The sequence below is a fragment of the Haliotis cracherodii genome, unplaced genomic scaffold (assembly GCF_022045235.1).
Source record: "Haliotis cracherodii isolate W230 unplaced genomic scaffold, xgHalCrac1.p SCAF_19, whole genome shotgun sequence".
NCBI lineage: Eukaryota > Metazoa > Mollusca > Gastropoda > Lepetellida > Haliotidae > Haliotis > Haliotis cracherodii.
In genome coordinates, this window is record NW_027266274.1 from 15267288 (window position 1) to 15555645 (window position 288358).

The 288358-nt window shown below is 38.2% G+C and overlaps 7 protein-coding genes across 7 annotated transcripts; 6 read left to right on the forward strand and 1 right to left on the reverse strand.

Annotated features, from left to right (window-relative positions):
• The first annotated feature begins 22645 nt into the window (after nucleotides 1-22645).
• LOC139466982 (delta-like protein B) lies at nucleotides 22646-28334 on the forward strand. The gene is made up of 6 exons (XM_071248693.1): nucleotides 22646-22745; nucleotides 23866-23904; nucleotides 24991-25110; nucleotides 25448-25564; nucleotides 26847-26963; nucleotides 28255-28334. Exons 1-6 carry the CDS (start codon nucleotides 22646-22648, stop codon nucleotides 28332-28334), a joined length of 573 nt encoding a protein of 190 aa, XP_071104794.1.
• Nucleotides 28335-41623: 13289 nt separating this feature from the next.
• Nucleotides 41624-239762, forward strand: LOC139467141 (fibropellin-1-like). Its single transcript, XM_071248861.1, has 11 exons — nucleotides 41624-41714; nucleotides 41963-42007; nucleotides 42576-42686; nucleotides 46268-46375; nucleotides 71988-72104; nucleotides 228223-228336; nucleotides 228565-228681; nucleotides 234576-234683; nucleotides 237603-237716; nucleotides 237968-238084; nucleotides 239683-239762. Exons 1-11 carry the CDS (start codon nucleotides 41624-41626, stop codon nucleotides 239760-239762), a joined length of 1122 nt encoding a protein of 373 aa, XP_071104962.1.
• Nucleotides 92238-93429, forward strand: LOC139466870 (uncharacterized). The gene is made up of 5 exons (XM_071248604.1): nucleotides 92238-92271; nucleotides 92465-92552; nucleotides 92798-92901; nucleotides 93045-93120; nucleotides 93288-93429. The coding sequence occupies exons 1-5, from the start codon at nucleotides 92238-92240 to the stop codon at nucleotides 93427-93429; spliced, it is 444 nt and encodes a 147-aa protein (XP_071104705.1).
• Nucleotides 95397-97815, forward strand: LOC139466871 (uncharacterized). Its single transcript, XM_071248605.1, has 5 exons — nucleotides 95397-95521; nucleotides 95741-95844; nucleotides 95988-96063; nucleotides 96786-96907; nucleotides 97739-97815. Exons 1-5 carry the CDS (start codon nucleotides 95397-95399, stop codon nucleotides 97813-97815), a joined length of 504 nt encoding a protein of 167 aa, XP_071104706.1.
• Nucleotides 133361-144601, forward strand: LOC139467140 (thrombospondin-1-like). Its single transcript, XM_071248860.1, has 5 exons — nucleotides 133361-133412; nucleotides 137281-137469; nucleotides 138404-138592; nucleotides 141859-142047; nucleotides 144093-144601. The coding sequence occupies exons 1-5, from the start codon at nucleotides 133388-133390 to the stop codon at nucleotides 144164-144166; spliced, it is 666 nt and encodes a 221-aa protein (XP_071104961.1). The 5' UTR covers nucleotides 133361-133387; the 3' UTR covers nucleotides 144167-144601.
• Nucleotides 163575-166055, reverse strand: LOC139466872 (adhesive plaque matrix protein 2-like). The gene is made up of 4 exons (XM_071248606.1): nucleotides 165902-166055; nucleotides 164581-164709; nucleotides 163870-163983; nucleotides 163575-163666 (listed from the first exon to the last, which is right to left on the reverse strand). The coding sequence occupies exons 1-4, from the start codon at nucleotides 166053-166055 to the stop codon at nucleotides 163575-163577; spliced, it is 489 nt and encodes a 162-aa protein (XP_071104707.1).
• LOC139466874 (uncharacterized) lies at nucleotides 181148-211473 on the forward strand. The gene is made up of 8 exons (XM_071248607.1): nucleotides 181148-181185; nucleotides 182757-182882; nucleotides 183188-183295; nucleotides 208202-208291; nucleotides 208504-208607; nucleotides 209124-209199; nucleotides 209820-209941; nucleotides 211394-211473. The coding sequence occupies exons 1-8, from the start codon at nucleotides 181148-181150 to the stop codon at nucleotides 211471-211473; spliced, it is 744 nt and encodes a 247-aa protein (XP_071104708.1).
• Nucleotides 239763-288358: the final 48596 nt, after the last annotated feature.

A 288358-nucleotide genomic window follows, 5' to 3' on the forward strand; every position in this document is an offset into this window, starting at 1 on the left:
TATAGATAAAGGATATCATAACGTTTACAGATGATGAATATAATAACTCACTATATATGATATTTTTACAGTTTTAATCGCCACTGTATTGATGTTCAGCAGCCAGTGTGTGGCAAGTAAGTGATGTACAAACAACATAAATGTTCTCCTTTTCAACATTTTATTAATCTAATGTATTTTCCACTGTGCAAAGGAAGTAAATACCTCCAATAATTATTTATAGTCACATTCATAAAAGAGCTCACAGTCAACAGTTCTGATATTGAAACTATTGCGATTGAAGTATATAGTGGTATGTAGAGGCAGTCGATATAACTGACACACTTATACTGCTACTAAAACAAACATTTGTTGCTAATGCTATCACAATGAGCGGAGATATTACTTATTTGAGGTCAAATAATATCTTCAAAGTATTGTACGTGGGATCATGCGGTATATATATCGCAGTAAAAAATGTTCTATTTGGAGAAGAGCAAACCTACAGGCACATCAAGGATAAAAATCCGGGTAAAACTTGGGAGCCTGCTGACAACGAGACACAGTTCTCGACGGATAATTATGGCTCCCAAAACTGTCAATCCTACACTTTCCCCTGGGGTGGCTAATTGTGATCTTGAACGATAGTATTTGCAACATTTTCTTGATATCCTTGAATTGCCTTTAAATATGTATATTTCAGGTACTCCCTGCGATCCTAATGCATGCAAAAATTAAGGAACATGTACAGTTAGCAGCGGTTCAGCTGACTGTGCATGTGCGCCTGGCTGGGATGGAGACACTTGTGAAGATGTTAACATTATCATATTATTCTGCTAATTCACATTAATGAAGGGGTTGAACGTGGTGAAGCTTACAGTCGTACACAATCACATTTGTATAACCCATATGTGTGTGCATACATGTATGTGTGTAAAACAAAGGCCATCCATTATTTTTCCATAACATATAAATATAATCCCCTTCGACACCAATTGTTAAAAAACCTATTTTCACTGTTAGGTGTCTTCTCCTTACTGTTTTATAGTTTGCAATTATGATGAAGTTGTCTGGGGTGAAAACATGTATGTACGGTTAATTTTAATAATAGATTTTTGCTAAATGGTAATAATGCTTACAATGACAAGTTGTCTGTACAGTCATCCGCGTTTTTAATGTCATATTATTCTGCTAATTTACATTAATGAAGGGGTTGAACGTGGTAAAGCTTACAGTCGTATACAAACACATTTGTATAACCCATATGTGTGTGCATACATGTATGTGTGTAAAACAAAGGCCATCCATTATTTTTCCATAACATATAAATATAATCCCCTTCGACACCAATTGTTAAGAAACCTATTTTCACTGTTAGGAGTTCGTGTCTAAATGATAGAACCTGCGATACGAGCACATGTAGTCAACTATTCTGTACCAGTGATTCAAATGTTCTGTAACAGTGATTATGGAAATGTGTTTTGTCGCATGTATTCTAGAAATATGACAAACAGCAGGTTGTGGTTCGCTTCAATTTGCTTCAAAGTGCTTGCCCTGCATGTGGTCACTACTCTAATCTATGCAATATCCATTTTAATCTCTGATGCAATGTGTTTGAAAAACCAAGTAGTGTCAACGCGTGGTTTTGTTATCCCGTGATAGAAGATAGTAATGTGGTGCTAAATGGTAATAATACTTATAATACAGTTTTAACCCACAGTCCACAGACACCGTTTGTGTATGAGTGACATCAATTGTAATAATTATCGGTAGAGTTTGGCAAGAGGCCTTTACATGTATATGTTAAATTTAGTCTGATTAGGTATTGCATGAGTTGTGCTTTCGAAACTGCCTGAATAGGGAAAAAGAAAGATGAATTCCTAGTTTTAACAGTTTATGTCTTTGATTGGTTACTATTTATGACCTCGTTTGGCTGCGCTTATTCAGCTGGAGCAATGAAGACGTGACATTGTGACTAACGCTCTACACTTCAGCAAATTGCCTACTGTATTGTGTGATAGTGATTCAAATGTTCTGTTATAGTGATTATGGAAATGTTTTGCCGCTTATATTCTAGACATATAACAACAAACAACAGGTTGTTGCTGGATTCATTTTGCCCTTAATGAGCTTGCCTTGCATGTGGTCACTCATCTATCACTCACTCATCTCCATTTTTAGTTTGTTTGGTTAATTAATGAGCAGAAGACTAACATGTAGTCAACATCATTTCACAATACTTGTCATCCTGAGGAATTGATATACAAAAATAACATCAACATAAATGTATTATCCTGACTTATCATGCATTACTTTACACAAAAAACTTAATATTTCTGACAGTTTCTTGTACAAACGATCCATGCCTGCATGGAGGGACGTGTGCAGATTCAACCGGGTCTATTGACTGCACGTGTGACACTGGCTACGGTGGAGACAGATGTGAACTCGGTAGGACCTCTCTTGTTATGATCATTAAAAGGATGGAATAGAAGGAATGGAAGGCAAACACCTAAACAAAGAAGATGTATATGAAATCACAACATGTTACATAAGTATGTAAAAACATATTCTAGCACTTGAGGTTATGATATGTTTAAGAAATACACGTTAGTTTCCATATATTATATATTATGCGGTGAGTACATTGTCAACCGTCATGAAGCGCCGCCAAAACACAGAGCCTGGAATCGCTAAAGGCATGCACAATGTGACTAAGACACGTTTTCTTTATTAAAATACCAATGGCCAATTTGACATAATTTTATTATCCTTGTCACACTCATATATTTTGGTATTTCAAGCTCCAAAGTGCACAGGTTCAACTGTCTGTGAAAACGGAGGCCCCTGTAAGGCTGACACCAACACTGACCAGCATATCTGTTTCTGTGGTCCAGGCTTTGGAGGAGACCTGTGTGCTGACGGTAAAATTATTTTCGTGGACAATTTCATAATCTTTTTCAAAATCTATATCAATTATATGAATCATCTGCCCCTCATATTCCTGTTTTGATTACCGTTACCTCCAAATACTAATATGATATGAGCAGTAAACATCATTTAGAGCATGATGACAAAGAGTGAAAAAAAGAAGAATTCCTTGTTTTCACAGTATATGTCTCTGGAGGTTACTATTTATGGCAGTAAATTTAATGTACCACGTAACCTCGTTTCGCTACGCACACTTCAGCTGGAAGAATTAGGAGACATTGTGATCAAGGCTCTGTACTTCAGCGAATTGCCTATTGTATTCTGTACCATAGATTCAAATGTTCTGTAATAGTGATTATGGAAATATTATATTCTAGATATATGACAAACAGCAGGTTGTTCCTGGATTCATTTTACCCTTTAAGAGCTTGCCTTGCATGTCGTCACTGCTCTTATCTATGCAATATCCATTTATTTTTATCCATGTTTTACTATAAGTACAGGAAAAAATCTAATCTAAAGAGTCTTGACATTCTCAATGCCTACGATTTAATTCCTACCAGCAACAATAATATGTTCATCTGTATGCATTTTCTTTTTCTATCTTGTGCTGCCTAAAGAGGAATCGTTTCTATATATTTCATACACCTAGGCAATATATGGGAATAAGGAAAGGGTGAATACGTTCTCACTGTAACTGGCTGAAATGTACGGAAGCCTAGAAGGGCAACGGTGATTTTTGTGTGTGGCTAAGTATCTCCTGCGTAGGACTTATTATCTTCTACGTAGGACTTAGTATCTCCTACGTAGGACTCAGTATGGCCTAGAATCACTATCTCCTACGTAGAACTTAATATTTCCTACGTAGGACCTATTTTCTCCTCCGTAGGACTTACTATACTATTATAGGTGATAATAAGTCCTATGTAGGACTTAATATATCCTACGTAGGACTTATTATCTAAGTCTACGTCGTATGTAGGAGATAGGGATTCTAGGCCATACTAAGTACTACATAAGAGATAGTAAGTCCTACGTAGGAGATACTAAGAAACAAAATTTCACCGTGGCCCTACTACGTAGAAATGTATACGTGCTCAAGCAAAACATCTTGATTTGCTGGCTGTATAGTGTCATTTTGGGGTGGCGAAAATCGTTTCTCTCAATAATCTAAAACTGAAAACCATTTTGTTCGGTTCATTAAAGAGCAGATGAACAACATGTATTCAACATAATTTGATAATACTTGTCATCCCGAGGAATGTACATCATAAAATATTATCATTATTAGATGTATCGCCATGACTTATCATGCATTACTTTACCTGAAATGCTTTATATTTCTGACAGTTTCCTGTATCAACAATCCATGCCTCAATGGAGGAACTTGTAATGTTGAAAGTGGCGCCATTGATTGCACGTGTGCACCTGGCTGGGGAGGAGAGAGATGTGGAGAGGGTAAAGTTTTCAGTTTCTTCTCCTTACTGTTTGATAGTTTGCAATTATGATGATGTTGTACGTGGTGAAAACATGTATGTACGGTTTAATGTTAACAATAGATTTTTGCTTAATGGTAATAATGCTTACTATGACATATTACTGTAATGCTGGTACAATTTGTGAAGCTCATTTCTGGTGTCCCCCGCTGTGATAATCCAGGAATATTGCTAAAAGTGGCATAAAACCATACTAACTCACTCACTACTATAATGCTCTTTGTGTATGCTTGAGTGTCTATATTGGATTGCATATTGGCATCAATTATATAAAAAGTATTTTAAGAACCATGTATTTACAGTATCAGATAACTTTAATGAATAGCATGTTTAAACCAGTGTCTAGCAGCGACTGTCTAGATGACTGAACCTGTAACACGAGCACCAGTAGTCAAATATTCAGTAACAATGCTTCTGGAAATATGACACACAGCAAAATATGGTCAGCTTCGAAAAATGTAGCATCAAAATGCCAAATAAGGTTTATGATTTTTTCAGTGTATGACTATAAGTTACATGATATTAGAAACCTTCAAATTTCTGAAAGCTCCCGACAGCATCAATCCATCCTTGAATTGAGGAAGTGTAAAGTTTCAAGAGGGTCAATTGTCTGCACATGTGCACCTAGTTACAAAATGTATACGTGTTAAAGCGAAACATCTGAAAACGAAAAAAGTGCAGGTACCCCTTGACTTACGTGGCTTGATTGTGTGACTTCATGGTTACAAAAATGCTTTCTTTTCTCTCAGTAATCAAAAGCTGAAAACCGGTTTTTCGGTTCATTAACGTGCAGATGACCTACATTAAGTCAACGTTGTTTGATAATACTTGACATCCTTAGAATTGCCCTAATAAAATAACATCAAAATATATCATCGTGAGTAAAGATGATGCAGATTAATGTAATATAATGACTTTTCATGCATTACTTTACACGAAACACTTTATAATTCTACCAGTTTCTTGTACAATCAATCCATGCCTGAATGGAGGAACGTGTGCAGATTCAACCGGGTCTATCGTCTGCACGTGTGCACCTGGCAGGGGAGGAGACAGATGTGCAGACGGTAAAGTTTTCAGCTTCTTCTCCTTACTGTTTGATAGTTTGCAATTATCATGGTGTTGTACGTGGTGAAAACATCTATCCCCCACCCGCTCAATGTGATGTGGTTTCAAAACTGACTGAGTTGGGAAAGAGAAATTCCCTTTTTCACATATTATTTCTCTGATAGGTTACTATATATGGCGGTCGACATGATATACCACATGACATCGTTTGGCTACGCCCACTTCGGCTAGATACATGAGGAGACATAGTGACCAAGGTTCTGTTCCTCTGTGAATTTGACACTATGTATGAATGGCATGACATCTATCGCGAAAAGGCATTTTCTTTCGAAAATACAGTTTCGTGACGGTGATTTGAAATATAGGAAAAATATTGTTTGACGGGTTATGAAAATGGAGAAATATAATTTAGTAAGCTTTATGAAAACATTATCTCGTCACATTTCCAAACATTATCAAATGATGAACATACTAATGGAACAGGCATAATGCAGACATGAATGTCCTGTATTTCAGCCTCAGGTGCTGCTACGATATCGGGGCACTTCCTTCTGTGTACAATTTGCCAACAAAGAATTGGTAGTAGTAGATATAGATTGTATTGAATGTAATGATTGATTATTTGTGTTAATTAGACAAGTGCTTAATGTGGTCACAGTAATATCATCCAATACTTTTAACAGTAGATCTAGTGTACAGAAATTACTGATGGTTTTCCTGATGACATTTACGAAAAGAATTATCTTGATCAGAAATTTGAACAGCGGATGAAGGGAACATATTTGCGATAAAGAACCCCAGCAGCATATCTGGAAAGGAAGAAGTCACTATGTGCTATTCGGGCCTGCATTTCATGGTTATTTTGTATTTGTCTGTTTGATTACAATGTAATTACCTCACTGTAAATAAGAAGACAAAATTCATCCCCGGTTACTTTAAGGCCATTGATGACATGTTACTGATGACGTGGAACTCTCCTCCAGTGACCACCGACACAGAGTAAATGTTATCTACTTCTTACCTACTGTGACAGTCAGCCATTATTACCAAGGAATATTATTCTATTATTATGTATAACATGATGAATAAGGACTGATTTACTTTATAATAAATAAAACATGCATGCCATTTCACGTGTAAAGGTGTTTCTTTGGTGTTTCACAAAGTCGGGGAAAATGGGCTAGGAATAAACCACAACGTGATGACTTTATAATAAAATGTCGCATCGGCATTGCCTCAGCCACACAGTGACAAGAACGGGTTTTAGAATAAAAAAAACCATGTTTTCAATACATCAAAGTTGTAATTAAAAGTAATTTGAAAATATATTTATCATAGCAACAGCATTTCTAACTGCTTAAATCAATACGCCACCAGATTCCCAAACTCGGCAACCCGTACCTCAGCCATCTGCACGACAGCCCAGTAGAATATACAATATCACTAAACTACTGCTGGCAATGGACAAAACTAACATGTTTTGACAACTGCTCACTGGTTGATGACCACTGGTGATAATTAAATCGCGCTTGGGGATTCCCGGTTATTTTAGGTCCCCTTCAAACTTTGTCTTTTATAAGATCGTGTGGTCAGGCCTGATGATTTAGGTGAAAAATGTGTCATTGTATGCGACGGCGTGCGGTGTCATACTATCAAACACTCAGATTATCAGCTTCATAATGAGAGTCCATTGCAATTGACAGTCATCCTTTCATCACTTCTTTAGTCCTGATGCTCGACTGCATGTGTCCAATGCCTCGCATATTATACAGAGTCCTCTGGACAAGGGGAAGTAACCCTTGAGTATGTAATATGAAGCGCACGAACAATAATCATGGCAGGGATTTAAGCCACTCACAGCAACACGGATTCATCCTCCTCATCATGAACAAACCTTGTGTGGCCAATACGTCGACTTGCAATGGCCTCGCCGTAGTTTGACAGTATGCATGAGCGAGTAACTCTTGCTCCTTGTGTTTGGTTTATTGTCACTGTATGGGATAAGTAGTGGAAATACTGGTTTGTCAAGAGATGTAGCAAGAGAGATACCTAATAGTCAGACATAACTTATTTTCAAGAATGGAAAGTTTTCGTCAAGTGATTTTACAACAAAAAAGTCTCCCCCCCCCCCTCCCCCCAAGACATAATTAATACTCAAAATATTCCAGCTATACGATGGAGGCTTTTACACAAACAAATTTTCCAGGCACGCTAGTTTCTTATGTTATGCACAATGTCCATGAATAAACAAGCCTGACTACCCGATCCATTTAGACACCTTGTACGTTGCGGGATTCTCAGAATGTAATCATTAGTTTATCTGTTCAAACTCCATTACGGGCTTCTTTGAACAACAAACTATGTTTTATTGATGATCTTTTTTCATTAAATATACCATAGCTACGTGACAAATCGCAAAGAACAATGAAGAACTAAGTGTTGATAGTTTCACCATAAAACATTGTTCTATCATGATGTCATTTTGGGAGATTCGAACATGCAGTCAAAACTTGATGACGTTGTATATTGGACGAAGTTACTTTTTGAGAAGGACGTGTCTGGTAAGTTGTTCCCCAGATGGTCTAGGCAACACAGAATAAAGCGATTGCTGAACGATCCCATTGAAAAGCGTGATAGATATAATAGTCAGTTTTGGAAGAAAAGGTTCAGGTAATTGACACGAGGAATGTGAGGATATGCGGGAAATCCCCACCTGTGCATAAAATTGACTGTCTAAAACTGCGGAGGTCGGATTCTATTGAGCGAGTCTTCATTATTTGAATAAGGGTAAATATGTTTAACGCTTGTATATTTTATCATCATCCTTTTAGAGGCTGAACATAATGTTGATATATCATATCAGAAAGAAATGACTCGTGGTCGTAATTTATCGTAAACCAACATGGTATATTCTCCCTGCAGTGTTTAATTGTAATATAAACAAGGACCACCAGATGTTTATTTAATAAATACAACGCATACTCTAACCTAGGTTTTTTTAACTTAACGTCAAAATAGCATTGTAGTTTTAAGTAAAATATTGTTTACTATTGGAAAGATGACGTCATCTATCCCTCTGGTCACACAGTCGTGTTGAGAGCATTCGTCACTCTGAATCTTTATGCATTGATCTCCTTTTGAAACAGACGAAGCGATCTCACTTTTCTCCTTTACTTCTAGTTTAGGTGGATAAATCAATGGAAGAGAATTGGCTATTTAATGGTTATTGAACGATAGCATATCATAGATATACTAGTACCTGAAGCTCAACTTCTTGGCCAAATTATTTTGCATATAGAAACAGATCCACCAGAAGAGGAGCACAATTGGTGCCTGTGGTGATGCCTACTCTTGCCTAAATGTCAAAGTGTGCTACTTACCGAATTACAAATGATATTCTTTTATAGTTAGAAAACTAAGGTAGCATTTTTAGGTAAAAATCAGTTAATGTGCATGTGATGATAAAACATTCTCCTGCCCGTAAATCTGGATATGGCATGCCTGAAGGCATTAGAATGATCCACACTAAAGGGTATAAATGACATGCAGTCTTTAGAATTACTGGATCACCATTTCAGTCTGCCAACAAGAACGTGAATGTGAATACATTTATATCTGTGTAATTCTTGAATACATGAACACAATAAAAAAGTATCGTTTTCATATATGACCTTATAAAGGAATGTTTCATAAATTCTTTTCTCGCAATGTTGAAGCAAATTTGAGTTTCTATTACACATGCTAAACCTTATCCTAGCAATTTATTACAAAATGACACCTAATGCTACTTTAGTGCATCCCGACCCTCTCTTACACCTTTGTATTATCTTACGAATAAATGAAGTGATATATCCAATCTGTCCAAAGTCGGGCTGCCCTACATGATTCGTTTTGTACATAGTTGTTCTAACTGACATGGTTTCAAGTAACCTAACTATGATATGTAAGCATCACTACATTAATAGTTTGAGAAAAAAATAGATACAAGTGACACACCAAATAGTGTCACATATAAGGCAATTATGTAAACTAAGGGAGTAATATGCCACACATCAGTGCTTTCAAATTGTGGCTTGAAAGTCATGCCCATTCGTCTATTGTACTGGATTCCAAAGCTCCATTAAAATCCAAACAAAAAGATATAATATTAAAGCTCAAGCAAATATACCACCACGTCCCTGTCTCAGAGATTGCGTAAACTCCTTAATACAACTAAGGAAGGCCTTTCTTATAAGACTGTATCCACAAGAGTGTATGACAAGAGGGATAACTTTAACTTTCCCTTCATGTCGAGCAATAGTCCAGCAGCTCCAGCTCTTTTTGTCTACATATTGAAGTACAATTGAGCATGATCTTTCTGTTTCAAAGTGGCTCATATGCTCTTGCTCTTGACCAGGGTTCTGCATTCAAGGCTTTAGTAAAAATTTCAAATCTTTTTTTGGTAGATACACGTGCGAATGCAGGTGTAACATGAATGGCAGGATACGCTCACCTTTTCTCAAACATGTGGTTTGATCACTATTTGATAGTGATTCAGAAAGATAGACTCTGGTTTTAGCTTCATGTATACTGCTTTTAAATGTATTTAACATGTGTCAGTACTTTACCTGTGGGATTCCGATGGATAGACTAGCTCCCCAGGGCCAAGTACTTTCTGACACTTTCTGGTTTTGTCACTAATATATTCTTTTTAAAATCAGCATTTCTCTACTGTTACAAATGAATATGTCCTGTTTTCTGATCATTAACCTTTTGGTGGAAACATGAAACTTGATATTATGATCTAATCTAATAAACAAAATCGAGAACTTCAAAAGGGTATCGACAATGTTTGGAAAGAACCAGATTCCTGTCGAAATTGCCAACTTCTTTGATTTGTGGGGTGCTTCGACGACTGCAAACTTCAAGCTTACGCTAAACGCTGTTAAGCCATAACTAGCTCACGTTCTAACCCACAAATATGATTAACAAGTTAAAACTAATAATACTTCTCTTTAATACAACATCTGCTATTTTATTACTGGTATTTCTCAACTATGACATGATTTTTGTATAGTTTTAAATACGTACACCAGGCATATAACCCGGCAGAGGCCACAGGAGTTATGTCCCTTTTGTCGTCAAACACTTTAAAAGATTGATTAAACTGAAATATGTTTTTTTTTATAGTCGGAATCATACAATCAGAGATTGGCAGAACTTTCTCATTTATATGGAAAGGGTTTTGGCGCTTTTGTTTACTGTCCTGTTTTATAGCAGGAAATACCTTTCACCTGTCAACCTCCTTTGGTGTTTTACAACCATGCATTCTGTTCATTGACATTAACATACACTTTATGGTATATTTGTAGGATAAAACACGTTCGATGGGTATTTATTACATTTTAAACTCGAATCCGATGGATAAAGCGAAGGGGAAGTTTTTAACTAACTAATTAATAAAACGAAATATAATCTAAAAATATCATTTATTAGCAATGTTATGTTTCAAACATACTTTCCACGGACCTTAGGAAACGGGCGTAAAATATCTCGTCTGGCTAATATGTACTTGAAAAGGAGATTCGTAAAACCATCGAGATTTCCCAGCGCCTCAAGCCTTGTGGTTCACTAGTGGGGCTACATACGAGGGATGTTCATTAACGATTTCCCCTAAACCACTTAGGGTTATCATATTTGGTTGAAATTTCACATGTGTAATGACACATGTATCGATGGGTTATGTCTGAATTTGCAGCACCGAACTATTAATCTTACAACTTTTACAGGTGTTATGATCGAGTAGGGTGTGACAATGGAGCCAGTAGAATACCGAGCAGTGATTAGGTTTTTATATTTGAAAGGTCGCACACCAAAAGAAACTTTCGATGAAATGAAAGCAACTTATGGGGAAGATGCCTCATCATATGACGTTGTTAAACACTGGCATCGCCAGTTCAAGTGTGGTCGGACATCTGTGGAAACAGCTGCCATTCCTTGTCGCCCCCATTCAGCCATTGATGAGGACACTATCCATCAAGTGGAGACCACCATTTTTGCAGACCGACGTATAACTGTTCGCCAGTTAGCACAAGATGTCAAGATCAGTGTTGGGTCTGTGGAAAAAATCATCCATGACAATTTGAACATGCATAAGGTGTCTACACGATAGATTCCAAGGCTGCTCACACCTTTCCTTTCCTTTGACAGACTTATCACACAGGATGAAACATCACTATGATCCTGAGACTAAAGTTCAGTCGATGCAATGGAAGCATGTGGAGTCACCACACCCAAAGAAGGCACGTGTCCAACCCTCTGCAGGCAAGGTCATGCCCACGGTGTTTTGGGACCAGCACAGAGTAGTGATGATGGATTTCTTGGCAAAGGGTACCACAATTACAGGAGCTTATTATGCTTCACTGCTGAGGAAATTGCGGGACGCTATCTGGCTTAAGAGGCGTGGCATGCTGACCAAGGGTGTCCTTCTCCTGCAAGACAATGCTCCAGTACACAACTCTCATGTTGCCCAGACAGAAGCGCGGTTTTGTGGCTATGAAATCCTTCCACATCCTCCTTACTCCCCTGACCTTGCACCATCTGACTTCCACCTCTTTCCAACCATGAAGTCATTTTTGAAGGGAAAACGTTTCACAGATGATGAAACGCTGATTTCTTAAGTCAGGTCCTGGTTTGAGACGCAAAATGAGGGCTTTTACAAGCGAGGGGGAGAAATGTGTAACTCTTGGTGGTTCCTATGTGGATAAAAACTAATACCTATGTCAAGTTTCATTCTGCTAGGTCCATCGGAAGTGGGTCAGGGGAAATCTTTAATGAACACCCGTATTCTTTGGTTTCACGTTCCATTTTCTGAAAAAAGGAAAACATTTGACTGTACATCATTCCGCACATTTCCTGATGTATACAGTGTACAAACGTAAAATAAATCTCTGGCAAGGGGCATCGGCATGTTACAATATTGCCAGAACTTTTAATATGGAATCCCAGGGATATTATAAAATCTGCGTAAATTTGAGATTTAACTGATTGAGGAACAACAGAGTGACGTCACTAGAGATTCGTACGACCATTAATATGTTAGCATAATATTACTGTTATATGCTCTCCTTACATTGTGTACATGTTCCCTATATCGAATTGTGTTCAGTCAATACGGCAATATATTCGTCGATGGCTAAACATATTTAAGTGTATTAAATATATCAATTCTACTAACATAACGCTCTCTTATTTCACTTTTATACACATTGTGTAAGTGGCGGGCACTACCGGTAGGGCAGGACACGCTTACCCTTTTTCCGAACACCAGGTATCCTCATTGGTTTTCAGTGATGCATTCATATACTTTTAACCGCTATTCATTTTACGCTCAATGGGATATGTTTTGGCAGATAATCGAGACTGAATATTGTCTGGTATTAACGTTTATATTTCTATAATAATGCTTGTACATGGTACGAGTTAGAAGCGGTAGCCAATTAAAATTGTGTCGAATCTTACTCCTCTTATTTAATTATTACAAAAGTCCATAGAGGAACTGTATAATTTATTCAATCGGTTTCACGAAAGTTGCATCTATGTTTTAATTTGGACTGGTATCATGCTTTGCTAGAGACTATTTATATTGGACTCAATCTTCAAATGACCAAATTTCCTTATGGACATTTCACTTAATAAAGTTCACTTCAAGTGGTACGCCCAACTGCAGATTCATCCTCACGTAAGTACGTGTGTTGCTAAGCCAGTCTAAAGGACCTCAAACATTTCTGGTGGCTCTCAAACCAACAATAAACATGTTGTTATGTTGTGTCGTCTATTCGTGTCGTTTTTCAACTTGATGTGACTACTTCAATTTTGTTTTATTATTTTGAGTTCAGAATTTACTGCATCGTGTCTATATACTTGATATCAGCAGGGCAAGCTGTAAACAGTGCAAACAAACGTCCTGTTAGTGCAGGGCAATTTATCGTTATGTGCCACTTCTCAAAAGTTGTGACGCACCGCCAGGCAAAACACCAGGGTGAAGATATGGGTTGACCCTAGGCTTCTTAGATACGGTGGATATGTTGAAATTTATTATGGTAGAGAAACAACGTGTTTAAAAGCTCTTGACAGAAAAAACAAGCATATGTTGAGCAGTTGAACTAGACATGTCTGTACATGGTTGTGTGATACCTAGAGTTGTTGAAGAACTGTAAGTAATTTGTGTTGTGTTTTTTGGTTCATTGCAATAGTGTAGGGTAACAGAATGACACATTTAAAGTTAAAACATTTGACTGGTAGATTTGTAACATTTCATATTGGGTCATTGATTCGAACACCGTTCTTCCCAGGATGAAGGGAAATGGGCCCTTGTATACATCTCGCACACGTTATGGAGTTTACACTGATTACGAGTTCATGAAAGAAACGCTTTGTGTCTAACTTTCGCTGACAGTGGAACTTATCAGTTGAAGTGAATTATTTCTCCACAAGTTATTTAATTACTTTTTATGAAACTATGATACCTAGATATCATCCATACTGTACGAATAAATGTGTATTACATGTATTTATCACCAAAACGTATCTATATAACATTCAAACTTTTTCGCACATATTAGTCTGGACAACCATCAGTGTCGTCCACCTTGTGAGAGATAATCAAACACTTACTTTAAATATAGCAGTTTCAGGTTTCACCAAATCTAAAACATTACATAACCATATCACATTGACGGTGTCACACGAGGTAGTCCGTTCCTTGGCGACAAGCAGGAAGTACTTTAGATTTGATCACATGCTCAAATAAATGAGATATAACCATAACCAGAAAAAAACAAAACATATGTAAATGAAATTATTCATGTGAATTTAACCATGCACTGTCTGTTTTCTTTACATCCACATTAACGTCATACGTCACGCATGTCCTTCATGTAAGATATTCTCAATTTTGACATAATAATTAGTGTATTATCGAAATTATTTTTCAGAAGAATCAAATCTACCTAAACGTTATCTTCTGGTATGTTTCCAATACATCCGTGAAGATCCAGGGTAGAATAGGTTTTCAGCAACCCATGTTTGCCGTAAATGTGACAATGCTTGTCGTAAGAGGCGACTAACGGGAGCGGGTGGTCAGGCTCGCTGCCTTGGTTTATGAATGTCATCGTTTGCCAATTGCGTGGATCGATGCTCATGATATCAATCACGTGATGTTTCTGGTCCAGACTCGATTATTTACAGACCGCCGTCATATAGCTAGGATATTACTGACAGCGGCGTAAAAGAACAAACAAACAAATCACCATGCAATTCTAACTGTCATGAATAGTGCTTTTCTAAATCCGTATATAGACATGAAGCCGTGCAGCAGAGACTAATCGCTTAAAATTTAAAACAACATGTTACACATATGTTGCTTACCCCGAATGGGAGTTGTGTCGCAATTGTGTCATCACTGCATGCAACCTCTTTGCATGAAATCTTAGCACTGCATGATGTCATCAATGGAATGTCGTTGCACTTAAGAAGTCGTGGGAAATGGGTGATCGCGAACCTCTTTGTCAAAATTAGGTATACAATAACACACTTACATAATTAAGTGTGGTTAGAAGGGTATTAATTTCCCATTCATGCGAACCTATAAACACAGTGAAGGGTGTAAGTGTTAATTTGGCGCCGTTGCTTACAATTGCATTTAGCGGGATACAATGCACACCAAACATCTTTCTTTTTCATTTGCAAAGTCAGAGTAACTTATTAAGATGTCAGACATAAGGCAACCGCATGTAATTGTATTACAGACCATGGGACATCCTAAGGGACATAATAAATTATAATATTAATAAATAATTCCTATAGTGTGATCATTTAGATATATTGTAATGGATCAGAATTATTTTAAGTTGTTACGTTGTTAATTTGTCTACAACTGCCTCCATTATAGACCATTAACAACTGTTCAGCTACATTCACAGCAGTGTTTGTCGGTTGGGCAAATCAAAATACACTAGGGTGATACATCCTCATATATGAAAGAGTCAAACGTGGCAAGCTATCGGTACTCAATCAATATTAAAACTACGTCAACATTGCTGTACTACAACTATGAGCGCAAATGTGGATATTTCACTTATCTTATCGACAAGTGTTGTTACTTTTGTATTTGGTTACATGTGCGAATTTGACCCAGCAGTATTATCTTAACGGAGGACAAGTCTCTTTGTTCTAATCCCATAAATCCTAAAACCAGTGCATTGTGGACATGTAACCTTTTTTGGACAATCGTGAAGAGATTATTTAAAGAGCACCTCCTCAATAGCTGCTTGGATGAATGAGGGATTTCGTAAATAGGCAGCACGCTTTACTTGTGGCTCGATTCGACCTGCAAGCTTGGCGAGGAGTTGCTTTATAAAAAAAATGAATAAACGTAGTTATATCGATATAGTTAATCAGAAATAATAAACTTCTTAACCTTCAGTCACAATATCGCATTCACAACAATTGTCAGTCTAATAACCACAGGATCCTTAACACATCAATCCGAAATGTGTGACAATAACGACATAAAGTCTTGAACAGCATTTCACTGACATGTTAACCACAACTTGTGAGCAAAATGTTTGAGGCAGGACCAAAGAGTTTCAGAAGTAGAAAGTTCATAATTGTATGAAACACATGAACACTTGTGTCTTGCTGTCAAATCTAAGATCCTAATTGGGACGCAACACTGCACAACAGTACCGGGTGCGGCACATTCTTTAATAACACTGAAGAATGGTTGTTAATGATTGCTAAAAATAGGATTAAGATCAGGTTTTAATTTTATTGATTCTAAAAAGACACAGCTAAAATAAATTTTCGATAACATATAAATAGTTGAAATGCATACGTTCGTAATCGGAACAATATCAAATATGTTTTTGTCACTCACTAGTACACTCAAAAAGCACTCAGGCACTAGCTTTTGATCATATATTTTTCCCCTAAACACATGCAAAGGCAAGTCAATTGTACACCTAAAAAGAACCACGGGAACATATGATACATGTCATAATAGGGATCAGAATGTTTGTCACTGATGTGTTTCGTATGAAAATGCCATCCACATGTCTGCCATGGCACTTTTTAAAGTTTTTTTGAGGACTTGAATGTTTAAACCTTGATCTAACAACTTTTTAAGCAAGTGTCATATGGCGATCTTTGGAAAAGATTTACCTCAACAGTTGTGAATTGTAAGACACCAAAGGCTGGAGTTGCTGGAATATTACTCGACATAACGTGAAAATGTACCATTAAAATATTTAGTCATACCTCTTGTCATACAGTTTCTTGACAGTTTAGTTTTCTGTCAATCTGAATCATTATGCACAGATCTAAATATGAAACAGACGATGCGGTCTCACTGGTGTCCTTTATTACTAGTTAAAGTGCTAATGCTTATGACGGATGACCGATAAGTGATCAAGAAAATCATATATATAACTATCATGGCATGATGATTGTGTCTTGTATCACATGTTTTTCCTGTTTTAAATTCATGATTTTGTATCAGAGCTGGGCCCACAATGTTTAAAATGTCCAACAATTCCGACACAGAGACTTTCCCCCCCTGCAGAGAGTTAGTTTCATTGCCCTTTCATACGACCGACTTGGGATCAGCTGCTCACATGTACTTCAACATGTTATAGAAAGGGGTGGGGGGTTGGGCTTACATGTTCGTTGTCGGTTGTTCAGCAGTGTCTTTGAACGAAACGCAAAATAATTAGTAAATTCTATATTCGAACTAGGATGCAACTCCCTCTCTCGTTCAATTTGCTACTTTTTTGTGCTGTGTTCCCAGACCTCTCGTAAAATCGTTAAATGTACCCTTGCCATCAATCATTTTAACATTCGTCTGGGAACGCGGCTATTCATCACAGCTAGGCCCCACGTGCCTGACTTGTTCAACAACCAGCACACTAGGTGTTTGTACCTCCTGCAGAGAATGTTTTCTTGTTGTCAGAACAACACGTTACTGGGGATCTGTTGCCGTCAAAGTATAGTGGGTATGTAGTATCTAAGATGTCAAATAAAACAAATCATGATGCATTTCAGCAATGGCTGCTGAGATTAGACTGTCATTAACAACTGACGAGTACCTATCTACCTACAATTACACCAATACACTAAGATCAAAATGCTCACCAAACATAATTCTATTTAGTAGATGCAATCAGTTTTCAGGACAATAATTGGTTGTCTTGTGAACCTTTTGTCAAACGCATGAATCTTTGCACAGGAGTAGGTATTGATTTACCAAGTTCCAAGTTATCTATTCCAAGATTGTTGCCAATAGGATTGAAAAGATATTCCAGTTATGACATCTAAATTAAAACAATAACGCCACGACACTGTAGCTGACCTGGATATTCTCTGCAGTTAAAATGTCAACAAAACTGATCATTTATCAAATATTGTTGTCAGTGTTGATCTACATGTACAAACACTAAATTCCAGATGTACACAAGAAGAAACTTACAAGCCTGTGATGTTTCAGCTGTGTTCGGTCCATGATGGTTACAGAGAAAAGACTCGTTGAGAGCAGTCAAAATGAGCAAAGCTCCAATCAAGGTCAATAAATATATATATAAGTTATTTTAGAATTGACTCTCAGTGTGTGTAAGTTCATTGCAGTATGAACCTTCATAGAGTGAAAGCTAACCTGTATGAACGTGGAGCTTACGATGTCTTATATATCATGTTTGGCCCTCACTGTTTATGCGTCATAAGCGTAGGTCAATTCTTATGATTTTATATACTCAATTTGATACCTAGAAGGATGTATACACAAATGTATTCAGTACGTGTGACTTCATGCTTTCAGTTTAATATCAGGAATTTGAAAAGTGTGATCTTATAGATATATTTCACTGCATCAAAATTATATTAAGTAGTACAGTTCTTATTTTGACTAATATCCTACCTCAATCTCAGACCCATGTGATTAAATGTTAGCTGCATTCACAGTAGTATTTATCGGTTTGGCAAATCACAAGACAATAACGAAATTTATTCTCGCCCAATTTATTCTTGACACGAATGTGTCAAACATGTTGCAAGAAACTGACGGTAGTTTGATACTTAATGACTCTTGCACAGGAGTTGTTGGATCAAGGTTACAACATTTAAGGTCTCAGTAAAGCTTTCAAAATGTTTGATGGTGGGCATGTGAAGGACATTTCCAAATTTGACGCATCAGTGACACAAATGATGTCTGATGCAATTCCCTATTTTGACTTGTACCATATGTTCCCTTGTTCTTTACAGGTGAAAAATTAATTTTCCTTTGCATGTGTTTGTGACGGGTGCCACCGGTGGGGCACGATACGCTCACCTTTCCGTGAAAAGCTGGTGTCATTTCTATTTGATAATGATTCATAAACACATGCTCATGATATAGTCGGAATCGTACAATCGACTCTGATTGATGCAGAGATTTCTATTGGATATGGAAGGAGTTTTGTCGCTTTATTCTAACAATGATGGACATCAACAAAATCAGATTATACTCGTCTTGTTGAATGTTCGTTTTACGAATGTTGTTACTTTACTATGAGGATACATGTGCGCATTTGATACCGTTGTCTTATCTTAACAGGACAACACTCTTTGTTCTACCCCTATACATCCTAATACTAGTGCATTGTTGGACATACTGCCTTTGATTTAATCTTTAACAGTTTATTTAAGGGCACCTCCTTCATAGCTGCTATGACATTTCGTAAATAGACTGCATGCTGTACATGTGGCTAAAACTCGGTGATAAAAAAACGTTGGTCGCTGGCTGCTTAGTTTTGAATACCGTGTGAAAAGTTATTATTTGAAGACATATTCTATGTTGCAAACATGTCTTTTCATCTAGAGCAAACTTTGCAGCCACATGTAATAAATATTTACGTTCAAGATATATTCACAAACAGTCATATCGTAGACCATCCAACAAGAGCTGTGAACGTGTCAGCTGTATGTTTAAAGCAACACTAAAGTGGTGCAGGTCTCAAACACTTCATCATGGTTGGAAACCCATCAGCACTTGTATTATGCTGAAAACAACAGTGGTGCATCAGACGATTGGTGCACCCTTGCGCCTGCGTTTTGATTATGCATGTCGTATACTCAATAGCAAAATTAATTGTGATGATATCAATTTATTGACTGAAAACTACTAATAATTATGATTATATGGATTATTTAGCCTTACAGATTGATCGATGTTTTGTCTTACACATCATACCACTTGTCGAGACAGACAGTTGTAGTCTTAACCCGTTTTTGGAATCAACAATCAACAAGAAAGTCACCCCTCAAACTTTTTCCCCCATTCCATTTGCTGCACATATCTAATGGAAATGGAAATCACCCAAAATTCCCCCAAAACCTGAAGAATAATACACAGCTTTCTGTGTAGAATATGAAAGTAAAAATACATTTGAAATTATCTTTTAAAAAGAAAAAATATTTTTTTGAGGCCAATTGGGTATATCTACCAGTCCGAGTGATCACCGGTAAAATTGTAAAAAAAAATCAGTATTTGAGTATGTTTTTCTAAACAACAAAATATGAAAACATATGGATGGCCACTGGTTCTTTGTTTCGGAGTACATTATACATCCGTTTGTTTTATTGGCATCTAGCTATATTTGACCATAAACTTCTTAGTGTATTGTGAAAGCACTGAGTGACACGACCAAGGTTGACAGAACGCTATTGGAGAACTTATGGATCGTCTATCAACGATATTGAGCAAATTATGCTTATGTATATCTAAAGAAAGAATAATCATCAAAATACATTTGAAGTGTAATAATAAATCATTGCACTTCTACTCCATCAAAGCATAATAAAAGAAAGTGAACCATTCAAAGTTTCGTGTGCGTCTCTACCATGATGTCACAAAAATGTAATCCTGCACCATTACCTGAACATGATCAAACTATGGCAACTGTGATTGGGTATTCTATTAGGTTGTTATGTTCCTTGCCAATTTCCTTGCCACTGGCATGAACATGTCTGATGACACTTTGAACATTTAAAGCACTTCAGAATAGACTAGTTTGGTTACATTTAGGAGACTTTTAGGTGCACACTTCTTTTGAGGTACAATCGAGCATACTCTTTCTACGAAGATTTCAAAGCTATTTGATCAGGGTTAAGTATTGCAAAGAGGCCTAAGTGAAGTTTTCAAATGGTTTTCAAATGGTAGACATGCGCAGGACATTTCCAAATTTGATGCAGCACTGGCAAAATATAGATGTTCTTATTTTGACATGCACCATATGTTCCCGTGGTTGTTCAAGTAAACAAATGACTTGCCTTTGCGTGTCTTTGAGTCCCTTTACCACAGATGGGGAAGGATACTCTCAACACTTCGTTAACGTCACTATTTGATAGTGGTTCATAAACACGTGTTTATAAGAATCGAACAGTTTCGATTGCAATCAGTAGTATGTCCAACTATGTCTGACACATATGTTCTTAACACATTTGAAATAACAACTTTTATGTCCAATTGACCATTATGTTATATGATTAGTAGACATTAAAGGTCAAGGTCACAACTAATGCAACACGCAAGTACCGAATACATCCTTCAACTAGAGATCTTATAACCGGATTTTAACTTCTGACCTCACCTGCTACACACAGTCTCTGGTTGAATATACATTCAAGGACCCTTGTGAAAGGTAACAGTCACCATATTTTTTCCATATGGTAATCATCATAGAAGAACTGATTATACTATGTATTACACACCTTTGAAAGCTTTTATATGAAGAAAACACAAATAATTATGCTGGAATCACTTTCTTATGTATGAATATGTCATGAAGTGCAATCACTTCACTAAAATGCATTTATTCCGATTGATTTAAAATAATTAAATATTGGAATTATAAAGATGTATTTCATCTTTGCGAAAGGAAAGCACCAATAACATGACTAAATTAGAAACAAACAAACACCAGAGGATAATCAGTCTCTTTTATCTGCCAAAGCAGATTCCCTTGGGCGTAAAGGAAATTAGTGTTGACCATCGTTGTCAAAGATATCATATCTAGAAATGACCTTCACATATCTACCATCAAACCCTCTGAATGTTGCAATAGTATGACATTCTTCAAAACCTTCGATTGTACCTCAAGGCGTATGAAAATGAATTTTTAGCTAGGGTGGGTAAGTTAGTAGAATCGAATTGGCTATTTGACCATTATTGAACGATATCAGATCATCGAGATACCTAAAGTTGAAGTAAAACTTCTCGAATAAATGCCCTTTTCTTATTTGTGCCCATCCCAGAAGACATTTTGACTTGTATGCACTTGAAATGCAGCGTTTTTTATTGCCTGACATCTGCGTCAATCGATCCGTGACAGTTCAACAACAAGCCAAGATTAACAGACGTACAAAGAAACAACGTCATTGGCAGCTTGCAGGCAGGGGAATACCGATCAGCTGTAGCCAGGGTTTTCAATGTAGCGCCCAGCACCATCACAAAGCTTTTGGGTCAGTTTGAACAGAATGGATCAACACGTAATCGGCCAAGGCCGGGACGACAAAGAGTATTCACCTACGCCACCTACGTGAAAGGAAGGCCACAGCCACCTCAACCGAATCTCATATGCCCGGACTGCGTAGAATCTCCGACCAGACCGTACGAAGCCGTTTAAAAGCAAAAGGTCTAAGAGCAATACTTCCTGTTCGATGCGTCATATTGAGTCGACAACATCGTCAACAACAACTCCATTGGTGTCGTCAACACAGGGTATGGCCTCAACTGCGATGGACAGATGACTGGTTCAGCGACGATTCAAGATTTCTTCTCCATCGAGGGGATTGAAGAGTACTGGTCTACAGACGTCCAGGAGAACGTTACGCCGGAAACTGCGTAGAGAAAGTGGACAGGTTTGGTGAGGATAGCGTTATGATGTTTGCGGCTATCTCTCATCATGCCAGGACAGGTTTTCTCCATATCTAGGACAATCTTTCCATATCTCGGCTCAACGATACAACAACGAAATTCCCCAACCACACATCCTCCCAATTGCAGCCAACGGCAACGGTGTATTCCAGCAGGACAATGTTCAACCACATACAGCAGGGATTACAAGAACCTGTCTGCACAACAACAATGTTGATGTTCTCCCATGGCCCTCCAGATCCCCGGATCTGAACCCCTGAGCACCTGTGGGATGAAGTGGATAGACGGCTACGCCGACGTCAACCACAACCCCAGACGTTGCACCAGTTGGCTGTTGTGTTGCAGGCCGAATGGGCTGCCTTTCCCCAGGATGTGATTTGCACATTCGTCTCTTCTATAGGCAGGATATGTCAGGCCGCTATCGATTCCAATGGGGAACATGCGCGTTATTGATGGCAGCTGACCTTCACCTTGAACTTTTCCTATCTACCGATAACTGAGATGACTACAATTGTTCTCTCCACAACATTTTTGCTCAATACCTCGTACGGTTCCTCGTATAAATGTATTTTCCTACCTCACACAAATCTGGCTTTGTTTTTATAAAAGAGTATATATGAGCCATCATTATGTGAAGTGTGTAACATACCTGTACACTGCACATATGCAGATTGCTGTTTGAAAGTAAACAACGTGCATGTCACACATTCATCAACGTGTGCTTTCTCCTAAATATGTTGCTGGTATACAGGGAATCTACACCATTATGAATAAATGAATAGTTTTCCATACCCGTCTTGATATGATTTACTACAAACATACAAAAAGTACATATTATAATTCAGTTGTAACATGCATTTACATTTTGTTCAAATAAATATTTATTTGAGAATTATCACAAATAACAACACAAAATAGACACCACATAATTCTTTTCTTTTTCATAAATTAATCTGTCAACAGTTGTGTATATCTAACTGATTTATTAGCATTAATCTGCAGTATTATATATTTGGGTGTAACGGGTTTTTTTTCTAATTCATTCATGTGCGTTGGTATAACACACAACACATGTCTTCAACATGTTATAACAATAAATCACTCAACAAGTAACGCCTCCAAATCTGCACCCGTGTACGCAATATGTGCGCAGCGAGCAATTTAACTCTCTATAAAATGAAATGACTCTAGTCACAAATTGCACTACAAGCGAAGTCTGTTGCTTGAAGTCAGTATGAAGACTCATACAGAATGCTTGTTCATGTGGGGTAAGCATATATTGGAAAATATTTCTTGACGATTTAAAATATTCTAACCGTAATTATGTTAGTGTAAATCTGACATTTTTGTTGAATTTGATAAATATAACAGCTTAAAGTTAAAAATAAAAAAGGTTGTGTCAGATACATTTTACATCTTATCAGAGCATTATATTGTTTGCTGCAGGCCTCATTGTAATGGTGTTCAACAGACAGTGTATCGCAAGTAAGTAATACAAACAACAGCAACAATATTGTAATTTCCTGTGCCTGTCTCTACCTACCAGGAATCCCCCATGTGAACAGTACGTGACTGATATCATAGTGCTATTAACAGTCAGGTATCCTCAAACCTATGGTAAATCTCTGATTCACAAGTAAACACAATACTTAATCAATCAATCAATCATTATACCTGGGTCCCACGTACAATGCTTAATGAAGTTTTAAGACATTTTGAGGGAGAGTGGCATTTACCTATGCTGAGTCACCTATACAAGAAGTGTTTGAGCCGAGACATTAATACTGACACCTACTGTTGCAAAACGAACATATTTCTTAAACGTTTTTGTTTGCTTATATGCAGCAAAATCCCTTCACTTGGACACAGCAGAGATAATTCATTATAAACATATAGTTTATCGTTTTAACAAAATCAGTAAATGCGCTATCGTGACACGAGAATTTCTGGTCCATCACTTGATTGTCTAGTTTGTTTACAGTCCACCGTCACATGGCAGGGTACTGCTGTGCGGCGTCAGGCAACACATATTTACGTTCTCACGGAAATTGTGTGAATGGCGGCCGGGTGGTACCGTTAGGACTGATTTTCAGTGATCCATTCATATAATGTTCACGGCTATTTTGCTTTGCGCCTAAAGTAATCTGCTTCGGTCGTTAATCAAGATTGCCTATTCTTTGGCGTTGACATTTTATATTTTTACAAACGCGAAGAGCGTAATGTCAGTTTATCTCTAACGTTTTTTTTGTGAATGACATATTTTAGGTAAAACAGTGTATAAATAAAGTAAGATCTCTCCATATACAAAGGTAATGGTGCAATATGTTTGGCACAGGTTATAATAGACTGGACATTCAATTAGAAAGTGAACATTCATCAAAATATTAACGTCTACGATCATCACATACTGTGGATATATGTAATATTAGGACGCCAATGCCTTATGAACATTTATACTGATGTCTCTTTCAGAGGAAATGAAATTTTACTTAAATAAGCACACATATTATCAGTTTTGCAACCAAACATTCTGCGTGATAGGTATCACCTAAACTCATTATATGATCCTAGATACTCCAGATGCTTGCAGCACTGATCCATGCCATGGAGGAGGAACCTGTACAGATAATGGTGGTGGTACTGCCACCTGCACATGTGACACTGGTTATGGGGGAGATACATGTGAACTTGGTAAGTCCCTTCATCTAACATTTAGTCTCCGTGTTCGCTTTATGTCGTTGGTGGTCGTAAGATTTAAAATTTCTACAAAGACAGTTTAAATATGTTCAAGCACTATTTGCTTATCTTAGTATACTGATCTGAGTTGTAATATCATCGCTGAGATTGGTTACGCATCACATATATGTATATATTCTGTACTCTGTCCCTCATTCAGTCTTGCTTGACAACGATATAAGCATCTTTTCCGAACGTCGCTTTTTACAGTATTAAAGAAGTTATTATCCATAAAATTGTGTCATCCTTATACATTATTTGATCTTCCCTCTCTTCATTTTCATATTTCAAGCTCCAAAGTGCACAGATGCGGAACCCTGTGAAAACGGCGGCACCTGTAAGGCTGACAACACTGATCAGCATATCTGTTTCTGTGTTCCAGGCTTTGGAGGGGACCTGTGTGCCGACGGTAAAATATATTCATGTTTAATTTCACAGTTTGAATAACCTATGCCGATCATGTGGATCATCTACCCCTCATATTCCTGTTTTGATCATCATCACCTTTCAATGTTTTCAAGGCCATGGGAAATATATGTGTAAAGTTCCAACACATATTCTGTATCACAGAGGTTCACTAGATTACTTGATCCTTGGCGACCAGTGTTTGTAGTCTATTGTTCATCACTGTCAGCAGTTGGAACAGTTACAAGGACGATGTGTCGTGGGTGCTCTGTTATCAGTGATGATGTCACCTCCGTCCACTTGGCGTCGGAGCTATTATCACGTGACTGGTTCTTATATTTTGATACGTCATGTTCTGTTATTGTTGTCTTTATCTTGGAAGGGATGTTGGTAATCTTGTTTTCCAGGAATTTCAGTTTTGCGTCAATTTGATAGTTGACGTATAGCAATTCATGTTCAAGGCCTGTTATCCTGTCTTTTAGTGACTTCTTTTGCTAATTTCAATCCGTCTTGCGTCCGATTCCTCTAGTTTTACAGAAAGTTCATGAATGTTCTTTGCCTTGGAGGCAATCACCGAAGTTGTACATCCAATGTCATTGTTAAATATATTCTCCATGGCTTTAATTTCATTTCGTAAAGACTCAATCCCACCATTACACGCTGTATCAACTGTACAACGTGACTCATTACTTAAACCACAATATCTAACTCAACGTGCAAGAGTGTTCTGCTTTTGTGTAGAATCCTCCTGAATATGTGTGGTAGATAGAGAAAGGTTCCTGACACCAACCATGCTGAGTACTGTGCACTTTAGCACATGATCTGGACTACCTCCTCCAATGAAGTGGAATAGATAGTACAGAGCCTGTGTCTATTCTTCCATAATTGCCATAAGTGTTCCTTCTCCGTTAGACAAGTAAACCTGGTGAGAAAATACTGTATGTGTCTTTAGCGTAATCATAAGACTAACGCATGTGGTTAATTTGTGCAACATTCTTCTCATGTATCTTGACAAGCCCTTCTTCAAAAGTGGTTATCATTCTATCTACACTTACCCTTGATCTCCAGATATATTTCTTTGATTTGGTCGTCACGTCTTCGTCTGCTATTGCCATACTAGAAACACAGGACCTTGTATTTGTCTTGGAGTTGGCTTAGGATATAGTCATGGAATTCTTGATAATGGCAAAAGGTGAAACTCAGTTCCTTCCGTTATACATAGCACATCTGACCTGCATGTATTATACATTATTTGATGATCCCTCTCTTCATTTTCATATTTCAAGCTCCAAAGTGCACAGATGCGAAGCCCTGTGAAAACAGCGGCACCTGTAAGGCTGACACGACTGGCCAGCATATCTGTTTCTGTGTTCCAGGTTTTGGAGGGGACCTGTGTGCTGACGGTAAAATATATTCTTGTTTTGATCATCGTTACCTTCAAATACCAATAAGGTTTCTGGAGGGGTCGTGTCAGCTAACTAACACTTTGATGAATAATCTATACTGACTTTGTTTTAAGATTATCATTAACGCCAATTCTTTCCAAACACATTTTTCGCATAAACACTAACTTTAATTTTCACTTAAAGATCACTGTCTTAGCTTTGTATCGTAAGAATGGTTACTTAGCAATAGGTTTAAGACAGCTCCGAGAATAGCCCTTGCTTAGATTTGGCTACGGTGGAGACACGATAGGACCTCTTTTTTCGTTATCATTCGATGAATAAAAACGAAAAAAGCCACTTCCATCTTCATAAGAGAGCTCTGATGAAAGCAGAGTCAATTGTACGTTTCCGTCTATATCATGAGCATAGTGACGAGACCAGGTGTTCGCGAAAAGGTGCGCGTTTCCTGTCCCATCGATGCCACGCCGTCATTAGATACATGGCATGTATTAAATGCATTATCAAATGAATGCAACATGGAAATGTTTTCAGCTTATTCTTCTTAATATTTGTTAGTTTGATTCATTTATTGTGTTGAACGTGATGTTTGAATTAAACAAAACACCCTAAAACATGTTACCATTCGTCTAATGAGTAAAAATATAATATAATCAATTGTTGATCATCCTGGATTTTTAAGTTTATCATGGCATTCTACATGATCATCAGCATGCAAAGAGAAACTTTGGCATGGATAAATGTGAATAATATCCTTTTTTTACGTTTCACTAGCAATGGCCAATTCGACATGAATTAATAACCTTGCCACGCTCTTATGTGTTGTTATTTCAAGCTCCAAAGTGCACAGATGCGATTCCCTGTCTAAACGGCGGAACATGTAAGGCTGACACCACTGGTCAGGATATATGTGTCTGTGCTCCGGGCTTTGGAGGAGACCTGTGTGCAGATGGTAAACTATTTCAATGTACAATTTCACAGTCTGAATAATCTATGCCAATTATATGAATCATCTACCCCTCATGGGAATCTGACACTAAGCATGACTGTCATGGCGTTGGCAATCAGTCTGAATCTGTTGCAAAAATGCATTTTCATTAACATATTGAGTTTGTTGACGGTGATTTAGGTTACAAATTAAATTAAGTATGCTGGATGGGTAATGCTAAACGGGATCTATAATTTAACAGGCTTTATGGAAAGGTTATCTGGTCACATTTCATAACATTATTTAATGATGAACATGATAATGCAACAGGCATAACGCAGACATGAATGTCCTGTATTTCAGCCTCTGATGCGTCTACGATATCCCGGCACTTCCTTCTGCTCACAGTTGTTGCTGTCCTCGCACAGCTGAACCTCAACTGAATACAACCGGACCGGAACAAGACCATACTGTTTGTTTGATGTGTACAATTTGCTCACAAGAGTTGGTAGTAGTAGATATAGATTGCATTCAATGTAATGATTAATTATTTGTGTTAATTAGACACTTGCTTAATTTGGTCACAGTAATATCATTCATTATTGTTAACAGTAGATCTAGTGTATAGAAAGTACTGATAGTTTTCCTGATGACATTTACAAAAAGCATTATCCTGATCAGAAATTTGAACAGCGGATAAAAGGAACATATTTGCGAAGAGGAACCCCAGCAGTTTATCTAGAAAAGAACACGTCACTGTGTGTTATTCGGGTCTGCATTTCAGGGCTATGTTGTACTTGTCTGTTTCATTACAATGTAATTACCTCACTATAGATAAGAAGTCAAAATTCGTCCCTGGTTACTTTTAGGCCATTGATGACATGTTACTGATGACGTGGAACTCTCCCCCAGTGACCACCGACACAGAGTAAATGCTATCTACTTCTTATCTACTGTGACAGTGAGCAATTATTACCGAAGGGTGTTATTCTATTATTGTGTATAACATGATGAATAAGGACCGGTTTACTTTATAATAAATAAAATATGCATGCCATTTCACGTGTAATGGTGTTTCTTTGATGGATAATTTCACAAAGTAGGGGCAAATTGGCCAGGAGATAACCACAACATGACGACTTTATATTAAAATGTCGCATTGGCATAGCCTCAGTCACACACTGACGAGAACAGGTTTTGAAATAAAAAACATGTTTTCAATACATCAAAGTTGTAATTCAAATTAATTTCAAAAGATATTCACCATAGCAACATCATTTCTATCTGCTTAAAACAAGAAGCCACCAGCTACCGAAACTCGGCCTCTTTGCAGTACCTCAGCTATCTGCACGACTGCCCAGTAGAATATACAATATCACTTAAACTACTGCTGGCAATGGATAAAACTAGCAGGTATTGACAACTGCTAACTGGTTGATTATTACGACTACTGGTGATAATAAGATCGCGCTTGGGGACTCCCGGTTATGTTAGATCCCCTTCAAACTTTTTGCCCAGACTGATCGATTGGTCAGGCCTGAAGATGTAGGTGATAATGTGTCATTGTAAGCGACAGTGTTGGGTATCACTAACATTTACTGTCAGATTCTCAGCTTCTTAATGAGACTCCATTGTTATTGACAATCATCCCTTTATTACCTTCTGGTCCTGATGCTCGACTGCATACGTCCAATGCCTCGCATCTTGTGCAGAGTCCTCTGGACAAGGGGAAGTAACCCCGGAGCATGTAATAAGAAGCGCACGTACAATAATCATGACAGGGATTTTAGTCACACACGGCAACAAGGGTTAACGTTCATCCTCATCATCATGAGCAAACCTTGTGTGGCCAATACGTCGCCTTGCAATGACGTCATCGAAGTTTGACAGTATGCATGAGTGAGTGTGGTTTTAAATAAATAAAGTTTATTGATTCCGACTTTAAGATCCTAAATGTAACTCTTGTTCTTTGTGTTTGATTTATGATCACTGTACTTCGTGGAAATAATGGTTTGTCAAGACCTTTTGTATGTGTTGCATCAACTTTCGAGCTACCTTATAGTGAGACCTAACTTTTTTTCTTACAGTGTTTTTACAACAAAAAGGTTATCCCCCTAAGACATAATTAATACTCAAACTCCAGCTAAACAATGGAGGCTTTTATACAAACAAGTTTTTCCAAGCACACTAGATTTTGATGTCATGCACAATGTCACTGAATAAACCAACCTGACCACCCGATACATTTAGTCACCATGTACGGTGCGTTGGATGTTGGGGTTTACTCAGAATATTTATCATTAGTTTATCTGTTCCAAACTCGATTATTTACCAGCTTCTTTGAACGGTAAACGATGTTTTATTTATGATTTTTATCATGAAATGTAACATAGCTACGCCATAAATCGCAAAGAACAATGTAGAATGAAGTATGATTTATTTAACGATCAAACATTGTTCTGTCATGACTTCATTTCTAAAGATTGGAACATGCGCTCGCAACTTGATGACGTCGTTCATTGGACAACGTTATTTTTTTAGAGGGGAGTGTCTAGTAAGTCGTTTCAACGCAGATACACGCGATTGCTGAACGATCACATTCAAAAGCGTGACAGATATGATGATTAGTTTTGCAAGAAAAGGTACAGGTAACTGACAGGAGGACTGAGAATATGATGGAAATCCCCACCTGAAATTGACTGTCTAGCACTGCCGAGGTCGGATTCTATTGAGGAAGTCTTCATTTTTTAAATACGTGTAAATATGTTTAACGCTTGAACATTCTTTCATCCTCCTTAAAGAGGCTGGCAACATAATGTTGATATCTCATATCAGAAAGAAACCACTCGTGGTTGTTGTTTATCGTAAACCCCTATGGTTTATTCTCCCTGCAGTGTTTATTGTAATAAAAACAACGACCACCAGATGTTAATATATTAAATACAACGCATACTCTAACCAAGGTTTCGTTAACATAATGGCAAAATAGTATTGTAGTCTTAAAATATTGTTATTAATATTTGATTTATGTAGCTCTTTGGAAACTTGGAATAAGTTTCAGGAAGTAACATAAGATACAAGGTGTTCGCGAAAACATGAGCGTATCCTGCCCCACCAGTGATATCCGTCACAAACACATGCCAAGCAAGTCAACTTAACTTCACTTGATTGTGACATGTGCACCTTGCACAAGGTCACGTGCCGCCACACCCGTTGAAGGCTTTACAGAGGTCTTGAATGTTACCTTGATTATACAACTTTTAAGCCAGAGTCGTATGACGAAATATGCGTAAAAGGGAAAGTTTACTATTGGAAAGATGACATCATCTATCCCTCTGGTCACACAGTCGTGTTGAGAGCATTCGTCACTCTGATTCCTTATGCATTGATCTCCTTTTGAAACAGACGAAGCGATCTCACTTTTCTCCTTTACTTCTAGTTCAGGTGGATAAATCAATGGAAGAGAATTGGCTATTTAATGATTATTGAACGATACCATTTCATAGATATACTTGTACCTGAAGCTCAACTTCTTGGCCAAATTATTTTGCATATAGAAAGAGATCCGCCAGAAGAGGGGCACAAGTGGTGCCTGTGGTGATGCCTACTCTTGCCTAAATATCAAACTGTGCTAGTTACCGAATTACAAATGATATTCTTATATAGTTAAAAAAACAACTAACGTAGCATTTTTAGGTAAAAATCAATTAATGTGCATGTGATGATAAAACTTCATATTCTGCTGCCTGTAAATCTGGATATGGCATGCCTGAAGGCATTAGAATGATCCACACTAAAGGGTATAAATGACATGCAGTCTTTAGAATTACTGGATCACCATTTCAGTCTGCCAACAAGAACGTGAATGTGAATACATTTATATCTGTGTAATTCTTGAATACATGAACACAAATAAAAAAGTATCGTTTTCATATATGACCTTATAAAGGAATGTTTCATAAATTCTTTTCTCGCAATGTTGAAGCAAATTTGAGTTTCTATTACACATGCTAAACTTTATCCCAGCAATTTATTACAAAATGACACCTAATGCTACTTTAGTGCATCACAACCCTCTCTTACACCTTCGTATTATCTTAAGAATAAATGAAGTGATATATCCAATCTGTCCAAAGTCGGTCTGCCCTACATGATTTGTTTTGTACATAGTTGTTCTAACTGACAAGGTCTCAAGTAACATAACTATTATTTGTAGGCATCAACACATTAATAATTTGAGAAAAAAAATGATACAAGTGACACACCAAACAGTGTCACATATGAGGCAAGTATGTAAACAAAGGGAGAACTCTGCCACACATCAGTACTATCAAATTGTGGCTTGAAAGTCATGCACATTTGCCTTTTGCACTGAATTCCAAAGCTCTATTAAAATCCAAAGAAAAGATATAATATTAAAGGTCTAGCAAATATACCACCAAAATCCCTGTCTCAAAGATTACTCAAACTCCTTAATACAACCGAGGAAGGCCTTTCGTTTAAGACTGTATCCACAAGAGTGTATGACAAGAGGGATAACTATAACTTTCCCTTCATGTTGGGCTATATTCCAGCAGCTCCAGCCTTTTTTGTCTACATTTTGAAGTACAATGAAAATGATCTTTCTGTTCCAAAGATGACTCTTGCTCAAAAGTTATTTGACCAGGGTTCTGCATTCAAGGCTTTAGTAAAGCTTTCAAAAGGTTGCTGTTCAAATCGTTTTTTGGTGGACACATGCAAATGCATGTGTAACAGGAACGGCAGGATACGCTCAGCATTTCTCAAACATGTGGTTTCATCACTATTTCACAGTGATTCAGAAAGATAGGCTCTGGTTTTAGCTTCATGTATACTACTTTTAAATGTATTTAACATGTGTCAGTACTTCACCTGTGGGATTCCGATGGATAGAATAGCTCCCCAGGGCCCAGTACTTTCTGACACTTTCTGGTTTTGTCACTAATATATTTTTTTAAAATCGGCATGTCTCCCACTGTTACAAATAAATACGTTAACATTATGTCCTGTTGTCTAATCATAAACCCTTCAGTGGAGACATGAAACATGTTATTATGATCTAATCTAATAAACACAATCGAGAACTTCAAAAGGGTATCCATAATGTTCGGAAAGAACCAGATTCCTGTCGAAATTACCAACTTTACAGTTAATCAGTGATTTGTGGGGTGCTTCGACGACTGCAAACTTCAAGCTCACTCTAAACGCTAGTAAGCCGTAACTAGCTCGCGTTCTCACCTACAAATATAATTAACAAGTTATAACTAATAACACTTCTCTTTAATACAACATCTGCTATTTTATTACTGGTATTTCTCAACTATGATATGATTTACTGTATAGTTTGACACACCTTTACCAGGCAAATAACCCGGCAGAGACCACAGGAGTTGTGTCCCTTTTGTCGTCAAACACTTGTACATATGGATTAAAGTGAAATGTTTTTTTTTCTTATAGTCGGAATCGTACAATCAGAGATTGGCAGAACTTTCTCATGAATATGGAAAGGGTTTTGACGCTATTATTTAATGTCCTGTTTGTTCACAATCTGTTTTATCGCAGGAAATACCTTTCACCTAGCAATCGTCTTTGTGTTTTTCAACCATGCATTCTGTTCATTGACATTATCATACACTATATGTTATATTTGTAGGATAAAACACGTTCGATGGGAATTTATTAAATTTTAAACTCGAATCTGATGGATAAAGCAAAGGGGAAGTTTTTAACTAACTTATTTATAAACCGAAATATAATCTAAAAATAACATTTATTAGCAATGTTATGTTTCAAATATACTTTCCACGGCCCTTGGGACACGGCCGTAAAATATCTCGTGTGGCTAATATGCACTTGAAAAGGAGATTCTTTAAACCATCGAGATTTCTCAGCCCCTCAAGCCCTGTGGTTCACTAGTGAGGCTACATATTCTTTGGTTTCACGTTCCGTTTTCTGAAAAAAAGGAAAACATTTGACAGTACATCATTCCGCAAATTTCCTGACAAACGTAAAATAAATCTCTGGCAAGGGGCATTGGCATGTTACAATACAATATTGGCAGAACTTTTAAATATAGAATCCCAGGGATATAATAAAATCTGCGTAATTTGAAATTTAACTGATTGAGGAACAACAGAGTGACGTCACTAGAGATTCGTACGACCAATAATATACTATCATAAGATTACTGTTATAAGCTCTTCCATATATACATTGAGTACATGTTCCCTATATCGAATTATGTTCAGTCAATAAGTCAATATATTCGTCGATGGCTAAAAATATTTAAGTGTATTAAATGTATCAACTCTTCTAACATAACGTTTTCTTATTTCACTTTGATACAAATTGTTTAAGGGGGCACTACCGGTAGGGCTGGACATGCTTACCCTTTTCGCGAACACCTGGTGTCATCATAGGTTTTCAGTGATCCATTCATATACTTTTAACCGCTATTCATTTTACGCTGAATGGAATATGTTTTGGCCAATAATCGAGACTGAATATTGTCTGGTATTAACGTTTATATTTCTGTTAATAATAATACTTGTACATGGTACGAGTTGAAAGCGCTATTCAACCGGTTTCACGAAAGTTACATCTATGTTTTAATTATGACTGGTATCATGTTTTGCTACAGAATATTTATGTTGGAATCGATCTTCAAATGACCAAATTGCCTTATGGACATTTCACTTATTAAAGTTCACGGCAAGTGCTACGCCCAACTGCAGATTCATCATCACATAAGTACGTTTGTTGCTTAGCCAGTCTAAAGGGCCTCAAACATTTCTGGTGGCTGTCCAAACAACAATAAACATGTTGTTATGTTGTGTAGTCTATTCGTGTCGTTTTTCAAGCTGGTGTGACTACTTCAATTTTGTTTTATTATGTTGAGTTCAGAATTTACTGCATCGTGTCTATACACTTGATATCAGCAGGGCAAACTGTAAACAGTGCAAACAAACGTCCTGTTAGTGCAGGGCAATTTATCATGATGTGCCACATCGATATCTCAACAGTTGTGACGCACCGCCAGACAAAACACCAGGGTAAAGATATGGGTTGACCCTAGACTCCTAGACTTCTTAGGTACGGTGGATATGTTGAAATTTATGATGGCAGAGAAACAACGTGTTTAAAGCTCCTGACAGAAAAAAAACGTAGCATGTGTTTAGACATTGAACAAGACATGTCTGTACATGGTTGTGTGATACCTGGAGTTGTTGAAGAACTGTAAGTAATTTGTGTTGTTTTTTTTGGTTCATTGCAATAGTGTGGGGTAACAGAAAGACACATTTAAAGTTAAAACATTTGACTGATATATTTGTAACATTTCATATTGGGTCATTGATTCGAACTCCGTTCTTCCCAGGTTGAAGGGAAATGGAAATTGTATACATCTAGCACACGTTATGGAATTTTAATTACACTCATTACGTGTTCATAAAATAAACGCTTTGTGTCTAACTTTCACTGACAGTGGAGCTTATCAACTGAAGTGAATTATTTCTTCACAAATTATTTCATTACTTTTAATGTAACATGAAACTATAATACCTAGATATGTCATACTCTACAAATACATGTGTATTATTTATCACCAAAACGTATCTATGTAACAATCAGACTTTTTCGCACATATTAGTCTGGAGACCCACCAGTGTCGTCCACCTCGTGAATGATAATCAAACACTTACTTTATATATAGCAGTTTCACCAAATCTAAAACATTACATAACCATATCACACGGACGAGGTACTCCGTTCCTTGGCGACAAGCAGGAAGTACTTGAGACTTGATCATTTGCTCAAATAAATGAGATATAACCATCAACAGGAAAACATATGCAGGAGAAATTATTCATGTGAATTTAACCATGCACAGTCTGTTTGATTTAATTTCCTACATCAACAGAATTAACGTCATGCGTCAGCATGTCCTTCATGTAATATATTTTCAAGTTTGACATAATAATTACAGTACAATCGAAATTATTTTTCGGAAGAATCGAATCTACCTAAACGTTATCTTTTGGTATGTTTCCAATTCACCCTTGAAGATCTGGGGTAGAATAGGTCTTCAGCAACCCATGCTTGCCGTAAAATGTGACAATGCTTGTCGTAGAGGCGATTAACGCGATTTGGTGGTCAAGATTGCTGAATTGTTGATTCCCAGTTACGTGGATAAATGCTCATGATATCAGTCTCGGCTTGTCAGGTCCAGACGTAATTATTTACAGACCGCCGTCATATAGCTGGAATATTGCTGACAGCGGCGTAAAAACCAAACAAACAAATCACCGTCCAATTCTAACTTTCGTGAATCGTGCTGTTCTAAATCCGCATGTAGCCATGAAGCCGTGCACCAGAGACAAATCGCTTAAAATTTTAAACGACTTGTCGTACATATGTTGCTTACGCCGAATGGGAGTTGTGTCGCAATTGTGACGTCATTTCATGCCACCTCTTTGCATGAAATCTTAGCACTGCATGATGTCATCAATGGAATGTCGTTGCACTTTAGAAGTCGTGGGAAATGGGTGATCGCGAACCTGTTTTTCAAAATTAGGTATAAATCAACGCACTTACATAATTAAGTGTGGTTAAAAAATATTTGAAGGGTATCATTCATGCGAACCCGTAAACACAGTGAAAAGTGTAAGTGTTAATTTCTCGCCGTTGCTTACAATTGCATCTAGCGGGATACAATTCACACCAAACATCTTCCTTTTTCATTTGCATAGTCAGAGTAACTAATAAAAAATGTCAGATATTAGGCAACTGTATGTGATTGTATAACAGTCCATCGGATATCCTAAGGGACATAATAAATCATAATATTAATAAATAATTCGTATAGTGTGATCATTTAGATATATTTTAATGGATCAGAATTATTTTACGTTGTTACGTTGTTAATTTGACTACAACTGCCTCCATTATAGAACCGTTAACAACTGTTCAGCTACATTCACAGTAGCGTTTCTCGGTTGGGCAAATCAAAATACACTAGGGATATACATCCTCATATATGACAGAGTGAAAGGTGGCAAGCTATTGGTACTCAATCAATATTAAAACTACGTCAACATTGCTGTACTATAACTATGAGCTACAAGAGATTTTACTTTTGTATTAGATTACATGTGCGAATTTGATCCTGCATTATTATCTTAACGGAGGACAAGTCTTTTTGTACTAACCCTATAAATCTTAAAACCAGTGCATTGTCTGACATGTAACCTTTGGGACAATCGTCAAGAGATTATTTAAAGAGCACCTCCTCAATAGCTGCTTTGATGAATGAGCGATTTCGTAAATAGATAGTACGCTATACTTCGATTCGAGCTGCAAGCTGGGCGAGGAGTTGCGTTATCAAAATCAATGAATAAACGTAGTTATATATACATAATATATCGTAGTTATATAGTTAATCAGAAATAATACACTTGTTGACCTTCAGTCACAATGCCGCATTTACAACAATCGTCAGTCTAATTACCACAGGATCCTTAACACATCAATCCAAAATTGGTGACAATAACAACATAAAGTCTTGAACAGCATTTAACTGACATATTTATTAATACTTGTTAGCTGAATGTTTGAAGCAGCACCAAAGAGTTTCAGAAGTAGACAGTTCATTATTGTGTAAAACCCATGAGCACTTGTATCTTGTTGTCAGATTAAAGATCCTAACTGGGACGCAATACTGCACAACAGTATCGGGTGGGGCACATTCTTTAATAACACTGAAGAATGATTGTTAATGATTGGTAAAAATAAGAATATAATCAGGTTTTAATTCTATAAGACACAGGAAAAGATCGATCTGTTGATAGCATATAAATAGTTGAAATGCATACGTTCGTAATCTGAACAATATCAAATATGTTTTTCTCACTCACTAGTACACTCAAAAAGCACTTCTTCACCAGCTTAGGATCATATCTATTTTACATAAACACATGCAAAGGCATGTCAATTGTTCACCTGAAAAAAAAGCACGGGACCATATGATACATGTCAAAATAGGGATCAGAATGTTTGTCACTGATGCGTCATATCTGTAAATGCCCTCGACATGTCTACCATGAAACTCTTTGAAGTTTTATTGAGGACTTGAATGTTTAAACCTTGATCTAACAACTTTTATGCAAGTGGCATATGGCGATCTTTGGAAAAGAAATTTCGATTGTACCTCAACAGTTGTGAATTGTAAGACACAAAAAAAGGCTGGAGTTGCTGGAATATTGCTTGACATGAAGTGAAAGTTTACTATTGAAAAATTGAATCATCCCACTGGTCATACAGTTTTGTCGAGAGTTTAGTTTTCTGTCATTCTGAATGAGTATGCACAGATCTAAATATGAAAGAGACGATGCGCTATCACTGGTGTCTTTTATTTCTTGTTCAAGTGCCAATGCTTATGACGGATGACAGACAAGCGATCACGAAAACCACATAACTATCATGGTATGATGATTGTGTCTTTTATCACATGTTTTTCATGTTTTAAATTCATAACTATTCATCAGAGCTGGGCCCAACATGTATAAAATTTTCAACAATTATTATCGTTACAGTCAGGGAGGGGCTACATATTCGTTGCCGGCTGTTCGGCACGAAGCGTACAAAGAACAAAGAGCACAATAATGAGTAAATTCTACATTCGAACTAGGATGCAACTCCCACTCTTGTTCAGTTTTCTACTTGTTTCGTGCTGTGTCAAATCGTCAAATGTACCCTTGTCATCAACCTTTTTGACATTCGTCTGGGAACATGGCTATTCATCAAATCTAAGCCCCATGTACCTGACTTGTTCAACAACCAGCACACTGGGTGTTTATACCTCCTGAGGAGAACCTGTTCTTGATGTCATAACAACATCTTACTGGGGATCTGTTGCCATCAAAGTAAAGTGGGTATGTACTCTCATAGATGTCAAATAAAATCATGATAGATTTAGTTTAGATTGTCATTGACTACTGACGAGTACCTACCCCGGTCCAAGTAAACAATACGTGAAGATCCTAATGCTCACCAAACATAATTCTATTCAGTACATGCAATCCGTTTTCAGGACAACAATTGGTTGACTTGTGCACGTTTTGTTAAACGCATGAATCTTCCACATACAACTTTTTAGTTTCCCACTATATAAGCTAAATTTACATCATGAACCTACATTGTTTCAAAAAGAGCGACATTTCATTCATAGATACGCGCCTAAGTAAAATGTAAATGCGTAAGTTATTTGTCCATTGTCACCTTGGTATTTTGACGTCATAATTCTCGTAAATGTTATGACGTCACGTAGCTATGTGTTACTACTTCATGTCCTTTATTAAGTTATGGCCTGATGAGACTTGTACGTGGTACGAGTTGAAAGCGCTTACCAATTAAAACTGTGTTCAATCTTACTCCACTTACTTAATTATTACTATATTGTGCCTGAGAGTTAGAACTTACTGTGCTTTTTATATATATATTTTTTTTAATTTGAAGTTTACACTATATACGGCTTTTCCATTGGACGAGAGGTCGGTCACATATCCGCAAAATTGACGTTCATAAGTGTATGAACGACACAATTTGACGTTCATACGTTCGTATTCTTGAAATGATGTAAACACTGACGGACTACTTCCACATTCCTTGGGAAACCCCGGGGAATTCCCTAGCACGAAAACATACATAATCGTTCTTTCTGATCATTTAGAATCTATATTCTTGGTCTCAGAGTTTCAGTATACATTGAGAAATGTCAGAGAGCGTGACTGCATGATTGTTCACGAATATCCTCGCTGCGGCCTATCCTGATGAGCAAACGAAGAAATGCACATCTAAACTATCGTAGTATCAACTTAATCCGTGCCTAGGCTGACATTGACCGTCTCCAGCAACCTATGAATTTACCTTAGTGTCTGACGCATCTTTATTCACTTTTCAATGATCGGCGAGTTGATCAATGATGCCTAACACATGTAACCGCCACAGGTTCATTAACAACTTCGGAAATCTCCCCGTCACGTTTGTTGTGTGGGCCATTTTGACATCTTGTACTTGATGTAAATGTATTACGACGCGCTGTCATTGTGACTGCCTTACTGAGGTAGTTCTTTACAGACCTTTCTCATCTAATAAGGATAAGCTCCGACGTTCATACAGTTTGGCCCTCATTCTATGAAGGTTCATACTCCAATGAACTCACACAAAGTGAAGGTCAATTCTTATATAAATATTGATCATCCAACATCATTTTTTGTCAGTTTGTAAGTATTAATATACATTGCCTTGAATCGACGGTAACCCACTTCAATGGCAGAGCATGTGGTCATTTGATATTGACGTCAGGGTAACCGATAGCGTCACAATGACCTGCAAAACATTGTGAAGTAATTCATGCCGAAGCGATATCTCCCGTTGAAGTTTTTGAAGTCATTTTGCTGCTATTGTGACAGTGGATAAGACCCACAAGAAGGCTCAATAGTGTCAGATTATATTATTCAGCCATTTCTGTATGTATGATAATAAAATAACGAATGTCTATCGGAACAGTATTTGCAACTGATAAAACTGAGATGGTTGAGATCTTCAACGTTTACCTATGTGCCGTTTTCACTGTAGATGGTGAATCCATTGGATTTTATTAAGTACAGAAACAGACATTGTGCAGTAATACATCTAGAACATCTATCGGACCTTTCGAAACTGGAGAGGGGATACTTTAGACAAGACAACATAATATGTTAATGATTTGTAAAGAGCTTCACTTCATCAGTCACGAATACGAATACAGATACGAATGAAAAAAAAGGCACAAAATACTTATTTCATGTCCACTGTAATTCATACATGTCTTGCATACAGAAGACAAAATGTGCTCAGTTGTCAACATAAATTGTGTTGATCTCAGTTGGATCACAGAATGACACAACAACCGCCCACAAATTCCATTTTACTTTTTTTCACAAATATTTGCTACCATTCTATGAATAGTACTTTCTGCTAATTTAAAAGGCGACCCCCTAACATTTTGAAACCCCTTTTTTAAAACTAGCAAAGTCAAATGTTCGTGAAACATAAATCATTAACGCATAAGAGTATAATGTTATCTCAAGTAAACGCCTTTTGGGGCATATAATTAAATTAACAATCTTAAGGACAAGGTAGATATAGGACAATACAAATATCAGTTTGTAAATTAAATGGATGGAATGACGTTTTCTCTCTCGAATCAATCCGTCTGTTAGCCCACAAAAATGCATTAGCGGTCAAAGACAACATAGACATGGTTTTTACATATACAACAGTTTGACACCTTTGAAACTGATATTTTATATATAATAAAGAATAAAATTGTCTTAAAATTAATGAAATTAATCATATGATTAACGAAGCCACACCAGACTAGCTTCATGTTGATCCCGTTGCGGCAGGCCTAGCTACGACACACATTTAGGTTAACGTGAAGTTGCCTTTTCCTCCTTGCAGAGTTCATATCATTACCAATTGCTTACCATATCACACATTGGTATTCGCAATTTAGTCACGATAGCTCAAAGAATATCAGCTTATCCCAAATTACCAATAAGAATTGCGACCAATGTACGTGACTCAACATCCATCATGGCTGGGACACTCCCATTACAACTCCTCCCAATCAGAACAACAGTCCTCAAGTAGACGTCGCTTCAACGTCCTATAAATGGAATGGACTATGGTCACAACACCCATTGCAACCAAGGACTTGGTGTTAGTCAATATGAAGGTTAATGCAGCAGAACGTTTAATGTTGGGTGAGTATTCGTCTAATTAGCGATTGTTTTTCATTATTTCATGGAGTATCTTTTGCAATCAGTTTTATCATGCCATGGTTGTTCCCTTCTATTTTGACACTGTTATCAATATATCAGCGTAGATTAGTCCAGATACATACATGCTTTCTTGAGAGGCTCTACTAGGTACAATGTATATATACATAAAGGATATCATAACGTTTACAGATGATGAATATAATACCTCACTATATATGGTATTTTTACAGGGTTAATCGCAACTGTATTGATGTTCAGCAGCCAGTGCGTAGAAAGTAAGTGATGCACAAACAACATAAATGTTTTCCTTTTTTAACATCTTATTAATCTAATGTATTTTCCACTGTGCAACGGAAGTAAATACCTCCAATTTATAGTCACATTCATAAAAGATCTTACAGTCAACAGTGATGATATTAATGTGAAACAAATGCGATTGAAGTAAATAGATTGGCGTATGTAGAGGCAGTTGATATAACTGAAACACATATACTGCTACTGAAACACATTTATTGCTAATGCTATCACAATGAGCGGAGATATTACTTATGTGAGGTCAAATAATATCTTTAAAGTATTGTACGTGGGATCATGCGGCATATGAATCACAGTAAAAAAGGTTCCATTGGGAGAAGAGAAAACGTTGAGACACACCAAGGATTAATATCCGGGTAAAACTTGGGAGCCTGCTGACAATGGGACACAGTTCTCCACGGATGATAATGGCTCCATAAACTGTCAATCCTACACTTCCCCCTGGTGTAGCTAATTGTGACCTTGAACGATGGCATTTGCACAATTTTCTTAATATCCTTCAATTGCCTTTAAAAATGTATATTTAAGGTACTACCTGCGATGCTAATACATGCAAAAACGAAGGAACATGTGATGATGGCAGCGGTACAGCTGTCTGTACATGTGCGCCTGGCTGGGATGGAAGCACTTGTGAAGAAGGTAACATGATCATATTATTCTGCTAATTCACATTAATGAAGGGGTTGAACTTAATGAAGGGGTAAAGCTTACAGCCGTATCCAATCACATTTCTACAACCCATATGTGTATGCATACATGTACGTGTTTAGAACATAGGCCATTCATTTTTTTCCATAACATATAAATATAATCCCCTTCGACACCTATTGTTAAGAAAATCATATTTTCACTGTTAGGAGTTAGTGTCTAAATGATAGAACCTTCGATACGAGCACAAGCAGTCAAATATTCTGTATTAGTGATTCAAATGTTCTGTAACAGTAAATACAGAAATGTGTTTTGTTGCATATGTATGTATTCTAGAAATATGACAAACAACAGGTTGTGGTCGCTTCATTTTACTTCAAAGTGCTTGCCTTGCATGTGGTCACTACTCTAATCTATGCAATATCCATTTTAATCTTCGATGCAATGTGTTTGAAAAACCAAGTACCGTCAACGCGTGGTTATATTATCCCGTGATAGACTATAGTGGTGTGGTGCTAAATGTTAATAATTTACTGAACCAACTTCACAATCCTAAAATTTTAACATTTTGACCAGTTATCATTGTAGGCCCTTATTGTGTATTTAAAAAGTAATGGCCACGTATTGTCTTCAGATAACACCCGTTGTTGTGCAGGTGAATCGATAAAAATCATGTGCACAGCACTATAGTAGCAAAAATGTTTTTTCACGTGCAACTGGTCACGTGGCCATAATAACGCACGTGGTTTCAGCCATACCTGTTAGCAGTCATTAAAAAAACAAAAAACACACAAGAAAACAAAGGTATTTACGGCCATTTGTCATGCCACGCTTTCCAAATGTGCAACGTGAACGTGCCATCAGCATGTTGCAGACGGAAACGTCCGTAGCTGAAGTCGCATGGACGATGGGTTGTAGTCGACGGACTGTTTATGATTTAAAGACGCGTCTGCAGCAAACGTGTACCACCGTTGATCGCCCTCGGCCAGGTCGACCACTAGTGACGTCACTTGCAGAGGATCGTAAGATTGTCTTACGTCACCTCCGTAACCGATTTTTGACGGCTACATCAACCAGAAATAAACTGTTTATGGGTAGACTGAGTGCGCAAACTGTTCGAAATCGTCTGAGAACTGCTCACATTCAAGCACGACCGCCATACTGCGGGCCGATTCTGACTCAATTACACAGACGTCAACGTCAATTGTGGGCACAGCGACACTTACGATGTCCTCAGAGAAATCTGAATCCCGATTTAATCTCCGATTTGTTGATGGTAGGGCGCGGGTGTGGAGGCGCCGTCATGAACGTTACGCCCAGTGTTAGTTACAGGAAGTTGACAGATTTCGAGGCGGAAGTGTCATGGTTTTGGGTGCTTTCTGTGGAAATGTCCAGGCTTCTTGTCATCCGTGGCAACCTCAACGCTGCTGCTTACTGCGACCAGGTACTGGCACCAGAACTTCTGCCTTTTATGGCAGCACATGGACCCGGTTTGATCTTCCAACACAACAATGCCAGACCCCACACAGCAATTTTGACAAGGAATTTACTTCAGAATGCGGGACTCGTGCTTGGGACTTATGATTTAAACTGTTGATGTTATTACTGAATACCGTAGGTGCTACCGTTAATTAAAATCCTTCTTTGGACATTAATGATTAAAAATTACCTTCTCTGATACATTTGTTCGTTGTATATCATATATGGGATTACTTTTAAAAATGTGAAGTTTTTAATTTGACTCAGTATACTTACAAAGATAAGTTTTCTGAACAGTTTTAACCCACAGTCCAGAGTCTGTTCTGTTATCGTGATTATGGAAATTCTTTTGCCCCTTATATTCAGCAGGTTGTTGCTGGATTCATTTTACCCTTAAAGAGCTGGCCTTGCTTGTGGTCACTCTAATCTATGCAGTATCCATTTTTTTTTACTCATGTTTCCCTATAAGTGCAGGAAATAATCTAATCTCAAGACCCTTGCACTCTCAATGTCCATGATTTAAATCCTACCAGCAACAATAATACGTTCATCTGTATTCATTTTCTATTTCTATCTTGTGCAGGCTAAAGAGGAATCGTTTCTATATATTTCATACACCTAGGCAATATATGGAAATGAGGAAAGGGTGAAAACGTTCTCACTGTAACTGGCTGAAATGTACGGAAGCGTAGTAAGACCACGTTGAAATTGTTTTTCGTCTAAGTGTCTCCTACGTGGGACTTCTTATCTTCTACGTAGGACTTAGTATCTCCTACCTAGGACTTACTAGCTCCTAAGTAGGACTTACTATGTCCCATGTAGGACTTACTATCTCCTAGGTAGGACTTACTATCTCCCACGTAGGACTTATTATCTTCTACGTAGGACCTAATATCTCTTATGTAGGACTTAGTATCTCCTACGTAGGATTTAGTATGGCCTAGAATTAGATAGGAAGTCCTACGTAGGAGATAAAAAGTCAGATAATACACAAGAGTACTGTATCATAAACAACAAACTAATTTGTTTGTTATTTTAAAAAAGTGTGGACCACAAAACATGTTTTCTTGTGGTAGTATAAGCAGGGGACTGAGACGTTTGTCCTGAAAAAGACATGGCATAGTCACCAGGGTGGCATTATAACCAGGGAAGATTGTACAGTTTAGTCGTATCAATAACAATTGTGTATTCCGTATATGGTTTTTATGTGTGAACAACGAATGCCAATCACGGTTTTATTCTATAGCATACTACTGTAATGCTGGTACAATGTGTAAAGCTCATTTCTGGTGTCCCCCGCCGTTATATTGCTGGAATATTGCTAAAAGCGGCGTACAACCATATTCACTCACTCAGTACTATAATGCTCCCTGTGAATGCTTGAGTGTCTATATTGGATTGCATATTGGCATCAATTATATAAATAGCATTTCAAGAACCATGTATTTACAGTATCAGATAACTTTAACGAACAGCATGTATACACCAGTGTCCAGCAGCGACTGTCTAAATGATTGAACCTGTAGTACGAGCACCAGTAGTCAAATATTCAATGACAATGCTTCTGGAAATGAGCTCAGTTTCGAAAACTGTAGCATCAACATCCCAAATAAGGTTTATGATATCTTCAGTGTATGACTATAAGTTATATGATATTAGAAAGCTTCAAATTTCTGAAAGCTCCCGGCAGCATCAGTCCATCCTTGAATGAAGGAACTGTAAAGTTTCAAGAGGGTCAGTTGTCTGTACATGTGCACCTAGTTACAAAATGTATACGTGCTTAAGCGAAACATCTGAAAAAGGAAATAGTGCAGGTGCCCCTTGACTTACGTGGCTTGATTTTGTCACCTCAGGGTTACAATAATGCTTTCCTTTCTCTTAAAAACCAACAGCTGAAAATCGGTTTGTTCGGTTCATTAATGAGCAGATGACCTACATTTTGTCAACATTGTTTGATAATACTTGTCATCCTGAGAACTGCCATCATAACATAACATCAAAATATATCATCGTGAGTAAAGTTGATGCAGATTAATGTAATATTATGACTTATCATGCATTACTTTACAGGAAACACTTTTTATTTCTACCAGTTTCCTGTACAATCAATCCATGCCTGAATGGAGGAACGTGTGCAGATTCAACCGGGTCTATTGTCTGCACGTGTGCACCTGGCTGGGGAGGAGAAAGATGTGCAGACGGTAAAGTTTTCAGTTTCTTCTCCTGACTGTTTGATAGTTTGTAATTATGATGATGTTGTACGTGGTGAAAATAATGTATGTACGGTTTAATTTTAAGAATAGATTTTTGCTAAATGGTAATAATACTTACAATGATAAGTTTTCTTAACAGTTTTAACCCACAGTCAACAGTCACCATTTGTGTATGAGTTGATATCCCTACATCCTGTATTGGACATATTAGTGAGTGACTTCGATTGAAATAATTATCCGTAGGGTTTGGCAGGAGGCCTTAACATGTATATGTAAAATGTGGTCTGATTCAGTATTGCATGCGTTGTGCTTTCGAAACTGACTGAATAGGGAAAGAGAAGGGGGAATTCCTTGTTTTCACAGTTTATGTCTCTGATTGGTTACTATTTATAGCAGTAAATGTGATTTACCATATGTCCTCGTTCGTTATTCAGTTGGAGCAATGAAGACGTGACATTGTGATGAACGCTCTGCACTTCAGCGAATTGCCTATTTTATTCTGTGATAGTGATTCAAATGTAATAGTGAATATGGATTTATTTTTGCCGCTTATATTCTAGACATATGACAAACAGCACGTAGATTCATTTTACCCTTAAAAAGTTTGCCTTGCATGTGGTCACTCCTCTAATCTATGCAATATCCATTTGTTCGTATCCATGTTTCACTATAAGTACAGGAAATAATCTAATCTCAAGTCCCTTACACTCTTAATGCCTGCAATTTAATTCCTACCAGAAACAATAATATGTTCATCTGTATGCATTTTATTTTTCTATTTTGTGCTGCCTAAAGAGGAATCGTTTCTATATATTTCATACACCTAGGCAATATATTGAAATGAGGAAAGGGTGAATACGTTCTCACTGTAACTGGCTGAACTGTACGGAAGCGTAGAAGGGCCACGGTGAAATTGTTTTTTGTCTAAGTGTCTCCTACGTAGGACTTACTATCTCCTACGTAGGACTTAATATGTCCTACCTAGGACTTACTATCTCCTAAGTAGGACTTACTATGTCCCATGTAGGACTTACTATCTCCTAGGTAGGACTTACTATCTCCCACGTAGGACTTATTATCTTCTACGTAGGACCTAATATCTCTTATGTAGGACTTAGTATCTCCTACGTAGGATTTAGTATGGCCTAGAATTAGATAGGAAGTCCTACGTAGGAGATAAAAAGTCAGATAATACACAAGAGTACTGTATCATAAACAACAAACTAATTTGTTTGTTATTTTAAAAAAGTGTGGACCACAAAACATGTTTTCTTGTGGTAGTATAAGCAGGGGACTGAGACGTTTGTCCTGAAAAAGACATGGCATAGTCACCAGGGTGGCATTATAACCAGGGAAGATTGTACAGTTTAGTCGTATCAATAACAATTGTGTATTCCGTATATGGTTTTTATGTGTGAACGACGAATGCCAATCACGGTTTTATTCTATAGCATACTACTGTAATGCTGGTACAATGTGTAAAGCTCATTTCTGGTGTCCCCCGCCGTTATATTGCTGGAATATTGCTAAAAGCGGCGTACAACCATATTCACTCACTCAGTACTATAATGCTCCCTGTGAATGCTTGAGTGTCTATATTGGATTGCATATTGGCATCAATTATATAAATAGCATTTCAAGAACCATGTATTTACAGTATCAGATAACTTTAACGAACAGCATGTATACACCAGTGTCCAGCAGCGACTGTCTAAATGATTGAACCTGTAGTACGAGCACCAGTAGTCAAATATTCAATGACAATGCTTCTGGAAATGAGCTCAGTTTCGAAAACTGTAGCATCAACATCCCAAATAAGGTTTATGATATCTTCAGTGTATGACTATAAGTTATATGATATTAGAAAGCTTCAAATTTCTGAAAGCTCCCGGCAGCATCAGTCCATCCTTGAATGAAGGAACTGTAAAGTTTCAAGAGGGTCAGTTGTCTGTACATGTGCACCTAGTTACAAAATGTATACGTGCTTAAGCGAAACATCTGAAAAAGGAAATAGTGCAGGTGCCCCTTGACTTACGTGGCTTGATTTTGTCACCTCAGGGTTACAATAATGCTTTCCTTTCTCTTAAAAACCAACAGCTGAAAATCGGTTTGTTCGGTTCATTAATGAGCAGATGACCTACATTTTGTCAACATTGTTTGATAATACTTGTCATCCTGAGAACTGCCATCATAACATAACATCAAAATATATCATCGTGAGTAAAGTTGATGCAGATTAATGTAATATTATGACTTATCATGCATTACTTTACAGGAAACACTTTTTATTTCTACCAGTTTCCTGTACAATCAATCCATGCCTGAATGGAGGAACGTGTGCAGATTCAACCGGGTCTATTGTCTGCACGTGTGCACCTGGCTGGGGAGGAGAAAGATGTGCAGACGGTAAAGTTTTCAGTTTCTTCTCCTGACTGTTTGATAGTTTGTAATTATGATGATGTTGTACGTGGTGAAAATAATGTATGTACGGTTTAATTTTAAGAATAGATTTTTGCTAAATGGTAATAATACTTACAATGATAAGTTTTCTTAACAGTTTTAACCCACAGTCAACAGTCACCATTTGTGTATGAGTTGATATCCCTACATCCTGTATTGGACATATTAGTGAGTGACTTCGATTGAAATAATTATCCGTAGGGTTTGGCAGGAGGCCTTAACATGTATATGTAAAATGTGGTCTGATTCAGTATTGCATGCGTTGTGCTTTCGAAACTGACTGAATAGGGAAAGAGAAGGGGGAATTCCTTGTTTTCACAGTTTATGTCTCTGATTGGTTACTATTTATAGCAGTAAATGTGATTTACCATATGTCCTCGTTCGTTATTCAGTTGGAGCAATGAAGACGTGACATTGTGATGAACGCTCTGCACTTCAGCGAATTGCCTATTTTATTCTGTGATAGTGATTCAAATGTAATAGTGAATATGGATTTATTTTTGCCGCTTATATTCTAGACATATGACAAACAGCACGTAGATTCATTTTACCCTTAAAAAGTTTGCCTTGCATGTGGTCACTCCTCTAATCTATGCAATATCCATTTGTTCGTATCCATGTTTCACTATAAGTACAGGAAATAATCTAATCTCAAGTCCCTTACACTCTTAATGCCTGCAATTTAATTCCTACCAGAAACAATAATATGTTCATCTGTATGCATTTTATTTTTCTATTTTGTGCTGCCTAAAGAGGAATCGTTTCTATATATTTCATACACCTAGGCAATATATTGAAATGAGGAAAGGGTGAATACGTTCTCACTGTAACTGGCTGAACTGTACGGAAGCGTAGAAGGGCCACGGTGAAATTGTTTTTTGTCTAAGTGTCTCCTACGTAGGACTTACTATCTCCTACGTAGGACTTAATATGTCCTACCTAGGACTTACTATCTCCTACGTAGGACTTAGTATGGCCGAGAATCACTCTTTATTAAATGTATCACCATGACTTATCATGCATTACTTTACCTGAAATGCTTTATATTTCTGACAGTTTCCTGTACTAACAATCCATGCCTCAATGAAGGAACGTGTAAAGTTGAAAGTGACGCCATTGATTGCACGTGTACACCTAGCTGGGGAGGAGACAGATGTGCAGACGGTAAAGTTTTCAGTTTCTTCTCCTGACTGTTTGATAGTTTGTAATTATGATGATGTTGTACGTGTTGAAAACATGTACATGTATGTACGATTTAATTTTAATAATAGATTTATTGCTAAATGGTAATAATACATAGATGATAAGTTTTCTGAACAGTTTTAACCCACAGTCCACAGTCGCCGTTTGTGTATGAGTAGATGTCCCTAAATACTGTATTGGGCCTATTAGTGAGTGACTTCGATTGAAATAATTATCGGTAGGGTTTGGCAAGAGGCCTTAACATGTATATGTTAAATTTGGTCTGATTCAGTATTGCAGTTGTGCTTTCGAAACTGACTGAATAGGGAAAGAGGAGGAGGAATTCCTTGTTTTCACAGTTTATGTCTCTGATTGGTTACTTTTTATAGCAGTAAATGTGATATGCCATTTGACCTCGTTTGGCTGCGCTTTTCAGCTGGAGCAGTGAAGACGTGACATTGTGACGAAGGCTCTGCACTTCAGGGAATTGCCTATTTTATTCTGTGATAGTAATTCAAATGTTCTGTTACAGTGAATATGGAAATGTTTTGCCGCTTACATTCTAGACATATGACAAACAGCAGGTTGTTGCTAGATTCATTTTACCCTGAACGAGCTTGCCTTGCATGTGGTCACTCCTCTATGCAATATCCATTTATTTGATCCATGTTTCACTATAATCACAGGAAATAATCCAATCTCAAGAGTCTTGACACTCTCAATGCTTGCGATTTAATTCGTACCAGCAACAATAATATGCTCATCTGTATTCATTTTCTTTTTCTATCTTGTGCTGCCTAAAGAGGAATCGTTTCTATATATTTCATACACCTAGGACATATATGGAAAGGAGAAAAGGGTAAATACGTTCTCACTGTAACTGGCTGAAATGTACGGAGGCATGGTAGGGTGACATTTCTTTTGTCTAAGTATCTTCTACGTATGAGTTATTATCTTCTACGTAGGCCTTAGCATCTCCTACGTAGGACTTACTATGTCTTACGTAGGACTTATTATCTCCTTCGTGGGACTTACACATTAGTAAATGATGAACATAATAATGTAACAGGCATAATGCAGACATGAATGTCCTGTATTTCAGCCTCTGGTGCTGCTACGATATCGGGGCACTTCCTTCTGCTCACAGTTGTTGCTGTCCTCGCAAAGCTGAACGTCAACTGAATACAACCGGACCAGAACAAGACCATACTCTTTGTTAGATGTGTACAATTTGCCCACACAGAGTTGGATGTAGTAGATATAGATTGTATTGAATGCAATGATTGATTAATTGTGTTAATTAGACACGTGCTAAATGTGGTAACAGTAATATCATCCAATATTGTTAATCAGTAGATCTAGTGTACAGAAAGTACTGATGGTTTTCCTGATGACATTTACGAAAAGCATTATCCCGATCAGAAATTTGAACAGTGGATTAAGGGATTTTGCGTAACAGAACCCCAGAAGTATATCTAGAAAAGAACACATCACTGTGTGTTATTTGGGCCTGCATATCAGGTCCGTGTTGTTTTTGTTTGTTTTATTACAATGCAATTACCTCACTGTAGATAAGAAGACAAAATTCGTCCCTGGTTACTTTTAGGCCATTGATGACATGTTACTGATGACGTGGGACTCTCCCAGTGACCACCGACACAGAGTAAATGTTATCTGCTCCTTACCTACTGTGACAGTGAGCCATTATTACCAAAGTATGTTATTCTATTATTGTGTATAACATGATGAATAAGGACTGATTTACTTAATAATAAATAAAACGTGCATGCTATTTCACGTGTTATGTTTCTTTGATGAATAATTGCACAAAGTTGGGGAAATGGGCTTGGAGATAACCGCAACGTGAAGACTTTATATTAAAATGTCGCATCGGCATTGACTCAGCCACACAGTGACAAGAACAGGTTTTCAATACATCAAAGTTGTAAATAAAACAGGGCCACTTTGCAGGACCTACTGCCCAGTAGAATATACAATATCACTTACGTTGCTGCTGGCAATGGACAAAACTAACAGGTATTGACAACTGCTCATTGTTTGATGATTACGACCACTGGAGATAATAAGATCGCGATTGGGGATTCCCGGCTATTTTAGGTCCCCTTCAAACTTTGTCCTTTATAAGAAGAAATCAGATGGATCGATTGGTCAGGCCTGATGATTTAGGTCATTAGGTGTCACAGTGTGTGACGGTGTGTGATGTTATAATATCAATCACTGTTAGATTATCAGCTTCATAATGAGAATCCATTGCAATTGACAGTCATCCTTTTATCACTTCCTGGTCCTGATGCTCGACTGCATGTGTCCAATGCATCGTAACTTATACAAAGTCCTCTGAATAAGGGGAAGTAATCCTGGAGCATGTAATATGAAGCGCACGTAAAATAATCATGACAGGGATTTTAGCAACACGAAGCAACAAGGTTTCATCCTCATCGTGATGAGCAAACCTTGTGTGTCGCCTTACAATGACCCCATCGTAGCTTGACAGTATGCATGAGCGAGTGTTGGTTTTAAATGAATAAAGTTTATTGATTCCGAAATGTTAGTTAGATCCTAAATGTAACTCTTGCTCTTTGTGTTTGGTTTATGATCACTGTAATTGATAAATAGTTGAAATACTGGTTTGTCAAGACCTGTTGTATGCGTTGCATCAACTTTCGAGCTACCTAATATTCGGACATATCTTTTTTCCAAGAGTGGAAAGTTTTCTTCAAGCGATTTTACAACAAAAACGTCTCTCCCCTAAGACATAATTAATACTCAAAATACTCCAGCTATACGATGGAGGCTTTTATTCAATCAAGTTTTCCAGGCACACTAGTTTTTAATGTCATGCACTTTGTCCATGAATAAACCAGCCTGACCACCCGATCTATTTAGTCACCTTGTACCTTGTTGTATGTTTGGGTTTACTCAGAATATTTATTATAAGCTTATCTGTTCCAAACTCGATTATTTACCGGCTTCTTTGAACAGCAAACAATGTTATATTTATGATCACTCCACGATAAATCGCAAAGAACAATGTAGAATGAAGTGTGGTTTATCTATTGATCAGACATTGTTTTGTCTTGACGTCATTTCTGGAGATTGGAACATGCGCTCGCAACTTGATGACCTGTTGAATGATTTACTGAGGTCTTGAATATTACCTCGATTATACAACTTTTAAGCCAGGGTCGTATGACGAAATAATCGTAAAAGGGACAGTTGATTGCTGGGTAGGTGACGTCATCCATCCCTCTGGTCATACAGTCGTGTTGCGAGTTTTTGTCACTCTGAGTCTTTATGCATCGATCTAAATATGAAACAGACGAAGCAATCTCGCTGTTCGCTTTTACTTGTAGTTCAGGTGGGTAAATCAATGGAAGAGAATTGGCTATTTTATGGTTATTAAACGAAATCATATCATAGATATACTAGTACCTGAAGCTCAACTTCTTGGCCAAATTGTTTTGCATATAGAAACAGAAGAGAAGCACAACTGGTGCCTGTGGTGATTCCTACTCCTGCCTGAATGTCAAATTGTGCTGGTTACCGAAGTACAAATGATAATCTTTTATAGTTAGAAAACTAGGATAGAATTTTTAGGTCAAAATCACTTAATCTGCATGTGATGATAAAGCTTCACATTCTGCTGCCTGTAAATCTGGATATGGCAAATAGTTGCCTGAAGGCATTAGAATGATCCACGCTAAAGGGTATAAATGACATGCAGTCTTTAGAATTACTGGATCACCATTTCAGTCTACCAAACTAGAACGTGAATGTGAATACATTTATATCTGTGCAATTCTGGAATACATAAACCAAATAAATAAGTATCGTTTTCATATATGAAAGGAAAGTTTCAGGAATTCTTTTCTCACAATGTTGAAGCAAAATTTTAGTTTCTATAACACACGCTAAACTTTAACTTTATTTTGCAATTTATTACAAAATAATATATAATGCTACTTTAGTGCATCACGACCTTCTCTTACACCTTCGTATTATCTTAGAATAAATAAAGTGATATATCCAATCTGTCCAATGTCGGGCTGCACTGCATGATTTGTTTTGTACATAGTTGTTTTAACTGACAAGTAACATAACTAGTATATGTAAGCATCACTACATTGATAATTTGAGAAGAAAATGGATACAAGTTACAAGCATATGAGTGTCACATATGAGGCAAGTATGTAAACTAAGGGAGAACTCTGCCACACATCAGTGCTGTCAAATTTTGGCTTGAAAGTCATGCCCATTCGCCTTTTGTACTGGATTCCAAAGCTCCATTAAAATCCAAACATAAAGTTATAATATTAAAGGTCTAGCAAATATAGCACCAAAATCCCTGTCTCAAGGATTACTCAAACTCCTTAATACAACCGAGGAAGGCCTTTCTTTTAAGATTGTATCCACAAGCGTGTATGACAAGAGGGATAACTTTAACTTTCCCTGTCTATGTCGGGCAAAATTCCAGCAGCTCCAGCCTTACATTTTGAAGTAAAATTGAGCATGATCTTTCTGTTTGAAAGAGGATCATATGACTCTTGTTCAACAGTTATTTGACAAGGGTTCTGCATTCAAGGCTTTAGTAAAAATTTCAAATCGTTTTTGTAGACACCTGCATATGCAGGTGTAACAGGAACGGCAGGATACGCTAACCTTTTCTCAAACATGTGGTTTCATCACTATTTCATAGTGATTCAGAAAGATAGACTATGGTTTTAGCTCCATGTACACTGCTCTTAAATGTATTTAACATGTGTCAGTACTTCACCTGTTCGATTCCGATGGATAGAATAGCTCCCCAGGGCCCAGAACTTTCTGAAACTTTCTGGTTTTGTCACTCATATATTCTTATAAAAATCGGCATGTCTCTACTGTTACAAATGAATACGTTAACATTATGTCATGTTTTCTGATCATAAACGTTTCAGTAGAAACATGAAACATGTTATTATGATCTAATCTAATAAACAAAATCGAGAACTTCAAACGGGTAGCCATAATGTTTGGAAAGAACCAGATTCCTGTCGAAATTACCAACTTTACAGCTAATCAGTGATTTGTGGGGTGCTTCGACGACTGCAAACTTCAAGCTCACTCTAAACGCTGGTAACTTCTCTTTAAAACAACATCTGCTTTTTTATTGCTGGTATTTCTCAACGATGACTTGGTTTTTATACCCCGCTGGGCCAGAATGGCCGAAGGTGGATTAAGTCGTGGCGCTGTCCGTCCGTCCGTCTGTCCGTCCCACAGAGGGTACTTAGCTTGTGAAATCAACTCCTCCTACAGTTTCCAGAGAATATCCCTGAAACACTACACACAAGATGTCAACATGTTGGTGATACGCATATCGCAGTCCCGTTTCATTTCGACTAATTTTGACAGAGTTACTGCCCCTGTTTTACGGAGCTTCATTTGCCTAATTGTGAGAGAGGGTACTAAGCTTGTGAAATCAGCTCCTCCAACAGTTTCGAGAGAATATCCCTGACACTCTACACACAAGATGTCGACATGTCGATGATAAGCATATCACAGTCCTGTTTCATTTCGATTAATTTTGACAGAGTTACTGCCCCTGTTTTACGGGACTTCATTTGCCTAATTGTGAGAGAGGTACTTAGCTTGTGAAATCAACTCCTCCCACAGTTTCCAGAGAATATCCCTGACACTCTACACACAAGATGTCGACATGTCGATGATAAGCATATTGCAGTCCCGTTTCATTTTGATTACTTTTGACAGAGTTACTGCCCCTGTTTCACGGAGCTTCATTTGCCTAATTGTGAAAGAGGTACTAAGCTTTTGAAATCAACTCCTCCTACAGTTTTCAGTGAATATCCCTGACACTCTACACACAAGATGTTGACATATCGATAATACGCATATCGCAGTCCCGTTTCATTTCGACTTAATTTGATAGAGTTACTGCCCTGTTTTACGGAGCTCCATTTGCCTAATTGTAAGAGAGGTACTAAGCTTGTGAAATCAACTCCTCCTGTTGCTTTTAGAGAATATCCCTGACACTCTACACACAATATGTCGACATGTTGATGAAACACATATCGCAGTCCCGTTTTATTTCGACAATGTTTTACAGAGTTACTGCCCCTGTTTTACGGAGCTTCATGAAATGTGCTCCTCCTCCAGTTTCTAGAGAATATCACAATATCTAACTTTAACTATAACTATAGTTAGTTTCATTGTATAAGGCTTTTGAAGGTGAGATTCATCCTTCAGCATTCAGACTGGATTACTCCCTACAAAATGTTCTGCACAATTTGTTTCAATGCAGTGCCATCAACTGTTGTTTTTTCATAAAATACAAAATATAAACTCGTTAAATAAATTCATGCGGAGATGTTGTGCTCTCAGGGCACTCTTGTTTGTATAGTTTTAAATACGTTTACCAGGCATATAACCAGGCAGAGACCACAGGAGTTATGTCCCTTTTGCCGTCAAACACCTGTAAAGATTGATTAAAGTGAAGTGTGTATTTTTATAGTCGGAATCGCACAATCAGAGATCGGCAGAACTTTCTCATGAATATGGAAAGGGTTTTGACGCTATTGTTTACTGTCCTCTTTGTTCACAATCTGTTTTATCGCAGGAAATACCTTTCACCTGTCAACCTCCTTTGTGTTTTACAACCATGCATTGTGTTCATTGACATTAACATACACTATATGTTATATTTGTAGAATATAACACGTTCGATGGGTATTTATTGAATTTTAAACTCGAATCCGATGGATAAAGCTAAGGGGAAGGTTTTAACTAACTTACTTATAAACCGAAATATAATCTAAAAATAACATTTATTAGCAATGTTATGTTTCAAACATACTTTCCACGGACCTGAGGAAACAGGCGTAAAATATCTCGTCTGGCTAATATATACTTGAAAAGGAGATTCTTAAAACCATCGAGATTTCTCACCGCCTCAAGCCTTGTGGTTCACTAGTGAGGCTACATATTCTTTGGTTTCACGTTCAATTTTCTGAAAAAAAGGAAAAGATTGATAATACATCATTCCGCACATTTCCTGATGTATACAGTGTAAAAACGTAAAATATATATCCGGCAAGGGGCATTAGCATGTGACAACATTGCCAGAACTTTTAAATATAGAATCCCAGGGATATAATAAAATCTGCGTAATTTGAGATTTAACTGATTGAGGAACAACAGAGTGACGTCACTAGAGATTCGTACGACCATTAATTTTACTGTTATATGCTCTCCCACATATACAGTGATTACATGTTCCCTTTATCGAATTGTGTTCAGTCAATAAGTCAATATATTCGTCGATTGCTAAAAATATTTAAATGTATTAAATGTATCAACTCTACTAACATAACGTTTTCTTATTTCATTTTTAAACAAATTGTGTAAGTGGCGGGCACTACCGATAGGGCTGGACATGCTTACCCTTTTCGCGAACACCTGGTGTCATCATTGGTTTTCAGTGATCCATTCATACACTATTCATACCACTATTCATTTTACGCTGAATGGAATATGTTTTGGCAGATAATCGAGACTGATTATTGTCTGGTATTAACGTTTATATTTCTGTTAATAATAATACTTGTACATGGTACGAGATGAAAGCGCTAGCCAATTTATTCAATCGGTTTCACGAAAGTTACATCTATGTTTTAATTATGACTGGTATCATGCTTTGCTATAGAATATTTATGTTGGACTCGATCTTCAAATGACCAAATTGCCTTATGGACATTTCACTTATTAAAGTTCAATTCAAGTGGTACGCCCAACTGCAGATTCATCCTCACGTAAGTACGTTTGTTGCTTAGCCAGTCTATGGGACCTAAAACATTAATGGTGGCTGCCCAAACAACAAAAAACATGTTGTTATGTTGTGTAGTCTATTCGTATCGTTTTTCCACTTGATGTGACTTCTTCAATTTTTTTTATTATGTTGAGTTCAGAATTTACTGCATTGTGTCTATACACTTGATATCAGCAGGGCAAACTGTAAACAGTGCAAACAAATGTCCTGTTTGTGCAGGGCAATTTATCGTTATGTTCCACATCTCAACAGTTGTGACGCACCGCAAGACATAACACCAGGGTAAAGGTATGGGCTGACCCTAGACTTCTTAGATACGGTGGATATGTTGAAATTTATGCTGGTAGAGAAACAACGTGTTTAAAGCTCTTGACAGAAAAAAACAAACAAGCATGTGTTGAGACATTGAACAAGATATGTCTGTACATGGTTGTGTGATACCCGGAGTTGTTGAAGAACTGTAAGTAATTTGTGTTGGTTGTTTGGTTCATTGCAATAGTGTAGGGTAACAGAATGACACATTTGAAGATAAAACATTTGACTGATAGATTTGTAACATTTCATATTGGGTCGTTGATTCGAACTCCGTTCTTCCCACGATGAACGGAAATGGGCCCTTGTATACATCTAGCACACGTTATGGAGTTTTAATTACACTGATTATGAGTTGATAAAAGAAACGCTTTGTGTTCAGCTTTCGCTAAAAGTGGAATTTATCAATTGAAGGGAATTATTTCTTCACAAGTTATTTCATTACTTTTAACATAACATGAAACTATAATACCTAGATATCAGTCATACTGTACGAATAAATGTGTATTATTTATCAACAAAACGTATCTATGTAAGAATCAGACTTTTTAGCACATATTAGTATGGAAACCCATCATTGTCCTCCACCTTGTGAATGATAATCAAACACTTACTTTAAATATAGTAGTTTCAGGTTTCACAAAATCTCAAACATTACAGAACCATATCACAGAAGAATCAAATCTACCTAAACATTATCTTCTGGTATGTTTCCAATTCTCTCGTGAAGATCTGGGGTAGAATAGGTCTTCAGCAACCCATGCTTACCGTAAAATGTGACATGAGAGGCGACTAACGCGATCGGGTGATCAAGCTCGCTGACTTGTTGATTCCCAGTTACATGGATCGATGCTCATGATATCAGCTACTGGATTGTCAGGTCCAGACTCCATTATTTACAGACCACCGTATTATAGCTGGAATATTGCTGACAACGGCGTAAAAAAACAAACAAACAAATCACCGTCCAATTCTAACTTTCGTGAATCATGCTGTTCTAAATCCGTACAAAGCCATGAGGCCGTGCCCCAGAGACAAATCGCTTAAAAGTTTAAACAACATGTCGCACATATGTTGCTTACGTCGACTGGGAGTTGTGTCGCAATTGTGACGTCATTTTATGCCACCTCTTTGAATGAAATCTTAGCAGTGCATGATGTCATCAATGGAATGTCGTTGCACTTTAGAAGTTGTGGGAAATGGGTGATCGCGAACCTGTTTTTCAAAATTAGGTATAAATCAAGGCACTGACATAATTAAGTGTGGTTAAAATATATAAGAAGGGTATCATTCATGCGAACCCGTAAACTCAGTAAAAGGTGTAAGTGTTCATTTCTCGCCGTTGATCACAATTGCATCTAGTGGGATACAATGCACACCAAACATCTTCCTTTCTCATTTGCAGTCAGAGTAACTAATAAAATATATCAGACATTAGGCAACTGTATGTAATTGTATAACAGACCATCGGACATCCTAAGGGACATAATAAATTATAATATTAATAAAAGTGTGATCATTTAGATATATTTTAATGGGTCAGAATTATGTTAAGTTGTTACGTTGTTAATTTGACTACAACTGCCTCCATTATAGACCATTAACAACTGTTCAGCTACATTCACAGTAGTGTTTGTCGGTTGGGCAAATCAAAATACACAAGGGATATAGGTTCTCATATTTGAAAGAGTCAAACGTGGCAAGCTATTGGTACTCAATCAATATTGAAGGTGAGGTGAGGTGAAATGGGGTTAAACGTCGCGTCCAAGATTATTGCGATTATATAGCGACGTGCATGCACGTGTGTGTTTGTGGCTGCTTGAACTAGTCCGGACTGATGCTGATTTATTGTGGTAGCACACTGAGATACCATCCCGCAGTTTAACATTAATACCCCACTCATACACAGTATACTGACTCCGAGCCGACCAGTCATTGTTTAAGCCCCTTAATGCCGAGCGCCAGACAGGGTAACAACAAGTACCACCTTTTTAACGTCTTTTGGTATGACGCGGCTGGGGATCGAACCCCGGACCTTCCGCTCTCCGGGCGGACGCTCTACCACTAGACCACGGAGGCGGTCTCAATCTATATTAAAACTACGTCAACATTGCTGTACTACAACTATGAGCGCACATTAACAAAACCTGCAGCAAATGTCTTATCGACAAGTGGTGTTACTTTTGTGTTTGGTTACATGTGCGAATTTGATCCCGCAGTATTATCTTAACGGAGGACAAGTTTTTTTGTTCTAACCCTATAAATCCTAAAACCAGTGCATTGTTGGACATGTAATCTTTGGGACAATCGTGAAGAGATTATTTAAAGAGCACCTCCTCAATAGCTGCTGGGATGAATGGGGGATTTCGTAAATAGGCAGCACGCTATACTTGTGACTCGATTCGACATGCAAGCTGGGCGAGGAGTTGCGTTATCAAAATCAATGAATAAACGTAGTTATATCGATATAGTTAATCCGAAATAATACACTTCTTGACCTTTAGTCACAATGTCGCATTTATAACAACTGTCAGGATCCTTAACACATTAATCTTAAATGTGTGACAATAACGACATAAAGTCCTGAACAGCATTTCACTGACATGTTTACCACAACTTGTGAGCAAAATGTTGGAGGCAGGGCCAAAACGTTTGAGACAGTTCATAATTGTATGAAACACATGAACACTTGTATCTTGCTGTCAGATCAAAGATCCTAATTGTGAAGCAACACTGCACAACAGTACCGTGTGCGTCACATTCTTCAAAAACACTAAAGAATGATTGTAATTGATTGGTAAAAATAAGATTAAGATCAGGTTTATTTCAATTGATTCTAAAAGACACATCTAAAATAAATTGTTTGTGCATGAAAACATCAATCTATCTATAGCATATAAATAGTTGAAATGCATACGTTCGTAATCGGAACAATATAAAATATGTGTTTGTCACTCAGACACCAGCTTATGATCATATATTTTTCCAATAAACACATGCAAGGGCAAGTCAATTGTTCACCTGAAAAAAAGCACGGGACCATAGGATACATGTCAAAATAGGGATCAGAATGTTTGTCACTGATGCGTCATATATGTAAATGCCCTCCACATGTCTATCATGAAACTTTTTGAAGTTTTATTGAGGACTTGAATGTTTAAACCTTGATCTAACAACTTTTAAGCAAGTGTCATAGGGCGATCTTTGGAAAAGAAATGTCGATTGTACCTCAGCAGTTGTGAATTGTAAGACACCAAAGGCTGGATTTGCTGGAATATTGCTCGGCATATCGTGAACATGTACTGTTGAAAAATTGAGTCATACCTCTGGTCATACAGTTTTGCTGAGAGTTTAGTTTTCTGCCATTCTGAATCATAATGCACATATCTAAATATGAAACAGACGATGCGGTCCCACTGGTGTCCTTTATTTCTAGTTAAAGTGGTAACAAACCCGTCCCATTTTAATTCAGTAAACCTAAAAGTCCAGAAACTCTACGGTCTTTGCCGACTCTCGGTGAAAGGTATTTACAAAATTAAACTTGCTGTTTTCATGGGAACATTCCAAGGAAGAAGAAATGAAAAGAAAATTGTTCAAAAACTCAATATTTACACTATGTCGCCTACGGGCCTGCCCATGGGCGAAGACTGGCCCATGGGTAGGTCCATGGGTAGTCCCATATCTTCCTTTACTTAAAACTCATGTTTTTGTTTCGCAAATACATTAAATGTATTCATTCAAGTATCATGACACAAAATATTACTCATTTTAACTTAATTCAACTATTTTATAGAGATATTGAAATATTTCGCCCATGGGCGAGAAAAAGGTTTGGCCCATGGGCGAGAGTATTTTCCTTTGCTCAACAGTTTTAGTTTCGCAAATATATAAAGGTGTTATAAGCATGACACATGATTTAACTCATTTTACCTTAATTCAACTATTAAAATATTTCGCCCATGTTTTCGTCAGTCCCTTTAAATGATTAACTAATTGTGTGCAAAGTATATTGTATCATGTGAAATATACTTTATATTATTTCATTACATTACTATTTAAAAAGGCCTTTGGTTGGATGTTTCCTTTACAGAATGTTTACAAATTTCACCTTTTTTACATATTGCAACGATCTTTAATGAACCCGGCCTTACCTCTCAAAACGTTTTGACAGTTTATCATACGAATTCATGCACGTGTACACCAATTCATTGGCGATATTTTGCAACACATTAAAGTTTAGTTGGCTGAATATCTCACATTCTAAAGAAATCTCCAAATAATTATTTAATTACATGCGGTGTCGAACTGACCAATGTGAGTTATAATTACAGGCGATTAAGCAAAACTTGAGTGAATAGTATAACACTAAAGCAACTTTGAAATGCATTGTTACTTTTGGTATGAAAATGGTAACAGTTCAGAGAAAAAAAACAGCCTTCTTATGATAATTCTCATATTCTCATAGGGACGTTGTATCTAATTACAGTGTCGGCCTTATTTACAGGTGATTCTACAATACATGCTCTCGGTCGATTACGATCTACCACACCACGCGTGAATAAACAGTTATGCAGGTGTTGCTGTGGGCAAATACCTAGTCTGAAAATGTATAAATTTTTTTGTGGATACATGTTTTACAAATTGTCGTTGATATGTGGATATATTAAGCACAAAGACACAAAAAAAGTTTATGAAAGATGAATTGGTGCCTTGATATATTCAACGAGATGTGTATCATCGTTTAATGGGGTCATTCAATAAAAGTATGTAAGGAGGAGATATCAAAGGAGCCGCCCAATATACACAGTGTCGTCCGGTGAACTACCAACCCACCCTGTTCATAAGAGTTATGTAATCGGTAGACAAATATATTTGATGCGGTGTCAGTGTGGAAGGAGTTTGAATTACGTCCGCCACTGGCCACAGAAATCCTGAAAGTATAGTAACAATCATCAAGGTCAATGCCGGACTAATTACCGTAACAACGACTGTCAATCTGTCTGCTACAGCTACTATACCATCATCCCTGTCACAACTGGCATATTAACGGCTTATTCAAAATATTAATTGAAGAAACGTCATTAAGAGACGAACGTATGTCGTATACAGTCCTCATATTTGATTTAAAAAAGTAAGTACGTCAACTGGGAATTCAACTGGATGTTACCTTCCTTATATCAGCTAACAGCCCTGTTTGTGAAAATATTTACTAGACATAAGATTTAAAGACTAATACAATCCTTTATCCGGATCTCCTTTCAGTGCCAGTTGAAAGGATGCATGTTTCCATACCAAAAGTGACAAAGCATTTAAAAGTTGCTTTAGTGTTATAATATTCACTCACGTTTTCCTCAATCGCATTGAAACATAATTCCCACTGGTCAGTTCGACACCGCATGTCATTTAATAACTATTTCGAGATTTCGTTAGAGTGTGTGATATTCAGCCAAACGTTATGCAATAAAAGACGAATCGTTTTTTTCCATTAAAATACGCGCACACGTACCTGTATATTGCATACCTAGTGTCACGTAATTGGCCATAGTGATGTATCAACGGGACATCAAATGGGAAATGAAATAGAAACTAACTAACCTATAATGTTGTGGAAAATAAATCCAATGAATTGGAGTACACGCGCATGAATTCGTATGATAAACTGTCAAAACGTTTCGAGAGGTAAGGCCGGGTTCATTAAAGATCGTTGCAATATTTTAAAAAAGGTGAAATTTGTAAAAATTCTGTAAAGGAAACATCAAACCAAAGGCCTTTTTAAATAGTAATGTAATGAAATAATATAAAGTATATTTCACATGATACAATATACTTTGCACACAGTTAGTTGATGCTTTAAAGGGACTGACGAAAACATGTTATAGAAAGGGGTGGGGGTGGTGCTTACATGTTAGTCGCCGGTTGTTCAGCAGTGTCTTTGAACGAAACGCACACTAATGAGTAAATACACTATATTCGAACTAGGATGCAACTCCCTCCCTTGTTCAATTTGCTACTTTTTTGTGCTGTGTTCCCAGCCCTTTCGTATAAATCGTCAAATGTACCGATCAACCTTTTTGACATTCGTCTGGGAACGCGGCTATTCATCACAGCTAGGCCTAACGTGCCTGACTTGTTCAACAACCAGCACACCAGGTGCTTGTACCTCCTCCGGAAAATGGTTTCTTGTTGTCGGAACAACACCTTACTGGGGATCCGTTGCCATCAAAGTATAGTGGGTATGTAATCTCTAAGATGTCAAATAAAAAAATCATGATACACTTCAGCAATGGCTGCTAAGACTAGACTGTCATTGACAACTGACTAGTACCTATCTCGGTACAAGTAAACCTATACACTAAGATCAAAATGCTCACCAAAGATAATTCTATTCAGTAAATGCAATCCGTTTTCAGGACAATAATTGGTTGTCTTGCGCACCTTTTTGTCAAACGCATGAATCTTTGCACGGTGGTAGGTATTAATTTACCAAGTTCCAAGTTGTCTATTCAAAATTTGTTGCCAATAAGATTGAAAAGATATTCCAGTTATGACATCTAAATTAAAACAATAACGCCACGGCACTGTAGCTAACCTGGATATTTACTCTGCAGTTAAAATATCAACAAAACTGATCATTTATCAAATATTGTTGTCAGTGTTGATCTGCATGTACATACACTAAATTCCAGATGTACACAAGACGAAACATATCAGCCTGTGATGTTTCAGGTGTGTTCGGTCCATGATGGTTACAGAGACGAGACTCGTTGAGAGCAGTCACAATAAGCAAAGCTCAAATGAAGGTCAATAAATATTTTATGTTAATGTACGATATTTTAGAATTGACTCTCACTGTGTGTACGTTCATTGCAGTATGAACCATCATAGAGTGAAAGCTAACCTGTATGAACGTGGGAGCTTGCGATGTCTTGTATATAATGTTTGGCCTCACTCTTTATGCGTCATAAGTGAAGGTCAATTCTTATGATTTTATATACTCCATTTGATACCTAGATGGATGTATACACAAATGTATTCAATACATGTCACTTCATGCTTTCAGTTTAAAATCTGGAATTTGAAAAGTGTGTTCTTATAGATATACTTCTCTGCATCAAAATTATATTAAGTGGTACAGTTCGTATTTTGACTAATATCCTACCTCAATCTCAGACCCATGTGATAATTGGTCAGCTGCATTCACAGTAGTATTTGTCGGTTGGGCAAACCACAAGATTAAATTTTTCTCGCCGAATTTATTCTTGACACGAATGGGTCAAACATGTTGCAAGAAACTGACGGTACTTAATACTTAATGACTCTTGCACAGAAGTTGTTTGATCAAGGTTACAAGACTTAAGACCTCAGTAAAGCTTGAAAAATGTTTGATTGTAGGCATGTGAAGGATATTTCCAAATTTGATGCATCAGTGACACAAATGATGTCTGATGCAATTCCTTATTATGACTTGTCCTATATGTTCCCGTGTTCTTTACAGGTGAACAATTGATTTCCCTTTGCATGTATTTGTGACGGGTGCCACCGGTGGGGCACGATATGCTCGCCTTTCCACGAACACCTGGTATCATTTCTATTCAGATAATGATTCATAAACACATGTTCATGATATAGTCAGAATCGTAAAATCGACTGTGATTGATGCAGGGATTTCTATTGGATATGGAAGGAGTTTTGTCGCTTTATTTTAACGATGATGACATCAACAAAATCAGATTATACTCGTCTTGCTGAATGTTCGTCTTGTTGGTCTTACGAATGTTGTTACTTTACTATGAGGATACATGTGCGCATTTGATACCTTGGTGTTATCTTAACAGGACAACACTCTTTGTTCTACCCCTATAAATCCTATTACTAGTGCATTGTTGGACATACTGCCTTTGAGGTAATCGCGAACAGTTTATTTAAGGGCACCTCCTTCATAGCTGCTATGATAAATGTGTGGGATTTCGTGAATAGGCTGCATGCTGTACATGTGGCTAAAACTCGTTGTTAAAATAGCGTTCATCGCTGACTGCTTGGTTTTGAATACCGTGTGAAAAGTTATTATTTGAAGACATATTTTGTGTTTTGTGTCTAGATCAAACTTCCCAACTACATGTAATCAATATTTACGTTCAAGATATAATCACAAACAATCATATCGTACAGCATCCAACAAGAACTGTGAACGTCTCAGCTGTATTTTTAAAGCAACACTAAAGTGGTGCAGGTCTCAAACACTTAATCATGGTTTGAAACCCATCAGCACTTGTATTATGCCGAAAACAACAGTGGTGCATTAGACGATTGGTGCACCCTTGCGCCTGCGTTTTGATTATGCATGTCGTGTACTCAATAGCAAAATTAATTGTGATAATATCAATTTATTGACTGAAAACTACTACTAAGTATGATTATACGGATTATTTGGCTTTACAGATTGATCAGTGTTTTTGTTTTACACATTATACCACTTGTCGAGACAGACAGTTGCAGTCTTAACCCATTTTGGAATCAACAATCAACAAGAAAGTCACACCTCAAACTTTTTCTCCATTCCATTTGCTGTACATATGTAATGGGAATGGAAATCACCCAAAATTTAACCCCAAACCTAAGTAATAATACGCAACTTCCTTGGTAGAATATGAAAGTAAAAATATATTTGAAATTATCTTTTAAAAAGAAATAAGAATCTTTTTGAGGCCAATTGGGTACATCTCTAGTCCGATTGATCACCGGTAAAATTGATCACAACAAGGACATGCGAAGCATTAGTCGGGAAACACGTACAATTCGGAAAAAAATGCACCCAGTGCATTAACAAAAGAGCCATGGAACCGTGCAGCAGCACTATGAAATGCAGCGTTTTTGATTGCCTGGCATCTGCGTCAATCGAACAGTGACAGTTCAACAACTAGCCAAGATTAACAGAAGTACAAAGAAACAACGTCATAGGCCGCTTGCAGGCAGGGGAATCCCGATCAGCTGTAGCCAGGGTTTTCAATGTAGCGCCTAGCACCATCACAAGGCTATGGGATCGGTTTCAAAAGAATGGATCAACAGGTGATCGGCCAAGGCCGGGACGACCAAGAGTAACCACCTGTGCCACCTACGTGAAAGGACGACCACAGCCACCTCAACCGCAACCAAAATGCCCGGAGAATGCGTAGAATCTCCTGCCAGACTGTACGAAGCCGTTTAAAAGCAAAAGGTCTAAGAGCAAGACGTCCTGTTCGATGCGTCATATTGAGTCGACAACATCGTCAACAACGACTGCATTGGCGTCGTCAACACAGGTGAACGTAACGCCGGAAACGCGTAGTGGGAGTGGACAGGTTTATCTCTCATCATGCCAGGACAGGTTTTGTCCATATCTAGGACAATCTTACGGCTCAACGATACAACAACGAAATTCCCCAACCACACATCCTCCCAATTGTAGCCAACGGAAACGGTGTATTCCGGCAGGACAATGCTCGACCGCATACAGCAGGGATTACAAAAGCCTGTCTGCACAACAACAACGTTGATGTTCTCCCATGGCCCTCCAGATCCCCGGATTTGAACCCTTTAGCACCTGTGGGATAAATTGTATAGACGGCTACGCCGACGTCAACCACAACCCCAGACGTTGCACCAGTTGGCTGTTGTGTTGCATCCTTTCCCAGGATGTGATTCGCATACTCGTCTGTTCCGTGGGCAGGATATGTCAGGCCACTATCGATTGCAACGGGGAACATGCTCGTTATTGATGGTAGCTGACTTTCACCGTGGACTTTTCCTATCTACCGATAACGGAGTGACTACAATTGTTCTCTCCACAACATTTTCGTTCAATACCTTGTACGGTTCCTCGTATAAATGTATTTTCCTACTTCACACAAATCTGGCTTTGTTTTTATTAAAGAGTATATATGAGCCATCATTATGGGAAGTGTGTAACATACCTGTACACTGTACATATGCAGATTGCTGTTTGAAATTAAACAACGTGCATGTCACACATTCGTCAACTTGTGCTTTCTCCTACGTTTGTTGCTGGTATACAGAGAATAAAAACCTTTATGAATAAACGAACAGTTTTCCATACCCGTCTTGAAATGATTTGCTACAAACATACAAAAATAAGATATAATAATTCAGTTGTAACATTGTAACATTTATTCAAATAAATATTTATTTGAGGATTATCACAAATAACAACACAAAATAGACACCACATAGTTCTTTTCTTTTTCATAAATTAATCTTTCAAAAGTTGTGTATAACTACTGATTTATTAGCATTAATCTGCAGTATTATATATCTGGGTGTAACGTTTGTTTTCTAATTCATAGATATGCGTTGGTATAACAAACAACACATGTCTTCAACATGTTACAACAATAAATCACTCTACAGGTAACGCCTCCAAATCTGCACTCGTGTACGCAATATGTGCGCAGCGAGCAATTTCACTCTGACTTGATATAAAAGGAAATGACTTTTGGAAAGTCATTTGCTTGAAGTCAGTATGATGACTCATACAGAATGCTTGTTCATGTGGGGTAAGCATATATTGGAAACTATTTCTTGACGATGTTAAATATTCTAACCGTAATTATGTTAGTGTAAATGAAAAATCTGACATTTCAGTTGAATTTGATAAATATAACAGCTTAAAGTTAAAGATAAATAAGATTGTGTCAGATACATTTCACATCTTATCAGAGCATAATATTGTTTGCTGCAGGCCTCATTGTAATGGTGTTCAACAGACAGTGTATCGCAAGCAAGTAATACAAACAACAGCAACAATATTGTAATTTCCTGTGCCTGTCTCTACCTACCAGGAATCCCCCATGTGAACAGTACGTGACTGATATCATAGTGCTATTAACAGTCAGGTATCCTCAAACCTATGGAAGATATCTGATTCACAAGTTAACACAATACTTAATCAGTCAATGAATCATTTTACCTGGGTCCCACGTACAATGCTTAAAGTAGTTTTAAGACATTTTGAGGGAGAGTGACATTGATCTAAGCTGAGTCACCTATAAAAGAAGTGTTTGAGCCGAGACATTAAAACTGACACCTACTGTTGCAAAACGAACACATCTCTTAATTGTTTTTGTTTACTTATATGCAGCAAAATGTCTACACTTGTACACAGCAGACATAATTACATTTAGTACTAACTACTAAATGACTTTATCGCGCGTATCCAAACCATGGGCTAATTACGTCTGTAACCCAATCATCCCTCGTAACTCAATCACCCCCGGGCCACCACTCGGCACCGTGCCCGGGGAATAATCCCGCGCAAGCATCATCCCGCCCTTTGTTAGTCCGTCATTCGCGAACAGCCCTTCTCCAAGTACACACGTGTGTCACTGTATCCAATCGCCTTCCCACCCACCCACCCAGCTTGCCACTCATTTTTTTTCTTTTTCAGCCTGACGTGTCCTCTTCACCTGGAATGCTAATCACTTCTTTTCTTCAGCATTTATCCTATTCCAGGTACCAGCAGAGCGGATTGTATATATGTAAATAAACCTGTACATATGTAAAATTGGTTTTCAGGGCCCTTGTATATATGTTCATACTTTTAAACGATTCTGATATATGTAAATAAACATGACTTCTTAATAGCTGTATATATGTATATATGCAATACCTGTCTCAACAATAAACTATGTCGAGGTGTGCGGGGTTCTTGTGGGCTACACTGCTAGTAACAAATTAACTTGCTTCCAAATTAATACTCGTGCTTAAGGCTACCTGCTTTTCAGCGGGAACCTTTCCGGGGTTACCTGCTTCTCAGTGGGAACCTTGTCTTTCCCGACTTTTCAGCCTGGGAATCGTAAAATAACATACGTTGGGGCAAACAATTGCCACGTATATGGGCCCGGCGGCGGAAGTCGTCTTGTCAAGCGGTAGCTGACAGTTGGGTCTGCGGCGGGAGCCGCATAATGGTTTTGCTAATGGGGCCAGGCAGTGGGATCTGCTTTGGCCGGCTACCTGGGGCCGGGCAGCGGTAGTCTGACTTAGGCCAGCAGCGTGGAGCCGCTTTTGGCAGCGTGGGAGTTGCCAAGCAATGGTAGCGTTTAAATATGCTACTGTGGGGGCTGGACAGCGGTAGCAGTCTCAGGCCAGCAGCGCTAGCTGCAATCGCCGTTGGCCACGCGCGTGGCCATGGCAACGGTAGCATTTTGGTATACACAATTAGCAGCTAAGTAGCCCACTAGTACCTGCACACCCTCGGCCATTTAACCCAATCTCATCTTCTGTTTTTATTATAGGCACGGGCATCCACGGCTCGGTGGCGCGTGCCTCTCCTCGGCATATCACGGGATAATTCAATATTAACATATAGCTTTTCGTTTTAACAAAATCAGTAAATGCGCTATCGTGACACGCAAATTTCTGGTCCATCACTTGATTGTCTGGTTTGTTTACAGTCCACCGTCACATGGCAGGGTACTGCTGTGCGGCGTCAGGCAACAACTATTTACGTTCTAATGGAAATTGTGTGAATGGCGGCCGGGTGGTTCCGTTAGGACTGATTTTTAGTGATCCATTCATATAATTTTGACGGCTATTTTGCCTTTTGCGCCTAAATTAATCTGTTTCAGTGGTTAATCAAGATTGCCTATTCTTTGGAGTTGACATTTTATATTTTTACAAATGCGAAGAGCGTATTGTCAATTTATCTCTTACATTTTTTAAAATACTTAACTAAGCACATATATTTTCAGTTTTGCAACCAAACATTCTGCATAACAGGTATCACCTAAACTCATTATATGATTCTAGATAATCCAGATCTTTGCAGCCCTAGTCCATGCCATGGAGAAGGAACCTGTACAGATAATGGTGATGGTACTGCCACCTGCGCATGTGGCACTGGTTATGGGGGAGATAGATGTGAACTTGGTAAGTCCCTTCATCCAACATTTAGCCTCCGTATTCGCTGGCTTTATGTCGTTGGTGGTCGTAAGATTCAAAATTTCTACCAAGACAGTTTAGATATGTTCAAGCACTATTTGCTTGTTTTAGTATACTGATCTGAGTTGTAATATCATGACTGGGATTAGTAACGCATCACATATAAATCGTGTGTTATAATAATGACTTAGCGGCTAATACATTACATTACAGCTTCATACCCCTATGCACAGAATAATGTTTGATAACATCAAAATTGTTGGAAATGTTGGATTGTCTTTGGTTACCGGATCGGTTGGTTACCGATGCAATGTCAGTATTTCCGTTGGGGAAAAGCTTAGGGATATGAATTTAGAAGTTTAGTAATATGTTTCACGTTGGCCATGATCACACTCGGTCCGTAATTGGAAATGCTTGAAATCCATCTTCTCCGAAATAGAATGCTCGATCGTATATCAAAAGTTGTAAAATGAAGGCTGGAGCTGATGGAATTTTGCTCAACAAAAGATTAACAGTAGAGGATTAACAGTAACAACAAGTTTATACATGAGTGGGATAACATAGGAAGGTGTTGACAACAAAGGGATAATACTGTCACAACACGATGGACAGAGAACACATAGGTGGAAGAAAATAGGACATGAAGCCAATTAAACAGGATGAGTCATTATTGTTTGATGAGTTCATATATAAACTGTTAATCCTCCACCTAATATATATATTCTGTGTCCCTCATTCAGTCTAGCTTGACAAAGGTATAAGGATCTATACCGAAACATCGCTTTTAACAGTATTAAAGAAGTTGTTATCCATAACATTGTGTCTACCTTATACATTATTTGATAATCTTTCTCTTCATTTTCATATTTCAAGCTCCAAAGTGCACAGATACAATTGCCTGTCAAAACGGCGGCACCTGTAAGGCTGACACCACTGACCAGCATGTCTGTTTCTGTGCTCCAGGCTTTGGAGGGGACCTGTGTGCTGACGGTAAAATACATCCATGTATAATTGCACATTTTGAATAACCTATGCTGATTATGTGGATCATCTACCCCTCTTATTCCTGTTTTGATCATCGTCATCTTTCAAGGTTTTCAAGGCCATCGGAAATATATGTGTAAAGTTCACACACATATTCTCTATCACAGAGGTTCATTAGATTACTTGAACCCTGGCAACCAGTGTTTGTATTCTATTGTTCATCACTGTCAGCAGTGGGAACAGTTACAAGGACATGTGTCGTAGGTGCTCTGTTATCAGTGATGATGTCACCTCCGTTCACGTGGCGTCGGAGCTATTATCACGTAACTGGTTCTTATATTTTGATACGTCATGTTTTGTTATTGTTGTCATTATCTTGGAAGGGATGTTGGTACTCTTGTTTTCCAGGAATTTCAGTTTTGCGTCCATTTGATAGTTGACGCATAGCAATTCATGTCTGTTATCCTGTCTTTTAGTGACTTCGTTACCTAATTCTAATGCGTCACGCGTTTGATTCCTCTAGTGTTACAGAAAGTTCATGATTTTTCTTTGCCTTGGAGGCAATCACCGAGATTTTACATCCAATGTTATTGTTAAATATATTCTCAATGGCTTTAATTTCATTTCGTAAAGACTCAATCCCACCCATAACACGCTGTATCAACTGTACAACGTGACTAATTACTTTAACCACGATACCTAACTCAACGTGCGAGAGTGTTGTGTTCTGCTCTTGAGTAGAATCCTCCTGAATATGTGTGGTAGATAGAGATAGGTTCCTGATGCCAACCATGCTGAGTACTTTGCACTGTAACACATGATCTGGAATAACTCCTGCAATGAAGTGGAAAAGATAGTAGAGAGTCTATTCTCCCAGAATTGCCATAAGTGTTCCTTCTCCGTAAGAGAAGTAAACCTGGTGAAAAATTACTGTATGTGTTTTTAGCGTAATCATACGACCAACGTATGTGGTTAATTTGTGCAACATTCTTCTCATATATCTTAACAAATCCTTCTTAAAAAGTGTCTTTTCACTCTATCTACACTTACCCTTGATCTCTAGATACATATCTTTGTGTTGGTCATCACGTCTTCGTCTTCTATTGTCACACTAGAAACAGAGGTTTTTGTCTTGGAGTTGGCACCAAAGCATGCATATCCCAATCAGACACTGAATTCGAGGATGCTGGTCCTTGTTTTATCCACATTAATGACCGGCACAGTAACAAGTGCCAACTTTTAAATCTTTTGGTATGACGTGCAAGGGTATGAAGCCACATCTCTACCGCTCTCTTGGTAGATGTTCTATCTACTACACCGCGGAGAAGCAAAAGAATTCCATATCCAATAAAAATCTTTGCACAAAGTAGAGTCGACTGTACGATTCCGATGAATCGCTATCAAATAATGATGATACCAGGTGCTCGCAAAAAGAGGAGCGTATCCTGTCCGAATGTTGGCACCTGTCACAAATACATGCAAAGTCAATTTTACACATAAAAAAACCCACGGGAACATATGGTATAATTCAAAATAAGGAATTTCACAGGACATCATTTTTGTCCCTGATGCGTCAAATTTGGAAAATTCCCCACATGTCTACCATAAAACTTTTTGAAAGCTTTACTGAGACCTTGAAAGCTGTAACCTTGATCAAACAACTTCAGAGCAAGAGTCTTATTGCGCTCTTTGACATCTTTAACTAAGAATCTAAATATTTCTTTTAACAATTTGACAATACTTGTATTTCCCATTTACATACCCTATAAGACCCCAGACCTCACTAAAATAAATCCAATGGATATTAGGGTTGAGGGGGTAAAGCTAAATTTTCACATCTCCGTTCCTACTGGATGTTACCGGTAGAGCAGGACACAGGTCACTGGAATCTTTGGTCCAGATTCGATACTGTACATGCCGCCGTCGTATGGCATGAGTATTGTTGGTTGCGGCGTTAAGTACCAAACAAACACCTAATTTTTATGAACACATTGTGTGTGTGACGGATGCTACCGGTAAAGCAGGACATGCGAACACCTGTTGTCATCACTGATCTTCAGTGATCAATTCGTATAATTTCCATCAATAAGTTGCGTTTCACACCCCATATTATCTGTTTGGGCATATATTCGAGATTGATACACTTTTGAATTTACAACAGACCTCAAAGATGATTGTTTATGGTCAATATGCTGACTCATGTTTTTTTGTTTTTTTTGTTGTTGAACGCCACACTTAGGAACGTAATATTCACGTACTTATTCTGAAAAATCCCGAGTCTGAGCAGGCATTTCAGGGATTGATATTATAAGTGTAATGATCTTTCTGTTGGGGCACAATGACGTTAGTGGGATCGTGTGGTTGCAATGGTTTGCCTGAAGGCTGAGATCATTGAATGGATCAACCACTGGTTTGTCTGGTTCCCTAATTATGGAGGAGACACATGCAATCTAAAAACGTTTACATGTTGTGTGCAGTCTCTGAAATTATTTGCATGTGTTCAATTACATGGCTACAGATGATATTTTGCCTTATGTTACACAATACGTACATGATGAATAGACCTGAATAATCAATGTATACGTCTTATTGAGTTCCAGGTTCAGTTAAGCAGTCATGGGAACAATATATTAGAGAAATGTTGAAATATCTAAAGTTACTACAATTGTATTTTCAGTTTTATTGTTTTCCTGTTGTAAATAAGGACACCGATATGCACCACAGTGATGAATAGTGTTGTCTTTACAACTGTCTACATCGAATGACTATGATAACTGCAAAAAAACAACTTACAAAACCCCACACACCCATGTATGCACCTTTCATAGACGACCAAACCCTTTAACATTCTCATCACCACTTACAGAACAAGGTATGATAATGGTCCCTGTCAACCCACAGGGTCTGCATAATCTCAGAATTCATCTTATTCTGGTGTTCCCCGCCGTGATATTGCTAGAGTATTGCTAAAATTGGCATAAATCAATACTCACACACTCACTGTATCAGAGAACTTTAATGAATAGCATGTTAAAACCCGATTTCCAGTGTTAGCAGTAACTGTCTAAATGATTGAACCTGCAATACCAGCACCAGGTGTCAATATTAAGTAACAATGCGTCTAGAAATATAACAAATAACAAATAGTTGTCAGACTCGAAAGCTGTAGCATCAACATGCCAAATAAGTTGTTTTTATTTCTTATGTGTTTAACCATAACTTATTTTGATATTAGAAACCTTTATTGGTCTGAAAGCTTACTGCAACATCAATCATGCCAGAATGTGGAAAGATTGAAGCCGGTCAATTGCCTGCACATGTGCACCTGGGTACGAAATGTATAGTGCTCACGCAAAGCATCCTAGAACGAAAATAGTGGCGGTGCCCCTTGAGTCGCTGGCTTTTTAGTGTCATTTACGGGTGACAAAAATACTTACTTTTCTCTTCATAATCCAAAGCTGAAAACCAGTTTGTTTGGTTCATTAAAGAGCAGATAAACTACATGTATTCAGCATTATTTGATAATACATCCTAAGGAATTGGGGACGGTCAGGTCAGGTAGCCTAGTGGTTAAAGTATTCGCTCGTCACGCCGAAGACCCGGGTTTGACATGGGTTCAATGTGTAAAGCCCATTTCTGGTGTCCCTCGCCGTGAAATTGCTCGAATATTGCTAAAAGCGGCGTAAAACTATACTCACTCACTCCTAAAGAATTGACTTCATAAAACAACATCAACATATTTTCTGTCATCATCGTGAATAAAGTGAATAAAGTGCAGATTTATTTAATGTACCACCATAAGTATTACCTCACCTGAAAAGCATCATATTTCTGACAGTTTCCTGTACCAACAATCCATGCTTGAATGAAGGAGCGTGTGAAGTTAAAGAAGGCAACATTGACTGCACGTGTGCACCTGGCTGAGGAGGAAACAGATGTGCAGACGATAAAGTTTTCAAATTAGTCTCCTCACTGTTTGATAGTTTGCATTTATGATGGCATTGTACGTGGTGAAAAATATATCTTCTGTTTAATTCTGATAAAAGAGTTTTGCTAAATGGTAATCATACTTAAAATGAAAACTTTTCTACACAGTCATCCGTGGTCATAATGCCACCTTTCGTCCAGCGGAAAATATGGCATTATAACCAAGAAGGACTGTATATCCATTTTTAAAAAAAACAAACAACAAAAACACTATGGTGATTGAGAATGTTATTACAGAAAAAGGATTTGATTAACATCAAACTAATGTTTTTGTTGAAAGAGAACGATTCTCTGTGTCAGGATATGAAAATATTTCTAAAATTGCAGTATAACCAGGGAATTGGAACATTTGTCCTGAAACAAAACACATTGGCATTATAACCAGGATAGCATCCTGCTGAAATCCGTTCTGGGAAGAAAAAAACATGACATTATAAGCAGGGAGAATTGTAAATCATAAACTGCCATCATAAAATAACATCAAAATATGTTCCGTCATCATCGTGAGTAAAGTTGATGCAGATTTATATAATGTAATTGCTTATCATGCATTACTTTACATGAAACACTTTATACATTTCTAACAGTTTCGTGTACAATCAATCCATGTCTGAATGGAGGAACGTGTGAAGATTCAACCGGGTCTATTGTCTGCACGTGTGCACCTGACTGGGGAGGAGACAGATGTGCAGACGGTAACGTTTTCAGATTCTTCTCCTTACTGTTTGATAGTTTGCAATTGTCATGGCGTTATTCGTGGTGAAAACATGTATCCCCCACCCCCTCAATGTGATGTGGTTTCAAAACTGATTGAGTAGGGAAAGAGGAATTCCTTTTTTTCACATTATATTTCTCTGATAGGTTACTATATATGTCGGTCAACTTGATGTACCACATGACCTCGTTTGGCTACGCCCACTTCGACTTGATAGATGAGGAGACATAGTGACCAAGGTTCTGTTCCTCTGTGAATCGGAAGCAATGTGTAAATGACATGGCATGATCGAGAAGTTGGTATATGTTGCAAAAAAGCATTTTCTTTCGAAAATACAGTTTCTTGACGGTAATTTGAAATATAGGAAAAATATTGTTTGAAGGGTAATGAAAATGGAGAAATATAATTAAGTAAGCTTTATGGAAAAATTATCTCGTCACATTTCCAAACATTAGTAAATGATGAACATAATAATGGAACAGGCATTGCAGACATGAATGTTCTGTATTTCAGCCTCTGGTGCTGCTACGATATCGGTGCACTTCCTTTTGCTCACAGGGGTCGCTGTCCTCGCAAAGCTGAACCTCAACTGAACACAACCGGACGGGAACAAGACCATACTGTTTCTTAGATGTTTACAATTTGCTCACAAGAGTTGGTAGTAGTAGATATAGATTGTACTGATTGTAATGATTGATTATTTGTGTTAATTAGACACGTGCTAAATGTTGTCACAGTAATATCATCCAATATTTTTAACAGTAGACCTTATGTACAGAAATTAATGATGGTTTTCCTGATGACATTTACAAAGTACAATTACAATTTACAAAGTATTATTCTAATCAGAAATTTGAACAGCGGATAAAGGAAACATATTTACGAAAAAGAACCCCAGCAGTACATCTGAAAAGGAACAAGTCACTGTGTGTTATTCGGGCCTGCATTTCAGAATTATTCTGTTAAAGAATGTTATTCTATTATTATGTGTAACATGATAAGTAAGGACTGACTGACTTTATAATAAATAAAACATGCATGCCATTTGACGTGTAATGGTGTTTCCTTGGAGTCCCCCAAAGTCGGGGAAAACGGGTTAGGAGATAACCACAATGTGATGACTTTATAATAAAATGTGGCATCGGCATTGTCTCAGCCACACAGTGACAAGAACGGGTTTTAGAATTAAAAAAACAATGTTTTCAATATATCAAAGCTGTAATTAAAAGTAATTTGAAAATATATTTATCATAGCAACATCATTTCTAACTGCTTAAAACAAAAAAAGCCACCAGCTACCAAAGCTCGGCCACTTTGCAGTACCTCAGCTATCTGCACGACTGCCCAGTAGAATATACAATATCACTAAACTACTGATGGCAATGGACAAAACTAGCATGTTTTGACAACTGCTCACTGGTTGATGATTACGACCACTTGTGATAATAAAATCGCGCTGGGGGATTCCCGGTTATTCTAGGTCCCCTTCAAACTTTGTCTTTTATAAGATCGATTGGTCAGGCCTGATGATTTAGGTGATTATGACTCATTGTATACAGTGTGGGACGTCATACTGTTCAAACACTGTCAGATTCTCAGCTTCATAATGAGAATCCTTTACAATTGACAGTCATCCTTTCATCTCTTCTTGGTCCTGATGCTCGACTGCATCTGTCCAATGCCTCGCCTCTTTTACAGAGTCCTCTGGACAAGGGGAAGTAATCCTGGAACATGTAATATGATGCGCACGTACAATAATCATGACAGTGATTTAAGCCACACACAGCAACAAGGATTCATCCTGATCATCATGAGCAAACCTTGTGTGGCCAGTACGTCGCCTTACAATGACCTCATCATATTTTGACAGAATGGATGAGCGAGTGAGTCTTGCTCTTTGTGTTTTGTTTATTGTCACTGTATGGGATAAGTAGTGGAAATAATGGTTTGTCAAGAACTGTTTTATACATGTGTATCTCTACCTCCTTCTGTAAACATAATGTTTACGGGTATATATGTCCTGGTGCATGTGTGTAAATATGTTAATGTGTATGTATATATATGTATGCATGCGTATTTAAGGGTATATGTGTATGTATGTACACGTAGTGTGTGTATGTAACCATATGTGTAAATGTACATAAGTGTATGTATGATTGTGTAATTATATATGTAGTCTTGCATGTATTTTGGATTAATGTGTATATACAAGTAAATTGTGTCTATAGGCAATTCTTATGCATGTCTATGTTATTCTTGCAAACATTATGTTTATGTTCTTGTGTAAATATATTTCTCTTTGTTACTATAAATGTAATATGTGCATATGTATTTGAGTATGTGTATGTATATGTATGAGTATGTATGATTGTGTGTATATATGATTATGTATATATGTTTGTATTTCTTTACACGTATGTATATGTGTATATATATGTATAATCAATGTCTGTATATATAGAGTAGGGAAAGGGCTACCTAAGTTGGATAACTTTTGCCCAATCCCGTTGACCATATATGTCAATAAAATATGTTTAAAACAAACTGTTTTATGCGTTGCATCAACAAGTGAGCTACCTATAGTCAGATATAACTTTTTTCCAAGTGTGGAAAGTTTTCTTCCAGTGATTTAACAACAAAAACGTTTCCCCCCTAAGACATAATTAATACTCAAAATATTGCAGCTATATGATGGAGGCTTTTATACAAATAGATTTTCCAGGCACACTAGTTTTTTTATGTCATGCACAATGCCAATGAATAAACCAGCCTGTCTACCCGATCCATTTAGTCACCAGGTACGTTGAGGGTTACTCAGAATGTAATCAATAGTTTATCTGTTCAAACTCGATTACCGGCTATTTTGAACAACAAACTATGTTTTATTGATGATCTTTTGTCATGAAATATAAGATAGCTACGCGACAAATCGCAAAGAACAATGAAGAACTTAGTGTTGTTAATTTCACCATAAAACATTGTTCTATCGTGATGCCATTTGGGAGATTCGAACATGCGCTTAAAACTTGATGACGTTGTATATTGGACGACGTTGCTTTTTGAGAAGGAAGTGTCTGGTGAGTTGTTCCCCAGATGTAGCCGGGCAACACAGATAAAAGTGATTGCTGAACAATTGCATTCGCTTGTGGAAGAAAAGGTTCAGGTAACTGATACGAGGGATATGAGAATATGCGGGAAATCCCCACCTGTGCATACAATTGACTGTCTAACACTGCCGATGTTAGATTATATTGAGCGAGTCTCCATTATTTGAATAAGGGTAAATATGTTTAACACTTGTACATTTTATCATCATCCTTCAAGATGCTGAACATAATGTTGATATATCATATCCGAGAGAAACGACTCGTGGTCGTAATTCATCATCAACCCACATGGTATATTCTCCCTGCAGTGTTTCATTGTAATATAAACAAGGACCACCTGATGTTTATTTATTAAATACAACACATACTCGAACCTTGGTTTTGTTAACTTAACGGCAAAATAGCATTGTAGTTTTAAGTAAAATATTGTGAATAATCATATAGCATATTTGATTGATGTAGCTCTTTGGAAACTTGGAATAAGTTTCAGGAAATAACATAAGATACAAGGTTTTTGCGAAAACATGAACGTATCCTGCCCCACCAGTGGTATTCGTCACAAACACATGCAAAGCAAGTCAACTTAACTCCAAGTAATTGTTACCTGTGCACTGTGCACAAGACCACGTGCCACCTCACCCGTTGAAGGCTTTACAGAGGTCTTGAATGTTACCTCGATTATACAGTCAGTGGAAGAGAATTGGCTATTTTATGGTTATTGAACGATATCATATCATAGATATACTAGTACTTGAAGCTCAACGTCTTGGCCAAATTATTTTGATAGAGAAACAGATCCTCCAGAAGAGGAGCAAAGTTGGTGCTAGTTACCGAATTACACATGAAAATATTTCATAGTTAAAACTAAGGTAGCATCTTTAGGTAAAAATCACATAATGTGCATGTGATGATAAAGCTTCATATTCTGCTGCCTGTAAATCTGGATATGGCAAACCAAGGCCCGAAGGCATTAGACTGATCCGCGCTACAGGTTATAAATGAAATGCAGTCTTTAGAATTACTGGATCACCATTTCAGTCTGCCAACAAGAACGTGAATGTGAATATATTTATATCGGTGTAAATCTTGAATACATGAACACAAATAAATAAGTATCGTTTTCATATATATGATCTTTTAAAGGAATGTTTCATGAATTCGTTTCTCACAATATTGAAGCAACTTCGAGTTTCTATAACACATGCTAAACTTTAACCTGGCAACTTATTACAAAATACCTAATGCTATTTTAGTGCATCACAACCTTCTCTTACACCCGCATTATCTTAAGAATATATGAAGTGATATATCTAATCTGTCCAAAGTCTGGCTGCCCTACATGATTTGTTTTTAAAGTTGTTGTAACTGACAAGGTTTCAAGTCACATAACGATTATATGTAAGTTTCACTACATTAATAGTTTGAGAAAACAAATGGATACAAGTGACACACCAAATAGTGTCACATGTAAGGCAAGTATGTAATATGCCACACATGAGTACTTTCAAATTGTGGCTTGAAAGTCATGCCAATTTGTCTTTTGTACTGGATTCCAAAGCGCCATTAAAATCCAAACAAAAAGATATAATATTAAAGGTCTAGCAAATATACCGACACATGCCTGTCTCAAAGATTGCTGAAAATCCTTAATAGAACCAAGGAAGGCCTTTCTTATAAGAGTGTATCCACACGAGAGTATGACAAGAGGGATACCTTTAACTTTCCCTTCATATCGAGCAATATTCCAGCAGCTCCATCTTTTCTTGTCTACATATTGAAGTACAACTGAGCATGATCTTTCTATTTCAAAGAGGCTCATATGTTTTTTGGTAGACACGTGCATATGCATGTGTATCAGGAACGGCAGGATACGTTAACCTTTTCTCGAACATGTGGTTTGATCACTATTTGATAGTGATTCAGAAAGATAAACTCTGGTTTTAGCTTCATGTATACTGCTCTTAAATGTATTTTAAACATGTGTCAATACCTCACCTGTGGGATTCCAATGGATAGAATAGCTCCCCAGGGCCCAGTACTTTCTGACACTCTCTGGTTTTGTCACTCATATATTCTTTGTAAAATCGGCATGTCTCTACTGTCACAAATGAATATGTTAACATTGTGTCCTGTTTTCTGATCATAAACCTGTCAGTGGAAACATAAAACATGTTATTATAATCTAGTCTTATAAACAAAATCGAGAACGTCAAACGGGTATCCAAAATGTTTGGAAAGAACCAGATTCCTGTCGAAATTGCCAACTTTACTGCTAATCAGTGATTTGTAGGGTGCTTCGACGACTGCAAACTTCACACTCACTCCAAACGCTGGTAAGCCATAACTAGCTCGCGTTCTCACCCACAAATATGATTAACAAGTTATAACTAATTATACTTCTCTTTGATACAACATCTGCTATTTTATTACTGGTATTTCTCAACTATGACAGGATTTGTTTGTATAGTTTTAAATACGTTTACCAGGCATATAACCCGGTAGAGACCACAGGAGTTACGTCCCTTTTGTCGTCAAACACCTGTAAAGATTGATTAAAGTGCAATATTTATGGTCGGAATCGTACAATCAGAGATTGGCCGAACTTTCTCATGGATATGGAAAGGGTTTTTGACGTTATTGTTTACTGTTCTGTTTGTTCACAATCTGTTTTATCGCAGGAAATACCTTTCACCTGTCAACTTCCTTTGTGTTTTACAACCATGCATTGTGTTCATTAACATTAACATACACTATATGTTATATTTGTAGAATAAAACATGTTCGATGGGTATTTATTAAATTTTAAACTCGAATCCGATAGATAAAGCCAAAGGGGAGGTTTTTAACTAACTTATTCATAAACCGAAATATAATCTAAAAATAACATTTATTAGCAATGTTATGTTTCAAACATACTTTTCACAGACCTAAGGAAACGGACGTAAAATATCTCATCTGGCTAATATATACTTGAAAAGGAGATTCTTAAAACCATCGAGATTTCTCAGCGCCTCAAGCCATGTGGTTCACTAGTGAGGCTACATATTCTTTGGGTTCAAGTTCCTTTTTCTGAAAAAAAAGGAAAACATTTGATTGTACGTCATTCCGCACATTATTCGATGTATACAGCGTACAAACGTAAAATAAATCTCCGGCAAGGGGCATTGGCATGTTACAATATTGCCAGAACTTTTAAATAAAGAATCCCAGGGATATTATAAAATCTGCGTAATTTGAGAATTAACTGACTGAGGAACAACAGAGTGACGTCACTAGAGATTCGTACGACCATTAATATACTATCATAATATTACTGTTATATGCTCTCCCAAATATACATTTAATACATGTTCCCTATATCGAATTGTGTTCAGTCAATAAGTCAATATATTCGTCGATTGCTAAAAATATTTAAGTGTATTAAATGTTTCAACTCTACTAACATAACGTTTTCTTATTTCACTTTTATACAAATTGTGTAAGTGGCGGGCATTACTGGTGGGGCTGGACATGCTTACCCTTTTCGCGAACACCTGGTATCATCATTGGTTTTCAGTGATCCATTCATATACTTTTAACTGCTATATATTTTACGCTGAATGGAATATGTTTTGGCAGATAATCAAGACTGATTATTGTCTGGTATTAACGTATATATTTCTGTTAATAATAATACTTGTACATGGTACGAGTTGAAAGCGCTAGCCAATTTATTCAACCGGTTTCACGAAAGTTACATCATGTTTTAATTATGACTGGTATCATGCTTTGCTACAGAATATTTATGTTGGAATCGATCATCAAATGACCAAATTGCCTTATGGACATTTCACTTATTAAAGTTCACTTCAAGTGGTACGCCCAACTGCAGATTCATCCTCTCGTAAGTACGTTTGTTGCTTAGCCAGTCTAAAGGGCCTCAAACATTTCTGGTGGCTCTCCAACCAACAATAAACATGTTGTTACGTTGTGTAGTCTATTCGTGTCGTTTTTCAACTTGATGTGACTGCTTCAATTTTGTTTTATTATTTTGAGTTCAGAATTTACTGCATCGTGTCTATACACTTGATATCAGCAGGGCAAACTGTAAACAGTGCAAACAAAAGTCATGTAAGTGCAGGGCAATTTATCGTTATGTGCCACATCTCAACAGTTGTGACGCACCGCCAGACAAAACACTAGGGTGAAGATATGGGTTGACCCTAGACTTCTTAGATACGGTGGATATGTTGAAATTTATGATGGTAGAGAAACAACGTGTTTAAAGCTCTTGACAGAAAAAGTACAAGTACATGTATATGTTGAGCCAATGAACAAGACATGTCTGTACATGGCTGTGTGATACCTGGAGTTGTTGAAGAACTGTAAGTAATTTGTGTTGTTGTTTTTTTTTGGTTCACTGTAATAGTGTAGGGTAACAGAAGGACACATTTAGATTGAAAACATTTGACTGATAGATTTGTAACATTTCATATTGGATCATTGATTCGAACTCCGTTCTTCCCAGGATTACGGAAATGGGCCCACGCTATGGTGTTTTGATTCCACTGATTTTACTTTCGCTAACAGTGGAACTTATCAATTGAAGTGTGTTATTTCTTCATAAGTTAATATTAAGTTTTAATATAACATGAAACTATGACACCTAGATATCAATCATATTGTACGAATAAATGTGTATTATTTATCAGCAAAATGCATCTGTGTAACAATCAGACTTTTTCGCACATATTGGTCTGGAGAACCATCGGTGGCGTCCACCTTTTAAGAGACTATCAAACACTTACTTTAAATATAGCAGTTTCAGGTTTCACCAAATCAAAAACATAACATAACGAAATCACATGGGCCATGTCACACGAGGTTGTCCGTTCCCTGGCGACAAGCAGGAAGTACTTGAGGCTTGATCACATGCTCAAATAAATGAGATATAACCATCGACAGGAAACATATGGTGAAATAGGCTGTTATTCTTGTGAATTTAATCATGGATTTTCTGTTTTAATTTCTTACATCAACAGAATTAAAGACATACCTCAATATGCCCATTATTTACTGTATTCTCATTTTGACATAATAATAATTACTATATAATCAAAAGTATTTTTCAGAAGAATCAAAATTTACATCAACGTTGTCTTCTGGTACGTTTCCAATTAACTGTGAAACTCTAACTGTCGTGAATCATCTGTATATTTCTAGGCAGACATAAAGCCGTGCGCCAGAGACTAACCGTTAAAGATGTGAGACTATATTTCAAACAAAAAACAACAATTCATTCCCAGTTTACGACATGTCGCATATGTGTTGCTCACGCCGAATGGGAGTAGTGTCGCAATTGTAACGTCACTGCATTGCAACCTCTTTTCATGAAGTCATAGCACTGCATGATGTCATCAATAGAATGTCGTTGCACTTTGCAGGAAATGGGTTAACACGAATCTGTTTATCAGGTAAAGGGTATAAAGCAGCACGCTAACATAAAGTAAATTAGATGTTTCACATCGATAAAGGTCATCTCCATGTGTAGTTAAAATATATTAGAAAGGTATTAATTTCACATTTATGCGAAACCATTAATACAGTGAATGGTTTAAGTGGCACCGTTGCTTACAATTACAATTGCCTCTCGCGGGGTACAATGCACACTAAACACCTTCCTTTTTCATTTGGGAGGTAAGATCAACTAATAAAGATGTCAGAATTACATAGCTTAGGCAACTCTATATAATTTTATGACAGACCATCGGACATTCTAAGGGACATACTAAATCATAATATAAATCAATAATTTGTATAGTGTAATCATAGAGATATATTTCTATTTTAAGTAGTTAAGTTGTAAATTTGACTACACCTACCTCCATTATAAAACCATTAATAACTGTTTAGCTACATTCACAGTAGTGTTTGTCGGTTCTGAAAATCAAAAGACAATAGGGAGATATATCCTCATATATGAAAAAGCCAAACGTGACACAATCAATACTACAAATTGCGGCAACATTGCTACACTGCAACTGTGAACGCACATTAACAATATCTGCAGCAAATCTGGAGATTTACTTGTCTTATTGATAAGTGTTGGTTACATGAGGTTACATGTTCGGTATTAATCCCTCTTAACAGAGGACAATTATCTTTGTTCTAACCCTATAAATCCTAAAACGAGTGCATTGTTGGACACCCAGGCTTGGGGGTAACCGTGAACAGATGATTTTAAGATCACCTCCTCAATAGCTGCTAGGATGAATGGGGGATTGCTTGAATAGGCTGCACGCTGTACTTGTGGTTCGACTCTGTTTTGAGCAGAGATTTATGAATATCGAAAGGGTTTTCTCACAATATTTTTATATTACATGTTCATGTTAAAATAACGTCCAATGACTTCTAAATTTTGAATATGACGTGAAAGTTAATATTTAAAGACATACATTGTATTTCTTATTTCAAACATGTCTCACGATCTAGATTGAAAAAACTTGCAACTATATGTAATCTCTTAGTACGTTCAAATTTGTACGTTTTGCAAATGTTTTTTGTCTTATCGTACACGATCCGCCAAGAGCTGCAAGCTTGGCGAGGAGTTGCGTTATCAAAATCAATGAATAAACGTAGTTATATCGATATAGTTAATCAGAGATAATACACTTGTTGACTCTAGTCAGAATGTCGCATTTACAACAATCGTCAGTCTTATTACCACTGGATCCTTAACACATCAATCCGAAATTGGTGACAATAACGACAGAGAGGCTTGAGAAGCATTTCACTGACATGTTTACCACAACCTGTTAGCTAAATGTTTGGACAGGACCAAAGAGTTTCAGGTCTTAGTTCATAGTTATGTGAAACCCATGAGCACTTGTATTTTGCTGTCAGATAAAAGATCATGATTGGGACGCAACACTGCACAACAGTACCGGGTGCGGCACATTCTTCAATAACACTTAAGAATGATTGTTAAAGATTGACAAAAATAAGATTAAGATCAGGTTTTAATTCTATAATTTCTATAAACCACATCTAAATTACGTTTGTGTGTGCATGTCCCTCTTGTGGAGAGTTTATTATTGTATCATTCTGAATCCTTATGCACAGATCTAAATATGAAGAGACGATGTGGTCACACTGGTGCCCTATAGTTCTAGTTCAAGTGTTAATGCATATGACGGATGACCGGTAAGTGATCACGAAAATCACATAAGTGTCATGGCATGATGGTTGTATCACATGTTTTTCTTCTTTTAAACTCATGACTGTTCATCAGAGCTTGGACCAACGTGTATAACATTTTCAACAACTCCAACACAGAGACTTTGTACTTTCTATAGAGAGATAGTTTTATTGCTCTTTCATAGTTGCTCATACGTACTTCAACATGTTATAGTCATGGAGGGGCATACATGTTTGTCACCGTTTGGTCACCAGTGTCGTAGATTGAAACGCACACTAATGAGTAAATTCTATATTCGAACAAGGAACAACTCCCCCTCTTGTTCATTTTTTCAACATGTTTTTGGCTGTGTTCCCAGTCTTTTCGTAAAATCGTCAGGTCGCAAAATGATATGTGTCCCATTGCCATCAACCTTTTTGACATTCGTCTGGGAACGTGGCTTTTCATCACAGCTCGGCAACCATGGGTCTGACTTGTTCAACAACCAGAACACTAGGAGTTTGTACCCCCTGCGGAGAACGCATTCCTGTTGTCCGAACATACATCTTACTGGGGATCTGTTGCCATCAACGAAAAGAGGCGTGTACTCTCAGAGATGCGAAAAGGCAAATTAAATCATGATGGATTTGGCAATGGCTGCTAAAATTAGACTTTCATTGACTACTGACGAGTACCTATTCCGATCCAAGTAAACAATACCTAAAGATCATTATGCAACCAATGAGTTGACCTGCGCACTTTTTGTTAACGCATGAATCTTGGCATGGTGGTAGGTACTACTTTACCAGGATATGATTCCAAGGTTTCTGCCAATTAGATTGGAAACAGATATTCCCGCTATAAGACATCTATATTGAAACAATAACGCCACGGCAGTGTAGCTGATCTTGATATTTATTTTTCATTTTTTAAAATGTCAACAAAACTGATCACTTACCAAATGTTGTTGTCAGTGTTGATCTCAATATACAAACACTAAATTCCAGACATACACACAAGAAGAAACGTATAAGCATGTGATGTTTCAGCTTTGTTCGATCCATGATGTTTACAGTGTAAAACGATTCGTTTGGGAGGAATTTAAGAGCTCGCGCAAAGATCAATGCGCAAATCAAGGTCGAAAAATAAAATATCACAATAAGACAAGACATGTATTGAGTCCCAGAACCATTTATAAGAGGTAATGACATACTGCATGGACCCTGTCCAAAAGGGCACTAATACGTACGTAAATGATGGGTGTAAATTTATTCATTTATGTGAATTAATTAATTGCAACACGTTCATGAGCACTGACCTATAATGTTTGTGGAATTATTCACTTCATATTTGACAATCAGCATTGAAAAACTTGTAGCTCTTCTAGAGAAATATGTCCACATATCGTATTAACATCAATCGCTCAGTCGAGACGCAAAGTATATCGAAAAGAGAGGAGTAAGGTTTGGTTGTACAACGTCGTGGTTGATAATGTGATGAGCAGCAATATATTGTTTTTTTCAGAATTAAGGAAGAAACATTTGATTACCTTTGTTGAGAGTTAAGTGAGTGTTTTAGCACGACAACATGTCGGGAATCGAACCCGGGTCTTCGACGTGACAAACCAACGCTTTAACCACTAGGCTACCCGCCCGCCCCGGTAGTACAAAAGTCAATAGCAAACAATGATATGATGGCAGTTTGGGCGGTCGGGTAGCCTAGTGGTTAAAGCGTTCGCTCGTCACGCCGAAGACCCGGGTACGATTCCCGACATGTGTACAATATGTGAAGCCTATTTCTGGTGTCCCCTGCCGTGATACTGCTGGAATATTGCTCACTCACTCACTATGATGGCAGTGGTCAGTATCAAATACAAAAATACAGCGGTGATAGCAAAAGACAGTGATAATAATTTATGTTCACCCGGCGGCGACAGTGGGCAAGCTGCTGTAATGGGCTAGTCAGGGAATCAGCGAAGCTGATAGACCCTCACATGAAAGCTGGTCTTGACGTGATCAAAAAGCGTGTGTGATAACATGTGTGAAAGTTGAGGCAGGCATGTTCTTGTACCACTATATACACAGTCCAGAATACCAAAGACTATTCCAGACAAGACTTTAAGGTTCTATCCAACGCGGGACCAGTCTCGCCGTTTCCGGAAGTTTACACACAACATTAGCATCTAAATATATTGAGTTCCTGACGACTGCTTAGATTAAGTGGCACTACATTCCCGACAACTAACCACTGCCCAAATACAATGCAATGACCGTCTACCGAATATTCAAAGAAAGAATGTTACACGATTACAATCATTGTTAAACAATGAAATACACATAACAAAAGTACCTTTCTCGAAAGTGAAAATCTTGAGGACTGCTCGGTACTCGCTCTTTTCAATTCATGTGTCCATTTGGACTCCTTTCACGTTCAACTGGCTGTCACTAATATAGAAATCGCCTCAAAAGACCAAATACTCTTGCAATGAACTGCTCAAACCATGTACTTCATTGACTTGTTCAGTTTGTTATGGCCAATAGTTGAAAGTTAGTCAGACTATGAACTTTTGACCAGCCCTCGTATATTTGTATACACCTAATTTGTAACATTTTGTTTTGGGTCTTCCCTGGATGATCGCTAATGTATCTAGTGTTTTCATTGCAGTGCTTTTGAGTTCATAAAAGCTGTGTTTCTATTACGTGTAATCATTAACATAATCATACCTGTTGCCACTGGTCATGGAAACATGGCTATTCACAACTATTCATAGCTTGGCCCCATTAATCTGATGTGTTTAACAACGTGGAAATGCTCCTAAAATCGAGCAATATTCCAGCAGCTATGTTACGCCAGAGAAAAAATAGTCACGATTTTCTGCAAAAACGTATACTTTTGGGAGTAAAAAGAATAATAGTTGTGAACAAGATATGAATGGATCACTGAAAATAAGTGATGACGACATGTGTTTGCGAAAAGTGTAAACATGTCTTGCCCTAACTGTAGCACTTGCCACTCACCTGATTTGCTTAAAAAAAAGTAACAAAAAAAACCCAGTACAACAGAAGAAATACTTTGTTTAGCTTCTGAAATTGACATTATAAACCTCAACGTGTTGAGGGTCACACTAGGTATGAGTAGTAAATTCGAAGCGGTAAGCCGGATGATGGCTCTCATGACCGATCATCAGAACAGACAAACTACCCATCGATTCGATACTGCGTGTTATGTGTGTACGAGAAATAAATTACTTCACTCGTGTATCTCAGATATACCAATTATCTTACGACTTGTATGATAAATGGTATATGACATAACCCTTTGTAGTAATCTCTTTCTGAACAACGGAATCCCTATAGGCATATTGGATAAATGTTACAACATAGTCAAATATACAATTACGAGACAGTATAACAAATACAAGCGACAAAATCCTTTCCATATTCATAAGAAATATCTGCTAAAAGGAAAGTCAATTTTACGATTCCGACCATATCACGAGCATGCGTTTATGAATCGCTATCAAATGGTGAATAAGTGTTCGCGAATAAGTGAACGTATCCTGCCCGACCGGTGGCAACTGTCACAAGCACATGCAAAGGCAAGACAATTGTTCATCTGAAATAAGGAATTGCATCGGATATTATGTTTTGGTCATTGATGAAAGTAATGAATTGATCAACCTTGTCGTTGCATAGGACTTACTAAGGTTATTAATTAAGTAAGACGCCATGGCATGCCTTTTCCATTCACCCATACATTGTGAACCTTACGCATATGCTTTATAACAACAACAAAATGCACGTTTAAATATCCCATTATATTTCGGTGTATCACCTTGAAAAACATTCAGAATTTAGAATGTTGTCGAGGACAGTTTGTATTTTTCTTTCCTATGCAGGTAATATTTTCTCAAGATACACACATCATAAATGAATGAATGAGTGACGATGAAAAGTATGAAATACTTATGTCCTTCATAGATTAGGTGCAAAGGGTATTGTGCTTTCCTTCAATTGGTCTGGGTGTTGCTTATTCCCCTGTTTGTACAAAGATGTAAATTTGGGGAACTTGTTTCTAGGTTCTTGAGAGCTGTGTTAACAGTGTATCGTAAAGTGCAATCAGTGCAAATAAATTCTACTATGCACTTACATAGCAGCAATATATTTATACGCCCTTAAGGACCGACCGTTTGTTGTTTTGATGTTTTGGGGAGGGAGAAAGGTTTTTGCATTACGACTTGATATTTGTTATAAACTGCAGCTGTAAAACGAGATATTTGTTTCACTCACTAAACTATGAAATGTTTTAAGAAAAAAGGAAAAACATCTTTCAGTCTTTTAGTTTTTGTGCCTGTCGATTTCTTTTTGTGTCAGTATTTTCGGCGACATATTTTTCAGATCAAATTCCATTATTATTCAAATTTGAAATCAACTACTTAAACCCTCAATAACGCTCATCTTTACATGAGTTTTGTTTTAAATGAAAATCTATTCAGCCTTATTGTTATTTGTTCCAAATATTACTCTGAATTATAATGATTCCAATTTAGTTGCTTGCTCAACCCTTGACACTTCTTGTCAGTGCATGTACCACACAGATGTAGGGAGCAAATCCTGAAAATGTAAGTTAGTAACATTCCGATGACCTAAACGGATATATTCCAATTTCATATATTTCTACATAACCTTGATAACAGATTCGTGAAAAAAAAGATTCCTGGTGATTAGTGATCAGTGGTGTTCAGAATAAAATCTTCTATGATCAGGTTGTGACAAAGGCAGTTTAAACATCTTACAGGTATATACAAAATAGGATTAGTTTAGAATTTTCTATAAGAATTGAATTTTTAATGAGAAATAAACGTTACCTTATCTGTCTTGTTTTCGTTTTCGTGAACAAAACAAAGAAGGGTAGCATGCAGGTCATTAACGTCTTATAAACAACCTTCAAGCAATGTAAAAAAGATACCAAAGACGTCCGTAAAAAAATCTAAAATCACCGTGTGTGGTAAAGCTAAAAGTAGGGAGAATTTATAGTGTTTGGGAGTATGCTTCAAACTGTGTCCCTGTCAACAAACTACACCATAGCAACATAGGCTATAAAGCTCCACCTCCCCATGTTGACAGCTTGTACCACGGCGGGGTCTGGCCAGACAACAACCAGGTGCATACAGGATGTGGACGTTGGTAGTGTTCCCTCTCCTTTTATGTGAGTTGCATATTGTTAGCTTAGGTTAATGATAGGTTTCTACTACTTATGTTGCATTAATTGAATCGTAACTTCTGATTTGTAAGTCCAAAACAAACACAGTACATTACCGCCAACGTCTCTTTGGTAGTAACACTACTCATCCAAGTGAGCATAATGTTTCCTAATATCTTTGTGTTCTTGTTTCTTACAGGCGTTTTCACACCAGGTCATGAAGCTGCTGGAACCTGTGCTACATGTACATCCACGTACGACAGTGCTACAACAGGTGTGGACTGTGGGTATGTAGGAACCCAATGTTTTTATTGTCATTGTCAGATACAAAAGACGAAAGGTCACACTAAGGGATCTGTGTACGTTCGACTACTTCCCCCCATGACCCACACATGTATTTAAAGATTGTCAGTGGTAATGAGAACGCGTCTAACGTACATGTGTATATCATGCCACCACTGGTATTCCAAATACCTTCAGTAGTTTTCAAGATATTTGGAGCACAAAATGTAAGGAAAAGTCTATTTTGCAGACATCTGAAAACGTACCTAGACTGTCTCGAGACTGCGGCGGGAACATCAGCTGGATGTGACCTGTCAACAGCTCAGGCGACGACAATCAAGGATGCTACTTGCGGTAAGCACTCAATCATTATGCAGTGTTTGTTGTATTTGGATACGATACCTTTCCTTGTCTCTTTCTGTTGCACAATAGCTACTCACAATATGTATCAAGGACATAAAAGAATGATGCTGGTAGTGTTTCCTTTCTGATTTTAGACCCAGTTTTGGTTTCGCCCTGTTCATGCCAAAAGACATTCTGGGGAAGTGATCTGTCCGGGGACAACGCTTGCGGGTAAAATCATATTGTCATATTATCTTCAACACTTTAATGTTTACTTAATGAAGTGACACTTATTGAAATATGGAAACAGTATTAACATTAGATGCTATAAGCAATTATTCGTATTCAGTTTACATTTACGTTATTTGTAATATAGAACACAATGTCATTTGTTTTAGGCCTCTTGAGACTTACATCCAATGTCTCACTGATGCAGGAGATGAAGATACATGCAAGGCTGGAACCGAAGCCTCTGCTATCATAGACAAGCCCAAGGGGAGACTTGCAGCTCTTACATGTGGTAAGAATCATGCAGTGTGATGTTGTTGAATACCGATGAGTTCATTTTACAATTAAATCTAATAGTTTCATGCATCGTATAAGGTATGGTACCAGTGGCAATGGTATATTTCCATGTATTCATAGGTTATCACTGACAAACAACTATTCTCTTATTGTAAAGGTGAAATTAAGCTCAACGTCGCGTTCAAGATTGTTGCATTTATATAGAGACGGGCATGCACGTGTGTGTGTGGCTGTGCAGCTGTATATCTGTCTGGCTGCTTTAAATCGTCCTGACTAATGGCGATTTGATAGTGCTATCCCACTGAGATATCATGCCGCAGTTTAACATGAATACCCCTGTCAGACACAGTATACTGAGTACGAGCTGAGCAGTACTTCTTTTATCCCCTCATTGCCGAACACCAGGCAGAGTAACATCAATTAACTCTTAACGTGTTTCTGTATGACACGGCCGGGGATAAAACCCTGGACCTTCCGCTCACTCAACGGACGCTCCACCTCTAGACCACGGAAGCAATCTTTTCTTAATGAATAATTATGATATTAGTGACGAAAAAAATAGTGTGGGAGTATGGATTCAGACTTGTTTTGCCCGAGCTTTCCATTCAATAACTAAGAAATGTACACGTAGAAAATAAATATTGACTTTTTCGTTCTTTGCCAATTGTATATTGATATATAAAAACACTTCCGCTTGAAATACTTCAGTATTTGAATATATACAACAATGTTTTTAATGGCATGAACTTACCGAGGAGGCTTGGTGACTTAGTTGTCAGTGAGTATTGTCTGGTCCAGACTCAATTATTTACAGGCCACCGCCGATTAGCATTATAACTGGGTGCGGCGTTGGGCAACGAACACTTACTAATTGATGAAAATTGTGTGAGTGGTGGTGCTACAAGTAGACCAGGCAAGCGTACCTTTGTCGAGAACATCTGGTGCCATCTCAAATTTTCAGTGATCAATTCACATGAATGTCATCTCTGGACTGCCCATTACGCCATGTGAAAAATTATTTCGGAAGATAATCGACACTGATGATTCTCTTACGAATAAATGTATACCTTATTGCATTTTGCAGGCTCTACTTATTGTAGTTAATTGTTATAATATGGCTCGTCAACCACGAACAGCGATGGATGGATTATGCCTTTTTACCCCCTATTGGATGAACATAGTACATATACTGCAATTTTCATTTCATCATGACCTAGTCGACCCACTCATGGCCCCTCATAGGTCTTAACAATAGAAGACGCACAGACCATTTAAATATACTGAATGTCAAGGGTTGTTGTAGTAGATGTAGATTTATAATTTAAGCTGTCATTTACGTCGGATGATGGCAATCAATTTGATATTTTGGAAGAAACATAAAAGTTTACAATAATTACTACAATGGGTTAACTAGCATAACAACCAACAGCTAAGAAATGGAAAGGCGATAAATACATTGCAAATGTAGGTATTTCATCCAACATGACACGTGCATGTGTGAATGATAACATGAATCGTGGTATTACACATAGTTGGATAATACATAGATAAATGAATATGAAATTTTGTAATACGTGGTCTCCTTCAATTTATCGTAGTAAATCTAATCAAGTGGTTTTGATTCATACAAATATATATTAAACACAACACTATGTCTCTACAGTGTATAAGGTGTCTTTTTTTAACAACGTGGGGAAGAAATATGTGTAATCGCTTTTATATCCTCTCTTCTGTTGATGCTACAGTTTACACCCTGGGTACATAAAACCGTATTTCTTGCATAAATATTGTTGGTTTTATTGGATATATACATACGTATTACAGGAATCTAACCTCGGCCTAAAATGCGCTTGGTAAATACTGCTTTCAATGCATGTTTTGAATGAATATCATAACCTCCAGTTGTTAAAGACAAGATAAACACAGTATGTTCATCGCCAACGTTTCTTTGGGTAGTGACACTACTCATATAGGTGAGCATAATGTTTCCTGATATCTTTGTGTTATTGTTTCTTACATGCGTTTTCACACCAGGTCCTGAACCTGCTGGAACCTGTGCTGCATGTACAGACACGTACGACAGTGCCACAACAGATGAGGACTGTGGGTATGTAGGAACCCAATGTCATTATCAGATACAAAAGACGAAAGGTCACACTAAGGGATCTACTTCTTCCCCCCATGACCCACACATGTATTTAAATATTGTCAATGGTAATGAGAACGCGTCTAACGTATATCATGCAACCAATCGAATTCCTTATACGATCAGTTGTTTTTTAGATACATGAAGTACAAAATGTTTTAGGAAAAGTCTATTTTGCAGACATCTGAAAACGTACCTAGACTGTCTCGAGACTGCGGCGGGAACATCAGCTGGATGTGACCTGTCAACAGATCAGGCGACGAAAATCAAAGATGCTACTTGCAGTAAGCACTCAATCGTTATGCAGTGTTTGTTGTATTTGGATAAGAAGCCTTTCCTTGTCTCTTTCTGTTGCACAATAGCTACTCAAAAGGTGTATCAAGGACATAAAAGAATGATGCCGGTAGTGTTTCCTTTCTGATTTTAGACCCAGTTTTGGATTCGCCCTGTACATGCCAAAAGACATTCTGGGGAAGCGATCTCTCCGAGAACAACGCTTGCGGGTAAAATCATATTGTCATATTATCTTCATTACTTTAATGTTTACTTAATTTATAAACCTATTCATTGGGATCGCTTTTAAGTAAGAGACTTCCTTCTATATGCATTAAAACCTATTGTGAGGTTTTACTTTCCATTCGGGTTAAATCTCGTAAACAGGGACGTTGTAATGTCCCTGGGATTTTATATAATGTCCTGGGTATTTTATTAGTATAACTTCCGTTCAGATTGTAACATGTAATGAAATGTAACATCAAATGACAAATGTTTTCTTTATATTCCCGAGGATCGAACTCGCAACCTTCATATATGTAGCCCAGTGAGTGTACCACGAGGTACACCGAGGTGTTGATAAGCCTCACTGGTTTTTAGAATGTCCTTTTCAAGATCCGTACGCCAGCAACAGATATTTTACGCGCGTTTCCTAAGGTTCATGGAAAGTATGTTCGAAACATAAAAATGTTGATAAATGTTGTTTTAAGTTTCTTTTTTTTCGGTTTATAAGTATGGAAAAACACTTTACCTCGGTTTTGGTAGACAGAACATGCCCTGGGGGTCGGGAAAAACCGCGGGGGCTTCGCCCTCTTGGTTTTTCCCTATCCCCAGGCCATGCTCTGTCTACCAAAACCGAGGTAAAGTGTTTTTCCAATACGTAGTGACACATATTTAAATATGGAAACAGTATTAGTATTAGTAATACAGGACACCATGTTATTTGTTTTAGGCCTCTTGAGACTTACATCCAATGTCTCACTGATGCAGGAGATATAGATACATGCGAGACTGGAGTCAAAGCCTCGGATATAATAGACAAGCCCAAAGGGAGACTTACAGCTCTCACATGTAGTAAGTATCATCCAGTTGTCAATTGCCTATGAGTTCATTTTGCAATTATGTATAATTGGTCCATGCATGTAATAAAGGTAAATATATATTTTTAGGCTTGATGAGCTATCTATTCAATCAGTCTGAAATGTGCGCGTAGGAATTAAAGTATTGACTTTTTGTCGTTTTCCCATTGTATGTTGATACGACGATTTTTTGCCTTGATCCTCATATTCACAAATTCCGCTTACACTGAAAAGTGTAATTAAACATGTGCATCAACCGTGGCATGAACTTAGCGAAAGGCTTGGTGACTTGATTTTCAGTATGGTGTAGTACCCAACGACGTGGATCATTTACATATTCATAAGAAATCTGTGCTGAAAACAGAGTCGATTGTACTATTCTGACTATATTCATGAGCATGTGTTTATGAATCAATATCATATAGTGATGACATCAGGTTTTCGCGAAAGTGTGAGGGTATCCTGCCCCATCGATTTTACCCGTCATAAACACATGCAAAGGCAAGTTAACTGTGCGAACAAACTCTTAGTTATTTCGTCAGTTTTCAAACAAACGCTTGTGAGTGGTGGTGCTTTTGGCCCTATTTAATCTGTTTCGAGAGCTATACCGACACTGGTGATTTTCTAGCATTGACGTGTTGAATTTATGTAAACAATCTGGTAATAATGTGGTCACATGTTCATATTAAACTAATAGTAAACAAATAAATATTTTGGTTTTGAAATCATACCAATAGATTAAAATATCACTAAATCTGAAAGGTGAATCTGAACATTCTTTTTAGCAAAGAAATGTGTAATCTCTTTGATTTTCTTTCTTGTATAGATACCGCAGTTTCCACCCTGGGAATGTACAGTACGAGTGTTCTGCTCCCCTTCGCCCTGATGACGTTTTTTTGTTAACCCGAAACAATCGCAATATAAACCTGCTTTTGAAATGTTTGTAGTTGGTTTGCAACGTTACAGTTCTTATTTAACATTACTGTTCTTGACATTGATAGAACTTCCTGTAATTCACATGATACGATGGGCATTAAAATGTGAAGCGAAAACGAATACAGATTCTTCAAACTGATTAAAGGGGAAAAATGACTTGTAATCAACTTAATTGGGCCAACCTGATGACGTTTACTGATGACGTGGTTCCTCCTAAAAGGCCACTGACGAATAGTAAATGCCATCAACTCTTCAGTCACTTTGATAGCAGAAGTAAGGCATAATGTATTCATGATTTCCTCTTTCTCCAAATATGCTTAACATTAGTTTTTAAAATGTACTGAACTATCAGCATATCATTTATGTAATAAAGTGTTATATCAGCTTAGATTGCATTATGTTGTTTCATCTATGAGAAGGATCACATGATTCAAATGCGGTACAACATACGGACATGACTTAATTGACCACACCAACGCACGCACATACTTCCTACTATAACATGAGCATGTGTTTATGAAAAACTTTCAAATAGTGATGAGATCAGGTGTTCCCGAACAGGAGAGCCTATCCTGCTCCACCGATGGCATCCGTCACAAACACAACCAAAGGCAAGGCAATTGTTCACCTAAAAAGAAACCACGGGATCATATGGTACAAGTCAAAATAGGGAATAGCATCGAGACATCATTCTTGCAATTGATGTGTCAGATTTGGAAATATCCTCCTTATGTCTATCATAAATCTTTAAGAAAACTTTACGGAGGCATTGAATGTTGTGAAGTGGATCGAACGACTTCTGAGCAAGAGTCATATTACGTTCTTTCAAATCTTGGTGGAAAGAGCATGCTCGATTGTACCTCAAAGGTTGGAGCTGGAGGAATATTTCTCGACATAAAGACAAAGTTGACTATCGGAAAGGTAAAGTCATCCCTCTGGCTATACATTCTGGTTAAATAAATGTAAGCATGCAGGCACACGCAATTGTTATTGCAGACAGTTTGTCGTCTTTGCTAGTCATCAAGGTACCCTTGTATATTTTGCAACAGACCTCTTGTGGGTCTTCTACATGACGCTATATCTTTGTCACCTCTTCCAAGTATATCCATGCCAGACACAGGTCACTTTTCACATTATTTCATTTATATCAAGACGTAACAGCATAATGGTGAAAGAAAACCTCATACATTATCCCTTTCTTATGATTTGGATATTCTTGAAACCTTGGATCCATTTCTAATACATTCTCACATACCTTTTTGGATCAGTAATTATAGTTAGTACTAACTACTTAATGGCGTTATTGCACATATTCCATGCCCGCGCCCTGTCGGGGTCACTAGTTCACACGCCAGGGGTAAGGCCTTCAGTAAGGTCACCTCAGCTCATCTGAATCCACAGTGACTTGGGTAAGTGTGTGTTTGTGAGGCTTGAGTCTGACGTGAAACCTGTCAACCTCGGTGGACTGTATGTGCTTCCGGAAGCGTCCTTGCTATACCGCGATCTGGCGGGTGATGACGGAATTCAACTGGAGACAATGATATCTTGTATTAAGTCTGAGTATGGCGCAGACATTGATATGGTTCTATATGGTGACCATAATGCGCGAACTGCATCCTAGGATGATCTCATTTAAGAGAATGAAAGTGATGTTGAATTGTTGTATCTAGGTTGGATGTATGAAACAGATATGTTCTGTGAAAGAAGAAAATCACAAGATGAGAAAACAAATAAGTTTGGTATGTCATTATCAAATATATGTAAACAATGGGGAATTCAGATTGTGAATGGACGGAATAGAGGTGGCGTGGAAGGCAGTTTTACGTACATAGGCCCAAATTCGTTCAGTTTGATAGAATATTTTCTTGCATCTTCAAACAATTTTAATGCTATCAAAGATTTATATGTACACAGCAGAACGGAGTCTGACCATCTGCCCATTCCCTGTCAATTGTTACATTCTACTAGGAAGCCGCCGTCACCGAGTGACCAGGAAACATAAGTTACAATGAAACTTCCCGCATATATTATTTATGTATTATAAATACTTGGGCATTGTCTTTTCATCACGTTTTCTGTGGTCCTAGGCCTGTGGAACCCTAGCGACAGAGGCCAAGAAAGCATGTTTTCCTGTTTTTAAGGTGGCTTAGCTCTAACCGTACTTGTCATTTAAGGTAATTGTTTCGATATTCGATAGTAAAATAGCTCCAATTGCTTGTTATGGAAGTGAAATTTGGTGATTTACATTTAGAGAAGTATAAAAAAAGTCTAAAGTTTTTTTAAAGAGATATTTGTCAATCAGTAATAAAGCATTATCTAATAGGGTTATTGGTAAAGTTGGTCGTTATCATCTACGTGTTATTTATTTCAGCCGACGTATAAGATATTGGTGTAGATTGATACGCATGAATTCAAATAGACTTCCACATGCTTGTTATAAAATGCTGAAAGTTCAAGCTGATAATGGTAGTGTTAATTTGGCATCTCATGTGAGAACGCTTTTGTTTGAATCTGGTTTTGGTTATGCGTGGATATCGCAGGACTGTGGACATATACATTGTTTTATGGAATTATTCAAAAGAAGATGTTTTGACATTGTTGATCAAAACTGGAGTCAAAAGATTAACAAGTCTGTGTTCCTGAACCATTCTGCGTCATATAAATCACCATTGGAAACTGAACACTTTTTAACCTCATGCTTTAATAAGGATCTTGTAAGAGTTTTGGCGAAATTTCGATGTTTAGCACATGGGTTAAAAGTACAAAAACAACCCTTAAGCAAACATTTTATACAACCTGAATTAATGTTCTGTGAAAATTGTGATTTATTAGCATTAGAAGATGAATATCATTTTTCACTTGTTTGCCCATATTACGAGAAAAGCAGTTTAATTCCTCGTTATTGTCATCATTGTCCATCAAGAAAGAAATTTGCCTCTCTGATGTCACCCCAAAACGTTAATGTTATCAGAGGTTTTGCTCTTTATCTAAAGAGAAATTTGCCAGTTTACCATTAAGCAGAAGTGTTAGTCTGTGTTAAAGATAATTTTGTATTTATAGATATATACTTTTATATTTAGAAATTACGTAATACAGTAAAGTACGGTTATAACGAAGTCAAAGGGACTACTAATTTTAGTTCGTTATAACCGTAGTTCGTTATAAGCATATATACAGCATAACTACAGCAAATAGTCGGGACCAAAAAGTAAGTTCGTTATATCCGTCAGTTCGTTTTAAGCGTGTTCGTTAAATCCGTAGTTTACTGTACATCCACATGCCACTATCGTACTCATGTAATATGAAAGAAATTGTACTCTTGGTCACGAGGGCTTCAATACTGAATAAACTCTTTTCTCAAAACTTCGTTTAGGTAATCAAAAGCTAAGAATTGAAACAAGTAGAAAAACAAAAACATCAACCACATTGGGATCAACGTCTGTGAAACATGTGATGTCTTAGAAGATGATCAGCATTGTGCACTGTCCTGAATATAATACAAACAAAAAAGAGAATCACAAATAATGCTCAATCGTTATAAAGAATTTGGTACACTCAGTTAAAAGGGACAGTTCTTCATAATTATTACCGACAATTATCAAGAAAGAAAAACTGTCAAAACAATAAACCATGCAGTAAACCGCCGCATGACACGGTATGAACAATACATTAACAGTGAACTACTTGAAACCATACTGTGCTTAACTATACACAGCAAGAACCATACATATTAATCCCGTTGATTATCATGTCTTTCTTATTGAAAAAAGTCATTTAGAATCCTGTTATTTAATCGTGTTGAGCAATCAATTACAATGACAGTGTGAAGGGAGAAAAATTGAGTGCGCGTTTCACACTTGACCTGGATTCATCCCTGAATCTTTCTCGGCTGCCTGAAAAACATACTATACATTGCAAAGGTAGTACGCAATAGATCTATTCGGGTAAGGGAGATTTTCACTCACTCTGAGTGATACAGCTTGAATAAGTTACGATGTATAGCATTGCAAGGACATTGCGTGATGAAGCACTATACTACGTCTATAACTTTGTTTAGTTTGTTTGTTGTTAAAAGCCGCGCTCAGCAATGTTCCAGCTTTATGACGGCGATCTGTAAATTAATCGAGTCTGGACCAGACAATCCAGTGATTGATATCATGAGCATCGATCCACACAATTAGGATACAATGACGTGCATCAACCACGTCAGCGAGCCTTACTACCCGATCCCTTTTACAGCAAGCATGGTTTGCCGGAGACCTATTCCACCCCGGATCTTCACGGGTCCGCCTATAGCTAAAGGAGATAATCGCTCAATGCGCAATAGTTTAAACTTACGAACAAGAGACCGGTTACCTTAAGCGAAAGGGGATATATAAATCCCCTGAACATATTGAGCTCTTTCAAAAACAAAATGAACAAAATGCATGGATTATCTACACTACGAAACATGGCCAAGTCACAGAATGTGGCAGGCGATTGGTTAAAACATTTCCAGTTGAAGTCACTCTCATTTCATATTAAAAACTCCAATTTCTTTAGAGAAACCTACATGGCGCTCTCCTTCAGTCAGAATAAAACTAACTAACTAACTAGTCGGGGAGGAATAACAATTGGAGGATAAGACATTTAAGCGAGAAGTAGGCATCCCCATGGGCAATATTGTCCCCCCTTTCTTGCTGGTCTGTTTTTAAATGCATATGAATCAGAATTTCCGCTCGGATTGGCAAAGTTACTCAATGCAGTTTCATTTATTTCATGCATGGGTTGCTGACGACTATTCTATTCTATTGCTATTCTACCCCGGATCTTTACGGGCAGCGATACCATCACTATTTGATAGTGATTCATAAACACATGCTCATGATATAGTCGGAATCGTACAGTCGACTTGGCTTGTTGAAGATATTTCTTTCGAATTTGGACAGGGTTTTGTAACAGTACTTGTATTGACTCGACCTTTTGCAGCCGCCGTCGTGTGGCAGGAGGTGGCGTAAAGCAACAAACACTAACTTGTCAAATAGAGGACACAATTTGTAAGTTTTACTTACTTAAACTGCAGGAGCGTCCTTTTTGATTTTCTAGAATGACAATGCCACTGTTACTGAAACAGCCTTATTATCTGTCGGAACAGATGCTATTGGGCCTGAGATGCAAAATAACCATGAAAAGTATATGAATGGATCAATGAAAGTCGGCGATGACAGCGAGAATCAGGTGTTCGCTAAAATGGTTAGCATAACTTGCCCTACCGGGAGTACCTGCCACGGACATTAATTGCATTTTAAAAGTGTTTGCTTCCTGCCCGGCACCACACACCAGTACTCCTACCATGTAACGGTGGCCTTTGAACAAACCCGACAATGAAGCCATGGAACACCAAATCCCGATACACAATGGCGCATTTACTGATTTTGTTGAAGCTAAAAACAATGTGTTATAGGTACGTTTGCTGTGTACAGGTTCAAAAATTCTGTTGCTTATGTCAATTGTTTTAATGTAGTTGATAAATGACTCTGACTCTGTAATGAAACTCGGGAACTTCAGACCACCAGCAGAAACATCGACCCAGTTCAAGTAACGTCAACGCCAGAGAATAAACGGTGTTGATTATCGGACGAAACAGATTCCATTAGGCGAAAAACGCAACATGGAGATGAAAAGTATATGAATGGATGACAGAAGTTCCTCGTTGGCAACAGGTGTTGGCAAAAAAGAGTACGCATGCCCTGCCCTGCAGTTAGCACCCGCAACTCAGACAATTTGCATAATAGAGTGTTTGCTTGTTGCCTGACGCCACTCACCAGTACTCCTACCATGTGATGATGAAAAACCCAGAGCAGATGACAATAAAACCGATCGCCCTAACGCATCACGGCAATGGCCATGGTAACCCGATGTACGTGAGTACCGTGTAAATTGAAACGCACATGCGTTCCCCCATTTCTTGCTCTATAAAAATCCACCAAGATCGGAGAACATTCATACTTTATTGAATTGCTACCGAATGCCACGATTGACAAGAAATCAGCGACACCAAGCCCTTTGGCGATTGCAAGCTGGACAAACCGCCCGGCAAGTAGACAATGCATTTCAAGTCAACGTAAGGACAACGTATACAGGCTCCAGCAACGGTACCAGACCACCAACACTACAGATGACCGACTACGTATTGGAAGATCAAGGGTGACCACCCGACGATAGGATCGTCAGATTGTTTGACAGCATCTTCAAAATCGCTTTCTCATTGCTGGGGAAACTGCTCGACAGACCATGGGGACGCACCAGCGACACATTAGTGCGGACACCGTACGTCGACGATTGACGAGCAGACACCTCAACTGTCACAGGCCACATCGAGGATCCATTCTGACACCAGTCTGGCGACGCCGTGGCGAACGTTATTCGGATGCTTGTGTTGTTGACAGAGACTCTACGAGTGGTCCGAGCATCATGTTGTCGGGTGGAATTGGTCTTGCACAGAGGGTAGGCCCTGTGGTCTTCCAGAGCATCAGGGATACGAAATTGTGTCACATCAGCTCGGTACATTGATCAATTCTTGAGACCACACTCCATACCTCATTTGGCACGTCGACGCAACCACGAGCTTCAGCATGATAACGCCCGTGTCCACACTGCGAGAGCAACAAGAGATTTCCTCCATCAGAATGGCATCAGAACCATGCAGTGGCCTGCCTTCAGTCCCGATTTAAATCCTATTGAGCACCTGTGGGACGAGCTTCAAAGACGGCTGAATGACGTCCGACCAAGGCCGTCAACTGCAGCTGAACTGCATCAGGCGTTCCTCAGAGTGTTGGCTTAGTGCCTATGGCCTTCATAAACCGCCTCATCCATTCCTTGTGTCGACGTTGCACGGCAGTCATCAATGCACATGGCGGACAAACAAGATACTGACTTGTGATGCCATTTTTCTCAGAGACTAGTGTTGTTTTTCACTTTAAGAACATTTGACACTTTAATTTCATCTTTGATGATCCGTTTTGCCAAATTTCGTCTTTTTAATATGTCTCAAAGTATGTTTACAGTGTTTGGACAAATAAGGTTTCTCATATATCTATCCATGGTGACGTTTCTTTTCCGACTACTATATATCATAAGTGTTAGCACAGCAAGATTTAAATTCAGATCTTGAATACAACTGTTTATCACGACATGGATATATCAACTATATGTGGGTCGGTCTGGTAGCCTAGTGGATAAATGTGATGTTAATTATTCAAAATACATAACATCGGTTTCAGTCTTAGCGACGGAATAGTTTTAGCGCAGAAAAAACACAGACCGCCAGGCTAAGGGTAGGGTTGATCCTATAATTCTCAGATACGGCAGATATGTTTAAATTTATGTTGGTTTTGTGCAAGGTGGACATACACTATGTTCAAAACTCTTGACAGAACACAGATATAAATGTACGAGCGAATAAACAAGTCATGTCTGCACATGGTTGTGTGATACTTGTTGATGGGGTTGTTACTAAGACTGTAAGTAAGTTGTAGTGTCAGTTTAACTTTGCATTTTGTTTAACAGTTCAGGGCCACACAGTAAATGCTAGCAAAAAAAACCCTTTCCATATTCATGACAAATCTCTTCCAAAAACAGAGTCGACTGTCCGATTCCGACTGTGCCATGAGCATGTATCCTTTATCATGAATCACTATCAAATACTGATGACACCAGGTGTTCGCGAAAGGGTGAGCACATTTAACACATTTAACGGTAACATTTAATGAAAATAATCAGACAAATAGATGTTCTCCAATTTTAATTATTTTCAGTACTTCAGTTGATAACGATGTGTGACATTCACAAGAGTTTTGTCACGCTAAATCAGAAGACGAAAGCAAGATTTAAATGTGTCAAACGTGTTATCCATGTGCATTCTATGAAATCTATAAACAGTGTAAGACTGTGATTTTATCATAAACTATGACTTCATAACATCCAGTAACAGACGATGTCGATGCGTACAAAATCATTATTGCATTAACGTGTGCATTAACGCATATTGTGATCGCTTATAATGAACAAAATTAAATGAAGAGCATCTGTCAGTGATGCAGACAATTTTCTGTTGGCTTACACAATGTTAGTAAATAAAAAGTGTGAGATACGTCTGTTGACCCACATGTATAAATTTACTGAAAATCGCGGGAGTATCCTTGTCTTATTTGCGATGTTTACTACTTCTGTGTGCGGGTAACAAGTGGGCATTTTATCAAGCGGTAATCCTTGAACTGACGACTGTGTTCTTTGTTCTACCACTATAAATCCTGAAAATAGTGCATTGTTGGGCAGAGACCTTCGGGAATAATCGTGGACAGTTTGTTTAATGAGTACCTCCTCAATGGCTGCTAGGACGAATGCTGGATTTCGTGAATACGCTGCACGCTGTACATGTCTTAAACTCTACGTGTGTTACTAACATTCTATGATGGCTGTGTTGTAAATATTTGAAGATGAACGATTCATATTTCAACAACATTGCCTAGATTGTACGTAACTGAAACTACGTGTACGCGTTATGTACTTTCACGATAATTGTGCAAATATAAATTCCTCGTAACGTACACGTTCCCACCAGGAGTTGTCACTATAACTGGTAGTTGCGTTACCGAGATCAATGCTTAATTTAGTATCTACTTCCGAGATTGAATCAATTTAGTAATCTTAAAATGATTATTCTGAAACAATACAGGTGGAAAACTACAAAGTATGTTGACTGAGCTTCAGTCTTACAATGTTATATTCCGAAATAGTTGATAATAAGGATATAAAGCCTTGAACAGAATTTCACTCATATTTGCATATACCACCAAACCCACTTCTTGTTATATGATTTACGGATTAAAATAAATAAATAAAGGCAACAAAGGGGTCTGGGTGAATGTCATGACCCCGAAACACTGCAGCCTTCTGCATTACCAAGATAGTCAGAAGGACTGTATTCCCGGCAGCATACTCGAGTACTCTCCCAATGTCATTCAATAGATTAGGAAGATCTAGGGAGGTGGGGTCTATCGTCTGACGTGATTCCTCGTGTTAGGGTGTCTATACCCTGATTTTTTTGTTTCGTTGAACAACACCAAAAGGAAAGACGGGTAAATCATACGTATTTGTGGCTTTGACATTATGCCAGCGTTCAGCTCTGAGCTCCGGATTTTCTTAAGTCTCCATTTGTATTCTGCCCGAAGTGTTTCCTTGATTTTGGCATTCTGGAGTTTGTACCTAACCTGCATCCACAAGTACGTATAGTGTAAAAGGCGAATATGCTTGCCGTAAGAGGTGACTAACGGGATCGGGTGGTCAGGATCGCTGACTTGGTTGATACATGTCATTGTATCCCATTTGCGTGGATCGATGCTCATGATGTCAATCACTGGATTGTTTGGTCCAGACTCGATTATTTACAGACCGCCGTCATATAGCTGGAATATTGTTGCATGCGGCGTAAAACAACAAATATACAAACTTATAAACAAAACATTAACGAGATGGGTTATCAGTAGTATCTAAAACTGGGATTGAAAAGATGATATTCTAACTGATAAAAGTAGAGTGATCCAGATACTAGGGGATGCACACTGCCCTACGTGACCACGAGTAAACGATAATTCGAAGAGGATCTAAACGTGTATGGGACTTAAAGGGGACTGAACAGCTGATTTTTCAAACATGAAAGTTTTTTTATACAAACAGTGTTGTTCATGGGAGTGAGTGAGTGAGTTGGGTTTAACGCCGCTTTTAACATTATCATAGTTATATCACGGCGTGTCAGCTTAATGTGGAAGGAAAGCCCGAAGTGATGCAGGTCTCAGACGTTTACCACTTCGGTAAAACCTACGAGCACGGGTATGGTGCTGACAAACCTAGAAACATTATCGGGGCGAATCGGTATTCGAACCCACAATCATAGGTTTCTGGTGTGCCCAAGGGACGCAACTCTGCACAGCGAATCGCGGCGCCTTAGACGACTGGGCCACCCGCGCCCCCCATGAATATCAGAAGCTCGTCAATGTCCATTGTGGACCTGACTATCTAAATGTACAATGAGCCGATTGTCTACAGTGCGAAATAAATAACTAATATCATTATGTCTTTTGTAACTTGCAACCAAATGGATCGAATGGTCAGGCTCGATGAATTAAGTACTTACACGTCATTGTACGCGACGGTGTGCCAGGTTGCTCATAATATCGGTCACTGGTTTGTCTAATTCATACTCGATTATTTACGCTGTGATATAATAGCTGGAATATTGCTGAGTGCGACGTAAAACAAGAAACAATTATGATTATAATATGAATATACTTCCTTGTCAGAGCCTTCGATAATGGATAATCGCAGTAAATGTTAGCATCAAACCAAATATACACTTAATGGGACAAATCGATTCCCTTTTAAGGTGAGATGCACACTAAGATGAGAATCACTTGAAAATGCAATTCCAAGAAAATATGCGTGTCGGTAAAAAATGTACTACTTCTTGTTTCTGATGCTCGATTGTGCTTGTTTTATGGCGGCTTCTTTGTGGGATTCCACTCCGCGAGACCCATGGACAAGGGGGAATAATCCTGAAGAGGATCATATGAAGCGATCGTACAATACCCATGAATGGCATTTCAACATCACGAAACAACAAGGGTTCATCCTCGTCACCATGTGAGGTAGGATCTATGATGACTTGTTGAGGTAGCAGATAAACCTACTGTGTTTTTCATGGGGACGCACTGTAGAATAGATACCTCTTATTATTATTTGGGACCGAGCGCAGTAGGTTTCTCTCCATTCTACCATGATTGCGCTCTCTTACAATGTGTACCTTCACAGAGTACAAAGGTCTGATATCTCAAAACATTTCGAAAAGGGGTCAGGGGTAGTTATGGGCGTAGCAAATATTACTTAAGTTCAACATTTAACTACACATAGTCTTGACTATTTCAAAACACATAGGTTTTCATATCAGTTAGTAGGATGTCGCAGAACTTGTCCTACATCGCGGTTACTCGTCACCACTGTCAATGACTGCCAATGTTCTTGTTGTCAGTCTCCGTGCCTCTGACAAGCTACACGAAGCAAAATGGACAACCCCGATCTATAAGGTGGTACACATGGACATGTAGATTTACTAGGAATGAGCCTGCTGGTACAATATGATTACAAATGGTCCTGCAGTATGACTGAATATCCGTTTTTTTAACGCTGCAAACAAGCTGGCATTTAACGACACAAGGGATGGCATGTTACTGACCTGTCACCTTCAAGATTTCACAGCAACTCAAAGGACAGAGATACGGAAGTGTATATTATACATTTTATATAATTTATGACATAATATTTTTCTGACATGTAGCAATACCTTTATATATTTTGTGCTTTGTTTGAGGTGACTGAAATGATAAAAGAATTCCAATAATTATAAGGAGTCCACTGTACTTCTTTAGTTTGGTTTTACGCCGCTTTTAGCAATATTCCAGCAATATCATGGCGGGGGACACCAGAAATGGGCTTCACACATTGTACCCATGTCGGGCGTGACGAGCGAACGCTTAACCACTAGGCTACCCGACCGCCCCCTGTACTTCTTTAAGAATCACTATCAAATAGTGATTTTACCAGGTGTTCGCAAAAAGGTGAGCCACTCGTCACAAACACATACAAAGGCATATCAATTGTTCATCTTTATTTGAAACAGTTTCGAGAACTTCCCTTTTCGTGTTAGTGCAAACAAAAAGGTTCAAGTGAGAAATGGAAGAGAAATCAATACGGTAAGCTAGTTATCTCCCTTATACTGTATTAGCCATTATTTTGAAGTCATTTTAGCTACTATCAGGTTGTGTCGGTATATGCTACTCCTCTAATTCAGTTCCTTTTGTTTCAGATTGCTGTTTACTCCTGTATTCGGGACAGTTTCTTTTGGGATTTTCAACAGTCATTTGTTTTATCATTCTAAACACCATGACATACACTCTTAAAAAAAAGAAACGCATAGTTAAAAAAGAAGGATATTTATTAAGCGGATGTAAAAGAATCTACACAGAATATGCGGGAAAACAATCAAATGAAATTAGACACAGTGATCCACAAAAGCACTGTCGCCATTGTCATTAATTCAGTTCGGTCATTGCACATGTGTAGCCGTAAGGGGGCGTCATGGTCAGTACCTGGTCACACCACCTCTTGCAGCCGTCACTGCTCGACACCTCCTTGGCACAGATTGCACAAGTCGTCGTTTTTTTCGTGGGGAATACTTCGCAATTCCTCCTGTAAGGCGTTGACGAGTTGTACCAGTGTGTGGGGACGCTGGTGACGTTGACGGATGCGTCGATCAAGTTCGTCCCACAAATGTTCAATCGGGTTTAAATCAGGATATTTGGACGGCCATGGAAGGACATTGAAGTTCTCATTATCAAGGAAATTAACTGTTGCACGTGCTTTGAGGGGCCGAGCGTTGTCATGTTGGAACAGCTCCCTCTGGCGGTCCAAAGTTCGGAGGAGGTGCGGACGCAGAATTTGGTTTATGTATCGGTTTGCTGTAAGATTGCCCTGGACAACCACTATCTGTGATCTACCCGTGTAGGATTTAGCTCACTACATCATGACACTCCCTCAACCAAATCGGTCCACCTGTCGAACGCATTTCGGCGCAAAACGTTCATGTCGACGTCGGTATGCACGTTGTCTTCCATCCCGTCGTTGAAGAAGAAAACGTGGCTCATCGCTGAACCAAACGCGTCGCCAGTTCCTGAGATCCCATGCCTGTACTCTGTTGCACCATCGGACACGTCATTGACGGTCTAGACGTCGCAAGACAGGTCCAACTTTTGGTCGTCTCGCTCGAATTCCCCCTTACCTCAGACGATTTCTGATGGTTCGGTCGGAAATTCTTCGCAATTGACAATTGACATGCCTTTGTATGTGTTTGTGACGAGTGGCTCACCTTTTTGCGAACACCTGGTAAAATCACTTGATAGTGATTCTTGAAGAAGTACAGGGGGGCGGTCGGGTAGCCTAGTGGTTAAAGCGTTCACTTGTCCTGAAGTGTCCGTTGCTGTAGCAAATCGATTTCGAAGGTGATGCAACCGGATGTACCGATCCTGAGCAGGGGTGGTCACTCTTGGTCTTCCACTTCTTGGATGATCTTGAGTCGAATTAGTTCGGGTATATCGATCCCATAGTCGAGATATGGTGCTTTGGTGAACGTTGAAGTGTCTTGCAATGGCAGACAGGGACTCCCCTGCTTCCAAACGTCCAATGGCGACATTTCGGTCAGCTGCAGTTAATCTTGGCATTTTTCGATCTCCGTTCACGTCAGAAAATTCGTAATGAGCTGCTGAATTTTGTACGGACTTTTATAGTCAGTGTCTCTACTCTTGTTTCAAACATTTTGCACGTGCATTTTGCTGTAAACTTTTCCTGAAAGCAATTTCCGTGCATCCTTTGCATTTTTGCTGATAAACGTTTACAAAAAAAACATTTTTAGACGTGTTTGCGCGCAATCCACAACAAACATGACATGATTAACGGGAATCAAACATAAGAATTGTATTTGTGACGAATGCTGGGGAAAAAAATATAATCGGAATTCTCAAAACACCTATGCGTTTCTTCTTTTGAAGAGTGCATTTAGCAATTTGATAATCGCATGCACAAACACGTATAAGTAATAGAAACATCAGCATTTCATAGTACAGGAGAAAGTACATGTTAAATAGTTGTTAATAACAAATACTTATCACATATCAGATTCACCGATGTATATTGTATACACACGTACGTCTATTTTATATTATTGGCTGCTAACGTGCTCACAAACTTCTATTTCCACCGTAAAAACAAATTTCTAAATGCAAAAAGTTTTATAATATTATATGTATACATGAAAAAAAGATATATTTTGACAAATTCGAAATTGTGTATTCCATTAGATACGTTCTGTAAAACAAGATATGTCACGTGTGATCTTTGTTTATTTGCTAAATAATTAAATATTTGTTGTGTTCACTGTAATCTCTGCATTCTGATTAGCTGAATTGGTCACGTGTTGTTGTATTCATTTCCCAATGAATGTACGAATCTAAGCCACGGCCACAAAGGTGTAGTATTTTTATTACTACAGAATGTCGGGGAATCCCTGTTGCAGTTCTTCTCGCCTGGCACCTTGATTGACAGGTCTTGTGAAAAGTGCCTTGGTGTTACTCTCCGTTGATCAGCTACTGACTTTGTAGTCGTGTCAAGTTATGTGCATACATTAAACAATAATCTGATTCATGTCACGCGACAGTATGTATTCCTACACCTGGAATGTTTATCAATATCGTCTCCTTTGATATATGCAACTGTTTTTGGTTAAACTATTGTAGACAAGACATGTTTTCATTGAAGTATGAATCTGAACGCTGATGTGCAAACTACGCGGATTTATACAGTTTGCACATCGGTTTTTCGATTCATACCCCAATAAACCTAAACAAATACACAGTCAATCCCTTGATTCAATTTGCGAGTTGGTTATGGCTCATATGATGTCGGCAGGTACATTACAGTTATATCACGGCAGAATAATCAAATCCCAAGACGGTAGGGTAGAAAACTGACTACAGTGTTCGCTGTGCACGCCGATGGCCGAAGGCCTGGGTTCGATTCCTTACATTGGTACAACCCGTGCCGCCGCCGTGGTATTGCCTGTGTATTGATAAAAGAGATTGAAAACCCACACCTCTCACTAGCCGAATTTGAATCGTCTCTCGTCTTGCTCTGAAGCCATTGCTGGGAAACGGGTGGCCCTTGTGTCACAGGCGCCGCGGTTTGATGTATAGAATTCCCGTAGCAACCTGTATCAGTTATCATGGGTTGTAAGCCGAGTTCTTATCCCTGATTATGGTTCGGAGTTTGTCAGTAATATACATGTACTCGTGGATGTCATCAAAGTGATAAACGCCAACAAAATGCACCCCACCCCGCCAAAATAAAACTCCGAGAAATAACTGTAATACTCTACAAGGCGGAGTAACACCGACTCAGCCCCTATCACCAGCCGATTCGTGGAGGGCAAAGTAGAATACGTTCCATATTGGAAGAAAGTCTAAATGTTAACAGTTATTTATTGTCTCAATTCTTTTCCATGGTGAATTACCAATGGATTGACATATTCACAAACACTAATAACAAATGTTTTCAGGGAGCACAAATACTGACAACTGTTTCGATTGTCTTATGTTTCTTTACTTCCTTCATAAACAGCATTCATGTATGCATGGAAGTTTGTGTTCTTTTTATTGTAGATTAATGTATTTTGGCAAAGAGAAATTTATTTCAGTTCTCATTGCAGTGATTATAAAACGTCAATGCAAGAGAACAACCAGTCTTGATTATCCACAGAAATAGATTTCATTGGATGTAAATAATAGCTGTGAAAATAATATGAATGGTGTGAGTGAGTGAGCTTTTAACAGTATTCCAGTTGTATCACGGCGTGTAAGCTTAATGTGGAAGGAAAGCCCAAAGTGATGCAGGTCTCGGACGTTTACCACTTCGGTAAAACCACAAGGAGGCTTAAATGCGCTTAACAAAATAAGCGTGCCCAAAGACATTAAAACCCACTTAACACATGCCGTATTGTGTATACAGTCTTGGTGAAATATGTGATACCCTTCTATGGACATTCAGGAAATATCTTCTTTGTGAACAGTTCGTGTAGGCTGCTTGGCTTTCTGTGTTACAATATCCGCTTGACTGACTTCGTGGCGTCCAAACAAAATCAACTTGAAGATAGTGTTTGTTGACAGGTTTCCCAGTCAGCATTTCAATAAGTTGAAGTGTTATTTGCATGCGTGTGCGTTAACACATTCCATTCTCTAGCGAAAATCGACCGACTTTGTGGTCTATTGGATGGAGCGTCTGCACGGAGAGCGAATGGCAGGTGGTTCGATCACCAGACACGTCATACCAAAAGACGCTTAAAGATTCTACTTCGTTGTTACCTTGCAAGGCACTCGGCATTAAGCAGTAAAATAAACAAGGACTGGTCGGCTCGGAGTCAGTATTCTGTCACGGATAGGGGTATTCATATTAAACTGGGGCATGGTATCTGAGTGGCTAGCACAATAAAGTGCATTATTCGGGACTAATACAAGCAGCCACACACTCATGACAACTTCATTTATTCTATCATGTTGCGGCGTTACGGTATAGATCCTAATAGCCTTGAATGTAAAATATCCTGTGTTTACTGTCACGCACCAACTTTCCAAAATGCTAATCAAAATGTTCGTAAAAGTTATCAGTATAGGTAACACTGATGCACACATACAGACTAAACATACATATTACAATCAGGGATATGTGTAGCCCGTCAGCAAGGGTGAATGTGATTGATCAAACTTCGACCAGGTCCTGACAAATCTTTTTAAGCAGCCATGTATCGCTCGTTGTCAAGTGCATATTCAGTAAATCTGCGCAGACGTGGGCTGTATTTCCTTCACCGAGCAGGGGCCACGCTGATAACAGCTGGGGGCATTCTAATTCCGTTATTTGTAATAGTTTGTGGGGACATGGGGTTATGGGCAAATGTTTCGAGACATTGTAAATTTGTAAATGTAATTTGGGTTAACAACGTTATTTTCTTTAAGATATCATACTCCTTTACTATTTTCTATCCTAATTCATAAGACCCGTGAAGATCTGGGGTAGAATAGCTCTTCAGCAACCCATGCTTACCGTAAAAGGCGACTGTGTTTGTCGTAGGAGGCGACTAACGGGATCGGGTGGTCAGGCTCGCTGACTTGGTTGATGCATGTCATCGATCCCAATTGCGTGGATCGATGATCATGATATCAATTACTGGATTGTCTGGTCCAGACTCGATTATTTACAGATCTCTGTCATATAGCTGGAATATTGCTGAGTGCGGCGTAAAACAACAAACCAACCAACCAGCCAACCTAATTCATAGCAAGATAAATCCGCATTTTTATCTATCAGCCATTCTCAGCCTTTCGTCTTTCACAGCGGGAGTTCAACTTGTTAAATATTTTTGGGAAAGTATTTTATTGTAAACTTAACCCGATGAACAAAGCCTTTCAGCGATCTAGCAGGTGTTTGGCAGATAGGCTTCGTTAAGACTTGTTATCTTGTCTCATTCGTTCTTGTGAGAAATGCTACATGTATCCACTTGAGAGCGCATTATGAAGAGTGAGTGAGTGAGTTAGTCTGGTTTAACGCCGCTTTTAACAGTTTTCCAGTTATATCACGGCGTGTCAACTTAATGTGGGAGGAAAGCCCGAAGTAATGCAGGCCTCAGACGTTTACCACTTCGGTGAAACCCACGAGCACGGGTATGGTGCACACAAACATAGAAACATAATCGTGGCGAACCGGGATTCGAACCCACAATCATAGGTTTCTGGCGTGCCCAAGGAACGCAACTCTGCACAGCGAATCGCGACGCCTTTGACGACTGGGCCACCCGTGCCCCCCAATATGAAGACGAGGAAAGGTATGTATGTATTCAATAGTTAGATACTTCCCGACTGATAATGAATCCACCCTTATATCTGATTATGATTTCATCCTGTGAATAAATGCCATTGTTTATCTTTCTTGGTCAGTAAGCTGCCATATCCCCGACCGCCTTACTCACAAGTCAATGGGCTAGAATCCCTTTGACTGTTGAAAAGACAACCCCTACTACTATTGGTAGTAGTGCTACTACTACTCCTCCTACTGCTACTACTACTACCGCTACTACTACTACTACTACAAAACTTGCTACTGGTTAATGTCGAGACCTTCGACGACTACTGCTACAACTACTATGAATACCACTGCTACTTCTGTATAGATGGGACCGCCTCTGTGGTCTAGTGGTAGAGTGTCCGCCCGGAAAGCGGAAGGTTTGGGGTTCGAACCCCGGCCGCGACATACCAAAATACGTTAAAATATGGTACTTGTTGTTACCCTGTCTGGCGCTCGACATAAATGGGCTAAAACAAGGACTGGTCAGCTCGGAGTCAGTATACTGTGTCTGAGTGTGGTATTCATGTTAAACTGCGGCATGGTATCTCAGTGAGCTAGCACTATAATTCGGCATTAGTCCGGACTAGTACAAGCAGCCACTCACACACACACGTGCATGCACGTCGCTATATAAGTGCAATAATCTTGGACTCGATGTTAAACCCCATTTCACCTCACCTCACCTGTACAGATGGTCAACTTGTCACTGTAGTTTTACTTAACATCATGAATAATACATATTAAGAAGGTTTCTGGTCATATTTAAATATAACCGTACAGTAAGGTATGTTGTCACGTGAGATATACAACTACGGTGTTTGAATTAGTTGGCGTTGTCACAGCACAACGGGTAAACGGGGAGTGTTCGAGACAAATAATCAACAGATTGAAATGAAATAGAGACGGTTTCCCGTTGCCCTGTATTATACATCATTTGAGTGGTATTAGCATGTGTAAAGCTGTAAACATGCTGTTTGAAAGTGTGAAAATTCCCAGGAACTTCGATATGTTCTCCTCAGTCAACACACATAATGCTGGTGTCATCACTGGTGGCAACCTCCACTCCACAAACAATGTGTTTAGGTATAAAACAGATACTAAACTGGGAATGCAACAAACTCTACATGTTTGATCTTGACACGAATTTGATCTATAACACACAGCAGGGATAACATTATCACAACATACTCACAGCATCTCCAAACGCTTAGCATGCTGTCGAAATTATTTATATATAATTCGAACGGCATCCCAGTAGAGTATTAGTGATAAGTCAGTTGGTCACCATCCTAAAGAGGTGTGTGCGTATCTAACAGATCTACTCACGTATATGAAAATCATGAAGAGTAATATTGTCATATTAGCTAGACTAACAATTTGAATCATTTTAATCATTATTATACAAAAAACGTTGGTTCAAAACACGTTTAAACCTGTTTAGAATTTATACTCTAAGCAGTTCTATACAAGTTGACATTTTAGGGTAAAATGTATATTATCATTATAGGTCACATACGTAAACATTAACTTGACAGTTAACAGTAAAACGTGAAATTATATTAATATATACAACTTTCTAGAACGATACAACATTTCATACAACAGAGTATTTAGTTTACATTGCTCAACAGTTAAACAAATATCCTTTGATTACATAATTGTTTTGCCATGTAAAATCATAGTATACGCACAGTATGCATTCCTCAAAAATATTTTTTTCACGATAAGGACAAACTAGTTCTGTAAAATATTGAGAAAATTGTCACGAAGACAGAGTACAAAAGGCTTACCAGATGCCGTTACTTATTGTCCTATGTTTGAGATAATGCAGCGGCCACGTTTTTCACGAGACTTGCATAATTTGGTTGGCTGATTGACGGATTTGATTTCGTATAAAATCATAAATGTATCATGAAGTAGACATATATTTCATATAAGATTAAATGTTTTTGGTGAATATATGTAAATATAATTCCGTATGGAACAGCCTGCTTTCTCATCAACTGGAGAAAAAGGGGCCGAACGCAAATCCATGTCTACAAATTGAAAATAGACAGAGACTGACAGCATTTGAGGCCTGTCATGTACGGAATCCAGTGAGTCATGATACTGGCGCGTAAGCTGTTACACGTTTCAACGTGTTTAGCCTTCTACCCAAGTGGGATCCTCTGTACATTGTATCTATTTCTTTTTGTTATATACCCCCAATATATTTGGAATGAAGTGAAAGCAAGACACCACGATTTGAAGCTTTATTTCTGCTTTTGTCTAGTAAGTGGAACAGAATATGGTGTATACATATAGTCATATCCCGGTTGATCGAGGTTGTTGTGTGACGAGCACGTGATCACTTCTCTCGGGAAATCGACTTTAAGGTTCCCGGGAATGTTTTCCTTTCCTCTACCAACGTTGCATTAAATTGATCAATTCGTACACAGCTCACTTTGAGCTCCTATGGGCTATCACTGTTACCATAGCTCGAATGTGAATGCTTTTGAAGAACGTTTCCTTTCCTTTCTGCCAAGCAGTGAATGCAAAATATGAAATCTTAAGAGTAGTACTACTGACCTCACAATCATATTATTATTTGAAGCATTTATAAAATTATTATACACTTTAACCAGAATTACCATCATTATTACATGCATTCTGGTTTGTCTTAGCGATGTAAGTATCTAAATTGAGTGATTTCTCACTCGAACCATAATTAACATGATTATATACGCAGGTCATGAAAAATGTTTCTTAGACCCCCATGTTTGTATTGCCAGTGCTATGATCTGAAGACGCGTCCCTCACTCGGGGTGATTAATTGAAATATTCGAAAATTTATCTGAAGGTCCAAGCGATCAAGCAAGTGAAAATGTGTGCAACAGTTTAAGCAGTGTCTTATTAATGTGTATAAATTTATTAATGATATTGGTTGTTATCTCAATGTGTTCCAGTTAAAATGTACATATTCGCCTCCACAGGTATGTATGTATACTGCGCATATTCAGTACCATATATATATATATTATTAGTATTTGATTATCTGTAAAAAGTATGTTCTCTACATCACTGAATGATTTATGGGAAATAAACATTGTTCTGTTTTTCTGTGTTGTTAAAACAATATAGTACTAAAGTAGGTATTTGTGTTTGTTGTAGTTTGGTGCGATCTATATTTGCTGAAATTTACTATGAACAGAAAGATGACGTCAATCGGTTTGACGTCAACCAGGAGACGATACCAGGTATTTGTAAAACCGGATATATTGCAAAATGTTAGTATTGCATGCCTTTGGCATGTTCAAGTGATCTTGTCTTTATAGATGCATGTTGGCAAACTCTTATCACCGGAAGTATATCATTTTCTCCTTTCTGGATATAGATAAGATAAGATAAGATAATATTCTATTTGCGTGTCATGCAGTATGAAAATACATACATTCAAAGTACAAGACAAAATATATAATATACCACCCGGCCGGTTGGCCTATGAGACACGAGAGATAAAAAAATAGCTCAGTTTTATATAAAGATATTATGCTAGTATCGTTTAGTGAGATACTTGTGGATCAGAAGTGCACTACTTACAATGCAAGTTGAAATTTTCTTCTTTTATACATAGCAGTAGCAACTGCGGCTAGGGGAATAGCTAGACTATCATTCTGCATAACATATATAGATTGGTATTCGGGGTTTAAATATATACACTACCTTGACGTTCATTCCCCTTACACGCATGGGCAATGCGTTACGCAACCCGCGTGCACTCGTGTGGAACCCGTCCGCCACGCGTGTGACCCTCTTTGCAACGCATTGAACACGGGTGTGCACCCCGTTCGTCATTCGTGTGCAACGCGTGACACACTCATAACAGGGGGAACAAACCCATGTTAAACTGAACTTGGAGGTGGTAACAAGGAGAGAAAGTTTTGATTTCCTGACGAAAAATGACAATACACATTGTATTCTATGTACTTGCTGATGTCTCATTTTTAGATGTGATATTTTTGGAAACTATGAGTACGGTAGTGGCTTCTACATGATGTTTTGCGATGATGTTGATGAGAATACATGATTCTGGTAAATGTTATTGCTATTCAATGTTTTTTTGTTGTGATTTGACAATTTAACTTCTGCAGTCATCATGTTAATGAGGTTACGCGGATCATTGTTTTTATTGGACCCTAAATTACTTTATGACGGTTGGGTCTCTTTGTCTCAGCTCCATAGCCGTGACGCTGGGAAATGGCAGCAGTTAATTAATAAGAGTAGCTATAGGTTATATCAGGGAGGATACACGTGAAGGAGGTTTTTTTCTAATTACCGTACCACCAGACGACACCTGTAGACGTGAGCGCGGGGTTGTGTATAAGATGGTCGTTGCATAATGGCCGCCAGAAGAGGTAAACATTGAGCTAAGGCAGTGTTGTGTTCACGGGCTTGTTGAATAAATTGACACAGCTACGGTCAATATATCTTCTTCTTGATCCTTGATACATCATTTTGGAATTTACAATATATATTTTTTCAACGTACATTAATAGTTTACTAGTTATCAGTTTAAAAGTATTTGTCAATTGTGTTGAGCTTACATGCAAAAAATGTAATTTATTGTGAGATGTAAGTAAGTATTTAAGTAAGTAAGTAAGTAAGTAAGTAAGCAAGTAAGTAACAATAGTAAGCAATACTATTCAAATCGCATTCAAATACAACGGTAACAAGATAGATATGCAATCCTAAAGCCTGCGTTCCACATTCAGAGCCAGGAGGAAAACTAAAATAAAAGAAAGAAGGTGGCCCGTACATACATGTATATGTAGAGACATCATCTGAATATGACTATTTATGTAAATGGTACGATAATGTAGCTATCTACATAAACTAATAAACATGGGCATAAGGTCATGGAGACGAAGGCTATAGATACTATACCATATTCGATATTTTAATTGATAAAGTACATTATTTGATATAATAAATTCAGTTATTGATATCTACAAATCGAGTTGCGATATTAGTAAACATTTTATGATAAAATCAAATCAAATTTGTGATATGAATTCATGTTTTGTATCCATAAATGAATTATTGATATCATATAAGGAATAAATAGTAAAAAGGCGCCATATATAGTGTTCTTTGTGGATTGTATTGAGCAACGCGATTGGATCACGGATATATTGTTAATTGCTCGTCTTTTTTTCTGCACCAGAATTTCTTTCAACATAAAAAGTGTTTTAAAAATGGCAACTTATAATTAAGCAAGGACATAATACTAACCCGGCCTGTGTTTAGTTATCTTCCTCTAATTATTATCATTAACGTGTGTCTACTTTTAAGTGTATAACAGATCAACAGATCAATACACACGCTTCCTACCTATTCAGTATGTACGTGTGATTACATGGCTGTAACTTGGTTGATGCATGTCATCGATTCCAATTGCGTGGATCGATGCTCATGATATTAGTCATTTGATTGTCTGGTCCAAACTCGATTATTTACAGACCGCCGTTATATAGCTGGAATAATGCTGAGTGCGGCGTTAAACAACAAACCAACCAACCAACATGGCTGTATGTGGGCATGGTATGTATGGCTGTTTGTATGATCACATTGATGTATGGATGTAAATTATGTGTGTGCGTAAATGTATATATAAATGTATGTGTAAATATATGTGTAAATCTACGTGTAAATGTATGTTTAAATGTATGTAAATGTATGTAAGCCAAGATTTTGGCTGTATTTCCTTCATTGAGCAGGGGGCCGCGCTGATTACAGCTGGGGGCATTCTAATTCCGTTCTGTTCTACTTGCAATAGTTCTGTCAAACGTCTGTGGGGACATGGGGGTTATGGGCAATTGTTGCGAAAATTCATGCATTTCTTATTTTGTCTACAATTGTCTTTGACAATTCAATTTTTGTATATGTTTATTACACATTTCCGTTATGCTGTCAGTTATTCAGTTTTATTTTTAACAAAACACGTTTGAAAATATGTTACAATAATGAAAAGGAGACCCTGGATAAGCTGCAGCGACTATACCACGGGGTTCCAACCATGTTTATGAACTCCGTACGAGAGGTAACCGCCGCATATGAGACAAACACAAGAGTGAAACATATATATAATGAAAGAGAAAGAATATTGCATTCGAGTATTCCTTTCCTTCTAAATGTGTACGTGCTGAAATAACATTCTGAATAACTTCTTTTACATTGTAATTTTTTAAATGTAATTTGAATTAACAACTTTATTTTCTTCAAGATATTATATCCCTTTACCATGTTCTATCCTAATTCATAACAAGATAAATCCGCATTTTTATCTTTCAGCCATTCTCAGCCTTTCGTCTTTCACAGTTTGTTAAATATTTTTTGGAAACTATTTTATTGTAAATTTAACCCGATAAACAAAGACATTGCCACCGTGTACATGCAGCGCATCAAAAGGAATGCAGTGGTTACGCCTGTCAGCCATCTAGCAATTGTTTGGCAGATATTCTTCTTGTCATTTGTTGCTACACGTATCCACATGAGAGCGCAAGATGAAGACGAGGAAAGGTATGTATGTATTCAATAATTAGATGCTCGCCGACTGATAACGAATCCACCCTTACATCTGATTATGATTTCATCCTGTGAATAAATGCCAGATGCGTATCTTTACTGGTCAATAAGCTCCCATATCCCCGACGTCAATGATCTTGAATCCCATTGATTGCTGTAAGGACTACGTATACCTCAACTACTACTACTACTACTACTACTACTACTACTACTACTACTACTACTCCTACTACTACTACAACTTCTAGTACTGCTGCTACTACTACTACAACAAAACATGCTGCAGGTTAATGTCTTAAACTACGCCTACTACTGCTACAACAAATATAACTACCACTGCTACTACTGTACAGATGGTCAACTTGTCACGTCACTATGGTTTTGCGTAATGTCATGATTTGTTCAGAGGGTTTCTGGTCATATTTGAATTTAACCCTACAGGAATAAATACCGTACGGATATTTCAATCTCACACAAGTATCAGCAACACAGACGTACAGTAATGTCATTTGAGATATACAACAGCAGTGTCTGAATTGGTTGGTGTTGTCACAGCACAACGGGTAAACGGGGAGTGTTCGAAACAAATAATCAACAGACTGAAATGAAATAGAGACGGTTTTCCGTTGTCCCGTAATATACATCATTTGAGTGGTATTAGCATGTAAAAAGCTGTAAACATGCTATGTTTGAAAGAGTGAAAATTCCCAAGAGCCTCGATATGTTCTCCTCAGTCAACACAAATATTGCTGGTGTCATCACCGGGCGAGGGACACGACTTGACTGAAAAACAAATCAGCTCGGAATACCTTCTGCGTTTCAAAAGGCAGCCTTTCAATGATTGAAATGTCTTCTCAATCACACTTAACATGGTTCGTCCTATGTGAATTTTATTGCATACTATAATCCACCTGATAGGGAGAACGCACACCGAAATACCTGAACACTGAGAGCATACAGAAAGACATGTGTATTGACATTTAAATTCTATCAGAAAGTCTTCACATTGAATGCCTAGCTAAATATATACGATATATAGATTGTAATATTAAGTAATGAAAATAAACTGTGATGTATATCAATGTATGCGCTCACATAGGCTATGTAATACAACATCCTATTTGGTGAACACTGAATTATTTAGTAGTTGCTTTGGGGACGCCCCCTGTCTTAATCCAAATTAAACAGGACATCTGCATAACAAATATCGAGAACAATTCGCATGACATCCCAGTATGGGATTATTGAAAAGTCAATTGGTCACCGTCCTGCGAATGAAACTGAACTTCAACGGCTCGATAATCTTTTTTGTTTGTTATTTAACGCCGCACTCCACAATATTCCCGCTATATAGCGGCTGTCTGGACCAGACAATCCAGTGATTGACATCATGAGCATCGATCCACGCAGTTGGGATACGATGACATGAATCAACCAAGTCAGCGAGCTTGACCACCCGATCCCGTTATTCGTCCCTTACGACAAGCATAGTCACTTTTTTTACGGCAAGTATTGGTTGCTGAAGACCTACATGTATTCTACACCGGATCTTCATGGGTCGGCTCGATAATCCGTCGAAACAGATTCATTTGGGCGTAAAATGGAAAATATTTCATGAAGTTATACGATGGACTCACTGACAATACGTAATGTCACCAGGTGTTCGCGAAAAGGATAAGCATGTCCGGCCCTACCGGTAATAGTTTGTACTGCTACTTGTTGCAATTCTTGATTTTAAGGGTTTTGTCGATAGGATATTACGAACAGTATATTACACTCCAACAATGGTATTACGTATAAGACAGATGCCGGAATAAGAATGCAGACACCTCTGCATGGTTTTGTTATATATATATATATATATATATATATATATATATATATATATATATATATCAAAATGTTTTGTTTTTGTTTGTTTCTTGTTTAACGCCGCACTCAGCAATCTTCCACCTATATGACGGCGGTCTGTAAAATAATCGAGTCTGGACCAGACAATCCAGTGATTGACATCATGGGCATTGATTGATCCACGCAAATGGGATCGATGACATATATCAACTAAGTCAGCGAGCCTGACCACCCGATCCCGTTAGTCGCCTTTTACGACAAGCATGGTCGCCCTTTACGGCAAGTATGGGTTGCTGAAGACCTATTCTCTCCCGGAATTTTCACGGGTCTATATAAAATGTATAACACACATGTATATAGTGGCGTTCCTTAGCAATCCCGACCAGTTCAATAAGAGGCCTGTACGTTTCCAACAGATCTGCTATGGTAATAGAAGTTATGTCAAAATCATGAAGAGTTAGCATGGGGCAATGAAATCAAGCATTGTTCACAAGAGTTATGTCATGGTTGTTTGATACCATATCTGTTATCAATCCGTTATTCCAATAACGCTTTAACCACTGGGCTACCCGACATGTTAAGGGGTTAAATAATTATATTATCATTTTAGATCACAGTAACTTTTGTAACTTGCTGGTAAAACCTAAAATTATATTAAAATATTTAACTACCCTGAACGAGACAATAGTATATACAACAAAGTATTTGTTTATATTGCTCAACAATTAAACAAATAACCTTGAATACAGAGAGAGTGAGAGAGAGCGAGAGAGAGAGAGAGAGAGAGAGAGAGAGAGAGAGAGAGAGAGAGAGAGAGAGAGAGAGAGAGAGAGAGAGAATAGTGTTTATTATAGTGTCACATGTTATATACACTTCATGCTAAAAGACGTACACGAACAATAAAATATAACATCTGACCAGGTATGGCCTACGAGACACTTAGACAAAAAAGCAAATTATAACGTCATGATCTGGATAAGGTAAAATAAGACATATACGAACGCAATGTTTAAAATGAAGGTTGGGTTATGAAGACGCACACTCGCACGCACACGCACACACTGTGACACAAATAGTGACACATGATTTCCAACCCATATCTCCATTGGCGGCGACATTTGACGCATTACGTCTAAGGCCGAGAAATATTTTACATGCTTTGTTTTGTAGAGTGTTTAACTTTTTATGTTCATACAACCTCCAGATGGAAGCACAATATTGCATAATAGGCTGAACCAAGGATTCATACAATTTAGTGTAAATTGCATAAGTAAAACCACCAGCATCAAAATATTTTGTACATAAAACACCAAAAGCTCGGCTTGCCGATTTAGCCAGTTCATTAATTGTGAACTTAAAGTCCATGTGTTCGTTGAGCCACAAACCAAGATACTTACAATTGTTACTATACTTCAAAAGAGTTTCTTCAGTTGAAAAGTTGGTTGTGGAGCAATTTGTATTGGTGGGCCTAAAATGAACAATCTTAGTTTTTGTAGGATTAACTGTAACTTTCCACTTTTGACACCATTCATTGACCACGTTTAACATAGTTTGCGGTTTGTCCTCCATGGGCGCCGGTAATAAAATATCATCAGCATATAACATAATACCAATATTTAAATCGTTTACGTCAACACCACAGTTCATGCTTTTTATATTGGACGCCAGATCGTTGATGTAAATAGAGAACAATAATGGAGAGACAAGGCATCCTTGCTTTAGTCCCCGTGGGGCCTTAAACCAGGGTGAAAACAAACCATTTACTCTCACAGCGCACTTCACATTGCTGTATAAACTTTTAACAGCTTCAAACATTTTTCCGTTTATGCCATTTTAAAAATATTTTAAACCATAAACAATCTCTGTTTACATTATCGAACGCCTTTTTCATGTCAATAAAAAAGCAAAATGTTGATAATTTTGATTGTTTTCTATTTTTGATTATTGCTTAAATGCTGTAGAGGTGATCCAAACATTATTGTATTGGCTACTACGAAACCGACATTAGTTCAGCTTGGGTCATAGCCAACAGAATGCAGGTCGGCCTGGTGAAACTCCAGGCAGTTACCTGGTTACATCGGATTATGTGAACAATGGCAATAAGGGATTCAATATTCAATATTTGTGGAAGTTTTCAATAATACCTGTAGAGTATACTTAATAGTAAAATAAATATATACAGTAAAATCTGAATCAATATCATTATGAATTATGCAACTGATTTAACATATACCAACATAAAATTCAATGCAGTAATAACAAATATTTAATTGGTACATATCACATCATACACAGTCAGTTTGGCTCCAAATGAGAACGATTAATTGCAAAATAACTCATGTCAGTACGCAACATGGCAATGCATACCATGTACCCAACAATATCTACTGTTTGCTCTTTTTATTCCAATCACTGGAACAAATTGTTTAAGAAACTATCATGACGTTATGTGTACAAGTTGACATCTTGAACTGTTTGGGGCACAACGGTAGGAGGAACAGCGCATATACTGTTGTTTATTTATTTTGTTATATATATTTATTAAAACGATTGTATATAAAAATTAATCTTAAGTGCGAAAGTACGGGGCTTCTTACGCAAAAAATTAGCAGCAAAAAATGTATTCTCCTCGATAATTCTTGAAAAAGATAATTATGCTTCAGACTTTTGAAAAAATAAACTGCCTGCCACAAAAAGTACATTGTTGTACGGTGAGTTATTCAAACAACAATTCAGTCTCATAGTTTAAATTGGAAAACTGGTTTTGTAGCTGTCATTAATCATATCTAATCTAGATACAAATTCCCAGCTCCAAAGAATATCATATGGTCGGTCCCGAACATGTTTGTCTCATCGAGAAACCTAACAAAATCGTGGCACAGACCTGTGTGAAAATATCAAGTTTGTCACGTCATGGAAAGAGATAAACAGCATTTCGTCACACGAAAAATGAATGTTCTATTCTTGTTGCATTATATATCGTACTGATCTTCACAACTTTTCTCTGAAAAACGGAGTGTCACGGTTGGATACAAAAATCTTTTTTGTTTAAAAGAGAAGGGCCGTGTGAAATGTAATTACCCATGATGTTTGTGATTTTGTTCTTGTTGTTAAATGTGAATGTATGTTCATAATGTGACTTGTTTTTGATTTCGATACTCAGTTATCTGTTATGAAACCTCTACTTTATATCTTAATGTTCACGAGGTCATTCGTCTCAGATTTGCCATCCATCTATTTGAATAAACGTCCCACAACAGACAGCGAGTCATGATATTGGCGCGTGAGCTGTTACACGGTTGAATGTGTTTAGACTTTTAAACCCAGTATGACCCAGGGTACAGGGCATATATTTCTGTGTGTTGTATACCCCCAATACTGAAGGGAAAGCAACATACCATAACTTGAACTTCTTTTTCAAGGGGGTGTGACGAGCACGTCACTTCTCTCGAGAAATCGACATCAAGCTTCCCGGTAAAACTTTTCTTACTTCCCGGTAGAATGCCACGAAGGTGTCATTAACCTGATCCATTCAGGGTGTTTTTCACGAGACAAAATTCTAAACAAGTATTTGTGAATCTGTCATGATTGACCGAATTATATATAAATTTCAATATCATTGCTACCATAGACCAAAGTATTTCAAGCAAATGTGAATTCTTTTGTTAAATGAATAGCCGTTTCCAAACCTCACCTAGCCTTTTCTTTTCTGCCAACCTCTGAACGCAAATATGAAATCTTAATAGTAGTGCTACTGATGTTATAATCACATGATAACTTTTATGAGCATTCATCAAATCATAATACACTTTAAACTGAATTAACATGATCATACTTGCAGGTCATGAGAACTGTTTCTTGGACCCCCCTGGTTTGTATTGCAATTGTTATGATCTGAAGGCTCGACCCCCCAGTGGTGGTGATTAAGTGAGGTTTTGTTTGTTTGTTTGTTTGTTGTTTAACGCCGCACTTATCAATATTCCAACTATATGACGGCGGTCTGTAAAATAATCGAGTCTGGACCAGACAATCCAGTAATTGACATCATGAGCATCGATCCACGCAACTGGGATCGATGACTTGTATCAACCAAGTCAGCGAGCCTGACCACCCGATCCCGTTAGTCGCCTTTTACGACAAGCATAGTCGCTTTTTACTGCAAGTATGGGTTGCTGAAGACCTATTCTACCCCGAAATCTTCACGGGTAGATTAACTGAAGTAATCGGAGATTGATCGGACCTAGCAAGTTTTAGTTTGGTGTTATCTATATTTGCTGAACTTAATATTAAATAGCAAAATGACGCCAATTGGTTTGAATGATCGCGATCGACTGAATGTAACTCGTTCGTACAGCAAAGTCGTGACAGTCTAGTCCCTATACCTGGTCTCTCTGCTGCAAGTTCTACAAAACCGTTCACTACTTAAATAATACACTTAGTAAGTTTATTATTCCTAATAAAATATAATAAGTCACGCCAAAGGACAAACAAATTCGGGTTTCATCCGAACTGATGTGGTTGTAATAAATAAGGAAGTGGTGAAAACAATTTAAATGAAATCAGTGGTGGAACAAGATGTTCGGGAAATGTCTCGGGAACGCAACATGGTTTCATGGGCACTTATTCTTATTTGTCATGATTTGCTTATGTCTCGTCATTTTGGCGTTTCCTTGAGATATGTGTTGTGTTACTTGTTAATACTCAAACACCTTGTGGGTTCGAACTCTCCATGTTTTTTGGTTTAATACAGAAACATGAATTTTAGAATGAAGAAAGAACAACACTTCAATATAAGAAGGAACATGTTTGATACAAATTATGCAATTACAACAGCACATTGTATTTCCATCTCAAGAAAAGTAACTGAAACTAAGCAAAACCACAGGAAGCGACAAATTATGAAATCTTTTGACCTCGAATGTGACGATACCAAGTATTTGTAAAACAGGATGTATTGCAAAATGTAAATATCGCATGCCTTTCGCGAAGCAATCTTTCGTCACAAGCCTTTTAATCAAGTTATTGATGTAGCTTCTGCCTTTGTGCGTACGTGAATGAGTTGATGAAAACGTTCAAGTAAGCTTGTCTTTTTTAAATGCATGTAGGCAGACTCTTATAACCGGAAGTATATCATTTTCTCCTTTCTGAATATATATCATCAGTTATATTTACAAAGATAGAGAGAGGAAGAGACAAAACTAATCTTCATACCACGTCCATTTAAAAGAAAAGCGCACGGGTTTTCTAAATTTAGTTTGAACAGTGTGCATAAGCTAGCTTCAAAAACCGATTATGATAAACCATTTCAAATAGCTTTGATTACATGACTATATTTTAGAGGATGAGAGAATAGTACGGGAGATGGAACTAAACACAGAAAACAGACCACATACATGTACATAGAAACGTAAAAACAATACATATGACACCAATAAGGAGACAGCTTAGAGCTAGTATTACTTATGTAAAACTTCTGTTTACGGCTATTACACATGAATCGATTCACATCTATTTACAAATATCTCTGTATATTTTCTATTCTGACCACAATCACTATATTGCTGAGCCCAAATAGTCGATTTTATGGAACCTCCATGGTAAAATATATTAGTAGCATTTTCTCGCTATAGCACCGCGTTTCGTCGCAAAAATCTTCGCGTTCCCTCGCAATAATGTTCTCATGGTGTACTGTAGCGTTCCTTCGCTATAGGTTTCGCGCCCCAGGCGGATGAGGCATGGAAGCCGCATCCACTACCTGTATCTGCACGAAAACAAGACGGACGCTCATAAGTTTCATCATACACTCAGCATTTATTTATGGTGACTCAACTACAAAAGAAACGTTTCTGCCGAGACATTATAACTGCCCCCCCCCCAACTGTATTGCAAAACAAACATATTTCTAAACCGTCATTTCGTTACATATTAGCAGCAGAATCTCTGTACACAGCAGACGCTATTCAAAACAATTATCATATCGTCTTTATTAGTTTCAACAAACAAGTAAATGTTCTTTCGTGTCACTTGGCTTTCTGGTTCGAGACCCGTGAATATCTTCAGCAACCCATGCTTGCTGTAAAAGGAAAGTCTGCTTGTCGTAAGAGGCGAACAACGGGATCGAGTGGTCAGGCTCGCTGACTTGGTTTATGCATGTCATCGTATCCCAATTGCGTGGATCGATGCTCATGATGTCAATCACTGGACTGTCATACCAGTGAATATTTAATCAAAACCAGTATTCCTCCCGAATACCTCCCTAACTGGGACACTTTTGTGGCTGGTAAACAAAAAAGTTTATATTCTGAGAAAAATGTCACTAAAGGCATTTTCTATTGACAATGTTTCATATAAAGTGAGTGAGTGAGTTGGGTTTAACGCCGCTTTTAACAGTATTCCTGTTATATCACGGAGTGTCAGCTTAATGTGGGAGGAAAGCCCGAAGTGATGCAGGTCTCAGGCGTTTACCACCTCGGTGAAATCCACGAGCACGGGTATGGTGCTGACAAACCGAGAAACATAATCGGGGCGAACCGGGATTCGAACCCACAATCATAGGTTTCTGGCGTGCCCAAGGGATGCAACTCTGCACAGCGAATCGCGGCGCCCTAGACGACTGAGCCACCCGTGCCCCCATTTCATATAAAGCAACAATGTCATGTTAAGATACAAAAGAAACAAAGCCAATAACGGACAGTTTGTTGGTTAAACCTTCTATATTCCAAGCATTGTAAGATATGCTTTTCCCTGTTGACTCGCTATAACAGCCCTGGCCAGCCCGTTTCGAAAACAGGAGGTTGACAAAAAGACAAACATGTACCAGAAATGTTTCCAATTTGCTTCGGTGTAATGTCTTTTCATGTCTGTGTCTTGGTACAACATAATGTAACATGTATGACTTAATTCAGTTAAGTCATGTCTTTCAGGTAATAGAGATACAAACTGTATCATATTCATGAGACATTCACGCTTTCGTAGCTATCCGTAACTCAAAGCGACTACATAAAAGGTCAACTGATATAAATGTTGTGGTCATCAGGTTCAGGGTTATCTTAGCCGAATGTTTCATGAATAAGGATAGAAATTATGTCAGAATATTTTGAAGACTCTATAGACTTGCATTTGGGACCAACGATACCAACAGTAATTCCTGATTTTTATTCCAGTAAATCAACAATGGCCCATGACCCAAATGTAGTGGCTACTTACCAAGATTGTTTAGTGTTATGTTGCTGTCATTGTTTTAGTCTGTTTAATACACAATACCCCTTTGAGATGTTGTTTTGTACTCACATCCACCCCACCAACATGTATATCTATCTATATTGTATTCGAGTGAGTCGTTTTTTGATGATGTTCATATTCGATAATGTGCTTACTGCTGAATGTTCAACTGAGAGGTCTCCTGTTACAACCCTCATTATCAACATTACACTTGATTAATTTACGTGAGTGAGTTAAACTCGTCGCGTCGATAACATATTGTGACTATTACAAGTTATACATTAGTAATGTTTAACAATTTGTCGACAATGAACAGTTTTATAACTAGAATATCACAAATTTGTATATAAAACAAGTATTTGAGCAATAAATGGTTATACCGATCACATGAAAGTACAAAATAAAACAGGCTATAGATCGCCAGCAACTAGAGGAAGATCACCATACGAGAAACCATGTGAACATATAGTACCTCCGCTACCTGCTTTGTACCCCAGCAGGATTTTACACCATCACTCTAGCCGCTTGTGGCTGTTGGCAGGTCTAGCCGACAATTGAAATAAACACATATTCTACGATTAAAAACGGTGGCGGATATAAGTTTCCTCCGATAACCTCTCAAGGGGACACTAATGTTACAATACTTCAACCCCCATCGAGGGCACACCCACTAAAAATCTAAGGTAAAAATCACATACTACCAATACATAAAACAACGTCACCACCCTTTGATCCATCTGTAAAAAAATAGATTGGTTAGTATCACATGTGTTTCTTCTTAATTCATTATATTCTCGTTGATAAATTAGGTGATTTGTTTCAGATTTCTTTATTACCATGTGGATTCTCAAACACTCAAAGTATTTTCTTTACTCTTTACAATCTCAGAAAAGAACCAGGTTCAATTCTGTCAAAACATTTAATGTTCCAGCGTTGTACACCAAAATCCCGCATGACAAACATCATGACTGATGACACATAATTCAACTACGAAAGAGAATTCCAGATTGTCAATCAATCATTTGACTGCCCTCTTTAGCTGGTTGTACAATTAGGAACACTTGTATTTATCCATTAACTGTAGTCTTGTTGTTTGGCCCCTGGTGTCATCAATGCTTTTCAGTTGTTCACTCATGTACGTTTCACAGCTATTTGCCCTTGACATGACATTTAAATATGTTTCGGCGGATGATCTAGACTGGTTATTTTCTTGATTTGATCATGTATATTCACTGTATATAATTTGATACTCATCCTTATCGTAATTCTCATAACATCTGGAGATGTTGAGCAAAACCCTGGTCCTGTTTCAGGGAACTCGAAAAATAAAGAAATATCCATCTTTCACTTAGTGTAAGATATCTACGACTTCAAATTTTACAACTTTTGGGGTACACTCGAGCATGCTCTTTCTTTCTATAAATATTTCACATGCGGTGGTCCTGGAAAAAATGGAAGGACTTTCGCAGCATTGGTTTGACTATGTTCTCTCTGCAATCATCCGATTACTGTGTAATGATAGCACAGGTGAAGGACCTATAGCTCTGAAGGACAAACCTATGTAATGCATTCTGATTTTTTGCCAGCTCTGTGCCTCTGATATCCACATTCGTTGCATTTTCACAGGGAATGACTAAACATTGTAAGACAGCTGATTTGAATACGTAAATGTCATGCCTGAACATACTGCACTTTGGAGAATGAATATGCAAGAGGGGACATGCTACACGTGCATGCCACGGTGAACTGTGGACAATCCTTACAACATCATTCTGGGCATAATCATCATTGCAATTACAGTTGAAATTAATGTTGGCATGTTAATCATTATCTCGGGGGTCTCATTTTTTCCCAGGTGTATGTTTGAACAGCATTGATCTATAACCATAGTGACTCCATACATGTATATCCCTATACATTCAGTAAAGTATCTAGTGTAAGCCTTTGTTGAGTCCATACGCATTATACCCAACCTTAGCTCAAGGAATCATGAATATAGCACACAAGGCACAGACCCGGATTTTCCTAACGCATATGCTAGTTGTTAGGGCGTTAGACTTTCAAAACACTATAGTAAGGTACGATGTAAACATACAACGTTGAATGTTTCAAAATATCAAATGTCCGAGCATTAGTTCATATATGAATGTGAAAAGTATACGTCACAAGTTATAAAGCAGTACCCTATCCTGGACCCAGTCAGTGTCGACAAGCGGCTGGAGTGGGGCGTACGATATGCATATGTCGTACTTCACGTTGTGTCACATACTAAACAAGCCTATGTTGTAGTATACCTAAATGTTCTTACAGTGTTTCCGAGATGCTTTCCTCAACATCAGCATGGCTGCATGCCGTGACACTATTGGTCATGGTCAGGCAAGGCTCGACTCAAGGTATGATAAGCATTTAACTGTTAAATAGTGATTTGTGTTCATTTTCTCCTTCATTCAAATTCCATCTTCGCACATTATTCTAACACGCGCATTATTGAAACTTGCATTATTTTTCAGCCAATTTAAAAATTGCTTCTTCTTTTGCAAACTTTTGCAGTCCATGCCTTGTGCCAAGATGTTCAATTTAGTCTCTCATGGACAAAATCGCAGGAGTGTCATTGATTAATATCAAATTAAACCAATCGTACGATTCTATTTTCCACCATACCTTCAATAAGTGTTTAGTTACTTTCAAGGGAGGTTTGACTGGCTGGTTAACTGCAGCTATTGCAACAGGGGCTGGTCGTTTCATGGTCTTGTTAAGTCCATACTGCAATGATTCTCTTTGTCACAGTGACGACAGGGAGAGAGGCAGTCTTAACGTCGATTGCCTTCCAGTGCTCTTTTTAAAACATTTGTAGCTGGTGTTGTTATTATGCTTGTTGCATGCGTCTTTGGGCATCTGCAATGCCGATGGGCTCGAACACTAAACACTATGCAGTTAAACATAGGCCAATGCAGATAACTAGGGTCATCTATTTTGCACAGTCGGCATCGGAAGGAGGAAGAGTAGAGAGACGTCTTCTTACTTCAAGTTTCAGTGGGCAACTGATTATGAGAGCGAGTTGAACTTGAGATATGTATCTTGTTCGTGATGTTATCGGTACATGTACATGTACAATGACGTCCTAACCCTCCTACACAAATCAGGCTTAGGCTGCTCTTGCAGGAAGAAGATGAAGAGGACCAGGTGCCTTACCAGTAAGAGCTGACCAGCAGAAGAACGACAGTTTTACTGAGCCTGGTTGCAAAGCCCGAAATCCTTCCAGTGCGACTAAGAGACCAGTTTGATGCTGTCCTGGAAGGCTTGAGAGGGGATGTGGGTGGCCATGAGGATGTACAAGTAGGATTATCTCTTCAACATCCAGCACTGGATTTAGAGATGGACGACCGAGACATATACATGTGGCATGGTTGAATACCTTCCTAGAAAAGAAACAATGCATTGAACAAATACAAAAAGGTCAGCTCTGCTTTGCACATGCTCTAGTTTTGTTTGTTTGTTGTTAAACGCCTCACTCGTTGACATCATGAGCATCGATCAATTGGGATCGATGACATGCATCAACCAAGTCAGCCCTGATCACCCGATTCCGTTAGTCGCCTCTTACGACAAGCATAGTCGCCTTTTACAGCAAGTATTGGTTGCTGAAGACGTATTCTACCCCGGATCTTCACGGGTCAGGTGCTCCAGTAGTTGCCAATCATCATGCCGATAAACCTGATCCTGTGACGCCCGAGTGGACCAGAGAATGGAGGTTTATACATGAACGTCCTAGACTAACACAGCTCAATGCGTCAAAGGCCTTATGTTGTCAGATGAACATCCAAGAAGGACCGTGCCAAGCGGTATCAGTTTAGTCAGCGGCTGGCACCAAGATGTACTGAATTGTCTCTTGTACAAGGTCTCAGGTACCTCATCCACCACGATTATCCACTGTTACCGTCACGGCCATCATTACGATGTCATCACGACCATGTCAGTCTTTACAGACAGGCGTATTATTATGAAGCTTGTGTCAAAAAATTTAACAGGTCCTACGATCATCCCTGTACACTACAGTTTTGCTGTGTCAATATCATGAATCACGTGGAGATGTGTTTGAAGGGCTCTACTGTCTCAAGTGTCGTTGGTGGTTTGGAAACCTTACTGTTTCCAGCGCCGCTCGACTGTCTATGACAGGCACCCAAGGCCTTACAGAAATGAATGTAACCAAGTGTCATATCAAATCAGCCCAGACTCAAGGATATGCTCTCTTCGACTTTATGTACAGTGTGTTCAATGTTGTGTTCAGAGTCCTTCGCACGGATGAAGTCGGCTGGCCTGAAAGATGAAACAAAAGGCTTTCTGTATGTTCCTCAGGACCAGTCGCTGCCCACTCGACACCGTCAATTAGTGATTTTGCATCAAAATTTAGATATGAAATGTAGATTTTAAGAGTGTAGAATTTAATGAGACTGTCCAACACATTGTCAGTAGATGCCCAGCTATGGCATAAACACAGTATCTTCAGCGACATGATGGTGTGGCTCGATCATTTTATTAACGTCTTCGCCATGCTTGTGGTTTTGACACAGAGGTCCAAACATGGTACGACCCGGAATATGTAGAGGGCATCTTTGAAAATGATAAATACAAAATTCTTTGGAATAGGCCCGTATATACAGCTTCAGACGTAGCCAGGCCAACAAAACTGATCTTGTCCTTTTTGATAAATCAAATGAAATCATTTATATTATTGAATTATCTGTCCCTTTTGATACTAATGTGATTGACAACATTCAGCAGAAACATGGCAAATATGCGGACCTCACTTTCGAAATGTCACGCTTACATCCCAAGTACCAAGTTCTCCGACTCACCATTGTTATCGGTGTCTTAGGTTTTGTACCTTCCAATCTGTTGACTGACATCGGGAGAGTATCCGGGTTCGCTACCAGGAATAAAGCCCTTCGACAATCTGGGTAATGCAGAAGACTGCAATGTTGGGGAGTCTTCACATTTGCCGAAAAGTTCTGGGTGGGTTTGAAAAGGCAGCGCTTCCTGGGAGAAGTCCCATTCGCTGTCTGGGCTGCGTGTAGAGGGGCAAGGGCCCTGAGCTGATGATGAGCCTAACCAGCCGGACTGTGCCAGGATCACCCAAACCCTCTTTGCTGCATTTCTTATTTTAATCTGTACATAATTTTAAGGAATAGATTTCTGTCCAGATTTTACCATTTTATTGAAGACTGAATTATCACACACATATAATGATGCGGTCCGATTTTTGAGAACGTACACTTTATGTTTTCAAAGATTAAAAGCGGGATATCTGCATCGTTTGTGAATAATCTAAGACTGATAAATATACCATATCAAACATGTTTGGAATATTGAAATAAATTGCCATTTTAATATGACCTCAACCACTCACAATTGAGATATCTTACAAAATGTTTCGCGTAGAATATCTTCACCATGTATATTTCTGTATGGAGTGAATGGGGCAACCCTTCATGTTTATTATAGCTAAAATGGATAGAATTATCATTAAACCGCCCGCGTGTTATCAGAAATAAGCGGGCTACTGTAACTTGATAATGCCCTCATATTGCTTGACGACGGGCCATTACCGAGCCCGTTGTTCGGTGTCATCATAGGGTAGAGAAAATGACGTCACGTATTATAGTGACGTCATCTGGTTTGTTCTATGACGTTTCCATATTTGTAAAATGTGGTCAGTGACATTCGTGTTGATTGCAGTAAATGTTTCAAAACCGATGTTGTTGTTTCTTTTTTTTTGTAACAAATTCCATCCATTTTAGCTATAATAACGGTAACGCTCTTTTTCAGGTCATTATCATTTGCAGAAGCCCTTGGTCTTTTCAACCGCCCTCCTTCGTCGGGCAGTAATGGAAGACCTCGTGCTTCTGCATATGATAATGCCCTGAAAAATAGCGTTACCTTTATAATAATCTAAGGTAAAAGCAACTGCTGTAATTTATCGTATTGTTGATAATCGATAATCGTTTCCTGCAACCGAGTGAATGTTGTTGTATGCCACATTCAGCAGTATTTTATTTATTGTGTGAATTCTATGTTGATACTTTCTTTTGCTCTCTCAGATGTCTTTTATTCATATTCTAACCCATATTTAGAACAATAGTAATGGTACTAATACAATTACAAATAGATTGAACAATATTTTGATATAAACATTTCGATGCAGTATAATATTATTACATTATGAGGCAATGTTTCAATCGAGACGTATTTGTTGGGTTGCAGTTAATGGTGGATGGAGCCACTGGGATCAGTGGATAGGCCCCCCTTGCTCCGCAACGTGTGGGAACTTATACAAGCATGTCACCAGACAGAGAAGCTGTACCGCCCCGCCACCTCATTTTGGCGGTAGTAACTGCACAGGGGAAGACAAGGAGACAATAACAAGGGACTGTAACCTTGTCCACTGTCCAGGTAACTCGAAACAGGTTTCTCTCACAGACCGAAGTAATTCTTTTATTTGGAATGAATAGGGAATTGCATCGGACATAATTCTTGTCACTGATACGTCAAATTTGGAAATGTCCTCCTCATTTCTACCATAAAACGTTTTGAAAGCTTTACTGAGACATCGAGTGTTGTAACCCTGATCATTACACCTCAAAATGTTGGAAATATAGACACCACTCTGAACTCTAATGCATGGATATACAAGTCATACATCAGTCTATACAAAACGATAAATAAAGAGAACAGTTCCACTGAATACAAAATCGAAATGACGCTTGTTTTAGTTTTCACTTTAGTGATCCCAAATCAGCAAACCTTAGGTATTAAATTGCATGTATTAATCATGCATAATATCAAATGCATGCACAAAGTTTGAGCCAATTTATGTCCTTAATGAAACACGAAAACACAATAAATTAGTTTTCATCAGATACTTACAAAAACATTAGCTGCCAGTTGTGTTCTCTGTTACGACCTTAGTTTTAGGCACACGCCCGACCGCCCGACCGCCCGCCCGCCCGGACTCGGGGATATTTAATTTTTTTTACAAATATTGCAATTTAAGAAGCTAGTATACAGTGAATATGTCATGCTTCTTCGCCTTTTTTCCTACATTCCCACTTAGCAATAACCAAAGAATATTCCATGTCGGACATGCTATTATTTTTACACAAAAAAACACACGATATTTGAGGTGAGGTGCGGTGAACCGGGGTTAAACATCGCGTTCATAATTATTTCACTTATACATGTAAGACGTGATTGCATGTGAGTGAGTTTGCGTTGTGACCAATTGGGACAATTTGATCTGAACATTTAATACAGTGCAATACACGACTGCACCAGAAACTGTGACTACAATAGCGTTTTGAACTGAGACGTATTTGTTGGGTTCCAGTTGATGGTCTCTGGGCTCAATGGGCTCAGTGGAACGACCCTCCATGTTCCTGGACCTGTGGAGGTGGATCCAAAAATGTCTTAAGACAGAGATTATGCACAGACCCTGCACCCCAGTACGGCGGCAGGGAATGTCAAGGAAAAGCTCATGAATCGTTAAGCAGAAGCTGTAACGTCCACAAATGCCCAGGTAACATATCATTTCAGGAGAAAGAGGTGAATTCTCTAGACACAGGTCTCTCTCACAAACCTAAGTAGTGATTTTTTTTAGATCCAATATATCGAATAAATGAGATTTACACGTGCATAAAACAAAAGGCCATATCTTAGTCCACTTCTAATTTCATATATGTCAATAACTTACATTGATATCACGTCAGTACGATAGTAGAAAACAATAACTTGTTTCGAAAGTAGTTTTGACCGACAGCAATGTAAACATCTGTAATTCCAATTTGAGAAACAACGGTTCATTCTAACCGGGAATTACTTTATATCTGTTCTGAAAACAGACACATTAGCAAAGGCTTCATAATAATTATTATTATAGCAGTCAAACATTTGTAAATAATCTTGGAACTCCTTCTGATCATGTGCCCCATTTGCAATCTGCCTTCGTACATTTGCATATGAAATTAGAAATGTACCTAAATCTGGCCAACGAAATTCATCAAATTCCATTTAAAGTTGTTTTTTTTATGATTCAAACATTATTTGTGAAGACGAGGGCTGTTTAAATATTGTTACTTTGTTTTGCTAAAGGTTTCGTTACTAGTTTTTATTCATATGTCCTTATGTTAACAACTCATACATGCACTTCATGTGTGGACAACGTATGTGTTGATGTTAGCGATTTGCATATGAACCGATGCACAGCGTAACGTAGAAGCGAAACAAAAACCGCTTCCATAATGGCAGCAAATATCCATTGTATGATTACGACTATATCAAAAGCATGTTTATCAAATAGGGATGATGCCCCTTCTTAGGTACTCGTCACAAATGCAAGGGTGGCTGTGGCTGCTTGTACTAGTCCGTACTTTCACAGTGCTAGTCCACTGAGATACCATGCCACAGTTTAACATGGATACCTAACTCAGACACATTATACTGACTCCGAGTTGGTCAATCCTTGTTTTATTGCTGAGCGACAGGCAGTACCATCTTTTAACATATTTTTTTACACAATATAAATAGATAGATAGTTGCATTGGTGAACTGGTGCCCTTTGATATTTTTGAATATTTTGAAAACAATATGTTTCGTATGCAACTTTGACTGAAAATGGCGGTAGTGCTCGTTTCCGCAGCAGATCTCGAAAACTGGAAAAATTGTTGTCCTCGTCAAACTTGTTAAATTCATAGGTCTAGTGGTGAACTGGTTCCTTTTGGTTGTTTAGGGTTTGTCCAGAATTGGTTGTTCGAGTTTCCCTGGCAAAATCTTTGATTTAGACCGAAAATGGCTGTTGTTCTCGTTTCAAGAAGAGATCTCTGAAACAGTGCACTATTTTTCACCAAACTTGACACATAGTAAGGTCGAGTGATGAACTGGTGCTTTTTGATAGTTTTTATATATTTTAGGAAACAATTTGTTGGTGTCCATGGTAATGTGTTTCATATATTTATTCACGACAAGTATTTACCATAAGGAGGGTATCGATGACTTTGCCCTCGTGTTTTATTTTTTTAACGCGATGCTCCCAGAGATTAACAAAAACAACAAACAAACAAATTATGAAGACTAGATTTCTCTCTCGTTTATGTTAAAATTGTACAACCACTAATTTTCACGAAATGGGGGAACCCACGTGGCTGGCGTCACTTGTACATTATAACATTAAAGCATATTTGTACTCGAGTTTCCTATAAAGAGTACAAAAATAGAATGTGGAACAGAATGCAAAGGTGAAAGGCGAAAGGGAATGATGAAAAGGAGAAATTGTGCGGATGTTGGGAGACGCGATGTTTCTCTTTTATTTACAGCTACATTTTATGTTATAGACTGTTTCTCGTGGGTGGTTTGGTCAGTGTTGTGGGACTGCCTTTGCCTTGGTGATTGACTTCAAGCTGATGTTCCTGGTATAGACGATGATGTCTATGTTGAATCTGTTAAGAAAAAGTCTTATTTTGACCTAAAAAAGCAGAGATAATTCCCTTCCTGATCATCTCATTTTAAATTGAGCTTACCCCCTTTTTAGGATTGTTCGTGAAAATATTCAGTAGGGTATTTTGTGTGGAAATACATATCAGAAGGGCGGCAATGACATGGCTACATTTTCTTCTAACAAATCTGTGCTATTCTGGTGAACATAAGTTATAAGTTGAACTACCAAATGGCGTACCTTAGATTTTTTTATATTAAGTTCAGAAAAGTGAATATCAGATAGATAGATAGATCTACTATTAATTTGAAGAAAACAATGCTTCTCGTGAGGTTATATGGAAATAAAACTGGAAATATTGATGAGACTGTTATGAACGTGTACTGAGAATAGAACTACAATCTTGAAAGCTGAATATATTTAAGTATTGCCTTGTTTGTAAAATATCTATGGCTGATTGTATATACCGTATCATACATGTAGATGATCGAGTTCCTTGATGTTAATCTGATATTGGAATTTTTAAAAGAAATTGTCACAGTAATATGAATTTCAACCATCAAATAATTGAGATATCTCATAGAATGTTCGGGAATGCTAACAACGTCTTAAAAATGTTCATGTCTGAAAGGGTTGAATGGGGCAACCCTTCATGCCCAGTAGCCTGTGAGATGCTGAAATAATTAGTCGATTGTGCAACAGTTAAATACTTCAAGATAAACGCATCTGTTATGTTAAGTTTGTCTTATTGCGATTGATAGCTGTAATTTCAAATGCATATTCTGACTGAAAATTGATTTATACTTACAAAAGTTTATGGGAACAGTCTGGTTATTTCCATTGCAAGTTAAAGAAATAGAGCACTTTGTAGGGAAAATGAATTTCATGTAATTTTCATTGATACACCCAATACGCATTTAAAATATCGTCCTCAATAAAACAGGTTTATTGTGTACACAATTAATAGATAGAGCAAGCTGTAAACTTATAAAAGCTATACAAAATATCAGTATTTTGAATATTAAACCAGTTAACATAACTTGATATGATTGCGTACGTATTTTGATGAAAATCAGACAAAACACTAGAAGAAATTGTTCCCTTTCCATTCTTGAACAGACCTTTCATACATTTCATATTTTCCCGTGGTAAGATTGGATTTGGTTTTGGATTGGTACTTTCTATAGTGCACTCGAATGTTTTTTATTATAATAACCAATATCAGGAACGACAATATCAATAATAATAGACTACTTTTCAGATTGAACAATATATTGATAAACGCATTTTTATGCAATATAATATAAATACAAATCAGCCAAAGTTTCATTCGAGACGTATTTGTTGGACTGCAGTTAATGGTATCTGGACGACTTGGGGAGAGTGGCTCCAGCATAAATGTTCCGGGGAATGTGGGAGTTCATCCATGATCGTGACAAGATCAAGAACATGTACAGTGCAGGCGCCTGAGTATGGTGGTAGGACCTGTCCAGGCGATGAGAATCAATCATCAGCGAGGAACTGTAACCCTAAAGGCTGTTCAGGTAACGTCATCACATGGGAAAAAGGCGAACTCTCTAGAAACTCTCTCACAAACCTACGTCATTCTTGTTTTGTTCATCATATGGAATAAATCAGACTTGCATGTGCATTGAACCAACACTTAATTTTAGCTTTCTTCTGATTTCATATACAAAGGCAGTTTAGATGAATGGGACACGGTAGGGAAGGTGTCCAGGACCTCAGTTCCAAGAGTATTTCCAAATGTTTGACTGTTAACGTTGTATTGGTTTTTTTTAGATTACATAGTCTTAAACAGATTTAAGTAATTCCCGGATTTTATGACGCGTTGTTTCTTAAAATAGAACTTACATTTTTTACATTGCAGTAAGTCAAAAAGTCTTTCGAAACAAGGCGTTGGCCATCAGTTTATAGTCACTCTATTACGGCTATGTGATATCGTTGAAAGTGGTCACATTTCAGTCTCCTAAGCGGATCAACATTTACGGCTATAGGCAGTCTAGAAGAACTTATTGTCACATACACGAGCCTAAAATTTCTCGTGATTTAAATATGAAATGTCACTTCAACCCTCTCCATATCAGTCATAGAGCAGGAGTTTGATGAAGTATCATGTTGTAGTTTATTGAGGCTGGTCCCAAACATTATTGTGAAGCTTAGCATCGAATATTCAAATATTCAACTGAAGTTCATGACTTAGGTAGTGTATATTTAAGCTAATTCTACACTTTTGTCAGTGGCGAGGTTTCAACTGAAAAGGTCAAGTTAATTGATTATCTGGAAAACAAAATGGAACAGATGGTACAAGGGAATTTCATTAGACATCATTTGTGTCACCGATGCTTCATCTTTGGAAAGCTTAACTGGGGCCTTGAATGTTTTTTAATGAGAAACTTTTTTAAATCTCCGTAAAAAGAGATGATTGTTGGAAAACTGAAGTCGTCCCTCTTGTCATACAATCTTATCATACAGTCTTATACATAAATACGAATAGATTGAAAACTATTTTTATCTAAAGATTTAGATGCAATATGATATCAAGACATATCAGTCAATAGTTCAACTGAGACGTAATTTGGTGCGTAGGTGGAAGGATGCATACAGGGGCGGAGTTGAGTAGGTGTGCGCGTGCATGTGGGGACGTAAGGTTTTGGGGGTGTAAGTGAGTATATGGATGCCTACATGTACTGGTGGAAGTATCTCTGATGGTTATGAAAAAAACCTTTGGTCGCTTTTGTTTACTTGATATATCATCATGTGTGATATAGTTGACGCCTCGTCCGTCAGTCCGTACGTACGTAATTATTTCCCTAGCGTATCTCGAAACACTTTCAATATTTTTCAACAAAAAATTGCTGATATGTCAAACTAATCCTGAAGTTGTACCTTTTGCTATTTACGGAGTTTTGGCATTTATATGTTTCTCGATTTCCATGGAAACAATTTGTACTTAGTCTCATAAGAGGGTGGATTTCTTTTCCGGAGCACACTTAAAAAAACCCATTCAATACCTTTAAGAAAAATCTGACAGATGTATCGAAAAGGTCCTGAAGTTGCGCCTTTTTCTATTTGCGTTGTTTTGCACTTTCATTGTTCTCGATTTCCACGGCAATAATTTGAATTTAGTCTGAAATGGGGGTTGGGGGTAGGTGACTTTCTGAAGCACAACGTGAAAACTGTGAAATACTTTACATCCAAACCTGGTATATGTATTAACCAAGGACTGAAGTGATTCCGTTTGATACTTAGCTACAAGAGAGAGTGCAAAGTGCACTAAAAATAGTGTGCGTCCTAGATGATGCGCAAGACTTGTAGCAGTGCCGAAGATGAGAATTTGAAGGAATTGTTGTCAGAGTACGAGAAAATAGTTGATATTTGACAATCGGCTTGTTCAATATTGCCCTCAAATTCGATGTGCCAAAGGAAAATAAATCATTCTGCATTCTGCTCATAATTCATTACATTAAAAAAGGATGACCATTTCGTCGATTTCCATTATAAATCCCTGACAATTTACTAATGGGTAAATAACGAATCACAAATCTAACATGACTTTACTGTTTTTCAGCTTCTGGTGCTCCCCAAAAGACGGGGGACATCCTCATCCTACTTATACTGGCTTCCCTTGCTGTACGCGTTTAAATATTTCATTACTATACGAACTTTCTACATTTTAACATTTTTAATAGTCGACCTAATACACAGTAAGTGCATGCCAGTTTTATTGATGACGTTTACCAAAAGCATATACCTAACAAGAAAAAATTAAGAGTGTCAACACAGATACATTTTTAAAAAGAAATCCAAATAATGCATGAGAAAAGAACTCGCCTCTGTGTTATTCGGACCTGCATGTAAGTGTTTATGTTCTATATCAAATTCAATGTAACTATCTTACCGAGGCTAAGAAGACAAAATTCGTCCTTAGATACCTTTCGGTCATTGATGACATGTTACTGATGACGTGGACCCACTGGCACAAAATAAATGTTATCTACTTCCTAACTGTAGTGACACCCAAAGTGTGTAATCCCATTTGTGTGTATGGTCTGACGAAAAGTGTATACATCTTTCAAATAAAACACGAAAGAATACTGTTCCACGTTTATTATTTATCACTTGATAAATAGATTGATACAGTGGGGACAAATGTACCAGATAATGATAATAACGTGATGACTATACACAAATAAATGCTCAATGTACAATACTGCAGCCACACAGTGACAAGAACAAGTTATGGAATTCAAAAGCACGTTATTAAAATTTGTTTGTGTGTTGTTTAACGCCGCACTCAGCAATATAGATGATGGTTGTCTGTAAATAATGGAGTCTGGACCAGACTGTCCAGTAATTGACATGCGCATCAATCCACGCAATTGGGATACGATGAAATACATCAACCAGTCAGCGAGCCTGACCACCCGATGCCGTTAGACGCCTCTTACGACAAGCATAGTCGACTTTTACTGCAAGCATGGGTTGCTGAAGACCTATTCTCAACACGGATCTTCATGGATCCGTTATTAATATATCAAATTGTTGTATATATAGAACATCAACGCAAGATAATAATCATGTTTATCGATAATCGATTATCTGCCGAAACAGTTTCCACTGGGTGCAAAAGACAGGATAAAGCTGTTTTTTAAGGATCACTGTAAATCAGTGATTTCACGAGGTGTTCGCAAAAAAGGTAGGCGTGTCCTACCCTACCGGTAGCACCCTCGCCTCACAAAATTTGCATAAAATAATTCAACAATCTGTAAACAAAATAGTCATTGTAAAAAAACAATGGCAACCACACACATCAATAGTCCAGCCATGCGGTATAAAACAACAATGTCTTTACATTGATTACGACATGAATTATAGGTCACACAGAGGGACAGGAATGTTATGCTACTCTACCTCATGAGCTGAGACTCCAATAATCTCTGTTGGTATTTGCATCAAACCAAATTGAACAAGAGTCAACAGAAAGATGACATATACCCCCGGCAGCTGTCTGTAAAGTAACCACAAGTAAATGTGCAATTTTGCATGTAATGAGTCAAGAGTTGAATGTTCTTTAAGAAGCATACATTGTTTACCAACAAAAGATCCACCATGGTCGCATCCATATGAAATGGAAAGTAAAACATGCGTGTTTCTGTAGTTTTTTTTATGAAAACAAATGACAAATTACAAGAAATAATAACTAAACAAGCGTATAGTCAACGAAGACATCTGTATCCCCCGCCCATTTTAACACGTTATGGTCCCAAACCAGGTAACTGACCCAACATTTCTCTTAGCCCATGTCAAAATAGCTGCAATGGAAATGCGAAAATAAACATGTCTAAAACTTCTTAATATCAAATGACACCAGTTCAGTATGTACTTTATATATAGACATGCAATGTTTGGTAAGGAAATATTTAACAGTTTATTTGTTATACTCCATAAGTGAACCCACCCTATATGACAACTTAAATCCAACTTGTTGCCATGGAAACGTAAAAAATAAAAAAATAAAAAAATCCTAAATAGCAAAAGGCACCATTTCAAACATGCAAAGTTATGTAAGAAAGTATTTAACGTTTTTTTAGTTACGCTCCGGAAACACCACCCTTATAGAACCTAAGTCCAACTTGTTACCATGGAAACATAAAAAATAAAAAATTATGATATTCCTAAATAGCAAAAGGCACCAGTTCAGTATGTGCCTGGTAGACATGCAAAGTTTTCTAAGAAAATAGTCAACGGTTTTTGAGTTACGCTCCGGAAACGAACACCACCCCTATAGAACCTAAGTCCAACTTGTTACCATGGAAACGTAAAAAATAAATAGCAAAAGGCACAACTTCAGTATGTGACTGATAGATATACCAAGTTTCGATCAAATACACTGAATTGTTTTCGAGTTCTTCCCCGGAAAAGGAAATGATTACGGACAGACAGACGGACAGACAGACTGGCTGATCGCTATATCCCCCCGCATTATATGCCGGCGGGATAAAAAGACAAATAGTTACTTTTTAAAATAAATACTTACTTCGGGAAATGTAATATGATGTGCTTGCTAACACGTGACCATATATATTTCATATTTTCTTCTTCATAATGAGAATCCTTTGCAACTGCAAAATACACTTCTTGACAGTGAAACTTTCGTTACTTCTAGCTTTATGTTCTATAAATATTGTGAGTGGGTGAGTTAATATTTGAAGTCACATCAGCAGTATTTCAGCCATTTCGTGACTACAAAAGGTTATACATAATAACTACATGTAGACTATATATAGAAAATCTGTCAACAGAGGACAGTAAAATAACTAGACAAATGTTATATTTGGGATAACACTTTCTGAGTAAAGTACATACTCTGGTAGGTTTTTTGGTTGTGTCCCTTTGCGTGGTACCCCAGCAGGATTTACACCATCTCCTCGGGTGTTGGCGATTATTGACAAATTTAGCCGAAGTATACATTAAAAGAATTAAAACCGTCTCAGTAATAATATACTTTGAATGGTGTGATCTTACACACCTTCACAACAGGGACAATTATTTTATGCTACTTCAACGGGACAGCCACTAACAACCTCAGTTATCCAATATCTTCTACCAGTTTTAAACGTAATTGATACAGGATATAGTCATCACAATGCATGATGCAATTATATCTCTTTAAAAAAAAATACAATTAAATGAACACGAATGTGTTTAAAAAGATCGTTCGAAGGGGATGATTTGAAATAGCTATGCCTTGTGATGGAAAAATCAACTCAGTCAAGCGGGACACGTGTGTGAGTAAGTTAATAAGTTATTTAACGTCACATCGGCAATATTTCAGCCATATTGTGACGAGAAGTTACATATTATTTATATATATATATATATATATATATAATCAACTAAATAAAAACATGGCATCGATGGACAGTAAAATAACTAGAATATCACAGATTTATAGTTACAACTAGCATACAACCATGAAAAGATACCACTATATGTAACAGTACAATATCAAAATGAGCCACAGATCGCCAGCAACGTCAGACACTGACGAGACATCCCCATACTGGGGGCCATGGGTACTTACCCAGTACCTTTGCTACCTGCAGAGGGTTCCAGCAGGATCTACATCATCCCTTCAAGGGTTGGCGATTACTGGAAAAACTAGCCTAACAATTTAAAATGATACATATTCTACGATTAAAAACGTGGTAGTTCTAAATTTACTTTGAAAGATGAGGAACTTACGTAGCCTCTCAAGGAGGGGGGTATAATGATTTTACAGTATCGTAACCCCCTTCAAGGAAACCGCCACTGACAATCTCAGCTTCTGATTTATAATGAGTGAGTGAGTGAGTGAGTTTGGTTTAACGCCGCTTTTAACATTATTCCAGTTATATCGCAGCGTGTCAGCTTAATGTGGGAGGAAAGCCCGAATTGATGCAGGTCTCAGACGTTTACCACTTCGGTGAAACCCACGAGCACGGGTATGGTGCTGACAAACCTAGAAACATAATCGGGGCGAACCGGGATTCGAACCCACAATCATAGGTTTCTGGCGTGCCTAAGGGACGCAACTCTGCACAGCGAATCGCGGCGCCTTAGACGACTGGGCCACCCGTGCCCCCTCTGATTTATACTACCAATTGTAAAAAGTAATTTAGTTTTTTTCACAAAATATAGCAATAAAGCGCCTGAAAATCAGAACGTCGAATAGAATACAATGGTGGAATGTATAAAGCACATAATGTGAAAACAATGTTCAATGTTACGTGTACTGAAACAGCCTGTACAGAGTTATCACGAGGATCAGGACTGTGAACGACATCCTGCCTCACCATAGCAAAAGATCCTTCTTCCAGTAGCTTTATCACACGGAAGAGAAAAGCTGTAGTATGAATCGATACATCGAGTTCTTTACGACATTTATACTTAGTTTATTCAGAGCAGTAGAGTCTATACCGATAATACTGTTTCTGTGTCTCATTGCATGAGGGGCGGTCGGGTAGCCTAGTGGTTAAAGCGTACGACCGTCACGCCGAAGACCTGGGCTCGATTCCCGACATGGGAACAATTAGTGAAACACATTTCTGGTGTCCCCCGCTGTGATATTGCTGGAATATTGCTATAAGCGGCGTAAAATCCAACTTACTTACTCAATGTAACCCTGATGCTGTGGGCTGGCTTCCGCTGCAACGTCGTCCATGTTGACACTCGATGGAGGATGTAGAACAGGCGTACCGAATCATATTATTTCCACCTCTCACTCATTGCATGATAAATGTACATATTTTTTTAAAGTAAGCAATTCGAGTTGTTGAACAGATATGGTTTAAAAGAAATTTGGATATATAATATTCAGTTGTATACTTAGTCCTTTGTAATAAATAAAATTGACATATAAAAAGAATTTTTACAAATTTAAACAAGAAAAATACTGTTCATTTGTTACCATTTTGTAATAAATACATTTGTGAGTATACATGTAAATGCGAGTATACAATAAATACATGTAGATTGAGACATATTTGTAAATATATATCGTTTAGTCTTTGTGTCAATTTGTTCACACCATACGTAGCAATAACCAAAGGGAAAAATCTTTAACATCTGATGCCTTATTTCGTTTTCCATTTTTATCAAAGCGTACCATCATATCGTAACATTGTTTCGTGCCTTGATGTCATATTTAATAATCTTAACCAATATTTCATAACCTTTCTACACTCTTCAAAAAATGAAACGCACAGGTAGTATGTTGTTCACTTGACTACACAAAAAATCCGGTATAAATATGATATCAAAATGCAGCCATTATCGATTTGCAATGTCTTAAGTGGCATTGTTTTCACACTGTTGTCATCGAGGAAAACAGTAAAGCAAAATGCACGTGCATGTTATGGCATTCGTAACTCTTGGAAGTGTGACATATATGACGTATCCAAAGAGTGTAATCGCAGTCTTTTGTTGCAGACCACTTCAACGTCGACGACAGCACCATTTGCCACCATTGGGACTGATACGCACTGTTCACTTCCACTGCAGACCGTCCGAGAACCGGTCGACCAAGAGTTACCACACCTGCACAGGATCGCTACATTCGACTGTTCAACCTACCTCATCGCAATGCCACTGCCTGACGCATCCCTGGTTTGAGGAGGATATCGGACCAGACTGTCAGGAGCCGTCCTCGCGAGGCTGGAATCCGACCCAGAAGACCAGTTATCGTCCCTGTTTTGCAACAGATCTATCGACAGCGACGCTTGCGTTGGCGCCATACCTTACAGCCTTGGAAATAAGAACCTGGAGATGAGTGTGCTTTAGAGATATATCACGATTTCCTCTTCACCGGCGAGGTGGAGAAATGTGTTTATCGTCGTCGAAATTAGCGTTTTGCCCCACATTGTGTACGTGAATTCGACAACTTCGGTGGCGGTAGTGTCACTTTGTTATGGTTCAGGGAAATTTGAAGGCAAATGGCTTCAAAAAATCAAATTCTTCAACCTCACCTTCTTCCAATCATTGACCGCCAGAGGGTGCTGTTTCAACAGGACAAAGCTCGACCGCAGACAGGTCGTGTCATGAAAGACTACCTTCATAATGCCAACTTCAACGGCTTGCCCTGGCCGTCGAGATCTCCAGATCTCAACCCAATCGAACACCTCTAGAATGAACTCGATCGTAGTGTGCGTCAACGTCAAAACACGCCACAGACACTCCTACTACTTGCCAACGCGTTACAAGCAGAATGGCGCAGAATTCAGCAGGACAGAATTCGTACACTTCAATTTTAGTCAGTGCCGAGGAGATGCAGAGCCGTGATTGCTGCCCCAGGTGGTCACACGAGATACTGAGTTTACGCAACCTTGTGGCCTTATGTGACATGCCAATAAACAGTTTTCAATGACTTTGTACACCGACAACATGTGACTATCGAGCTGCAAAATTGCATACATTGTATTTGTATCTATGATATTGAATTAAATATATCGACTTTATTAGTTACAATTAATTTACTAAAAATCTACCTGTACGGTTTTTCTTAAGAGTGTAAATGAAACTATATACATTGGAATCTGCCACAATCACAATAAAACCATATTTACCTTAAAGACCAGTGAACATCAGGGGAAGAATAGGTCTTCAGCAACCCATGCTTGCCGTAAAGGCGACTATGCTTGTCGTAAAAGGCGACTAACGGGATCGGGTGGTCAGGCTTGGTTGATGCATGTCATCGATCCCAGTTGCGTGGATCGATGTTCATGATGTAAATCACAGGATTGTCTGGTCCAGACTCGATTATTTACAGACCGCCGTCATATAGCTGGAATATTGCTGAGTGCGGCGTAAAACAACAAATCCAAACCAAAACAAATCTATTAACCTTAACACCAGGTCTCTGTTCCGTATAATAGTATCGGACTTGTCTTAAAATCAAGTATCTGGAAGTACGACTTGAAAGTAATTTTTCCATGAGTAAAAACTTGTAAACACACCAAGTAGTACCTTTGAGCTTTGCATGGATAGACTAAGATGATTTGATATACACTGAACAACAAAAGTTCCTGTGACATTGTTTAAGATTTAATGCAAAGTTATGTTTTTTACCAAATCTGAAACAACAGATAAAAGACTCCTATAAGTCTTCAAATGGTTTAATTTGCCATTCTGACTTCAGAAAATGCGTGATTTCATAAAAAACAAGAACATGAACATGCCAAAATGCCAATTTACAAATCAATAGCGTGTGTGTCCACCTCTGGTTGCTATGCAAGAAACACATCTTCGTCTCATGGAATGTACCAGGCGTCGCACAAAGTCCTGTGGGATATCTGTCCATAACTGCTGGAGCATCTTTCGAAGTTCCTGGAGTATCAACTAACCTTGAACAAGTGTAAGAATGCTTAAACATGACACTCGAGTGCACGTGTTTACTTGCAGCCTGGAAAAAGTGAAGTAATCCTGTAGCAGATCACATGAAGCGTTCGTACAATATCCACGATAATGATTTCATCATCTGTATACAAAGAGCGATGCATTTGGAAGTTCACCCTTATCCACTTTCGAGGCTATTTATGAATAGACTGGCTGTTGGTTTACTTTTGTAAACTTGTTCTCATCGCAATATGGCTGCAATATTGCCAAAGCGATGTAAAATTATAACGCTCTTACTCACTCTCAACAGAAACAATATAACACAGTTACAATCATTGCTTAACAATAAAGTGCACTGCCATATAACATCAGTTAATGAGACTATATATTCGTCAATGTCTAGGCGTATTTAGGTGTATTAAATGCATCAACTATACACACCTAATGTTTTGAAGACGTTGGCAATATCAAACAGCACATGAACATTATCTTACATTCTACAATGACATTGAATGATGCAGAAACCCTTTTCAAACACACGAAGCCTTTTCACACAAAAAACGTGCGCATGAATACATCAATAGCCTACATATCGATTCATTTAATAAAAATGGCTCCTGATCGATCACAACTAGGAACTGTAAAAGGTATCGATAATTCCTCTATTGCACGCTTGATCTCTAATACAAGCCAGGTCTCTAATACATGCCAAGTCGACCCATGAAGATTCCGGGATAGAATAGATCTTCAGCAACCCATGCTTGCCGTAAAAGGTAACTATGCTCGTCGTTAAAGGCGACTAACGGGACCAGGTGGTCAAGTTCGCTGACTGGTGGATGCATGTCATCGACCCCAACTGCGTGGATCGATGCTCATGATATTAATCACTGGATTGTCTAGTCCAGACTCGATTATTTACAGTCAATCGCTCTCGTGAAATTAATACACAGCCTAGCGTCTAAAAGAGCAAATACGGAAGTTTGAATTCGGATGTTTTTTGCGACGAAATGTTGTTCTAGGCCGTAATCCTGACTGATTCGGTGATGAGATTAGAAGACTCTATGAAGGCATATTTTTGCATACAAATGAAATGTTTATAAAAAATGTCAGGGACATGTTCAAAGCGAACAGACTCAGAATAGGTAATTTCGATTGTCATTGAAACAACCAACAATGAAAGTAAAATATAACATAATAAAAATGTGTTTGAAGAAACTTTATTTATGACAACATGTTGTTTACAAACCTCTTTGTGTTCGATATTCATTGCCATCTCAGTCAACCACCACCGTAAGCATTTGCCAGGAGAGTTTTTGAAAATCCATCAGAAAACATCCCTCCATTCAAAAGCCCATGAAAACAATATCCCGTCATCACTGACGTCACAGCTTATCAAACTTGATGAAATTCATTTCAGAACACGCAAAATTAAGAAAAACATACAGGAACCACTATTTCTGGGCCACAAAGGTCTCATTGCATTCACACTTTGGCTTTGAATCCGTGAAATCTTGAAATAGACAGGTCACACCATGCAGATTCCTGGTGTCAAAATATCCGGCTCGTCTGCAACCTAAAAAGCGGCAGTCATACTCAGTTCCATTGGTAATCATATTTTACCAGCAGGCTCGATCATTCCCAGCTGCAGGTTGTCATCTTGCTTCTTTTAACTAGTTACGGAGAATGTAAACACAAGATTGCCACCCATTGACAGCTGTGAGGTGTGAGTAACCGTGATATAGGTCAAGTTCTGCCAAATCCGAGGGATTTATTTTGAGTTTATTATTGTTTACTGGGGTTAACTGCTTACTACCTTATAACACTTACACATGGTAAATATACAATATAATGTTAATTCATAAAAGTTTGATTTCAAAGAAATGATCTCTCTCGCATAATTCCAAGAAATGACATGGTCAGTCCAAACAGTGCAGAACGGGTTGGTAGAAATTTAAACATCTGTCTTTAGACTAAGTTTGGAGTGTTATTTGTCATCTTCTTTTTGAAAGATTGTGTTTTGAACTCTTATTTTGAACTACTCAAGACTATGGTGTTATTAATATTGAACTTTAGTAATTGTTGCACATAAAACTACCTGTGACCACTTTTCAGAATGTTCTTAGATTGCGGACCTGTGTACCCGTGTTGTAACGCGTTGCAAGAGAGCACCGTTTTCACAGCGTTGTTGCCGTCATGGTAGAATGGAGATAAACCTACTGTGTTTTGAAATTTGCGCGAGGTTCTAAATTAAAATAGAGGTATCTACTCAACAGTGGGACTACTTCAAATTTCAAAACACAGAAGGTTTATCTCCTAATTATGTGCATATAATTTAAAACTTACCTCCCTTTCTGAGAAACTCTCGCATACCTAATAGAATAACTACTTACAAAGTCATGCCTATCAGAATCATCTATTGGTATATACTACAGCCAACAATCTCAAAAAGTATCCCTCACAGACATGTAACTTAATCCAGTGTACCTTGAACGAGGAAAATGTTAAACAGTAAAGGATTGTAGGGAACTTCAATTAATCTCTTCTTTATTCTGTTTATCATACAGTTGTCATTCCATTTGATTACCTTGATTCCATTCATTGTTTGTGTATGAACTAGCATGGCGTCCATAAGCAGTTTGCATGCTGGAACTGGCAGAAGTCCGAGTGCAGTGGCCAAAACGTTCAATGTTTCACAGTCTGTGATAAGCAGACCATGGATCAGGTATCAACAAATCCAAAATGTTGACGATCGACCCCGTTCAGGGCGCCCCAGTTCAAGGATAGGAGTGCAGGATTGAATGATTGGCCAGGCTCTACGAAATCGAGGCTACTGGAGTACGAGTTACGGGTCACACGATTAGAAATCGTCCACATGCAGCTAATCTCCATGGTTGATTGCAACATGTTGAGCTGCCCCTACAATTTATCATATAATAACAATTACTTGTGTGCACTCCGTCGTCGCTGATCCCGTGTCAGTTTTGAAAAGAGTCCTGATTCACTTTGCACTATCTTGATAGTCATGGTCGAATCTGGCATGAACGTCACGCCAATGACAACCTGAGATAGATTCGGCTTATGGTATGGGGTAGCATAACTGTGACTGACCGAACCCCACTTCGTATTGTGCAAGGAAGGGCCACTGAATAATTTTTATCTGGACAGCATATTGCCACCCATCGTTGTCCCATTTTCAAGGCGTGTGTGTCGACCTTTTTTTTTCTGGACGAATACACCCATACTCACTGTACATGAATCTTCAATACTCACCTGCAGCGGAAACCAAGGCCGGCAATGAGTCCAAACCTTTCCCACATTGAACACGTCTGGCTCATTACAGGGAGGCGTTTGCTTTAACGACTCAGGCCGAACATGGCTAGTCACTGCAGGGGAAAGATTCCCTCAAATAGCCTCAATGCAGTATACCTCTTAGAGTAAATGAATGTTTGACATATCATGGCGGTTTTACACACTCCTTATCCCACAATGACAGCTTTCAAGCATGATACACCTTTAGTATTTCCGTCATCACTTTAGCGACTTGTGGTTGTGGACAAGCAGTATTAAAAACTGCTCCCTCTTTGATGATAATTACATTGGTTATGGTATGATCAGTTGTTGGAATTCCTGGTTATTATTGAAGGATGCAACCAAATTTATCGATTGGTAAGTCACAATGATTACATGTCATTATGGGGGCGCTGCTCATAATATCAATCACAGGTTTGTCTAATCCAGACTCGAGTATTTAACTGACACTGCCAACTAGCTGTAATATTGTTGAGTGCAGCGTGAAAGAACAAACACAAAGTCATGTATTATGAAATTGACATCCTGGGGGAAAACATTTAATAATCTCTGTTGATAATTGCCTCATACCTAGTTTAAAAATAAGTAAGTCGTTAGTTAAACGTCTTTTGTATGTTTGTTTGTTTGTTTGTTTGTTTATCGCCGAACTCAGCAATATTCCAACCACATGATAGAGGTCTGTAAATAATCGCGTCTGGACCAGACAATCCAGTGACTGAGATAATGAGCATCGATCCAAGCAATTGGGTTGGTTTGTTGGTTGGTTGTTTTACGCCGCACTCAGCAATATTCCCGCTATATGACGGCGGTCGGCACCAAGGAATTGGGAAACGATGACATGCATCAACCAAGTCAGCGAGCCTCACTACCCGATCCCGTTAGTCGCCTCTTATGACAAGCATAGTCGCCTTTTACGGCGAGCATGAATTGATGAAGACCTATTCTACCCCGGATTTTCACAGATATAAGCACGAAGTGGTACATGTCGAATCCCGTCAAGGTGATATTACACGGTCAAAAAGATATACATGTATGTATCTCAGATTTCTGCTCCATAATGAAATCCCATTGCAAATGCAAAGCTCATGCAACCAACGCAATGGTTGACAGATAACCTTTCATCACTTCTTGGTTTTGACGTTCAAGTGCATGCGTCTCATATTTGATGTATTCCTGATGCGAGTCATATGAAACGCTCGTAAAATACCCATGACTGAGATTTTATGATTCCTTCTCACAATCTTTCTTCGAAGAAAGAGAATAATTGATGTCAACTTCTTTATTATGAGGTAAACACCTGATGAAGGAGTTAGCATATACTCCCAAACGTTGTGTTCCTCATAATAAAAAAGTTTACATCCATAAATGCTCTTCCTTGTGTGTAACATTTCAAAATTCCTTTTAAAGATCTTCGGTTGGTCGAAATAGACCTAACCTTGTATTTCATACTTTACTTTGCTTTATTTAAGTTGATTTGTCGTTTTATTTAAAACAACCAATGCTTAGTAAATTACACATGATATTTTAACATGTACACATAGTGGGAACTGTTCGTTTAGGATTTTGCCTTTTCATTATATTACATAGAAGTTTGCTCATTTTATAACTAACAGTGATCATGACTTATTTCGTTGTTCGGAGTCATATGCCTCGGCAAAGTCAACACATATGACATAGAATTATTTGCTACCTTTCGTACTTAATTGGTAACGTACATGTAAGTGTATGTTTACGATTTTGCCGTTTGCGAGTCGACGGCAAAGAAGCCAGCAAAGTGTCGGGTGATACGTTTTTGGCGAGTACTCAGTCGATTCAAACAGGTTGAAGTGTATTTCTCACTCAAGACAAATAATATTTTACTGCGTTAAGATCAGTGCCTATGCATGAGTAACACTTAACGAATAAGGTAACCTACAAAGGTCATGAAATTGTCAAGTGTATGTTCATTTGCATAGCATTGTGTCCGTAAGCAATTTTGCCATTCAAAATATAGAAATAGAAATATACTTTCAACTTCGATCTTTACATAAGCAACTGGTCTAAGTCATTGAATGCCTAGATACAAACGTGTGATATCATTTAGGCATAAACTAACTGTAGTAATGAGCAAATTATATTATCACTAGTTCTTTATAACTATGCTTTGAAAGCATTTGAAAGTGGCAAACTATATCCATGAACACATTATATTAAATATACGTAATAAAACTGGGCTCTCGGAGATATTTCAAAACCAAAACCTCTGTTCCACACACATCCTGTCTATCATCTAAATTAGAAGACATTCTCAGATATTAATATTTACAAAAGTGGAGAGAAGACTTTGTACTTTAAAAGGACTACAAAATTATAAAAGCTCTTCCAAAATATATCAATTAACCAGTTCTAAAATTTTCGAACATCAAATCTCCCCATTAAAACTGGTCGTCGATATAAACTACCTAGACAAAAATAGACATTGTCACTAAGGTACATCCATGTCCAGGGCTATTCAAACGATCTAGATCAAACTGCATGGCACCATGTGTCAGATGTATAAATATATCAGGCTTGCCACCGTCGTATCCGAAACTTCAACCATATTTAAAATAAAGAGTTTAAAAAAACATCATTCCGAATGAACTTGCAAAAGACGAAAGTATGATTATACCTTAGACCGATAAGAAAGAAAAAAACATCGTTTCTGAATTGCTAGACTAGATAGGTAGTGAGTAAGTGACACACGTCATGCTCAGGCCTCCCGACCAGCAAATCGCAACATCTGCCTTTCACGCATAATATAAAGCCAACTATGTCTCAAACCGGACTATGTACGGCCAGAACACTTTATGGGTTACGAGATCTGCAAGAAAAAAAATCATATTTTGCCTATTCGAATCATCATGAAGTTGACTTCATGTATTATTAGACTTGGTTCATGTTAACTAAGGCATATATTAGACTCACTTCTAAATAGAAATGTAACACTAAAATATGTCAGAGGAGTTGATTCTAGATTTTTTTCAGGAAGACTGCTGATTCTAGATTTTTCAGGAAGACGAACATGTCGGGGGTACCGGATGCCCAATCGCCTCAGGCGCTGCAATTCGCTAGGCAGAGTAGCGTCCTTTGAGCACGCCAGAAACCTATGACATAGTGTTCGAATCCCGGTTCGCCCCGATTATGTTGTTAGCACCATACCCGTACTCGTGGGTTTCACCGGAGTGGTGAACGTCTAAGTCCTGCATCACTTCGGGCTTTCCTCCCACATCAAGCTGACACGCCGTGATTTAATTGGAATACTGTTAAAAGCGGCGTTAAACCAAACCCACTCTCTCACTGTTTTCAATTTAATGATTTCTTGTCCGTTTTATAACCGTTTGCCATTTTAGGAAAGAAAATTGATAAAGATGTGTGACATGCGTGCTTTCAATTCAAGCAAGTCAGGCACGTTGACAGTCGATGACTATTTTCCATTATCACGTTTATGTTGAATAGTTTATTCAATAAAACGGTATTTGTTACCGTTAATGTAAAATTCGAATCGATAAAGCAATTAAAACTGGGTCTATGTTATTACTTTCGGTTTAGATTTGAAGTATGTTTAGAAGAATGTTACTATGTTCAACCCAAACATCATGATCGTGCAACCGTATTATTTTAAGGCAAATAATTGCAAACTACAGACCAACCTGTTGATTGACTATGTATCCCGAAGCAAACATCTGCCGGAAGATAAAACAATAAACCATGTAGAACCGTAAACCGCCGTAACAAACAAACAAATTATACAATAACGAAGGAAAGTTATCCTCGCGCGAATGATATGAAGCGCTCGTTTAATACCCTTCACTGAGATATCATATCACACCACAATGAGGGTTCATCCTGGAGTGAGTGAGTGAGTTAAAATGTATAATCACATCGGCAGTATTTCAGCCATATCGTGACTAACAAAAGTTATACATAATATATACATTTTAAGTCAACGAGGACAGTAAAATAACTAGAAGATCACAAATTATTATCTAAAACTAGTATACAACCATAAAACAGATTTCACTTCATGTAACGATACAATACAAAAAAAGGCTATAGATCGCCAGTTAATGCTATCAGACAATTTCTAAGAACTGGAAGTGCAACTGAAGTGAGGAGGTTTGTCGGTATGGCATCATACTATAGAACATTCATTCATGGATTTGCTGACATTGTGAAGCCTCTGACAGATTTGACACAAAAAACATTGTGTTAAAGCTGAAAAGAACTATTCCGCTACAGAGAAAGAGTGTCTTGTTATTGTGTGGGCGCTGGACATGTTTGCTGTTTACCTTGAGGGAAACCAGTTTACAGTTATAACAGACCACAAACCAGAGACATATCTTCTCAGTCTGAAGGAGGCAAGAGGTAAACTTGCAAGGTGGACGGTTGCTCTGGAGAATTTTGATTTTACGATCCAACATAGACCAGGCAGGGATACACAAGTTCCGGATGCACTGTCAAGGGCGCCTCAAGTGGACGTAATCGCCATACCAAATTTATTCTCAATGGAGGAACTGATTCACATGCAATGCAACAGACAGATGCAGATATCAACTGATCACAAGAGACCAAACGATATCAAGCGAGATGTGAAGAGCTTTATTAAGAGTGATGGTGACAAGCTTGAACTGGGCAACAATGTGCTTGTGCTGAAAACCATTGACAGTGTGAAAAGAGTGATTTGCCCGCAATCAGCAGCAGAGAGGATTTTAAGGGCTCTTCATGATGGAAATAGCCATTTTGGGATTGATAAGACTATTGCTGCTGCGCAGAAGAAATTCTTCTGCTTTGGATGGCGACGCGATGTAAGAGAGTGGTGCATGTCCTGTGTTACTTGCCTAAACAGGAAAAATCCTTTACTGCCAGACCGATCACCTGAGGGGAAGACGATTATCCCAGATCAACCATTCTTGTGGTGGAACATGGACTTTGCGGGCCCACTTCCAAAAACACAACGGGGCAATCGATACTTGTTTGTGCTGTGTGTTCCTTTCAGCAAATGGTAGGAGGCATTTGCAGTACCTGATCAGTCGGCGGAAACAACTGCTACAATTATATATAACGAATTTGTGTGCCGCTATGGACTGCCAGAGGGACTACACTCTGATCAAGGTCAGAACTTTGAAGCTAAACTTATCCAAGAGTTGTGCAGCAAGCTTGACATTAACAGAACAAGAACCTCTCCATACAACCCACACTGCGGTGGACAGGTTGAAAGAATGAATAGAACTCCAGCTGAAAGACTAGCTCTTCTAATAGAAGCTCATGACCAAAAGGATTAGTTAAGTTGCCGTCAGCATTGTCAGCTATTCGCACATCAACAAATAAGGTTACAGAAGAGACCCCATTCAAGATTGTGTTTGGCCAACCCCCTAGAGACAAAACAGACAGTGATGTTAGTGGAAATCAGAAACCGGTGACTGATTCATCAGCTAAACTGAGTGAATTAGTGGATTTGGAGAAGACTGTGAGAGAAAAGAGTTTGAAAGAGTAAGACCAGAGGTGTGAAAAGAAACAACATACCAAGTTTACTCCATTCAAAGAGGTCGAAAACGTGTGGCTATATCATCCTCAGCAAGTGCGCGGAACATCTCCGAAACTCATCTCAGAAAGATGGGAAGGGCCTTCCCGCGTTGATGGCCATATCGGTGAAAATACTTACCGTATTCACCTCGGTGAAGGAAATGGACGATCACGTGTCATCAATCACCGAAAGCTGAAAAGATATTTTGAGAGACCAGGCCACTTGACTACAAGTAGTAGTGGTAGTGATAGTGCTAGAGACTGTGTTGAGAATGTGGACACTGAATGTCAATCTTCAGATTCACCTGACATTGACAACTCTACAGGCAGTATCAACATTCGAGGAGGTGCAAGTGACATTGTGTTGGGACTTGATGATGTGTTCCAAGCAAGTGTCGTGAAACAAAATTCAACAGACAATTGCCAGAGACATTCCAATCGGATTCGCCAGCCCCCAAAGTGGCAGAGTGACTATAATGTTAACATTAACCTGTATTTCAAGTCAAAATGCCTTTATTGGCATGTTTGCCAATATGTAAATGCAATTAATTATAAATAGTGTTGTATTTGTTATTAACACATTCACCTGTTTTATGCTTACCTGTAAATAGTACTTTATTATCATCGGTTTAATCAATGTCTAATTGCTAAGTATGTATGATTGTATCTGAAAGGGAGGAATGATGTAAGGGAGGTGACTCTAAACCCTGAAGTATTTCTATGAATAGGACGCAGTGTTTACATAGTTTGGAATGGTTGTGTGAGTGTTGTGATGATGTCATCATGGTAATACCGTTGTGTTGTCAGTTATGGTTTTGATCTGAACAAGTTAACATTATTTGAGTTTACCGGCGACATGAGTCTTATTTCAATATATCTGACATGTAGGTTAAACTTTTTGGCTAAATTACTGAGTTATGAGTTTACAATCCGGGCAGGAATTTCGATTCATGTGCATCAATGAGCAAGTGCAGCATTTCAAATACTGTTTTCTCAGAAAACTTCAGATGACATTTGCACCCATTATTGACAAATTATCCTGAACCTCCGAGGACAGATGTGTGATTAATCTAAGGGACAAAAGAAAATATACCGAGCTTGTATTTTTAGTAACTGAAACTTGAAAGAACTGTTCTTAAATGTCTATTTAATCATTACATATTCCTGCAAAAGTTTGTAAAAAGTAACCTGGCCGGGTATGTGTGTGGAAAATAAATTGATTCAATGAAGACTGGTGTACGAAATGAACTTATAGGACCCGATGTTGTGCCGAGAAAAAACAAATTTAATGATTTTCAAAGATAAGATGTCTCAGATGCCCTTTGGCAGTTGTGTGTTAGGCGAAATTATTTTCTTTTAACTTTTAAAAGTTTTAAATCAAATTATACTCTGCCGACATTTATCAAAAATTAATACCAACTAGAAATTGGTCATTCTGCATGGATTGGGATTGACATTTGTGAAAAGAATGAGGAACTGCAGAAATTTGGTGACAATATGGAAAAATCGCATAAACACAAGCACTTGAGAGCCTGGCGCCGAAATGCAACATGTCATGCACGTGCAACATCACTTGTTGGGCTATAAAAAAACGTTGGGTTTTAATTTGCATGTCATCACAATTTTACAGCAAGTGAACAGCGAAAACATTCCACGACTGACGGAAACCTAACGCCATCAACCGACTGCAAACAGGAGAATCATCTTTAGCCGAAGCCTGGCATTTCCACGTAGCACCATTACAAGATTGTGGAACCGTACATATATATGTTTGAAGACACAGGATCAAACCAAGGTGACGATGTCTAGATTCTCCTGCGAATCTACAACACTTCGATGGTTCAATAGGAGCCGAACATATCATTATCACTGGCTGAACTATAATTAAGAAATATAATATATATTATATTATCTCCAAGCATCAAGTGATACCATTGTCTCCTCATGCAGAGAATAATTTATTTACAATTGCATTATCAACAAACAACATGCACTTTCTATCCGTTTCGATTTTCAGAAGGCATATGGACACATTGAAATTGAACACAGGTATGATTTATGAAATATATTTTTCAATAGAATAGGTCTGTAGTGCCTCAAAAGAAACGATATGATTGGAATTCATTTTGTGGGTGATTTAAACGTTTCGTTACAAAACATGTACTTTTTTGAAAGGCAGCTGCAATCATATATAAAACATATTCAGAATGTCACTTGATGAGGTTTCTACATCTATGAAAAGCTATATATATCCATTTTGGCAGTTGGTGAAGAAGATTTTTCTCTTACTCACCTACATGAACTTCTTTGAGATGCATATAGAAGTTGGAGTACTAAGGACAGATAAGATATATGGATGTTACAATTAAGAGCGACGGTTGCTTGATAACGGTGTTGGAACCTACACCGAAACGTCGCTCCTAATTGTCAAAAGTAGTTCATCCATATATATTATCCTCACTCACCTACATGGATATCATCAACTGCTAACTAAGCATTAATGGCACAGATCATGCACGTGCAACTGCCGCTTATATGGTGGGTTTTAAAATACGATTTGTGTTATAAATATGTTTATTCTTATCCTATGATACTCTCTAAACGTTGATTTCTTTACACGAATTCGACCATTGTTATTAGACATATGCAACGAGCTTGACCATTCTTATTACAAATATACCGAAAGCTATTAAGCCAAATTGTCCAATGTTTGGATCGTTTTTCTCAAATTGATAAATATCATTGAACGCATTTCAGTATCATTCAACTCCTCACTGATCCGTGTACTTTACTTTGATAGCTGCTCAAGAGGTTAACAACTAATGGCGTAGCACAATGTCAAATATTTACAGGCCATTTCCGACTGTGGCATAAAATAACACTCACTGACCTTTTTAACTAAAAGATAAAGTCTGATAAACAAAACAGAACGTTGGTAAACTTGCAGAATTTATTGAACTAGTCACGACTAAAAAGTTACAAATATCACAATTCACAATCTTCTACTGTCACTGCAAACAAAACGTTGATAACATTTACTTTGCGTCAGTGGTCACTTGGGGACAGGTCCACGTCATCAGTAACATGCCATCATTAGCCGAACTAGTTCTAAGTAGAATTTTGTTGTTTTAGCTGCAGTGACAAATAATTATTATCATTTCAGTTGATAGATGAATACGGGGTACCAGTTCAAACTACTGCTACATTCACAACTTGTCTAAGCATGAGCATCTCAGTGCTGTCAATAAAATACAAAATTAAAGTATCAAAATTATATTTTCCTAATCAATTTTCTTAGATATGTCGAACAATAAAAGGCAAAAGATCATGGCAGATCTCTCATAAACTGCATCTTGATTAATATCGACACAGTCACCACGGCCAACAACCGAGCAGACAGTTTCTCAACACTGGCAGCTGAAATGCAAAAAAATCCGTTCGATACTTAAGGCTTATTGGGCTTTCCTTTAAAATTTCCCTTTAACTAATTCATTATTTTATCGAAAAATGTCATGTTACTGTTTAATAGGACGAACTATGTTTATGATAATTATTCACAGTAAATATCTGTCATGCGTTGATACGGTCTGATATGAATTGAAGTAATTTTGTTTTCCTACCATTCTGGCACGTTGGTCCACTGTATCCGTTAACACATACACATTTCTTAGGAGTTGTGGTACCATTGCAAGTCCCGCTGTGTAAGCAGTCTTCATTCTTTGCACATGCATCTTCTGAAACAACATATAGATCATTTCAAACCTGCACAATTCTTGCAAAAAGTGGCTTTCACCGAAGTGGTAAACGTCTGAGACGTGCACCACTTCGGGCTTTCCTTCACACGCCGAGATATAACTCGGATAATGTTAAAAGTGGCGTTAAACCAAACTCACTCACTCGCTCACTTCTTTTGACAATTGATTACCAACTCCGGCGAATATATATGGTGCCGATACACATCCATCTCAACATTGTTGACAGAAATGAGGTCATTTATGTGTCTGAAACTGACATTTTGGCAACGTGTCCTTTCCTTGATTTAACTAAAGTAGCCAATAATCCGAATCGTATGCAAAGAGAAACAGGTCGCCTTTGAGGGGAACAAATTGTGTACCAATAATAGACATTACATCTTATATAGTGACTGCACGCTCTGTTTTTGACCCTTGTGGCAATTGTACCAGTGACTGATGTTATGAGTAAAGATTCGCGCCGCCAGGGTCCAGTGACACACAATCAACCATGTCGCCGAGCCCGACCAACCGATCAGTGTTATCGCAGAGGTTGATGTCGACAGATTCCTGGGTCTGTATCGTGATTAAGTTACTTACTCAGTTTGCAGGTGTCCCCGCCATAGCCAGACTTGCATTTACAGATGCTTTGCTTGCCTGCTGTCTCCGTACAGTTGCCACTGTTCAAGCACTTGGGAATACTTGAGGACTTTGAAGAACACTTGGGTGCTGTAACAGGCGCATTTAACACATTTAAGGTAAACCTGTTGGAATGGTAGACATTAAGGCTCATTCTGAATTTAACCCGTTGTGCCTTTTATTACTTGCCCGTGAAGAGATCACCCGTTTAATTAAGATACAGCTGTATTACACATTGTGTAATACCAAAACGCGTGCTTATGTACTCTTGAACACTTTTCACGAACAAATATTGAAAGCTCTCAACATCCCTTGGCTTATTCAAAGACATTACGTGTGGAGTTGATAGATCACTGAGAGTAGCTTATGCACAGTCGATGACCTCAGCAACCTTGTTGCTAGGCTAACGTCACATGGCATTGTTTCGCCGATGGATCTTGCAACAACATTCCACAAATTACGTCATCGGGTATTGTGACGTTATTGTAAACTTTGAGGTGCAAGGCCCGTTCCACAAGGCGATCGTATTATAGCGCAACGACAGTCGTTAGGGTAAGTTAAAGTATGCGAGTTGCGATAGTCTTAGCCCTACGATAATTTTGTGGAACGGACACCTGAATTCTAAAGGTGGACCGTTGTATGGTATTAAATTCATACGTTTCAACTACGTGTTTGAAGTATTTTTCTGTTAAACTCAATTGGACTATGCCGTGGATCGTGTAGGTGTCAGCCTGTTCATACTCAACATTAAAATTCGAAAAATGTTATAAATTGCAAGTAATAAATAAAATACTAAACTCGCTCCCGTGTAAAACCAATTTTATGAAATTCGTGAATTCGTCAGATACCACAACTATTCACTCGTTTCATAAAATTAGTATTGCAAGGGAGCTCGTATAGTATTCTATATTTATGCAATGTTAAATGTCATTGTTGGTTCTCAGATGATGTAAGCAAAGACGACAAAGCAACTAAGTATTTAAGGCATCCCATATCAGAACGATTGTCGACTGCCAGAAGCCAATTCCCAAGCCAGCTGCAGGCGTCTGAACTACGGTTTGCTGGGACACCGAGACGCTTTATCTTTGTAATTAATCTAAAATAAATCTTTACGTTCTACATCGAATGTATGGTCAGCAGTCAGACAAAGTTGTTTTGGGGTATCATTTAAGCATATGGGTATACACTCAAGAACTGATGCGGGATTGAAATGATAATTGTATAAATAGTATAATTAAAAATTAGGGAATATTTCTGTGAAAAAGATGAGAAAGTTTCTAACCCTGATCACATGTTTCTCCGCCATAACCACCAGTGCAGGTGCATGTTTTGCTTCCAACGGTCCCTCCACATGTACCACTGTCGTTGCAGTCGGTAGCATCGGTGCACTTGTCTTCCGCTTGAACGTTCTCGACGATGCACACAACAGTTACCATCAGAGCTAAACGATAAAAAGCAAATTCTGTGAATACCTGAATTCTGCCACTGTATCTATATCTCCTTTTGCTCTTTTTTAGTCAGGTACAATAAATAATATGCCTTACTGTGTGTTTAACCTGCATCATTTTGGACTTTGTTCCTTTGCTGTATAACAGCATGATAGATAATTTGATAAAAATAAAGTAAATACAACAATTTCTTGTTCTAGTACCGATATTATACATATAATTATTGACCAGATCAATATGCAAAAGCAAGGACCCGAGGACCCGACATTTGATGTTTATACTTTCATCTGTTTTATTACAATTACTTAGCTGAGAACCGTGAAACCATCTTGTTTTCTAGCAGGCGAGTCAATATTTGAGGTCAGTGTCAGTTTACTGTTTCGTCACGTGGCACGGATTAACCAATGGAATTGCAAGATTAATAGAGGTATGACAATCATAAATACGCAAGATCATTTCATCATTGTCAATAGACAATCAAAAAAGCATGCAGCACGTATGTATCTGCTTTATCGCTTGTATCACACAGTATACCATACAACAGTTCACAATTCAGTTGGAACAGTCGTTTATCGGTACGCGATATTGATGGTAGCTGACCTTCACCTTGGACTTTTCCAATGTACCGATATCTGAGAAGACTACAATCACCAAGTGTTTTCTCCACAACATTTTGGCTCAATACCTTGTTCCGATCCTGCGTATAAATGTATTTTCCTACCTCACACAAATCTGGCTTTGCGTTTCTTGTTTTGAAGAGTATACCTGAAATAATCTGCACGGCGTTGTTTAACCCCACTCGTCCCATTATTAATAGTCATTCCCCATAATATGGATAGAGACGCTACCTCCATTATACTTTCATTCTGTCCCAATGAACGAACAAACTGATAGATCGCCAACCAAATAAAGACAATTTTGAAATTTAGTAGACAGTTTGGGACAACACTAGAACAGTTATAATCTAGGACATTTGTACATTCCAAAGGAACTAGCATTTGTCATAGATTGAGATGTGTGAGGTGAAATGTGGTTTAACGTCATGTTCAAAATTTCAGTCCTTGTTTTAGCCCCTCACTTCCGAGCGTCAGGCAGGGTAACATCAAGCACCATCTGTTAACGCTTTATGACGCGGCCGGGGATCACCCCACGATCTTCCGCGCTCCGGGCGGAAGCTCTTTTACTACACCACGTAGGCGGCATTTTTAGAATGAAATAATAATATTAATGATGTGCATATTACATGCGTCAATCAACAAATCAAAAAGCTACATTATTGCCCAGGTCTATGGCTCGGTGTGCACTCGATCTTTTTTCTCAGCTCCCTGGAGAATATACATGTACAAACCAAGCTGGTGTTAGGCGCCAGGCTAACCGTCACATTACCATGTCATCCTACAGGATCCGTTCACTGCTAATTTCGAATATTTCAAACAAAGTCACCTGCCTAAGGAGACACCTCATTGGCTACTTGGGCTTCAGTGAGGGGCAGGACCGAAGCCCTAGAAACTCTCAGAAGTCAAGTTGCCGACCGCTGTCATCCATCCAACTACTGTCTGCGATCAACGTTGCTTAACTTCTACCAAATAGAATAACACATCCAAAAGATATTTATAGTTTGAAATTAATGAAATACGTGAAACTCACAAATCAGCAGAGAAGTAATGGAATTGTTGAACATCTTGACAGGCCCAGGTCCAAATATCTCGCTCTCTGTTTCGGCTTCGTCCACAACTTGCGAGCGCTTGGAATGGTGGAGCTTTTATATCGTATGTAACCATGGCTTCTCTGTTGATAGTAACCCCTCTGTGCTTCCGTTGGTCATAGATAAATAAATCACTGTATTTGTGTAAATCTATACCTGTCCATGGCCAATACCAACATGTTTTATCATGTCTTAGCGAACCCAGTGTTTGTTCCACTATGTGAGAATTTTAAAAAAAAGCACATAACCCCAATTGCTGATCTGCGGACTTAGAAGTCGATTTATCATGATAAGGATTGATAGGGCTTTCAGTGATCGTTGGTATTTTCTGTATGTAATTTTCTTTACAGATTAGTCCAAACATTCTAAAACATTTCTTACATCAAGTTATATCACCACAGTTTCTATCTAAGTGTATCCCCTGGAGGCTTGAATCACTTTAGCCCAAGACAGTCGCGTGAGCCCGGTAGCATCGCGTGAATCACTTAACAAATATTAGAACTGAATACTACTACTATTACACAACATCATGTATACAATTTCTCATTACATTGTCTAGTCACTCCTGCATGATAAGGGTGTAAGAATCTACATTGAAACGTCGCTAAATGCAATAAACTAGAAGTAGTTATCGATAAAGTTGTATGTTTTCTTTTTTACTCACAAACTTCTAGATTGTCTATCAAACTGTTATAAACCTTATTTGACTTTAAGAATTGTTATACCATGGACATATGTTTGTGACAATAGATACAATTCATTCACTCTATTCGGGTTAGAATAGGTCCCAAACAACCTATGCTGGTCGGACAAGGCAACTACATGGATCGGGTGGTCAGGCTCTGTCATGGGTTGATTGCGTGTCATCGTGACCGGGCAGCGTGGGACGTTGGCGGATGGATGACCTGCTTCAGCAGCATGCCTCGCGAGAGTTTAAAGGGCTCCGGTCATGCCCAACACTGACGCATGTTACATGTGGCGTCTCCGGTCCTTAGGCAAGTAAATATATGTAAGATTAAAGATTTAGTATTCTAAAATGACCCCCATGTATATGTACATTTCTTCGCGCCTTTAGCACTGGGGTCAAAGCAGAGCACTCTGTCAAAACGTTACTGATGCTACATGTACACAATACATGTATATAATCGATGAACCTATTTTAATGCGTGACTGTTGCCAATTTTAAAGACAAAATGCAACGGGTAAATCATTACATGAAGTCTTTAACAGTATACTGGTGACACAGATGTAAATCGTTCATGTTGTCGGGGGATGTATAACCTGCAAGTGGGGGTGAGGTGAAATTATTACACTTATATATCGACGTGCGTGCACGCAGTATACTGAATCCCTGCCGACCAGTCCTTGTTTTAGCCCCGTAATGCCGCGTGCCAGTCAGGGTAATAACAAGTTCGTCTTTTGGTATGATGCGGCCAGGGATAGAACCCCAGACCTTCCGCTGTCCGGGCGGACGCGCTACCACTAGACCACGGAGGCTGTTGCCTGCAAGTGAGATTAAGGGAGAGATAGCGAAATGTTTTGGTGTTTGTCAGGCCAGCTGACTTGGTTGGTGCATCTCATCGTATCCCAATTGCCGCACTCAGCAATATTCCAGCATTATGGCGGGGGTCTGTAAATAATCAAGTCTGGACCAGTCAGACAATCCAGTGATTGATATCATGAGCATCGATCCACGCAATTGGGATCGATGCAATGCATCAACCAAGTCAGCGAGCCTGACCGCCCGATCCCGTTCCACCGTCATATAACTGGAGTGCGTTGGTTAATAACACACAAACACATCTAAACTGCAAAGAGACGACAACACGCGTACATGTATTATAATTCAGGGATCGGTCGTCCTCTAAACTATCGCCTTAAGATGACACTAGACACCAACATTATTTCTAAAGAACACCACGACAGAAGCAAAGTAGATCAATAAAATCTGCGAAAGCAAAATTTTCAAGTACCTCGTCTTTAAATGAAAAGGCTATTACGTTTCAAACAGATAACATTGTTTCGTCGGGATACCCCCCAACTCCCCCATCAACACCCCCCACCCCACCCAACCCGACTGCAGTTAACGTTATCAATATCCATAGGTGTACTCTTTGCTGAACAACCTCCCAGATACGAACCTATGGGACGCTACTCAAATGCAACTGATCCCACCTTGTATAAGGCTGTGTTTGGGTAACGTGACACATCCCATATGCATTCAATATTAGATAAGACGACCTTCCGTGTGGATTTCACCTGTCACAATTTTGCACATTAAACAAGTTTTCATTATCATTTTATTTTTCTTGTGTGTGATTTGGGATTAACGCTAGGGACGCTTTAATCCGAAAGAAAGACTGTAGTAACGCAGAGCGTCACGGTTTATCATATCGGTGAATCAACGTTTTGTTTTTCACTGGTAATATCCCGACAGTGTTATGGACACAATATTAAGGAATTAAACATTGCCATACATTGTATTACAACATGGGTGTGGAGATTAAGCAAGTGCAACACAGACACGTTCAATTGATTACCAGGTTTTCTTTACTCATAGTACAGTTCTACCACATTCTCACATTTTGTTAGTACATTTATAGGGTTTGCACATGTCACATGTAGGTTCCATAATGCATGAAGCACTTTATACTCGTTGATTATGTTTCAGTGTAATATGTTTCACATTCCAATTAAATTCATTAGTCAACCAATTGATAAATACTGAATAGACTACAATCTTCAAAGAATTACAGAATAAACAGAGAATAATGTTTAATGCTCCGAGCCTTGATGGTTGTCTTTGCTAATTATTTCACGAGGAAGAATTTACGAATTAATGAGAACACTATCGTGTGTATAGCTACCAAGTGCAGAGAAATAGTTTCAAATGTGTAAATGCAGTAACTATCGTTGTAACAGCGGTTCTCCTAGAAATCACCACACAGCCGCTATTGGAAACGACAACATCGGCAACCGAACACATTCTGTCATATCCGTTAAATTCCGCATTTCACCAAACTACACTTCCTGCCGTTAACCTGTGAGATCCGGGATAGAACCAGGATAGAATAGGTCTTCAGCTTGTCGTAAAAGGCGACTAACGGGATCGGGTGGTCAGACTCGCTGACTTGGTTTATACATGTCATCGATCTCAATTGCGTGGGTGGATGCTCATGATGGCAATCACTGGATTGTCTGGTCCAGACTCAATTATTTACAGACCGCCGCCATATAGCTGGAATATTACTGAGTGCGGCGTTAAACTCAGATGTTAATTTGTCACAGCCGACTTATACTTAATTGGTTGTCTGCGCATTTTGTCAATATCTTGTCAAAGCCTTGGTTACCTATTCTCATTTTATTACTGTAATACAACTGCTTAGCTAAGTCGCTTGTGTATTTGCATTGATTTATTTAATCAGCGATCATTATCAGTATATAATGTATTTTTTACCTTTATTATTCTTGTCCTTTTATACAATTAGCTGCTCTAAATAAGCCTGTGAAGTCTTGTTTAATGACATCTCTGTTGATTGGAGCACACCTTCATGACAGGTTCCAATACGGAAACTATGCAACCAATACGCCTTCATTTTTAACCCATCCAACGCTTCTTTTGTTCAATAGATAGGAGGGCCTGTGTACCATACTGACTGAGCTCCACATATGTATGATAACCTAATTAGTATCAGGGATCTAAGTGTCATGGTGTACTGAATGCTTGATGGCCATGTATTTTATTGTTGAACAATGATTGTAACTTTGTTTCATTGGTTCTGTTAAGATTCGGTAGACGCTCATTGCATTGTATTTGGGCAGTGATAAGTCGTCAGTAATGTAGTGTCATTTATTGTAAGCTGTCGTCAGGAAGTTACAATATTAAGATGCAATGTTGTGTGTAAACTTCCGGTGTACCGCGGACGGTGATTGTGTGTTATAGAAACATATGGAATGTTCTAGTGCCGCTAGAATGGTGAGTGCAAAGTGGCTCTTTGGATTTAATATATAGTGGGTCAAGAGCGTGCTTCCACATCCCTCACACAATGCATAATATCGAGACCGGCTTTCTTGTGAGGATCGCTCATCACCCCCCTCGCCTGGGCCTCTCTCGGAAGCTTGACCGCTGTCGCCGCTGGGTGAATACATACTATTTTCACTGATGTTTGCTATCACCACTGTATTTTTGTATTTGATACTGACCACTGCCATCATATTATATATTGCCATTGAATATCGTATTACCTCTCTATTGTGTACTGCTATTGTAATTGATTACAATAGAATTCCAATCCAATATACCACATTTAATGATTTTCTAATTCATCGCCTGACGAATAAACAAAAAGCAAATATAACCTGGTATCATCACAATTTCATTTTGTTGCATAAACACAACCTACTGATATAGTCCATGATTATTGAAACGTTTAGTCGCGCTTATTTAAGGACAATGAAGCTGGCAACATTGATTTGAATGCATTAAAAAAAGAAGATTGTAACAGGAGCTTATCAAAACTGGCACTTTTATATCACATGTTTGAAATATCTAGTACTCTTGAAATTAAATCCCAAAAAGACTCGCTTGCAGTTTACAAAGTGCATGGGTCCATGCATGTATTCTTGTGTAAAGAAGCTCCTAGATACGAACCAATGTGACGATATTCGAGGCAATTTATTACCCCACCTGGTGCATGGCGGAATATGGGTAACATGACATGTTGATTGTGCATACAGCATTAGTCATGACGTTTTTCTGTTGGGATTACATCTGTCACAAAGACAAACGTGGTACATTTGATGGGTGTTACGCTGCTTTTAATATTTCAGTTTTTCATGGCGCGTCAGCTCAATGAAGAAGTAAAGTATTACTCGAAAGTCAAAGAGGTTTATCAGTTTGGAGAAATGCGCGGGCACGGCTGTAGATCTGAGAAGCCATGTGCAATTATGCCGAATCTGCAATTGGAGCCACGAACAGCAGATCCTAGAGCGATGTCTGGTTGTTCGTCGCCATCCATGTGCATTTTCATTTTGATTCTAAAAAGTTATTTTAGCTCAAAATATTTACCGACAGCCAAATTAATGTCTAGCATTATGTATTATAACGAACGATTCTTGAACCTCGGGTGGTAAATGAGAGTAGCACCCCTTGGACCAAATGGACAGTCGTTAGAATGTCCTCTTGTGAACAGGTGCAATGTCGTGTGGTGAATTGTTCCTGCTCCGAAAGGGGATAGCTTAACGATTATGACATCCAATTTCATAACTTATAAACCATCTGCTTAGCCGAATGAAATCACATAGCCGACATGTCATGACCTGACACGATGAATCGATCGTCTCGGAGAAAAAAGGCTGGGCACTTTTTGCCAGGCTTCCTCTTGCGAGAAGTCTTTGTTCAAATCATCAGCTAATTATTAGAATATTGTATTCATACGCCACACTTCCAGCTGCTTACACCAACAGCGTTTTTTTCATCATTGAATGTCGATACTATGCAAATACGTTTATAACGAACTTTGAACTTTGTCTTGATTCCGACCATTTGCTGTATTGGTGTTGCACATATGCTTATAACGAACTACGGTTATAACGAATTGAAGTTCATGGTCCTCGTTAATGGAGTTCGTTATAACCGTAGTATGCTGTACTACACTCGTCTTCGTTAGATTTCGTTTTTCTAAGAAATCGTATCCAAGGCTCTCGCTCATTAGATCTGTTTTCAAATACACTCGTCGTAATAGAAACGGTATCTAACGGGGCCTTAATTAGTAGTCTGTTTTTATCATACCAATACAACTTGTATATCATACTATGAATATACTTTTACTTTCCATATACGAACCCTAACGAACAACCATTACACACTATTAAGGAAGTAAACATTGTTGCACGTTTGTTTAACATGCACTGAGGTGACAAGCGCGACAGAAACGCATGATCAAAAGACACTCAGAACGGAGTATGTGAACAATCAGGTTTTGTTTGTGCACGTATAGGGATTGAACTTGGCGCACTACTTGAACTTGTTTTACTAGCTACCCCTTTGATATTAGCGTTAAATGCATAGTCAAACTTATATAATGATTAGATATTAACGTATTAACAACAAGATAATACGGATTATCTCTCCCACTGAATTAATTGTGAAAGTTACGAACACTAAATGAAGATCTTTTCAGGTGTGCACGAGCAAATTATCGATTTTGTTCATGTAGTAACCACTTCGCATACAATACAACCAATGGAAATATCAAATTAGTAATAGACAAAACTATCATAATAGTGTTCCATGAGAAGTACTGAAAAATGACCCGTGAGGGGTCCGGGGTAGAATAAGTCTTCAGCAACCCATGCTTGCCGTAAAAAGGCGACTGTGCTTGTTGTAAGGGGCGACTAACGGGATCGGGTGGTCTGGGCTCGCTGACTTGGCTGATACATGTCATCGATCCGAATTGCATAAAACGTTGCTCATGACGTCAATCACTGGATTGTCTGGTCCAGACTCGATTATTTACAGACCGCCGTCATTAAGCTGGAATATTGCTGAGTGCGGCGTTAAATAACAAACAAACAAACAAATACTGAAACCTGAATCCCTGCAACAACTGGTAATATTGCCTGGTGTCTCTTATTATGAACGATATTATTTTAAGAGGCACTGGCGTTGGTATTAAAACAGGAAATTACGACTTCATTAGCAAATTCATCATATAATTACATTTTCAGTAAAGAGTCGAACATCTGCCAGCATTCTTTGATTGACAGTTATGCATTCGCCCGAACTTTGAGATACCTAATGTTTCTGTGATTATATCACAGTAAGCTCGGGGGAACCATAGAAAAATATGTTAGCTATTTAGTATTTCTTTTATATTGTGATGATTAAAAATCATAAATGAAAATACCCGCCTGTTACAGACTGTACTCACAGGAACCACTGTGTGTGCTCATATATACATTTAGCACACATGTAGTCTTCACAAATGTGCGTCACACGTGGGACATGGCACGATACTATTACTGACCAAAGACTTGACGTATACGTGTGTGAACAATGTCATGTGTCGTTTGGCCTTACAGCCGTTTCATACGTGGGGATGCTCTTGGTGTACCTGCATCACAGGGAACCACATGTGATTACATGCCTTGATATGATAGAAATTATGCCCAGAACGGTGGTGAACCCGGCTCGCACACGATTCAGTGTTTCATAAGTGGACCCACTTCATCAACATATCTTCATTCTATAGCTGCTTAGTGATTTCACCTGATCTAGGACTGCTGCATACACTTTCAATTGCCGGGTATGATATAATTAATACTTGTTTGAGCATTGAGTGAAAAAATGTCTCTTCTTATAGCGGAACGTGTATGGATTGTTTTATCAGCTCTTAATGACTCTGGGGGGCCGCACGATTTAAGTAACACTATGTAAATACTTGAAAAAATGAAAATCAATTCTCCTGAGCAATAGACATATAACTCTTTTCTCAAATCAAAGGCCCGAAGCCCTTAAAGGGACATTAACATTAAGGAGAAAAAAAACATTCCGAAGTATCATCACTTCTTTCAAGCATTATTTCGTTGACACGGGACCTTTTCCCACCATCCATACATCCGCTGACACGTATCCATTATCAACCATCCTTACATCCGCTGACACGTGTCCATTATCCACCATCCTCACACCTGCTGACACGTGACCGTTCTCCACCATCCTTACATCCGCTGACACGTGACTTTTCTCCACCATCCTTACATCCGCTGAGACGTGTATATTATCCATCATCCTTACATCTGCTGACACGTGACCTTTCTCACACCTGACATTATCAACTTCTTGACCTTACATTTATGGACCAGTGAAGATCGGGGTCGGAATAGGTATTCAGCAATCCATGCTTGCCGTAAAACGCGACTTTGCTTGTCGTAAAAAGCGACTATACTTGTCGTTAAAGACGACTAACGGGATCGGGTGGTCAGGCTCACTGACTTGGTTGATGCATGTCATCGAACCCACATTGCGAGGATCGATGCTCACGATATCAGTCGCTGGATTGTCTGGTGCAGACTCGATTATTTAAAGACCGCCGGCATATAGCTGGAATATTGCTGAGTGTGGCGTTAAACAACAAACCAACGAAACAACTTTACTCTTGCGATATTAGCTAGACTGTTCGTTCACTGTCTTCACAACTGGTTAAACGTGGATCTCAGGAGACGTAAGAACAATGAGAGTAAGGTCATTGTGTCCTCAGATTAAAGGGTGGTTAAAGGACCGTCAGCAGATTAACAGTTGTTTGTTTGTTTGTTCCTTCTTTAACGCCGCACTCGAGTCTGTGCGAGACAATCTAGAGATCGATATTGTTAGCAACGATCTACGACTTTGGGGAACGATGACACACAATCAACAAAGTCACTGAGTCCGATATCCATTTAAGTCGCCTCATGACATGCATAGGTTGCGCCCAGGATCCAGCTTCTCACCCGCTATCCCCACAAACAGTCAGCACATTTCGCTATTTTGATGTGTATTCAGAAACTTTATTAAATTAATTCATTTTTCCAAAGAAATGTAGTTTTGGTTTTGATCCAATTTATTCAGTATGCCATGATGACCCTGATAATGACATGACATATGTATGATTATGAATTAGCTGATATAAGGACTTACTGTTCTGACACTGATCACCCCGGTGTCCGTCATTGAATTTACAGAAGAACTTAGCTGGGAGGGTAACATTCAGAGTACATTTGTTGTGACCACTGCAGGTGTGACCTTTACATTTAAATGTCACGTGATGGGTAATTCAATATTTGTAAGCTGCTGAAAGTTAGTTTGTGTGTTTGTTTTGTAACGCTGCACTCAACAATATTCCAGGTATATGACAGCGGTCTGTCAATAATCGAGTCTGGAACAGACAATCAAGTGATTGACATCATGAACACCGATCCAGCCAATTGGGATACGATGACATGCTTCAACAATGTCAGCAAGCCTGACAACCCGATTCCGTAAGTCGCCTCCTACAAGCATAATCGCCTTTTACGGCAAGCATGGGTTGTCAGCGAGCCTTGTATAATGGCAATAATGTATACGATATTATTTGTCATCGTCGTCAACATTCAACAACACTCTTCAAAAGAATAAACACACAGGTAGTATGTAGTTCATTGAACCTGACTACACAAAAAAATCCGATATATAAGATGAATATATGTTACAAGGTGCAATAGTTTTTACTAAAAATCTACCTGTGCGTTTCTTTTTTTGAAGAGTGAATGTTTAGAACCAGTCAAAGGAACAGTATGTATTTGAACCATTCATTTGGCTTACGATACACCATTAAACATGCCGTTGTCTTTACTTTGATTCAACAATTACATTGATGTTAAAGTTTGTTCCGGGAACTACCGTCTTATATTCCCCATACCATTATTACATCGGCTATTGAATACAGTTTGTTTTGTTTCGTAAAAATACATAATGTAACGATTACCTCAATCGTGTGATATGTTTGAAACCACAGTATGGTCACCTCATTCAGTGCACGAATGAGTAAATGTTATTTTAGTAGATTTTAAGGGTGTTTGGGTCAATAGAATGCCTATTTGCAATGAGTATATAAACATGTATGTACCTTTGATCGCGGACATTTACATGTTGTCGGATTTGTCAGAATGGTCATGAATCATAAGTTCTGAAAACACTGAGCACTGTTCTTTTAATGGATATTTGTTAAAATTGTTGTTTTGAGATAGATCATAAATATTCAAACAAATACTTCTTAAGACATTATTTTACCAGGTGGACCACTTATTTGGAGTCAGATGAAAGGAGTTGCATCTGCGGACACGTGTCGTTTCCTCAACTTCCTTTCATCTGCTGACACGTGACCTTTCACCCACCCTTCTTCCATCTTCCATCTTATGGCCACATGCGGACTATTCGTTCAACTTCTTTAAAACTTCGGAAACGTTGATCTCAGCAGACGTATGCACAGTGGTAGAATGGTCAACAGATAAACAGTTGTATAATAGCAATAACGTTAAAGATGTATTTGCTGTCCTTATCAACTTTATTAGTAATCTTTATTTATAAATAGTAGGATGTTCAAATGAAGCATTATATTGTTATGTGTAATATGTTAACTGCACTTGGTTCCAGATATTTTTATTGACGGTCTCCGACAAAGTACTTGAGAGATAAATGCTTTGTGCGTCAACACTGGAATGGACAGTTTCTAGGACATTGTCTCTAATGAGCGATTCCAGGTCTTCTTCAATCTCACTTGCGACTTATCTACTTGCCCGTTGTGGATGGGATACCTTCCTGAAAGCGTCGATGGTTCTGCCTGCCACCAACATCGTTTCTTTGATTCAAGAACGGACGGTGCCAACCCGCCTAACCCCCTGAATCCCAAATACCATCTATTTCTTTACTCCCGAGTCTCATTTGCTCACCCCTGAATCACGAATACTACTGAAGACAAATCTCAAAAGCACATGTCAGAATTCACTCCACAAAGCAGAATATCCATACAAGGCAACAATGTTTTTCTTGAGACCGGAGAGAAGGATATCCATTTTGCAGCGTGACACAAAAGTGTCTTCGTGGGTCGTTAAACTTCAGGCGAAATATTGCCTCAAACGCACAGGATAAAACCATGGGTTGATTGAGAGGTTCTAAGCCTCACATAGAAGGAATTGTGTAACATAGAATATATTTGTGTAGACATTACACGATGTCACAGAGGCATAGCCATAACAAAGCTTGAGTCTATTTAGAAAAGTGTGTCGCTGTTACATGTCCGTGACATAAACAGGGGTCTGTGGCCTTTAGAAAGAGGACAATCTTAAGGGACATTCAGTGATCAAGTACTTGCAAATGCTGTTGTATTTTATATGCAGAATATAGTTTGAATTCTGCTAAATGTCTTAATTTGTCTACATAATCGAGACTTGACCAGCCAAACCAGTAATTGATACTGGAAGCCATGATTAACAGCGTCAGGGTACGATGGCACGCAATCAACCAGTTCACCAAACCTGACCGCCCTACCCATTACGACAAGCACAGGGAATCCCCATAGGTTTTTAACATTAAGATGGCCATTCTATGCTGTTTGTATGAATTTGGAATTTCTTCTGTAGATCTCTAGCCATGGTAGAAATGGTATTCCTTCATAAAATTATTGTAGTGAACACATGTTTAATGTATAAACTATTTGTCAACATTGTTCATGAAAGGTCAAATTTAGTCATAAAATAAATGGCTTTAAACTGCCGCTTCAACGAAGGAAAAGACCAAATCAAAATTGCCACTCTGAACTAAATTCATTGTTGAAATTATTACAAACCAGGAACGACATGTTTTAGCGTCAGTTGTCTTCATCTTATTTAAAAATAGGAGTTAAAAATAATATTTTGTAAATAATTGATGACCAACTGAGAAAGAATGAGTATAATTGCCTATCAAATATATTTGTGAGGCATCAGAGAGAATCAATACTAACGCCTACATTTTACTGTAATAATCGGATAGAGTTATCGTTCTTGTGTTCACATGGATACCATGAAGCAATACTGAACCAAGCTACAACAAAAGAACCAAGAGCCCCCCAGCCCCAACAACTTCGAAACTTCTGACTTTTACGTGATGAGAGAATTTCTATCTCGACGGCCAGAGCAAATTGATGTTGGCAGTATGCAGGTAGTCTACCGTGACACGATCTGTGTACGGTGGAGAGTGGTCCTGTTGAAACTGCTCCCTCTGGCGGTCAATGATTGGAAGAAGGTGAGGTTGAAGAATTTGATTCATGTAGCGATGCCGACCACCCAGCCACCGACCCATTCTTGGTCGGCAGTGGAATTGAACTGTGTTTATCCGTCCCAGATGGTGCTGTGGTAGACGTTGAAGTGGCGTGCAACAGACGAATGCGATTCCCCTCTTTGGATACGTCCTAAGGCGATGTTCCGATCGGCAGGGCTGAGTCTCGGCATTTACGAACTTGAAAAATGTTGTTAATTGAATGACAAATTATTGGCTTATGCTTTCCTTTTTATAGCCACTACCACGAGTTCCGAATGCCATAACTTGCACGTGCATTTTGCATTACTGTTTTCCTCCATGCCATTTTTGAACAAGTGTGAAAACCATGCTGTTTAAGACATTGAAAATCGACAATGGCTGCGTTTCCATACACCGTTCACAAGCTGAACCAACATTTTCCAATAACATATATCCAATTCATCCGGATTTTTTGTATAGTCAGGTTAAATGAACTACATACTACCTGTGCGTTTCTTTTTGTGAAGAGTGTATGCCAGCGTGAACGAACCATGCATTCCTAGGTATGGTTTAGAATGGTGTGACGTTGGGATATTTATCTTTTCATTTTAGTTAAAATTATTACCTTCAAGTAACAGGAGCCACACTGAACCAAACATGTATAATATAGATTACCGGTGTATATATTCTCCTTTCGAAAAATAATTCCCAATGAGTTGTGTACAAGGTAATCGACGTTTGAAAGTTACGTCATTTAGGCATTAAAGTGAAACACCGAATCCCGCATACCAAAAGGGGGTTGGCTGCCGCAATATTCTGGTCGTAAGAAGCAACCAAGTGGGGGTCATGTTCGATGAATTGGTTGATTGCGTATGATCGTACTGATTGTACAGTTTGGGTTTCCCAAATAAAGAAGAATAAGGGCCAGCTAACTGTTTCTAATCCAGACTATCGATGAAGCCCTGATATATAGGAACGATTTGTATGGCAGTTATTGAACATAAATGACAATGGTGGCTAAGTGGGTTAGAGCGCTGAATGTGTTTGCTGGCGATTAGGCAGTGTGGGTCCCTCATTCCGACCGGGACTCAATGCAAAACAGTACGAGAATCCGTACTTTACTGAGAAAGTGTTATCCCAATATAATATGTTACATAAATGAAAATGCAAACTGTTTTTGAAAACTTATTTTATTCAGGAAAGAATAATAAAAACGAGTTCAAATTTGAAATTGACTATTCACAACAATATTAACAAATGTGCTTAAAAGGGTAGATGACATCCATTATTGGTCGATGACCTACACAAAGGCCACGTCATCAGCTTCAGTCATCAGTTTCAGTGTAGCCTTCAGAACAATTTATTATGGTTGTAGTAATTGTTAAATCAAGTCACACGCAGTGCAGTAATGACAACAGTTTCCAATTCGATTCAAAGTTAATTTTTAAGTCAATTCTTGACAGGTGAAAATACCGCGTATGACAACTTAAGGGAAGTGTCGCAGTGATAGTATACAAAGCAAAAGTACGTAAGTCAGGAATGAATGAATAACTAGGTCTTATTGCACTGGCGTTGATCTTCATGTCAGGGTCATCCTCAGGATGTTGGCAGCCAGGAGAGTATCCATGAGTGACAACAGGCAGATGTCCTTGGACGCACCTGCTATAAATATATATACACAAATGTATAACATAAATGTACAGACAATGGTTGACAACAAATATCCAATGTTTTGGCTATCAACTGTTAAAATTCTTGGCGTCCAACCAGCCCGGTCATAGTAGTGACGTATATTTAATTCGAACCTACGATCAGCAGATCCTGACACGGCTTGAGGATCCAACTTTTCAGCAGTTTCTTAATGCAACTGAAAAAGGTTAGGATCTTCTGTGTTGCATCGGTATGGTTATAAGAAGTCACACGTTTTGTATGTTTGAGGTTGTTTTCGGTTTTCGCACCTCCTTCGTTACTTTATAAATGAAAACTGTGTTTGCCTGCATGTAGTTTAATGCGTCAGTCTGCAATATTCCAGCTATATGACGGCCTATCACGACTAGTATGGGTTGCTGAGGACCAACTTTCTTACTCGGCATCTCCGTAGGTCCCATTCACACCAAACCAATTTGGTCAATATGAGGTGTATTCAGAAACTTAAGCAATTAATTCTTTTTTCAAAGGAAATGTAGTTTTGATTTTGCCAATTAAATGTATTCTACCCTGTCTTTTGAAATCCTGAAATGTATTTTTGAGATGTAAGTCGAGATGTTTCATCTTTAAGCACGAGTGACTGGTAAAATAAAAAACATTTAAGGAGCTTATTTTCCTCTCGTTACTTCACTTTGTATGTTTCAACGTGACTGCAATCTTTAGTGGATATCGTAATTATAATCTTGACACTGAGTTTGACATGCACACGACAAAATCCACATACATGTAGATCACATGGTCCTGTGGTCAAGGGAACCGTGAAGATCCGAGGTAGAATAGGACTTCAACAACCCATGTTTGCCGTAAAAGGCTAGTATGCTTGTCGTAAGAGGCGACTAACGGGATCGTGTGGTCAGGCTCGCTGACCTGGTTGAAGCATGTCATCGATCCCAATTGTGTGGATCGATGCTCATGATATCAATCACTGGATTGTTTTGTCCAGAATCGATTACTCAAAGACCGCCGTGATATAGCTGGAATATTACTGAGCGCGGCGTAAAACAACAAACCAACCAACCTGTGGTCAAGGTGAGTTTAGTTAATGCGCACTTGAATACTTGGATCATCAATAAATATTTCATCAAAACTGACCAACTGACACGTGTAACAGACGCATACAGATTACTAAAAATACATTTTTGTCATGATCACCCCAGTCATCACATTCTATCTACCTAGTTAAGCATTAGCCTGTAGAATTAGCTGGCAAAAGGACTTACTGTTCTGACATTGATCACCCCGGTATCCATCATTGCAATCACAGAAGAACTTGGCTGGGAGGGTTGCATTCGGATTACATTTTCCGTGACCACTGCAGGTCTGACCTTTACATCCGTCATCTGGATTTTCTGAAATTAAATGTCACATGATTAATTCAATATTTGGTAGTTGCTGAAAGTTAGTTTGTGTGTTTCTTTCCACCGAATTCCAAATATCAGTTGGAACTGTTGCAACCATTCATGAGCATCTTGGTATGTCCCAGGTATCTGCACGATGGGTACCTAGAAACCTCAGAGCTCAAGATCGCCATCAGAGAACTGAAAGTTGTCGAGACCTCCTGGATCTCTATACTGCTGATGAGGCCAGATTTCTTTTCGTCTAGTGACAGGTGATGAAATATGGATCCAGGCAATGAAAGCACACCAATTCTCCGCCTCCGAGGAAGTTTCGCACTCAACCAAGGCAAGGTAATGGCCACCATATTTTTTGGATGCAAGAGGCATATTACTGATTGATTACGTGCCACCAAAAACTACAATCAGTGGACAGTATTATGCTAATGTAATAAAAGAATTGCGAACATCTATTCGCCACAAATGCCGTGGGATGTTAACACATGGTATTCTACTTCGAGAATCCACAGGCTGCCATATGTGAATGTAGATTCAAACAGTTGAAACACCCACCCTACAGCCCAGACTTAGGCCCCAGTGACTTTTTCCTGTTCCGGCAAATGAAATCTGCCCTAAGTGGAAGACGCTTCCAGGATGACGAGGACATAAAGGCTGCCACAGAGGCATGGTTAGAGGGCCAATCTGCGGATTTCTATAAAAAGTGGTATCAAAAGCTTGAAGGACAAATGGAATAAGTGTATTGAGGTGAATGGAGGTTGTATCAAAAAATAAAAGTGCAAAGGATATTCTGCGACTTGGTCTTATATTGAAGTTACAAAACTTATTGACGCCCCTGTATCCCAATGCTCACGATATCTATCTTGGATTGTCCGGTCCAGGGTGAATTAATTACAGATCACCGTCATATAGCAAACAAACTTTCGTCCTCGAAAGCGTCTCTTTAAGATGACATAAGACACAAACAGGTTAAAAAAAATCTGTGAAGGCAACATTTTCGAGTACTTTTTTTTAAATGTAAAGATCATTTTGTTTCAAAAATATTTCGGGAAAACCCTCCCAACAAGACCCAACTGCAGTTAGTGTTATCGATACCCATGCGTGTACTGTTTATTAAAGAAGCTCCCAGATATGAACTTATGTGACACTACTCAAAGACAATTTACCCCACCTGGTATCAGGTTGTGTTTGCGTAACGTGACACATTCCACATGAACACACCATTAGTTAAGACGATCTTCCGTGTGGATTTGGCCTGTCACAATTTTGCACTTTGAACAAGATTGTATTTTATTTAGTTTTTCTAGTGTGTGATTTTGGATCAACACCATGGCCACTTAAAGCAGAAAGAAGACTGTCATAACGATTTATTAATTCGGTGAAATCCACGTTTCTTTCTTCTTCCTGGTTATAGCCTGATATTGTTGTACACAACAATATTAAGGAATTAACATTGCTTAAACACTGTACAACAACATGGGCGTAGAGGTTTAGCATATGCGACACAAACGCGCTCGATAGATTATCAGAATTTCTTTAGACATTGTTAAGTTCAACTACTTTCTTAAGATTATGGAAAAGGTTTTGTCGAGTTTATTTAAGGACAATGAAACTAGCAACATTGACTGAGATGAATTAAAAAGATTTTTTCGAGTACCAAGCTAATAATGAAGACAGAGAGGATTTCAACTTTTCTTTCTTTCAATGCTACGTTTCGGTACAGATACCAGTAGCTTATCCAACTAGTACCTTTATCACTTGTTTAAAATATCTAGTTGCCTTCTTCTCTCGACTCACTGGCAGTTTACAAAGTGCATTGGTCCATGCATGTATTCTTGTGTACAGAAGTTCCCAGATACGAACTCGAGGCAAATCATTACCCGACCTGGTGTAGGGCAGAAGATGGGTAACATAACATGTTGATTGTGCATACAACATTATTCATGACGTTCTTCTGTCGGATATGATATACAGAGGAGACAAACGTGGTACATTTGATGTGTGTTACGCTGCTCTTGATTTTTCAGTTATATCATGGCGCGTCAGCTCAATGAAGAAGTAACGTATTATTCGAAAGTCATAAAGTTTAGAGAAATGCGCGGGCACGGCTGTAGATCTGAAAATTGGAGCCACGATTTTAGGGTGCGACACTAACAACAAATTCTGACGCCTTTAACAGCCGGACAATCCTGGACATGTAATGAAGCTGTGTGTGAGATTATAACCAACCGCACCTGGCGGTTCCTGTCCGAGCTAAGAAATGCATTTCACTCTGTCCTACAGTCATAATGATGTATCAAATGTTAACTGCTGTCAGCAAACGCCTAAAGCAAAATCTGTTTGTTCTAACTAGAATAGATCATCCGATTCAAGAGCAAAATCATCAGTTGCTTCTGCGCAAAACCTCCCACCCCGGTTGAACCAGCAAAAAATGTACATTTTTTATTTCGATTCTTAAAAGTTATTTTAGGTCAAACTATTGATAAAAACCAATGTCTACCAATTGCGGGTGATGTCAAGTATTTCATATGTAGGAATTTCATCATATTAACTGCTCCGTTAAGGGCCTTCGATTTGAAAGGAAATAATACCCGCTAATTTTACAGGGTGTATATCATAATTTATTACTCACCCGTGCAGAGACAACCTAATTAATAACACTACACATTGTGCAATAACATACCGCGGACGGGGCTATTTGTTACATCAGTTGGTCGTTCAAATTCATTGAGGCGACGGTAACACTGTGCAACTGTATTCTGCAACTTCTTCACTACTCGCGATAGTCACTGCTATTTTTTCACTAAGTATGCATCTCAAGATTATATTGTTTTACTGGAGTCAATTCAAGAAGTTTTACAGTTGCCCGTGATCTATCACATAGCTCGCGAACACATACATTTGAAAAGAATATAGGGAAATAGAACATACGGACTCTCCCTTTTGTAGTAGTGCAAGCTTCATGGCATTACTATTATAGTTAACAGCATCACCAATAAAGTATAATGTCCAAAGATCATCACAAAATTCTATCACCGCGACTACTTACGACCTTGTGTGGTAAATGAGAGTAGCACCCCTTAGACCAAATGGACAGTCGTTAGAAATGACCTCATGTGAACTGATGCAATCTCGTGTCTTGAATCGTTCGTGCTCCTACATTGACAAAATGGTATAGCTTAACGGTAATGACATCCAATTTCATAACTTAGTAATTATTGCCTGACGCATCACAGCAGTACTCCTGCCATTTGTCGACAGCCTGAAAACAAACCAGACGATCAAGTGATCGATGATCCAGAAAATCTAGTCAGTGACACGAGAGTACTGTCACTGATTTTGCTGAAACTAATAAAAACGGTACGTTAATTTTGAATGACAAGCATACGGTAGTCGAGACAGGTACAGAAATATCACCACGATAATCATATAGACGAGAAAAGATATACATTCCTCAACAACATGACACATGTCTTTTCCCTTGATTATTTAATTGTATATGTTCTCCTGTTTGAAAACAGTAATAGTAGCCCTTTAACGTTAAAGACATATTAAATGACTTTTAGAACTGGAAATTGAAAATCAGTCTGTATATGCGTGCTCTTACAAATACATTTCACTGAATTTTTTTATCTTAAGTACCTTATTTGATTACGGTTTATTACATTCACAGGATAAATCACAAGATGATAGCACCAGTTATTCCTTAATTCTGTTGGCTTGCATAATAAAACCTGTTAGATTCCCACACGTACATGTATGGCATCAGCAGAACATAGGGGGATTGCTATTGTCTTATTGACGATTTATTTTACAATTGTAAGAGGTTACAAGTGCACATCTGATCGCATGGTATTATCTGAGCTGGGGACTGCGTTCGTTGTATTACTCCTATAAATCCTGACATTACTGCAACGTTGGACAGGGAGCTCTGGGAATAATCGTAGACAGGTTGTACCTCCTCAATGGCTGCAAGGACGAATGCTTTCGTGACCACACTGCACGCTGTACACGTGTCTTAGACACTGTATGTGTGTAAATAACACTGCTTTGTAAATATTAAAAGACGAACCATTCAGTATTTCAAAGAAAATGCCTAGTGTTATACAAAATTCGTAGTTTGTACAAACTTCAAAACCACGGGTAAACACGATACTTTTTGCAAACATATATCATTAAACCGTACACGATCCCAGCTGTCAATCTGACTGGTCGGAACGTTATCATCAGGAATGTTTCATGTACCATTTCTTTCCGAGACTGAAGTAGCTGAGCAATCTCGAAATGATGACAAAACCGGTGTGAAACGCGGGGCAGTGTGTATACTACTCTTCCGTCCAATTACCAGAAGTTTGTAAAATACATCAGATCGAAATTGGTGATAATGAGGATAAAAAAAGTCCTGGGCAGCATTTCACTCACATGTCTATCACCCAACAAACCCATCCTCAGCTTATCCTGGCTGCTAAGTGACGCAACACTGCACAGCAGGTAGCGATTTGCGGAAAACACCATCATGACACTGAAAAATGCTTGGTTATGATTGGTCAACAAAGGGCTAAAATCTGGAATTTAATGGTATAAGATGCCTCGAAAACAGCAAGTCTGTTTACACAACATGAATGTGAATACATCGATCTATCGTGATCCATAGCCTGCATATGGATGTATATGAAATTGCTGCCGATAAACAATTATAACTATACTTTCGATATCGGAACATTGTAAGATGTGTTTCTCGCTCACTGATACACAGAAAGAGCACTTGACCAAGCACGATGAAATCTTTTTCAAAACATTCACTAATCATTTTGTCACAAAAATGAGCAGTCTCTCGTGTGATAAAATGGGAACTCATCTTCTGCTTGAAAATGACGTTTAAGATGGTTCCAGTGGCAATGAGGTTGTGCCACCACGATCATTTCCACCAGTAATGCATTAGGTTAATGTTGAACATAATTACAGATAAGGCTTGTCCTCTGGGTTCATGCAATATGTTAATGGCGTTGTCACCTTAAACAACTATTTTGACAGCCCTAGGGCAGTGAAACGTACAGAAAGCAGGTCAAGTTCAGCCAAATCGAACTTAGGGGTGGATAGATTTGTGATATGTATTTATTTTACTGGGGAGTTGTTTCAAACCAGTTGGTACATACATGTAAGTACAAAACGGGTTTTCAAAACACTTTGTTGGGAACTAGATTAGGTCATCGTTTTTCTGTCAGTATTTCTATGACCTGTCTCTCCAGAATGGAAGATGTCATTCAGATTTACAAGAAACCAGTTGCGTGCAAGCATTGCAAAATATGCAGCAGGTTTTGATGCAATTACACATATATCAATGGCGGGTTATTTGTGCACTTCTTAGTACAACTTGGTTGATGCATGCCATCGATCCCAATTGCGTGGATTGATGCTCATGATGTCAATCACTGGATCGTTTGGTCCAGACTCGATTATTAAGAAACCGTTGTCATATAGTTGGTATGCTGCTGAGAGCGGTGTTCAACAACAATATCAAAAGATCATTTATGTAGGGTTAGGGTTAGGTTGTCCCAACCCAGGCAAATTGAAGCAGGGGTCATGGATGGAAATCTTTCCGAAATAATTTTATAACTTCTGTTTTGTTACATAATGACCGTTCTTTCAAAACATGTATCACAAAGCAATGCTTGCACCATCAACCCAGTCTTGGGTTTGAAGGAAAGATACACGCTGATAAAGATTCTTGAGTCTTGTAGTACCATGACAACATAGAAAATGCAACCTTTTTTCAATATGGAATATCTTCTGACTTGTTGACACACCATGATTTAACTGAAAGACTGTATTTGATAGAAGTTAGCTTTATAGCATCAACATGCTGACATATATGATAAAGGCCGTTGTCCACTCTTGATCTGACTGTATGTCCTTTGACTGAAATGATATTTTTCAATTGACCCATTTAGTTTACCCTGATAGTGCTATCCATACCTAGTTCTTTATCCAACCCTTAATGAGGGTGACCAGTTCTGCATATTCTCCATTGTGTGTTTTAACCCTCATTGGTTGTGGGACAAAAGAACCAACACTATCAGTTGAGAAAACCACCATCTTGTCATCACAGCATGCAAGCTGAGCATTAGGCGTATCGATTTCAATGGCAAAAGATGCGAGAGCGTGTGTGTGGTGATTTACTGACTGTACTTGTTGAATATTTGGGGTATCTGAGCATATGACTAAATGAAATCGTGCATCATTATCGAAAACACTGGGTAATACATCACAAGAAAGGATATATTCCCGATAATAATAGGGTGATTTCTCAGCTTTCTGCAGTTGGAGAAATATATACCAGTATTCTAAATAACCAACTTTCGACATCGGCAAGAAGCAAGCTTGGTTTAGACAGGGCAATTCCACTACAGATATATTTTTACTTTGCACGCAATCATTCAGACATGTCTGTCAAAAAAAATGAAATTGTATATTGCTTTTGTTGATTTTATAAACGTTTGATTCTGTGCACCGTACAAACTTTGGCACTGGTTGTATTCTGCTAGTTTAAATGGGAAAACGTTAAAGGCACAAACTAGTTCATATTCATCAGGAAAAACATGTGTAAGAGGTAAACACAATTGTTGTGTAGATTATTTTGTTTCATATTGGATCAGGGCAAGGCTGCATACGAAGTCTATTTTAAATTTCGTATTTCATAAACGAATAATCAAACGAAATCTTAAAAAAGGGAAATATGGAGTGCAGTTGTTGACAATTTCGAAATCTTGCTATTCATGTTGGCTGATGATGTCATTCCAGCCCCTGACGCAATACAAGGATTACAGAAGTAACTGCTCATTGTTGAAGTATACAGTTTGCAGGGTGTAACTGTCAATTTAGAAAAGACAAATAGTGTTGTATTTAGAAAACGTGGTCGTCTATCGACAAAAAAATGCAGTTTTATTAAGGGAAGCAAATGATATCTGTAAATGCAAATCAAAATCAAGGAATTATTATATCTAGTAGTAAACGCATTGAAGACTTAGCTGTAACACGCAACTCAGGCACAGTGAATTCCGGCGCCTTAGACAACTTGGCCCTGAACGTTCAATAAGGCACCAACAGTCTGTGTTTCAATGTTATGGTGGGATGCTAGCTTGGTTTGGACTAACGCAGAAAATGTCACTTCAGACCTTAAGTTCACACTGGTACTGCATTTGTCAGTACGTCACTCAGTATGATGATGTAACAGTTCACTCAATTTTAATTATAATCAATGAAATATTTTCAAGATCAAACGGGTCGTGATTCTCAAACTATCACAGAATGGAAAACCAGTATAGCTTAGAAAATCTTTCAATCAAATTAACAAAATCTAAAACTTCAAAATCTCAGTTTCAGCAAAATTCCAGCTTGGACCAGTGATTGACATCATGAGCATCGTTCTACGCAATTGGGATCCGATGACATACATCAACCAACTCACCAAGACTGAGGATTTTTGATAGGAATATATAGTTGTCTTATGTCAAATAATGCATGACAACCTGTGGGGACACTCGAAATAAACTTGCATTAACTTTACTTGGCATGTGATTGAAAAGATTTTAATGTTATGTTATAATGTCAATTCCTCAGGATGACAAGTTTTATCAAATTTTGTTGACCGCATGTAGGTCTTCTGCTCTCTAATACACCAAAGTACACCAAAATATAGCCTACGAAGTCGAATACACTTGTGTGGGCTATCAGACGGATTGAGCAGAGAGAATAAAATTGAAAACTATTCATAATATATATATACCTAGGTATCTAAAATGACACAGGTATATAAATAGGGCGTATATACGCAATTACACACATGTGAAAATATGCCAGGTCTGCAAATCTACACCTAGTCAAGAGGTACTGTAAATGTATTAATATTTGTCTCGTGTGTATATTAGTCATATTAACAGATAACAAAATTACAGATGTGAGCAGTTGGATTGTGTTGATCGGGGAAAGGGACTGAGACTGTTCTGTACTCTTCTGAAGAAGCTAACCAGTATATTGCTGCTCCAACTTGGTGCTCATCATCCACTCGTTGACACACATGATGTCACACTAAGAAACTCTCTGAGCTCTCAACAAAGGTAATCAAGTGTATCTTCCTTCATTTGGAAATGTTTAATCCATTGCTGCGCATTACATTATCAACCACGACGTTGTACAACCAAACCTTACTCCTCTCTTTTCCTTTTCCGTTCGCGACTGGGTGATTGATGTTAAAAAGATATGTGGAAATATTTGTTTCCTTCTACGAAGAGCTACAAGTGTTCAATGCTGACTGTTTAATATGAAATGAATAAAACAACAAACGTTACATGTCAGTGCAAGTGAACGCGTTACAATTTTACTATTTACATAAATGAGTACATTTACACCTGTGACATAATTACGTATGTATTAGTGTGCATAGGAACAGGGTCCATGTAGTATATCATTAGCTGTTATAACTTGTAGTGGGACATATATTTATACATATATATTCGAGCATTTGTTGAGCTTTGCTGCTTGAGAGTGCTCTTAAACTCTTACTAGCCCCCCAAACGACTCTCTTTGAGTTGTAAACATCATAAACCAATACCGAAAACAAGACCCGTGAAAATTCCGGGGTAGAGTAGGTCCTCAGCAACCCGTGCTTGCTGTAAAAGGTGACTATGCTTGTCGTAAAAGGCCACTAACGGGATCGGCTGGTCAGGCTCACTGACTTGGTTGATGCATGTCATCGATTCCAATTGCTCGGATCGATGCTCATGATTTGTAATCACTGGATTGTCTGGTCCAGACTCGATTATTTACAGACCGCCGTCATATAGCTTGAATGTTGCTGAGAGCGGCGTTAAACAACAAACCAACCAACCAAAACTGAAAACAACAATTGGAAAGTGGCCAGTTTTGTTGATCTTTTAAGCTCCTGAGTAAATCTCCAGGTCAGGTACAGTGCCGTTGCGTTATTGTTTTAATATAGGCGTTGACGTTTTATATTTACTTGAAATGGGTTGACTGACGTTCCCGAGTTTCATTACCGAGTCATTTATCAAACTACATTAAAACAATTGACATTAAGACTACCCCAGCCCAATGTGTTGCAAAACGAACATATTCCTTTAGCGTTTTTCTTTACTTATAAGCAACAGAATCTCTGAACCTGTACACAGCAAACATACCTATAACACATAGTTTTTAGCTTCAACACAATCAGTGAATGCGCTATTGTGTATCGGGATTTGGTGTTCCATGGCTTGAAGGGGCGGTCGGGTAGCCTCGTGGTTAAAGCGTTAGCTCGTCACGCTGAAGACCCGGGTTCGATTCCCGACATGGGTACAATGTGTAAAGCCCATTTCTGGTTTCCCCTGCCGTGATGTTGCTGGAATATTGCTAAAAGCGGCGTAAAACCATACCAACTCACTCACTCACTCATAGCTATAATGAGAAATCTTGAAACAGCTGATCGTCATCATATGCAGCATCACCTGGTAAAGAAATACCTACCACCATGCCAAGATTCGTGCACTTAACAAAAATTGCATGGTATGTACTGAATAGAATTATCTTTGGCGAGTATTTTGATCTTCGTGTTTTGTTTACTTGGACTGGGATAGGGACTCTTCAGTAGTCAATGACAGTCTAATCTTAGCAGCCATTGCCGAAATCAATCATGATTTTATTTGACATCTATGAGAGTACATACCAACTATACCTTGATGGCAACATATCCCCAGTAAGATGTTGTTCGGACAACAAGAACACGTTCTCAGCAGGAGGTACAAACTCCCAGTGGTCTGGTTGTTGAACAAGTCATGCCTGTGCGGTCCATCTATGGTGAATAGCCATGTTCCCCAGACGAATGTCTAAAAGGTTGATGGCAATGGTACACATTACATTTTGCGACTAGACGATTTTAGGAAAGCGCTGGAAATACAGCACAAAACAAGTTGAAAGATTCAACAAGAGAGGGAGTTTAAATATAGAATCTACTCGTTATTGTGAGTTTCATTTTACAACATAGCTGAACAACCGGAGACAAACATGTGTGCCCCTACCTTACTATGTAACGAATGAACAAGTGATCCTCAGTCGGTTGTATAAAAGAGCAATAAAACTATCTCTCTGCAGACGGTACACTCTCTGTGTGGCAGTTGTTGAAAATGCCATACTCGTTGGGCCCAGCTCTGATGACAAGAAGGACGACTTCAACTTTTCAGTAGTCTACTTTCAGTTGTTTAATAGGCATTACTGAGAAGTGGATGGATGACAAAGTAGAGACGATTTATGGATAACAACTTATGTATTTACTGTAAAGGCTACGTTTCGGTATTGATCCTTGTACAGTTAGTTTTATTTGACATCGGCATAAGGATCTAAAACTGACTCGTCGCCTTTACAGTAAATAAAGAAGTTGTTATCCATAAAAATTGTTTCTAATTTTGTAAACTTTCCCTTTATGTCGAACAATATTCCAGCAGCCCCAGCCATTGGTGTTTACATTTTACAACTGTTGAGGTACAGTCGAGAATCATATGACTCTTGCTTAAAAGGTGTTTGATCAAGGTTAAAAAAATTCATGTCCTCAATATAACTTTCAAAAAAAGATATAATCATAAGCTGTTAACCAAGTTAAGACATGATGTTTGAAACAAGAAATCTTTCAACAAATTTTAATTTATCGTTTCCGTCTTCAAATCTTAATTTGTCGTTGCCGTTTTCATAACACATCGCTGCCCAAAACAGAGTCGAGGCACAAGTACAGCGTGCAGCCTATTCACGAAATCCCCCATTTATCACAGCAGCTATTGAGCAGGTGCCTTTTAAATAATCTCTTCACGATTATCTAAAAAGGCTGTGTGTGCAATAATGCACTGGATTTAGGATTTATAGGGTTAAAACAAAGAGAGTTGTCCTCCGTCAAGATAATACTGCGGGATCAAATTCGCATATGTCACCTGATACAAATGTAACAACACTTGACAATAAGACAAGTATAATCTCCAGATTTGCTGCAGGTTTTGTTAATGTGCGTTCGTAGTTTTAGCAATGTTGACGTAATTTATAGTATTGATTGAGTAGCGATAGCTTGTCACTTTTGACTCTTTCATTTGTGAGGATATATCTCCCTAGTGTCTTTTGATCTGCTCAACCGACAAACACTACTGTGAATGTAGCTGAACAGTTATTAACGGTTCTATAATTGGGGTAGTTGTAGTCAAATTAACAACTTTACTTAAAATTATTCTGATCAGTTGAAATATATCTAAATGATCACACTATACAAATTATAGATATAAGTTAAAATTTATTTTCTCAATTGAGATATCTGGCATATAATCATATGGAGTTGATTCTGACATCATTTTTAGTTAATCTAACCGCCCAAATGAAAAAGGAAGGTGTGTAGTGTGCATTGTATCCTGCTAGATTCAATTGTACTTGTAAGCAACGGTGCCATATTAACACTTAAATCATTCATTGTGTTAACAGTTTTGCATGAATGTGAAATTAATACCTTTCTGATATATTTTAACCACACATGGAGATGGCATTTCTGTATGTGAAACATCTAATTAATTCATGTTAGTTTCCTGTTTTATACCTAATTTTGATTAATAGATTCGCGTTTACCCATTTCCCACGACTTCTAAAGTGTAATGACATTCCATTGATGGCATTTTGCAGTGCTATGACTTTATGCAAAGACGTTGCAATTCAGTGACGTCATAATTGCGACATTAATCCCATTCAGTGTAAGCAATTTATATGCAACATGTCGTAAATAAGTCTCTGGTGCACGGCTAGTCTGCCTTTTATAGATTAGAATTAGAATAGGACGATTCATGACTGTTAGAGATGCACAGTGATTTGTTTGATTGTTTGTTTCTTGTATGACGCCGTACTCAGCAATATTCAGCTATATGACGGCAGTCTGTAAATAATCGAGTCTGGACCAGACAATCCAGTGATTGATATCACGTGCGTCGATCCAGACAACTAGGATACGATGACATGCGCCAACCAAGTCACCGAACCTGACCATCCGATCCCGTGAGTCGCCTCTTACAACAAGAATTGTCACATTTGGCGGCAAGCATGGGTTGCTGAAGACCTATTCTATCCCGGATCTTCACGGGTGAGTTGGAAACATACAAGAAGATAACGTTTAGGTAGATTTGATTCTTCTGAACAATAATTTAGATTATAAAGCAATTATTATGTCAAAATTGAAATGAAAATATTTTACATAAAGGACAAGCTGACGTATGGCGTTAATTCTGTTGATGTAGGAAATTAAATCAAACAGACAGTGCATGAATAACACCTATTTCACCTACATATGTTTTCCTATTATATCTCATTTATTTGAGCATGCAATCAAATCTCAAGTACTTCCTGCTTGTCGCCAGGGAACAGACAACCTCGTGTGACATGGCCCATGTGATTTGGTTATGAAATGTTTTTGATTTTTGATTAATGTTTTGAAACCTGAAACTGCTATATATAAAGTAAGTGTTTGATAATCTCTCACAATGTGGACGACACTGGGTCTCCAGACCAATATGTGCTAAAAAGTTTGAATCTTACATAGATACGTTTTGTTGATAAATATTACACATTTATTAGTACAGTATGACTATTATTTAGGTAGTATAGTCTCATGTTATATTAAAAGTAATGAAATAACATGTGGAGAAATTATTAACTTCAATTGATAAGTTCCCCTCTCAGCGAAAGATAGACACAAAGCGTTTCTTTTATGAACTCAAAATCAGTGTAATCAAAACATGGCTAGATGCATGTAAGGGCCGATTTCAATTCATCCTGGGAAGAATGGAGTTCGAATCAATGACCCAAAATGAAATGTTACAAATCTGTCAGTCAAATGCTTTCACTCTAAATGTGTCATTATGTTACCCTCTACTATTGCAGTGAACCAAAAAACGCAACAACACAAATTACTTACATTTCTTCACCAACTCGAGGTATCACACAACCATGTACAGACATGTCTTGTTCAACGGCTCACCACATGCTTTTTCCTGAGCTTTAAACACGTTGTTTCTCTACCATCATAAATTTCAACATATCCACCGTATCTAAGAAGTTTAGGGTCAACCCATATCTTCACCCTGGTGTTTTGCCTGGCGGTGCGTCACAACTGCTGAGATGTGGCACATAATGATAAATTGCCCTGCACTAACAGGACGTTTGTTTGCACTATTTACAATTTGCTCTGCTGATATCAAGTGTACAGACACGATGCAGTAAATTCTGAACTCAAAATAATATAACAAAATTGAAGTAGTCACATCAAGTGGAAAAAAACGACACGAATAGACTACACAACGTAGTAACATGTTTATTTTTGTTTGTGTAGCCAGCGGAAATGTTTGAGGTCCTTTAGAATTGCTAAGCAACACACGTACTTACGTCAGGATGAATGGGTGGATCTGCAGTTAGACGTACCACTTGAGGTGAACTTTAAATCGAATGTCTTTAAGATCTTTGGAATCTTGAAGATCGAATCCAACATAAATAATCTATAGCAAAGCATAATACCAGTCTTAATTAATACATAATGTAACTTTAATTCCTCAGTGCTTTTCTTCAGTAGTCATTGCACATATAGTATCCACATTTGCAGATTATGTTCATAAGACCCTTCCCTATAATGCTGTAAAGTTTTGTTCAAATTCCAAACAGCTGTCATGGCTCTTGAAGAAACGGTGTGTTTGAAATCAGTGAATATTTTATTTTCATTCACTCAGTGTACATGCCAGATTATCAGAGTTGAAATATGTTCTATATATGCTCAGGCGACGTTTCTGGTACATCATTGGGTCGCCACTCATTAAACATGCAAACAGCTTATTTACCCATTTTGAATGTTATGATATGGGTAAGATATTCACGCTAACTAGGCACATGCATTATCCTACGTTAGGCTGTCCTTTTAATTTTTCGAAGAGTAAATGGTAAGTCCTGAGCCTCACATGGAAGGAATTGTATAATAGTGAAACCTTTTGTTGCTGACTTTACATAATGTCGTAGAACTATATCCACAGAGTCAGTTCAGCACATTGTTTCCCCATGACACGTACGAAGGGGTTTTTGACCTTTGGTTTTGGTTTGGTTTGGTCTGCACTCAGCAATATTCCAGCTATATGAAGGCGGTCTGTAAATAATTGGACCAGACAATACAGTGATTGACATCATGAGCATCGATCCATACAACTGGGATGCGATGACATGCATCAACCAAGTCAACGAGCCTGACCACCCGATCCCGTTAGTCGCCTTTGACCTTTGGAAAATGGATAAACTTTACTTGCCACTGTAAACGCACAGCCCTGAAGATGACCCTGTCCTGCGAGGCCTGTTATTTGAGCAACACCAGAATTAATTCAGACAATTCATTACATTGTCGTGACCATTCACCGAGCATCATATTGCCAGTTCAGCAGGCATTTCTCAGAAGAGAGTATATTCCATTATGGCAGAGCTTTCGTTGGGTTCCAAAGCCTCTGACATTTGATCAAAATCGTACCAGGCGCAACATATTTCCTGATAATCCAGCTTTCTTTGAAGATGATGCAAAAAACATTCTTACAACGATTTGTGACTTTGAGAAACAATGAAAAATGTTGAAGAATTTGACATCATCACCGCCAAAGAAGACGAAGATTGTCCTATCAGTTGGGAAGGTTATGGCCTCCGTGTTCTTTGATGGAGAGTGTACGGTGGATCTCAAAAGGACAAACAATTAACAGAGCATATAATGCTGTGCTTGTGAGGCAATTGCGGTATGAGATTAGGGCTGGAGACTTGAAGCTGAGAAAGAAGGCGTGCCTAGCTCATGATCATGCGCCATTGCACAAATCTGACATTGCCTTGGCTACAATCCACGCGTGTGACTTTAAACGCATTCATCACCCTCCTTATTATCCCGATATGGCTACGTCAGACTCCCAACTGTTCCCAAACATGAAGACAGCTCTAGACGGAACCGATTTCAACTGAACGACAACGTTATCGCAGCTGTGGAGAACACTTTGGACAGCAAAGTGACGTCTACGAAATTTGGGCTAAAATCCCTCCGATATAGTGTAACAGTGTGAAAAGTTTGACTAGAGGGTTGTACGACCATTAATATCTTAACATAATATTACTGTTATATGCTCATCCATATATACATTGTGTACATGTCCCTTATATCAAATTATGTTCAGTAAAGGAGTTTATATATTCGTCAATGGCCACAACTATTTAAGTGTATTAAATGTATCAACTCTACTGACATAACGTTTTCTTGTTTCATTTTCATACAAATTGTGTAAGGGGCGGGTACTAACGGTAGGGCAGGAATGCTTACACTTTTCGCAAATACTTGGTGTTATCCTAAGTTTTAATTCTTTTCACTGCTTTTTTATTTTTATGTAATATGTTTTGGCAGATAATCGAGACTGACTATTTTTAAAAAAATCCTCCAGTGACGTCACTCTTGTTCCTCAATCAGTTAAATCTCAAATTACGCAGATGTTATAATATTCTATATTTAAAAGTTATGCCACTGTTGTAACATAAATGTCCCTTGCTGGACATATATTTTACGTTTGTACACTATATACATCAGGAAATGTGTGGAATGATGTACAGTCAAATGTTTTCTTTTTTCAGAAAATGGAACCTGCAACAAAAGTATATGTGAACCAAAAGGCTGGAGGTGCTCAATGTTTATAAGAATCTTCTTTTCAAGTACATGTAAGCCAGAAGAGATTTTTTACGCCTGTTTCCTAAGGTTCGTGGAAAGTATGTTTGAAACATAACATTGTTAATAAATATGGTTATTAGATTATATTTCGGTTTATAAGTTAGATAAAAACTTCCTGTTGGTTTTATTCATCAGTTTCGGGTTTAAAATCTCATAAATACCCATCGAACGTGTTTTATCCTACAACTATAACTTACAGTGTATGTAAATGCCAATAAACAAAATGCATGGTTGTAGAACACAAAGGAGGTTGTCAGGTGAAGGTAATTCCTGCGATAAAACAGATTATGAATAAACAGAACTGTAAATAATAGCGTCAAAACCCTTTCCATATTCATGCGAAATCTCTCTACAAATCTCTGATTGTACGATGTCGACTACAAACAAACCGACGTTTCACTTTAATCAATCCTTCCAAGTGTTTGACGAAAAAAGGGACATAACTCCTGTGGTCATCGCCGAGTTATATGCCTGGTAAACGTATGTCAGACTATACAAAAAAATCATGTCAAAGTTGAGAAATACCAGCAATCAATTAGCGGATTTTGTATTAAAGAGAAGTATTATTAATTAATCAATAGTTAATCATATTTGAGGTCGCGAGCTAGTCACGGATTACCAGCGTTTCGAGTGAGCTTGAAGGTTGCAGTCATCGAAGCACCCCACAAATCACTGATTAGCTGTAAAGTTGGTAATTTCGATAGGATTCTTGTACTACACTATTTGGTGTGACACTTGTATCATTTTGTTTTCTCAAAATATTAATGTAGTGATGCTTACATATAATAGTTATGTTACTTGAGACCTTGTCAGTTAGAACAAGTATGTACAAAACAAATCATGTAGGGCAGCCCGACTTTGGACATATTGGATATATCACTTATTTTATTATTAAGATAATACGAAGGTGTAAGAGAGGATTTTGATGCTCTAAAGTCGCATTAGGTATTATTTTGTAATAAATTGCAAGGTTAGAGATTTAGCATGTGTAATAGAAACTAACATTTGCTTCAACATTGTGAGAAAATAATTCCTGAAACTTTCCTTTATAAGATCATATATGAAAACGATACTTATTTCTTTGTGTTCATGTATTCAAGAATTACACATATATAAATGTATTCACATTCACGTTCTTGTTGGCAGACTGAAATGGTGACCCAGTAATTCTAAAGACTGCATCTCATTTATAACCTGTAGCGCGGATCAGTCTAATGCCTTCAGGCACTGGTTTGCCATATCCAGATTTACAGGCAGCAGAATGTGAAGCTTTATCATCACATGCACATTTTGTGATTTTTTTACCAAAAAATGCTACCTTAGTTTTTTAACTATAAAATATTATCATTTGTAATTCGGTAACTAGCACAATTTGACATTTAGGCAGGAGTAGGCATCACCACAGGCACCAATATTGTGCTCCTCTTCTGGCGGATCTGTCTCTATATGCAAAATAATTTGGCTAAGAAGTTGAACTTCAGGTATTAGTATATCTATGATATGGTATCGATCATAACCATAGAATAGCCAATTCTCTTCCATTGATTTACCCACCTGAACTTGAAGTAAAGGAGAACATTGAGATCGTTTCGTCTGTTTCATATTTAGATCGACGCGAAAAGATTCAGTGTGACAAAAACTCTCAACCCGACTGTATGACCAGAGGGATGGATGACCTCAACTTTCCAATAGTCAACTTTTCCTTTTATGAATATTCTGTCATACGACTCTGGCTTAAAAGTTGTATAATCAAGGTAGCATTCAAGACCTGTGTAAAGGTCAACGGGTGTGGCGGCAAGTGACCTTGTGAACAAGTCACAGATCGCAATCAGGTGAAGTTACGTTGATTTGCTTGGCATGTGTTTGTGATGGATACCACTGGTGGGGCAGGATGCGCTCATGTTTTCGCGAGCACCTTGTATCCTATGTTACTTTCTAAAACCCATTCCAAGTTTCCAAAGAGCTACATAGCTCAAGTATGCTATATGATTACTCACAATATTTTACTTAAAACTACAATGCTATTTTGCCATCAAATTAACAAAACCTAGGTTAGAGTATGCGTTGTATTTAATAAATATTCATCTGGTGGTCCTTGTTTATATTACAATACAACACTGCAGGGAGAATATACCATGTGTTTTTACGATAAATTACAACCACGAATCGTTTCTTTCTGATATGAGATATCAACATTATGTTCAGCCTCTTAAAGGATGATGATAAATTGTACAAGCTTTAAACATATTTACCCTTATTCAAATAATGAAGACTTGCTCAATAGAATCCGACCTCGGCAGTGTTAGACAGTCAATTTTATGCACAGGTTGGGATTTCCCGCATATTCTCACATTCTTCGTGTCAATTAACTGAACTTTTTCGTCCTCAATGGATCGGGTAGTCAGGCTGGTTAATTCAGGGTGCATGACGTAAAAAAATAGAAAACATATTTGAATAAAAGCCTTCATCGTATAGCTGGAATATTTTGAGTATAAATTATGCCTTTGGGGGAAAACTTTTTTGTTGTAAAATCACTGGAAGAAAACTTTCCACTCTTGAAAAAAAGTTATGTCTGACTATTAGGTAACTCACTGGTTGATGCAACGCATAAAACAGCTCTTGACAAAACATTATTTCCACTACTTACCCCATACAGTGACAATAAACCAAACACAAAGAGCAAGAGTTACTCGCTCATGCATACTGTCAAACTACGATGAGGTCATTGTAAGACGACGTATTGGCCACACAAGGTTTGTTCAAGATGATGAGGATGAAACCTTGTTGCTGTGTGTGGCTAAAATCCTTGTCATGATTATTGTACGTGCGCATCATATTACATACTCCAGGATTACTTCCCCTTGTCCAGAGGACTCTGTATAATATGCGAGGCATTGGACACATGCAGTTGAGCATCAGGACCAAGAAGTGATAAAAATATAACTGTCAATTGCAATGGATTCTCATTCTGAATCTGATAATCTGACAGTGTTTAATAGTATGACATGCCACACCGTCGCATACAATGACACATTATCACCTAAATCATCAGGCCTGACCAATCATCTTATAAGACACACCATGATACTTATGCTACCGTAATTGTCGAATTCAGGGACGATAACTAGTCTTTTGGGTCGGATTCCAGTTTCGCAAAGATGGTTTCTGACAGTCTGGTCCGATATGACCCTCAAACCAGGGATGCGTCCTCCAGTCTCCGTAGCTGTAGCATTGCGATGACGTAGGTGGATCAGTCGAATGTAGCGATCCTGTGCAGGGGTGGTAACGCTTGGTCGGCAGGTTTTCGGACGGTCTGCAGTGGAATTGAACTGAGTGTATGCCAGCGTGAGCGTACCATGTATTCCTAGGTTTGGTGTAGAATGGTGTGACGTTGGGATATTTATCTTTGACATGCTAGTTAAAATTATTACTTTCACGTAACAGGAGCCACACTGAACCAAACATTTAAAACATAGATTACCGGTATTTATATTATCCTTTCGAAAAATAATTCCCAATGCGTTGTGTACAAGGTAATCAGTCTGTTCCGAAGGATTTGTGGAGATACGTTTGAAAGTTACTTCATTTAGGCATTAAAGTGAAACGCCGAATCCCGCGTACCTAAAGGGGGTTGGCTGCCGCAATATTCTGTTCCTAAGAAGCGTTGGTTTTGGTTGGTTGGTTTGTTGTTTAACGCCGCACTCTGCAATATTCCAGCTATATGATCATGACGGCGGTCTGTAAATAATCGAGTCTGGACCAGACAATCAAGTGATTAATATCGTGAGCATCGATCCACACTCATGATATTAATCACTGGATTGTCTGGTCCAGACTTTCACTGAAGCCCACATATATAAGAACGATTTGTATGGCTGTTATTGAACATAAATGACAGTGTGGGTCCCGTTTTCCGACCGGGACCCAACGCAAAACAGTACGAGAATCTGTACTTTACTGAGAAAGTGTTATCCCAAAATAATATTCGTTACATAAATGAAAATGCAAACTGCTTTTGACAACTTATTTTATTCAGGAAAGAATAATAAAAAAACGAGTTCAAATTTGATATTGACAATTCACAACATTACTTATAAATGTGTTCAAAAGGGTAGATGACACCCATGCAGTTATGACAGCAGTTTCCAATTCGATTCAAAGTTAATTTTTAAGTCAGTCCTTGACAGGTGAAAATACTGCACATGACAACTTAAGGTAATTGTCGCAGTGATAGTATATAAAACAAAAGTACTTCAGTCAGGAAAAAATGAATAACCGGGTCATAAGTCTTATTGCAATGGCATAAATGTATAGACAATGGCTGACTACGAATATCCGATGTTTTGGCTATCAACTGTTAAAATTATTGGCGTCCAACCAGCCCGGTCATAGTAGTGACGTATATTTAATTCGAACCCACGATCAGCAGATCCTGACACGGCTTGGGGATGCAACTTTTCAACAGTTCCTTAATGCAACTGAAAATGGTTACGGTCATATGTGTTGCATCGGTATGGTTTTAAGGAGAGTCACACGTTTTGTATGTTTGAGGTTTTTTTCAGTTTTCACACCTCCTTCGTTACTTGCACTTACTTTATAAATGAAAATTGTGTTTGCCTGCATATTGTTTAATGCGGCAGTATGCAATATTATATTCCAGCTATATGACGGCCTCTCACGACTAGTATGGGTTGCTGAGGACCAACATTCTTACTCGGCATCTCCACAGGTCCCAAACCAATTTGGTCAATATGACGTGTATTCAGAAACTTTTAAGATTAATTCGTTTTTCAAAGGAAATATAAGTTTGATTTTGCCAATTAGATGTATTCTACCCTGCCTTATGAAATCCTGAAATGTATGTTTGAGATGTAAGTCGAGATGTTTAATCTTTATGCACGAGTGACTGGTGAAATAAAAAAACATTTACGGAGCTTATTTTCCTCTCGTTACTTCACTTTGTATGTTCCAACATAACAGTTGACTTGCACACGACAAAATCCACATACATGTAGATCACATAGTCCTGTGGTCAAGGGAACCTGGAAGATCGGGGGTACAATAGGTCTTCAGCAATCCATTCTTGCCGTATGGTTTCATGATATCCATATGCCATCATGGAAACCTTCATGGGGGTCACGTCTTGTCTCGGAATAACACGAGTTGGTCACGAATGAGTAGGTCTTCAGCAACCCATGCTTGCCGTAAAAGGCGACTATGCTTGTCGTAAAAGGCGACCAACGGGATAGGGTGGCTGACTTAGTTGAAGCATGTCATCGATCCCAAGTGTGTGGATCGATGCTCATGATATCAATCTCTGGATTGTCTGGGCCAGACTCGATTATTTACAGACCGCCGTCATATAGCTGGAATATTGCTGAGTGCGGCGTTAAGCAACAAACCAAAACTAAAAAAACATGTAAACGTGCCTCTTATCATACCCATCTATGTGTAATCTTTTGTGAAAATAGTAATCTCTGTTAGATGGTTGTAGGTAATAGGTATTCTTTTACACAATTGCTTTTAGGACAGAAATAATATCCGACACAATGTGCTTTAAAGGAAATGAAAGTCACCATCTGATTCTGGAAATATTACATTTGACACTATTGTGCAGAGTAAACCTATTTATTACTATATGACATGAAAGTTTTGTGAACACATTTTGTTTGTTATATATGGCAAGGAACAATACGAAAATACAAGTCAGTGAAATGAGGGTGAAGGGTACCCAACACCCTAGTTGCAGAACACGAGTATTCTCGGGGTGACGATTAGTTCATTTCAGACATTTAAAACCTTTGCTTACGCTGCTGTCATGTGAGGTTCTTCAAAATGTTGATAAACAGTCACCATCTGGGAAAGCCCTTGGTCATCCTTTAGCAAAGCCATCATCTTCAGAAATTCAGTTTCTGACTAGAATACTTTCCAAATACAACCAAATTAGTTTTATTCGTATATTCTGCATGGTTACGTTTAAACTGAAATGTAAGTTAGTTACATAATGACGTGGACTGGATACGTCTGACTGTCTCTCCACCATCTGCTGATGTCTCTGATCTGGCAGTGGCTGTCCTCTAGCTGAGCTGTCCTCTAGCTGATTGAGGTTGACGACTCTAACTAGTCCGTCACGATTTCTGTCCTCACGCATTGTGATATGATCTCCGATAGTGCAGACCTCAATCCATCAACATGGTAATGTTTATCATTTGTATGAATTCATAATTGATGAGATGTTTTTAAATGTTTTGTTCCTTCAGTACAACCAGTGCTGATCATGTTTAGGTATGCGTGCTAGTACATGGCTAGCTAACTGATTCAGCCACTTTAAGTTAACGGCAATGTGAATTTACATGAATATACTTACGTGGTGTGTTATCACCATATTCTTCATACATGATGCAGTTACCCTCAGTTTGTATATGACGTTGTCTCTATCAGTAATGTTTGCCTGTATTTGCCTGAACACAACCATAAACAGCACATTATTAATAATTTGTATGTATCACGATCATGTTGTTTACAACAACCCGAGATTCGTCAAGGTTAATAAAAACGTTTCTTGCTCTTTTTTGTCTTTGAACCATATATATGTCATATGTTATAGGAATATCATCATTAGTGGAAAGTGACCGCGAGAAGGCTCCTGTTCATCACATGTTATATCACAGCAACCTTTTCATTAAACCAAGTCGTAAAATTCCATTGCTGTACTCACTCGTTGAACATCATTTGATGTGGTTATGTACAGACTGGTAATGGAACTCCTGGATACTGTGTTCCGTGTAATTACCAAGTCCAACCGGTAATTGATTTGAGCTACAGCCTCATCACAGGAATCGTTGACCTGATGTGTCCAATATCTCTGTCCCGGGACCTGGTTTACACATTGCGTACGAAGCAGTAACGCTCTCTACTTAGAACTTTTCACCGAGATGAATAAGATCCTATACAATTGTACTACTCGAAATCAGAATGAGCGCTTAAGATACTAATTCAGATAAATTTGTGGATGTGGGCTATACATCTAGGCTATTGTTGTAACCTTGTCTGGTCATGCTTCCATTTTGAAGTAGATGAGTGGTCAGAGATTCATTTGTGTCACTGTACCCAAGAAGGCGAACCCTGTAAATAGCCTGATAAACAATCGTTTTCATTAAAAGCTGCCGAGGAAATCTAGTAGTGTAGACTGTTTTTTGGCCAATAATAAAAATGTTTCTAAAGAAGTCACAATAGGTTATGACATCACAGACGTAGAACATAACAAAAGTGAAAAAGATCTGCGGAAAACTATGCTAATAGTAACCATAAATGAAAATATCATGGCGCTCTAGTCGATGCTACTATTGATCCCGAGTCATACAGAAACTGTTGGTAAAACATTCCTTGTAATGGCTATTCAAAGTGTATGTTTTAACCTTCCATGGGTGAAGTATTTTTTAATGATAATATTACCAATAAGAGTAAATGACCTTGATATTTTCAAAATTGACATATTAGTTTCAACTGCATATGACAAACAGTTCTCGATATTTGACACTTGCAACCACATATCTAACTTTGCAAGCAGAGATTAGGCAATATCTTTACAGCAATAGTCAGTTAACTTCTTACCATAAACTTTTTAGAAGCATTTTCAAGTACCCCTTTTCGCAGTGTTCGTGTTCATACCAGGGGAAAGGTAATTGTCACTAAATTTAACATACGCCCTAATTGAAGTCTTTTGAAAAAAGTAAAAACTATTTGTTCCACTGGTTATATTTCCCTCCTGTTTTTTTGTGATACACTTATTTCAATGTGTGTGACAATTATTTCTAGTAGGTATGTAAATTGTACTTTATTCTGGGATGCAATTCCTAGCATGCATTGGCAACCTGATTGCATCTGATTAGATGCAGATGATTATCTTTCTGATAATTTAAACCAAAGACATTAAAGTACGTTACATTTTACCACAGCAGCCTATATATACTGTTATCCATACGCCAAGTATTAGGTGCTATTCGCAGAGTTTGAAGGGATATCTGAAATACCAAAATGAATACATGAGCAGTGATTTCCAATGCCACATAAATACATTAACATAATCCATATTATTATCGAGCCTAGGTATATACTAATTATCCCATAATCACCCGCTTTAAAGACGAATTAATTGGTTATGTCAAAGTCAGTGTTTATATAATCAATTTTTGCACAGGAGTTCATGAATCTGGTTCCTTGTACGCTCACTTCTCTCAAATTAATGCCACTTATTCCCTTCACTGCAGACCTGGTTACCTAATACCTACATGCACGTAGTTAAGAAAAAAAGTGTCTTTTAACACAAACTCCTGTTTGTTATGCACTGAACACATTATATAATCAAGTGACAGCATGCAGTAAACTTAAAGAAAGTAGTAGTCGCCTGTTCAAGGGTATCGGGGTAGGTGTCATATCATATCAACATACATGTTCTAAGATTTGACTTGGTTGTTGGTGGGTAAAGGAACACTGCATGGTGTGGTACATGATTTACATGTTCGTTGCCAGGTATTTGAGAACTGTTTTAACAGTGCATCGTGAATTACAGCCATTGCTACGAAACCTGCTGTAGAAGGTTTTATAAAACCAGACATATTATCAAGGTGATAAATCATGTTTCATTGATTTATAGAGCGGCGAACTTATGTTTGAGTATTCTTTATTAGCTCTTGCACTTTACTACGTGTGCCTATATACTGTAACAAAATTGGTTTCAACAAAGCAGAATCCTTTTCAACAACAGAGATTTTTAAAAGCATTTAACAATCAATAAAATATCATTACAAAGTGATATAGGTTATTGGCATCTGAAATCTATTAGCCTATTTCTACAAATATGTTTTAAGCATTTACTTGCACATTCCTTCACACTTCTTATCAGTACATACCTAATTGAGAAATAGATACGAATCCTCAGCTACGTATATCCAATGATATATGTTGTCATGATCAAAATTTATTTATCCCCAATTGATGTATTTTATTAAACCTATAATAACAAAGTTGTACAATTGTGCCTGATTTGATTCAACAAATGATTCATCTGCTTGTACACTCTAAGTGACCACTGATGTTCAGAATACACTTTTATGTAATTGTATTTTTTTGTTTCAAGCAATGACTGTTGGTTGAGGCGCATTTGAGATAAGATAATTGTTTTGTGAAACATTCCATTATTTGTGATAAAAAGCTGTGCATGTTTGTGCGTCTGTCCTTTTTCGTGAACAAAACAAGACAAGCAGGATGCAGGTCATCAACTTTTTTTCACAACCTTCGTGAAACGTAGTTAGATACCAAATTATTCCACAGACGTCCATTAAGATCTAAAATCAGCGTGTGTGGTAAAGTTCCAAGGAGAAACACATCATAGGAGAACGAAGGTGTGCTTCAAACAGACCACACCATAGCAACACACGCTATAAAGCTCCACGTCTCCCATGTTGACAGCGTGTAGCGCGGCGGGGTCTGGCCAGACAACAACCAGGTGCATACAGGATGTGCACGATGGCGGTGTTTCGTCTGCCTTTATGTGAGTTGCATTTATACGCCGTTAGTTTGATATACACGTTTGTTCGCTAACTACTATAAGACATAGTTGGAAAGTGAGACCCTCATAATTTTATTCAGTTTGTGAAGTGGTTGGTATATAATTCCCATTTTGTGCCACATGAGTGGATAAATATATCTTTTCATTAATTTATATTTGTTTGGCATTGTACAAAAGTAATAGTAGCATATATTCTAGGTCTGAATACATCGGAGGATACGTATTGTAGCTGCTGAAGCTTGTGCTACATGTACCTCCACGTACAACGATGCTACATCAGCCGAGGGTTCAGATACCGACTGTGAGTAAGTAGGTTTGCCAACATTCGTATTGACACTGTCGGATCCGTAGAAAGTAATAAATCATGTTATCACTTGTCTCTCCTACCAACATATGTTGTATCCAGGGATGTTGCTGTGGCGACCCGAACTCTCCAAATTCCAAACACAAACTTCATAAATTCCACAAATAAATAGTCTAAATAGGACACATGTTTTATGAAACGTTTATATTTCAGGCATCTGAAAGTGTACTTGGATTGTCTCGATACTGCAGCAGGAACATCTGCTGGGTGTGACTTGGCAACAGCTCAAGCCACGAAAATCAGTGACGCTGTTTGTGGTAAGCACTAAAGTCTTGTGTTGCCGCTTTCATGATTAATATGATTTGGTTCATATACTTTTTGATTATCACAGTTTCTACACAAAAATAATCGATTATATGAAAAAGACACGATTATATTGGTTTATTGAGTCTTGAATATGAATACTTCCCGCGTACGTATGTGAAGCATCACTATGCATCGATCCAGATCCCTCTGTGTTTTGTCCTTAATGAATAGGAATCCGAGGGTCAAACCATCTATTGTTTTCTGTTTTAGTTTAGTGTCTAACAGGCACATACGATACCCGCTTTCTTGTATTTCTTTCATACCACACGGGTCGAAATAACTTTATAATCCGAATAGGACAACGTCTCTGCCATTTTAAGTAAAACTATATCCCCAGCGCATTAGATTTTAATCATATTTGTCTGAATGTTCTCGAAATGATGTTGTATTTTCATTGATGTTAATTCGGCAATGCTGAACAGGGACGAAACAGAATAATGCTGCAAGTGTTTCTGTACTGATTTTAGACCCAGATTTGGAGTTGCCCTGTACATGCCAAAAGACATTCTGGGGAAGCGACCTATCCGGGAACAACGCATGCGGGTAGACTCCAAATTGTCTTATGTTTTCTTCAATAATGAAATGCTCACATATACTGACATATATACTCCTCAAATAAGTTAAAGAACATTAGATTCTTTCATATTACTATAATTAATATGTTATCGTACCCATGACGATCCGGGGTAGAATAGGTCTTCAGCAACCCATGCTTGCCTTTAAAAACGACTATGCTTGTAATAGGTGACTAACGGGATCGGGTGGTCAGCCTGGCTGACTTAGTTGATGCATGTCATCGATCCCAATTGTGTGGAACGATGCTCATGTTGTCAATCACTGGATTGTCTGGTCCAGACTCGATTATTTACAGACTGCCGTCATATAGCTGGAACATTGCTGAGTGCGGCGTTAAACAACAAACAAACAAACATACTATGTTATCGCATGACAAATTAACTTTACTATCGTGAAAGAATGAATGCCTTTTACTTCTCTTGAGTAATATACTTGAAAATGAAAACATTATCTTTTTTTCATATTCACATTTCATTATATCAGCCGTTGTTTACGTTCAGTTTATTCAATTTTATTTTGTGTATACATTATTTCATATTTACATTTAGATCGTTAGTAATGTAACACGCAACCATCATGTGTTTCAGGCCTCTGGAGACCTACATCCAATGTCTCACTGACGCAGGAGATAAAGATACATGCAAGACTGGAGTCAAAGCCTCTGCTATCATAGACAAGCCCAAGGGGAGACTTGCAACTCTTACATGTAGTAAGTATCAGGCAGTTTGATATTGTTGAATGTCCATCTTGTACATTTCATAACAACCTCGGATTCGATTTGCCAGTTTATACTCGCTGCAAATACAAACCCATGATAGTAGCAACAATGATATATGCATGCATTGGCTAACAATTGTTTCCGTATTGAATATAATATTGATACAGAAATATTCTTTCTTTCTGTTTAACCTCAGTTCGCATAATGCATTCATTTAAATAGGAAGAAACGTACGTGTAGGAATGTTGAGAGAAAAAGTAACACCTTTTTGAAGGTTTTGCAGATTGGTAAATATAGTATAAAAGATCCCTCTATATGTTCTTGTCTGTTCCCTGTTGAATCACCAACACAATTTATCAATGCATATTATTTTTCTTGCCCATCATCTTGCCCCTTTACGGCAGAGTTTAATTGACACTTACACCCTTCACTTATTGTATGTGTACGTATTTATATGATTCTGTTGTCATTAAATATAAAACGTGACGGCCACATAGTAATCTATCTCGAATATCTGCCAAAACAGATTCCATTGCGAAAAGGGTAAGCATATCCTGTAGGGTAGCTTGCACGTTCTTTGTCAGTTTTGCATATACATAAACTGCAATTCTCATATACCCTATTATAACCTACTCGACACACAAAGGACATTTAAACAAGTCTAATAAAATCAATCGGACCACGAAAACCTTAATACACTGATTATCAATGTTAATAATCTGGACAATCAGAGATAGATTTGAGTTTAAGGCAGTCCTTCCTATCATGACAGTCAGTTTAACATTTTTGGTGAGACCGAAAGTTTACAAGTATCAGAGTCGGTTGCAGGACTGACACACGAACCACAGCTACCGGGCCCAAGTTGTAGATGACGAAGACACCATGCACTTCGTGAAGTTATGTCCATTTCAAATGAGGCTTGTTCGGCCAAAAGAGAGTACATGTATTCACGAATGATGACATGAATCATGAATTTGATTATTTTCCAAATAAGAAATCTAGTAACAAAGTTGTCACCTGTTTATATTCAAGTAACAATAGCAAAAGCTATCGGGTATTGACATGCAAATATTGGTAAAATACAGGAGCTCTGTTGATAGCTTAGTCCTTTGTACGATTCAGCATATGTTTATGAAACACTATGAAATAGAGATGATGCCAGTAATTCAAGCCTCACCGTTGGCACCCATCACAAATACATGATAAGGTAAGTCAATTGTTCACCTGAACAAACATGGTAATGTTTGATACAAGTCAAACTTTTGGTCACATCAATCTAAATTGAAACAGGTGAGGCGGTTTCACTGGCATCTATAATTTCAAGTTCAGATGATCGTCTATTTTACTATTATTGAACCAGAACAGATCATCGACATACCTGAAGCTAAGTCTTAGCCGTTTGTGTGTGTAGCATACTAGAATGTAATATTCTCTGTTGTGTAGATGCTGCAGTTTCCACCCTGAGGATGTACAGTACGACCACCGTTGTTCTTCCCTTCATCCTGATGGCGTTTCTTCCTTAGCTAACAACGAATCACAATGGATACTTTTGAAATGTAGTTGTTTTTGAGAATTTCTTTGTGAACGCTAATCTTACTGACAATGATACGCTTCGATGATTCAGAAACGCTGTGCAGATTGGTATTGTCATGTTTGCATATATTGAAACAGTTAAAGAAGCTACAAACTGACTAAGGGGGCAAAACGACTCGTATTCAACTTAATTAGGCCCACCTGATGACGTTTTCTGATGACGTGGTTCTCCCCAAAAGGCCATCGACGAATAGAAAATGTCATCAACCCTTTAGACACTTTGATAGCAGAATAAAGGTTAGGGCAGTGATGACTTCCTTGAAATATGCAAGAAGTGGCTTACAGGAATGTACATATCCATCAGAATATCTTTTGTAATAAAAACATACTGGCTTACATTGAATTATGTTATCAGCATTACATCTATGAGAATGATTACACGAATCGTCAAATGCTCAACACACGATTATGACTTAATGGACCTGCATCACACAAGCAAGCACGCATGCAAGGTCACGCATGCATTCACACACTACATGGTAAGGTACTGATGGTACTATTCATACCAAATGCGTGACAACATGATACCAGTAACAGTTACAGTTACAGTTACAGTTACAGTTACAGTAGACTTCCTGCAGCTAAACCCATGCCACGAGTGCGGAGCTAAGAAACCAATGATTATAATCGGGACGAATATAGGGTTCAAACAGGACATTTTGTTTGAACAGTTTCTGCAAGCAGTAGTGAAACTTATTTTGTATCATCATCAAGTTATTTGCCCTGTTGAATTATTGTTTGTTCAATGGTGTTGATACTTGTGCAGACGTGCATAACCATAATAGGTGAGGTTTAGTAGCACTGTGAATTGTCGGGTAGGGTTTGCAACGCTACCAATAAACACAAACAAACTGGGAATGGGTACCTGATCAAATCAAATCAAAGTGACTGGAGTTCACCTTCATTCTTTTGCCAAATGGTAGTTACTGGAATTTAACATTAATATCATAATATTACATATATGATACATGTATCTGACTGCTAGACGTCGGAATTATAGAAACGTATGGGTGGCAAAAGTATTTCCATAATAATAAGAAAACAAGAGTCAATTGTACGATTCTATCTGTATCATAAGCTTGTGTATATGAATCATTATCAAGCATTGATAATTCCAAGTGTTTTTAAAAAAAGCGTGACCGTATGCTGCACCACCGATGGCCCTTGTCACAAGCAATTAGTCAATTATTCACCTAAAAAAAATTATGGGAACATATGAAACAATCAAAATTGGGAATTGCATCACACATGTTGATCATTGATGCATCAAATTCAGAAATATCTGCATCTCGGATTATGAGATGATCGATGCTGCCAATAGACCGGAGATGAAAATGGCAGACTCTGCACATGTTAACGACATCCCAAGACTCTTGATAGACGATGAGAACTAATATAGTAATCACGTATATATGTATACCCTTGTTAGGTCAGGTGAAATGAGGTTTAAGGCCGCGTTGAAGATTATTGCACATATACATGTACATGTATTATGCCACACACAGAAATATTCCAGCCAAATGTATATGTATGTTTGTTGTTCTACGCCACACTCAACAATATTCCAGCTATATGACGGTGGTCTGTAAAAAATCGTGTCTAGACCAGACAATCCAGTGATTGACATCATGAGCATGGATCCTAGCAATTGGGATAGGATGACATGCATCGACCAAGTCAGCAAGACAGACCACCCGTTAGTTGCCTCTAACAACAAGCATAATTGCCTCTGGCGGCAAGCATGGGTAGCTAAAGACCTATTCTACTCCGGATCGTCACTTGTATCCAGCCAACTGATGATGGCCTGTGTATATATATATATATATATATATATATATATATATATATATATATATATATATATACATGTGTGTAGTGTCACCCGTGACTGATATTATGAGCAACATAGATATGTTTCGCTACGTAATGATAAAGAACACAGACTCTGGCTACTGGCACTTGAACGTCCTGAACAGTTCCCAAACCTGTCTCATCATGTACGGCTGGGATGCATAAATATAGAATCTAGGGAATGTCGATGTGGAATTGTAGCTCATGATATTATTAAGCATGTATTTTTGCATTGTACATTGAATATGAATGACAGAAATGAACTATTTGAAATCATTTGTGATGTGATAGATGTCTCTACATTTGCAAGACTATGTAGTGAGGACGATGATATAATCCTGTCTGTACTACTTGGCGGTATGCCTGAGTGTATTAGCTCTTTATCTCAAAGTCTATGGGGTGACCTTATGGTTATTGTGTCAAGACATTGTAGGAAATGTCTGTATCTGTTACAAAACAGTTATAAGAATGCTTGATTGTCATGTATTTTGTAGTTATCATTTCTAATAATCCCCGACCCCGACCGCGTCATACGAAAAGACGTTAAAAGATTGTACTTGTTGTAACCCTGTCTGGCGCTCGGCATTAAGGGGCTAACCCCTGGTCGGCTCGGAGTCAGCATACTGTGTCTGAGTAGGATATTCATGTTAAACTTCGGCATGGTATCTCATAGGGCTAGCACTATAAATCAGCATCAATCCGGACTAGTACAGGCAGCGACACACAGACACACACATTCACACACTCACACACACGTGCATGCACGTCAATATGTAAGCGCAATAATCTTGGACGCGACGTTTAACCCAGTTGCACCTCATCTCGTAAGAAAGCTGTTGATTATGTCATGCTTTCCGCAATGATAAGCAAATCATTCTTCGAAATTATGTAAATATAACCTACTGTTTACGGAAGAAGATTTTGAACAGGCCAAAACAATAATAATGATCAGAATAAAATTTCAATGTAAATTATTTACTTGTATGAACCTAAGATCAGTGCCAGGCTACTTCAGTGACGTAATTACTATGGTATTCTACTCAGTCTTTAATGATCACTTTACCATCATAAATTTCACTTCAACAATCATTTCAAGTGCTTTGTCAGGGTCAGACTACTGATTCACCTCCAGTAAGTTTATTGGTTGCTCAGCCAATATGATTGACCTCAAACATGTCTGGCTGCTCCCCCAGCAACAATAACCTAACGTTGTGTAATCCCTTCGTGTCAGTTTTTTCCTCGGTGTGACTACTTCAATTTGGATGTGACTACATTCGTTATTTACTGCATCTGTCTACACATTTGTTGTGAGCAGGGCAAATTGTAAAGAGTGCAAATAAACGTCATGCTAGTGTAGGGCAATTTATCGCCACATTTCAGGGCTTGTGACGCACATACAAACAGTTCCTAGATACGGTGGATATCATTAAATTTATGATGGTAAGTTACAAGGGAGACAAACAATATGCCATGCAATGTCACTCAAAGACTTAATATGTTTAAAGCTCTTCACAACAACATGACATGCATGCATTGAGCTATTGAACAAGACATGTCTGTACATGGTTGTGTGATACCTGGAGTTGTTGAAGGAGATGTTACCTACACTGTAAGTAGCTATGTAGCTATTAGTTTAACTTATAAGAATATTCTTACAGTACACTACAATAGTGTAGTGAAGCACAGTTACACATTTAGTGTTGAAGAATTAGACTGATCGATTTGTAACATTTGATATTGGTCATGTATGCTAACAAATTGTTTCCCAGTATGATTGTACATGTACCCTTTTGGCCATTTACATCATGAAAGAAACATAATGAGTCTCGATCAGTATCACTACTCTCGCAAACAGTAAACCTTGTCAAATTAGGTGAAATGCCTTAATCAATTTGGGATTATTATTGTTAAACTTATTCACATGTTCTTCAAAACTAATTACACTTCATTCACTATTATATACTTAAATAGCGGTCATTATGTAGGGATGAATATGCATTATTTGTCAATATGTACGTTGCAATTGCAGCTTGCACTATAAATGCACATTAAACCTCTGTGTTTTCATTTGGACAGTCAGCTCAAATAGTTGGACGTTAGAAATACATGTCCTAGCAAAGTGATGTACTCTAATAACAGACAAATGGGCATCCTAAATGACAAACTAAATCAATTTAAAAATCAGGAATGTGACAAGTGTGATATAGATATATTTCACTACATAAAACTACTAAAAGTAATACAGTTCTTATTTGGACTAGTATCCTTCCTCAGTTTCACAACCATTGATAACTGTTTAGCTACATTCACTGAAGTATTTGTCGGCTGTGCAAATCCTCGCCGATGAATGTGTCAAATTTGTCATAAGAAACTATCGGTACTCAATCAGTACTATAAATGATGTCAACAATGGTACACTACAACGATTAACTCACATCAACAAAGTCAGATTATACTCGTCTTATTGACGAATGTTGTTACTATACTTTAAGGTTACATGTGAACATTTGATACCGTGGTGTTATCCTAAGTGAGAACATCGCTCCTTGTTCTACCCCTAAACATACTAAAACAAGTGCATTGTTGGACATACTGCCTTTGGGGTAATTGTAAACAGTTCATTTAAGAGCACCTCCTCAACAGCTGCTAGGATAATTGTGCGTGATTTCCTGAATAGGCTGCATGCTGTACATGTGGCTCAAACCTCGGTGTTAAAATAACGTTCGTTGCTGACTGTTTTGTTTCGAAAACCCTGTGAAAAGTTTTTATTTCAAAAAATTTTTTTTGTAACAAACACGTCTTTTCATCTAGATTAAACTTCGCAACCACATGTAATCAATATTTACGTTCAAGATATAACACAAACCATCATATCGTACACGATCCGTCAAGAGCTGTGAACGTGTCAGCTGAATGTTTAAAGCAACACTAAAGTGGTGCAGGTCTCAATCAATTCATCATGGTTTGAAATCCATCAGCACTTGTATTTCGCCGATAACAACAGTGGTGCATCAGACTATAGGAACACCCTTGCACCAGTGTTTTGATTATGAATGTCATATACATATGGTATCACTGATCTATATATTTCCCCTGAAAAATAGTCTTACGATACGTATGTCTCAAGTGTGCAGCAAAATTAATTGTGATAATATCAATGTATTAACTGAAAACTACTACTAATTATGATTATATGGATTATTTGGCTTTACAGATTGATCGATGTTCTGTACACATCATAACACTTGTTGAGACAGTCACACCTCAAACTTTTTCCCCATTCCATATGCTGTACATATCTAATGGGAATGGAAATCTCAAAATTCCCCTGATTCTTCATCTGATTATTAATATACAACTTGTGTGGTAGAATATGAAAGTAAAAAATCAGAGAGGAGATTTGAGTTATGTAAAAAGTACGAAAAAATATGCATATGCTCACAGCTACTTTATTTTGGAGTATATTATACAGCCTTTTGTGTTATTTGTGTCTGGCTATATCTTACCATAAACTCTTTGGTGTGTAAAAATGTAATGAGTGACACGACCAAGGTTGACGCAAGGCTATTGAGGAACTTATGGATCGCCTATCAACGCTATTGAGCAAATTATGCTTCTGTTTATCTAAAGTATGAATACTCATCAAAATACTTTGGACGTGTAATAATCAACAGACAATTAAAGTGAACCATTCAAAGTTTTTATCAAATGTGTGCGTCTCTACCCTGATGTCACAACAATGTAATCCTGCACCCTAACCTGAAAATGACCAAACGATGGCACCTGTGATTGTGTATTGTATTAGGTTGTTATGTTACTTGCCAATTACCTTGCCACTGGCCTAAACATGTCTGATGACACTCTGAACATTTAACGCACTTCAGTATAGGCTAGTTTGGTTAAATAAATGAAAAGCATTAAAGGTTGTTTGGAAAAAGTCACCAATTGAGACAACTCTCCTGTTCAGTTGAACAACTTGTTCTTACTGTCGTGTTATGCGTAATCATTGACATCATACCTGTTGACATTGGTCTTGGAAACATGGCTATTCATCAGAGCTGGGCCCCATAAATATGGCGTGTTTAACAACGAAGACACCGGGGTTCTACCTCCTAGGGAAACATATTTCTGTTGTCTGTAGATACGATGTACAGGGGGTCGGTTGCCATAACAGTGAAGAGGGAAGGTATCCTTACCTGTGTCAAAAAGCAAATGAAGTAGGTATTATATTTCGGATTAAAACAGGATTTTCAACAGATTCCTTTATATCGAGCAATACTCTAGCAGCCCCAGCCTTTTGTGTCTACACCTCTTTGGACGTACAATCGAGCATACCCTTTTACAAAGATTTCAAAGGTATTTGATCAGGGTTAAAGATTTCAAAGAGGTCGTAGTAAAGTTTGTAAATGGTTTTCAAATAGCAGATATGCGCAGAACATTATCTGCCATTGTACTTTACACATTTGAAAAAACAACTTTATATACTCAACAACAACAAAATCCTGTGACACCTTTATTTTAGTGTATTTCTCAAACAAGTCAAGTTTGGCTTTCAATATTGTAGTACTTGTATGGAATCAAGTCACAAAAACGCTACAGAAAAGCATGCATTCCATGCAAAAGTTGACTTTTATGCAAGCCCCATGCATTTCACTACCCAAGAATGGGTAGTAAAATATGTGCGTTAACGGGATTCCATATGCATTGTTTTGCTGTTTTGCTGACAACAATCACTCAGAAAAACAACAAAACTACGCAATAATTCAACATTACGAAATGCCACGCCTGTCCGAAAATGAGCGTCGGCGAGCCATTGGTATGGTTGAAGCAGGATCGAGTCAACGTGATGTTGCAAGACAACTATACGTCCACAGAAACACCGTTTGGTGTTTATGGCAACGTTAGCAACAAACGAATGCAGTCAGAGGCCATCCTCAGAGTGGCAGGCCACGCGTAACCAATAATCGACAAGACAACTGGATTCGAACAACACAGCTACGAAATCTATGACAGCCAGCAACAGTGCCTGCAAGAAGCATATCTGGCCTTCGACGATTATCTTCACAAACCGTACGTCGCCGCCTCAGATGTGCAAGGGTTGTCGCCAGAACACCCGCCAGACATCCCATTTTGACAGGAAACCACCGTCAATCACGTCTACAGTGGTGCAGACAGCGTCAACGCTGGGCGGCCTTGCAGTGAGGACAAGTTCTATTCTCTGACGAGTCTCGTTTTCACCTCAGCCACAGCGATGGACGGATTCGAGAGTACCGATGTCGAGGTGAACGTTACGTCAATCATTGTGTTATGGAAGAAGATCGGTTCGGGGGCGCCAGCGTTATGATATGGGGGGGGGGGGGGGATTTGTTTGACGGTGGTAGAGGGAAATCTCAATAGACAGCGCTACCGCGACGAGATCCACGGCTCTGTTGTTCTACCGTTTTTGCGCCGTCATGGCCCTGGCATTACCTTTTAACATGACAACGCCCGGCCTAATATTGCTCGACAGGGTTCTCTTTAACAAAATAACGTGAATGTCATCCCCTGGCCGACTCTCCCCTCTGATCTCTCACCAATCGAGCATATGTTGGATGAGATTGATAGGCGCCTTCGACGACAACCACGTGTTCCACAGACACTCCAGGAACTTCGAAACATGCTCAAACAGATATGGACAGATATCCCACAGGACTTTGTGCGCGCTTGGTGCATTCCATGAGACGAAGATGTGTTGTTAGCCAAACTAAACATAAACAGTTTATTATTTTTTTAAGATTCTCTTTCTTGCATTCAAGCTATTAAAACATGTCTGACACACATCCACTTTTAATAGACATTGTAGAATTGTTTAATGATCTTGCTACCGGCCAATACAACATCGTTTTCTGTTGTTTACAAAGCAATGTTAGAATCACTGGTAACACAATGGCCGATGCTGCTGCAAAAATAGCACTCAACAAATCTGTGACACCACTTCTGATCCCATTCAGTGATATCAAACCTTTTATTAGATGTTACATCATAGATCAAATGCAACAGAAGTGGGACACCCAATGTATCAATAAGTTACATGAAATTATAGCAAATATCGGTTACACCTACTTGGGTTGTCAGTCCAGACTTGAAGAGGTCATTTAACGACGATGTCGTATTGGCCACTGTTGATATACTCACGAATATTTATTGAAAAGTGGGGATCCTCCATTTTGTATGCCTTGTTGTGAGAGAATCACAGTCAAGCATGTCCTGCTTGACTGTATTGATTTTTGCGATCACAAGGGATAACTATTTCAAATCATCATCTCTTAAGGATAGATTTAATAGTATCAGTTCTCATTTAATTATTTGCTTTTTAAAAGAAATTGAACTCATAAATAAATATGTAGTTGTAATGTACATAGTTGTGTCATAAATTGGTAGTGTATAACTGTGAACTCAGATTGTTATTGGATGTACCCTTGACAGGCGTAAAAATACTGTAAAATTATTGTCCCCGTGAGAGGGTATAGTAAGTCCATATCATTCAAAGTGCGTTGTTCCTCTCATAGTTTTAATCGTAGAATCTGCGTTCTTTTAAAGTTCGACCAGCAACTGAAGGGATGGTGTACTATTAGTCTCCCATGGACCCCAGCATGGTAATCTACCTTCAGCCCTTTTTTATATTGTATTGTAACATATTGTGTTTTCGTTTTATGGTTATATGCTAGTTTTAACTATTACTCTGTGATATTCTAGTAAGTTTACTGTCGATCTATGACAGGTTTTTATTTAATTTAAAGATATGTATTCATAATGTATATCTTGTCACGATATGGCTGAAATATTGCCGATGTGACGTAAAGCATAAACTCACTCATTCACTCGATCGTGGCTATTTGACCATTATTGAACGATATCAGATCATCGAGATACCTGAAGCTTTAGTTAAACTCCTCGGACAAATGCCCTTTTCTTATTTTTTTCCGATTACCGAAGACATTTTGAGTTTTATGCAAAGAAACGGACCTACATGGCACGGAGCACAAGTAGTGCCCATGGGGAAGCCCACTTCTTACCTAAATGTTTTACACCCAAATTTACATAGCTGTTATCTACTAGGACGTCCGGCATATTCTTTTCTCAGTACACTTCACATGAAATTACGGGCGGGGATAGTCGTGTAGGTAAAGACTTCGCTTTTCACGATGAAGGCCCGGGTTCGATTCCTCAAATGGGTACAATGTGTGAAACCCACTTCTGGTGATCCCTGCTGAAATCCACCAGTGTATTCGATATCCTGGATGTGTAGATGTCTTAATATTGTGACATAGGTATGTTCTGGCTATATAAGTATATAATAGAAACCATTATATCTATAAATGACTAAAAGTTATTAAGAATAATTATTTGACAATATATACTCTTCAAAAAAGGAAACGCAAAACCGATAGTTTTGGCCGAAAAAACAAAATGAGCGGACCAAGAGGGTCAAAATGACGAGGTTTAATGTGTTATAGTGTCAGTGATAAATTTCCCGGATCAAAATGATCACAACAAGGACCTGCAAATCATAATTCAGGAAACACGTATGATTCGGAAGAAACGCACCCAGTACATTGACAAAAGGGCCGTGGAACTGCATGTACTGAACGTGCAGCAGCACTATGAACGGTATTTAAGTGCAGGGTTTTTGATTGCCTGGCATCTGCGTCAATCGAACTGTGACAGTTCAACAACATGCCAAGATTAACAGAAGTGCACAGAAACAACGTCATAGGCCGCTTGCAGGCAGTGGAATCCCGATCAGCTGTAGCCAGGTTTTTCAATGTAGCGCCCAGCAACATCACAAGGCCATGGGATCGGTTTAAACAGCATGGGTCAACACGTGATCGGCCAAAGTACAGACGACCAAGAGTAACCACCCCCGCCCAAGATCGGTACATCCGACTGCGCCACCTACGTGAAAGGACGACCACAGCCACCTCAACCACATCCCAAATACCCGGACTGCGCAGCATATCCGACCAGACCATACGAAACCGTCTAAGAGCAGCAGGTCTACGAGCAAGACGTCCTGTTCGATGCGTCATAATGAGTCCACAACGGCTACATTGGTGTCGACAACAGAGGGTATGGCCTCAACTGTGATGGAGAGATGGCTGGTTCAGCAACGAATGAAGATTTCTCCTCCTTCGAGGGGATGGAAGAGCATGGGTCTACAGACGTCGGAGAGAACGTTACGCCGTAAACTGCATACAGGAAGTGGGCAGGTTTGGTGGGGGTAGCGTTTTGATGTGGGCGGATATCTCTCATGATGGTAGGACAGATTGGTCCATATCCAGGACAATCTCACGTCGATACATCAAAGAAATTCTCCTACCACACGTCCTCCAAATTGCAGTCAACGGCAAAAGTGTATTCCAGCCGGACAACGCTCGACCGCATTCAGCACGGATCACAAGAGCCTGCCTCCACAACAACAACGTTGATGTTCTCCCCTGGTCCTCCAGTTCCGTGGATTTGAACCTGATACAGCACCTGTGGGATGAATTGGATAGACGGCTATCGATTCCAACGGGGGACATACGCGTTATTGGTGGTAGCTGACCTTCACCTTGGACTTTTCCTAGGTACCGATAACTGAGATCGCTACAATCACCAAGTGTTCTCTCCATAACATTTTGGCTCAATACCTTGCACGGTTCCTCGTATAAATGTATTTTTTTCTCTGGTCTCTTTTTTTAATCTGGTTTTGCCTTTCTTTTTTTAAAGAGTATATATGAGCCATCATTATGTGAAGTAACATACCTGTACACTGTACATATGCAGATTGCTGTTTGAAATTAAACAACGTGCATGTCACACATTCTGAAAACGTCAACTTTCTCCTAAATTTGTTTCTGGTATACATGGAACGGAAACATTTATGAATAGATGAATAGCTTTCCATAACCGTCTTGATATGATTCATTACAAACATACAAATATTACATATAATAATTCAGTGATAAAAACGCATTCACATATTGTTCAAATAAACCTTATTTTGAGGAGCAACACAAATAACAACACAAAATAGACACCACATAATTTTTTTCTTTTTTTCATAAAATAATCTTTCAACGGTTGTGTATTACAAACCGATTTATTAACATTAATCTGCAGTATAATATATTTGGGTGTAACGTTTTTTCTTATTCGTTCATATGCGTTGGTATAATAAACAACACATGTTATAATAATAAATCACTCTCCAGGTAACGCCTCCAAAACTGCACTCCTGTACGCAATATGCGTGCAGTGTGCAATTTCAATATGACTCGATATAAAAGGAAAGGACTCTCGTAACGAATTGCACTGCAAGCGAAGTCAGTATGAAGACTCACACAGAATGCTTGTTTTTGTGGGGTAAGCATTTATTGGCAAATATGTCTTGACAATATATTTTTATCTCGGGACGAAATTTCGTTCAGTAATTTTTTTACTGCAAATGAAAAATCTGATATTTCGTTTGAATTTGATAAATATATTAGTTATATATTGATAAGGTTGTATCAGGTACATATCGCATTTGATCAGATGTTTGAATGTTTGCTGCAGGGCTCATTGTAATGGTGTTCAACAGACAGTGTATCGCAAGTAAGTCACACAGAATTGCAACAGTATTATTATTGACTGTGCCTATCTCAGCTTACCAGGAATCCCCAACAAGAATGGTACGAGACTGATAGTTCTATCAACAGTCAGGTAGCTTGACCTATGGCAGGTCACCGATTTACAAGTACACACAATATTCAATCGATATATCATTTGATCTGGGTCCCACGTACAATGCTTTATGCACTGTTAAGACATTGTGAGGCAGCATGGCATTTATATATGAGTCAAATATAAAATAAATGATTGAGCCAAAACATTAATACTGCCCCCTACTGTTGCAAACGAACATATTTCTTAAACGTTTTTCTTTACTTATAAGCAGCACAATGTATGCACTTGTACACAGCAGACGAAATTCAATATTAACATATCGCGTTTAGTTTAAATAAAATCAGTGAATGCGCTATCGCATCATGAAATTTTCTGGTCCATCACTTGATTGTCTGGTTTGTCACATGGCAAGGTAGTGCTGTGCGACGTCAGTTCGATAAACACACACTTTTACGGAAATTGTGTGAATGCCAGCCTGTCACGAAATATATTCGCCCCCAGAATAAAATCTCCCCCCGGCGAATTTATACTGGTACAGTTCCGCCCCTCTCGAAGTAAACTCTCCCCCACCCTACGAAATAAAATCTCCTCCGGTCGTTTTATAAATACTTGCCATGCAGGTGCCAATAGTTTTAATGTTAATTTGTTAATGTGTTTTTTTATTCATTCTTTAAATCTCCTTTGTTTTTTTTGAGTTATACATTTAGTTACTTGTGTGTGTGTGTGGGGGGGGGGTATTTGTTTATTTTTATTATTATTTTATTGATTTTGAGGGTGTGGAAGGGGGGGGGGGGGTGGGGTTGGGGTCCCACCTTTCCTTTCCTTTTTCATAATAATCTATCTTTAAGTTGTATATAACGTATGAATCCATTCTCAGATTACTTTATCTCAGTTCTATATGACGTACTATTTTACTTCTCTGTGTCGTTCTTGTTTTCTCTTCAGTGTCAGGTTAAGCTGTATCATTTTTACTATTTTGATATTTTGCAATATGTTGTGGTCATCAGTCATGCAAATCAGTTTCGGTGTGTCTTTTTAACAAGATGTTCTTCATTAAGATTCACCGCCAGCCCCATTGTAACAATTACATGTACACTTTGCTTTGACGATGCCAGTTGATGTTGTTCAATACAGGTGTTTTTGAATCTATTCTACATGCTAAACATTTCGGGAAGATGATACACATTTATCTATATTTTGGGTTACTTTGCTTTGCTTTTTGCTATGTGGTGTCTTTGTGGTATATTTTGATGGATAATATCAGCTTCTGAACAAGTTTTACTTGCATGCATGGCTGTTGGCACGTATAAATTTAAGTGAGTTAGTTTCGGATTCAGTGGATTTCTTGTTTTTGTAAGCAAAAGCAGTATTTAGGCATTTCACTGGATCCTAAACTTAAAACGGTACTAACTTGAGGTATCAAAATTAAAATGTCAATTGAGGGAATGTTCTCCTATTTGTAGATTCTCAAGGGTTAGCTACCAACAACACCCCCCCCCCCCCCCCCCCCCCCCCCACCCCACCCCCTCCGATTATTTATACAGACGAGTTGTGCAGTTCAATTATTTTAAGTGTATTAAATGCTTATGCTATGCAGTGTCTGTGTGGTATTTTGTGATAGACCTAAATACTAGATAAGAATTGAAGACAGTGATAAAGTCTTATATCAATATGTGGACACATAAATATTGGTTTATGTTTTAACGGAGATGAAATATGAAATATGAAATATCGCGTAATAGAGTAATTTGCATGCTTTACCATTCATTGTACCATTCTAAACCATGTGAATGTTGTATGTCAGTCAATCGGGTGAGAAAACAGCCCAAACCTCGCTCTATAAAGGACTATGTCAATCATTTTGCAAGTTGAAATGACCCCTGATACTTTATGAATACTTTATGACAGTTTATGGAGTAAAAATCATTGCTGATTAGTCAAACCGCTATGTTGGGCTTACCATGCGGTTTCAGATAATCGAGCACTGTTCAACTTGTTTTTAGCCGAAGGGTCCTAACAGCGCCTATGGAAATACTACACCATAAATGAACTGTTTCGATTTGCCAATGGAAATACTACACCATAAATGAACTGTTTCGATTTGCGCGGTTTCACCAACTGCTAGCCCCTAGCGGTTTGCAGTTGGTGAAACCGCGCCAAACGGCGTACAATGGAAACTAAGTCGCCGAACTTTTAAGCATAGTTTTTGTATATAGCATTTCACCCGCCTTCCTAAACGTCCCCCAAACCGCGTGGCAAACCGCGCACATGGAAACTAAGTCACCGATCGTTTAAGCATAGTTTTTGTATATAGCATTTCACCCGCCTTCCTAAACGTGACTCAAACCGCGCACATGGAAACTCAGCCTAAAGGGCGGCGACTTTTACATAATCCAGTAAAGCTTGTTTGTCAATCCCCATTCATATATTTAAAAATCTGTTGAAACAAAATACATTGAAAATCCTGGTTTGTTTGCATTAAAATGAAAACAACGGAATCTGTAATTAAAATGTGTAAGGTGTAAAAAGCTTTTACATAAAAGAGCAAAATACATGGGGGAGAGTAAATTCATAATTCTATATAATTTTCTTGAATGGAGCACATTTGAGAAAAAAGATAATCCAAGCATATGCGATATTACCGTGTTGAAAGAATTTATATCAGTCATATTTTTCTAAGTTAGATCATCGGTATGTAACCCAGGTAAAGCATGCATATCGGGGAACATTGTAATGTTGGTACAGTTTATCATGTCTTCGGCTTTAGCATAACACATTGGCTTTTCATATTCCTCAAGGTTTTAATGTTTATTTGTTTGTGTACTTTTTTATTTATTTTTTTCTCTCCTTTATTTTTTCTGGGTTAAATATTTATCTAAATATACATTTAGTTACTTGTATGTGTGGGGGTGTTTAACAGAAACCTGGTTGCACCATGATATTCTAGCCACTGATACCATTTTTAAATCGTATAGCCTGTGTTAAGGAATATATTTTAGATCTTAAATCAGAGTATAACGGACAGCCTGAGCAGGAGGCGCGCATGGATATGTTGACTGTTTTTAAGTAGTTAGTGTTAAAACCGAATGTTTGCGAGGATTAATAAGTTTTCTGAATTCAGTTACAACAGTAACCGTACATGTATTTGTTACATTAAGTCATTTCATTCAAATTTGTTTGGTATGATATATATCTTATAATTATTTTAGGATGGAAGGTACAGTTACCAAATAAAATATACTGAAATATGAATTCATTATGACCATATTTCATAATCTATTTTTTAAAGCAACCCTTCTTACATTAAAGATATCTATTTAAAGAATATAGTACTTAAAGACATTGCAACAAACCGAATAATCAGTGGGGAGACTTTATACTGAGGGGGGCGCAAAATATATCCGGGGGAGAATCTGTACCGGTATAAACTCTCCGGGGGGAGAATTTGTACGGGGGAGAATTTATACCGGGACACCGGCTTGGTACCGTTAGGACTAATTTGATCTATTTTTATATGTACAAAGAGTGTAATGTTAATACTTATCTAACAGTTTGAATTCTTTGTGAATGACATTATTATAACAGTGTATAAATAAAAAAAGGTATACGAATGTAATCTTAAAATATTTCTGGCGCAGGTGATAGACTGGACATTCCATTAGAAAGTGAACATTCATCACAATATTAACGTCTTAGATCATCACATACTGTGTTTATATGTTGTATTAGAACGTCAATGCCTTATGGACATTTATGATGATGTCGCTTTGTCTTGCAACCAAACATCCTCTCTAATAGCTATCACATAAACGCATTATATGATCCTAGATACTGCAGATCCTTGCAGTCCTAATCCATGTCTTGGTGGAGGAACCTGTACAGATAACAGTGGTGCACACAGCTGCGCATGTGACACTGGTTACGGGGGAGATACATGTGAGCTTGGTAAGTCCCTTCATCTAACATTTAGCCTCCGAGTTCGCTGGCTTTATGTCGTTGGTGGTCGTAAGATTCAAAATTTCTACCAAGACTGTGTAAATGTGTTCAAGCACGTTTTGCTTATTTTGGTATACTGATTTGAGTTGTAGTATCATCCCTGAGGCAAATCTGCACCGACATGTACTTATGCCTCACATACACATGGTGTGTTGTAATCATGACTTAGTGCATACGTAATTTCAATACTTTAACACCCATATGCAGAGGCCAATGTTTGATGACAGTTGTCGAATATGTTGGAGTGACTTTGTTGACACGCTACAGTTTGGGAAAAGCCTGTTTAGTAATATGTTTCACTTTGACTCATACTCGGAAACGAAAGTAGATATCCTTCAAATCTTCATGGCAAAAGCATTCTCGATTGTGTCTAAAATGTATACACAAAATGATGCAGATCGACCTAAAAGGAAAATATACTATCGGCTTGTGGATACTTTATTCTCACGCTGTGAAATTTTACGCATACATCTAAATATATAACATATGAGGCGGATTCACTGATGTTTTTTTATTTATAGATTATATAAGTAAATACATTGATGTGAATTGGTTATTTGACAATTACTGAACGGTATGTGATCATCGGTATACCTGAAACTAAATTACCTTGTTTTGATTTTGTCAATCCGAGCAGAAATTCTTGCTCGTATGCACGAAGAAACAGATCTGCAAGGAGGGGAGCGATATTGGTGCCTATCGGGATGTCTATTCCTAAATTACACATATATATAAAAAAAGCATTTTTCCAAGATCTATATAGTCTTTCCATTCATTACAGATTGGTTAACTTATTTAAGGGTGAAAAATTACCGTTTCGAATATTAATTTTATTTTATTCGCTGCTTACTGTCCAAACGAACCAATTATGCATGCATCTCAACATGCATAAAATAATTACATAACGTTCTGTGTAAACAACACCTTGAATCAAGGTTTTTCCCACAATGTTTTTGAGCTAGGTAGCAGCGTTTGATAATATACTAGAACGCAAAATAAACTCAATGCGATCTTTGTTTTGCCACTGTTGCAACATCATATTTTAGTTCCTGAAAGTTTTGCGAGCATAATCGTTGTAATAATAAATGGTCGGTCTTCACATCCAATGATTGTAACTTAATAACCGAAAAATACCATGTAAGTGCCGCAGTGCACAGACAATGGCGATTGTGAAAATGATGGAACCTGCAACAAAGGCAGTGGGCAGCATGTGTGTGACTGCAAGGAAGGTTATGATGGAAACATGTGTCAGCTTGGTAAGAATAACAGATGAAGTCTATCATTTAATTTCGTAAAACAATCATGACACAGAATTTGCGAATCCTGTGCTACGCATCCAAAGGCGAGTCAGTCGTTCCCACGAACAACCTGGTCAAGAAAAACTGTCATGCAAGAGTCGTATGATGCACCTTAAAACTGTTAGTGCTTTCTGATAGGAATGTTTTTCTTATAGTATGTCCCTCCCTTTTGTTTGATATTTTAAGCTCCAAAGTGCACAGATGCGGAACCCTGTGAAAACGGCGGTACCTGTCAGGCTGACACCACTGGCCAGCATGTCTGTTTCTGTGCTCCAGGCTTTGGAGGGGACCTGTGTGCTGACGGTAAAATTATGTTCATGTACAGGTCTCATAATTCAACCAAAGCATTGTTGAATAGTATATGCTGATGGAAAAAAAAACCCTTCTCTATGACTTTGTTTTAAGATAACCGTTACGCTTTCAAACCACATATGTTGCATAAACAGTAGACATTGATTTATCCAAAATAATTTAAGCATCTTGCAGCATTACCAAACGTATTCTTCTTTTTTGCAAGTCTAGCTGTTTTTTTAAAACTATCTTAGAACTAAAATTGTGGTGAAGGTGATGTAGAGAAACTATATCGTACCTAAGTTTATTCTCTTAATAAGCTAAGATTACTTACCGCTAAGTTATCTCAAATTCTTGATAAATACTAAGACAGATTCAGACCTGGCTTTGGTTGGTTGGTTGGTTGGTTGGTTGTTTAACGCCGCACTCAGCAATATTCCAGCAATATGACGGCGGTCTGTAAATAATCGAGTCTGGACCAGACAATCCAGTGATTGATATCATGAGCATCGATCTACGCAATTGAGATCGATGACATGTATCAACCAAGTCAGCGAGCCTGACCACCCGATCCCGTTAGTCGCATTTTACGACAAGCATAGTCACCTTTTACGGCAAGCATGGGTTGCTGAAGACCTATTCTAACCCGGAATCTTCACGGGTCACCTGGCTTTGGAGTTTACCGGAGGTAATACAGTATGTTAAAGATACCAATTCTGCAGTTTGTGTCTACTGTACCATTTCTGACCACACAACCGAAAGGTTAATGCTTGCACTTTCAGATTACAACAACAGAATCCAGAGAACACAACCCAAAAATCACATTTACCGATTATAGGGCTTAGCTAGTCGAGTAACAGATCACAGCTTAACAGTTATTCAAAATGTGATACAAAATGTGATCGGGCGTAGAACAGGTCTTCAGCAACCCATGCTTGTCGTAAAAGGCGACCCGTGAAGATTCCGGGGTAGAATAGGTCTTCAGCAACCCATGCTTGCCGTAAAAGGTGACTATGCTTGTCGTAAAAGGCGACTAATGGGATCGGGTGGTCAGGCTCGCAGACTTGGTTGATGCATGTCATCGATCCCAATTGTGTGGATCGATGTCCATGATATCAATGAGGTCATGGATGTACATGTATGTATTGTTTGGAGGTGTGAGGATTATATGTTCTAGTTTGTAAGTTTTTATGAGACTGTATAGGTGGGTGATAAAAGGGGCTTTGTGTTTATTGTTTTTGAATTTTTTTATGGTGGCGGGTCCAGCATTTGGATATTTCAGTGTTATTTGTTTAAGAATGGGGTTATGTTGTGCCCCAGCCCAGTAGCTGAGTATTGATTGGTGTCCTTTAGGTTGTATTGATGTATTGCCTGTAAGGATTTGCAATGTGTTTAGGGAGGTGCCAGCTCTGGTGCCTAGGGCTATCTTAAGTGCTTTATACTGTATAGAATTGAGCTTTTTTCCAGGTTTTCTGTTGGGGAGTGAAGGACCGGAGCAGCATAGTCTATTTTTGCTTGTATAAGTGTTTTGAATATGTTAATAAGTGTGTGTTTGTCAGCTCCCCAGTGAGAGCCGCTGGTGGCTCTCATGAGGTTGATGTCTTTTTGACAAAAATTGACCACATTATGAATGTGGGGAGTCCATGTGAGATGTTGGTCAAATGTGACTCCTAAAAATGTTGCTTCTTTTTGGAATTTAATAATTTCTTCATTAAGTGTGAGTTTGGGTGTTAAATTTGGCATGTGGGATTTTTTTAATAATAAGCCCATGGTTTTTTTTTGTATCAATTTTGAACCCCCATTGGGAAGCCCAGTGTTCTAGGTCCAAAAGGAGTGGATTGATTATTTTTTCAATTTGTTTTATTGATGTTGATGACGTCCAGAATGAGATGTCGTCAGCGAATTTTGCTGTAGTTATATTATTGGGAAGTTTTGGAAAAATGTCATCAATCATGAGATTAAAAAGTGTGGGGGACAGGATGCTTCCCTTGGGGGTGCCATTCTCAAGTGGGTGGGTTCCGATAGTGTCTTGTTTGATTTTACTGTTATGTTTCTGTCGCTTAGGAATGAGTGAATGAAATTTAAAATTCTTCCATCTATGGCTTAATAATTTTTGAATATGGCCTTTGTGCTAAACCATGTCAAATGCTTTAGAAAAGTCAATAAATATGGCCACAGTGTATTGTTTTTGTGCTTGAGCTGTCTTAATGTCAATTTCAAATGTGGTCTAAAGTCTGTCTATTGGCTGTAAAGCCGCTCTGGTCCTCTTTAAGAAGGCTATTGTTTTTAATTTTATACTTTAGTCTGTTGTTAATTATCGACTCCATGATTTTACATATATGAGATGTGAGAGAAATGGGGGTGGGGTGGGGGTGGGGGGTGTAGGAATCAGGGTCATTTGGGGGTTTCCCTGGTTTCAGAACTGGCACCGCAAGTGCAGTTTTCCATGTTTTGGGGAGATAGCCAGAGGTCCAAATGATATGGTGAGGGATATTTTTATTGGGTAGTGATCGCTACCCCAGGTGTCACAGTGTGGTTCCCAAGATAGTTTTTTTAAATAGATGTGGGGTGGAGATGGAGATGTCCACTGCTGTGGGGGATTGGAGGTAGCTAGTGGGGAATCTAGTGGCTCGGTTATCATTTAGGCAGACAAGGTTATTGGTGTCTAACCAGTCCAGTATAAATTGTCCATGTTTGTCCGAATAGTTTTTTGCGCCCCACAGTGGGTGATGAGCATTGAAATCACCTAGGAGGAGGGTGTTTGGGCCTATACATTTTGATAAAGTTTCGAAGTCACCAGGTCTGAAAGGCTTACTTTTGGTGTGGTAATAATTTATAACAGTGATTTTTGTGTCATTTATCATGATGTTAGCTTCCAGGACTTCTAAATTAGGTGTAGGAATGGAGATTTCTTCATAATTAATGTTGTTTTTGATGAAAAGGCCCAGGCCTCCATGAGGGGGTCCTGGTTTATTAGATGGTCTGGCTCTATCTTGCCAAAGGAAAGTGTAGCCTGGAGATATTTTAGTTTCTTGCACAGCAATGACATAGGGGACAATTTTGTTTAGGGCGATGAGGGCCTTGAGTTCATGCCCGTTGGAGGTGGGACCGTTGCAGTTCCATTGTAGAAACACCATGAGCAGAAATAGTAATTAAGTAGTCGAATTTACTGGTTTGGTTTGTGGTGGCATGAAAGTGTTGAGTGAGGGTTTCGGGGGGGATGGGGTGGGGATGGAGTGTGTATGTGTGTGGGGGTGGGGGATGGGGGTGGATAGAGTGGAGAAGAGTTGCTTGCGTTTGATTTGGGGTGTGGGGGGTGGGGTGGGGTGGGGTGGGGTGGGTGAGGGGGTAGGGTCAGGCAGTGAACAGGAGGATGAGTCTGAGGAGTCCTCATATTCTAGAAGGTTGATGTGTGTTTGCATGCTCCTGGCCGGTTTTGGTAAATGTTCCTGTTTGATATATGTTTGTTTAGCCGAAGGATGTGTATTTGTCTGTATGGGCATGTGTTTTGGGTTGCTATATGGCCTTCGTTGTTGCAGTGTATGCAGTATGCCGCCCATGTGTACTCTGTGGCTTCTTGGCGGTAGGAGCCACATTTCTGGCACATGGGCGGTTGGGTACAGGCGGCTGTGGTGTGGTTGTAAGAATGGCATATGGTACACTGTTGTGGTTTTTTTCTGATGGGATTTACCTTGTATTTAAGGGCTCCAAATATGATGTGCGTGGGGAGGGTTGTAGCTTTGAATGTCAGGAAAATGGTTTGTGTTGTTGTTCTGCCAGGTATAGGTACTCTGTCATTTATGCTTCTGAAGTCTGTTATGAGAGATGTGATGTATTCTGTTATGTCCTCGTGTTTCCCTGTGGTCGATGTATATTACCCCCTGTATTTGACTGAGCCATTTTGGTGTTTGCCATGTAATGTTTATGCCGTCAATGATTGGTTTTCTGCGTGCTATGTGGAGTGTGTCTTGTGATGGAAATGTGACCTTAAATCCTCTACAACATCTGTTTATGTATTTATAGTCTATTTGAGTTTTTTTTAGGCAGAGGGCGAATTTGTTGTTTGGGAATATGTCATTGAGTGGAGTGGATGTAGTTGAACAAAAGAGTAAGATGTGTTTTGCTTTTGGGGGTGCTGTTGCTTGTGTTGTTGTTGTTGGTGGTGGTGGAGTTTGTTGTGAACAAGTCTTTTTGGTGGTTTGTGAGGGGGGGGGGGGGGGGGGTGTTGGGGGGGGGAGAGATGTGGGCGTTTGGTGGATTTGGGCGAGGAGGGCTTGGTTGTTTGTTTTGTTTTCAGTGGGGGGGGGTTGGGAAGGGGGGGGGGGGAGGAGGAGACGTTGCTGTGGGGTTGATGATATGAAAATTCTTCCAGGTCTATTCCGAAATCGAAGGGGATTGGATTTTGGTTGTATGTGGGTGAGAGACCTGGGAAGTGTGTTTCTGAGTGGATAGGGGTGGTGAACAGTGAATCTGTTTGGGGTGGTTGAGGGGAGGGGGTTTGGGATGTTATGTTTAGCTTGGAGGCCATGTTGAGGGTAATGAAACAGGCATACAACAATGCAGAAATAGATTTTGAACAACAAGAGCTTGTATACATATAATGCAATCAGATAAGGATAGATTGCAATCTAGATTTAGAACGTTAGCGGCTTTAGTTAATAATAAGATAAGTAAAAACTGTACTATTAAGAGGGCGCGAGAGATAGAAAAGACTTAACTATCCTTGGGGGAGGCGTTCGGTGTAGGGCGGACGCTGGCCGGCTTGTGTCTACTTAGTCCGATCCCACAGTGGAATTTATGTTCGAGATCCCAGTAGTTATGGTTGTTTGTATATCCAAGTAATTTGTATCCAGGTGTTGTTTTGTTTACAAGTTAGTCCGGATCAATGATCAAATCAGCTCTATCAGACCACATCCTTGACAACCCAAGCCACAGCATGGCAGTGGGATAAAGTCAAGGCCCTCACCACCAACCTCAAAGTCGATCTGAATTAAATGAAGTAAACAACGGCATTGTAATGTTGGCAGTTTTGTACAACCGAGAAGCGCGAATAATAAATACTTTCACTCAGATTCGCACATTTTCTTTTTCCGACAGCATATTTTGTCGAAGCTTCCTTCATCTATCTATAGGACAAATGCTAGACGAGAGCATCATCACATATCAATTGTACATAACCATAATATGAGCTCCGAGGCGAAAAAAAGAATAGACATTGTTGTGAATAACCCGATCAACATTTCTCTTCAATTACTGTTATTGTTCATCTATTAAAAAGTCTATATGTAAATATTTAGATTCATGTATGAATTTCACCCTATGGATGACGTTATAGGCAAAGCCTCCCTCACAGTCTCAACTAAGATTTGTATCGTAAAAAAGATAAATTAGCGGTATATTTCAGACTTCCAGAATAGCTCATATGGCAATTGTTTGTTTTTTTGCAAGTTGCTAAGATTTGTCTCTGCTTAAACAGTTTCGTGAATAGGTCACCTCATCTTTCTATTTGTGATACATTAAACATTGGATGCGTTTTTGGTGTTGGAAATATAGTTAACGTCATCAGACCTGTTGGGTTTGGTTTTCGAAAATGGAATGTTCAGGATAGACGGTTATGCGTTTTTATATCGTTCAGAGTTTTGGGGTTTTCAAATATCGATTATATAAAGGAAAACTGTATTGAGTATGGTTGAGAAACTGGTTGCTGTCTCTATACAAATATTGTTTTGCTATCTTCTTTTTGTTTGCTTGAGAAATTAACAACAAAACACTCAGACATTTATGAATACAAAATTGTCTAACAGTGTTTCAACCAACATGTTAAGTAATTTATACAGATATAATTAATCTATCACCATTAGTTATCATGCTTTATTTGATACGAGAGTACTGTATATTTCTGACAGCTTCGTGCGACATCGATCCGTGCGAGAATGGAGGAGCGTGTTCAGTTGGAAACAGCGCAATTGTCTGCACATGTACATCTGGCCACGGGGGAGACAGATGTGAACTCGGTAGGTCCTCTTCTGTTATTATCATTCTAAAAATACATTTCCATTTCCATAACAAATCTCTACTAACAGCAGAGTAGATTGTACAATTCCGCCTGTATCATGAGTATGTATTTATGTAGCACTATCAAATAGTGATGATACCAGTTGTTTGCAAATAGGTAAGCGTATCCTGCCCCACCTTATGGGTATTATCATTAGATGCATGGAATGAAATGCAACATGGTAATGTTGAAGCATATTCTTCTTACTTCATGATAGTTTGCCTTTATATTCCCCTGGTATGCAAAACGGGGCATATATAGTATGTATTGTATGTTGTCTGTAGTCAATGTTTGTCTGGACCATATCATATAACAAAAAGGTATTCTTACATGACACATTGTTGTAAAGTCATAATATAATAATGCTATGATCACGACTTCCTGTACTGTGAAAATATAATGATCTTCTAAATTGTTTGATAGCCATTACTTAGAAGTTGACGGATGACCAGGAGACACAATTTTATGGATAGCAAATTCCGTAGAGGATTAACAGTAACAACAATCTGGTGTTGATTGGGCGGGAGGTTTCACGTACGTCAGATTGTCCACAGATTGTCCAGAGAAGCCCCTGAGGCCATACTGACCAAGGCTTTGCTTCCCTGCGAATCTGACACAAAGCCTGAATGTCATGGTGTGGGCAATACGTCTAAATTTGTTGCAAAAATGCATTTTCATTAAAATATCGAGTTTCTTGATTTACGCTTACATCTAAATATGAAACATATGAGGCGGATTCACTTGTGTTTATATATATATATATATATATATATATATATATATATATATATATATATATATATATATATATATATATATATATATATATGGGTAAATAAGTGGATGTGAATTGGTTATTTGACAATTACTGAACGGTATGTGATCATCGATATACCTGAAACTAAGTTACCTTGCTTTGATTTTGTCAATCCGAGCAGACATTCTTGTTCGTAAAATACGTCATGCGAGACAGTAAGGGATATTAACGTTTGTATGATACGGGTGACATGATCCAAAATCCAAATATTGGTGTGCATCAGTATCTTTATAAAAGATATCAGTTTGTACAAATCTCTCAGATATTAAATTGATTCTTACATCGAGAAAGGTTAAACTGGATTCGCTTTATTCCGTAGAGAAACTGGGTGACGCATCAAGTGAATTTAAAATTTCATGAACAGCTGTAAGTTGACTTTCATATGTATTTAATATGATAAAACAGTCGTGTATAATCCTTTTCCGTGAATGTTCATTTTTTTTCTTTCATAGATTCACCAAGAGTATCTCTCACCTTATCATAAAACATATTCTCTAAAAAAAAAGAAAAAAGGGTTGCATAAGTACACACAAACTACATTTAGTCCCCCCTCCACCTTTTGCATGGCATATTTCAAAATTCCAAATTTGTTTTCCAAATTAATTAAGCAACCCTAAAAGCCCCCAAGGTTGCCCCGACTTCTCGGACATACCCTTTTCGGCCAGACACCAAATGGCCTGGCGGGCCCGTGCGCGAAATACGCATGTGTCGGAAAGCGCACGTTAAAGTCCCAATTTAAGAAAGTAAGTAAGCAGACCCCCCATATCTGAGACACTCGACATGTGTGTACGTGCATCAACTTTGCACAAACCAAGTGTAGCAGTAGTTTGTCTGATTAACGAGCAGAAACTCATCTTACAACTTACCACTATGTGGAACAGATAAACAACACAGTATTTGACCTATCACTTTAAAACCATCTATGTGTCATGTCTTTGAACATCATTTACAAGTGCAACACATAAAGAAGACATGTATATTTTGGGGGACACAATGTTTCGGAATGTACATTTACTCCTTCACCTGAGGAAGGAGTAAATATTACTTCCAAAACTTGTGTTCCTTATAATAAAGTTACCATCCATAAATTTTCTTTCTTACATTTACTTTTACGTATCATCAGTGTATCATCTGGTTTCTACTTCGTTTTGAGGAAAGTTCCGTTCCTTATCAATCTAAGACCGCAATAACAGAAGCATAAGCTTCATAAGCACATCAAACCGAAATGCATTTTCATATATTTAATCCTGAATGCTAAATGCGAAACAGAGACTGTGACGGCCGCTGTTAACACTCACCATTTCAAGCGTTTACGGACTTAAGTCCTAAGTGTGTTTTGAATCAGATGAACTGAGGACCAAAATCGGGGTGATCTAGAAAAAAGTGTATTCAGGCACCACTGGGAATTGTGTTCTCATACACTCCTCCCCATTCCGAAGACTATTGATAACTTATATTATTCAAATGAGTTACACACATCAGGGAATATAAACATTTGTGAATGAAATTCTTATTGATTGATATAGAATAGGTGATGCATCCTTGCCGAAAAAATAGAGTTTTTAAGAACATATCTATGTGAAGCTTTGTACTGTTAATGGACCTACCACCCACACCTCTTTAAATATAACAAGAGCAACAGGCTTACTATAGCTCCAGGTTCGATTGAACATACATGGGGCAGTAACGCACGACAGCATTTCTGAGGTGTACATGCAGTGTAACAATATGGCGCCACTTTCTCGGCACTATTACCGACTTTCACGGCACCATCGCGGCATTATCGCGGCATTATCGCGGCACTATCACGGCACTTTTGCGCCACTCACGCAAAGAAAAACAATCAAGGTTTTTCCCTCAATTTTTTTTAGATGTGTAGCAGCGTTTGATAATATACCAGAAGGCAAAAGAAACTCAATGCGATCTTTGTTTTGCCACTGTTGCAATATCATGTTTTAGTTCATGAAAGTATGCGATCATAATCGTTGCAATAATAAATGGTCGGTATCACATCTAATGATTTTAGTAAACTTAATAAACCACAATTACCTTTCATTTTAGTGCCGCAGTGCACAGACGATAGCGAATGTGAACATGATGGAACCTGCAACAAAGACAGTGACCAGTATGTGTGTGACTGCACCCCTGGTTATGGAGGAGACACGTGTCAGCTTGGTAAGAATAACGTATGAAGGTTATCATATAATTTCTTTAAACAATCATGACACAGAATTTGTTAATCCTGTGAAACGCACCCAAAGGCGAGTCAATTGTTCCCACGAACAACCTCAGGCCTTGAATGGTGTAACCCTGGTCAAGAAAAACTTTCATGCAAGAGTCGTATGATGCACCTTAAAACTGTTAGTGCTTTCTGATAGGAATGTTTTTCTTATAGTATGTCCCTCCCTTTTGTTTGATATTTTAAGCTCCAAAGTGCACAGATGCGGAACCCTGTGAAAACGGCGGTACCTGTCAGGCTGACACCACTGACCAGCATATCTGTTTCTGTGCTCCAGGCTTTGGAGGGGACCTGTGTGCTGACGGTAAAATTATGTTCATGTACAGGTCTCATAATTCAACTAATGCATTGTTGAATATTCTATACTGGTTAAAAACACCCCCTTCTCTATGACTTTCTTTTAAGATTATCGCTACCGCCCACGCTTTCAAACCACATATGTTGCATTAATAGTAGATATTGATTTCTCAAAAATAATTAAAGCATCTTGCAGCATTACCAAACGTATTCTTCTCTTTTGCAAGTCTAGCTGCTTTTTTTTAAACTATCTTAGAACTAAAATTGTGGTCTAGGTGATGTAGAGAAACTATATCGTACCTAAGTTAATTCCCTTAATAGGCTAAGATTACTTACCGCTACGTTATCTAAAATTCTTTATAAATACTAACACAGGTTCGGAACTGGCTTTGAAGTTTACCTGAGTTCATACGGTATGTTGAAGATACCGATTCTGCAGTTTGTGTCTACTGTACCATTTCTGACCACACGACCGAAAGGTTAATGCTTGCACTTTCAGAATACAACAACAGAATCCAGAGAACACAACCCAAAAATCACATTTACCGATTATAGGGCTTAGCTAGTCGAGTAACAGATGACAGCTTGACAGTCATTCCATACAAAATGTGATCCGGGGTAGAATAGGTCTTCAGCAACCCATGCTTGCCGTAAAAGATGACTCTCCTTGCCATAAGAGGAGACTAACGGGATCGGGTGGTCAGGCTCGCTGACTTGGTTGATGCATGTCATCGTATCCCAGTTGCGTTGATCGATGTCCATGATATTAATCACTGGATTGTGTGGTCCAGACTCGATTATTTACAGACCCCCGTCATATATCTGATATATTGTTGAGTTCGGCGTTAAACAACAAACAAACAAGCTAAACTTATTATCATGCACAAACAACATCGCCTATCGGACGTGGATGCGTGACACGTGAAGTGGAACTTAAAATCTTTCTTTCAATCCTATTTCATGAATCAAGCCTTCCCATCGGGGAATACGTTTTGTTTGTATTCTGTATGACATTTGTATATTGTGGTGAACGTGATGTTATTTAAATTAAGGTATTATTCTTACAACAAATGGTTGTAAAGTCATAATATAATAATGCTATAATCACGGTTTCATGTACTGTGAAAATATAATGATCTTCTAAATTGTTTGATATCCATTGCTTAGAAGTTGACGGATGACAAGGCAGACACAATTTTATGGATAACAAATTCCGTAGAGGATTAACAGTAACAACAATCTGGTGTTGATTGGGTGGGAGGTTTCACGTACGTCAGATTGTCCACAGATTGTCCAGAGAAGCCCCTGAGGCCATACTGACCAAGGCTATGCTTCCCTGCGAATCTGACACAAAGCCTGAATGTCATGGTGTGGGCAATACGTCTAAATCTGTTGCAAAAATGCCTTTTTATTAAAGTGTCGAGTTTGTTGGCAGTGATTTAAGATAACAATTAAATAAAGTATGCTGGATGGGTAATGAAAAACGGGAGATATATTTGAACAGGCTTTATGGAAAGGTTATATGGTCACATTTCATAACATTATTAAATGATGAACATGATAAAGCAACAGGCATAACACTGACATAAATGTCCTGTATTTCAGCATCTGGTGCTGCGGCGATATCGGCGCACCTCCTGCTGCTCACAGTTGTTGCTGTTCTCGCAAAGTTGTGCCTCAACTGAATACAACCGGACCGGAAGACCACAGTTTTTGTTAGATGTGTAAAATTTGCCCACAAGAGTTGGTGGAAGTAGATATAGATTGTATTGAATGTAATGATTGATTAATTGTGTTGATTAGACACACGCTATATGTGGTCACAGTAATATCATCCACTATTGTTAACAGTAGATCTAGTGTACAGAAAGTACTGATGGTTTTCCTGACTCCATTTACGAAGAGCATTATCCTGATCAGAAATTTGAACAGCGAAGAAGAACCCCAGCAACATATCTAGAAAAAAAACAAGTCACCGTGTGTTATTCGGGCCTGCATTTCAGGGCTGTTTCGTATTTTGTCTGTTTCATTACAATGAAATTACCTCACTGTAGATAAGAAGACAAAATCGTCCCTGGTTACTTTTAGGCCATTGATGACATGTTACTGATGACGTGGAACTCTCCCCCAGTGACCACCGACACAGAGTAAATGTTATCTCCTTCTTACCTACTGTGATAGTGAGCGATTATTACCCAAGGGTGTTATTGTATTATTGTGTATAACATGACGAATAAGGACTGATTTACTTTATAATGAATTAAACATGCATGCCAGTGACAGTGAGCGATTGTTACCTACCAACCCAAAGTGTGTTATTCTTTTATTTTGTATATGATGAATAGTGATTGATTTCCTTTATAATAAATACATGCATTCCATTTCACGTGTAATCTTGTTTCTTTGATGGATAATTTCACAAAGTGGGGAAAATGGGCCAGGAGATTAATCGCAAAGTGAAGTCTTTATATCACAATTTCGAATCGGCATTGCCACAGCCACAAAGTGACAAAAACAAGTTTTGGAATGACAAAAATAAATATTATCAATGCATCGAAGTTGTAGCATATTTATCATAGCAACAACATTTCTAACCATACTGTCTGCTTGATGTGTTTAATTTGTCTACAGTTGGTAAAAATAGACATAGATTACACTTAATGTATTGGCTGATTAACTGTGTTTCTATTCTATTAATTGCTATTAGATATGGAAATAGGTTTGTAACTTTATTTAAGAGGCACGCACGAAATATGGTAACAGTAGTATGATCCAATATGCTAAACAATAGACCTAGTGTACAGGAAGTACTTGGTTATTTTCCTGATGACATATACAAACAGAATCATCCTGATGAGAATTGCACATTGTGAATAAAGGAACAAATACATCCATATTTGGTGTACGAACCCCAGCACTATATCTGGAGCGGAAGACGTCAACGTGTGTTATTCGGGCCTGCTTCTCAGTTATTCATATATTCGTCTGTTTCATGATAATATAATTTATCTCGCTGTAGCTGAGAAGACAGAATTCGTCCCTGGTTACTTTTAGGCCATTGATGACATGTTACTGATGACGTGGAAGTCTCCCCCATTGACCACCGACACAGGTTAAATGTTATTTATCACATAATGGGTGGTGCCTCGGCAGGATAAAGCCAACGGACAAAAACGATATCCGCTTGGGTCATATGCGGATACAGATGCAAATATCAAAGGTCAAGTAGGGACTACTTTCACTGTTTATAAACAAACATGGCGTATCCCTTGTCATTCGGCGATCGAGTCAGAATTAACCATCGGGAATCTGGAGAAACTACTGGGATAATTGCTATCATTATGAAAATAACAGTCTAATATACTGAAAATCAGTGTCTAACTGTGACGTAGCTAAGGCATTTTACAAGTTTTGGCAACCTTGGACACATAAATTGCGAAACAATATAGGGTACTAGCCTATCAGGATATATTTCCATATGTGTGCTTGTAGACGTCTGCGGCTTGGAACCTTTTTCGCAAATTAAAACAGTTGGCGTTGGCCGAAATATGTTCGAATTGTTACCTTTTTTTCGTTTTGTCGCTGTGTGTACATCTGACTGCACTTCGTAACGTTATGACAGGACAGACCTACTGTCAACAACGTCTGACTGTGGCCGTGACGTTTCATAGAATGGGGTAAGAGTAGCTTCCCTTTGACAATGGGCAATTACTCTATCGGACAGACCGATGGATATCCGCGAACGGAATGTAAAAACAATTTATGTAGGCAATTTGTGTTTTGCATGTACACTGTATGTAGTTACGTTGGTTGGTTGATTTGTTGTTTTACGCCGCACTCAGCAATATTCCAGCTGAATGACGGCGATCTGTATAATAATCGAGTCTGGACCAGACAATCAAGTGACTGACATCATGAGCATCGATCCATGCAATCTGGATCGATGACAAGCATCAACCAAGTCAGCGAGCCTCACCACCCGATCCCGTTAGTCGCCTTTTACGACAAGCATAGTCGCCTTTTACAGCAAGCATACTGTATAAGAAACAGGTTTCTGTTGAAACTATATTGGCTACTGTCACTGTCCGACGGACACATAACTTACCCTGTGACCTAATATATATTAATGCGTACATTCCAGGAAAAATTGCAATGTTTAGGTAATGTTTGTGAGAGATGGAAAGCGATTTTCGATTACAGAATTGAAGAATGACATTAGATGATAAAGAGGTTATCACGTTTGTGCGTTTCGGGATGGTAAATATCCTGTACGTTGGGAAAAACACTATGTACTTAGCTCACCAAGGCTCGCTACATACAATGTTTATTCCTAATGCGGGATATTAACCATCCCCAAACACACCCGCGTGATAACCTCTATTCTTATCTAAAGTGCCTTTGAGCGATTTTTACCTACCCAACCAAAGGATTTTACTGTTAATAATTCATTTATAATAAACTAACCAGTATTACAAACTACTCCCTGCCTGATAATAGTCACATTGATTATGACATGAACAAGCCTGGGAATTCAAATTTATTTTTAAGAGGTGACCAAACTGATGGATTGTTCAGGCTTGACGATTCATTGGATTCACCTTTCAGGTTTATAATGGGAATTCCATGCAAATGCAATGTTCACGAAGACAAGAAGATGTTTGACGATGAACCTTTCATTAGTTCCTGGTTCTGTGCTGAATGGCTGCTTCTCATATGAACTGCTCGTAAAATACCCATGACTTTGATATCAGCATCAAACTACAAGAGTTCATCCTTATCATCAAGAACAAACATATTGTGACCAATACGTCGTCGTTAAAAGGCCCAATCGTGCGTCACTTGACAACATTAGGAGGCTGATCCCCAAGTTCTAAAATGTGAAGCGTATCATGCCAACTTCTCTTCATCTCTTTTGATCTCAATAATATAACTTTCACTTCTTTATTTGTAAGGATCTACTGTGCTAAAACCATTTGCATAATCATAAAAAGTTCAACTAAAATCCATTATATTATGCTGACTGTCATTAACCTCATTATTCCCTGTAGATAATAGCATCACTCCCAATTTAAAAGCAAGCAAGTTGTTATTCAGACACGTCATGGTACATATAGATTCCCGTCAGAGTGATATTCAACCATAACACGGGAAAATAACTTCTACTTCATAATGTGAACCAGTAGCAATAGCAATGTTCATGCTGCCAAGACAATGATCGACATTGAACCGTTCACCACTTCTTGGTTCGATTGCATGTGATGGCTACCTTTCATAGAATGGGCCCCGTGTCGGTCCGGCGTAGAACAGATCTTCAGCAACCATGCTTGCCGTAAAATGCGACTTTACTTTTTGTCAGAGGCGACTAACACGATTGGCTGTTCAGGCTCGCTGATTTGGTTGATGCATGTCATCGTAATGCCATCAAATGCGTGTATCGATGCTCATGATATCAATCACTGAATGCTCGGTCCAAACTAGATTTTTTACAGATCACCGCCCTATAGCTGGAGCCTGGCGTTAAACAATGAACGAACAAACAAACAAACAAATCATAGAATGGACAAAGGGAAGTAATCCTGACACGAATGATATGAAGCGCTCGTTCAATACCCATCACTGAGATTTCACATCACACTACAACAAAGGTTCATGCCGGATCTGACTGATTGTTATTTCAAATTCATATGGATAAGTAACATCTCCTTGGGTGCCCCATATCTATTGCATCTATTGAATTGTGGGTTTGGTTACTAATCACTGTATGGGATATTTACTGGAGGTAACGGTTTGTCAACAGCTGCTTCAGCTGCAGCTTCAGCTTTTCGGAGACCGGAAGGTCCGGGATTCGATCCCCGGCCGCGTCATTCCAAAAGACGTTCAAAGATGGTACTTGTTGTTACCCTGTCTGGTGCTCGGCATTAGAGGGCTAAAACAAGGACTGGTCGGCTCAGAGTCGGTATACTGTGTCAGAGTGGGGTATTCATGTTAAACTGCGGCATGGTATCTCAATGTGCTGGCACTTTAAATCGGCATCAGTCAGGACTAGTACAAGCAGCCACATACACACACACACGTGCATGCACGTCGCTATATAAGTGCAATAATCTTGGACGCGACGTTAAACCCAATTTCACCTCACCTATTATTCGAAAGAATGAATTCTGAGTGAAGGATATTGACTATTGCAACATGTAGACAGTATGGGAACGTAACTATTACAATTTTGCCATTTCCGAGTCGACCGCAAAGTAGCTCGCCAACTGTCGGCTGATGTCCATCAGATTGAACTATGTTTCTCAGTCAATTAAACATTTTATTGCGTTAGGGTCCGAGTCTTTCGCTGAAATCACTGACCCCTGTCACATATCTGTCAAAAACACGTCTGATACTAGCAATTGGTGGTATGTTGTAGAATCAGCATTGACCCCAAGAGATTGGGCGATACATCAATGCCTACGATGGAAGCACATAGCATGTAACATTTTCATGCATGAATAACATTGCATTAACAAGGTAAACTACAAATGTCGCGAATTTGTCAATTGTGTCTGTAAGAAAGTGATTTAATGATAATTTCCATGGTCAAAGGGAAGTAACACTTTGGACGGGTGCGCTACCACATACAGGTCAAATGACCAATCAGAATACCTGTTTACTTTGGGCTGTATGCCGCCTGAAATAAATGTTTCGAATAATGTTGGTCGACATAAGTCCGTCTTGTATCAAATATTGTAGATAAAAATGCCGGGAAATAGGTAGTAGGTGTTTTCTCAGAGGTAGCATTGCATATTTCTTGTATTTCCGATTTACCGAGGCGAGGCAGAAACCTCGTGGTTAGCATCAGACGTTTTGTCATTGACAAATTTAGTTTGACAGGCATTTTCACTATTAAAGGTATGTTAATCTCATTTAAGGTGTAGGAATAGTTTCCAAATAGTTTTAGTTCAGGAATAGGATAGTTGCTTTTATCTTTAAAACTTAAATATCCGCCAACGCTGTTAAACTCTTGCTGTCACCTATTTTCGAGGGTCACGTGACCACATTAGCTAGATTCAGGGGAAGTAACTCTCATCTTGTTACATTACTGAAAGCACATGTCCTAGTCATTCAGGAAAATGTTGGTTATTGTTTTTATTTTTAATTATGACAGTTCAATTCAATCTTTTCCATTGTTTTCAAAAGAGTATTCGCTGCTTTGTGATATACATGTAAGTAATAAGTTGACATTGTTTAAGATTTATTCCATTTACATGTAACAGACTTGAACGTCCAAGTGTTTAATCACTGAAAGGTCAACATATGGATTATATACACATTCCGGAAGTAATAATTTTGATTAAACATAATAACATTATGGTGTAAAAGTGAATTTTAGCATTTATTATTTCCGTTATGAGAATATTTTTCCCTTGCTAAATCCTGTATAATATGTATGAAGGCTGTTTATGCAAGCAGTATTCTAAATAGTGTATTCTTGTTCAGGTCAGAGTTAATAGAAATCTGAAAGTCAGAACAGTAAATATTGTTACGGGTGTGTATTATGACATCTTGAATGTTGAGACCCGGTGTATCAGCAGCGGTTTAATGCAGTACTGTGTTGTTGTTAAAGTTCACAAAGTTCACAAGTTGGTTTAAATAAATAAAGGTGATTATATTTCCTGAAAAAGTGTAATTGTGTTATCTATCGTGTGATGTGTATTCAGATGCATTCCGTTGCGTATTGTGATTGAGACACTTTGGTCTGTGTGCCGCTTGAAATAAATGGAAGTGTGACCTGACATCTATCTTGTTTTAGGGAATATGGCTGTGTGGCTAACATGTGGTCATTTGTATAGCATTGTATCCTATAAACAATTGTTCATACAAAACGTGTATAACAGAAAGAATAATTCTAAAATTCCTTAAATTAGCAAACGATCTAAGAACTTGAACGGGTGGTGAGGTGAGGTGAAATGGGGTTTAACGTCGTGTCGAAGATTATTGTACTTACATAGCGACGGATATATATGCGGGCGCGCGCGCGTGCGTGCGTGCGTGTGTGTGTGTCCGCGCGTGCGTGTGTCTGTGACTGCTTACCGATTTTATTTTGCTAGTCCACTCAGACACCATGCTGCACTTTAACATGAACACCCCACTCAGTATACCGACTCAGAACCGACCAGTCCTTGTCTAAACGCCTTTTTACAAACGAATGATATCGTGGCAAGAGCACGTTAAATTAACTCTTGTTCTTTATAACCATGCTTTGAAAGCTTTTGAAAGTGGCAAATCATATCCATGGATAGGTTTTTCTTATAATAATACTGGGCTCTTAGAAATTCAAGAGAAACAACGCTGCTCCACATCCAGGCTGTTATCCAAATTAGAAGAAATTCTCAGAGATCAATATTTACAAAAGTGGAGAGAAGACGTACTAATATGGATTATATTTTAAACATCTAAAAAGTACTCCAAACCTTTAAAGCTATCTTCATATGTACCAAAATATAACCATTTACCATAATCTCCCTATTGAGACTGGTCGTTGGTATAATATACATAGAGAAAATAGACGCTCTAACTTAATAACAACCACGTCCAGGACTTTCCAAATGCTGTAGATCAAACGACAATGCACCATGTGTCAGAAGCATAAAAATTCATGTTGGCCGCCATCGTATCCGAAACTTCAACCATATTTAAAAAAAGTAACTTAAAATTATTCCAAATAATGATTAAACTTTAGGCCGTTAAGACGAACACTGTTTCTCATCACTACTGAATGGGTTAGCAGGTAGTTAGAATAACAATTTCATTTTCGAGTCAGATTTGCCTAAAATATAAAACTAACTTCACAGTTATATAAAAAAGAAACGACTTCATAAACAGGTAGAAAATATGCTTGTGTGTTTTTTACTTTAAATTAAATCAGGAATGCCGTTACTGGTTCTAAATATGGGTTACTTCAAAAAGTGAAACTTCGGAATGTAAAATAACTTTAGAAACAACAATGTAGTGCCAATTAGTCTGTGAGGAGGAACAAAACCCGTCCATGCGGCCTTATCCTATTAACGAAAACATGGTGTCAAGGGGTTCAGACCCGATCTGTTTTCAGGCCAGAGGACTATGGGTTATGGGTTACGAGATATGCATAATCTAAGAAAAAAATCACATTTTGTCTTCACGAATCTTCATGAAGTTATTGGATGTGTTAATGTACACTCTTCAAAATAAAAGATATACACAGGTAGATTTTTAGTAAAATTATGCTACCTAATAAAGTCGATATATTCAATTTAATATCATAGAGACAAATATGAAAATTTGAAGCCTGATAGTCACATGTTGTCGTTGTACAACTTGCATCTTACCATGAAGATCGTTCAGAAAAAGATCAAATTTTATTTCTGTGATTACTTATTCAACAAAATTGTGTTATTACAGCTTCAACAGTTCTATATAAGACGGTATAACTTTAACGTTATATGACTAAGACAGACAACGTGTACATTGATAGTTTCGTTGAGTTCCTTATTTTGTGAAGATGTATCGCTTGTTACCTTGCATCGAGAACTTTGATGAAGTCTTACGATAGACAGATATTCCACGGTTTGACAGACGTCTTATATTTATTCAACAAGTTACCGAGCCTCACTACCAGATACACTTAGTTGCTTGTTATAAATATGGATTACTTGGAACAAGTTCTACATCAGATGCACCAATACATTGGGACACGCCACAATAAGTAAAAACAAAACAGACACTGTTTTTATGTACTGTTTTTATTCAATTGTATAAAATACACATCATGATGAAATACATTTGAAAGATATTGAACACAATTTGCAACTGCCACTGCAGCTAGAAAGTTGGATAACATTTACTCTGTGTCAGTAGTCACTCGGGGAGAGGCCCACGTCATCAGTAACATGTTAGCAAAGGCCGAAAAGTTATCAGAGATTTTGTCTTTTTAGTTGCAGTGAACCAACTTTATCCCGTAACGAATTATCGCAGTTAGTGATAACAATAATCAATATTCTTATAAATACAAACTGAAAGCTAATGATACACTCACAACAAACAAATATCAGCATCTTGAAAATTTGTAAACTATAATCTTATCTTCTCTTGTGTATCATTGAAGCGTGACCTAACACAACACAATAATTAATTATATTTATTTAACTGATTTAGGATAGCCTTTCAATTATGTTGAATAACATATTAAATGTTATCTGTAATGCTGTCTTGTTGCCTAGGAAGTAGGCCCATCTTACACAATGTGTGCCCAGGTGGTGATCCAATACGATGCAAGTCCGAAGATCACACAGTAAGCTGATATTCTCACAACGACGGCACCTTATATGAACACAAGATTGACATTGATGAAACAAAATGTACATATGAAATATTTGAAAACCTACATAACTAACCCTCCTCAACGAAAAAAAACCCCTTGTACAATTTGTTTTCATTCCAAACTGGCTGACTGCTCGAAAAAGGGTGTCCGTCATCGACTTTTTGGGTCGAGACTTAGATCGTACGAGGCTGTCATTTTGGTTGTATGTAAGAGTCACTTTGATTGGTTGTTGATTAATATCTCGGGCGAGGGAAAAAGGTATGCAATGTTAGTGAGAAGGGAGATGAGGTTTGTTGACCATTGAAATAGTCAGGGTTTTTAAACAGATCTAAACATAAATGATTTTTCATTCACGATAGAGTGTAAGCATACATGTATATGTACACAAATAAACACTGATTTGTGAGGAGGTGGAGGAAATTGGGACACTCAAATAATGAAATTGAATAGCGCCCAAAACGTCTCGTTTATTACGGAAGAAAAACATTAGATCCTCATATCTCGACAAAATGGTAAAACATTAGAGCCTCACATCTCGACAAAATGGTAACTTGAAGTCGCCTACCATTCTGACATTTGTCCCCTGTGTATACACCAGTACAGTTGCATACGGATGTAGTTTTGGTTATCTCACAAGTGCCGCCATGCAAGCATTCCTTTCCACTGGCTGTGCATATAGGTGCTGAAGGAGGTGAAATTCATTTACGTTACATAGATGTGATGTGCATTGAAAATATTTAAAAAAACTTTCCCCATCGGGTTATTTTATCGTCATACAGATAAATAGAAAAAAAGATAAAATTTGCATTTGAATCAGCTGATCGTTGCTTTCATTACTAAACTTTCTGTGCCTCTATCATACCTAGCCGGTGAGTACGGTTTACTCTGTTTTTCCTTCAATATTTCAGGGAAGAAAACAAAGACGGGTTTGTATATATGTGTCCTCAGTGTCATGTGTGAAACCTTTAACATCTTGCCTACCCCAGTGCACACTATCATTTACGAAATAAACTTACTGTGTTTTGATCTTGGTGGTAGTCTAACTGTAAATCAGATACCTCGTTTATGATTTGGAAACCAACGCTTTCAGCGTGTGATATCAAATTTAGGAATCTGATATATCTACTCTTGACACACTTTTTCTACTCTTCACTGTCCATGGCTGCCAAGATAGTCGCCATGGTGACAGTGCTTTATCCAAATTCCATTAACCCAGAGGACAATCCTAAGCTGTAATTATGTTCACCATTAATCTGATGATTTACTGGTGGAAATGGACCGGCTGGCACAGCCTCATTGCTAATAAAACCACCTTTGTTAGCTGAAGACCAGTCGGTATTGTACGTTCTAGACATACATGTCACTACGAGTGTCCGTGGCATCAATATTGCTTTTGACACAGAGTACACATTGCGACGGTACAGTTGGACACGGCGGGAGTTTTAGCCGGAATCAAGCATTGACGTCCGCTGGCTGAGCATTTAGCAGTTGGAACTGAATCTTACTTACAAACCTTACTCAAATCTTGGCTCACTAGTCTTCTTACTGATACATATCAGGATAGGTTTGCTGGGAGCCAAATAAATCAGTTAATTCTCACATCCTTCGTTCGTAAACATCTAGCAGATCTGGTGGGCTGCTACGGTTTACAGTATTTTTGCAATATTCCAACCATGAAACGGCTAAGAATACAAAGGCGGGTTCCACACATTGGATCCAAGTGGTTCCAGACATTGGTCATGTGCTGAAGCTTTAACCTCTTGGCTACTCATTGCACTCCATGTAGACATGTTTGGTATCGTCCCATTGAATAATGTGTCAATCTCATTCTAGACATACACTACGAGTGACAGTGGCAGCAACCTTGCACTTTGGTAAGGGTACAGGTTTATGAACTTACGATCAAATATGAGTTTTGACAACTGGAAATAGCTGAAATAATGTTCACGTTAATGAAGTATACTGTGCATTGAAAGTGTGTTCAGAAGAATTCCTAATTCACTATTTTGTCTTATAGCGAAACATATAAAGTCATTACAAGTTACAGCATATTAATCGCACATTTTGTGATATTGAAATGGAACCTTTTCAAACATCTGTTCATCGCCTACATGGGAGGGAATTCAGGAAAGAATATGTCTCCAGCAACAATTATTTGTCGTTGGAGGTGGTCAGACTAACTGTCGTTGTACCTTGACGGCGTGCGACGTTTACTTTGCTATCAATTACATGTTTTTCTTTTCCATATTCGACTACATTAAGGTCGACGTCATTAGCTAGAATGTTGCAGAGTGAACTGTCAAGAAACAAAATACGAATTTCTTTGTAGAATACATTTATCAAATTTCAGACATGCATACAGGAGAAGCACAATGAATACTTAGTCCCATTTCCTTGCTAACTGTAAGCGTCTTAACTAATCCCTTCAAGATGTGCAGCGCCACTGTCATTGGTTCCAAGACTATATCGCAACGGCTACCAGACAACTTTTCCATTTTTAAGGCCGAAGCAAAGGCCATATTAACAGCACTTGGATAAATAAACAAACAATCAAAGCATAAACAATTTATTATATTTTCAGACTCACTTTCTTGCCTTCAGGCAATTAAGAATCTATCTTGTAAACATCCACTTTTAATCAAAATTGTTGAATTGTTTAGTGATCTTGCTACTGGCCAATACGACATCATTTTTTGCTGGTTACCGAGCCATGTTGGAATCACTGGTAATACAATGGCTGATGCTGCAGCTAAAGCAGCACTCAACAAATCTGTGACACCACTTTTGCTTCCATACAGCGATTATAAACATGTAATAAGGTACTACATCAGAGATGTAATGCAGAAGAAGTGGGACACCCAAGTAGGTATTACTAAATTACAGGCTATAAAACCAATCATCGGTTACAACTACTTGGGCTGTCAGTCCAGATTTGAAGAGGTCATTGTACGACGATGTCGCATTGGCCACAGCAGATATATACGAATGAATATTTACTTAAAAGTGAGGATACTCCGTTTTGTATCCCTTGTGATGGAAGAATCACAGTCAAGCATTACCTGCTTGACTGTGTTGATTTTTCCATCACGAGGGATAAATATTTCAAATCATCATCTCTTAAGGATCTTTTTACCAATATTAGTCCTCATTTTTGCATAATTATTGCATCTTTAAAAGAAATTGAACTGATAAATACATTGTGATGTACATAGTTGTTTCTTAATTTGATAGTGTCTAATTGTGAACTGAGATTGTTATTGGCTGTGCCCTTGACGGGGGTTAAAGTACTGTTAAATTATTGTCCCCCTGAGAGGGCATAGTAAGTCCATATCATTCGAAGTCTGTTATTCCTATCATAGTTTTAATCGTAGAATATATGTTCTTCTAAATTCGGCTAAATTCCCTTATCGTCGCCAACATCTGAAAGGATGATGTAAATCATGCTGGGGTCCATGCAGGTAGCAAAGGTACTGTAAGTCCACATGGTCCCCAGTATGGTGATCTACCTTCAGTTGCTGGCGATCTATAGCTCTTTTTTATAATGTATTGTCCTGTCTAGTGATGTATTTTTATTGTTCCATGCTAGTTTTAAATAATAATCTGTGGTAAGTATAGTTATTTTAGTCCCTTGTTGACAGGTTTTTTATAGTTTACACGTATTTATTATGTATACCCTTTTAAAGTCACGATATTGCTGAAATATTGCAAATGTGACTTAAAATCTTAACTCACTCACTCACTCACTTCAAGATGTGAAATAGAGAATTTGAAATTAATGATATCTTTACTTTCAACATTGAACATTTTAAATTATGTGATTAGCACTGGCAGTAATTGTGAGCTGTCATTTAAACACACGGGTAAAACCGCCCAAATAATTTGAGATTGAAAAGAGCAGCATTCAAACTATCAATATTTCTCTGAAAAGATGTGAAAGTTCCTAACCCGTATCACATGTTTCTCCGCCATAACCATCAGTACAGTTGCAGGCTTGGCTTCCATTGTTCACTACACATGAACCATGGCCGTTGCAGATGACAGCATCGGTGCAAATGTCTTCCGCTTGTACGTTCTGGACGATGCACACAACAGTTACCATCAGGGCTGAATTATAAAAAGTACATTCTGTGAATACCTGCATACCCGAATTCACGGTATTTGCATTTCAATCCACTTGCTCTTTTTCAGTCAGGTATGATCCAATTTATGTCTAACTGCAATTGTGATTTCTATATATATTATTTTTCCAAGTGGAAATTGCCTAGAACCTGCAGCATTTTGGACTTAACTCTCACATTAGGAAATAATATAATATAATATACACTTTATGAAAAATATATGACAGAAAACTGTCTGAGTCACAATGACATGTTCCAGTACAGATGCTCTTAAATACGCGAAATATTTCAGCATTTAAAGCGACGGTCTTATCAAACAAGTACAGAGCACGTATGTATCTGTTTTTCGACTGTATCAAACATTATACCATATAACAGTTCACAAGTCACAATTTAGTCGGGACAGTGGTTATGGAAAACAAATGAAGTAACAGAAATTGGATGAAATATGTAATTTCATAATATCTGAACCCATTTCCTCATATTGATCGAACATAATCATGAACTAGAGTATATATGGAATTGATAATTGTTGTTTTAAATTGTGTTCATTGGCGTTTTAACATCAAGTCTTTTTAATGAGCAATGTGTCACAGATTACTCGTTCTTCACTGGCACCATTAGCAGTGTATGCAGTGTACAAGAATGTTCAGCTCGAAAGCAATACCGTATATAACGCTAATGACATATGCAAACATTTTGGTTTAAAATTCACTAGTCAGTTGGGACAATAATATAACAGTTTTGATTTGGGACATTTATAAATTCTAAAAGAAGTAAACATGAAATTATGATAACAATGTGTATGTTTATAATGTGCCAAATCCACAGTCTAAAACACGCTCAAATTATTACCAAGGTCGTTGGCCCGGTAGCACTCGATTATCATTCTCAGCTCCCTTGACAGTATACATATACAACCCAAGCTGTCTGTGAGGCGCCAGGTTAACAGCCACATTACCATATCATAATAATGGGTACCCATTCACTGCTTATCTCGAATATTCTAACAAGATGACTTGCCTAAAGAGACACCACATGTGCTACATGTGCTTCACTGTGAGGCAGGACCTAAGCCCTAGAAACTCAAAAGTGAAGTTGCCGAAAGCGGTCATTCATCCAACTACTCTCCGCGATCAACGTTGCTGAACTGCACCTAATAAACATCCACCAAAGACAACAACACTAGAATAGATAGCTATAGTTTGAAATTAGTGAAATTCGTGAAATGAACTCACAAATCAGCAGAGGTACAACGGTAATCTTGAACATCTTGACACGCCCAAGTCCAAATATCTCACTCTCTGTGACGACGTCGTCCACCACTTGCGAGCGCTTGGAATGGTGGAGCTTTTATATCGTATGTAACCATGGCTTCTCTGTTGATAGTATCCACTCTGTGCTCCCGTAGGTTATAGATAAGTAAATCACTGTATTTGTGTAAATCTATGCCTGTTCATGGCCAATACCAACATGTTTTATCATGACTGAGCGAACCCTGTGTTTGTTTGAGAATTTTAAAAAACACATCACACCTATTATTGATCTGCGGACTAACAAGCCGATTTATCATGATAAGGATTTCAAGGGATTTCAGTGAGCGTTGTTTTTTCTATATGTAATTCTCTTCACAGTTTAGCCGAAACATTTTTAAACATTTTACGAACGTTCGGACTTGTTTCAAAACGACTGGATGTTTCTTACACCAAGTTACACTGGCACAGCTTCTGACTAAGTGTATCCCCTGGAGCTTTGAATCACTTCAGCACTCGACAGTCGCGTGAACCCGGTAGCATCGCGTGAATCACTTAACAGTTATTAGAACTGAATACTACTACTGTTACAACATATCATGTACATAAGCCCCCATTACTTTGTCTAGTCACTCCTGCTTGATAAGGGTGTAAGAATTTACATTGAACCGTCCCTTAGTGCAATAAACCAGAAGTAGTTATCGATAAAGTTGTATGTTTTCTTTTTTACTCACAAACTTCTAGATTGACTGTTATAAACCTTTTTTGACTTTAAGAATTGTTATACCATAGATATAATTTGTGCCCATAGATACAATTGATTCATTATATTCGGGTTAGAATACGTCCCAAACAACCTGTGTTGGTCGGACAAGGCAACTAAATTGATCGGGTGGTCAGGCTCAGTCATTGGTTGAATATCGTGTCATCGTACCAGGGCAGCGTGGGACGTTGGCGGATGGATGACCTGCTTTAGCAAGCATGACTCGCGAGAGTTTAAAGGGCTTCGGTCATGCCCAACACTGAAGCATGTTACAAGTGGCGTCCCGGTCCTTAGGCAAGTAAATATATGTACGAATTAAGATTTATTATTCTAAAATGACCCCCATGTATGTGTACATTTCTTTGCGCCTTAAGCACTGGAGTCAATGCAGAGCACTCTGTCAAAACGTTACTGATGCTACGTGTACACAATATATAATCGATGAACCTATTTTAATGCTCGACTGGTGCCAAATTTAAAGACAAAATGCAACGGGTAAATCATTACAACAAGTCTTTAAGAGAATTCTGGTGACACAGATGTAAATCGTTCATGCTATCGGGGGATGTGTAACCTGCAAGTGGGGTTAGGTGAAATGGGGTTTAACGTCGTGTTTGAGATTATTACACTTATATATCGACGTGCGTGCACGCAGTATACTGATTCCGAGCCGACCAGTCCTTGTTTTTGCCCCGTAATGCCGCGTAATGCCGCGTGCCAGTCAGGGTAACAACATGTTCTTCTTTTGATATGATGCGGCCGGGGATCGAACCCTGGACCTTCCGCTGTCCGGGCGGACGCGCTACCACTAGACCACGGAGGCTGTTGCCTGCAAGTGAGATTAAGGGAGAGATAGCGAAATGTTTTTGTGTTTGTCAGGCCAGCTGACTTGGTTGGTTGATGCATCTCATAGTATCCCAATTGCCGCACTCAGCAATATTTCAGCTATATGGCGGGGGTCTGTAAATAATCAAGTCTGGAGCAGTCAGACAATCCAGTGATTGACATCATGAGCATCGATCCACACAATTGGGATCGATGCCATGCATCAACCAAGTCAGCGAGCCTGACCGCACGATCCCTTTCCACCGTTATTTAACTGGAGTGCGTTGGTAAGTACACACAAACACATCTAAACTGCAAAGAGACGACAACACGCGTACATGTATTATAATTCAGGGATCGGTCGTCCTCTAAAGCACCGCCTTAAGATGACACTAGACACAAACATTATTTCTAAAGATCACCTCAACAGAAGCAAAGTAGATCAATAAAATCTGAGAAAGCAAAATTTTCATGTACCTCGTCTTTAAATGAAAAGGCTATTACGTTTCAAATAGATAACATTGTTTCGTCGGGATACCCCCCAACTCCCCCATCAACACCCCCCACCCCCACCCAAACCGACTGCAGTTAACGTTATCAATAGCCATGGGTGTACTCTTTGCTGAACAACCTCCCAGATACGAACCTATGGGACGCTACTCAAATGCAACTGATCCCACCTTGTATAAGGCTGTGTTTGGGTAACGTGACCCATTCCATATGCATTCAATATTAGATAAGACGACCTTCCGTGTGGATTTCACCTGTCACAATTTTGCACATTAAACAAGTTTTCATTATCATTTTATTTTTCTTGTGTGTGATTTGGGATTAACGCTATGGACGCTTTTAGCCGAAAGAAAGACTGTAGTAACGCAGAGCGTCACGGTTTATCATATCGGTGAATCAACGTTTTGTTTTTCACTGGTAATATCCCGACAGTGTTATGGACACAATATTAAGGAATTAAACATTGCTATACATTGTATTACAACATGGGTGTGGAGATTAAGCAAGTGCAACACAGACACGTTCAATTGATTACCAGGTTTTCTTTACTCATAGTACAGTTCTACCACATTCTCACATTTTGTTAGTACATTTATAGGGTTTGCACATGTCACACGTAGGTTCCATAATGCATGAAGCACTTTATACTTGTTGAATATGTTTCACATTCCAATTAAATGCATTAGTCAACCAATTGGTAAATACTGAATAGATTACATTCTACAAAGATTTACAGAGTATCTTCTCCAAGAAGAAGAATATTTTAATCCTACGAGCCTTGACGGTGGTCTTTGCTCATTATTTCACGAGGAAGCATTATGGGAATTAATGTAGGCAATATCGTATGTATAGCTACCAAGCGCAGAGGAATAGTTTCATATGTGTAAATGCAGTAACTATCGTTGTAACAGCTGTTCTCATAGAAATCACCACACAGACGATTTTGGAAACGACAGCATCGGCAACCGAACACAATCGATCATATCCGTTAAATTCCGCATTTCGCCAAACTACACTTCCTGTTGTTAACCTGTGAGATCCGGGATAGAATACCCTTCAGCAACCCATGCTTGTCGTAAAAGGCGACTAATGGGATCGGGTGGTCAGGTTGATATCATCGATCTCAATTGCGTGGGTGGATGCTCATGATGTCAATCACTGGATTATCTGGTTCAGACTCAATTATTTACAGACCGCCGTCATATACTAGAATATTGCTGAGTGCGGCGTTAAACTCAGATGTAAATTTGTCGCAGCCGACTTAATTGGTTGTCTGCGCATTTTGTCAATATCTTGTCAAAGTCTTGTTTACCTATTCTCATTTTTTTACTGTAATACAACTGCTTTGCTAAGTCGCTTGTGTATTTGCTTTGATTTATCTAATCAGCGGTCATTATCAGTATATAATGTATTTTTTACCTTTATTATTCTTGTCATTTTTATACAATTAGCTGCTCTTAATAAGCCTGTGAATTTATAACCACGTTTTCATTATCACTCTATGCTTGTTTAATGACAACTCTGTTGATTGGAGCACACCTTCATGATAGGTTCCAATAGGGAAACTACGCTACCAATACGCCTTCATTTTTAACCCATCAAACGCATTTTTTGTTCAATAGATAGGAGGGCCTGTGTACCATCGTGACTGAGCTCCACATATGTATGATAACCTAATTAGTATCAGGGATCGAAGTGTCATGGTGTGCTGAATGCTTGATGGCCATGTATTTTATTGTTGAACAATGATTGTAACTTTGTTTCATTGGTTCTTATAAGAATCGGTAGATGCTAATTGCATTATATTTGGGCAGTGATAAGTCGTCAGTAATGTAGTGTCATTTATTGTAAGCAGTCGTCAGGAAGTTACTATATTAAGATGCAAGTGTTGTGTGTACACTTCCGGTGTACAGCGGGCGGTGATAGTGTGTTATAGAAACATATGGAATGTTCTAGTGTCGCTAGACTGGTGAGTGCAAAGTGGCTCTTTGGACTTAATAAATAGTGGGCCAAGAGTGTGCTTACACATCCCTCACACAAATTCATAATATCGAGACCGGCTTTCTTGTGAGGATCGCTCAACACCCCCGAATCCTCGCCTCGGCCCCTCTCGGAAGCTTGACCGCTGTCGCCGCTGGGTGAATACATACTATTTTCACTGATTTTTCTATCACCACTGTATTTTTGTATTTGATACTGACCACTGCCATCATATTATATATTGCCATTGAGTATCGTATTACCTCTCTATTGTGTACTGCTATTGTCATTGATTACAGTAGAATCCCAATCCAATCCAATATACCACATTTAATGATTTTCTAATTCATCGCCTGACGAATAAACAAATAAAAAGTCTCGCTTGCAGTTTACAAAGTGCATTGGTCCTTGCATGTATTCTTGTGTAAAGAAGCTCCTACATATGAACCAATGTGAAAATATTCGAGGCAATTTATTACCCCACCTGGTGCAGGGCACAAGATGGGAAACATAACATGTTGATTGTGTATACAGTAATTAGTCATGACGTTCTTCTGTTGGGATTACATTTGCACGCACATGTTCTACAGGTTGAACGTAAGTATTTTAGATAGCAGGATCATTATAACATCGGATATGATATACAGAGGAGACAAACGTGGTACATTTGATGGGTGTTACGCTGCTTTTAATATTTCAGTTATATCATGGCGCGTCAGCTCAATGAAGACGTAACGTATTACTCGAAAGTCACAGAGGTTTATCAGTTTGGAGAAATGAGCGGGCACGGCTGTAGATCTGAGAAGCCATGTGCAATAATTAGGCCGGATCTGCAATTGGAGTCACGATCAGGAGATCCTGAAGCGATGGCAGGCTGTCTGTCGCCATCCATGTGCATTTTCATTTTGATTCTGAAAAGTTATTTCAGCTCAAAATATTTACCGACAGCCAAATTAATGTCTAGCATTATGTATTATAACGAGGGATCCTTGAACCTCGGGTGGTAAATGAGAGAAGCACCCCTTGGACCAAATGGAAAGACGTTAGAATGTCCTCTTGTGAACAGGTGCAATCTCGTGTCGTGAATTGTTCCTGCTCCGAAAGGGGATAGCTTAACGATTATGACCTCCAATTTCATAACTTATAAATCATCTGCTTAGCCCAATGAAATCACATAGCCGACATGTCATGACCCGACACGATGAATCGATCGTCTCGGAGAAAAAAGGCTGGGCACTTTTTGCCAGGCTTCCTCTTGCCAGAAGTCTTTGGTCGAGTCATCAGCTAATTAATATAATCTTGTATTCATACGCAACACTTCCAGCTGCTTACACCAACAGCGTTTTTTTCATCATTGAATGTCGATACTGTGCAAATACGCTTATAACGAACTTTCTACTTTGTTTTGATTCCGACCATTTGCTGTATTGGTGTTGCACATATGCTTATAACGAACTACGGTTATAACGAATTAAAGTTAATGGTCCTCGTTAATGGAGTTCTTTATAACCGTAGTATACTGTACTACACTCGTCTTCGTTAGATTTCGTTTTTCTAAGAAATCGTATCCAAGGCACTCGCTCATTAGATCTGTTTTCAAATACACTCGTCGTAATAGAAACGGTATCTAACGGGGCCTTAGTAGTCTGTTTTTATCATACCAGTATAACTTGTATCTCATACTATGAATATACTTTTACTTTCCATATACGAACCCTAACGAACAACCATTACACACTATTAAGGAAGTAAACATTGTTGCACGTTTGTTTAACATGCACTGAGGTGGCAAGCGCGACAGAAACGCATGATCAAAAGACAGTCAGAACGGAGTATGTAAACAATCAGGTTTTGTTTGTGCACGTATAGGGATTGAACTTGGCGCACTACTTGAACTTGTTTTACTAGCTACCCCTTTGATATTAGCGTTAAATGCATAGTCAAACTTATATAATGATTATATAATAACGTTTTAACAACAAGATAATACGGATTATCTCTCCCACTGAATTAATTGTGAAAGTTACGAACACTAAATGAAGATCGTTTCAGGTGTGGACGAGCAAATTATCGATTTTGTTCATGTAGTAACCACTTTGCATACAATACAACAAATGGAAATATCAAATTAGTAATAGACAAAACTATCATAATAGTGTTCCATGAGAAGTACTGAAAAATGACCCGTGAGGGGTCCGGGGTAGAATAAGTCTTCAGCAACCCATGCTTGCCGTAAAAAGGCGACTGTGCTTGTCGTAAGGGGCGACTAACGGGATCGGGTGGTCTAGGCTCGCTGACTTGGCTGATACATGTCATCGATCCGAATTGCATAGAAAGTTGCTCATGACGTCAATCACTGGATTGTCTGGTCCAGACTCGATTATTTACAGAACGCCGTCATTAAGCTGGGATATTGCTGAGTGCGGCGTTAAATAACAAACAAACAAACAAATACTGAAAACTGAATCCCTGCAACAACTGGTAATATTGCCTGGTGTCTCTTATTATGAACGATATTATTTTTAGAGGCACTGGCGTTGGTATTAAAACAGGAAATTACGACTTCATTAGCAAATTCATCATATAATTACATTTTCAGTAAAGAGTCGAACATCTGCCAGCATTCTTTGATTGACAGTTATGCATTCGCCCGAACTTTGAGATACATAATGTTTCTGTGATTATATCACAGTAAGCTCGGGGGAACCATAGAAAAATATGTGACTGGTTAGCTATTTAGTATTTCTTTTATATTGTGATGATTAAAAATCATAAATGAAAATACGCACCTGTTACAGACTGTACTCACAGGAACCACTGTGTGTGCTCATATATACATTTAGCACACATGTAGTCTTCACAAATGTGCGTCACACGTGGGAGATGGCACGATACTATTACTGACCAAAGACTTGACGTATACGTGTGTGAACAATGTCATGTGTCGTTTGGCCTTACAGCCGTTTCATACGTGGGGATGCTCTTGGTGTACCTGCATCACAGGGAACCACATGTGATTACATGCCTTGATATGATAGAAATTATGCCCAGAACGGTGGTGAACCCGGCTCGCACACGATTCAGTGTTTCATAAGTGGACCCACTTCATCAACATATCTTCATTCTATAGCTGCTTAGTGATTTCACCTGATCTAGGACTGCTGCATACACTTTCAATTGCCGGGTATGATATAATTAATACTTGTTTGAGCATTGAGTGAAAAAATGTCTCTTCTTATAGCGGAACGTGTATGGATTGTTTTATCAGCTCTTAATGACTGTGGGGGGCCGCACGATTTAAGTAACACTATGTAAATACTTGAAAAAATGAAAATCAATTCTCCTGAGCAATAGACATATAACTCTTTTCTCAAATCAAAGGCCCGAAGCCCTTAAAGGGACATTAACATTAAGGAGAAAAAAAACATTCCGAAGTATCATCACTTCTTTCAAGCATTATTTCGTTGACACGTGACCTTTTCCCACCATCCATACATCCGCTGACACGTATCCATTATCAACCATCCTTACATCCGCTGACACGTGTCCATTATCCACCATCCTCACACCTGCTGACACGTGACCGTTCTCCACCATCCTTACATCCGCTGACACGTGACTTTTCTCCACCATCCTTACATCCGCTGAGACGTGTATATTATCCATCATCCTTACATCTGCTGACACGTGACCTTTCTCACACCTGACATTATCAACTTCTTGACCTTACATTTATGGACCAGTGAAGATCGGGGTCGGAATAGGTATTCAGCAATCCATGCTTGCCGTAAAACGCGACTTTGCTTGTCGTAAAAAGCGACTATACTTGTCGTTAAAGACGACTAACGGGATCGGGTGGTCAGGCTCACTGACTTGGTTGATGCATGTCATCGAACCCACATTGCGAGGATCGATGCTCACGATATCAGTCGCTGGATTGTCTGGTGCAGACTCGATTATTTAAAGACCGCCGGCATATAGCTGGAATATTGCTGCGTGTGGCGTTAAACAACAAACCAACGAACCAACCTTACTCTTGCGATATTAGCTAGACTATTCGTTCACTGTCTTCACAACTGGTTAAACGTGGATCTCAGGAGACGTAGGAACAATGAGAGTAAGGTCATTGTGTCCTCAGATTAAAGGGTGGTTAAAGGACCGTCAGCAGATTAACAGTTGTTTGTTTGTTTGTTCCTTCTTTAACGCCGCACTCGAGTCTGTGCGAGACAATCTAGAGATCGATATTGTTAGCAACGATCTACGACTTTGGGGAACGATGACACACAATCAACAAAGTCACTGAGCCCGATATCCATTTAAGTCGCCTCATGACATGCATAGGTTGCGCCCAGGATCCAGCTTCTCACCCGCTATCCCCACAAACAGTCAGCACATTTCGCTATTTTGATGTGTATTCAGAAACTTTATTAAATTAATTCATTTTTCCAAAGAAATGTAGTTTTGGTTTTGATCAAATTTATTCAGTATGCCATGATGACCCTGATAATGACATGACATATGCATGATTATGAATTAGCTGATATAAGGACTTACTGTTCTGACACTGATCACCCCGGTGTCCGTCATTGAATTTACAGAAGAACTTAGCTGGGAGGGTAACATTCAGAGTACATTTGTTGTGACCACTGCAGGTGTGACCTTTACATTTAAATGTCACGTGATGGGTAATTCAATATTTGTAAGCTGCTGAAAGTTAGTTTGTGTGTTTGTTTTGTAACGCTGCACTCAACAATATTCCAGGTATATGACAGCGGTCTGTCAATAATCGAGTCTGGAACAGACAATCAAGTGATTGACATCATGAACACCGATCCAGCAAATTGGGATACGATGACAAGCTTCAACATTGTCAGCAAGCCTGACAACCCGATTCCGTAAGTCGCCTCCTACAAGCATAATCGCCTTTTACGGCAAGCATGGGTTGTCAGCGAGCCTTGTATAATGGCAATAATGTATACGATATTATTTGTCATCGTCGTCAACATTCAACAACACTCTTCAAAAGAATAAACACACAGGTAGTATGTAGTTCATTGAACCTGACTACACAAAAAAATCCGATATATAAGATGAATATATGTTACAAGGTGCAATAATTTTTACTAAAAATCTACCTGTGCGTTTCTTTTTTTGAAGAGTGAATGTTTAGAACCAGTCAAAGGAACAGTATGTATTTGAACCATTCATTTGGCTTACGATACACCATTAAACATGCCGTTGTCTTTACTTTGATTCAACAATTACATTGATGTTAAAGTTTGTTCCGGGAACTACCGTCTTATATTCCCCATACCATTATTACATCGGCTATTGAATACAGTTTGTTTTGTTTCGTAAAAATACATAATGTAACGATTACCTCAATCGTGTGATATGTTTGAAACCACAGTATGGTCACCTCATTCAGTGCACGAATGAGTAAATGTTATTTTAGTAGATTTTAAGGGTGTTTGGGTCAATAGAATGCCTATTTGCAATGAGTATATAAACATGTATGTACCTTTGATCGCGGACATTTACATGTTGTCGGATTTGTCAGAATGGTCATGAATCATAAGTTCTGAAAACACTGAGCACTGTTCTTTTAATGGATATTTGTTAAAATTGTTGTTTTGAGATAGATCATAAATATTCAAACAAATACTTCTTAAGACATTATTTTACCAGGTGGACCACTTATTTGGAGTCAGATGAAAGGAGTTGCATCTGCGGACACGTGTCGTTTCCTCAACTTCCTTTCATCTCCTGACACGTGACCTTTCACCCACCCTTCTTCCATCTTCCATCTTATGGCCACATGCGGACTATTCGTTCAACTTCTTTAAAACTTCGGAAACGTTGATCTCAGCAGACGTATGCACAGTGGTAGAATGGTCAACAGATAAACAGTTGTATAATAGCAATAACGTTAAAGATGTATTTGCTGTCCTTATCAACTTTATTAGTAATCTTTATTTATAAATAGAAGGATGTTCAAATGAAGCATTATATTGTTATGTGTAATATGTTAACTGCACTTGGTTCCAGATATTTTTATTGACGGTCTGCGACAAAGTACTTGAGAGATAAATGCTTTGTGCGTCAACACTGGAATGGACAGTTTCTAGGACATTGTCTCTAATGAGCGATTCCAGGTCTTCTTCAATCTCACTTGCGACTTATCTACTTGCCCGTTGTGGATGGGATACCTTCCTGAAAGCGCCGATGGTTCTGCCTGCCACCAACATCGTTTCTTTGATTCAAGAACGGACGGTGCCAACCCGCCTAACCCCCTGAATCCCAAATACCATCTATTTCTTTACTCCCGAGTCTCATTTGCTCACCCCTGAATCACGAATACTACTGAAGACAAATCTCAAAAGCACATGTCAGAATTCACTCCACAAAGCAGAATATCCATACAAGGCAACAATGTTTTTCTTGAGACCGGAGAGAAGGATATCCATTTTGCAGCGTGACACAAAAGTGTCTTCGTGGGTCGTTAAACTTCAGGCGAAATATTGCCTCAAACACACAGGATAAAACCATGGGTTGATTGAGAAGTTCTAAGCCTCACATAGAAGGAATTGTGTAACATAGAATATATTTGTGTAGACATTACACGATGTCACAGAGGCATAGCCATAACAAAGCTTGAGTCTATTTAGAAAAGTGTGTCGCTGTTACATGTCCGTGACATAAACAGGGGTCTGTGGCCTTTAGAAAGAGGACAATCTTAAGGGACATTCAGTGATCAAGTACTTGCAAAAGCTGTTGTATTTTATATGCAGAATATAGTTTGAATTCTGCTAAATGTCTTAATTTGTCTACATAATCGAGACTTGACCAGCCAAACCAGTAATTGATACTGGAAGCCATGATTAACAGCGTCAGGGTACGATGGCACGCAATCAACCAGTTCACCAAACCTGACCGCCCTACCCATTACGACAAGCACAGGGAATCCCCATAGGTTTTTAACATTAAGATGGCCATTCTATGCTGTTTGTATGAATTTGGAATTTCTTCTGTAGATCTCTAGCCATGGTAGAAATGGTATTCCTTCATAAAATTATTGTAGTGAACACATGTTAAATGTATAAACTATTTGTCACCATTGTTCATGAAAGGTCAAATTTAGTCATAAAATAAATGGCTTTAAACTGCCGCTTCAACGAAGGAAAAGACCAAATCAAAATTGCCACTCTGAACTTAATTCATTGTTGAAATTATTACAAACCAGGAACGACATGTTTTAGCGTCAGTTGTCTTCATCTTATTTAAAAATAGGAGTTAAAAATAATATTTTGTAAATAATTGATGACCAACTGAGAAAGAATGAGTATAATTGCCTATCAAATATATTTGTGAGGCATCAGAGAGAATCAATACTAACGCCTACAGTTTACTGTAATAATCGGATAGAGTTATCGTTCTTGTGTTCACATGGATACCATGAAGCAATACTGAACCAAGCTACAACAAAAGAACCAAGAGCCCCCCAGCCCCAACAACTTCGAAACTTCTGACTTTTACGTGATGAGAGAATTTCTATCTCGACGGCCAGAGCAAATTGATGTTGGCAGTATGCAGGTAGTCTACCGTGACACGATCTGTGTACGGTGGAGAGTGGTCCTGTTGAAACTGCTCCCTCTGGCGGTCAATGATTGGAAGAAGGTGAGGTTGCAGAATTTTATTCATGTAGCGATGCCGACCACCCAGCCACCGACCCATTCTTGGTCGGCAGTGGAATTGAACTGTGTTTATCCGTCCCAGATGGTGCTGTGGTAGACGTTGAAGTGGCGTGCAACAGACGAATGCGATTCCCCTCTTTGGATACGTCCTAAGGCGATGTTCCGATCGGCAGGGCTGAGTCTCGGCATTTACGAACTTGAAAAATGTTGTTAATTGAATGACAAATTATTGGCTTATGCTTTCCTTTTTATAGCCACTACCACGAGTTCCGAATGCCATAACTTGCACGTGCATTTTGCATTACTGTTTTCCTCCATGCCATTTTTGAACAAGTGTGAAAACCATGCTGTTTAAGACATTGAAAATCGACAATGGCTTCGTTTCCATACACCGTTCACAAGCTGAACCAAAATTTTCCAATAACATATATCCAATTCATCCGGATTTTTTGTGTAGTCAGGTTAAATGAACTACATACTACCTGTGCGTTTCTTTTTGTGAAGAGTGTATGCCAGCGTGAACGAACCATGCATTCCTAGGTATGGTTTAGAATGGTGTGACGTTGGGATATTTATCTTTTCATTTTAGTTAAAATTATTACCTTCAAGTAACAGGAGCCACACTGAACCAAACATGTATAATATAGATTACCGGTGTATATATTCTCCTTTCGAAAAATAATTCCCAATGAGTTGTGTACAAGGTAATCGACGTTTGAAAGTTACGTCATTTAGGCATTAAAGTGAAACACCGAATCCCGCGTACCAAAAGGGGGTTGGCTGCCGCAATATTCTGGTCGTAAGAAGCAACCAAGTGGGGGTCATGTTCGATGAATTGGTTGAATGCGTATGATCGTACTGATTGTACAGATTGGGTTTCCCAAATAAAGAAGAATAAGGGCCAGCTAACTGTTTCTAATCCAGACTATCAATGAAGCCCTGATATATAGGAACGATTTGTATGGTAGTTATTGAACATAAATGACAATGGTGGCTAAGTGGGTTAGAGCGCTGAATGTGTTTGCTGGCGATTAGGCAGTGTGGGTCCCTCATTCCGACCGGGACTCAATGCAAAACAGTACGAGAATCCGTACTTTACTGAGAAAGTGTTATCCCAATATAATATGTTACATAAATGAAAATGCAAACTGTTTTTGAAAACTTATTTTATTCAGGAAAGAATAATAAAAACTAGTTCAAATTTGAAATTGACTATTCACAACAATATTAACAAATGTGCTTAAAAGGGTAGATGACATCCATTATTGGTCGATGACCTACACAAAGGCCACGTCATCAGCTTCAGTCATCAGTTTCAGTGTAGCCTTCAGAACAATTTATTATGGTTGTAGTAATTGTTAAATCAAGTCACACGCAGTGCAGTAATGACAACAGTTTCCAATTCGATTCAAAGTTAATTTTTAAGTCAATTCTTGACAGGTGAAAATACCGCGTATGACAACTTAAGGGAAGTGTCGCAGTGATAGTATATAAAGCAAAAGTACGTAAGTCAGGAATGAATGAATAACTAGGTCTTATTGCACTGGCGTTGATCTTCATGTCAGGGTCATCCTCAGGATGTTGGCAGCCAGGAGAGTAGCCATGAGTGACAACAGGCAGATGTCCTTGGACGCACCTGCTATAAATATATATACACAAATGTATAACATAAATGTACAGACAATGGTTGACAACAAATATCCAATGTTTTGGCTATCAACTGTTAAAATTCTTGGCGTCCAACCAGCCCGGTCATAGTAGTGACGTATATTTAATTCGAACCTACGATCAGCAGATCCTGACACGGCTTGAGGATCCAACTTTTCAGCAGTTTCTTAATGCAACTGAAAAAGGTTAGGATCTTCTGTGTTGCATCGGTATGGTTATAAGAAGTCACACGTTTTGTATGTTTGAGGTTGTTTTCGGTTTTCGCACCTCCTTCGTTACTTTATAAATGAAAACTGTGTTTGCTTGCATGTAGTTTAATGCGTCAGTCTGCAATATTCCAGCTATATGACGGCCTATCACGACTAGTATGGGTTGCTGAGGACCAACTTTCTTACTCGGCATCTCCGTAGGTCCCATTCATACCAAACCAATTTGGTCAATATGACGTGTATTCAGAAACTTAAGGAATTAATTCATTTTTCAAAGGAAATGTAGTTTTGATTTTGCCAATTAAATGTATTCTACCCTGTCTTTTGAAATCCTGAAATGTACTTTTGAGATGTAAGTCGAGATGTTTCATCTTTAAGCACGAGTGACTGGTGAAATAAAAAAACATTTAAGGAGCTTATTTTCCTCTCGTTACTTCACTTTGTATGTTTCAACGTGACTGCAATCTTTAGTGGATATCGTAATTATAATCTTGACACTGAGTTTGACATGCACACGACAAAATCCACATATATGTAGATCACATGGTCCTGTGGTCAAGGGAACCGTGAAGATCCGAGGTAGAATAGGACTTCAGCAACCCATGTTTGCCGTAAAAGGCTAGTATGCTTGTCGTAAGAGGCGACTAACGGGATCGTGTGGTCAGGCTCGCTGACCTGGTTGAAGCATGTCATCGATCCCAATTGTGTGGATCGATGCTCATGATATCAATCACTGGATTGTAAAACAACAAACCAACCAACCTGTGGTCAAGGTGAGTTTAGTTAATGCGCACTTGAATACTTGGATCATCAATAAATATTTCATCAAAACTGACCAACTGACACGTGTAACAGACGTATACAGATTACTAAAAATGCATTTTTGTCATGATCACCCCAGTCATCACATTCTATCTACCTAGTTAAGCATTAGCCTGTAGAATTAGCTGGCAAAAGGACTTACTGTTCTGACATTGATCACCCCGGTATCCATCATTGCAATCACAGAAGAACTTGGCTGGGAGGGTTGCATTCGGATTACATTTTCCGTGACCACTGCAGGTCTGACCTTTACATCCGTCATCTGGATTTTCTGAAATTAAATGTCACATGATTAATTCAATATTTGGTAGTTGCTGAAAGTTAGTTTGTGTGTTTCTTTCCAGGGAATTCCAAATATCAGTTGGAACTGTTGCAACCATTCATGAGCATCTTGGTATGTCCCAGGTATCTGCACGATGGGTACCTAGAAACCTCAGAGCTCAAGATCGCCATCAGAGAACTGAAAGTTGTCGAGACCTCCTGGATCTCTATACTGCTGATGAGGCCAGATTTCTTTTCGTCTAGTGACAGGTGATGAAATATGGATCCAGGCAATGAAAGCACACCAATTCTCCGCCTCCGAGGAAGTTTCGCACTCAACCAAGGCAAGGTAATGGCCACCATATTTTTTGGATGCAAGAGGCATATTACTGATTGATTACGTGCCACCAAAAACTACAATCAGTGGACAGTATTATGCTAACGTAATAAAAGAATTGCGAACATCTATTCGCCACAAATGCCGTTGGATGTTAACACATGGTATTCTACTTCGAGAATCCACAGGCTGCCATATGTGAATGTAGATTCAAACAGTTGAAACACCCACCCTACAGCCCAGACTTAGGCCCCAGTGACTTTTTCCTGTTCCGGCAAATGAAATCTGCCCTAAGTGGAAGACGCTTCCAGGATGACGAGGACATAAAGGCTGCCACAGAGGCATGGTTAGAGGGCCAATCTGCGGATTTCTATAAAAAGTGGTATCAAAAGCTTGAAGGACAAATGGAATAAGTGTATTGAGGTGAATGGAGGTTGTATCAAAAAATAAAAGTGCAAAGGATATTCTGCGACTTGGTCTTATATTGAAGTTACAAAACTTATTGACGCCCCTGTATCCCAATGCTCACGATGTCTATCTTGGATTGTCCGGTCCAGGGTGAATTAATTACAGATCACCGTCATATAGCAAACAAACTTTCGTCCTCGAAAGCGTCTCTTTAAGATGACATAAGACACAAACAGGTTAAAAAAAATCTGTGAAGGCAACATTTTCGAGTACTTTTTTTTAAATGTAAAGATCATTTTGTTTCAAAAATATTTCGGGAAAACCCTCCCAACTAGACCCAACTGCAGTTAGTGTTATCTATACCCATGCGTGTACTGTTTATTAAAGAAGCTCCCAGATATGAACTTATGTGACACTACTCAAAGACAATTTACCCCACCTGGTATCAGGTTGTGTTTGCGTAACGTGACACATTCCACATGAACACACCATTAGTTAAGACGATCTTCCGTGTGGATTTGGCCTGTCACAATTTTGCACTTTGAACAAGATTGTATTTTATTTAGTTTTTCTAGTGTGTGATTTTGGATCAACACCATGGCCACTTAAAGCAGAAAGAAGACTGTCATAACGATTTATTAATTCGGTGAAATCCACGTTTCTTTCCTCTTTCTGGTTATAGCCTGATATTGGTGTACACAACAATATTAAGGAATTAACATTGTTATACACTGTACAACAACATGGGCGTAGAGGTTTAGCATATGCGACACAAACGCGCTCGATAGATTATCAGGATTTCTTTAGACATTGTTAAGTTCAACTACTTTCTTAAGATTATGGAAAAGGTTTTGTCGAGTTTATTTAAGGACAATGAAACTAGCAACATTGACTGAGATGAATTAAAAAGATTTTTTCGAGTACCAAGCTAATAATGAAGACAGAGAGGATTTCAACTTTTCTTTCTTTCAATGCTACGTTTCGGTACAGATACCAGTAGCTTATCCAACTAGTACCTTTATCACTTGTTTAAAATATCTAGTTGCCTTCTTCTCTCGACTCACTGGCAGTTTACAATGTGCATTGGTCCATGCATGTATTCTTGTGTACAGAAGTTCCCAGATACGAACTCGAGGCAAATCATTACCCGACCTGGTGTAGGGCAGAAGATGGGTAACATAACATGTTGATTGTGCATACAACATTATTCATGACGTTCTTCTGTCGGATATGATATACAGAGGAGACAAACGTGGTACATTTGATGTGTGTTACGCTGCTCTTGATTTTTCAGTTATATCATGGCGCGTCAGCTCAATGAAGAAGTAACGTATTATTCGAAAGTCATAAAGTTTAGAGAAATGCGCGGGCACGGCTGTAGATCTGAAAATTGGAGCCACGATTTTAGGGTGCGACACTAACAACAAATTCTGACGCCTTTAACAGCCGGACAATCCTGGACATGTTATGAAGCTGTGTGTGAGATTATAACCAACCGCACCTGGCGGTTCCTGTCCGAGCTAAGAAACGCATTTCACTCTGTCTTACAGTCATAATGATGTATCAAATGTTAACTGCTGTCAGCAAACGCCTAAAGCAAAATCTGTTTGTTCTAACTAGAATAGATCATCCGATTCAAGAGCAAAATCATCAGTTGCTTCTGCGCAAAACCTCCCACCCCGGTTGAACCAGCAAAAAATGTACATTTTTTATTTCGATTCTTAAAAGTTATTTTAGGTCAAACTATTGATAAAAACCAATGTCTACCAATTGCGGGTGATGTCAAGTATTTCATATGTAGGAATTTCATCATATTAACTGCTCCGTTAAGGGCCTTCGATTTGAAAGGAAATAATACCCGCTAATTTTACAGGGTGTATATCATAATTTATTACTCACCCGTGCAGAGACAACCTAATTAATAACACTACACATTGTGCAATAACATACCGCGGACGGGGCTATTTGTTACATCAGTTGGTCGTTCAAATTCATTGAGGCGACGGTAACACTGTGCAACTGTATTCTGCAACTTCTTCACTACTCGCGATAGTCACTGCTATTTTTTCACTAAGTATGCATCTCAAGATTATATTGTTTTACTGGAGTCAATTCAAGAAGTTTTACAGTTGCCCGTGATCTATCACATAGCTCGCGAACACATACATTTGAAATAGAATATAGGGAAATAGAACATACGGACTCTCCCTTTTGTAGTAGTGCAAGCTTCATGGCATTACTATTATAGTTAACAGCATCACCAATAAAGTATAATGTCCAAAGATCATCACAAAATTCTATCACCGCGACTACTTACGACCTTGTGTGGTAAATGAGAGTAGCACCCCTTAGACCAAATGGACAGTCGTTAGAAATGACCTCATGTGAACCGATGCAATCTCGTGTCTTGAATCGTTCGTGCTCCTACATTGACAAAATGGTATAGCTTAACATTAATGACATCCAATTTCATAACTTAGTAATTATTGCCTGACGCATCACAGCAGTACTCCTGCCATTTGTCGACAGCCTGAAAACAAACCAGACGATCAAGTGATCGATGATCCAGAAAATCTAGTCAGTGATACGAGAGTACTATCACTGATTTTGCTGAAACTAATAAAAACGGTACGTTAATTTTGAATTACAAGCATACGGTAGTCGAGACAGGTACAGAAATATCACCACGATAATCATATAGAGGAGAAAAGATATACATTCCTCAACAACATGACACATGTCTTTTCCCTTGATTATTTAATTGTATATGTTCTCCTGTTTGAAAACAGTAATAGTAGCCCTTTAACGTTAAAGACATATTAAATGACTTTTAGAACTGGAAATTGAAAATCAGTCTGTATATGCGTGCTCTTACAAATACATTTCACTGAATTTTTTTATCTTAAGTACCTTATTTGATTACGGTTTATTACATTCACAGGATAAATCACAAGATGATAGCACCAGTTATTCCTTAATTCTGTTGGCTTGCATAATAAAACCTGTTAGATTCCCACACGTACATGTATGGCATCAGCAGAACATAGGGAGATTGCTATTGTCTTATTGACGATTTATTTTACAATTGTAAGAGGTTACAAGTGCACATCTGATCGCATGGTATTATCTGAGCTGGGGACTGCGTTCTTTGTATTACTCCTATAAATCCTGACATTACTGCAACGTTGGACAGGGAGCTCTGGGAATAATCGTAGACAGGTTGTACCTCCTCAATGGCTGCAAGGACGAATGCTTTCGTGACCACACTGCACACTGTACACGTGTCTTAGACACTGTATGTGTGTAAATAACACTGCTTTGTAAATATTAAAAGACGAACCATTCAGTATTTCAAAGAAAATGCCTAGTGTTATACAAAATTCGTAGTTTGTACAAACTTCAAAACCACGGGTAATCACGATACTTTTTGCAAACATATATCATTAAACCGTACACGATCCCAGCTGTCAATCTGACTGGTCGGAACGTTATCGTCAGGAATGTTTCATGTACCATTTCTTTCCGAGACTGAAGTAGCTGAGCAATCTCGAAATGATGACAAAACCGGTGTGAAACGCGGGACAGTGTGTATACTACTCTTCCGTCCAATTACCAGAAGTTTGTAAAATACATCAGATCGAAATTGGTGATAATGAGGATAAAAAAGTCTTGGGCAGCATTTCACTCACATGTCTATCACCCAACAAACCCATCCTCAGCTTATCCTGGCTGCTAAGTGACGCAACACTGCATAGCAGGTAGCTATTTGCGGAAAACACCATCATGACACTGAAAAATGCTTGGTTATGATTGGTCAACAAAGGGCTAAAATCTGGAATTTAATGGTATAAGATGCCTCGAAAACAGCAAGTCTGTTTACACAACATGAATGTGAATACATCGATCTATCGTGATCCATAGCCTGCATATGGATGTATATGAAATTGCTGCAGATAAACAATTATAATTATACGTTCGATATCGGAACATTGTAAGATGTGTTTCTCGCTCACTGATACACAGAAAGAGCACTTGACCAAGCATGATGAAATCTTTTTCAAAACATTCACTAATCATTTTGTCACAAAAATGAGCAGTCTCTCGTGTGATAAAATGGGAACTCATCTTCTGCTTGAAAATGACGTTTAAGATGGTTCCAGTGGCAATGAGGTTGTGCCACCACGATCATTTCCACCAGTAATGCATTAGGTTAATGTTGAACATAATTACAGATAAGGCTTGTCCTCTGGGTTCATGCAATATGTTAATGACGTTGTCACCTTAAACAACTATTTTGACAGCCCAAGGGCAGTGAAACGTACAGAAAGCAGGTCAAGTTCAGCCAAATCGAACTTAGGGGTGGATTGATTTGTGATATGTATTTATTTTACTGGGGAGTTGTTTCAAACCAGTTGGTACATACATGTAAGTACAAAACGGATTTTCAAAACACTTTGTTGAGAACTAGATTAGGTCATCGTTTTTTTGTCAGTATTTCTATGACCTGTCTCTCCACAATGGAAGATGTCATTCAGATTTACAAGAAACCAGTTGCGTGCAAGCATTGCAAACTATGCAGCAGGTTTTGATGCAATTACACATATATCAATGGCGGGTTATTTGTGCACTTCTTAGTACAACTTGGTTGATGCATGCCATCGATCCCAATTGCGTGGATTGATGCTCATGATGTCAATCACTGGATCGTTTGGTCCAGACTCGATTATTTAGAAACCGTTGTCATATAGTTGGTATGCTGCTGAGTGCGGTGTTCAACAACAATATCAAAAGATCATTTATGTAGGGTTAGGGTTAGGTTGTCCCAACCCAGGCAAATTGAAGCAGGGGTAATGGATGGAAATCTTTCCGAAATAATTTTATAACTTCTGTTTTGTTACATAATGACCGTTCTTTCAAAACATGTATCACAAAGCAATGCTTGCACCATCAACCCAGTCTTGGGTTTGAAGGAAAGATACACGCTGATAAAGATTCTTGAGCCTTGTAGTACCATGACAACATAGAAAATGCAACCTTTTTTCAATATGGAATATCTTCTGACTTGTTGACACACCATGATTTAACTGAAAGACTGTATTTGATAGAAGTTAGCTCTATAGCATCAAAATGCTGACATATATGATAAAGGCCGTTGTCCACTCTTGATCTGACTGTACGTCCTTTGACTGAAATGATATTTTTCAATTGACCCATTTAGTTTACCCTGATAGTGCTATCCATACCTAGTTCTTTATCCAACCCTTAATGAGGGTGACCAGTTCTGCATATTCTCCATTGTGTGTTTCAACCCTCATTGGTTGTGGGACAAAAGAACCAACACTATCAGTTGAGAAAACCACCATCTTGTCATCACAGCATGCAAGCTGAGCATTAGGCGTATCGATTTCAATGGCAAAAGATGTGAGAGCGTGTGTGTGGTGATTTACTGACTGTACTTGTTGAATATTTGGGGTATCTGAGCATATGACTAAATGAAATCGTGCATCATTATCGAAAACACTGGGTAATACATCACAAGAAAGGATATATTCCCGATAATAATAGGGTGATTTCTCAGCTTTCTGCAGTTGGAGAAATATATACCAGTATTCTAAATAACCAACTTTCGACATCGGCAAGAAGCAAGCTTGGTTTAGACAGGGCTATTCCAATACAGATATATTTTTACTTTGTACGCAATCATTCAGACATGTCTGTCAAAATGAAATTGTATATTGCTTTTGTTGATTTTATAAAGCATTTGATTCTGTGCACCGTACAAACTTTGGCACTGGTTGTATTCTGCTAGTTTAAACGGGAAAACGTTAAAGGCACAAACTAGTTCATATTCATCAGGAAAAACATGTGTAAGAGGTAAACACAATTGTTGTGTAGATTATTTTGTTTCATATTGGATCAGGGCAAGGCTGCATACGAAGTCTATTTTAAATTTCATATTTCATAAACGAATAATCAAACGAAATCTTAAAAAAGGGAAATATGGAGTGCAGTTGTTGACAATTTCGAAATCTTGCTATTCATGTTGGCTGATGATGTCATTCCAGCCCCTGACGCAATACAAGGATTACAGAAGTAACTGCTCATTGTTGAAGTATACAGTTTGCAGGGTGTAACTGTCAATTTAGAAAAGACAAATAGTGTTGTATTTAGAAAACGTGGTCGTCTATCGACAAAAAAATGCAGTTTTATTAAGGGAAGCAAATGATATCTGTAAATGCAAATCAAAATCAAGGAATTATTATATCTAGTAGTAAACGCATTGAAGACTTAGCTGTAACACGCAACTCAGGCACAGTGAATTCCGGCGCCTTAGACAACTTGGCCCTGAACGTCCAATAAGGCACCAACAGTCTGTGTTTCAATGTTATGGTGGGATGCTAGCTTGGTTTGGACTAACGCAGAAAATGTCACTTCAGACCTTAAGTTCACACTGGTACTGCATTTGTCAGTACATCATTCAGTATGATGATGTAACAGTTCACTCAATTTTAATTATAATCAATGAAATATTTTCAAGATCAAACGGGTCGTGATTCTCAAACTATCACAGAATGGAAAACCAGTATAGCTTAGAAAATCTTTCAATCAAATTAACAAAATCTAAAACTTCAAAATCTCAGTTTCAGCAATATTCCAGCTTGGACCAGTGATTGACATCATGAGCATCGTTCTACGCAATTGGGATCCGATGACATACATCAACCAACTCACCAAGACTGAGGATTTTTGATAGGAATATATAGTTGTCTTATGTCAAATAATGCATGACAACTTGTGGTGACACTCGAAATAAACTTCCATTAACTTTACTTGGCATGTGATTGAAAAGATTTTAATGTTATGTTATAATGTCAATTCCTCAGGATGACAAGTTTTATCAAATTGTGTTGACCGCATGTAGGTCTTCTGCTCTCTAATACACCAAAGTACACCAAAATATAGCCTACGAAGTCGAATACACTTGTGTGGGCTATCAGACGGATTGAGCAGAGAGAATAAAATTGAAAACTATTCATAATATATATATACCTAGGTATCTAAAATGACACAGGTATATAAATAGGGCGTATATACGCAATTACACACATGTGAAAATATGCCAGGTCTGCAAATCTACACCTAGTCAAGAGGTACTGTAAATGTATTAATATTTGTCTCGTGTGTATATTAGTCATATTAACGGATAACAAAATTACAGATGTGAGCAGTTGGATTGTGTTGATTGGGGAAAGGGACTGAGACTGTTCTGTACTCTTCTGAAGAAGCTAACCAGTATATTGCTGCTCCAACTTGGTGCTCATCATCCACTCGTTGACACACATGATGTCACACTAAGAAACTCTCTGAGCTCTCAACAAAGGTAATCAAGTGTATCTTCCTTCATTTGGAAATGTTTAATCCATTGCTGCGCATTACATTATCAACCACGACGTTGTACAACCAAACCTTACTCCTCTCTTTTCCTTTTCCGTTCGCGACTGGGTGATTGATGTTAAAAAGATATGTGGAAATATTTGTTTCCTTCTACGAAGAGCTACAAGTGTTCAATGCTGACTGTTTAATATGAAATGAATAAAACAACAAACGTTACATGTCAGTGCAAGTGAACGCGTTACAATTTTACTATTTACATAAATGAGTACATTTACACCTGTGACATAATTACGTATGTATTAGTGTGCATAGGAACAGGGTCCATGTAGTATATCATTAGCTGTTATAACTTGTAGTGGGACATATATTTATACATATATATTCGAGCATTTGTTGAGCTTTGCTGCTTGAGAGTGCTCTTAAACTCTTACTAGCCTCCCAAACGACTCTCTTTGAGTTGTAAACATCATAAACCAATACCGAAAACAAGACCCGTGAAAATTCCGGGGTAGAGTAGGTCCTCAGCAACCCGTGCTTGCTGTAAAAGGTGACTATGCTTGTCGTAAAAGGCCACTAACGGGATCGGCTGGTCAGGCTCGCTGACTTGGTTGATGCATGTCATCGATTCCAATTGCTCGGATCGATGCTCATGATTTGTAATCACTGGATTGTCTGGTCCAGACTCGATTATTTACAGACCGCCGTCATATAGCTTGAATGTTGCTGAGAGCGGCGTTAAACAACAAACCAACCAACCAAAACTGAAAACAACAATTGGAAAGTGGCCAGTTTTGTTGATATTTTAAGCTCCTGAGTAAATCTCCAGGTCAGGTACTGTGCCGTTGCGTTATTGTTTTAATATAGGCGTTGACGTTTTATATTTACTTGAAATGGGTTGACTGACGTTCCCGAGTTTCATTACCGAGTCATTTATCAAACTACATTAAAACAAATGACATTAAGACTACCCCAGCCCAATGTGTTGCAAAACGAACATATTCCTTTAGCGTTTTTCTTTACTTATAAGCAACAGAATCTCTGAACCTGTACACAGCAAACATACCTATAACACATAGTTTTTAGCTTCAACACAATCAGTGAATGCGCTATTGTGTATCGGGATTTGGTGTTCCATGGCTTGAAGGGGCGGTCGGGTAGCCTCGTGGTTAAAGCGTTAGCTCGTCACGCTGAAGACCCGGGTTCGATTCCCGACATGGGTACAATGTGTAAAGCCCATTTCTGGTGTCCCCTGCCGTGATGTTGCTGGAATATTGCTAAAAGCGGCGTAAAACCATACCAACTCACTCACTCACTCACTCATAGCTATAGGGAGAAATCTTGAAACAGCTGATCGTCATCATATGCAGCATCACCCGGTAAAGAAATACCTACCACCATGCCAAGATTCGTGCACTTAACAAAAATTGCATGGCATGTACTGAATAGAATTATCTTTGGTGAGTATTTTGATCTTCGTGTTTTGTTTACTTGGACCGGGGTAGGGACTCTTCAGTAGTCAATGACAGTCTAATCTTAGCAGCCATTGCCGAAATCAATCATGATTTTATTTGACATCTATGAGAGTACATACCAACTATACCTTGATGGCAACATATCCCCAGTAAGATGTTGTTCGGACAACAAGAACACGTTCTCCGCAGGAGGTACAAACTCCCAGTGGTCTGGTTGTTGAACAAGTCATGCCTGTGCGGTCCAGCTATGGTGAATAGCCATGTTCCCCAGACGAATGTCTAAAAGGTTGATGGCAATGGTACACATTACATTTTCCGACTAGACGATTTTAGGAAAGCGCTGGAAATACAGCACAAAACAAGTTGAAAGATTGAACAAGAGAGGGAGTTTAAATATAGAATCTACTCGTTATTGTGAGTTTCGTTTTACAACATAGCTGAACAACCGGAGACAAACATGTGTGCCCCTACCTTACTTTGTAACGAATGAGCAACTGATCCTCAGTCGGTCGTATGAAAGGGCAATAAAACTATCTCTCTGCAGACGGTACACTCTCTGTGTGGCAGTTGTTGAAAATGCCATACTCGTTGGGCCCAGCTCTGATGAGAAGAAGGACGACTTCAACTTTTCAGTAGTCTACTTTCAGTTGTTTAATAGGCATTACTGAGAAGTGGATGGATGGCAAAGTAGAGACGATTTATGGATAACAACTCATGTATTTACTGTAAAGGCTACGTTTCGGTATTGATCCTTGTACAGTTAGTTTTATTTGACATCGGCATAAGGATCTAAAACTGACACGTCGCCTTTACAGTAAATAAAGAAGTTGTTATCCATAAATTGTTTCTAATTTTGTAAACTTTCCCTTTATGTCGAACAATATTCCAGCAGCCCCAGCCATTGGTGTTTACATTTTACAACTGTTGAGGTACAGTCGAGAAGAATATGACTCTTGCTTAAAAGGTGTTTGATCAAGGTTAAAAAAATTCATGTCCTCAATATAACTTTCAAAAAAGATATAATCATCAGCTGTTAACCAAGTTAAGACATGATGTTTGAAACAAGAAATCTTTCAACAAATTTTAATTTATCGTTTCCGTCTTCAAATCTTAATTTGTCGTTGCCGTTTTCATAACACATCGCTGCCCAAAACAGAGTCGAGCCACAAGTACAGCGTGCAGCCTATTCACGAAATCCCCCATTTATCACAGCAGCTATTGAGCAGGTGCCTTTTAAATAATCTCTTCACGATTATCTAAAAAGGCTGTGTGTGCAATAATGCACTGGATTTAGGATTTATAGGGTTAGAACAAAGAGAGTTGTCCTCCGCCAAGATAATACTTCGGGATCAAATTCGCATATGTCACCTGATACAAATGTAACAACACTTGACAATTAGACAAGTATAATCTCCAGATTTGCTGCAGGTTTTGTTAATGTGCGTTCGTAGTTTTAGCAATGTTGACGTAATTTATAGTATTGATTGAGTAGCGATAGCTTGTCACGTTTAACTCTTTCATTTGTGAGGATATATCTCCCTAGTGTCTTTTGATCTGCTCAACCGACAAGCACTACTGTGAATGTAGCTGAACAGTTATTAACGGTTCTATAATTGGGGTAGTTGTAGTCAAATTAACAACTTTACTTAAAATGATTCTGATCAGTTGAGATATATCTAAATGATCACACTATACAAATTATAGATATAAGTTATAATTTATTTTCTCAATTGAGATATCTGGCATATAATCATATGGAGTTGATTCTGACATTATTTTTAGTTAATCTAACCGCCCAAATGAAAAAGGAAGGTGTGTAGTGTGCATTGTATCCTGCTAGACGCAATTGTACTTGTAAGCAACGGCGCCATTTTAACACTTAAATCATTCATGTGAAATTAATACCTTTCTGATATATTTTAACCACACATGGCGATGGCATTTCTGTATGTGAAACATCTTATTAATTCATGTTAGTTTCCTGTTTAATACCTACTTTTGATTAATAGATTCGCGTTTACCCATTTCCCACGACTTCTAAAGTGTAATGAAATTCCATTGATGGCATTTTGCAGTGCTATGACTTTATGCAAAGACGTTGCAATTCAGTGACGTCATAATTGCGACATTAATCCCATTCAGTGTAAGCAATTTATATGCAACATGTCGTAAATAAGTCTCTGGTGCACGGCTACATGTCTGCCTTTTATAGATTAGAATTAGAATAGGACGATTCATGACTGTTAGAGATGCACAGTGATTTGTTTGATTGTTTGTTTCTTGTTTGACGCCGTACTCAGCAATATTCCAGCTATATGACGGCAGTCTGTAAATATTCGAGTCTGGAGCAGACAATCCAGTGATTGATATCACGTGCGTCGATCCAGACAACTGGGATACGATGACATGCGCCAACCAAGTCACCGAACCTGACCATCCGATCCCGACCATCCGATCCCGTGAGTCGCCTCCTACAACAAGCATTGTCACATTTGGCGGCAAGCATGGGTTGCTGAAGACCTATTCTTTCCCGGATCTTCACGGGTGAGTTGGAAACATACAAGAAGATAACGTTTAGGTAGATTTGATTCTTCTGAAAAATAATTTAGATTATAAAGCAATTATTATGTCAAAATTGAAATGAAAATATTTTACATAAAGGACAAGCTGACGTATGGCGTTAATTCTGTTGATGTAGGAAATTAAATCAAACAGACAGTGCATGAATAACAGCCTATTTCACTTACATATGTTTTCCTCATATATCTCATTTATTTGAGCATGCAATCAAATCTCAAGTACGTCCTGCTTGTCGCCAGGAAACAGACAACCTCGTGTGACATGGCCCATGTGATTTGGTTATGAAATGTTTTTGATTTTTGATTAATGTTTTGAAACCTGAAACTGCTATATATAAAGTAAGTGTTTGATAATCTTTCACAAGGTGGACGACACTGGGTCTCCAGACCAATATGTGCTAAAAAGTTTGAATCTTACATAGATACGTTTTGTTGATAAATATTACACATTTATTAGTACAGTATGACTATTATCTAGGTAGTATAGTCTCATGTTATATTAAAAGTAATGAAATAACGTGTGGAGAAATTATTAACTTCAATTGATAAGTTCCCCTATCAGCGAAAGATAGACACAAAGCGTTTCTTTTATGAACTCAAAATCAGTGTAATCAAAACATGGCTAGATGCATGTAAGGGCCGATTTCCATTCATCCTGGGAAGAATGGAGTTCGAATCAATGACCCAAAATGAAATGTTACAAATCTGTCAGTCAAATGCTTTCACTCTAAATGTGTCATTATGTTACCCTCTACTATTGCAGTGAACCAAAAAACGCAACAACACAAATTACTTACAGTTCTTCACCAACTCGAGGTATCACACAACCATGTACAGACATGTCTTGTTCAACGGCTCACCACATGCTTTTTCCTGAGCTTTAAACACGTTGTTTCTCTACCATCATAAATTTCAACATATCCACCGTATCTAAGAAGTCTAGGGTCAACCCATATCTTCACCCTAGTGTTTTGTCTGGCGGTGCGTCACAACTGCTGAGATGTGGCACACAACGATAAATTGCCCTGCACTAACAGGACGTTTGTTTGCACTATTTACAATTTGCTCTGCTGATATCAAGTGCACAGACACGATGCAGTAAATTCTGAACTCAAAATAATATAACAAAATTGAAGTAGTCACATCAAGTGGAAAAAAACGACACGAATAGACTACACAACGTAGTAACATGTTTATTTTTGTTTGTGTAGCCAGCAGAAATGTTTGAGGTCCTTTAGAATTGCTAAGCAACACACGTACTTACGTCAGGATGAATGGGTGGATCTGCAGTTAGACGTACCACTTGAGGTGAACTTTAAATCGAATGTCTTTAAGGCAATTTGGAATCTTGAAGATCGAATCCAACATAAATAATCTATAGCAAAGCATAATACCAGTGTTAATTAATACATAATGTAACTTTAATTCCTCAATAAATATATATATATATATATATATATATATATATATATATATATATATATATATATATATATATATATATATATATTGAAGAATAAAAGTTACATTGTATACTAATTCTTTTCAAATTTAATTACACACACTGTTGGTAACATCATTATAAAGGGTGTATTGGAAGTCTTGCTATATAGAACACGTATTCTGATTGAATGAATACATTCCTATTTCGATTTATTATATTAAACAAAATCGTCATTGCTGTAATATTTTGTTTTATTTTTGTTTATTTGAGATGAATGCAACATTGTGCTCAACGTTTATCAAACTTTAAAGCTCGATTTGACATATTCAGTTTGCCCCCGCTGCCATGGGTTATCGGCCTTCCTTTTTCCATAAAAAAACGTCAAAAATAAATGCACATTTACAATCTATTTTCACAGTACATGTCTCTTCATAAAAATATAAATCGCTGCTGCTCATATGCATAAAGCACGCAGTGCTTTTCTTCAGTAGCCATTGCACATATAGTATCCACATTTGCAGATTATGTTCATAAGACCCTTCCCTATAATGCTGTAAAGTTTTGTTCAAATTCCAAACAGCTGTCATGGCTCTTGAAGAAACGGTGTGTTTGAAATCAGTTAATATTTTATTTTCATTCACTCAGTGTACATGCCAGATTATCAGAGTTGAAATACATATATGCTCAGGCGACGTTTCTGGTACATCATTGGGTCGCCACTCATTAAACATGCAAACAGCTTATTTACCCATTTTGAATGTTATGATATGGGTAAGATATTCACGCTAACTAGGCACATGCATTATCCTACGTTAGGCTGTCCTTTTAATTTTTCGAAGAGTAAATGGTAAGTCCTGAGCCTCACATGGAAGGAATTGTATAATAGTGAAACCTTTTGTTGCTGACTTTACATAATGTCGTAGAACTATATCCACAGAGTCAGTTCAGCACATTGTTTCCCCATGACACGTACGAAGGGGTTTTTGACCTTTGGTTTTGGTTTGGTTTGGTCTGCACTCAGCAATATTCCAGCTATATGAAGACGGTCTGTAAATAATTGGACCAGACAATACATTGATTGACATGATGAGCATCGATCCATACAACTGGGATGCGATGACATGCATCAACCAAGTCAACGAGCCTGACCACCCGATCCCGTTAGTCGCCTTTGACCTTTGGAAAATGGATAAACTTTACTTGCCACTGTAAACGCACAGCCCTGAAGATGATCCTGTCCTGCGAGGCCTGTTATTTGAGCAACACCAGAATTAATTCAGGCAATTCATTACATTGTCATGACCATTCACCGGGCATCATATTGCCAGTTCAGCAGGCATTTCTCAGAAGAGAGTATATTCCATTATGACAGAGAATTCGTTGGGTTCCAAAGCCTCTGACATTTGATCAAAATCGTACCAGGCGCAACATATTTCCTGATAATCCAGCTTTCTTTGAAGCTGATGCAAAAAACATTCTTACAACGATTTGTGACTTTGAGAACAATGAAAAATGTTGAAGAATTTGACATCATCACCGCCAAAGAAGACGAAGATTGTCCTATCAGTTGGGAAGGTTATGGCCTCCGTGTTCTTTGATGGAGAGTGTACGGTGGATCTCAAAAGGACAAACAATTAACAGAGCATATAATGCTGTGCTTGTGAGGCAATTGCGGTATGAGATTAGGGCTGGAGACTTGAAGCTGAGAAAGAAGGCGTGCCTAGCTCATGATCATGCGCCATTGCACAAATCTGACATTGCCTTGGCTACAATCCACGAGTGTGACTTTAAACGCCTTCATCACCCTCCTTATTATCCCGATATGGCTACGTCAGACTCCCATCTGTTCCCAAACATGAAGACAGCTCTAGACGGAACCGATTTCAACTGAACGACAACGTCATCGCAGCTGTGGAGAACACTTTGGACAGCAAAGTGACGTCTATGAAATTTGGGCTAAAATCCCTCCGATATAGTGTAACAGTGTGAAAAGTTTGACTAGAGGGTTGTACGACCATTAATATCTTATCATAATATTACTGTTATATGCTCACCCATATATACATTGTGTACATGTCCCTCATATCAAATTATGTTCAGTAAAGGAGTTTATATATTCGTCAATGGCTACAACTATTTAAGTGTATTAAATGTATCAACTCTACTGACATAACGTTTTCTTATTTCATTTTCATACAAATTGTGTAAGGGGCGGGTACTAACGGTAGGGCAGGAATGCTTACACTTTTCGCAAATACTTGGTGTTATCCTAAGTTTTAATTCTTTTCACCGCTATTTTATTTTTATGTAATATGTTTTGGCAGATAATCGAGACTGACTATTTTTAAAAAAATCCTCCAGTGACGTCACTCTTGTTCCTCAATCAGTTAAATCTCAAATTACGCAGATGTTATAATATTCTATATTTAAAAGTTATGCCACTGTTGTAACATAAATGTCCCTTGCTGGACATATATTTTACGTTTGTACACTATATACATCAGGAAATGTGTGGAATGATGTACAGTCAAATGTTTTCTTTTTTTCAGAAAATGGAACCTGCAACAAAAATATATGTGAACCAAAAGGCTGGAGGTGCTCAATGTTTATAAGAATCTTCTTTTCAAGTACATGTAAGCCAGAAGAGATTTTTTACGCCTGTTTCCTAAGGTTCGTGGAAAGTATGTTTGAAACATAACATTGTTAATAAATATTGTTTTTAGATTATATTTCGGTTTATAAGTTAGATAAAAACTTCCTGTTGGTTTTATTCATCAGTTTCGGGTTTAAAATCTCATAAATACCCATCGAACGTGTTTTATCCTACAACTATAACTTACAGTGTATGTAAATGCCAATAAACAAAATGCATGGTTGTAAAACACAAAGGAGGTTGTCAGGTGAAGGTAATTCCTGCAATAAAACAGATTATGAACAAACAGAACAGTAAATAATAGCGTCAAAACCCTTTCCATATTCATGCGAAATCTCTCTACAAATCTCTGATTGTACGATGTCGACTACAAACAAACCGACGTTTCACTTTAATCAATCCTTACAAGTGTTTGACGAAAGAAGGGACATAACTCCTGTGGTCATCGCCGAGTTATATGCCTGGTAAACGTATGTCAAACTATACAAAAAATCATGTCAAAGTTGAGAAATACCAGCGATCAATTAGCAGATTTTGTATTAAAGAGAAGAATTATTAATTAATCAATAGTTAATCATATTTGAGGTCGCGAGCTAGTTACAGATTACCAGCGTTTCGAGTGAGCTTGAAGGTTGCAGTCATCGAAGCACCCCACAAATCACTGATTAGCTGTAAAGTTGGTAATTTTGACAGGATCCTTGTACTACACTATTTGGTGTGACACTTGTATCATTTTGTTTTCTCAGAATATTAATGTAGTGATGCTTACATATAATAGTTATGTTACTTGAGACCTTGTCAGTTAGAACAAGTATGTACAAAACAAATCATGTAGGGCAGCCCGACTTTGGACATATTGGATATATCACTTATTTTATTATTAAGATAATACGAAGGTGTAAGAGAGGATTTTGATGCTCTAAAGTCGCATTAGGTATTATTTTGTAATAAATTGCAAGGTTAGAGATTTAGCATGTGTAATAGAAACTAACATTTGCTTCAACATTGTGAGAAAATAATTCCTGAAACTTTCCTTTATAAGATCATATATGAAAACGATACTTATTTCTTTGTGTTCATGTATTCAAGAATTACACATATATAAATGTATTCACATTCACGTTCTTGTTGGCAGACTGAAATGGTGACCCAGTAATTCTAAAGACTGCATCTCATTTATAACCTGTAGCGCGGATCAGTCTAATGCCTTCAGGCACTGGTTTGCCATATCCAGATTTACAGGCAGCAGAATGTGAAGCTTTATCATCACATGCACATTTTGTGATTTTTACCAAAAACTGCTACCTTAGTTTTTTAACTATAAAATATTATCATTTGTAATTCGGTAACTAGCACAATTTGACATTTAGGCAGGAGTAGGCATCACCACAGGCACCAATATTGTGCTCCTCTTCTGGCGGATCTGTTTCTATATGCAAAATAATTTGGCTAAGAAGTTGAACTTCAGGTATTAGTATATCTATGATATGGTATCGATCATAACCATAGAATAGCCAATTCTCTTTCATTGATTTACCCACTTGAACTTGAAGTAAAGGAGAACATTGAGAACATCGCCTGTTTCATATTTAGATCGACGCGAAAAGATTCAGTGTGACAAAAACTCTCAACCCGACTGTATGACTAGAGGGATGGATGACCTCAACTTTCCAATAGTCAACTTTTCCTTTTATGAATATTCTGTCATACGACTCTGGCTTAAAAGTTGTATAATCAAGGTAGCATTCAAGACCTGTGTAAAGGTCAACGGGTGTGGCGGCAAGTGACCTTGTGAACAAGTCACAGATCGCAATCAGGTGAAGTAACGTTGATTTGCTTGGCATGTGTTTGTGATGGATACCACTGGTGGGGCAGGATACGATCATGTTTTCGCGAGCACCTTGTATCCTATGTTACTTTCTGAAACCCATTCCAAGTTTCCAAAGAGCTACATAGCTCAAGTATGCTATATGATTACTCACAATATTTTACTTAAAACTACAATGCTATTTTGCCGTCAAGTTAACAAAACCTAGGTTGGAGTATGCGTTGTATTTAATAAATATTCATCTGGTGGTCCTTGTTTATATTACAATACAACACTGCAGGGAGAATATACCATGTGGGTTTACGATAAATTACAACCACGAATCGTTTCTTTCTGATATGAGATATCAACATTATGTTCAGCCTCTTAAAGGATGATGATAAATTGTACAAGCTTTAAACATATTTACCCTTATTCAAATAATGAAGGCTCGCTCAATAGAATCCGACCTCGGCAGTGTTAGACAGTCAATTTTATGCACAGGTTGGGATTTCCCGCATATTCTCACATTCTTCGTGTCAATTAACTGAACCTTTTCGTCCTCAATGGATCGGGTAGTCAGGCTGGTTAATTCAGGGTGCATTACGTAAAAAAAAATAGTGTGGAATATTTTGAGTATAAATTATGCCTTTGGGGGAAATTTTTGTTGTTGTAAAATCACTGGAAGAAAACTTTCCACTCTTGAAAAAAAGTTATGTCTGACCATTAGGTAACTCACTGGTTGATGCAACGCATACAACAGCTCTTGACAATAAACCAAACACAAAGAGCAAGGGTTACTCGCTCATGCATACTGTCAAACTACGATGAGGTCATTGTAAGACGACGTATTGGCCACACAAGGTTTGTTCAAGATGATGAGGATGAAACCTTGTTGCTGTGTGTGGCTAAAATCCCTGTCATGATTATTGTACGTGCGCATCATATTACATACTCCAGGATTACTTCCCCTTGTCCAGAGGACTCTGTATAATATGCGAGGCATTGGACACATGCAGTTGAGCATCAGGACCAAGAAGTGATAAAAATATAACTGTCAATTGCAATGGATTCTCATTATGAAGCTGATAATCTGACAGTGTTTGATAGTATGACATGCCACACCGTCGCATACAATGACACATTATCACCTAAATCATCAGGCCTGACCAATCATCTTATAAGACACACCATGATACTTATGCTACCGTAATTGTCGAATTCAGGGACGATAACTCGACGTCTTTTGGGTCGGATTCCAGTTTCGCAGTTTCGCAAAGATGGTTTTTGACAGTCTGGTCCGATATGACCCTCAAACCAGGGATGCGTCCTCCAGTCTCCGTAGCTGTAGCATTGCGATGACGTAGGTGGATCAGTCGAATGTAGCGATCCTGTGCAGGGGTGGTAACGCTTGGTCGGCAGGTTTTCGGACGGCCTGCAGTGGAATTGAACTGAGTGTATGCCAGCGTGAACGTACCATGTATTCCTAGGTTTGGTGTAGAATGGTGTGACGTTGGGATATTTATCTTTGACATGCTAGTTAAAATTATTACTTTCACGTAACAGGAGCCACACTGAACCAAACATTTAAAACATAGATTACCGGTGTATATATTATCCTTTCGAAAAATAATTCCCAATGAGTTGTGTACAAGGTAATCAGTCTGTTCCGAAGGATTTGTGGAGATACGTTTGAAAGTTACTTCATTTAGGCATTAAAGTGAAACGCCGAATCCCGCGT

Bases quoted from the DNA above. Each gene is read 5' to 3' on its own strand.
- LOC139466982 (XM_071248693.1), top strand. From the start codon at position 22,646: ATGGCCCTCCAGATCCCCGGATCTGAACCCCTGAGCACCTGTGGGATG. The intron at 22,746-23,865 runs GTTGGCTGTTGT...TGTTTGCTGCAG, and splicing joins CAACCCCAGACGTTGCACCA to GCCTCATTGTAATGGTGTTC. The intron at 26,964-28,254 runs GTAAAATATATT...CCTGTATTTCAG, and splicing joins AGGGGACCTGTGTGCTGACG to CCTCTGATGCGTCTACGATA.
- LOC139467141 (XM_071248861.1), top strand. From the start codon at position 41,624: ATGGAATGGACTATGGTCACAACACCCATTGCAACCAAGGACTTGGTG. The intron at 42,008-42,575 runs GTAAGTGATGCA...TGTATATTTAAG, and splicing joins CAGCAGCCAGTGCGTAGAAA to GTACTACCTGCGATGCTAAT. The intron at 237,717-237,967 runs GTAAGAATAACG...TGATATTTTAAG, and splicing joins AGGAGACACGTGTCAGCTTG to CTCCAAAGTGCACAGATGCG.
- LOC139466870 (XM_071248604.1), top strand. From the start codon at position 92,238: ATGTGGACGTTGGTAGTGTTCCCTCTCCTTTTAT. The intron at 92,272-92,464 runs GTGAGTTGCATA...TGTTTCTTACAG, and splicing joins AGTGTTCCCTCTCCTTTTAT to GCGTTTTCACACCAGGTCAT. The intron at 92,553-92,797 runs GTATGTAGGAAC...TCTATTTTGCAG, and splicing joins ACAACAGGTGTGGACTGTGG to ACATCTGAAAACGTACCTAG.
- LOC139466871 (XM_071248605.1), top strand. From the start codon at position 95,397: ATGTTTCCTGATATCTTTGTGTTATTGTTTCTTACATGCGTTTTCACA. The intron at 95,845-95,987 runs GTAAGCACTCAA...TTCTGATTTTAG, and splicing joins AATCAAAGATGCTACTTGCA to ACCCAGTTTTGGATTCGCCC. The intron at 96,064-96,785 runs GTAAAATCATAT...TATTTGTTTTAG, and splicing joins TCCGAGAACAACGCTTGCGG to GCCTCTTGAGACTTACATCC.
- LOC139467140 (XM_071248860.1), top strand. From the start codon at position 133,388: ATGGTCAGGCAAGGCTCGACTCAAG. The intron at 133,413-137,280 runs GTATGATAAGCA...GTTGGGTTGCAG, and splicing joins CAGGCAAGGCTCGACTCAAG to TTAATGGTGGATGGAGCCAC. The intron at 142,048-144,092 runs GTAACGTCATCA...ACTGTTTTTCAG, and splicing joins TAACCCTAAAGGCTGTTCAG to CTTCTGGTGCTCCCCAAAAG.
- LOC139466872 (XM_071248606.1), bottom strand. From the start codon at position 166,055: ATGGTAACTGTTGTGTGCATCGTCGAGAACGTTCAAGCGGAAGACAAG. The intron at 164,710-165,901 runs GTTAGAAACTTT...CGCCTGTTACAG, and splicing joins CGGAGAAACATGTGATCAGG to CACCCAAGTGTTCTTCAAAG. The intron at 163,667-163,869 runs GTAGGAAAACAA...TTTGCATTTCAG, and splicing joins TGGACCAACGTGCCAGAATG to CTGCCAGTGTTGAGAAACTG.
- LOC139466874 (XM_071248607.1), top strand. From the start codon at position 181,148: ATGTCAGGGTCATCCTCAGGATGTTGGCAGCCAGGAGA. The intron at 181,186-182,756 runs GTATCCATGAGT...GGTATGTCCCAG, and splicing joins GGATGTTGGCAGCCAGGAGA to GTATCTGCACGATGGGTACC. The intron at 209,200-209,819 runs GTAGACTCCAAA...CATGTGTTTCAG, and splicing joins TCCGGGAACAACGCATGCGG to GCCTCTGGAGACCTACATCC.